The sequence below is a fragment of the Centropristis striata genome, chromosome 24, assembly GCF_030273125.1.
Source record: "Centropristis striata isolate RG_2023a ecotype Rhode Island chromosome 24, C.striata_1.0, whole genome shotgun sequence".
NCBI classification, from domain to species: domain Eukaryota; kingdom Metazoa; phylum Chordata; class Actinopteri; order Perciformes; family Serranidae; genus Centropristis; species Centropristis striata.
The window spans coordinates 7,027,329-7,315,686 of record NC_081540.1 but is presented as its reverse complement, the minus strand read 5'-3'; the positions used below and the strand labels follow the sequence as shown (position 1 = coordinate 7,315,686).

General features: G+C 37.8%; 15 protein-coding genes and 1 long non-coding RNA gene across 26 annotated transcripts; 5 read left to right on the top strand and 11 right to left on the bottom strand.

The window, feature by feature from the left end:
• Positions 1–3,262: 3,262 nt before the first annotated feature.
• Positions 3,263–67,621, bottom strand: LOC131962916 (fibroblast growth factor 14-like). 2 transcript variants are annotated; one of them, XM_059328020.1, is made up of 5 exons: positions 67,339–67,621; positions 30,045–30,155; positions 23,847–23,950; positions 5,955–6,153; positions 3,263–5,660 (listed from the first exon to the last, which is right to left on the bottom strand). In XM_059328020.1, exons 1-5 carry the CDS (start codon positions 67,538–67,540, stop codon positions 5,512–5,514), a joined length of 765 nt encoding a protein of 254 aa, XP_059184003.1. In that variant the 5' UTR covers positions 67,541–67,621; the 3' UTR covers positions 3,263–5,511. The 2 variants fall into 2 exon arrangements, with proteins under 2 accessions (XP_059184003.1, XP_059184004.1); XM_059328021.1 differs by lacking the exon at positions 67,339–67,621 and adding an exon at positions 40,820–41,449.
• Positions 67,622–76,149: 8,528 nt separating this feature from the next.
• Positions 76,150–83,304, top strand: rcbtb1 (regulator of chromosome condensation (RCC1) and BTB (POZ) domain containing protein 1). 3 transcript variants are annotated; one of them, XM_059327732.1, is made up of 14 exons: positions 76,153–76,195; positions 76,293–76,322; positions 77,119–77,291; positions 77,373–77,523; positions 77,633–77,799; positions 78,237–78,395; positions 78,473–78,580; positions 79,320–79,462; positions 79,750–79,813; positions 80,007–80,133; positions 80,703–80,829; positions 80,937–81,088; positions 81,181–81,311; positions 82,033–83,304. In XM_059327732.1, exons 3-14 carry the CDS (start codon positions 77,166–77,168, stop codon positions 82,171–82,173), a joined length of 1,596 nt encoding a protein of 531 aa, XP_059183715.1. In that variant the 5' UTR covers positions 76,153–76,195; positions 76,293–76,322; positions 77,119–77,165; the 3' UTR covers positions 82,174–83,304. The 3 variants fall into 3 exon arrangements, with proteins under 3 accessions (XP_059183716.1, XP_059183715.1, XP_059183714.1); XM_059327731.1 differs by having other exon boundaries at positions 76,171–76,195; positions 77,000–77,291; XM_059327733.1 differs by lacking the exon at positions 76,293–76,322 and having other exon boundaries at positions 76,150–76,195.
• Positions 77,148–91,031, bottom strand: LOC131962713 (uncharacterized). 5 transcript variants are annotated; one of them, XR_009389959.1, is made up of 6 exons: positions 90,678–91,031; positions 87,108–87,188; positions 85,506–86,061; positions 79,991–80,127; positions 77,536–77,785; positions 77,148–77,456 (listed from the first exon to the last, which is right to left on the bottom strand). It is a non-coding gene; the product is annotated as an uncharacterized LOC131962713 (long non-coding RNA). The 5 variants fall into 5 exon arrangements; XR_009389957.1 differs by lacking the exon at positions 77,148–77,456 and having other exon boundaries at positions 77,648–77,785; positions 85,506–85,645; positions 85,856–86,061; positions 90,678–91,027; XR_009389958.1 differs by lacking the exon at positions 77,148–77,456 and having other exon boundaries at positions 77,648–77,785; positions 85,506–85,645; positions 85,872–86,061; positions 90,678–91,026.
• cdadc1 (cytidine and dCMP deaminase domain containing 1) lies at positions 85,918–96,014 on the top strand. Its single transcript, XM_059327734.1, has 11 exons — positions 85,918–86,055; positions 87,111–87,211; positions 91,335–91,512; positions 92,245–92,542; positions 93,401–93,607; positions 93,688–93,794; positions 94,160–94,209; positions 94,602–94,771; positions 94,852–95,041; positions 95,387–95,426; positions 95,505–96,014. The coding sequence occupies exons 1-11, from the start codon at positions 85,956–85,958 to the stop codon at positions 95,603–95,605; spliced, it is 1,542 nt and encodes a 513-aa protein (XP_059183717.1). The 5' UTR covers positions 85,918–85,955; the 3' UTR covers positions 95,606–96,014.
• Positions 96,015–96,753: 739 nt separating this feature from the next.
• cab39l (calcium binding protein 39-like) lies at positions 96,754–105,099 on the bottom strand. Its single transcript, XM_059327735.1, has 8 exons — positions 104,944–105,099; positions 103,603–103,767; positions 102,534–102,652; positions 102,268–102,436; positions 102,126–102,185; positions 100,872–100,937; positions 100,610–100,753; positions 96,754–99,890 (listed from the first exon to the last, which is right to left on the bottom strand). The coding sequence occupies exons 1-8, from the start codon at positions 105,043–105,045 to the stop codon at positions 99,711–99,713; spliced, it is 1,005 nt and encodes a 334-aa protein (XP_059183718.1). The 5' UTR covers positions 105,046–105,099; the 3' UTR covers positions 96,754–99,710.
• A 9,819-nt stretch (positions 105,100–114,918) lies between these two features.
• On the bottom strand, positions 114,919–175,434 carry mcf2la (mcf.2 cell line derived transforming sequence-like a). Of its 3 annotated transcripts, XM_059327843.1 has the most exons (32): positions 171,398–171,581; positions 148,074–148,157; positions 146,104–146,218; positions 142,453–142,543; positions 133,973–134,086; positions 133,519–133,635; positions 133,291–133,440; positions 132,639–132,763; positions 132,439–132,553; positions 132,226–132,345; positions 130,655–130,846; positions 130,389–130,580; positions 130,144–130,297; positions 129,986–130,038; positions 129,818–129,897; positions 129,050–129,116; positions 128,835–128,950; positions 127,942–128,011; positions 127,756–127,848; positions 127,578–127,670; positions 127,372–127,497; positions 127,067–127,288; positions 125,999–126,091; positions 125,841–125,919; positions 125,673–125,745; positions 124,788–124,888; positions 124,486–124,578; positions 123,252–123,326; positions 119,998–120,107; positions 119,799–119,911; positions 118,864–118,967; positions 114,919–118,194 (listed from the first exon to the last, which is right to left on the bottom strand). In XM_059327843.1, the coding sequence occupies exons 1-32, from the start codon at positions 171,579–171,581 to the stop codon at positions 118,115–118,117; spliced, it is 3,594 nt and encodes a 1,197-aa protein (XP_059183826.1). In that variant the 3' UTR covers positions 114,919–118,114. The 3 variants fall into 3 exon arrangements, with proteins under 3 accessions (XP_059183826.1, XP_059183827.1, XP_059183824.1); XM_059327844.1 differs by lacking the exons at positions 123,252–123,326; positions 124,486–124,578 and adding an exon at positions 121,713–121,787 and having other exon boundaries at positions 125,673–125,757; XM_059327841.1 differs by lacking the exons at positions 123,252–123,326; positions 124,486–124,578; positions 171,398–171,581 and adding an exon at positions 175,290–175,434 and having other exon boundaries at positions 125,673–125,757.
• A 10,142-nt stretch (positions 175,435–185,576) lies between these two features.
• On the bottom strand, positions 185,577–220,810 carry LOC131962748 (radixin-like). 2 transcript variants are annotated; one of them, XM_059327801.1, is made up of 15 exons: positions 220,588–220,810; positions 215,122–215,215; positions 205,548–205,631; positions 204,476–204,571; positions 203,147–203,269; positions 202,276–202,427; positions 201,967–202,050; positions 201,152–201,298; positions 192,463–192,559; positions 192,199–192,362; positions 190,663–190,793; positions 189,486–189,646; positions 189,263–189,355; positions 187,728–187,964; positions 185,577–186,951 (listed from the first exon to the last, which is right to left on the bottom strand). In XM_059327801.1, the coding sequence occupies exons 2-15, from the start codon at positions 215,131–215,133 to the stop codon at positions 186,787–186,789; spliced, it is 1,746 nt and encodes a 581-aa protein (XP_059183784.1). In that variant the 5' UTR covers positions 215,134–215,215; positions 220,588–220,810; the 3' UTR covers positions 185,577–186,786. The 2 variants fall into 2 exon arrangements, with proteins under 2 accessions (XP_059183784.1, XP_059183785.1); XM_059327802.1 differs by lacking the exons at positions 202,276–202,427; positions 203,147–203,269; positions 204,476–204,571; positions 215,122–215,215; positions 220,588–220,810 and having other exon boundaries at positions 205,548–205,606.
• A 4,274-nt stretch (positions 220,811–225,084) lies between these two features.
• On the bottom strand, positions 225,085–238,287 carry LOC131963158 (ETS translocation variant 5-like). The gene is made up of 13 exons (XM_059328311.1): positions 238,203–238,287; positions 236,005–236,070; positions 235,838–235,922; positions 234,906–234,953; positions 234,680–234,730; positions 233,167–233,275; positions 231,681–231,953; positions 229,386–229,663; positions 229,195–229,260; positions 228,760–228,828; positions 228,500–228,651; positions 227,881–227,982; positions 225,085–226,660 (listed from the first exon to the last, which is right to left on the bottom strand). Exons 2-13 carry the CDS (start codon positions 236,050–236,052, stop codon positions 226,454–226,456), a joined length of 1,488 nt encoding a protein of 495 aa, XP_059184294.1. The 5' UTR covers positions 236,053–236,070; positions 238,203–238,287; the 3' UTR covers positions 225,085–226,453.
• Positions 238,288–242,334: 4,047 nt separating this feature from the next.
• Positions 242,335–244,759, bottom strand: LOC131963101 (gamma-crystallin M2-like). The gene is made up of 3 exons (XM_059328243.1): positions 244,742–244,759; positions 243,869–244,111; positions 242,335–242,604 (listed from the first exon to the last, which is right to left on the bottom strand). The coding sequence occupies exons 1-3, from the start codon at positions 244,757–244,759 to the stop codon at positions 242,335–242,337; spliced, it is 531 nt and encodes a 176-aa protein (XP_059184226.1).
• Positions 244,760–245,444: 685 nt separating this feature from the next.
• LOC131963102 (gamma-crystallin S-1-like) lies at positions 245,445–247,231 on the bottom strand. The gene is made up of 3 exons (XM_059328244.1): positions 247,223–247,231; positions 246,900–247,142; positions 245,445–245,717 (listed from the first exon to the last, which is right to left on the bottom strand). The coding sequence occupies exons 1-3, from the start codon at positions 247,229–247,231 to the stop codon at positions 245,445–245,447; spliced, it is 525 nt and encodes a 174-aa protein (XP_059184227.1).
• Positions 247,232–249,330: 2,099 nt separating this feature from the next.
• Positions 249,331–250,841, bottom strand: LOC131963178 (gamma-crystallin M2-like). Its single transcript, XM_059328330.1, has 3 exons — positions 250,793–250,841; positions 250,454–250,728; positions 249,331–249,606 (listed from the first exon to the last, which is right to left on the bottom strand). Exons 1-3 carry the CDS (start codon positions 250,839–250,841, stop codon positions 249,331–249,333), a joined length of 600 nt encoding a protein of 199 aa, XP_059184313.1.
• A 2,275-nt stretch (positions 250,842–253,116) lies between these two features.
• LOC131963099 (gamma-crystallin M3-like) lies at positions 253,117–254,428 on the bottom strand. Its single transcript, XM_059328241.1, has 3 exons — positions 254,414–254,428; positions 254,058–254,306; positions 253,117–253,395 (listed from the first exon to the last, which is right to left on the bottom strand). Exons 1-3 carry the CDS (start codon positions 254,426–254,428, stop codon positions 253,117–253,119), a joined length of 543 nt encoding a protein of 180 aa, XP_059184224.1.
• Positions 254,429–255,050: 622 nt separating this feature from the next.
• On the top strand, positions 255,051–255,836 carry LOC131963176 (gamma-crystallin M3-like). The gene is made up of 3 exons (XM_059328329.1): positions 255,051–255,059; positions 255,159–255,470; positions 255,558–255,836. The coding sequence occupies exons 1-3, from the start codon at positions 255,051–255,053 to the stop codon at positions 255,834–255,836; spliced, it is 600 nt and encodes a 199-aa protein (XP_059184312.1).
• A 2,135-nt stretch (positions 255,837–257,971) lies between these two features.
• LOC131963098 (gamma-crystallin M3-like) lies at positions 257,972–259,259 on the top strand. Its single transcript, XM_059328240.1, has 3 exons — positions 257,972–257,983; positions 258,167–258,409; positions 258,987–259,259. The coding sequence occupies exons 1-3, from the start codon at positions 257,972–257,974 to the stop codon at positions 259,257–259,259; spliced, it is 528 nt and encodes a 175-aa protein (XP_059184223.1).
• A 3,146-nt stretch (positions 259,260–262,405) lies between these two features.
• On the top strand, positions 262,406–263,165 carry LOC131963100 (gamma-crystallin M2-like). The gene is made up of 3 exons (XM_059328242.1): positions 262,406–262,414; positions 262,580–262,822; positions 262,896–263,165. The coding sequence occupies exons 1-3, from the start codon at positions 262,406–262,408 to the stop codon at positions 263,163–263,165; spliced, it is 522 nt and encodes a 173-aa protein (XP_059184225.1).
• A 395-nt stretch (positions 263,166–263,560) lies between these two features.
• Positions 263,561–264,967, bottom strand: LOC131963097 (gamma-crystallin M2-like). Its single transcript, XM_059328239.1, has 3 exons — positions 264,959–264,967; positions 264,610–264,852; positions 263,561–263,868 (listed from the first exon to the last, which is right to left on the bottom strand). The coding sequence occupies exons 1-3, from the start codon at positions 264,965–264,967 to the stop codon at positions 263,593–263,595; spliced, it is 528 nt and encodes a 175-aa protein (XP_059184222.1). The 3' UTR covers positions 263,561–263,592.
• Positions 264,968–288,358: the final 23,391 nt, after the last annotated feature.

The following is a 288,358-nucleotide window of genomic DNA, read 5'->3' as shown; positions in this document are numbered from 1 at the left end:
GCCAGCAGTGTAGGACAAATTAGCTGCTTAATAATCATTCAGTGAAAAGCAGTTGCTGTCCTGGAGTATCGATTGTATCTCCTTGTTTGCTCAGGCGGGTACAAAAACATCGTACTCTATACTGTAATTAAAGTGGCTTCTCTGAAACACAGGCAGCTGAGACAAAACAGGACACATTAAAAAATAAAAAAGGACGTTTATAGACCTGATTGTCAGGGTTTTTTCTGTTTTTTTAACTGTTTTGCTAGTAACCCCGAATGTGACATGACAATATTATGTTACATTCACATTTCTTTGACGTGAGACAAGTACAACACCGGTCAAAAGACTTCTTCTTCATCGCTATCACCCTACTTTGCTCTTGGAGTAACATTAGACAGAACAGAGCTGAAGTCAAGCGACTCTGAGAATTTGGAAATCTTGGCTAAACCCTGCTGGAAGCCCAGGAAGGCTGAGCATTTAGCATAAATCTACAGCCGCCCTAGATCTCACATCTCGAACTTGGCTGGGGATGAGAGGCACTCACATAGCAAGAATCCACAGTACTACCCACCAGAAATAACACTTTCTCATCATACATTTCAACTTGCAGATTTTCAGCATCAAGATTACACAGAAAGTTTAAATAATGATGTCTAAACTCTCATTTTTTCACACATATTTTACTTACATTTTGGGTTTAAATGTATAATTCCTGTCCACATGCTCTTAAAAAAAATAGGGGGCGACATTCTACCGTGTGCAAGAATTGCATGATTCACTAAATGCAGTGATGACACTATCCAAGATTGTTGCAGTTGGACGCTCAATGAACCTTGCAGTGTCTAAAAAATTTATGACAAACTTTCATAACAAAAATGTATGACCGAAGATTCTGTTTTTCAAGAGACTGTTGCAATGGACGGCTCCCTGGAGAGTCTCGCTCTATCATTGCTCAGCAGAGCGCATTGGAGAACAGCCTGGCGGAGAGGAAGAACAGGCGGATTCGATGCAGAAGTTAAGTTCGGGGTCTACTGCAGAGAGTGGCAAGGGAGTTGATTTTTACTGTTAAAAGTTATTTGTTTAGGAAGGCAGTCTTCTGAGAACTTCTGCAGAGTCATATCGATGCAAAATTGCTCTCAAAAGTCCTCGGTTGGGCTGATTGTTACTATAACTCCTGTTCCCTTTGCTCCTGTTAAATGCTGTTCCTGTTTCATCTCCAATCACTTGATGAATAATCTGCTTTGTAGACATTGCAGCCTGCTCTCTCCATGGCTAACCTAAGTTGGGGATGCTTCTCTGCAGCCAGGTCTTTGATATCACCATGATGCAGCCATCTGTGCTGTGGTTGGTAATCCACAGTCTCATGTCATCCAACTTGTTAGGGAGGGAGCGGGTGTTGCAAGAAAAACGCTGGCTACATCAGGTTTATGCAGATCTCAGCTCGTCTGCTTCCTCTTGCATCAGTCGTAGAGTCTCTGAGGACACGTCCACTGCAAAGTCTCTTCAATAGAATCTCTGATTTGTAGTTACAAAGGGCTAGTTTGGATTTTTTTTGTGGGGTTGTATGAGGTACTTACCCACAGACAATGTGTTCTGTCGTACCTCATACAACCCCACAAAAACATCCAAACTATCCCTTTGAAGTGTAAAGTTGTTGAAGCTACAGCTAACAGTGTAGCTGCGTCTTCGTCCTCTCTGAGGGCAGACTGGACGCCACAGTGTCTCACTACCGCCTCTTGAGGCACAAGTGGTATTACAAGACAGGATGGGCGGCTAGCCTCGGATGCTAATTTCAGTAAATATCTCTGCAACTCAATTCATAGATTTATCGTCAACACTGTCATTTCCTCACATTCAACAACTCAAAATTGCTTCTTTGCACTCATTCATCTCTCTTTTTTTTATCAGAAAAGGATGGGAACATTGAACCAGATAAATTCATATAATGTGGGCTGGCCAGCCACACGTTTTTGAGCACAAAGGCAAGCAACAGCTAATGAGATCAGAGGAGAGAAAAATGTGGTGTATGTGAGGAACAAATGTGAGAAATGCCAATTAGAAACACTGTGAGCTGTCTTGTATTTTCACAGTCTCTTCAGTAGCCTCTGTACAGTACAACACAGTGAGACAACATCAAACAGTTGGAGTGGCTGTGCAGCAGCGCAGTGCTTCACCCGCTGCACAGACACACACCTGTTGCTGAGGCTCGTTTAATGTTGCAACAACTGTGAAGATTAATCGTACAGCCTTGTTTTTTTCGAGGGCGCTTGCTTTGTCTTCTTGTTTCTTTGTAGTTTTGGGATCATCAGCGGAGGTCATTTATCTCCAGTAAATATGACAGTGTTTCAAGGATCTGATTAAAATGCAAATCCGTTGCCCAAAATTGAGATTCAAAGCAACAGAGATGTACAGTTTCTATTTCTCACTGTCTCTGACAACGATATAAAGAGTGGGATCTCAGTCTTAATTCCCCCCCAAGTGATCTGACAAACTACTGTTGAGACTTTCTGAGGATTAATTGGCGTCTCGTCTTGCTGTCTAAGAAAGGCAAGTAGACAGAAAGATTGATGCCATGTTGACTGTCACAGTGAGAGGGCAAAGAATGGGAATCTATTTGGTTTAATTTCATTTCAAGGCATGTGATTTTCTGCCCTGTAGTTCTCGTCATTTCACACACAGCCATATTTCAGTTGTTTGATTTGACATTGCAATCAATGTGTGCTGTTGGTTTTTTAGTGCTTACACATCTCTAATACTTTTTTTTAAGTCATATAACCTCGACGGGCTAATTTAGGACATATAACTGTACTTTTTTTCTGGACTTACAAGGACAGGTCAAGCCTAAATTAAAAATACATATTTTTCCTCTTAACTGTCGTGGTATTTATCAGTCTAGAATATTTTGGTGTGTGACCTGGTTACTTAAGATAATCTACAGACCTTCATATAGGAACTATTTTCTTTCTACTGAACTACAGCCACCCACCACATGACTCCCCTCATAATTGTCCCTTGGAATAACCTGACGTAGCCTATTTTTTACACTTGTGAAAAAACAACACAAGAGAAATGTATTAGAAAGATATTAGAACTGTATTAAACTTACTTGCATCATCAGAGCAATAAACAAGTGCATCAATTAAATTATCTGCTGAAGGAAAATCAGGGCTTATTTGGAGTGCATTTTCAGAAAAAAATGTCAATAGTCGTGTTTCCATCAAAGAATTTCTCAGTTTGCGCAAGTTTAATATTTGCACGAGAAAAGTTTGGTGGAAACACTAAACAATAAACAATAAAACTTTCGAAAATGCACATAAGTTTTTACGTTGGAAACTATCTTTTCCGACTAAGTTTTGACGTAGCGGACATTTAACTCATTACTGATGAGCTGTTTCCTCTGACATGAAAGAACAATTAGAAGTTGCCCAATTGAATCCAATTACTGAAGATTTTCTCTCATTGGTGGCCAAAATTGTCCGATTTGCAACCTCTTTTTTGTTGTAGTATTTTTTTTTCTACCTCTTCTACTGTTTACTGACGGATGAGCCTATAGTGATACATTACACTGCCATCTTCTAATCAAATATAATTATACAGCTTTGTTTATTTCCTCTAAACCAGTTGATGAAACATTCTTAATTTGCATTTTCTTTAATGCAACATTTTGCTTCAAAATTTGCTTCAACTCGGCTTATTAGCACAAACAAAAGTTAGATAAAGTGCATGTTCTGAATATTATAAATGATATACAGTTCGTTAGATTACAACATAATGTATGAACTATTTCAGATTTGTAAAAAGTTTTTTTTCACAGGGCAGAGTGCCACAGACCCTACTTTGAATATCACTGAGGATATTATTGCATGGTGATAAAGTTGGTGGGTGTATTTTGGTAAAAAGAAAAAAAAGTTCCTACATGAAAGTGCTCACAACAGTGCTCACAACATGGATAAATGCCTCTAGAGCTAAGATTTTGATTTTGGGGTCGCTTTAATAGTTCAGTTCTCCATATATTGACACTCATCTATTCACTCATGGAACGTTTTTAAGTATAATTTTGAGATATATTTTTATTTAATGCTACTTTATATTCTACTCCACTACATTTCAGAGAAAAATATTGATATAAATTTTAAATACTGATTTTCTTTGACAGGTATAGTTCTTAGTAACTCTGCAGATTGAGACCTGTGAAGACCTCGGATCCTGGGGTCCGGTGCCTGGGCAGTAAAGTCTGACACATAGTGGCTTTAACATAATTTACCCTGTTTATAATTACCCTCATTCCTACCTTTAACTTCAAGTACTTGGGAAGGCAACAGGAAGAAAACGTACTACGAGGCCGTCTGACCGTTCTCAGGGTTTGACCCTCTATAATATCTGCTACTCCTTGTAAACACTGACTGCTACCATGCTGCTTGGACACCAGCATGCCTCCTGTACACTCTGTGTTGCTACGAACAGGGGAAATCATTCTCAGCTACACTCTAATTTGAGCAACTTGATACCAAAAAAAAAACCTCTTAACTTGCCACGTCAGCTGATCTCCTTCTCTCCTGAGCTACACTTGTGTGAGCGAAATCATCCAAAAAACAGACAGGGACAGAAAACAACCAGTTAGACAGAGAGGTAGACACTAAAATCTCTTTTTGTGTCTTTACAACAATGCAGCTTGGTAATCACTAGTGCTCTGTGTGTGCAGAATAATAAACCACCTGACACATAGATAATAAAGGCTTACGGGAAAGACGAACATGCTTTAAGCTATGTGGTGTCGAGAAGGACTCTTATTTATAGTATGTGACTAAAAATCGGGATGAGTGTTTGTAATACACAGGGCCATTTTCAAGGTTTCATTATAAGTTTAGTGCAGAATTTCCTGTGCCAATTCTTAATTGGTGGATGACTAAGCATCCTCTGAATCATTAGTGTTTGGTATTTAAAGTGTTCTCTTTGCCCGATGTTTGTTTTTTAATCTGTTCTCTATTTACTTAAAGATTGAATCCAAGTGGTCGATATCAGGTGGGAGTAGTGTGTGTGTGTGTGTGTGTGTGTGTGAGTGTGTGTGTGTGGCCACCAGCAAGCAAGCATACCTGGCAACAGAAAACAGTACTATCAGGAGAGAAAAAAAGGGGCCTCATTCTTACAGATTGTCACAGAAAAATACCGGTGAAGACGACATTGTTTTGTTTATATTTTTAAGAAGTCATTTTGTCTCCCATATGAGGGGCATGCCACTGTCCCAGGTCCAAAATATCTGGCTGGCATCGGCCTGACTGTACTGTCTTCATCCTCCATTTCCCCCGCCACCACCTGCAGCGCTCCGTCCCTCAACACCACATCCATCCAATAGGGAAAGAGGTGAGGCGGGACGTGCGGCCCCACTGCTGCCCAGTCAGAACTTGAGCTGTTGTTTGTTTGGTTACCTTTTGTTGCAGTTTAGTTTTTTGAGGATGCAGCAGTGGGGCCAGACTCTGGCTTTTTCCTGGCCTGTGCTTGGCCAGGAGGAGGGTAAAAAGTGGGGCGGGGTTATGTTTCCTCCTTGTCGGGTTTGTTGACTGGTTTGCCGCCATTCATGACCACAGGTTCGCTGGTTGTGCTTTTGGAAGGCGGGCCCCCGGCGATTTTAGGCGCCGCCTCCCCTACGTCGTGCAACGAAGGTTCTCGGTACATCGCAACTAGAGGAGTGCCGGGAGAAAAGAGGCGGATGGGAGAGGGGAAGGGAGGAAGAAAGGGATAAGGAGGTGATGACAGAAAGAAGAGGGAAGGAAAGAGAAAGACAGAAATTCCAACGAGGGATGAGAGAAGGAAAATATGGATGAAAAAGGGTAAAGAAGACAAGAGAAGCGTGAATAAAAGGACAGGAATAAAGATTGTGAAGAAAAGGTGCGTCTTTATTCTATAGTACTGGACAACTTGACATTTCAGGAAACAGAAACAAGTGTGTTCATGTGTGTGTAAATGTGTGTTACCTTCTATAGGTTTAGGCAGGAAGTGTGCAGCTGGTTTGGTCTTTTTGACCCTGTTGCCCTTCATGGCCTGACCCTCTTTGTTGAGGCCCAGGAACCAGGCCCGGCCCGACTCCTTCTGTCTGTAGAGCATAGAGCTGTAGATCACATAGTAGTTCTCGAACACCGACTCTTTAAACTTACACTCCGCTGTAAACAGTTCCTGAGGGGACAGACAGAGACAGAAAGAGACACGGGTTATGTTACGCTGAAGGAAAAGAGAGTAGAAAATAGATTTTAAGAAATACTGATGAACTCTTTCTATCACGAGGAGAAAAATTCCCGTTTACTCTGATAGGTCAGTGTTGAGAAATTACCAACAAGGCAACAAAGAAACCCATCAAGAGCCTGTCTGAAAAAGTAGAAAAACATTTGAACAGATGGAAACTTGAGAGCTTTACATTTACATTTACTGCAGACTGCGTTTCCCCTGAGAAAACAAACCTATAGGTCATTTGTACAAAGCACAGCAAGAAAGCAGCAAACTTTGTTTCTTACGTATATTTATTTGCTGTTGAAACTGTCTTTTATAACATCTTACCATGTTTTTTGCCCTAAACCTAGATCAGTGATTTTATAGCCTAAATTCAACAAAACTGCAGTGAACCATACATGTATGTACAATGAGGAAACCGTGAAACGTTCATATGGGTTATGGCTGGTACAGAGAAACTACTTTTCGGTCGTTTAGATGGGAGATGTTGTTGTTTACTGCATTATATTGGTCATAAACATCTGACATTATATGACAGAAAATAAGGAAAAGCCTAGAAAATGCCATATTGAATAAACAAAATGACAATAATAAACATACAAACCAATAAAAAAGCATCTTGACCAGCCACAGACAGGGAGGAGCAGCCCGCCACTGACTGAATGATGTATTGCTTTAACCCATGTCATTCTCCCCTGACACTCTCCTTCCTCTGTATGCACATTAACAATAAACTAAAAAGATAAAACAGCGGATTGATTCTGGTGACACAAAGCCAAAAGATATCATCCCCCCCACCCACATCCGCTCTGCTGTTATGTGTCAGAACTCTCTTCCACGGTCGCCGGCGCCTTCAGCTGAGCATATTTCAACACTGAATCAAGGTGTTATTCTTACTGGGAGAAAAATCGTGTCTCCCTCGTGTCCTCTTGCGCTACTGAGTCACAGCGAGTATAAAAGGCAGCCTGAGATGAAACATTCTTCTTTTCGGGGAGGTCAGAATTGAGGCAGTCTGAGAAGTCAAGCTCCAAAAATCAGCAAACTGCTTTTTTTCTCACACAACAATTCTAAAAGCTGGAACTCAGGTCAATGACATACAGTTTTCTTATGACATCATCACAACAAACTACGCAAACTACCCGTTTAAGGCTACACAATAACAGTAAAACATACAATAATACCAAGATCTTAGGAAAACTTAACTTAAACTATTTCTTAACATGCAATGGCACACATAATAGCTTAATGCAGTTCCTCCAAGGCAGCGAAATGAGCCTGAAAAGGGAAGCAAATGTAGAAGAGGCGTAAAGCTGCATTCTTAATAGTGGCCAGCAGAGGGCGACTCTACTGATAACTTAAAAAAAGTCAGTATATTACAGAGTAGTCCATTCACATTGCATTCTGGCAAGTGGGAGGGGCCGCTGGTGGTGTGTAAGTGACAGCCCATTCAAAACAATAATGGTAGAAGAACTGCCCGTTGTGCTGTTTGTCGCTGTAGAGATCCTACAGACTCAAGCAAAGTTGTTCTTCATTTTGCTGAATATAGTTTGATTACTGTTGGACTCAAGCGAGAGATGTGTTTGTGATGATACGCTCCACTTCCTTTCTTATCACCCGGGTGTTGTTTGCACGAATAACGTACGTCACGTATTTTCCATCTTGCCGTCTTACGACTTCTGAAGGCGGGACAGAGCCGGGGATCGCTTGCTCTACCCATTACGAATCTGGGACGATGTGAAAACGAGTAAATATTGCTGCTTTAACGGCCATCTAAAAAGAACTGATACTTATTTAGCTCCACTTTCTTCACTAGTTTGTGTCCAACCTTGTCTATCTGTTGGACATGTGGTACAAGGCAGACAGGAGTGATAGTTATCAGACCTTTTTTGTGTATTTTTCACTACAAAAAGCATCTATAAGGGGCGTCCCGGTGGCTCACACTGGTAGAGCGCGTACCATTAAGGCTGAGTCCTTCCTGCGGCGGACCCGGGTTCGAATCCGACCTGAGGTCCCTTTGCCGCATGTCCTCCCCTCTGTCTCCCCCTTTCTATCTATCACTTTCAATAAAAGCAAAAATGCCAAAAAAATAATCTTCTAAAAAAAGCATCTATAACATTATACACAACCCATTGTTAATATAAAACATATTGGTTAATGCAGAGCTGTATTATCACAGTACTGTTATCTCCTCTTGTATAACAAGAATCTTCCCATCTTGGGGCAACATTTTTATCAAATTTCATTAAGCTCTCATAATCATTTTGTACACAATGACTGACACATTTTCTCATTGAGACAATTGCAGAGGATATAAATAATGGTAATAAACTACCCCTCATATGAGCCGAGGAGGCTCCTGCCAACCCAAACAATCCCCCCGGAGGTCCCCAGACCCCAGATTGCGAAGTGTTTGTCTAGACCGTCTCTTATTGGTTGTTGTGGGCCTCTTGCCAGAGCCACAGACACATTGTCATTCAGCTCAGGTTTGTCGGTCCGAGTCTCATAGCAACATGAGGAAGAGAGGCGACACTGTAGCCGTGGCAACCAACCAGCGCTGAGAGGGAGGGGTCAGTGGGTTGGCGGGTGGGTGTGTGTGTTGGGGGGGTGTGCAAAAGCGAGAGAGCGGAATACGCACACACAAACACTTGCACTGATAATTTTACATATAATGTTCTATATCTCATGCTCTACCACATCCACTCATGCTAACATAGGAAGACAATTATTAAAGGAAGGGGCTGGGTGGCAGCAGCTGTGAGGGATCAGACATTGGCACACACACACACACACACACTAACACACACTTGTGGCTCTAGGGGATGAATGGAGGGAGGTGCAGCAGGAGGGGGGCTCGGAAATGTGACTAAATGATTGGATGGCAACAAAGCAAGACAAGGTTATAAAGAATGAATGCTCCATTTATTGGCAATGTCAGTGACACACACACGTCAAATGTTCCCCATTGATTTGCATTAACGGTGATTGTTCTCTGAAGAGCTTCGTATATTTCAATACTTAACTTAATAATATATTTTTAGTCTTGACCTGCTCCCCAGATTCATTATTCATTTGTTAAGAAGGATGATCTTTGCTGGCATGCAGAGAGCGGTGCCAGACGCTTATTAATGCCCGGCCAGTGAGGTCATACATCATTTAATGCTGCTTTTAAAATAAAAACGGTGTAACGTCGAGGCGTCTCTCGGTCTCGTCTGAAGAAAAAACACTCCTGAAGTGAATTCAGAATGAAAACTGCGAGAATTACTTCAGATGAAAAACTCAAAGCCTTACAGGTGAGTCATTTTAACAACACTGCCTGCCTGAATGTGTTTCTGTCGTCATTTCTAAACAGCTATGTTCACCAGCTGCCCACAGAAAGAAGACGGGGAGAAAGAATGAATGAAAGAAACGGAGGGTGGGGTGGTGGGGTTGGAAATTGGGACATGAAGGAGAGAAGAGAGAATAAATCACCCAGTGAGGAGGACGACGCCTCCTGATTGGAAAAACAGCAGGGGATTCTCTCTCTCTCCCTTCTCTTATCTTTGTATTTCTCTCATCTCTCTTCTTTTTTTTCTCCCTCTGTCATTTCTCCATGCTCTGCAGAGATTTAGTGGAAGTGAACACACTGCACACATGCATGCACAATGTTATCTTTTGAATTACACACACAGGCATGCATCACAGCCTGAATAGCAGCCGTAATCAGATAGAGAAGAGGCCATTAGCATGTGCTCTAAAACATGCTAAATTGATCCAGGCAGCACTTTGTCCCTTGTACATTAAAGACCCTAAAATTAAGAAATGTAAGACCAGAGTGGGAAAAGCAATCTCCACACTTGGCACAGCACAAGGCTGCACTAATAACAACACTTGGCAACTCCAGCTGCCCAGTTCTACCACAGATTGACTGCTCGCCACTGGGAGCTTCCCAGTAGTAGAATATTCATAATACAACAATTGGCTGTCGGGAATAATTACTGTTCCAGTTTATTTCTTTTGGACTGTTGTAATTTAACAAAGCCTTTAATCCACTGACAACCAGGAACGTGTCTTGTTGAAGAGCTCTGGATAAATGGCATCACAATAGACAGTTCAGACCGCGCTGACCAGGGCAGCTGCTGAGCCACTGTGAGGCCACAAGTTCTTTTTTTCAAGATTGGACTCTCCGGGCTCATGGGCTAAAGACTAGAGCCAGACAGATGTATCGGTTGACTGATATTATCAGCTGATATTGGCCTAGTTTATTAACTTTTATGCTTGAGAAAGTATCTCTCGGGGTATCTTAGCAGAGTTGTGAAAATAAGATGCACAATCCACATGAGGAGGGCAAAAAAAGGCGCAATGCATTATCCAAAATGCAACATTAGAACAAATTGGAACTTTCTGGCTACACCAGAACCCAAGAAATACTGGCCACTGTCCCAAATGGGGAAAGATGATTGATTGATTGATTGATTGATTGATTGATTGATTGATTGATTGATTGATTGATTGATTGATTGATTGATTGATTGATTGATTGATTGATTGATTGATTGATTGATTGATTGATTGATTAGCTGATTAATTTGAGCTGTAGTAGAGCTGACAATCAGTCCACAGGCTGTTCTAAGCAACTTAAAAAGTCTGCAAAGGTTTCACTTCTTAAGTCACATTACAAGCTGTTCACACATTGGCAATACAACGTGACACAACCACAGTGCTTTTATTTTGAAGGCAATTTACTGTGAAAAACAATTGCTTTTTGCATAAAGTTAATAAGTTGCTGGTTACTGCAGAACATACATGCTCTATATTGTTTTTGTGTTTTACTATTTTTTACTGCTATATTTGACTTACTCCACATTAACATAGCCATCATAACATGTATTCTTAACAGTAGCAGCTCAAAACCAGATTTACTGATTTTTATAGAGATGATATCAATACTGAACAGAATTTAGTTCAGAGAAAAGCTAAACCACTCTATCATTGCTCTAAACTGATGAAAGAATGTAAACACAATTACTTAGGGGTATAATTAAAGAGTGCTGGTGTACAACACATCCGTCTGATGTTACAGTGAAAGAGTGAAATGTGATGCTAAACTGACAATCAATCCCTGTAACTGGATTACTGTACACAGCTGTAATTCCACCCTGTCTAACCCATACAGTCTGTTCTTTCATAGGTCATAAGATCTTGTACACCCAACAAATACTTAAAAATAAAAAGCCTAGTATATTGTTGTAGTAAGACCTTTATCTTACTACTCACACAATGATTCATATGATGTTTTTAATGCCAGTGGCACAGTTGGTTTAATTTAAGCACAAAAACGACTTGTTTGAGATATCAAAGTCGACTGAAGGTTAAAAAACTGGACTTTCTTGTCTCGTTCTTGTTGACTCATGCATCCACCCAGATCTCCTCCCTCAGAGGTTCTGCAGTGCTATAATAATGTCACGCTACTTCAAACCTTTTTCCTGACAGACTAGAGGGCACTGTCAGGTGAACGTAATCACACTGTTGTTTCTTTTGTCAGGACATCTCCAAATGTCCCTTTGTTTGTTCCTAATGCTTTTTTCCACGCTTCTTCCTGCTGAAAACCCCTAAACTACTATCAATTTCTGCTGCAGCTGTAATGCTGAAAAGTGACTGAAAGTCACACCAAGTAACCTTCCCACAGTGTATTTTCTTTAGTGCTGGCAACACTACAAAGACAAGTTTGTCCATGACTCTAGATTTGTTGAAGACGTTTTTGAACAGCATCCCGTATTTTTGAAAGGGTTATCATCATTTTTTATTCATTTCAACCTAGAAATAATTTGCTGTGACTGAGATCAAAGTGTTCTCATTCACTGCTTGTACTTTTACCTACGAAATATGTTGCACTATAATTTTTATAAGCAAAAGTTTCGACAGGAGGCGCAGCTTATTATTGGTAATTATTACAGGAGCAAAAGAGGAAGTCAGGTGGCGTGTAAAGAGCGACAAAGTCAGCAGAGAGAGGAGGTCGGGGTGGATGTGTGGGACTGTGTTCGTGTTGGAGTCTTTTTTAGCTATTTTACCATGACATGTTGGTATAATTTTTTTCAGCAAACCTCAGCTATATGACCTGATAATTATTTTTTTTACTGTGACTTGCTGGATCAACATATTGAACACATAAGAAACAAAAAAATTTGATTTTTAAAATTAAGTTTTTCTTTACTTTCATCACACAATCATGCTCAATGAAGAATTTCAAATGTTGCAAATGTGAACACAAATACAACATATGGTAGGTAAAATGAGGATAACTTAATATATTTGACCGTATCTTTGGTTTTACTTCGTCTATCATCATCAAACAAAAACTGGCATGAAGTTTCAAGCCAGTACTTTTGAGGGAAGTTGATGGCGGGGCTCGACGTCGCTTTATTTTTACGTTGTGATGTCATGAAGAAGTCATGTCGGCAACACCAGAGGGTTAAACTCAAACCATGGTCTTTTTTTTCTAAACCTAAACAAGTAGTTTCAGTGCCTAAATCTAACCAAATGGATCCGTTTAAGTACTTGAACCACGTGTTTCAAACTGCAAACCAATGTTATTGCTTCATGGCGTGAAATGCAATGATCATATGCTGAGTCATCATTATTTTGCAACTAATTGACGTGAACAGGAGTGTTGTTAACTGTTGCAGAGTTAACAACGCTGTGACAGACGGCACCCAGCGTGCCAGTGTTGTGTCGAAGTTTGTTCCCCCGTCTAATAATGTTTCCCTCCGATAGTTCCCTGCTGTTTAAACGTGTTACGCTTTGACAGTGTTAACTGGTGACTCAGCTCAATGTGCCGTGGCTGCTCGTACTGAGTGACAGCAGCGACTGAAAACACAAACACAACATGTACGTAAGCGTCCTTGTAAAAGCCTTCAGTCAATCAAATGTATGCAAAATGTCACATACATATTCAAATTGATATTTAATAAAAAACGACTTCAACTCATGTTTTAATTAGAATTTAGATGGAATCATTAATTCCAACTAAATTATTTGAAAAGATAACACAGTATGATCATATCAACACATCAAGCCTTCCAAAGTTAATTAATAGTTGGATGAATCACCCAACCATACTTTATTTTTGGATAAACCTTAATAAAAATGTGTTTAATTATGAAAAAAATTCCAGTTTTATTATTTATAAATATGAGGAAGCATCGTTGAGATTTGAGGTTGCTCTACTTGTAAGTTTGCTTAATGCGACTAAGCTCAAGGAAGTTGTTTTTCATCGCAATGTGTATGTATATATGTGTGTTTCTGTTTGTGTGCACTGCTCAGTGAGTGGGTGTGTTTGTTTCCAACACCAGTTATTATCACAGCACTAATTACCCAGGGGAATTGTGGGTAAACAAATCATTCTAAAGAAAAGAAAGCCCACGGAGAAGAAGGAAGAAGTGGAAAGAAAAGCGTTGGCATATGAAAACAAAAAAGTGAAGAGGGCGCTTTGAGAGGGGGCTTGAAAGGATGTCCTCCAGCCCAGACAGACGGAATCAAAGCATCAATCTGACTCCAATCACAGCGTCGCTCTTGGCGTGTCAGGAACACCACGGTGTTCCTCAGCCACTCCAGACCTGCACACCTGATCCAATTACGCTGTTATGAAAATGTGTGGCTCTTAATTGGATCAGGTGTGTTAGAGCTGCAGCAACAACCTGCAGCACAGGCACTCTCTAACTTTAACCCATTGAAGCCTGGAAAGCGGATATGTCGTTTTGTAGTATTTGTATAAGCTCTCAAATACTTTTTGAATTCCATTTCTATCTGCTACAGAGGCTGAAAAGTCTATTATTTAGTAGAAGAGTTGACACTTCTGTTGAATTTCCAGAAAAACTTCAGGTTTTAGGGGCTTATTTTAAAATCGCCCAGAGGTTTTACAGGCGTTTTAGGCCTCAATGGGTTAACCCATAAGAACCCAGTAATCCTTAAAGGAAAATTATGGGGGATATACCACAGACCAAGTGGACCACATAGAACACATTTATGATGTTTAAAAAAAAAATCTGTGATCATCATGTATCATCAAAGATCTGTGATGTGACATAAACGTTACATTGGGCGTTTATGGTATTGATGTTTATAATATTTATTTAAAAATAAAAAATAGACACATTTTCTGCTTACAGAGACACAAATTTGCCTTTTTCTTTGCATCTCCACAACATTTATCAAAATTGTGACATTAATAGTGCTGTTTAACAACAAATTATTTTTCAGATTTGTTCTTAAGTAGCATAATAATAATAATTAATAAATAAAAACAAATAACCACTTGCCTTTTTGTTTGCATCTCCATAACATATATCAAAATTGTGACTTTAATTTGTTGAGGAAATATGGTCAGAACAAGTTAAATGCAATACAGGACACCGTATTAACGGATTAGAATTGTTAAATGGGTTTAAACTTAGCCTCGTCACAAAAATAAGGTTTTTGAAATTAGCTACTTTTTTATATTTCTGTTTCCAGTCACACACATATTTTGGAGAAGTCACTTCTTGTCAAAGTCACATGACCACCACACCAGGGTGTTGAGTATGTGTCGCTTATAGATTTAATGAGTTAATGTGAAGCATAAAGCTGAATATGGGAGATTCTAGAAGATTTAAAGTGTTTGTTACACGGGTGTCACCATGGGTTCTTATGGGTTAACCATTTGCGGAACACAGCTCGTGTTGGGAGATAAGTAAAATATTAAAACAGATGATAAATGTTGCCTTTTATCAGCTTTATTGCATCATCAGCATGTAGTTGAATTGAACATCAGTGAGAGGAAGTTTGAGTAATGTATTTGTTAGTTTGGAGGCACCAGGAAACAAAATTATACGCAGTCTAATCAGGGCAGATAAGGTTCCCTGCCACCTGTTTTGGACCTGTGAATATAGAACTTTCAATTATTTCTACAAATTAGTCTTTGAAGCATATAAACAAATTATTTTTGGATTAGTTTCCATTTGTTCTGAGGACACTATTATCATATTGCTGCTCTTTTTAACCACAGCGGCTTGTTAATTGAAAGAACATCATGCTGGTGTTCTCTCTCTGCAAGGGTCGGTTCAGGTCGACTGAATTTTGATCAGATCTCATTATCATCAGGTCCATTCGGGCCTCGTCTAACAGTGTTTGGGTTCATATCAGATTAGGTGTCTTTATTATAAATTAAAAGTAAAATTATTTATGCATGTCTGGGAAGTTTTTCAGTGGGTTCCTTTCGGGTCAGGTTTGATGTTTTGGACGGATTAAATGGCAGGATCAGAGAAATGTCACATTTTATTGGCACCGAGTTCAGTTTTGACCCTTGTGCAACACTTTCTTTCAGTAATTTTAGCTGCATCATTGCATATGGTAAACATTTAGGAAAAGGTTAGGTGTTTTTTTTCTTCTTTGAATTTTGGAAGTTCAATCTCAGCTCCAATAAAAAGTCTAAAATAAACTGTGTATCCAAAATACAGACTAACCCTGAAGGACAAAAATGTCCCTTGAAACCAATACAAAACCACTTTTTTTTATTTATCTGAAGGCCAGCATAAAATCATACATTCTATCATATCAGGCTTTTAATCTTGAGCCCTGCCTCCAAAATTGTTTAAAAAGTGTTAAAATATTATTTTCCACCAGATTGAGCCATTTTCTCACGTGTGCCCTCTGGGGCAAATACATGCTTTTTTCCTAATTACAGGTTATTGCTGCTGCATTATGGAGCACTTTTTAATGCAATGCATCAAATCAATGTTGCTGCTAATTACTGACATATCTCTGACTTAAAAAAAAATCCCTGAGCATTTAGTTTGCTCAGTTTGCTGGCTTTATGTAAACAACTTTGCATTTAAAGGGTTTAAAAAAAGATATTTATAACTATATTTATTAGAGATTATCACGACTGAAGTTGTATGTAGGTCAGTGAAATTGGAATATATTGTGTTTTCAATAGCGGTTTTAGGAAGGGGACATTTTTGTCCTGTATGGTACGTTTTTTTTTTTTTTTTTTACTGCACAAATATAAAAAAATGCAGTGTTGTTGCTAATCTCCCAGATTGGAAAATAAAGAAAGAAATCCCCTAATATGCAGAAAATAAAATAACAACAATGGAATTATGTTAACAAACTCACATTTAAAAGCGTTAAAAATCAGAAAATTCATAATTAATAGAGATGATCATGACTGATGTTGGTTTAAGAATGTGAGTCAGTGAAGGTGGAAATTAGAAGATATATTTTTTAATAGCAGTTTTAGGAAGGGGACTGTCTGTCTGACTGGAAGATAAAGAAAAAAATCCCTTAGCATTTAATATGCAGAAGATAAAATGGTATTATGTTAACAAACTGGCATTTAAAGGGCTAAAGAAGAAAAAAAAAAAGATGTATTAATATTTTGGAGTAAAGATCAGGACTGAAGTCAAAAAACATCTTTAAAAATCACAGCAGAGAAACTTTTTTTTTTTTTAAAGTGAGGCACAAGGGTTAAACTTCCATCGTAAGGGTCAGTTTTCCTTTGAGGTTTGAGGCTTTGAATTTGTTCACATTTCTAAATGAATCAATTCATCAAGTGAAGCACTGAAATGAGTAAACCACCTTGACTAGAGTCTCTGAACGGCTCAACAAAAGCTGCTAACTGATTCATTAAAGGAAGGCTGGAAGGCTACACATTCATCACTAATGGCTGTCAAACCACTCAGTGGACGATATGTCCACAGCAGCTGTGTTTGAGTGTGATGTCTGTCCTGCGGTCCTTCAATGCCACGATGCACGGAGCGACATCTTTGAAAAGACTCCACGGCGCACCGGCAACCGGCTCATTCTCTCGTCACCAGAAAAAGTGTGTGTGTCATGACTCACATGGCTAACATTTATTCTCCCTGCCACTCGTCTTCCTTCTCATCTCTGTAGATGTCGACATCACAGGACTCACTCTGTCTGAGTGCTGTACCGACTGTGTTATGAATGGAAGTACACGCCTACGTACACAGACAAACACATCCATACAGCACACACACACACTCCTATGTCTGTGGAAAAACATCCTGCTGGAAGAAAACATGCTGCAGCTCAGGAAGAGCGAGAAAACCTGATGAGTAGAGAGAGAAAAGAAAGAAAGAATCCACAGTACGTTACACAAAATGATACGCAAGGTCTGCATATAGCAAATTGCAATTTTTGCATGCAGTATAAATTTTATTTTCATCTAATCTAAATTGGTGTATTTGAATATTTCTATCTAATGTTTTATAGGTCTCATGTGTAATATAGACTAGTCATGTTTTACATCAATCCTTTTGAAGATTTACACGAAAAGCTTGATGGAGACACCAAAAATAGCTAAAAACTTTTCGAAAATGTGCACAAAAGTTTTTACGCTCGCTTGAGGAGTTTTTGGTCTTTAAAAAAAACCCCAGTTAATCCACTAAACAGAAGATGTAAACACTTTTTCCTGAATAAGTTCTGACGTAGTGAACATTTAACTCACATGACTGATCAGCTGTTTCCTCTGATATGAAAGAACTATTATAAGTTGCCCAACTGAATCCAATTCCTGAAGACTTCTCTCCATTTTCTCTTGTGGGTGGCCAAAGTTCTTCAATGCGACATTTCAAAAATAATTTCCACTTTAATGAAAGCACAGCTACTGTTTACCTTTTGTTCACTAAAGAGCCCCTAAAAAAGACTATATGTGGGCCTCACAGGGCTAAATTTATCTTTATTTTGCTTTTAACTCACACTATAATCACACTGTCCAGTGGTGAAAAGCAGAGATTAAAGACATTTGTTTTTGATTTAATATGCAACTAAATTGTTTAGTGAAATGTACTTTATGTTATTTATGTGGCATTTATTTGGTTCGGCCTATTCGCCCTCTTTCAGCAGCAGGAGCTGTCCACAGAATGACCCAGACAAAGGCAAAGCCTCTGTGTGCTCTCCACATGGGGGAGGTAATTATTAGAGAATATATTCATGTTATTGGGATTTAAATAGCCCTCGGATTCATACCGAAACAGAGCTAACCTTCTTATTTCCTTCAGGGGGACTAAGAGTTTTTGTGGAGGACCAATTTTGTCTGCAGGCTATTTACAGGCGGCCTTTACTTTGAGATGTTTCTATGACCCGAGGATACCTGAGTGGAAAAGAGAGAGGAGAGGAGTATTAGCGAAGAAACAAGAGGGTGAAATAGATGGATGGAGGATGGACTGGAATTGATGGTGTTCGGGCTCCCAGGACCTCTCCAGCAGACAGACTGGGGCTCTAACAGTCTGAATCACAGGAGCTGGCATGAAGGAATACATTTCCATTTCTAATCTTGGCTGGTGGACCGTCAGCAAAATTCAGATTTCAAAAACAAGCAGATTTTCGGGGTGCTCTGGTGTACACAAACCTCAGTGATGATCTAGATACGCCTCATGACCACATAAACAGTTTTTTATGCTCTTTTATCTTTTAATTGTCATCTTTCTCGCCCTCTTTATATAGACGTAGTAGTTGCAAAACATGTCAATTTCCTCTTTCACCTCTCAGCTGACATCCTGACGTCCACACCTTCCCCACCACCCTGATACACCCAAAGGAACACACTCTGCTGGTCTCATTCACACACAAACACACAAACACACACACACGCAGTCCCAAACTCATCAGCACTTTTTTTCGCACTTTCCCCAGCATGCTCCATAATTATCACATAGCAGCTCATTGCACACGGCGCCATCTGTTAGTCGCACGCACGCCCTGAAACCCACGCACGCACACGCGCACGCGCCACACGTACATGCACAACCACACACTGCCAGATGCCTGGGATCTGGGATTAATAAGACAGGCCTACCATGTATAACTAAGTTTGCAGCATATCATTAACAATTTGCAATAAGAGGATAAAGAATCTCATTGAGAGCAGAGCAGCATAAATTTAGGAACAAGGCTCAACTAGCTCTGTTGCATGGAGAACACAAGGACATGTCCTCAATTTTTAATTTTTCAGACAAGAGGCAATATAGATTAAATTGGTATTGCAAAAATAATCGCATAATTATCTTGATATGCTGCTGCATCGACTAAAGTATGAAACAATTGCATAATACGGCAATTACTTCGGTTTTTACTGCCAAAACCTTGAGAAAAATGTATGTATTCTAGTTCAGAAATAATTGGTTCATTACAAAATAATCGTTAAGAATATGATGAGTGATTATTAAGGTTTGGATCTTTTTATATTTTAAATAACTGAATATCCTTGGATGCTATCTTGAGCTTTGGAGGGATTTTTTTTTGTCTTTTCTGACATTTTATGGACTGAACTGGTTGATCAACTAATAACAATAAAAAAAAATAATCCCAGCCTCATCCTGCAACATATTTTAGTAAAGTCACCATATTATTATTCGTTGAAGAATGAGAAATGCATGTGTTCTAATTCAGAAATAATTGGTTCATTAGGCAAAGAGTATATTGACAGAAAAATAATTGTTAACCATATGATAATTGATTAATATGCTTCTCAAGAAATAAGGTATTCAACATCTCATCCTGCAATATAATTGGGTAAAATTCACCTTATTAATATTCCTTCAAGGATGAGAAATGTGAGCCACACTTTAAATAAAAATGTAAATGCTCAAAATGTATTATAAAACTTATCCTTGGTTTTGCATAAAATAGGCTGTCACGTCATTTGAAAAAAACATTTTAAATGTATCTGCAATGGCTACATATAATCATGTTTGTCCTTCAAACACACAGAAAGAAAAAGGAAGAAAAATAAAAAATACATGCAAAACACATAGACCCTCTCTAGTGCATCATGTTCTGATTATAAATGATCACGGTGCAGTTACAGAATGCTTCAAATGTTCTGTTTCTACCAGGAATATTGAGTTATTTTAATAAAGAATTCTTCCAAAGAGCAGAATGCAGCGTGTTCTTTCTCCAACATGTTACAGTAAAGCTTGCTGACAAGTGCACCGTGTTTAGTTGAAGGTGCAGGAACCACAATCTGATATGTATCGACTTCCTGACACCTCCACAATAACTAACCTGGCAGGATGAAAGATAATCCAGACTGCTGCTCAGTCTGAACCCCGACCAATTACACACAAAGGTACACACTCCGGTTCAGCCCGGGATAAAACAAACTGTAGCTGTGATAGCACCCTCGTAATGTTTAATGAGTGTCTCTTCAGGCGTGCCGCACACTACAACGCGCTACACCTGCCGGGACCTTTTGCAGCAGCCAATTAAACATCAAGCAGTGCTGACATCATGATGAATTAGACCTGCTGTATGTAATTTATATATTCGTTATCATGTAGCCGCCTGCACATCAGTCAGAGAGCTGGAACATGATCACACATCCTCACTGTGCCTCGATGCAGCTTTAGAGGGGATTTCTACTGTGTCTGTGTCTGTGTGTGTGTGTGTGTGTGTGTGTGTGTGTGTGTGTAGGGGGGGACTCCCCCTCTTCAATTATTTACAGGAAGCCCTCATGCATCTGTGACTTTCAGCGGCAGGCTGAGAAAGCCCAGCAGAGCAGCACAGATCTCTTGTCTTTCTCCTCCTGATTACTCCTTTCTCTTCCTCTCGTCTACATTTTCCTTCGTCCTCTCCATCTTTTTTTCTCCTCCATCTGAAACCTCTTTCTCCCAACGTCTGCATCGTCTACAGCCATTGTGTCCTCATCCCTCTCTGGCTTCTTCTTTCTACAAGCCTTTCCTCCTTCTTCTCCATCTTTGCCTCGTCTACAATGTTTGTCCTCCTTCCTCACCATCTTTTGCCCCTTTGTCTACAACATTTTCCTCCTTCTCTTCCATCTTTTTCCTCTACTGTCTACAATTGTAGTCCTCCTCCTTCTCTGGCTTCTATTCTCCTCTATCTACAACCTCTTTGTCTGCTTTCATCTACATGTTTTTCCTCCTTTGGCTACATACTTTTCCCTCTTTCATCTCCATCTTCTCCTTCTTCAGGATACAATATTTTCCTCCACTTTTCCTCCTCTTCCTCCTTCCTCTTCTTCTTTCTCCTTCTCCCCTCTTCTCCTCTTCTTGTCTTTTCAGTCAACAACCTTTCCCCTTTCCACCTTTTTCACTATGCCTTTCCTTTAAGGGTGTCACAATTCTCCAAATCCATGATTTGATTAGACTTTTGATTTTCAGGTCATGAAACTTTGACTATGGACAGCTGATTGGTTTATGCCCTGATATGTCATTCACATTTTCAAATTCTTCTTTACATGGCATCAAGTGTGATATGAAATTGAATTTTGCCGATCCTGATATCAATCACTTTACAAATTAGCCGTGTTTCCATTAAGGTCGAAGCGAATTTTGAAATGCAAATTCGGGATGTTTCCATCCACTGGTTTAGAACGAATAAACAAAGCTGCAGTAACGTACTTTGGTCAGAAGATGGCAGTGTAATGTGTTGCTGTAGGCTAATCCAGAAGAGAGAAAAACAACAAAAAGAGGACAACTTTGTCCACCCACGAGAGAAAATGTAGAGAAGTCTTCAGGAATTGGACTCAATTGGGAAACGTATTACTGTTCTTGCATGTCAGAGGAAACAGCTGATCAGTCATGTGATACATCAGATCGGAATAAGTGATTCAATCTCCTGTTATTGTTATGTTACAGCCTATTAAATATTTTTTCGAAAAACACCTCAAGCAAGTGTAAAAACATTTATGCGCATTTTCAAAAGATGTTCTCAAATGATGATGTTTCTATCAAGCTTTTGTTTAAAATGTGCAGAGAGACTCATTGTAAACTACTGAAAGCTCTTTTTTGATTCAGAACTGAAATCGTGACCCCTATTCTCCCTCTTTTTCTTCTTCTGTCTACACCATTTTCCTCCTCTCCTCTACCTACCTGTACAACCTTTTTCCTCTGTCTACAATCTGTGTCCTCATCCTCTCTCCTGGCTTCTTTTCTCTTCCGTCTACAACCTTTTCCTCCTTCCTCTCCGTCTTTTCCCTCTCATTGTCCGTGTCCTATTTCTTCCACACTTCCTTTCTTTTGCCTCCCACCCAGGTCTCTCCTTTCTTCTCCCCTCTCCTCCTTTCTTTCATGATTGGTCCTGGCCTCACCTTTATTCCACTCACCTCTCCCTTTCATTCCCCTCCTTTCATCTCCTCCCCTCCCTTCCGTTTCTATTCCCCCCGTCCTCCTCTCTCCATCACCTCTCCTTTCCTCTCTTCTCCTCCCTTCACCTCCTTCCCCCTCCCCTCTGGCTCCTGTCATCACCACCCCCAAGAAAAAGAGGGAGGAAAGAGGGATGATGTCAGGCAAAAGAGACATCAGTGAAAGAGTGTGAACTCTCTCTGAAGAGTCAGCATGGAAATAATTCATATTCCGCTCAAGCAGATCTCCGAGCAGCCAGCCGCTCCTCATCTACCTCACTTCCCCTCTACTTGCTCTTCACCACCTCCTTCATCCCTCTCTCCAATCACATTGTTCCGCCTGTCCCTCTTTAATGCCAGTGACTGGAAAAGGTTTGACTAATTAGCTGTTCTTTTGGTTTATTTTGAAAATTTCTAAATATTTGATTCACTTTTTTAAATATTTTGCACTTAGAGCAGAAAAGTATGTGGAATAGAATGAAAAAAGCTTAAAAAACTTGTCTATAATCTGACAAGTGTTGGTTTCTCTGTCTCATGCAACTGTCTCCTATCTTCTGTCGCACAAATCCTAAAAAAGGAGGTCATGCAGAAAGCTTTTATTGTTTCATGCAAGCTTCAATTCTGCCTTAAATTTAAGCCTCAATGTAAATCACAAACTGCTTATTTCTCAGTGTGCCGTCGTTCAGACAGAGCAGGAGAAACTCTGCAGACAGACACGGGACTCTGGACATACTGAATGTAACTGACTGTACACCAGTTAACTGAGGGGAGTTTTATTTAAATCACCAAATGGGTCTTCTGAGTGACATAATGAGATGAGATGAGTATGTTGTGTTAACCAGGCCAATGATGCATTTATCTCAGCTCAACAACCTGGTTTAGTTTACACACTGCAACAGCTGAAACAAAAAACTTATATCACTTATTCATTTTTGTAAAAATTAACTGGTTCTGGCATTCATTTTTCATTTTTTCTTATTATTCTGACAGTAAATATCATCTTGTTTTGGATTGTATGTTTGACGTGGTCACCTTGGCTCTGGTAGCACTATTTCCTGACAGTTTAAAGATCTAATGATTCATCAATTTAATAATTAAAGCTTACAAATGTCTACAAAAACATCATTTTACCTCTTTCCCTTCAGCTTAATGACTAAAGTCAACCGACTTCCTGAATCACTGCAGGACAATTTATTTGTCCTTACTCCTGTGGATAAAGTAAGCTCTTACAAATGACCAGAGATTTGTCAAAACTGGCTGATACGTCCATTTGTCTCCCAAAAATAATTACCACAGCTTAAAACCAAACACCGGGGACCTGGATGAGCAACACATGATTTGCAATTAATCCCCATAATTTTCAGAAAGAAACATTAAGCCCTCTGCAGGACTGCCCAAAAAAAGACTAATAAAAATGATGCACGGCACAAAAAGACACAAAATACTGAAACTGTCCATGCTTGTATACTGTATGTATCTGTGTGTGTGTGTGTGTGTGTGTGTGTGTGTGTGTGTGTGCGCTCACCGATGAGTAGAGGTGACCCTCTCCGTTCATGGCGATGTAGAGGCCGGTCTTGACTGATTGGATGGCCACGACTCTCAGACCCACAGGAATTAAGTTAAACAGAGCTGAGGACAAAAACAGACAAAGTGAGTTCTTGTGTGCGTGTTTCAGTGCTGATAGAAAGTGAAAATGTCAGTTGCTCAGTTGGATTGGTTAGTTGGTAAGGCTACTTAAGGGGTTAAAAACTCAGACTTTTGCAGAGGAGGACGTCTGTGTGTGTTCAATATCCCATACTATGCACTACATACTAAATATGTGTACACTGTGCACCACTGTCTGTTATGAATGTTCGCATTGCGGGATAAACTTGTGTCCAGTTTTTGCATTCAGTAATATATCACAGAATAGACTAGGCAACTCATGTAATATGGAAGGCAAACAGAATTTTTGTAGGCCAACCTCGAAGTTAGCATCTCCATGGGGTCTATTAAGAATTCACCCCTTTGATTTTTGCATTTGAACAGAAAACAAACGTTTCTGATACTGACGTGTTTTGTTCAGCAGGATAAAAAATTTCTTTCTTTCAAGTGGTAATCTGAGGGTTTGAAAAGTGAAGCCAATGCAGAAGTGCCTTAAGTCTGCATTCTTTCTAATGGCCAGCAGGGGGCGACTTCAATGGTTGCAAAAAGAAGTCAAATTGTATAAAACTCTTCAACTGTACCGACTTCTCACTTGATTTATTACTTTGGTAAACATTAACCTGATGAGTTTATGGTCTCAATCATGAGTTTCAAGTTTTTTTTCAATACAACTTGATGTTCACAAACAATATTTTTGTAGTCCAACCCAGAAGTTAGCATCTCCTTGAGGTCTATTGAGAATTCTTCTATGGATTTTTGCATTGGATTTTGGATCATTGCAGAAAATAAGCTCTGAACAAACACAAATTAACACCACTTTTATGATGTTTGAAGCGCAAATGCAGCCGACAGAAGTAAAAAGCTAACGCTATGCTAAAGTGAACTACACCACAGTTGCATGACTTCAATGTCAGGACTGTTATGCTTTAGATGCTCTCTGACAAGCTAACCAGCTGTTTTGACAAGCCCAGCCTAATAAATAGTTTATAAACCTAATCTTAAAATCACAAGGCTGTAAGGCGGACTAGAGGGACATCTCACATACTGTTTAAGCATACTGAATAGCATGTAAGTATGGACTTTTTGCCATGGCTTGGGGTCCAAAAGCCCCCGATGCTGTATGTGTAAAATATTTATAATAATTGAATTTCTTCTACTTAAATGTGTTTTTTTTTCTTCTCTTAGCCACAGACTGAGCCTGCACAGAAATGACCACAAAGCAATGTTATCACTCGTGGCCCATTGTGTATTATATTTTGATCGTGGTAATTCCTCCATGACATGTTAATATCAGCCTATTGTTGTCATTTTTTCAAAGGCACAGTCATGCTCTCAGCTCCATCGGGTCAGTGTTATTTGAAGAGCGGCGGTCAGTGACGGTAAAGGATCAGACAGCTGATCACACTCTTAGAGCCTCGGGCAGGTATTTTAAAGGACGCCAGTGTCACTGGTGTTTTTGTCGTGTAGCTTTTTAAATCTGTTCCACCTGTGCGATGTTAACCCTTTATTATTTCAAGGCTGTGATTTTGGAAGTAAAAACCCAGAATGTTGTTTTGCATGACATTTGGAATAGGAGGTGTGTGTGAACAAGCCTTTGGAGGTTTACAAATAATCGTTCATATGTGAAAAAGTCAGAATTAACATTAAATTAACATAACAAATGAAGAACACATTACTATGATGGAGGAGCTGCTACAAGAGAGCTATTGACATTTTGCTTTAAAAAGACAATAATGAGTCATCAAAATGAATATTATATTTCCATCGTTGTAGGCTTGGATAGCACCACTCGAATATGAAAACTGGACAAATATTACGTTAATTATTGGCCATCATTTGTTGTGACCTTTCAAGGTTGTTAAAATTCTTCTGGATGTCTTCTTCTGAGGTCAATTGAAAGCGCGACTCTTTAACCCGTGTGCCTCTTATCATTTCAGAGTTATTGATCAGTCTGCTGACAGCTCGTACAGTCGAGTTGTTATGACAGAAACAATGTCAAACTAAATTCAAGGTGATTCCTGCTTCTCTCTCGACATTCAGGACGTCAGAGAAAATCTTAGAAAGTTAAGACATAATGTCTCGATGCAATAATGTTCCAATAAACTGACATATTTGCCAAGGTTAATGTATTAAATGTTTTATTTAACAGCGCACAACAAGGTGAAAATAAACTTTATAATAACCCGAGGAAGGGTTGCACTAGAATCTGAGATCATAAAGAAACATGTTTTTCTTCTTGAACCAAAGCCACACACCACAGCATTTATGAGTTAGTTTGCAAAGCATTTTAGGGATGTTTTTATCAATAATTCATGGTGTAATTGTCTCTGATGTTCGGGACTTGACTCCTCATTCGGTTGGTGGTTGCAGCCCGTGGCTCGAGTACAATGAAGCTAATTGTTTCATGTTGTGAGTTTGCAGCCTGGAAAAAGCTGAACTGCTGCATTTTGGGTAAACTTAGTGCTGACAGTGTGTGGGAATTCATTGCTTTCATACGCCAGGCTTTTGAAATATCTGCCTTCTTTGTGTCTGAAGCTCTATACAACAGAGATGAACAGCATTTTGTTTGTGCTGCTCAAAACATAAAAAAATAACATTTGCAGAGCTCATCAGCAGTGATTCTTTTCCAAAACACTCCAAGTTATACTTGATAATCCACCGACCTCGCTGTGAAGAGCTTTTATGTACATTTTTACTCCTACTGATCTCATTTAAAACAATAAAAAGAGTATCAATAAGGTCCAGCTGCAGCCTGAATCACCTACAGTCACATATTCCCGGTTAGGATTCCTTCAGTGTTTATCGTATGGGAGGTTTTTAACGGGAGCATGGATTATCTGCAGAGGTCTCCTCCTCTCTAAAACAAACAGACCTGCTCACTAAACCCAGTAAAAACACTGAATAAAGCAGTTTCACCTGAAAAATCTGTGTTTCTCCAATGCTGTTCGGCAGGCAGCTTCTGCCAATGTTTACTCAGCTTGTTTCTCTGAAGATCCAGACATCCAATGACAAAAGTCCCTCATCTGGTTAAAATATATAGTCAAAAATGACCCAGATCTAAGAAGGGTGTTGTAAAAACGTGGCTTAAACTTGATAAAAAGTCAATTTATGCTGGCATTGACAGGAGACCAAATAAAACAGGACTTTACCTCGATTAAAACTGCAGATTTGTGTGAATTTGAAAACTGCTGGTAACATTCATCAGTAATAAAAATATATCACATGCAGAAAACTTCCTCATTAAACCGTAAGGTGAGACACTACAGGCAGAAACAGTTTTTTCATGCAAAAAAATGGAATACAAAACCATATTCTCCTGTAGTGTATCCCCGTAACATGCATTTAAAATAATTTTCTTCAATGATGTCCAAATTAGCTTACAAAACAAAAGCATTCATGTGTTGAAGATATGGTAGGCTGAACACACTTGACTCTTAATTAATCCTTAAAGCTTAATGGTGTTACTCTTTGAAGGTTGTTGCTCTCTGAATGGATGATTGAATTAAAGCAAAGATGTTTGTTGTGATCGGTTAAATCAAAGACTAATGTTTATCTCATGGAGCCACTAAGATGCACCAGCTTCCAATGTGTGGGCTGAAGGCGACTTTTTTTTTTTACTTACAGATATCACCATGAAACTTCCAGTTTGATATTAATATCACGATAATATATTTTTGCATTACAAGTTTTTTATATGTTTGGACATGGAAATGAGGTGTGAACTCACTAAATATGCACTAATTTGCATATATATCAAGGACATAACTCTGAACATTGGATAAAGCAAAGTTAAAAGTTAGAATTTAATTTGTTGACATATTAGATTCAAAGTTTTATACAGAAGGAAATTGGGATATCTCCTTTTATTATTTAATAAATCAGAAAATACTATCAGAAGCCATAACAAAAAAACAATTTTCGTCATGTTTTTAGGAACAAAATGTTCTATAAATCAGGGTATGAATGATATATAGACAAACCTCTCAGTAAAAACCTTCAGAATATAGTTAGGAATTTAACTGGTATGTTTGGTGTTTGTAAGACGAGCTGAAGTTGAGATTTATGGCTCAGAGCATGAGAAAAAAAAACATTTTGAGAATACAGCCTTGATAGATTTCAGTTGAATGCCTGTAACGACCAGGTTAAGAGTACATTCACAGTACTACATGCTCCAAAGGAAACGAAAACCTTTTAGTGAATTTAGTAGAAATCTACAAAATATAGTAAAATATACACCTAAATGTTTGTTTTGGGTCTTTCCACTCTCCTGAAAGGTAATTTGGACAGACTTTATTAACACAGTGACCTGTGCGCGGAACAGTATGTCGAGCTGATCAACATTACAGAACAGCAGAAGATTATTTATTGTTGTGTAATTTCTATATTATGAAACCATAACAGAACAGAACAATGACCTGTAATGAAGGCCATGGAAATGGACTTGCTATTTGGGAACAACAGCCGTGCTGGTTTTCTTTCTAATCAAGGGCTAATTACACCTGGGAAATCAGAGCCCTCATTAATCAAGGTTACATAGAAATGGTCCCGAGCAACCGACTACCGTCTGCAGTGTTCAGAACTGAGCTGAAAAGATTTTAATGTGTGTAAGTACACCTGCAAGTAATCATCCTCGACAAATATCACTCTTTCTAAACCGCCGTCAGGCTCATGCACAGCCTTCATTAACATAAATATATGCACCCAGCTGATTAGAGATGGTGACAACCCTCCTTTTAAATGCTGCGGGAAATGTCACTGATGTCTCCCCTCTGCTGAGCACTGAAAAAAAAACCCTGACAAACGAATGGAAAAATGAAGCTTGGCAACAAGTGTGAGCTGCAGTAAATTCTGTTTGATCTACACGCCGAGCTGTGGCAGAAATTTCAAAGAATGGCGATGTGAAGACACTCGCCAGAAATTGATGTTAAGACATTTGCCAAAGAAATAAAAATCAGAGTAAACAAGTGGGACATTGCTGCAACGCGTGGACGGCGGAGAGCAAGCGGCTCAGCCAACGTGGAAAGGACACTTTGGACTGATTACTGATTAGCGTTTGATTTTCTCTCAGCAGGGCAGAATACAGCGATGGGAACATTAATCAATAAGCCATCCATCTGCAGCTCCTCCCCGAGTGCACTGCTGGGTGCAGAGGCCTTAAAAACGCTCTGAGCCTGCACGATGTGAAAAAAACACCTCTGTCACTGTCTCTTTATCACTGCATATACTGTGAATTACAATCAATAAGTCATTTAGATCAATATGTTTGAATAGTAGACAATCGAGTCGGACATGAGGATTATAATCACCTTGGAAATGGTGGAACTTGACCCGACTTTAACATTTTAACTTTCCCTGACAATAACTGGGATTCATTAAATCTCTCGAGCTTGTCTCCCTTTTTCCACAGCAAGAAAAAAAAAAAGCGTCTAGCGACCTTGATCAAATCAGATGAGGACAAGAGACAGACATGTCATCTCTAAATAACCATTTGCCCTTGAAAGAGACTGCCATGCTTTTTCTTTTGCTGTGATGACATTTTGGTTTTGAGCACAGAGTTTCTTCCAGGCACTTGTTGCACCACCTTCCACTCACAATATACCTGTAGCAAGGACTCAAGTCTTGACATATTTACTGTCAAATGTATACATTTCCTCAATTGTACTAGCCCCTTTTAAGACTGCTGTTTCAAGCCGTGATATTTACACCTCTTTGAGTTGTAAAAGGGGGACCAAGTGATCCTGACTGTACCGCCTTCAGTGGCACTAACAGAGGGGTTAAACTGAGAGTGTTCGAGGCGAGATCAATATGACAGAAAATATGTGACGCATGTTATTTGTGGGACCAACCCTCGGGTAATAAGAAAGGAGGTGGACATCGGAAACCCGCCTCCCACTTGAGCCTGACATTAATCGAATCATGTTCATTAAAATGCAAAAACTTTGCTCGAGTCTGTAGAATCTTTACAGCGAGAAACAGCAAGATATGAGCAGTTTTTTGTGGCACTTTTGCAGAAACGTAGTATGAAATGGGCTAGTGTGTGTGTGTGTGTGTGTGTGTGTGTGTGTGTGTGTCCACTTACAGGAGTTGGTGCTGTCGTCTTTGGTCCCGTCCATACTTCCATCCTGGCCCATCTGGAGATAGAAGCCCTGTCTGCAGAACAACCTGGTCACTATGCCCTTCAGCTGTGGTTCTGCACAACACAGACAAAAACACAAGAAGAAGAGTTAAAAAAAGAACTGATCTTTAAAAACCAGGACAACACCAAGCAGGATGTTTTTTGCTCCTGCACGGTGTAAACAACCTGCATATCAGTAGTTTTTGTTACATCACTGTTGGTCTCAGTAAGGTCATTTATGGCTTCCTAATTGCAATGAGAACACAGAATTAATGTTTTTAAAAGGATCTGGTTCTTGCAAATGGGTTTTTCTTGGTGAAATTTTCAATAAAATTTGTAGCATCAATATCACCATTTTTAAATCTTTCCTGAGGGAGTGTTTTTGTCACGCATGATTCGTTCAAGGAGCATTTAAAATCCAACTATAATTGTGTTCAGGTTGTTGGATTCAGAGGGTTAAATATGAACAGGCAAATGGAAATAAAATGAGGTAAAAATTGTATTAGGTTTTGTCAGCTTCAACAAAATGATTTATCTGCAAATTCATCCCCAGAAATCAATTTCTGCACAAATCCTGGAGGGCACATTTGAGATACACTTCAGTTAGGCATTAAAGAACAATGTGACCACGTGCGACCTGATGCATCCTGGGGGATTTCCTGTGGAGAGACCAGTCAGCCACATCCAATCCATTACAGGATTCTTGGACTAATCCTTCCTTCGTGGTCATTGTTCCACTTGAATAACGCTGATAAATTATTTCTGAACCTCTGATGCTGTAGAGAAGCTTCTTAACATTTGTTCCTTCAATATTCTCTTTCCTATTTATCTGTTGACCATACCTATAGGTTGTGGGTGTGATTCCCTTCATAAAAAACTTAGATAATTGTGTGAATCTCTCATGGTTTCTCTCTAAATAGAGCACTTCTGTCCTAAGGCAAATAACTAATGGTATTAAAGATATTTGAATATTCAAACAGCTGACTCTTTTGCCTCTCATCATTCTCTCATTCATTTCTCACCATCAAATACTAAATGTCTGATGTAATAAAAAAAAAGATTAAGCCCTGTATCTCACCTGAAAGAAGTTGCTCTGATGTCCTTTAAAAACATTATATACATATATTTTCCACAGACACCGAGTTACATTTTTAAACCAAAATCATTTTTAGTCAGTTTCCATAACACCACTACTGTTTGTAGAAAGAAAAACATTTGATTTGATTTTTTTTAAATATTAAATGCTATGGGGAGGTTTTTCACAGTCTGGGAAATATCAGTCATTAACAACAACACTGATTTTAATGAATTTTAATTTTATTTTTGTGCAGTGTCTACAAAAAAAACCAAACTTGTTGCCCGAAAGGACAAAACATTAAAAAAAAAAAAACTGCTATAGAAAACACTGTATAACTAATACACTAATATTATTTTCCACATTCATGAAGTTCATTTTTTAAACAACATCCATCCTGATCATATCTACCGAATACTAATTATGTTTTAGAATTTTAACTCTTTATATGCCAATTTACATAATGCCTCCAAAAAAACCTGACAAAAATGTAAAAAAAATATTATTTTAATTATATTAAATGCTAAGGGAAGTTTTTCACACACACATTTTTTTTTTGTGCAGTGTGATTTTTAAAAAAAACAATGCCTTACCAAGATACCAAAAATACTTACCAAATACTAATTATTATTCAGAATTTTAGCCCTTTAAATGCCAGTTTGTTTACATAATGCTGTTGTTATTGTTAATGAAATATGTATATATACACTACTGGTCAAAAGTTTTAGAACACACCAACTTTTCCAGAATTTAATTGAAAATTATGCAGTTTAATGTCTCAGTGTACTCTGAAATTAATGCACATTTGCAACTTTAAAATTCTTTATTAAGCATGATAGTGTTTTGAAAGTAAAAAAAAAAAGATTCAAAATCACATTTTATGTTGGACTAAAGGACTAAAAAAAGAAACAAAATGACCAAAAAAAGACACAAAATGACAAAAAAAGACACCAAAAGACACAAAATGACTAAAAAAAGAAACAAAATGACCAAAAAAAACCACAAAATGACTTACAAAGACATGAAAAGAATTCAAAAATGGACAAAATAGCCCGAGACTCCATAGAGTTAAGTTGTTAACCCATTTCTTGTTCCCTGAAAAAGGCCTACTTGTATAATTCTGAAATGTACATTATTTTTCAATTTTGGTTAAGCTTACCTTTTTTATTTACCTCTGGCAGTTCACCACTTACCTTTGTACCCTTTCAAGCTGTTCATTTGACTTGAACTGCTTGAATTTCAATAGAAAACTGGAAAAATTGGGGTGTTCTAAAACTTTTGACCGGTAGTGTATATATTTTTTATAAACTAAATGCTTGGGAGATTTGTTTTTCCACAGGATGTGTCAGAGATTACCGTCAACATTGATTCTGATGCATTGCATCAAACCAGGAAAACAGCATGTATTTGCCACATAGGGCAAACATGAGAAAATGGCTCAATCTGGTGGAAAATAATAAAAAAGTATCATTTTGAAGCCATGCCTCTGGATTGAAAATTGCCTGATATAAATGATCGAATGTAAAAATGTGACTCAGTCTGCACTAGGTGATATAACATTAGTGCAGGTACAGACAGGCTTTGTTCCATCCTATCATCACTTCTTCTGTGGACAGCATGCTTTTTCCACACAAACACACTCACGTTGGTTGGTGACACCGATTATTTAATACGGCTCCTCACGCACACTTAGATGCGACCACGCCCTTTATCTCTCTATAAAACCCCAGTGACTTCGCCTTCGCCTGTGCAGCTGCAGCAGGGTGGGAATCCCCTTTGAACATGTGTGTGTGTATGAGAGTGAATGACTAAAGGTATACCCTAATGCACAGAGACAAGAAAAAAGCCAAGACTGACCCAGTTTATGAGAGTGTGTGAAAGAGAAAAGGAGAGAGAGAGAGGCTGGGGTGTTTTCCATCTTTGTGAAGGATCCATCTTGTGCAGCAGAGGAGAAGGAGGGAAGAGGAGCTGTGAAGCTTTCAACCAGCACTCCAACTGACTAAACTCCCAGCACACTACTTACTGCAGCATGCTGTGTGCTGCAGCCAATAATGAATCTCCATTAGATTAGAAAGACAGCTGTTACATTTAATGGCAGGGATGAATAAAAAAATGTGAAAATTCAGATGGATTTTGGATATTTTTAAGACCGTCTCCCACTCTTAGAGAGATGATGTACTGAGATGTTGGGCAGGTTGGATGATAATTGACAAAGGGAATATTTCCTTGCTGATCCTGCTGCATTTCTCTGTCCTCTTTCCTGTGAAAGCAGTACAGCACAGTCTGTATTTTCATGCATTAAGTAAATATCCCTCCATCTGACAGCTGTGATATTTCATGCAGCTTTATGATTCAAAGTTTACCTGCCCTGCATCCGTCTGTCAGAGCAGGAATCAGCACACGCTGCCCACTGCAGACTGAAATCAGTCACATTTCAAACTCGTTTGTGACGCACGACCACAGAAAGCTTCTGGATATGCAATTTGTTGTTTTTCATCTTTTCCTATAACATGTCATGTCATTTATATTTTTATGTGTGACGTCTCAGATTTGGAAAACAGATTTTAAAATACATTCCTGTATCTAAAATATTACTGAATTAGACCGGGTTGAGGTTTTCCAGCCTGGCTTGGCAGGTACACATCAGTCTTTCTGTTGGCTTATAACCCCGTCTGATATGGATATATTACAGGTGCATTTCAGTGGCAGCATGTAATATCACAAGACCTTTCCTGGCTGGTGTTGTGACTCACCGATAGGAATTTTTAAGGCCATGCAATTTATTTTTCCAACAGTGTTTGTAGAAAGAATATTCCTCAAAGTAAGATACAGAGAAAAAATAATAAACCCAATATATTTAGTTTCTAGTGCTGGGTATCTTTTAAAAAACCCAATTCCGATACCAAAGTGAAATGGATACCACTAGAGTAGTTCATTAGATACCTTTTTTTTCTACTTAATTCAAAACCCATTATGCAAATAAAAGCATCACCGCTCCTCCCCGTCCAAATGATTTTGACATGAATACATTTCACGCTGAACTCCGTCAAATACACTGCTCTAGACTTCACTCTACAGACTGTACAGTTTATAGCTGCTGCTTTCCATTATGTCAAAAAATGCTTATGGTGATTGACTGTCAGCAAACATACAAATAGTCTTATTTTCACGGTCTGGGTACAAAAAGAATCAACACGGTATCATTTGAAACAATCACAACTTGCTACTCAATGGACCCTTTTTCACTGTGTTTAAACACATTGATAGTGTTCCATCCACAAAGAGACTATAAAGACAACTATCAATATATAGTTTTAAAAATCAAAACCACAAATATAATGGCAACAGTGGGGAACAATATCTTTGGGATCATGAGGGCGATATGATGAGGTGTCATTCATAATTACTACATCCACTAGAGGGAGCAACTAACTCCAAACACAAACATGAGGGAAGAATTGGCATATCCAACAAGATCTCCAACCTAAATGACAGAACAGGTCGTTTGTCAATACCACTCATAGTTACACAAATGAGTGTTTTGTGGCACAGATTGGGCGCATGCATGTACAGTTTGCGGTTGTAAAAAAACTGCAGTTTAGTTGAATTTAGGCTACAAAACCCCTGATCTAGGCATAGGACAAAAAAATGTCCTGGTAAGGTGTTATAAAAAGTTATGCACAAAACGTGCTGCACATAAGTTTGGTGATTTTTCCCCCAAAATGGGACACAAACCCCATTCTCCATTCCCCACCTGAGTGCAGCTTCTGCGTTTAGTACTCCATCTTGCCGTCATTCATAATTAAATTGGCCACTAAAGAGCGATGGTGGACAGTCTAAAATGTTAAAATAGGTAATTTTTGCTGCTTGTACTAACAAGCTATGGGGTCGTTTTTGAGGGGACACCAGTCTGACATATCATATTCAAGCAATTTGGATTTTAGTCTATGCATTGCACATAATCTGAAAGTGTAAAGTCATGTTATTTGTATGCAGATTGAAGACGGACAAACACACTCAGCAAAAAACATCCTCCTTGGCCGAGGTTAGAATAATGCATTGATGTGATTTATCATGGTATAGATCTTTGATCACGTCGTCAGACCCTATTATGAGTACAATTACAGTCTCAAATGGTGTTATTGTTGGTGTTTGCATAACTCCCCGCTGTAACGGATGAAAAAATCAATAACTCTCAACAGGGGACCGTCCTGCTGCATCCAGTTAGCATCAACTCATCATCTATTTATGTGTCTATCCATCCATCTATCATCCACTTATCCATTTACTCACACTCCAAGCCGACGTGATGGCCAGGCTGCCGCGGTGACACTCCCAAGGTGATATTCCCATTCTTCCCAATATCTCCACATCCCGTCTGTTACTAGGGAAATTCCCATTCTCGCGTTGCCACGGCAACAGCCTCGTGATTCCAGACTGTTCCAGTGGAAGGGTATTCCCCCATTCACATACACACACACACACACAATCACACACATGCAGCGCGCACACACACACACAGCTATATTTTCATCATAATGTGATCTGATTCAATCAGTCAGCCCGTCAGGCGGCCACGCTGATTTGACATGTCACATTGTCTGTTAATTCGCCCCAGTCTGAGTCTAAATACAGTGTTTAACACGGTATAAAATATCAACATGGGTGTCTCATACAGGCGATGCATTAAAGACCTTCTCTCTCTCTCTCTCTCTCTTTCACACACACCATTTCACTAAACAACAGCACCCAAGTGAAGGATTCGCAAGCAGCAGCTGAATGCAACCATTTCACCCTCATTTACATCAGAGTGATTAGTGATTAGAGAAACACTTATGGTGCTGAAAAGGCTGGATTTCTTGTTAAAATACAGACACTGTTAGACCATTCAGCTACAGTAAATGTACTTCAACTGGAATATGGCAGCAATGACGCAGTTTGTTTAAAATCTACACTAATAAATAATAAAAGTGCTTAAACTGAATTGAGACATCATATCCAGATTTGATAAAAGTGACTCGTATGTCGTTACTGAGGGTTTCTCTCAGAATACAATCCGGAGGGAAACACTGAGTTCTATACCTGCCTATTATGAAGCATTGATGGAGAGGCAAGGGAACAAACTGTACTCTACAGATACCCAGTCCATTAGGATAACATACAGACAAATCCCTAAAAAAAAAAGCACAACAGGCTCCTATCAAAGTGAGGAGCAGCAGCTCGACTTTTATGTCCTCCCGCATCACTAAACTCCTCATCTCGGCTTCTTATTTTGGCATATCCATAATCTAATCCTCTCGGTCACCACACAGAGTTCATGACCACAGTTGAGGGCGGGACAACATCAACAAGCTTTGTACTTCAGCTCCCTTTTTCTTTTTTTTTCCCAGCCACAGCGCCCAACCACCAGCACTCAATCTCCTTGTTAGCGTCACATAAAGATACGACAAAGAGATACTTAACCCCACCACCACCGCAACTTCCTGGAACTGGAACATTATTGTGGTTTATGGGGACACACTACAGGTGAAGAGGGTATTTTCTAATGTATAGATATCACCATGAAACTTCCCTAGTTTGTTATTTACATTAGGACGATATTTTTTGCATTACAAGTTTTCTGAAATTTTATTTTAGATCAGCAAATGAGGTGTGAACTCAATATGCAACAACTTGCATATATTTCCAGGATTCCAATCTGAACATTGTATAAAGCAAATTTCAATGTTATTATTTTGTTGATATAAATGGGGATATCTCCTTTTGTCATTTTATAAATCAGAAAATACTGTCAAAAGCCATATAAAATCAATTTTCATCATGTTTTTAGGAACAAAATGTTCTATCAATCAGGGTGTGAATGATACATAGACAAACTCTTTGTAGAAATCTTCAGAATATATTTAGTTAGGAATAAAACTGGTAAGTTTTGGTGTCCCTAAGTGGCTTAAGTTGAAATTTATGGTTCAGAGCATGAGAAAAAATTCATTTTGAGAAAACGGCCTTAAAGATTTCATACATTCTTAATGGAAATAACAATTTGAAGACAAAATATTCAATCTAATTCACAGCAACAACAATATAGAAGGTGTTAAAAGCACAATACTGTGCAGTAGAGTGGGAGCTCAATAGAACGCCAACTTGTATTGAATTTAGGTTTTGGATGTTTTCTTTCCACTAGAAAGAAGACATGTTATGGGAGAAAAAATAGCCCAAAAGCTCAAAATTGACCAGTGCATCAAAAAGCAATGTTTTTTCCTGTAGTGTCTTGCCTTAAGGGGTTTTGTGAGCCTCAGTGGGCTTCAAAAAATAGGGACATTTGTGGTGTCAGGTAAGAGGCCAGAACAGGGAAGATGCCAGAAGCTGAGGCGGCTGCTGTGCTCAGGTTGGAGGCGGTTATGTGCACAAGGCAGCGAGGAGCAGGGGAGAAGGAGCCCAATATCTATTGTGCACACAGAGTGTCGTGACCCAATGAATTACGCAGTAATTTCACTGACAGAACAAGGATCAAGACATTTAAATACACTCATGCTGTAGAAAATGGTGATTCTTATATTTGAAATGATTATCAATTCATCCATCAAGAGAAAATAAATGATAATTGATTTTCTTTCTTTTTTCAATGTGAAGATTTCCTGCTTTTCTTTGTCATATATCATTGTAGATTAAATGTTTTGAACAACTGGACAATTTTTCAACGTTTATTAGTTTTCATCAGTGGTGAAATGTAACTAAGTACATTAACTCTTTTGAGGTACGTGTTCTTTACTTGAGTACTTCCGTTTTATATAACTTTATACTTCTACTTCACTACATTTTGAGGCAAATAATGAACTTTTACTCCACTACATTTAGCTGACAAGTTTAGTTACTTTTCAGGTCGAGATTTAACATAAAAAAACAAGATACATTTAAACTGATTTTTAAACCTAATAACAGTATATTAAGTAGTTAAAATATACTTTTTTCTTACATTTTGTACTTTTACTTAAGTCGGTTTTGAATGCAGGACTTTAACTTGTAGTGGAGTAAGTCTGCTGTGTGGTTTTCCACCACTGGTTTTCATAGGATAAATGATTATAGATTAGTTGAAAAACTAATCAGCAGATTAATAGATAATGAAAATAATTGCCTTTGCAGCCCTATTGATTTTATAAACTCAACAATCAAAAAAATGTGTTTTGCATCCCTAAACACTACTCGTTCTAACTGCATTCTTCTTTATTATAAAAAAAAAGTTCAGTTTTCATACATTAACTCAATATCTCTCCATTTGACAGCTGCCTTATGATTCAAAGTTTACCTGCCCTGCATCCGTCTGTCAGAGCAGTTTGTGTGACGCACGACCACAGAAATCTTGTGAAAATGTAATTTACTGTCTGTTATCGTTCCGTCCATGACGTGTTCATTTAGAAAGCATCGTGTAAAACGTTACTGAACTACCCCTGAAGGCACAGAAGAGTGTGTACCTTCCAACCCCGCTTTGCATTCATACATCTGTCTTTCTGTTGGCTTATAACCCCGTCTGATTTAGATATATTACAGGTGCGTTTCAGTGGCAGCATGTAATATCAGAACACATTTCCTTGCTGTTGTTGTGACTCATCCAAACGGGAATTTCTGAAGGCTGCATGATTTTTTTATTGAAGCTACCAAAAGCTAATATTTTGTGGCAGTGATTATCTTTTAATTTGGTGGGGAATTCCTGCCCGCCATGTCATAATGAAATCCTCCACTCAAAGTCACACTGTTGGAGGAGTTTTAGGAGGAGCAGAAGGCTGATTTTCTACATGAAAATCCTCCATGAACTCTCCGTTCAGATGTCTAATTACTAATACTAACAACACAGTGAGACTGTTTGTGTCCATCAGATCAGAAGAGGACTGATATCACATTTTTTAATAAAAAGCCAATTTTGGTTCAATGTCAGTCAAACTCTGATAAAGAATGCAAATTTGAGCTGTATTCAACCACATCTTTGAACAAGTAATGAAGGCTGTGGATCATTTTGAGTGTGTCTCTCCTTCACAAAACCTCTGGAAGACAGTAGGGGATGTTGGCAAATCTCTCTCTCACACATACACAAACACACACACACATACACAGAGACAGCACAGAGATTGTAGACGTTGCCAAGCTTTCACCAGCAGCTCTCACAGCTGGGAACACAGAGGAGGGAGCGACGTGAGGAGGGGAAGGGGGGAGGCAGGGAGGAAGAGGAGAAGGAAAACAACGGAGGGGGATTAAAAAAAAGTCAAATATGAGGTAGGCAGGGACGACTGGGTGGAGAGGAGGAAGGTGATAAGCAGAGGAGGAGGTGAAGAAGAAGGTAAGGGAGAAAGGGAGGAGAGGAGACTAGGAGAGGAGAGGAGAGGATGTCGTCTATTCCTCAAAAAAAAAGAAAAAAAGGGAATAAGGCTGGAAGGAGATGTGAAAGGATCTAAGGTAAGGAGGGAGGATTGGATGATATAAGAAGGGCGGTGCAAAAAAGGGTCAAAAGGAGGTGAGGGGGGTGGCAGGAGAAGGCAAAAAAGGTAGAGTGGAGGGAAAGCTGCTTGGAGGAAAAGTAGGAGAAGAAGAATGGATGAGAAGGGAGGAAATAGTGGAGAGGAGAGGTTGTTGTTGAAGGGTTGAGGGACAAAAAGGGAGGAGCCGGGAATGTATATAAGGGCAAAAATTCCGAGAGGAGGTGACAAGAAGAAAAATTAAATAAGAAAAGAAAAAGAGAGGTGGATGTTAAATGACTCTCCCGTCACTCACCACGCCAAACCGGTGAAATGAAAACCAATTCCTATCAACATGACTCCTCACGTTCGCCTCTCCTCCATCTCCATCTCCATCTCTTCCTCTGCCCCTCCTCTCATTTCCTGCCTCCTTCTCTCCTCCCTTCATCCCTCCATCCCTCCGTGCACCGGCACCTGCTGGTTTCTCACACAATCAATTGATTACAACAGCACTTATCGCCTCGGCTATATTGAACGCTCGCTATAGCACACAATCACAACATTCTCATTAATCTGCATTCAATGTTCCGAGCATTGAAATCTGATTACTTTTTGGCCTTTGCATGAACAAAACAGGGTTTTTTTTGCAAAGATAAAAGTCCGGAATTACATGGAGCAAAGTGTTATTTCAAAATAAGGGAGAGGTGTTAGTTTTGTTCCTGTTATTATTGTGTTTTTGTGTGACATTCTGCTAAAGTCTGGTGGTGGTGACAGGGCTTTTTGAATTATGAGCTGAAAACGAGAGAGCGAGGCAGAGATGCACAGAGACAGACAGAGAGAGAGAGACTAGACAGACTAATCTGTGGCTTCAATAATGGATGTACCTGGAAACTACTGAACCATAGGGCACTACAAGACATGACAGTGTGTGTGTGTGTGTGTGTGTGTGTGTGTGTGCCACCACAAGAGAGAAAAAGGGGGAAAAGAAAGAGAGGGGCGAGTCTGTCAGTCTGTGCATGATTGGGGTGTGTGCGCGTGTATGAGAGCGCGAGCGAGTGTGTGTGCACCAGCCAGGGCGTGCATGTGTGAAGGTGGTTGTGTGTGCGTAAAAGTGTACAAGCGTGCCCGCGTGTGTGGAAGCGCACGCGCATCTGCACATCAATACATTTACGTGATTGTGTGTGTGTGTGTGTGTGTGTGTGTGTGCGCGTCCCCCACACCTTGTCTCCGTAGCCTCCTCTTCTTCAAGCCGAATATCCGGACTTTGGAGAAGATGTCGACCAGGTTCCCGTTGCACAGCCCCTGCTTCTTACCGGGGCTCTTCCGCCGCCGGTGAGTGGTCGGTCGGTGGGCGTGTTGCTCTCTCGCCTGTCGCTTCTGCCGGATCAAACCGCTGGCGATGGCCGCTGCCATGTCTCCGCCGAAACAAAAACAGCCCTGTCTCCGTCCGTGTCTCCAGTCTCTTCAGTTGTGTCCACCGGAGAGGACGGAGCGCAGACAAAACCAGACACAAGCCTCCGGTCTCCGCTTTACCGGCTATAACGACCCCATACTTCAGCCACAACGCGGTAAAGTCCAGAATAAACACCGCATTTCACGTTACAGCATATTTTCTGTTGTCGTAATTCCCCGGGCCATTGATTTGAACCGTGGAGCGGTTCACCTGTCCGTCACGTTTCACCGGTCTGTCTGTCAGTCAGATAACAGCAGCTGTCACTGAACGGCTCCTCCAACCGATTTAACCGGACCCCCTTTGACAGTTTCTGTCCCCATGGTCAACAGGCGAGACAAGTAAAACCTGGAGAAAAGGAGAATAATGCCTCTGAAGCAGTCCTGTCCTCTTCTGTCCTCTTCTGTCCTCTTCTGTCCTCTGAAAACGTCCGTTTGTATTCCACTGACAGAAGCGCCGCTCCAGCTGCGTGAAACTACCGAGAGTTACCGAGAACACCACCGGAAACTGGGCGGTTTGGCTTTCAAAGTTAAAGCCGAGCAGAACGCGTTAGTCAAACGGATTATATAAAATAATGACTCACGTTTTTGTTTTTTCAAAGCAACCTTTTATAGTAAGACAATTCACTGTATTCTTATTTATTGTAATTTTACATTTTGCTACTTGTTGCTGCCATCAAGTGGTCAATTTCTGTCTGATCCAAGAATGTTCAATGTACTGTCTTAAAAAAAACCCAAACATTTTATTAGCCACATTATTTATATTACTTCTTTTTGCTGTTAAATACCCTCATAATAGCTCATTTGTAACAGCCCCTGCTCTGCTGTAAATGTCTGCTTTTGTAAATGTCTTATTTATTTATTTTTAATCTTAATTTGTTTCTACTATAACAACATATACATACAATTCATCAGAAAAAACAAGTAGGCTAATATATAAAATAATGAAGAATGTTAAACATTTTTTTGTTTGTGAGAGGTTCTCTGTTATGGAATGTTTTGCTTATCTAAAAAAATAATATATAACTAACACTGGCTGTTTTGTGACTACATTTCTGGGGCACTGGTTCATCTCATGCTTTTTACTGACCAAATAGTGTAATTATTTGAGTCTCCTTTGACTCAACAGGGACCTTTATTTTTCTGTTTTTCGGCATTGTGACTAGACTAGAAAACAAAGCAGCGTGGAGCACTGCTGTAAATTTACCTCTAAAGTTCTGGCTGTAAACTCCATGAGGCCACTTTCAGTTTGGTGATGATATACCAAGTAAAACATGAGAAAAGGTCAAATATATTTAGTATAAAATGATAGAACTGGATGTAACCCTCTTATATGTTATATTTGCAACCTTTGTTCACATTTGAAACATTTAAAAATTCTTCATTGAGCATGATTGTGATTTGGAAGTTTTAAAAAAAAAATGATTCAAAATCACATTTTATGTTGTTTTATGTTGTTTTTCTGTTTTTCTGTTGTTTCTTTTGAGTTCAAAATGTTGATCCAGTAAGTTAGGATGAAACAATTATTATCAGGTCATATAGGTGAGGTTGTGCTGAAAAAAATTATACCAACATGGCATTTAAACATTTTTTTTAAAGTGGTGTATACAGGCAAGATGAAAAGGATTAAAAAATGGACAAAATAGCCCAAGACTTTATAATGTTAATGTTATTTTGAAAAGCCCTGACCGGATGTTCCTGTGGTCGCCGTTTCGGGTGACTTGACGTTCGAGAGCGCGAGCGCACTCTGGAACCACACCGTCGCTGGAGCCACGCGCCGAGCGAGCAGTCACACACGCGCTCCCAAAAACAACCTGTCATCCTCATTCCGGGCCGTGGAGCAGGGGTGTGTGCGGGGCGTGGGGACGACGTCACCGGCTTTACGGTCTGCTGGAACCGGTAGCCTTCTGGAACATAATGTTGCAATATTTCGAACCGATAGCGTTCTGGAACGAAATGTTGCAATATTTGGAACCGATAGCGTTCTGGAACGTAATGTACAAAGGTAAAGATATAATATAGAATGCACATTGGCGTTCTGGAACGAAATGTTGCCACACTGAAAAAAATGTTTTGGCCCTGCAATTATTATTTCAATCATCTATATAAATTCTACAAAGAAATACGAATTCAGTGCTTTTACTTTAAAATAGCAGTTTTTCATGTAGTGCATTACTTAGTGATTGTTTGTAATCATGTGTCCTCAGTTTTGTATGTAAATTGAATCATTCGTTCCAAGTAATATTCACTAAACCAGTTCATTGGCTTAATTAGTTGATATTTCCAAGTAAAATGTAATTGTTCTATTAAATAAATATTACTTAGAAACAGCCTGAGTAAAGATTACAAACATTTGTGTGGAAAAACGGGCCTAGCTTTTTTTAAGTAAATGTCACTGCAACTTTTTTCAGTGCATATTTCGTTCCAGATTATATATATTATGTCTTTACCTTTGTACCATCAGAACAAGAACGTTCCATCCCTTTGATCCTAATTTTAATTCCTACTGACACCAGTAAAGAACTCATGGGACCTGTTCCACTCATAACCTCCTCCCATACATCCCTTCTGTCAGTGGTGGAATGTAACTAAATACTCAAGTACAATTTTGAGGTACAAATATTTTATTTTTTACTCCATTACATTTAGCTGTCAGCTTTAGTTAATTCAATTAATTTAAGGTAAAGTAGTTAAATGAGCCTGACCTTGAAGACGGTAAAACACTGCTTGCATGAAAGCATCAAAAATAATAATACAAAATATATTTGTAACATACAGAACGATCTCAGTGGGGACACTTTGCATAATGAGTGCTTTTATTTTTAATACTTTAAGGACACTTTGATGCTGATACTTTTGTTATTTTACTGAATTAAACTTTGAATGCAGGACTTTTACTTGTAGTGGAGTAATTTCACAGTGTTGTATTAGTACTTTTACTTCAGTAAGGGATCTGAATTCTTCTTCCACCACTGCTGGCTGTCATGGCAGGCTTTGTGAATGGCTTTAAAAATGCAAGAAGTGGGCTAGACTGACAGGCTGCTAGACTGGAGGGCTACCTGCCTCACATGTCTGGTTTGTCTACTGTACACGTGGCCATACAAAGACAGATGTAAGATTATACTACAGGACTGAGGACACTCACATTTCATTTCCTCCCTGATGTAACAGTATGTCGGGCAGTGTCAGGTGTTGCATGCACAGAACAAGCAGACAAAGAAAGTATTATTATTATTTTTCAAGTTGAGATGTAGGTTTTGCCTTAATTTCACAAGCCAGCACCAATTTGTCTTTCCAGAGCAGCATGTAGGTCAGCCATCTCTCAGAATAAAGAGCTGGGCAGGGACCCAGCTGGACACAAAGAACGCTGAAATGAAATTTTCCTTTCTTCTGGGGAAACTCATATCAAAGAAAATCCCCAAACCCTTTCCAATCTAACCGTCTTCATAATGAATAATGGACAGTAGAGTTTGGCTGTGTGGAGGTCTGAAGGCAGGGTGGAACCCCCATCATAAGCATGAAATTTACAGAGCACATTCAAGTGGCCAACGGGCTGAACCGTTTCCATCACTGTCAGTCCCAAATGTCAGCTTAGCATATCTCACTGTCTAAAGGCTTGATTGTCATTCAATACGCCGATTTCAATCATTTCCCCAAGGGAATAAAGCCTTTCAAAACCAATAAAGATTTTTTTCTACATTATCACCACTTGTATATGTGTGTTAATGTGGGTGATCATAAATATAGACTGACATGGTTACAAAAGTCTGTTTATAATTTAATGTAATATATAAAAAAAGTCTATAAAGTCTAAAAATATATATATATTGTTATTTTATTACTTAATTTTTATCTCTTTAATACATTTCATTTTCAACAATTTTATCACTTAATCATTTGATTGTTAATGGTTACTTTTTTCTTTTTTTCTATTTATTTAATTATTTTCATCATTGCGTGGGAGTTCATGTTGCTTTTATGTTTTTCTTCTTGTATAACATGTTCTCATCTTCCTTAAAGTTGAAACCAACAAAATAATTAAAAAATAAAAGTAATTATATCGCAATAAAAAAAATTAAAATAATATTTTTCATACTAATTGCACTTGTTGCCTACATTTATTATATTTTATTAGTGTTACTCTTACACAAATGATTGGTATTTCTTCTTTTATAATAGTCATTTTATTTAATTTTATATTATTTTATTATTACATTTTTATCTCTGTATTACATCTCATTTTAAACAATTTTATCACTTAAATTATTTGATTGTTCATGATTACTTTTTAAACATTCTACCTTCTTTTATCTATACCTTCTTTTAAATATAATTATTTATTTATCATTGTGTTCTTGTTCAGTTGCTTTTTGAAGAATAAGTTGTGTTTTTTTCTTTTATAACTCTTTTTTTCTTAAAGTTAAAACAAATAAAAAGGCTTGCTATAAAAGTTAATATATCACAATAAAAAAAGATTTAAAGTAATAATATTATTGGTAATACTTGTGTCTCTAGCCTACATTTATTGGATTTTATTAGTGTTACTTTCACATACATTTTTTGTTTGAAACCTACTCTGAATAAATTAAAGTCCTATTCATTTTTAAGTATTTTATTTCGGTGTTGTGGATCCAAAAAGGACTTGAGTGCAGTGGGGGAAGCTTAAGTGATTAAAAAATAATCAGATGTCGCTTCGAGGTTTCGGGACGTCAGAGGCAGGTCAGAACACTTTAACCAAAATATTCCAGCACCATGGACAGAGAACAGCCTCTGTCTTTCCCACCTCGGTGTGCTATTCATAGACATGGAGAGAGACAAAGAGAGGCACACAGACTTTTCTCCAGGTTTCACAGAAATATGATGCATGCTTTTCCTCATGCCCACTAGGTGGCACCAGAGTGTCTAACAATATCAGCCCAACAATGGGAGCTCATTTATAACAGCATTCATGTGGTCGTACATCAATAACACAGTGGAAGTTCCCTGTGTGGGGTACATAATGATCAGTAGCAGTACAGGACTCCTGCACAGACAAGATAAAAGCATGAATAATGTCTTATATAAACGCCAGAGAAACCAAACGGAGCTCTGAATGCAGACAAGAGTTTATCTGATTTTGGCTAATTTAAGATCTTAACATACACTACTGGTCAAAAGTTGTAGAACACCCTAATTTTTCCATTTTTTAAAAAAATTCAAGCAGTTCAAGTCAAATGAACAGCATGAAAGGGTACGAAGGTAAGTGGTGAACTGCCAGAGGTAAATAAAAAAAGGTAAGGTTAACCAAAACTGAAAGATAATGTACATTTCAGAATTATGCAAGGAGTCTCGGGCTAATTTGTCCATTTTTTAATTCTTTTCATGTCTTTGTAAGTCATTGTGTGTCTTTTTTTGTCATTTTGTGTCTTTTTTTAGTCCTTTAGTTCAACATAAAATGTGATTTTGAATCTTTTTTTTTTCAAAACACTATCATGCTCAATAAAGAATTTTAAATGTGCATTAATTTCAGAGTAGACTGACACATTAAACTGCATCATTTTCAATTAAATTCTGGAAAAGTTGGTGTGTTCTAAAACTTTTGACCGGTAGTGTATGTTAGTGCGTTTATCATTTTCATCCTGATATACTATGCTTTGCTTGGCCTTTTTATAGCATATATTCAAAGACTTATATAGACGCAGCAGCAGCAGCAGCAGCAGTCTGTCAGCATAGATCTTCATCTTTGTCCCATTTCAGCAGGTAAAACCCAGAATCTTCCACAGGCTTTCCTTCTTTTGTCTTTCATGTTGCTGACACACTACAATTCAGATACAGAAGGAACAACCACTTCGCCCTTGCTTGTCTTTCTCCCAGACAGCGGAAAAAAAAAAGTGAACAGAAAAAGAAAATGTGTGTGTACTCGTGGGTGTGTGAGAAAGAAGGGTGTGTGTACGCCGTTTTATCCAGGTCAGTCCGAGTGAAGGAGTTATGAATAAATCAAAGCTTCATTTACATTAAAATTCATCTCTTTGCTGCTTTTTATAACATCGGAGGGAAGGCGGGGCACGGCTCTTGAAGTTCAAAAGAAAAATCCTTCGCACTCCATCCACTTATTCCACCATGCATCCCCTAGAAAAACAACTCAGCCCATCCAAAATCTTCCTGCATCATGGCACACGGTTTGCGGGAAGAGAACACACACAGATACACACTCAGCTTTACTGCATATTAATGTGTCTGCATAATTTTCCTCTGGGTCTGCTCAGAGGCAGCAGCACCCTCTACAGGCACGAAAACAAAACAGCACCCACCTCCTCTTTCTACCCTCTCTTTTACACACTTTGCTTCTTTACAGCATTTCAAATTCATACATTACTCACTTTCATAAGCTACTCCTGCTCTGTAACTAATCAGTCTTCAGGATTTTTCATAACAACAAGGGATGGACAGATCTCTATCACAGCACATCATATTTTCATTTATCTACTCAGTTTCAGTAGAGATATATTGGTGGTTAGTTAAAATAACTCCTTATAACTGTAATGCAATTGTAAAGCTGCAAAATGTATTTTAGCCACCTTAAAAAAGGGCCACATAAAAATAAAAAAATCAGTGACTCCATTGACAAAATCAGCAATTTTACCTCACATACATCATGTCTTGTAGTTTGTTAGTGTTATCATGTAACTTTGTGTTATTTTGAGACAGTGAATGCAAGCTAACCAGTTAAAACACCAAACTAAACAATCAAGGCAGCAGTAGATCAACAAGTAGTGAGGTAAAATTATCATTTTTTCCAATGGAGTCTGGTGGCTTTGATGAGAGCATAGAACAGAAGTAAAGAGGTGAAAATATTCATAAATAAGCATCGTGTAAACTGATTTTTTTGGAGTCTTTCGAGTTGGTACTCCATCTACTATAGGTAATATACTATGGTTAAGTACAAAACCACTTCAATAATTTCAAACTACCTCTGTTAATGTTCAGAGATGTGAAAATGGGAAAGCCCTGCGAGAAAAAAGCCAATAAGTGTAACTTTTATTCTGTGCAAAAGATGTACAGATGATGAAAATAAACCCTCGATGGAATAGAGTTTATTGAGGTAACTGTACTGAAGCAGTAAACACTGGAGGACAGAAGAGAGGAGGAGAGAGACATTCCACAGGGACAGAAAGAAGGCCAGAAATAAGTTGTTATTTTGTAAAAAAATGAAGAATCAAATAGGGAAAGAAAATATTAAGGTACAGCTTTGGATGCAGGGATTATTGCCTTCATGCAAAGCAGAACTATTCAGTCAAACACATATATTGGATTGTTTTAATAACTTGAAGTGTGCACATTGCAGCTGTGAAAAATAATCTAGAAAATGTGCAAATTGATGTGTCGGAAGAGACATATCCTGGTTAAAAAAAGGTTTTAAACAATACCCTATTTGAGCAAGTTGGCCAGGAATATTGTTGTCTATGGACTTTTTTTTGCTATTCACGACATCGATCTTTATATAGCAAAATAATGGAAGAAACCCAAGGAACCGTCCAGAAACAATAGCAATTAGACGGTGAAAGCAAGACTGTCTTGTTCTCTTCACCAACAAAGAAGTGCTGCCTACGCCAAAGAGGAAAAAAGAAGTCATTGTACAGAACCGGCACCAAACTGCTCAGCTACCTTGGGAGGAGTAGTGAACATGTTGCATGTGGGAGGATGACTGTTTTGGTGTGATCTTTGTTTTCTGTGCGTTCACCAAAAAACTCAGACATATACAGTACAATGGAGGAGCTGTGCTTGAGGCCAGATGGGGAACATTTTCTCATTTTTCAACATTGTGATTTTGTTCTGTTGAAAAGTGCTGTCTCCGTAACTTTGTGTACTTTTGTCTTTTTTGGCTATGCCCCTTAGTTTCAAGGAGTTGGCCGTGCATACTTGTGTTACTTGATCAGCTTTATAACTTTAGAAATCCTACTAGCTCATCAAACTGCTTAGAAGAATAGTTGTGCAATCACTTGTTTTCTTTCCTGAGAGGATAATGTCACATTGATTTCCCAAAAGTATTCCTTTAAATTAAAGATTCAAAAGGTGAAACTGATATAAACATGAATGATTTTTATTTATATATTTTATCAATAAGTGCAAGATGCCGGCTGCACAAAGTATTACTCTTAGAGTTTAGGTTTTTTCTTTGCTAAGGAACTTTGAACATGTTTCCTTAGTTGAGGAAATAGTTCAGGTAATTATGGAACTATTTGAGATTTGCAGTATAAAAGTCCATTGTTTCTTTTCTCAAAGTCGGCCTAATAAGTTGCTAAAATGGCAGAAGAGAAGAAAAGAAAACCAAATCAAAACCAAACCAAAAAAATCATACTTCCAGAAGAATTCATTATAAGAAAGAACATAGTTAAAAGTAAGAAATCCAGAAAAAATATGATGGTTTGTTTGTTATTTCTGGCCAAAAAAGAAATGACTAATTAGAGAAAGGAGTCAAACAAAACTGGTAGGAATAATGTTTTACTAAAGTTAACTTAGTTACAATTAATCTTTAGGTTAGACTCACTGTAAAGAATCTCTGCAGGATCCAGAAATTGATCATATTAAAGATGATATCCTTATGTTACTATTTAATAATTGTTTATTTCAACAGTAGGGCCTTTAGGAAGCTCCTTCTCATTAGAGGAAGGTAATGTTAACATAATGTGCCATATGCCAAAATAAAAATAGCATAACATAAACACAGCCATGTATCAGTTAAGTGGCAGTCAGAGGTACCTTTTTTTCCCCTTATTTTGATTGTGAAACTTGTGCAATTCCTTAAATATAAGACCAAGACAAGGAGGGAAACTGAAGGAAACCTGAAGAAGAAGACTTGAGGATGTTTTGTGCAACTGATTTTATTAACTCAGATTTAAAAGAGAATCTTAATGTAAGGTGTTTGTGCAGCTGTCCCCAGACTTCCTCAGCCCTGCTTGTCTGTAGGTGGCGCTCTTTGTTTGATCATGGAGACTGCGGCTGTTCATGCTAATTAAACTGCTCCTCTCCTGCTGTGAGTGTGCAACAGGTAAACATAACACTTCTGCATTTAGACGCATTAAATCAAGAGCTATAAAAGAGAGGGGATGACGGAGAGAGAGGAGTGATGGAGCGGCAGGTGGAGGAGGAGAGGGAGACAGGGAGCTAACAGATGTGGGTGGGTGTTTCCCCAGACGGGAGTGTGAGGATAGCCACTCTGCACGGAGCAGGATGAGTCATAATTCGCGCTCAGACACCCGCCCACACACACGTACACACTCGCAGAGGCACAGACACGGGGAAGTCCACTGTTGCCAAGGTAACGAGTGATTAGTGACGCAGGTGGGTCTCCGAACGGAGAGAGAGGACACCTGCTGAATGCTGAGAGGACAACACACATCTGGCATCAATTACATTCATCCTACTGCGTCTCTGACTTTATGTTCCTGCACACACGCACGTACACAAACTGAACAACGATGCCCTCCTTTTCTCCTCCTCTCCTCCTCTGTCTTTATCTCCTCTCCTCTACTCATTACTGATCCTCTTCTTTCCTTGTCTCCTCTCCTCTTATCTCCTTTCCTAGCCTACTTTCACCTGTTTCACCTCCTTTCCTTTCTGTCTTTTTCTCCAATATTCTCTCCTTGTCTTCTCATCTTTCCTTCACTTCTTTCCTTGTTTCCTGTCCTCTACTTGTTACTGATCATTTCCTTTCCTTGTATACTCATACTTGTTTCCTCTCCTCTTATCCCCTCTCATCTTCTTTTCTTGTCTTCTCTCCTTGTTTCCTTTCCTCCCATCCCTTCTCCTCTTCTTCCCATGTCTCCTGTCCTCATCTCTCCTTCTCTTCTTTCCTTGTCTTCTCACCTCCACTTTCAGTTTTCAGTCATCTCATCTCCTTTCTTTGTCCTGTCTCCTTTCATTGTCTTTCCCTGCATCCCCTTATCAACTTGTTTCCTCTCATCTCATCTTCTGTCCTTGTCTCCTCTCCTCTACTTGCCACCGATCATTTCCTTGTGTCCTCTCCTCTTATCCCTTCTCATATCCTATCCTTGTCTTCTCTCCTTTCCTTCACTCTGTCCTGGTCTCCTCTCCTCTACTTGTTACCAATCATCTACTTTCCTTGTTACCTCTTCCCTTCTCTCAATATTTTTCTTTCCTTGTCTCCTCTCCTCTACATGTTTCCTCGTATGTCATCCACTTTCCTTGTCTCCTCTCCTCCTCTTGTTTCCACTCATCTCATCTCCTTTCTTCGCCCCGTCTCCTTTTATCTTCTTTCATTGTGTCCTCTCATTAACTTGCTTCCTCTCATCCCATCTCCTATCCTTGTCTCCTCTCCTAGCCTACACTCTTCCGTTTCATCTCCATTCCTTTCCTATCTTTTTCTCTAACCTCCTTTCGTTGTCCTCTCTCCTCTGCTTTTCCTTTCATCTTTCCAATCTCCTTTTTTCTCCCCTCATCTTGTTTAATCTCCTTTCTGTTTCTCCTCTCTTCATCTATCTTTGTAACATCCCTAACTCAGCAGGGAGGAGGAGAGAAGGAATGGAGGGACTAAATTATTCATTCACATCCCCTCTCTCTTTTCTCCCGTCTCTATCTGCTGCCTCTAGTGTCTTGTATCCCCCTCCCCTCTTTCTCCTCGTTCTCTCTGTTTCACCTATTTTTCTCTCATCCTGATTTTTTTCTGACACCTCTGTTGCTCGCAGCACAAAGACCAGTGAGCAACTTTACATCTACTGGGTGTCAGAAACCTCCAGGGTGGTTCAAGTAAACTTTATTATCACAAGTATAACTTTCTGAAATATTTCAGGATAAGGAGAGAGCATTGTCTGAGCCTCAATATTTGAAAGTTTTTAAAGAATAACTTGACCCTAAACCGAAAGGTGCGGAAGCTGATTTAATTGGAAACAAGATGAACTGAGGAGATCTGAGATAAAAGACAAAGGATAAGATCATCAGGAAAGTGAATCCACTGTGAGATTTTGCCTCAAAAAGACTGGAAAATGTATCTTCTTTGAACAAGCAATATATTATTTCCTATATTTACGTTTATTGTCAGACGGTGACCTCTAGTGGCCGTGGACATTATGAAGAGAGTAAAAGAGGAAGTCAGTTGCTGTGTTTGGAGAAGGAATTAGATTCAATTGGGCAAATAAAGTCTGTTTAGGGGAAACAAACACAGAACTATGACCTTTGGATTCTAGGGTTATTTTAACTTCTGTACCTAAGTCAACTTAGTTAGACCACTGTTGGTGTCTCGTGTGAAACCAAAAGTCAACATCATTTTAACTTTCAGATGCGAGTTAAGTTGCATAACATACATATCGTATCATGTTCACAACGTAGGTTAACTTACACACATAACAAACAAACTTACTTTAACTAAACCATGAACTTATTCTCAACCTAACCAAGTCATTTTGCTGCTTAGCCTAACCGAACGGTGACCTTTCAAAGAGTTAACCATGTTTGAAACAATGACCATTAATATTAGGTATGAGGATGCATTCATCTCTGTTACTGGTAGGGATGCTTATCTAGGAAACAATACTGTGGGTCCTATTTAAATTGTTTAAATACATTAAAATGGGGCGTCCCAGTGGCACATCTGGTAGAGCGCATATAGACTCTGTCCTCACATGCAGGCAGAGTCACTCTAAATCTCTTGACTATCAATAAAGCCATAAAACAGCCAAAAATTAAGCTGTTAAAATATGTTTTGTGACAGGCCCGTCTGCAGTCTGTTTCCTGTCTGCAGCGTTCGGTTCTCCAAACTGGAACAAGCAGACCATCATCTGCAGCAGGTAATACATGGAGGATCTCATACAAGCTCACTTCAAAAATCCGAACTATCCCTTTAAGTACTTGGCTGTCGGTAATAGAGGGCTTCATGGACTGTGGCCCTCTAAACACCTCACATATTACTATTGATCGCTCTTTTAAAAGCTCTCTGTTTTTAGCCTTTAGGGACATTTCATGGGGATATCCCCAGGAAGTGCTGTTCTAATATTTCTGGTGTTGTTGGTACTTTGAAGTGTGAAGTAATAACAGTGAAAGTCAATTCGGGTTAGTCGTGCCTTTTCCCCAGAGTCACCAACCGTAGAAAGACAGGAGACACTGGATGTGTATGAAGCATTCTCGTTTCAGTTACATGTTATTTTAAGGCTTTTTCAGACAGCGAGGTCAGAGGTCACAAGCAGCAGCTACTGCAGGTGTGTTAGGAGGCTGAATGACAATTTTCCACTTAAGATGATAACACTTGGAAATGGAGGACTTCTGCGTCAGAGCGGTTACATAATCGCTCCAGATCTTTCCCCAAAAAGTCAGAAGTAAAGAGGACGGGGAGAGGGTGGAGCTGTGGGGATGCGGGAGAGATAACTACAGAGACTGAAGGCAGAAATCCTTCAAGCTAGAGTTTGAATTAAGGAGGTGCTCAAAGTCAAAGCTGGGTGGAGGTGGCGGAGGGATTGAAAATATGTTTATATAATATGAAAATGTAGTGTAGGAGAATGTGGCACAGTCTGAAGCAGTGAGTCAACACCAACAAGATTTGCTAGACCACAGTTAAGAAATGTTTACAATAACTTTTATCACATTATATCTTAGGTTCTAAATATCCATTTACAGACATCACTCTAAATATCAATCATAAGGGAAGTCAACAAATTCAAAAAATATAAGAAATGTGAAGAGAAAAGGGGCGATTCATTGTAAGCTGTGTGTCTAAAGCTCATGTTATTTCATGCTTTCCCATTCTCTCTAAATCTCTCTTTAAATAGATCGTGCAGTGCAGTCAGTCAAGCAGACTGCCGCTTCATCTCCTCTCTCTTATCCAAACATATCTCCACTTCAGCTGCACATCATGACTGGATATGAGCACCGACTTCAACGAGGCTGCGGCTTTTATCTGGATTCAATTACTACTATGAGAGTGTATGCTGTCACTGCATTTCTATTAGTCAATCCCAGTGTCAACATGTAGCTTTCTTTCATTCTCTATGAATGACAAAATAAGTTTGAATTGGAGTTTGTTCAAGCAATGCAGTGCTGTGGACAGGGACAGCAGCAATAGATATTTTAGACACTGAAAACGAAATCTATATCTATGTAAGTTTACATTACAATTAGAATATTTTCACTGTTTTACCTTGTGGACAGACAGCCCTGTTTCAGTTCATGCAGCGGGAACTGGATCCAATATCTATGAATTCCTCAAAGCCACCAGACTCCATTGACAAAAAAAGTAATTTTAAGGGCTGTTTACCTTAAAAAATATTCAAGTGTTTAAATGTTTAAACGTGTGTAAAAGTTTGCGCCGTGTTTCCATTAAAGTGGAAGCAAAATGTTGAAAATGTGACATTAAAGAAAATGGGACGTTTCCATCAACTGGTTTAGAGTGAATTTACAAAGCTGCAGTAACGTACTTTGGCCAGAAGATGGCAGTGTTATGCATCGCTGCAGGCTAATCCGTCAGTAAACAGGAGAAGAAGAGAGGTTGCTGATTGGACAACTTTGTCAACCCAAGAGAGAAAATGGAGACTGGGCAATGTACAATTGTTCTTTTGGGTTTTTCCTGCAGAACGAAACAGCTGATCAATCATGTGAGTTAAATGTTTGCGAAGTCAGAACTTCAGAAAAAAGGTTTCCATCTCCGATTTAGCTATAACTAGCTTAACTATTTTCTGAAAAAGACAAAAATTACCTCAAGCAAGCTTAAAAAAGGTTTATGCACATTTTCTAAAGTTCAATCAAGCTATATTTAGAATATCTTCACAGTTTTACCTTGCTAAACAGACAGCCCTGTTTAAGTTTATGTGGAGGGAACAGAAGCCGATATCTATGACTATTGACAAAAAATGCAATGACAGACTTGTTTCTGTTCGATACAGACCAAAACAGCTGTTCTGCAGTGCTCATGCGTAAGTACATGAAAGTTCTACGGTTGAGAAAAAGTAGCCAAATGAAACTGTTATGGACAGCAACAAAATCATTAAAATAGTTTACACATAAATCCAAACTATCCTTCTAAGGCAGGGGTGTCAAACTCTGGCCCGTGGGCCAAATTTGGCCTGCAGTGTAATTTTATTTGGCCCGCGAGGCAATACCAAATTATTATATTATTATTGTAAATTAATGACATTGATGTGTTTTTTATTTGAAATTTGATTTTGCATGTCTGCACTATTTAGTTATTTTTTGTATGTTTATAAGCGTTGCTGGTTCCATATTTAATGTTAAAGCAAAAAATGTTTGGTAAATATTAAAAGGTTTATTTGTTCAGCGATTTTATTCAAGTTTAAAATTTTGGCTCATTGTGTATTTGAGTTTGACACCCCTGCTCTAAGGGATGGTAAGGATAAGGCACAAGAAACGATGATGGCTGTAATACAGCAGGACATCACCAGCAGACTCCCTAGTGAATTGAGTGGAATCACTTGAGTACAGTGTAGTGCTGGAGACGATAGTATTGTACTGGCTGGATCATTGTCAGAGAACTATAATGCATCTGTCAATATGAATTAATTTACTCTCTCTTCCTCTGTGGTTGTGTATGTGTGCGAGTGTGTTGCAGTGATCTGGGTCAGAAAGCACTTAGAATTAAATGGTTTCCCCAACAGCTGCACTCCTTCAATCTCAGCTCAACCACAACTCCCAGCCCACCGCTCCTCTCTGCCAGCGCTACTTTTCACTGTACTGGCCCTTTAAATGAGTAATGACAGTGATTTTCTTCTCATGCCTCTGCATGTTTACCTCACTGGCCTGTCTCTAATGAGTCAGTCACATCTCTGGCGGGTCGTTGTTCCATTGTGTTGGCATTTCTGTCACAACACTATGGCATCTTATGAAAGACTGTGCACTTGAGTTGGTTCTTATCCCCGCCGTCTTTGTTGGTACAGAGTAAAAAAAACATTTCTAACACAAGTTTAAAAACTTTTGTTTTGCTAGTTACAGCATGAAAAACAGTGACAATATGTCAACTATCTAAGTACTTTCTGTTGTGTCGGCTGACTCAAGAAGACAGAATTAGTTTGGAATAACAGGAACAAAAAGCGTAGGTAGATAATGTGACAAGAGATAAAAAATTTGTTAAGCATTCAAGGCTCAACAAAGCAGAATGTTTTCAGTGCCGCCCACAGTCGTGCACACGCTGGGCGAGAACTTAAGCCTATTTTTCTCGGCAACAGTTCCACTCAGCTTAGTCTGAGCAAAAATAATGCCTAATTTCAGCTATTTTGTTGTGAAAACACTTGTTATTCCTCACACCTCTCCGTGGAGAAAGGTTCACAGTTGGATAGCGGAGGAGGCTAACCGGCGAGGTTGTGGATTTTTGGAAAAGGATCTTCGTATTGTTGTGGCCAGTCGTGATTTCTGGCCTCGCTGGGTGAAGACAAAGGAACTCAAAAGACTAACAAATCCAACCAATTAAAACTAACTTTACTAACTCAGAACCTGTGTAATACAGCTGATATGTCCCTTTTCCTTCTTACATACAGTCTGTGCATGTGTGTGCAGTAATTCCTCTCTTACCTGCGACTTCATTGAGAACAGGGGCAATGGATTCAGGATGACAGAATGTTAGCATGCGTTACAATTCATTTAAAACTAGACAAAAGGCATGAAATTACATTTTTTAATGTATATATATATATATATATATAGGCTAATGCGTCTCTCTTGAACTGGTGGTATGTGTTGGCTGCATATTTCCGCAAATTCTGCTTTCAAAAAGTTTGCTTGCCCAGTAAATAATCACCTACAGTGACCCGTGTGGGACAATATTCATGGGGGTGTTTGCCACCTCATGTTTAATCCACCAGCACAGCTTTTTGTGTGTGTGTGTGTGTGTGTGTGTGTGTTGTGATTCTACCTGACCTTGATCACTACTCAATAAATTAAATATTTAAAGTGGATTTTAAGGATTAGGTGGATTAAAGTATACTGTATTCCCTGACTGGCAAGTAAATGTCTTCATGGCTGTATGACACTTTACTTATCACCCTCTGTTGTGTATATTCTCATTATATATCACTCCGCTGTGTTCTGACCTGTGTTGGTTCATGTTGACTATTATTATTGAGCCCGACACTGAAATCCGCCTAAATCCTGCCTGGATCGGATTAGTTTTGCATTGGTAGGATAATTTTTGCCTGTCGTCAACCTCAGTCATTTCTGTGCTATTTTTGGGGATAGTTTGGATTCATTTAAAGAGGGGTTGTATTAGGTACTTATTATAGTCAGTAGAATACATAATATTTAGAATATTTTCACCATTTTACTTAAGTGTCAGACAGCCCTGTTTTAGTTTACACTGGAGTAGTTCTAAACTCACTCAAAAGCCACCAGACTCCATTAAAAAAAACAGTAATTTGACATCGTAGAACAGAGGAGTTGCTTGTCAGCTTCTTCCTCGACTGGCTACTTTGTTTGTGTTATTGTGTGACTTAAGTGTTTTCAAAGGGTTAGTTCAGATTCACCAAAGTCACAAAATAACAAACCAGCTGATCAGGGCAGCGGTAGACCAACTCCTGTGTTCTTCAAAGTTAAATTAATATTTTTGTCAAAAGGAGTCTGGAGGTTTTGAAAAGAACATAGAAGGATCCAACAGCCTCAGCTCCTCGTAGGATAGGCTTGTGGTGAAAATATCCTAAATATTGAATGTACATAAGATGATATTGATTAATTTAAGCACTAAAATAGTAATTTTAGGCACCCACATAACTGAAGTTAAAAAAGTAAATTATATTTCCCATTAGCCGTGTTTAAAACAAACTGTTAACTTAAATTCAAGCAAACTTTTGCAAAGAATATAAAATTATTTAAATTGTGCTAATGATCGCCAAATAAATATAGTGTAAATAAGTAAATATACACAGTTGACACTGAAAACTGTTTTTGCTGGGAGATTGTGATGTATATATATTTTTACAGTGTAAATAGTGTCTTACCTGGATCTATTTTGCCCATAGCAGCTTTTATTCTCCTTTCTGCCACCTTCAGTATAAACTCATAGTCCATGGCTAACACACCTGTAAGCTCCAACCCATTAGACTCCACTGACAACTCACTTCTTAAATCCCCTGAAGTCCCCCAGCACGGCCCCAGAGGAGGACACACACACACAAATAGTGAGTGGGACAGATATGGCGATTATGTCATGCAGGGCTGTCATCGAGCAAAAGGTTAACGCAGACAAGAGAAGACTAAAAGTCAACTCAAGTGTGTGTGAGGGAGAGGTAGAACAAAAGGAAAGAAGTGGAGATAAAGAGACGAGGTGCCGAGAAAAAGCTACAGAGTGGGAACTCGTCAGTATTTTCCATCAACAAATTGTGATGCAGATTTAAAAGACTCGCATGAGAAAAGCTTGATGGAAACACCAGAGTTCAATAAAACTTTTGAAAATTTGCATAAAGTTTTATTACTTGCTTGAGGTTGTTCTTTTTCTAAAAAAAAAAAATGCGCTAAACAGGAGATGGAAACATTTTTCTGAATAAGTTCTGACGTAGCGAACATTTAACTCACATGACTGATCAGCTGTTTCCTCTGACAGGAAAGAACTATTATAAGTTGATCAATTGAACCTAATACTGAAGACTTCTCATTATTTTCTCTCGTCTGTAGCAATCTCTTTTTGTTGTTTTCTCTCTACTTCTTTTCCTGTTTACTGACGGATTAGCCTACAGCTTTTCAAAACACTGCCATCTTTTGACCAAATACATTACTGCAGCTTTGTTTATTCGCTCTAAACCAGTTGATGGAAACTCACTAATTCACATTTTCTTTCATGCCACATTTCAAAATTTGCATCCACTTTACGGTTAGTGTTCCGGTGGAGCTATCAGATATCTGGATAACGGACTGATGTAAATACAATTTATTAGGCCAGGACAATTCCTTATTCAGAATGGTAATTTGAAACATATTTTGCATGAAACAAGCATTAGAATTTGATATTGCATAAGTCTTTATTTTGTTTTTTACCAACATTTTGGTTAATTGTGCAGCCCGAATCTACAGTCACCTACTCCTGCTCAAATGTGATTGGTCCGACAGATTCTTATGATCTTAGTCTCAGATTTACTTATAAAAATATATATATATATAAACACATCTACAGGCAAGAAGTGTTTTGCTTTATCAAACAACAGGCACCTTTCCTTGTTTGTGTCCTTAAACATATTTGGATATGTGAAGCTTTCACACAAACCCCCACCTTGAGTTTTATTTTGTTAAACAGAATAAGCAGCCTTATGCTACAACACTGTGGCACTAGAATCCAGTCAGTATGTATATTTGGCGTTTCCATCCACACCAATTAAACACTTTTTATGCAGCGAGCCGGAGAGAGAGACTGAGTTGTTGTCAAGTGTTTCTCTGCTTCTTATCATTCAGTCTGCGAAAACACTTCTCAGTGGAGCCTTTGATGCCCTGCTGCTTTTTAAGTGCACTTGGAAAAATAACACTCAGCACTCACTCTCTCTTGACAGAAACCTGGAGCAGAAGCCACACACACACACACACACACTTTAGCTCATTGTTTCATGATGAAAATTATTGTGTTTCCAGTGTTTAAGAGATCCATTGTAATCAATAGTAATCAATCCAAAAGTCAATTCACTTAATAATGTCCTTTCAAAGCACAAATGCCATGATTTAGTAGATGGCAGTTCCATGGTTTAATATTTGGTTTAACATGGATATGTAAATATATATCAGGGGAAGGTTAAATGTGAGTGATTTTGGAGCACTCTCTCCAGAATTAAGAGCTGTATGCAGGTTCAACATCTCATACTGTGAAGCAGCTTGTGTTAATAGAGTTGCCAGTTCGTAAGTCTGTGCTATTAGAGGGTCACTTCACCCACGGACAAACACACATACACAATGTGCCCACAGCATTTAAAAAATACAGTGGAAATCAAAAGCAACTAGTCCTGTCTCAGTTGTCAACAGTTTTTTATCGGAAAAACTGCAGCAAAGAATCAAACCGTTTATGTACCCAGAAAGTAATATTTACTATAGTTTAGCTTGCAGCCAATCATTGCAAGCTCACTTTTTTAATGAGACATTTCAACAAATTAAGATTACCAGGGCCAATCAGAGAAAGTGCCGCAGTTAACGATGTAACCGGCCAATCAGGGACTGCATTGTAGATGATGAGGTAAAATATATGCAACAATGGTGGCAAACAAAAGAACCAGTGCTAATGCTAGAGTTTACTGGATGCAGAGACATTTTCACAGTTCTACCAGCTGTAAAGGGCATAGCTTGTGTAATCCTTAACTGCTCATTTATCCCAAAATATGATATTTTATGACCCACCCTCCACTGCCTGTTGTGGTACACCGATTGGCTGAAGGAGTTTTTCTGTCAGGGCAATAACTCCTGCGTAGCTCCACCTGTTTGAAAAAGGGTAAATCTTTCCGTACCCAGAGCAAAAAAAAATGTTAACTCGTGTGATAGGCCTAGAGCCCGACCGATGTGGTATTTTTGAGGGCAAAGTTCACAGATATAGTGGCCGATATAGTAATTTTTTTTGAGCCGGCATAAAAAGACATTGTCAGCTAATTCTATAAAGAATAACTGAGAATATAAAGAATCAATAGTTAAACAGAATGCTTCCATTCATGTGACTGGCATCACTTTAATTGTATTTTTTTAAAGGATAACCATAACGTCACATGCTGGATGTTTTTATGACTTTTTCACTTTCAAAGTTCAGTTCAGTTTGGTTTGTTCTGGTCCGATTATATAAATGACCCGTGTGACTGCTCTGTGCGCTCCGTGACGGCTGAGATTAGTTGACAGCTTGTGAGCGTGTGAAGTCTGACGTACATGAGAGTTCAGACGAAGGCAGGTCACAGCGGCAAAGTCATAATGTTTTTTTGCAGACTCAGTCGGTTTTGGACAATGTGGCCATGAACTAACGAGTTCGCTCTCACACAAACACACACACTAAACATAAAGGGAGCATATTAGAGCACTGCACCAAAACCCTCTGTGTGACCTTAGAGGACAGACATCACAATGACTGTCACTATTTTGCCGACTCATCACTTTTGGACACTGTAACAGCACGCAACAGAGAGAGAGACTCACATACAAATTCACTTTGTTGCAAGCTTGAGGAAAACATGACAAAAGTTTATTTTTGATCCAAAGAAAAGCACCAATTTAAATCTAAATACAATATATTTTAATAGCATAAATGTGTAATGACTGCGTGTGTGGGCTTTTCACTTACAGAGACAGATCCGAGTTGGCACTAACCCCACAGCTATACTCCAGTGTTAAATAAAATATAAAGTACGATGCCTTAATGGCAACTCTCCAGAGAAGGTGAGCTGGCATGTGTGTCTGTGTGTGTGCGTGGGAGTGCACGCCTACGTGTGCTATAAAGGGTGAAAGTCTCTATCTGGGTCGCATCACATGGGACACAAGACATTGAGTAACGTTGAGCCTTATTCTTTTTAACAATGAATGATACTGATGCTGGTTCATGTGGAGGAAACAGGGGGAGTAGCTTTTACAACACTGGAACTCCATTCACAGTTTCTGCAGATCACTGAAGACGGATTTATTGAAAGGGAGCTTTTATTTTGTGATGGTTTTAAGATGAATGTGTCTGTGGTTATCTTTAAAATTGATCTAATCACATAAAACCTTATTTTTATATATAATAATTCATTACGTCTCTCAGTTTACTGAGTTGAACTTGTTATCGCTAATAAAAAATGTAATGATACTAAGTAAACCTGCACAACCAATGTGTAAAGATTCAAATTGACGAGACAAAAAATGTATTGTGATGCTCTTTTTAAACAGGAGAGGGTGTTTTCTTCTTTTTATATCAATATTGTGCTGAATGTGGGCAGTTTAGGACCAAAACAAACGGTTCAAGACCACTAGCAAAAGGGGGTCTCGGTCTGTTGAACAAAATCCGACCCAGTTACAGGAAATTAACCAGAACCGAGCAGATTAGCTACCTGCGCACAGATTCTGAGAGATTTACACAGAGTGACTGACTCTGACTTCTGCTTCAAACGGCTGCTGAGCAAAGTGCGACACCTTATAGTATACTTTGCTATAAAAGTCGGCTCAGGTGTTTGACTTAATATCAAACCAGTTTGAAAATCTTGACCCTGGTCCAACCCTAGTCGTCTGTAAGCATTGTTGTTGTTTAACAAAGTAATTGGGTCTACACAACTGGATATTAATGACTTGACAACAAATCAGGGTAATATTGCCGGGGAAGATTGAAGAAGTTTTACGAAATGCATTAACCATTGAGTCATTATCCATTTACATTTAGTCATTTAGCAGACACTTTTATCCAAAGCGACTTACAGAAGAAGGGGAATAATCAAGGTATAGTGCAATAAAAGCCATTAGTGCAGCAATAAGTGCTAGTGACAATTCTTTAAGGAGTAGAATTGTGGTGAGGTGCTACAAGAGAAGGTCCTCTCTGAAGAGTTGGGTCTTCAGGAGTTTTTTTAAAGGTAGAGAGGGACGTCCCTGCTCTGGTAAGAACTGGTAGTGCGTTCCACCAATGGGGAACAAGAAACGCAAAGAGTCTGGATTGCCTTGGGTGGAAGAGCAAGGCGCCGTTCATTGGGAGAGTGCAGCGGTCGTGAGGTAGCATATGCCTGAATCAGGGCGTTCAAGTGGCTGACAACTTTGTAGGCCAGCATTAGAGGTTTGAATTTGATGCGGGCTGCAAAAGGTAGCAGGTTATCCTTAACCACTCATCCAAACTTGGATCGTGGGGGGCTGGAGCCAGTCTCAGCTGACACTGGGTGCATCTTAGACCCTGGACAGGTCACCAAACTATCGCTGACACAGAGAGACAGACAACCATTCACACTCTGCAGGAAATATCTTCTTTAACCATAATATATATGGTATAATACAGTCGCTCAACAAAATAAACTGTAGTAAGAAAGCAAGTTTAAATTGCTTCTTCCTGAATCACACATACACACTGATGCACACACACACACGCACACACACACAAACACACACACACACTAAACAAAGCTGTATTTCAGCCGTCCCAGAGGACATTCACTAAATAGTGCAATTCAGATGGAAAACAGCAACAAATCCTGAGTCAGCAAATTCTCCCTTCAAGTCCATATTTCAACACCAACTACTGTGTGTATTACATATAAACACACAAACACATACACAGTAAAACTCTCAGGGAGAGAGTTCATGCAATATGTTTACTTTAATTAAAGTGAGAGTGACAGCTAAATGGTGCTATAAATCTATGAGTCTGGCTGCAGGATGCTGCTGGGAACTTGCACACGTACAATACATACTGCCGTTCTTCTTTGCATTCCCACAGTGTGTGTGTGGTTAAGCAAGATATTGTCTCATTAGCTAATTGCCTCACATGACAAACAGACATAATGCAAATGCCAGGATTCTGAGCTACAGTTTGCAATTGCTTTCATTTAAATTGTCAACACAAAATCACTGAGACTGGCATTACAGCAGGAAATAAGGGAAAACACTGTCAAAAGCCATTAAAATACAATTTTCATCATGTTTTAGGAACAAACTGTTGTTTAAATCAAGGTATGAATGATATATAGACAACTCCTCTGTAAAGCTTCAGAGCCTTCAGAATATAGTTAGGAATAAAACTGGTAAGTTTGGGGTCTATAAGTGGAGCTGAAGTTGAGATTTATGAGGAAAAAACTAATTTTGAGAAAACAGCCTTTAAAGATCTTTACACATTCTTAATGGAAATGACTATTTGAAGGCAAAATATTGAATCTAATTTACAGCAACAACAATATAGAATATGTAAAACACATAATATTGTGCAGGAGAGTGGAATCGTTCTAAAGATGCCTGTGATGACGAGGTTTAGACATTCATGATATATATGCTGCAATAGAACACTAACTTCTTGTGAATTTAGGAGAAATCTACAAAATTTTGCATATTTTCTTTCCACTATTCTGAAATAAGACATATTATGGGAGAAAATAGCCCCAAAGTACAGATAAAGTATGCATAAACATGCAGTATTATATTTTGCAGTAACATTAGTTGATTTATTTACTTCAAAAGAGCATTAAACTTGCAGTCTGACAATCCACATGAAAAGAAGGGGTTTGAAACTGCAGGGCAATATGAGTGAGAAGGTTAATATCCCTGCTTATTTATCACAAGAGTGCACGTGTTCACTCAGAGCCAGCTAGTCTAGCTTCAAGCCAATTCATCAAATAAGCAAAGAGGAGCACAATATGAAAAAGGAATGAAAGCAGAAACCCAAAGCCCAGAGGACACACAGAAAAAACAACCAGCCGTGTGCCACATTTTTTATATACTGCAGGCAGTGGCGTGTTGGCAGGCAGTGAAAAGAAGCCATGGAAATGTTGTAGTTAGTAAAACTGTTGTTGCAAATTAGTTCTTTTACCTGTGCCAATACGTCAATATTGAGGTTTTTCCACCTTTAATCTACAAGATTAGAGGTTTGTGTTGGGTGTTAAAGTCTTACTGGCTGCAGTGTTTTCCCAGAGATTACTTGTTGATCACACACAGCAGAAAGAGGATGCCTTTTTCTTGAAATGATTGTTGTTAAAGTACAAACTACCTCCCACCCTTTTCTGTTTATATGTTGAATCATTGTTATATCAGTCAGTGATGAGGAGAAAAACAGACATTTGTGTGTCAGAAAATGCCACTTAGCCCTAATGCTCTCAAGGAGATATTTACAACTCAAACAAGTCTGATTCTGTACTTTATCTGCCCGTCTCCTGCAAGCACAGATGCAATTTATACAATATTTTGTTGTGCATTTGTGGTTGAGGTTCTTGTAGGCAGTCCCCAGACACCACTCAGCTCCAAACAACACAAACAATGCTTTGTAATCACTCAAACAAGTAAAAAAAATGACTGTTAAGCATTCAGGAACAAAGAGGAGACACAGCATTAATGTCTTTGACCTCATCTCATCACTTTTCACTGCTGACTGTCTGTGGTTACTCAAATATGTACTTTGCGTCACCACAGAGTGATGTTAATGTATAGAGAAATGCAGCAAAGGACATAATGAATATGTTATATTATGCAGGCTCTCAGTACTGTGTTAATAGGCTTGTTGATGCATCTTAGAGTTAATGGTAGCAGGGCAGAGTTGACTCTTCTAAAAACTTTTCTAAACACTTTCCACTTGCACAGCAACATAAACAACAAAAAACGAATTATGTTGCTTGCAACTGCAACTCAGCATCCTCAGTTACAAAGTATTGTATTAAGCCCACATGTTAAACATGATATAATGTTCCTTTATAATACATTTGACAGTCACATTTACAGCCCAAAGATGCACAGATCGAACAACGGGACGAAAATCACCTGGTCCTTAAACTGTGGATATTAAGGCATGGTCTCCAAGAATTATCCTCCTGTTTTTGTATTGAAAGAAGTATCGAGTGTTGTGTTGAAGTTTATAATCTTCGTATTGTGACAAACAGGTATGGTCTGCGTTTTCAGATTGCAGCCAAGTGAATGTTGGCTTTGTTGGGTCACAGTTGTTTAACTTGCTTGAGCCACTTTCTACTGGCCAGTTGAAAGAAGGTACCAAGTCATTGTTTCTAAAGTCACAGGTAAGTGACTTTTTTTCACTCAAGTCCCAAGTCCTAAACTTTAAGTTTTGAGTCTGAGACAAGTTATAGTACATGGTCAACAAATGTAGTGGTAACAACAGATCAACGATGGTTTAAATTGACAAGAACCAGACGTTTGACTGAACTTATGTATAGAAAAAGTAGTGCTGACATTGCACTTTCATAGAAGTGTATGGGGGAAGGTAGTGTGTTCAAGTCAAAGTGAAGTCACAAGTCATCGTGAATGTCTAAGTTTCCAGTCTTTTTCTATTTTGTCAAGTCTAAAGTTACACAACTCAAGTCCACACCTGGTTGCTGTAGTAGTCTACTGTTCCTGGTGAAGTTCCCTTGAGCAAGACAGCCCACTGACCAATGATAAAACAACATGTTTTATAAGAACCTAAAACTTTGCATATTTATAACTACAAATTTCATTAGTCAGTTATTTTTAAGACTACTTACTTAATATTAGGGCTATAACCATAGTTATTATTTTATCATCTAGTCCATCAATAACTTTTTCACTTCACTATATATGACAAAGGCCCTTTACAATTTATTATAAAGACCCAAATGACAAAAATAAATAAATTAGGAAGTTGTGTTGACATTCCACTTAAACAAGTAGTAAATTATTAGAATTGTCAACAAGCCTTGAGGCTTCTTCTAAATGCACAAAAATCTGTCATCTTTTAGTTCCAACCTCATAAAACTTCCACATGAAAAACATATCTGACTGGCCCGAATGAGGCCTGCTGTCACCCTCTAAAAACTGTCATGAGGCTATGAGGCCAACTTTTTGATGCAATGTCAATACGCCAATAATGTAAACAACGTCCATTTCCTGTTGCAATGCCAATGTCAATCTCTGCCCTGCTCTCACACAGAGTGGAGGGAAAATCTGGTGGAGAACAAAGCAAACTCTGTGTCCTGTGCCCTCTGGAGAGCATGACTAAGAGAATCAAACAGCCTGAATCTCACTCTTATTAGCCTGGAACTGTGACAGACGGGACACAAATCCAACTTTAGAAGGTGGACATGTGCACCAATCTAGCCATTGGACATAATAAACAGCTCACATGAATGAAAAAGTTGCACTAAGCATGGTTGGAGCCCTAAAGTAGAAGCTCTGGATCACAGCATCACATCCAGTCTTCAGATGCAGTCACAACACTCGTTCCTGCTCCCCTAGTATGCACTGAATATCCACAGTGGAAGTCTAAATAAGGCCATGTGCTGTTTAATCATGCAGGTTACTGGAGCCTGAACGGGTCTGCATGCTGCATTAGACTTGATTTTCTGCAGCATCTCTGCCACGCACTGCACGCAGGCACTCTTTCTCGCACGCACTGCCACTGTAGTCAGTTTCTGTGCTAATAAGTTATCATTCCCCCAAAACCACCTCCTGCTGCCCCCCCACCACACACCCTCCCCTCCCTGTAGTGCACTCACTTGCTGCACAACTGCGATTGCAGAGAAACACCAGCAAGCAGTCGAACAGTGCAGTCTGGAGAGGGGATACACACACACACACACACACACACACACACTCACACTCCTGCGTGGAGGCACACGCACAGAAATGCAATAAAGTCTTTCTCTAGCACCCCCAAACGCGCACGTACACACGCAGAAAGCAAGAGAGGAGACACACACACACACACACACACACACACACACAACAAACTCACCAGTTGGGTTCTTGTTTTTCTTGAGGCTCCTGCCACAAAGACACTGCAGCATATGCGATCCTTTGCTGAAAATGTTGTTCCAAATAAACCGCATGGATTTGGCCGAGACGGGGGAGGAGGAGGAAGAGGAGGAGGTGGAGGAAGAGGAGGTGGGGGACGAGAGGCGCTCCGGATGCGGCAGCCTAAAATTCACCCACCGCATGGGGGCTGGTCCGCCCCCCTGTTTGCATGCCAGCAGAGCCGGCCAGCTGTTGGGCTCAGTTCGGCGGTGCTTTGGCCCCCCAATCTGCACCATAGACAAGAATATGAGCAGGAAGCCCGGCTCGTCGCCCGGTTTCTCGCCCGGTTCCTCCACAAGCCCAGAGACCAGCACGTATTCCGCGTCGACGTCGTCCCCGTGCGGCAGGAAAAGAGCAACCGCTGCGGCGCTTTTCTCCGCGGTCTCCGCCTCTGGCTGCCCCAGCGGCCGGTGGTCCTCAGCGGCGGAGGATAGGTCGCTGCTGCTGCCGCCCGGCCGCCGCGGCGTGAAAAGCCCCCGAGCGCTCCTCTTCAAATGGCGTCGTCTGCCGCGCGGCGCGGGGAGAGGAGCGGCAGCGGCGGACAGGCATGCGGCGGCGCTAGCGTGAAGTCGGCGGTACGCGGCAGCTGTCGGCTTCTGCACAAAAAACCATTGCATATTAGTGGGGATCGCAGGGGTCGGTGCGTCCGTCCGTCCGGGAGGGAAGGAGGAGGGGAGGGGTGCGGATACCGGGTGTCCGTCAGCAAGTCGGTGGCATCCCTGTACCAGCAGGCTACAGCAGACAAGTACTGCAGCAGGGGGGCTCCTTTCCAAACACACACACACACTCGCTCAGACACACACACTGCACTGGGTCTCTGGTCTGTGGTCAGTGGGAGCGCATGCTGCGCTGGACTGGACAGGTGAATCACTGCAGGGAATCTCTGCACTTATCCCACTCTGTGTTTTCCTCTTTAAAAAGTCCTTATGAATATTTGATCCGCGTTTCGGCCTCCACTTCTCAATAATCCATAAGCTCCAATGCGCCAAGATACTGCTGCTGTCTGTCTGTCTGTCTCCTCTTCCTCTCCTCTCTCCTCCTCCTCTTCCTCACCTTGCTGATGGAGAGAAGCTGCTGGACTGTGGCTCTGCTGTCTCCACTACTCCAGAAACTAGATGGAGAAGAAGAAGTAGGAGAAGGAGGAGACCGGGTCCGGGTCGTGGTCCTCTCGCGCTCCTCCGGTGTTTCAGCGTCTTCTTCAGCAGCGCTCGAGACGACCGACGGCCGGTGGGGCGCGAGGAGGTGCATTGACTATCTATACCCAACCAGCAACAAAGTGGGAGCAATTACACCAAACTCCTATTCCGGTTGACACCTTCAAAACAAAACATCGAAAAAAACTCTTGCTTGAGCACACTCTTATTTACATCTGGGGATTTCTCTCTTTTTCCCTTTCATGTAGCCTAGTATATATTTTTTCCTACATTTTACTTAATTTAATTTAAGTGCATTTGTGGCCATGTATTTTTATAAAACTGACCACACTATAATGTGTCTCTCCTTTTCTCTTTCATATAGCCTAGTCGGGCAACTTAAATGCTGGAGGGGGCCACAATTTTTCATCGACACTACCACAGGGCCACATATAGGACCGTGCACTTTAATCAGATATGATGAAACTGCAATTTTAAATATGTTTATAGAGCAGTAACTTAACATATTTCATGCTCAAATGCATGTATAGCAGAAAAATAGGAATACAAAACGTTTGAAGCAAATAAAAAAGAACCACTTACTGTGATTTTTTTTTCAGTGCAAGAACAGCAGACCAACATTAATTGCAAGAAGTAATTTTGTGCATTTTTACACTGCACTTTTAAGATTTTCAGGGCCACTTCAAGTGAGGATGAGGGCTGTATGTGGCCCCCGGGCCTCCAGTTGCCCATCCCTGGCCTAGTCTATATATTTTTTTCCTACATTTTTCTTTATTTAAGTGCAGTTTTGTCCATGTATTTTTATAAAACCTTGTTTTTTTAAATTGACCACACTTTCATTTACATCTGGGGATAATGTTTCTCTCTTTTCCTCAAAACAATATTTCATTTTATTTTCATATAGCCTAGTATATTTTTTGTGCATTCTTTTTATAAAACAGACAATTTAGCAAAGAAATACTGAGAAATGTGGGGTAAATCAAAACTAAAATCGAATCTGCTCATCTTCGAAACAGAATAAAAGCACATGTATCAGTAATAAAAAATAAACAAAAAATACAAAAGCCAACTATCAAGGAACTATTTGCAAAGTTTGCACTATTAATGTACGTGACTTTGTACCTGTAAAAGTCTGGTTTGCCCTCGACTTTTGTTTTGAAGGAACCTCACCTCCGGTTTGCCCGTGCAGCTTGATGCAGCTCTACTGAGAGCAGCTGCTTGCAGTTACGCAGACACGTGGTTCCCACACCGTCAGTATCTGGACTGACTGGATATAAATCGTAACCGGCAAGATTTGGGGAAGGGGGGTGCCGAGGTGGCGTCACTAATATGGGAACGAGATCACCACAAACCTTTGTCTCTTTTTACTGCTGTTTTACGAGCGCGCCCTGGTTTGTATCAGATAGGCGTTGCTCCAAACTCCGTTAGAAAATCTGGCACTTTAATGCCGCCTTCTCTGTCGACAAATGCACACACCTGTTGCACGACTCTCTCCAACACTGGGTTCTTCTGGCCACTTCGGCTACAGAAACGGTTTATGACACAGCACGCAATCTGAATTAATCTTTTAGAATTGACTGTTTTTTCCGCATTTTTTGATTATTTTTATTAAATGATTAGAGTTGAAATAACGCTGAATTAAGGGCTGCTTGGTGTATTTCATATGTACTGAAAAGAAATTATTAAAAGCTTGCCTCGGCTGTGCAGACAGTGTTATTGCGGGTTGAAACGCAGCTGAAAAATCCTGCAGTGTTTTCAGAGGAGCGAGCTGGCGCTGTCCATAGTGCTGAATCCACAGGAGCTCACAAGTGGACAGCTGAGTTATCCTGGTGAGCATTCATGCACTGGGAAAATGTAAAGCTATCTTTTTGCAGAGGAATAATGCGTTTATTATATTATTTTTATAATTTAATCATCTGTTTACTCCATGTCCATTGCTTAAATGCATTTTTATTTTTGTCTGAAGGTAATTTCCTTGTTTATTTGTGTTATTTTATTAAGCACAAGTCTGCAATGTTTTTTATATTAAAATGTTCTACTAAATAAAGTTTAAAAAATGTTAATCATACATGCAGGGGCGCCTCTAGGGATATTGGGCCCCATGTGATACAAATGATAATATATCCTGAAATATAATAATATTCATTATAACATCAAAACTCATCAAAATGAGTTTTTCTTATGCTCTGAGCCATGCATCTCAACTTCAGCTCCACTTACAGACACAAATCTTACCAGTTTTATTCCTAACTATATTCTGAAGGTTTTTTTCAACGGGGTTTGTCTATATATAATCATATTGTGATTTGTAGAGCATTTTGTTCCTAAAATTTGTGACATAAATTGACTTTTTATGGATCTTGACAGTAATTCCTGATTTATGAAATGATAAAAGGAGATATCCCAATTTCCTTTTGTAAAAAAGCTTTGTATCTAATATATCGACAAAATAAAATAATTTTGAAATCAGCTTTATCCAATGTTCAGATTTATGTCCTGGAAATATATGCCAATTAGTGCATATTTAATCAGTCCACACCTCATTTGCATATCTTAACATACAAATTCAGAAAACTTGTAATGCAAAAAAACATTGTCTTAATAAAAATTACAAACTGGGGAAGTTTCATGGTGATATCTATAAGTTAAAAAATGACCCTATCCACCTGTTGTGTCCCTTAATACTAATAACTAGCTTTCTGATTTATCCTCATTCTACTACAACATGAGTTATAGAGTCTCAAATGCTTTAACTGAACTTACAGAGAAACACACAATGAAGTCCCTTAGAGCATTTTCTTAGAGCCTTTTAAAACACACCATCCATTCTCTAGATAGGTTTGTGGCTCATTTGCCTGTGATTCAGTCCATTTCTTAAGCTAAACCCTCAAAACAGCAGTTTTACTGAGGAACGGGAAACGACTTTCATGTCTAAAGTGCCTTTGATGTTTGCAGCGTAATAAAGTCCTCTCTCTGCGCTGGTAGAAATAAACCTGAGGAAATTAAACATAGCAAGAAGCTGTGCACTCACAACAAGAAGTCGACTGTGAAATGTCTTATCAGGTAAGGTTCAGGTATGTGTTTAAAACTATACAATCTCCATTAATATATACGTTTCATTATATCAAAAAGGTACCACAACTATTTAAAAAAGGTTCCTTAAACAATATTGGCATTGTCATCACATTATAATTTTCTTCTGATAGAAATATAACATATTTTAAATAAATGTTCAATATAATTAAACCAACAGGAGAGAGGGGTCCTAGTTGCCACCTGCATTAAAAAGAAGAGGAGGAATATAAGAGGTCTGTATTATGGAACTGGATAGTATGGCACCACTCAGCCTGTGGTCACTCCCAGTAATAAAGCAAAAATTCCCCCTGCAACCCAAAAATGATTTCCCCAGACACCATTATTGTAAATGATCCTCTGTAAAACTGTTGGCAGGATGAGTAGGGTGAATTATGTCTCTATTATGAATCATCTAGTATGAATTTTTGATCCATGGAGGTTTTATAGATGTGGCGTCATCACAATGTCTACGGGCCAATCAAGTTCTAAAAATACATCAATGAGTCTACTAGTGAATAAGCAAAATGCTTATTTACATGTTTGCAACCTCTACTCACAAACTCTCCTGTCCTCTCCTCTCAGCTCTGTGTAAACTGCCTGCGGTTCTGTCTGATTTTCAGTGAACATTTGTCACGTGATCGTCCGTTTCAGCAGATTTAATTATGGCCTCACAGTGTCACAGAGGAGTGCAGAATTTAATGTTTTTAACAGGATCTAGTTATTCCAAACAGATAATTTTTGGTGATGTTTAAATGAGACATGTAGAATAAAGTGATTTTGAAAGAAATATCACAATTTTAAAGCTTCGTTTTGGCTCAATGGAAACCTTTGTTATCTATGTAATCTAAGAGCCGAAAGCGGAAAGGTCAAATTCCAACGATAATGCCCAATTTCACAGTATCTTTCTATGATAAACTGTTTATTTTTCGTGATTTTTTTTAAAGAAAACATACTTTTCAAACCTGGGTTGGTGGGGTTTAGAGGTTAATAATAGGTCTTGGATAGAGTCTGACAACAAGTAACTTAACAACTGTATCCACCAAGGACTCTTGTATTTCAGAGTGATCATTTCAAGCCATCTAAATCTGACAATCTGTCTTTATGATATGGTATTACTGGATGTTTGCAAGTGCTATTTTCTAAATTCTGCACCGCTACAAATGACTAACACCAAACTTCCTGGAATAGACATCACTCTCAGCTGCATTGCAGCATCTGCAAATGAGTCCAGGATAACGGTCCTCACAAACACCATGTCTCCTGCTCATTTAGTCATGTATAGTCTGACATTTAAATCAAAACAAGCACCACACACACACATAAGAGGTACACGTGACGCCTGGTACACTGTGTATGTGTCTTTTATATGCGGTAAGTAGTATAGCTGGAAGAGGACAAAAGAAAAATGAAAGGAGTGAGGGAACACAGAGAGAGGTGTGAGGGGAAGAAAACAAAATGGAAAAAGAAGGAAATGTGAGGAGATGTTAGCAGCCAGTGGGGATTCATAAAATAAACCAGAGACTTTCAGTTTCAATTAGAGCACTCAGGGAGATCATTTACACCAGAACAGCTCTACTCGTTTTTATCTGATTTCATTGGTGTAGCTAGAAAGTTCATGTCCCCATGAGAGCAATTCTGTCTCCAATAAAATGTTCATTCATTATTTAACATGAATGTTACCTGTTGCTTCTCTTCTCTACCACCATGGAGTATGCAATTGAAACATTTTATAGGTTTTATATGTTAAATAAATAAGTTTGTTGTTGTACTCACCTGTCTGAAAGTCCTCCTTCATACAGTCCACTGACCCTCTCTGGTCCCAGTGTAACCAGTCCACTCAGCTTCTCTGGTCCCAGTGTAACCAGTCCACTCAGCTTCTCTGGTCCCAGTGTAACCAGTCCACCTGGCCCTTCTGGTCCCAGTGTAACCAGTCAACTCAGCTTCTCTCGTCCCAGTGTAACCAGTCCACTTGGACTTTCTGGTCCCAGTGTAACCAGTCCACTTGGCCTTTCTGGTCCCAGTGTAACCAGTCCACTCAGCCTCTCTGGTCCCAGTGTAATCAGTCCACTCAGCCTTTCTGGTCCCAGTGTAACCAGTCCACTCAGCCTATCTGGTCCCAGTGTAACCAGTCCACTCAGCCTATCTGGTCCCAGTGTAACCAGTCAACCAGGGTCAACAGTTGGAGTTATTCCTATACAAGAAATATGAAAATAAAATATTGCTGATCTGAATATTATTAAACAAACCCTAACCCTAAACAAATGATAATTATAATAATAAATTAAGTTGCTCTTTCAGCTAACTTAATTTATGTATCTGTAATGTGTGTTTTCATTTACTCAAACAACAGAGGAATTAAAGTCACAAAACTTACTTTCAAACAATACATGCCATACCAGTCAACCTAATTAAGCATTATAAACTTAAAAACAGTCCATAAATAACTCACATCCATCCTGTCTTTGTTCTGGTTGGTGGTTTGGAGGGAAACAGTCTTGTGACACACCTGACTGAGGTAGAAGTTCTGTAGGTGGCTCCACCCCGCCAAAAAAATATTAGCATTTGCAATTAAGCTAGGACCAGCATGCACCTTGTTGAAGCGATGACGTAAACTACGTCACTTAGCGTGCTCGCCAGGTGCTGCGTCACTTTATTTTGATTCCGTAATTAAGGTACACACTGGCAACTTATTTGTAGATTAATCGTGGATACTATTATGTGTTATTTCTAACTTTTTCAAAAGTTTTGTTTGTTCCTAAAAACGTTTAATCATTAATGCAAATTAATTCAATTAAGGCCTGATTTTCATGTTTAAAAAAATAAACTGAGCTCACCTAAAACAAGAGCTTCAGCAAAAAAAAGCTATTAAAACTGTGTGCTCTAGATATGCTTTCATTTAAATCATTTTCTATGTATGTTCACCCCTGTCATGATTTATTTTGAATATATTTTCTTTTTTTTGGTAACTTTTTTTTTTTAATTCAAGTTTGTCCCTTTTCCCCTTTTATATATATTTATCTATGTATCTGTTTAAATCTAAGTGTTACTGCTTATTTATGTTTATTTATATTGCTTATTGTGCTGTGAACTGATCTCAAATTGTTTAAAAAGAAGAAAGATGAGCTTTTCAAAATAAAATGCCTTATTCATTCAAAAGCATGAATGGCATCTGTTTTACCTTCCCCTTATGAAATACTTTGTACTTTTTAAACATAACGTAAGTAACCTTAAATGTAAAACCTTTTTAGTTACTGTTGTTGGTTTGAATCCCATTTTTTTTTACCTTTTATTTTACAATTTACTTTAAAATTGAGTGGATTTATATCTGCTGCCAACAATCATCAATCAGAAGACAGCAGCCTTTGCTTCTGAGTGGCAGGTTTGAAGTGAATGCCTGTCGGACCATGTAGTGGACATCAGGCTATTGAGAGGTGGCTTAGCAGTAAGCCTGATGATGTATTGATCTGTTGGCTGCAGCTCCCACAGAAAAACATAAAATGGACTGCCTCCAGGGAATATCATGTAACTGCCCAGTTAGCCACAGAATAGACTGCAACACTAGTGCTGATGGACAAAAATATAATTAAAAAAATAGAAATTATTATCCTGTTTTGCAAGGCTTCATATTAAATCTGATCCACTGTGATTAAAAAAAATCATCATGATAAAATTCTTATCTCAGTCATAACAACCGAACCAACCCCATTTAAAAATCCTATTTGACCCTAAACCCTAATTTTAAGAACATCTCTTATAATGCAACACATCCAAGCACATGAGCGCAGATCACCGTAGTCGTACTCCACCTGCTGGTTAAAAAGGAAAACTACAAGCACATGAAAAACTTGTTTCTACTTTTTAAACTGCGTTTTCAAAGCTGATAAAACACCAAAATCTTAATAAATAGCTGCTAAATAGCCATATAAGTTGTTGATTGAACATAAAACAATTAAACATTCTATATATGTATATACATTTGTCAGTTGATAAACTAATGTAATTATATATAATATGAAAATATGTAGTCTAAATACAGGGGAAATACCCTTGTCACAATGCAATGAATAAGATAATAATCTTGGTTTTTCTGAATGAATAAGATATGAGATAATTGTCTCAGAATTCTGAAAATGTTTTCATTGGGAAATAATTAAAAATTAGGTAATGATTTGAGCTTTTTCCACGTTAATTAGGTAATTAATTGAAATGTTTTTTTTTAAATGTCTTTATTGTAAAACATCTGAATTAATAACAATAATTATCACATAATTCTGAGAAATGTCTTCCTGGGTGAAAAAAAAAATAATGGGGTCATTATCTGAATTCCTATAATAACTTTCCAATGAATTCAGATTTTTTTTCTCAAAGCTACTGGTTTTGTCCCCAAAATACTCAATGATAAAATAATTGAACATTTTGACCAGTTGTTTCACCAATGACCGGAGGGGGCAGTAGTGCGCCCATTAATCGTCTACTTTGCCTGAAATAACATCAACGAAGAAGAAGCGATAGTTGACAGTTTACCAGCTGGACAGTTGACAACACCGGGAGGCGATTTCAGTCAGTCGGGTAACTTTACACCATTAGTTTACACATAATAGACGTGGTTGTTTTTACTGTTAGTGATATTGTAATGAAATATCTTTGTCTGTCTGTCTCTTCTCAGTTGACTCCTTGTCATGGAGCGATGCTTTAGGTAGGAATATCCCGGGAGAAGGCGCTTATAACTAAGCTACTAGCTTCTCGTTTGTTTACCATTTGCTTCAGTGTCAGTTAGCTTGACGTGTTGTTTTCCTAAATGTAAATAAACAGATTTTTTTTTTTACATCTGAGGGCTGTACCAACGTAGCGAGAATTTCTGGGTTAGCAAGCCAGCATATCTTATGATATATGGCTCAATTGTATCTAAACACAACTAGGATTTATTCCAACAGAACTGTAAATATTATGCTCATCGCTTTTTTGAACGTATCTGCAGTTTGTTCTATCATAGGAGTTATGTTTCCCGATTTTAAGTGAAACTAATGAGATCCAACAGCCGCCTATAAGCAAAATTACCTTGAATTGAGTGATGCTTGTGTTGATTTTAGCCCTTTTCAAAGCCATTCTTGCTATAATATGACAATTGTGCATCTTCCATTGCATGCCATGCATCATTTCCATGAGCTAGTTGTGGCTTAAATCATTGATTCTCCAATGCAGTTGAAGAGAATGCAGAGAAGAACCACTGACTTCAGCTTTGCATGTTATTTTAAATTAATCTGTCTCATCTGTCCAATCTGTATTCCGCTGGTTTATGTAATTACAACAACTTTAATGTGGCTTTCTGATTCAATACCCCATTTATTCTCATCTCCTTGATTTTGTCAGCAGGGACCGTTCTGCTCCTTGCTCCCCGCCTCCTCCAGCATCTCCTCCTCCACTTCCACCTCCTCACGTTCTCCCCTCTCCTTCACACCCCCCTCCCATCCTTTCCTCCTCTCCCCCGTCAGCCCTGACTGCTCCACCCCAACAAGGAAGGCTGAGATCTGCTGCAGCCATGGTGGACGTCAGTAAGTGGCCGCTGTTCTCTCTGCTGAGCCCTGAGGAACTAGCCACGGTGCAGCAGGCCTGTGTGTTTGGAACCACTGCGAATGAGGCCATCTACATCACACATAGCAATGAGGTGAGGCACCAGTAGATCCTGCCTCTTTTAAAAGTCTTCAATTATCTCAATGTAAATCTTTTACACATTATTATTTTCCAGGTGTTTGTGTTTGGGTCAAACAGCAGTAGCTGTCTTGGTACGGGAGACAGTCTGAGCACCATTGTGCCAAAGAAACTGGACTTCCTGCGGGGGAAGAAAGTAGTCAGCCTGAGCTACGGAAGTGGGCCTCATGTCCTATTGGCTACAGAGGGTACCTACTCACTTGTGACATGTATAATAATAATCCATTGTCGTGAAACAGACTAACTGCACCTTTGAATCTGGATTCACAATCTTCTGATCTTTTATCTTTATTGCAGATGGACAGGTGTTTGCCTGGGGACACAATGGCTACAGTCAGCTGGGGAACGGGACCACCAACCAGGGCCTGGCCCCCCTGCTGGTCACCGCCAACCCACAGAACAAGAAAGTGAAAGAAGTGGCATGTGGCTCGCATCACTCCATGGCCCTCACTGTGGATGGAGAGGTAGCCGTTATTTTCTAAAAATGTATACAAAGGGGTTAGGATAAATGTTGTCATTCCTCTGTGCATAGTTGGCATATCATTTAATTAAATAAGCAAAAAACACAAGAATAAGACGTTATGTTTCCTATGAAGCAGAAGGAACATATTCACATATACTAGTGTGTTTGTATTTCATGTTAACTTTAGATGAGTCACTTGAAAACACTGACGTAGCCACCTCCTGCTCTGCTAGTGTCAGACTAAGCAGCTTATTTGTAACCCTAAGGCATTAAACCTAATTAGGCTCTGTGTGTGTGTGTGTGTGTGTGTGTCAGGAAGGAAGGAAAAGCTGTTCCCATGTTAAATGTGACCAACTGTACAGTAGAACATTTCAGTGTTGTCTGAATATTATTACAACTTTGCCATTAAATAAGACTGTTGACTCCCTGCTCTTCCAGGTGTTTGCATGGGGTTATAACAACTGTGGCCAGATTGGCTCAGGCTCCACAGCCAACCAGCCCTACCCGAGGAAAGTGACCGGCCTCCTGCAGGGGAAGACTGCAGTCGGCATCACGTGTGGACAGACCTCCTCCATGGCTCTGATCGACTATGGAGAGGTGATAATGGCTTTATATGAAATCTAAATGATCCCACTGAGAAAACTGAACTTCATACAGTAAATATGCTTATCTAGGTGTACGGCTGGGGCTACAACGGGAATGGACAGCTGGGAATTGGAAACAATGGAAACCAGCTGACGCCTTGCCGCGTCGCTTCACTACAAGGGCTGTGTATGCAACAGGTGAGACAACACCCTGATGTACTGCTGACTGGTGATGTGCATGTCAAATTAGAAAGTGTAATGCATTCTCAAGAAAAAGTCTTACTTTTCTGAAATATTGAGAAAATGATCTTTTAAAATGATTTTTAAGAAATGTTTTCATGGGGGACAAAAATAATTCCCCTGTTTTTCTGAATTAATGAGGTATGAGGTCATTGAAAATGCAAAAAAAAACAACTATTTATTTCTAAATTAATATAATATCTCAGAATTCTGAAAAATCTTGGTTTTCTGAATCAGTTAGTTAATTACCTGAGTTTTTCTGAATTAAAAGAGATATGGGATCATTGTCTCAGAATTTTGAAAAAGTCTTTATTTCTGAATTCACAAAATAGTTACCTGGGAACTCTATGAAACATTTTCAATGGGGAAAAAATATTTTTCGAGTTTTTCGAAATGAATGAGGTATGATATCATTGAAAATGCAAAAGCTCTTATTATTATATTATATATGTATTTTTTTTTTTTTTTAATTAAGTAATTTTCAGAGTTTTTCCAAATGAATGTGGTAATTATCTGAGTTTCTGAATTACTGAGATATGAGATCAATGTCTCAGAATTTTGAGAAAATGCAACAGGAAAAGCCTCTTTATTTCTGAATTAATAAAATATTTCTATCAGAATGAATGATTATTATACGAGTAATTAATTCTGATTTAATACCAACTGGTGATGTGCGTGACTCAAACTGTTTTCCCAGGTTGTATCAGGCTACAGCCACTGCCTGGCTCTGACAGATGAAGGGCTGCTGTACGCCTGGGGAGCAAACACCTACGGGCAACTAGGAACTGGCAACAAGAGCAACCACCTCAGCCCTGTACAAATCATGGCCGACAAAGAGAGGTAGGCTGAATTCTTCTGTATTTTAAGTATGCACAGGCACATTCTTCCCATCCTGTCCACACCCTGTTTCCTGTCCTCATTTCCTCCCTCGGTAGCTCCACTTCCATTCCTCTTCTTAAGTAGTTGTTAGTGGACAAAAGGAGCTCGTCATGGAGTTCCTTCCTACCATAAATAAGAGCATCCTCCCTTTCCCTGACCGTTGTCTTGTTGTGGCACAATATTAACACTTTTCATGTGATCCCAAAATGAAAACGCGTCAATTTGTTAACAAGTCTGTCATTTAACAGGATTGTAGAGGTCGCAGCATGCCATTCAACACATACCTCAGCAGCCAAGACCCAAAGCGGGAAGGTACTTATGCAGTTATTCTTATCTACAGTGGCTACAGTATTTTAGTCACCTTAAAAAACATCTAAATCACTTTAATTGTGCTTTTAATTGATGGAGAATTTTAAGTGTTCAAATGCCATGATAGTTTGACAGAATTGTATTATAGAATAAGATGTTTGTGATTTGGCTGCTCCTAACCATGTTCATCCTGCAGGTGTATATGTGGGGTCAGTGTCGGGGTCAGCCTATCGTCATGCCACACCTTACACACTTCACCAGCACTGACGACGTCTTCGCCTGCTTCGCCACACCCTCCGTCATGTGGAGGCTCATGTCTATGGGTGAGAGAGAGAGAGAGAGAGTGAATGAGAATGTTCTGTTCTAGTTTTTCTGGATATATGTGCAGCCTTTGATACTGTGGACCATCACATATTAATAGACAGCTTTGGATTGGTTTTCATCTTACCTGTCTGACCTGTAAGTTCGTCATCTGAGTCACGGTGCTGTGGCGTCCTGCAGGGCTCTGTCCTAGGCCCTGTACTGTTTGCCTTGTATTGGCTCCGCTTGGTCAGATAATAAAAATTTCAATGACATTTCTTACCACTGTTACGCAGACGACACCCAATTGCACAGCCTTGAAATATCTAAAAACTCTCTTTTAAATTGCAAATACTCTATAAAAGATTTGAACTACTTACTTCTTAGTTCTACCTCAGAGGATGTTGTCCCACATATTATGGAAAGCCTTGGCTCTTTGTACAGACTTCACTTAGAGATGGTTATCCATGCATTTATTTCCTTAACTCACTCTTCACCTGTCTTAACAGAAGATCCATAAATTGCCTACAAGCAGTTCAGAATTTGTTCCGCCAGACCTTTGACTTCTATTGTATTCTGTTTTTTTCCCCAGAGCATGATGACTTCCTCACTGTTGCGGAGGCTCTGAGGAAAGAGTTTGACAGTCCAGAAACGTCTGATCTTAAATTCAGCGTAGACGGAAAATACATCCACGTTCACAAAGCTGTGCTGAAGATCAGGTGCGTGTGCAAGAACTGAAAGTTATCATGCCAAATTATTAATTGCATTTCTTTTTACACACACACACACACACACAATACCAATACAGTGTTTTTGTTTGGAGTAGGTGTGAGCACTTCCGGTCCATGTTCCGCTCCCAGTGGACGGAGGATCAGCAGGAGGTGATAGAGATCGGCCAGTTCTCTTACCACGTCTACAGATCCTTCCTGCAGTTTCTCTACACCGACACTGTTGACCTTCAACCTGAGGACGCCATTGGTTAGCTAACATGCAGCTGTCAAATACTACGTTTTCTCATTCGTACGGTTTCTAATCGGCTCTATTTATACCTTCACCTGTTTCTGCTGCAGGCCTGTTGGACCTGGCCACCTCTTACTGTGAGAACCGCCTAAAACGGCTGTGTCAGCAGATCATCAAGAGAGGGATCACTGTGGAAAACGCCTTCACCCTGCTGTCTGCTGCCATACAATACGACGCAGAGGTACAACACTGTGATGACATGGTTAAAGCGTATTGCAGGGATACTCTGCTTGCTTTGCCAGAGGGCGACTTCTGCAAAAAGGAGGCCAGGGACCAAACTTTCCAGCTTTATTCTTAACTATTCTGAAGGTTTTTACAGAGAGGTTTGTCTATATATCATTCATAACCTGATTTATAGAACATTGTTTCTAAAAACATGACGAAAATGGACTTTTTATGGCTTTTTACAGTATTTTCTAATTTGTGAAATGATAAAAGCAGATAACCCAATTCTGTTCCGTAAATAACTTTGAATCTGATATATCAACAAAATAAAATAACTTTGAAATTTGCTTTATCCAATGTTCAGATTTATGTCATATGCAAATTAGCTCATATTTAATTAGTTAACATATAATTTGCATAACTAAACATACAATTTCAGAAAACTTTAATGCAAAGAAAACATTGTTTCAATGTAAATAACAAACTGGGGAAGTTTCATGGTGATATCTATTAGATAAAAAATTACCCTAATAAAAAAAACCCAGCAAAGTCTTAATATAAACCAACTGATATTCTGCATAAATTGGAGTTGCCATTTTTCCTCCAGACTACAGTGACACCAAGTGTACACACTGTGAACTACATGAACAATAGATTTGCATATCTATTCCAGAAACTGCTCCAACACTGAACTATGCTGAATATTCTAATCCGATCTTTGTTTTGTCTCTTTCTAGGACCTGGAGGTGTTTTGTTTCAGGTTTTGTGTGAACCATCTGACTGAGGTGACTCAGACTCGAGCCTTCTGGCAGGTGGATGGAGTGATGCTCAAGGACTTCATCAGCAGAGCGAGTCGCTGCGGAGCGTTCAAGAACTGAGCGATACTCTTCGGATTTATAAACTCTCTTCTGACCAAGCGGACGTGGTTGTGCATCGCTGCTCCAGAACCTTCAGGCCGGATCACATTCCTGACAAAAAGCTTTTTTTAAATGTCTATTTACTAAAGCGCATGTGGGCACATCAGCAGCATCATTCACAAGATGGACTGCTGCTTTATTGGTGGACTTGGCGAAGGCAATTTGGCCAGTTCCTGTGAAGTTACTCGACAAAGTCTTGTTGCCTTTTTCTGTCATCGTATTCTTTATATGCTGTATGTATACTTGAATTTGTCTTTTTGTTTTTTTGGCCAGTGCTTAAATGTTCTAACATGTCTTATTTTACTTCTGGAAAAGTTAAAATGGGGGACCAAGAGCCTGGAATCTTTGTCAGGGACTTGAAAGAGATGTTAAGTTATAACTGACACTAATGCACATATACTATTGGAGCTGTGTTAACTCCCGGGGAAGCCAGTGGGGGAGACATTTGGTGAGAGGACACATGGGAAGGAATTTGGGGGTTTGGGCAGAAGGGATGGAGTGATGTTCAAGGACTTTACCAGCAGAGCGAGTCGCTGTGGAGCCTTCAAGAACGGAGCGCTACTCTTTGGATTTATAACCTCTCTTCTGACCAAGTGGACTCTGCAGCAGGATGCATCGCTGCTCCAGAACCTTCAGGCTGGATCACATTCGTTACAGAAAGCTTTTTTTTTAAAATGTTGTTTAAATGTGAAGCTGTGCTGACTCCCTGGGAAGCCAGCGGGGGAAACATGGGATGGAATTTGGGGGTAAGGCAGAACTTGGAGGTGCATAGGAGGCAATGCTGGGTTAGGTGGCACATGAGGGAAATTAGGTTGCGGGTTCCTGGTGTCAAAGCTCTGGTCCATGCATTAGATGAGGAGCTGAAGCAGGTCTTTAATGCTCACATTCTACAAGGCAGAGGACCTGTGGACAAGAGGGGAAAGTGTTTGGACTGACTGGGACATTTCTCCATGTTCAGAGCAGGTTCAGGCCTTCTGAGCCTGAACCTCTGTGTCACTCAGTAGTCTGTTACATGCATATTGTGTTTGGGGAGCTTCATGGGACTGTACATTTTACTCTGTTCAATTCTTCCCATTAAATCTTTAAACATACCATTTAACTATGATACTTCCTGTCTTAATAAATCAGTCTCTGAAGTTTCTGGAACAGGTTCTGCACATACTCTCAATTGTTTGGGGGCTTGCCATAAAGTTCAGTTTGGTCGTCTTGTAGAAATCATAGAGGCGTTATCTCCCTGTGGCATCCCGCTTTACTCTCCCTCATCTCCAGGTGCAACGAAAATGGATCTGTTTCCCAGCATAGATGTTCAATCCGCCTCGAAGGACCATGAAAAAGTCCATGTTGGTGCGGTGGCGGTGGCTCACTGAACATCTGATGTGGTGCACATTTAAACACAGGATCCAGGATTATGTTCCAACTCCAAAATGTATTTAAACAAAGTGGTTTCACTGGCAAACAGTGGGATGGATGATTTTTTTTTGTTCTACACAATGAAATGTGATAGAAAATATTATGTTTCCTTTCGAAACTCCACTGATGTTAATTTTTATCTCCTGATTTAAAACTAAATATTTGATACTTGGGAAAAAAATCCCCCAAAAAATGTTGGGCACAGAATTACTAAGAGGTCCCACTCTAAAAACAATAGAATAGAAAAATTCAATCATACCACATGACCCAAATCCACACTTTATCAGAAGAATTTAACACAAAACAGCTTTGGGACATACATCAAAACTGACAATAACTGTACTGTAATGTACACAAAAACTATCACTGGGCAATATACTTTCCTCTGTGTAATGGTGCATTTCAACTTTATTTTAGTCTGCATATAGTGTATATGGGTGGTTGACGTGACGCTCAACTTTTGTGTTCCCAGTGACAAATATTACTAAAATTTGACAATATTTCATTAAAATTAATGTTTTAATATGCAGTTCATTCTTCTACATCTAATCCATCTGCAAACAATGAGTATCATTCTTCAACTATGCAAATATTCTGTTTTGAACATGACATTTGTCCACCGGTGCAACTGTCCTAGGTAGCATTACTTATCTTAAAACAACTGTAATTTAATGAAAAATTAATCTAAATACATTAAAATACTTGAATTCATGTCATACGAGTGTTTACTTAATGAATCTAGAGGATATAAGTGTTAAGGTCCCTATGTAGAGTTATTATGACACATTACATTTTGTCCACAAAACTGGTGTCCTCCTGGAGAAATGCCATTATGTAGATATAAAACAGGCATTAATGTGACCACCCCATTACTGAGAGGGGTCCTTCCAGAATCAGGAAGGACAGAAGACATCTCTGGAGCAGGTGGACTGCACACGAGATCAGTTCTGTCTCAAATATTTTCATAATATTCCTATTTCCGTGCAGTGTTGGAACTGATCGTCTTAAGGTAGTCCTTTGGTACAACACAGTTTAAGTATTGATCTGAATATTTTTATCAATTTACATTGATTGATCATTGAAAATAATGTAAATTGATAAAAAATATTCATAACTAATATGCCTTGGACTTATCCATCTTATCTGTCCAACATTCTCTGAATTAAATAATGACATTCTTTGTTTTCATTCTTTTGTTGCACCGGTGGACACATTTTAGGACTACCACACCAAAAAGTTAATAATATGCTAAATATATGAAGAATTAGAAATGGACACATTCAGTTTTGAATTATTCACATATAAGGGAATATAATTGTATGTCATTTGACGTATTTTTTGAATTATTCTGTTTTTCACTTTTCACGTCAACCACCCATATATTCTTCCTAATTTTATAATACTTTATAATACTTGTTTAAATTGTTTCATTGATGCTTCTTTCCATTTTTGCTGCTTTAACACTGGACATTTCCCCGTCGTTGGACAAATCAAAGGAATAACTTATCTTATTTTGGGTGAAAGTTGTGATAACAGTAGGTGCAACAGATCTAAAATGTCAAATTTAGACTTAGTAAAGTGCTCATTTGGACATATTATACTAGCCGAATTAAAAAAAAAAAAATGTAAGCAGTCGATTCGTTAAATGTCTTATCAATCATTGTACGAGATAGGTACATTTAATGAAAGCAAAGCAAACATAAAACTACTAGATAATTGAATATAAATTGGTTTACCAGTCTCGTTAGGAAGGAAAAGGGCAAGAATCGGTGCTCGAGGGAGCCGTGATACACTTGTTGACTAAAGTGCTGCAAGTTTGTGGTTGCGAAGACAATCTTACATTAGAAAAACGCATTTTTACTAAGCAATTGATATTCTTTTACCTGTTATTATGTCGCTCCAAGTCAAACGTGTCGACCCAAACCGGTCAGAATCAGCCAATCACATCACTCCTTTTCTTCTTTGATTTTCTTTTTTGCAGTTGGCAACCCAATGTATGGGTGCTTCACCGCCACCTACTGGACTAAAACGTTTAGTGTCAAATGATTGAGTTTTCCCAAGAAGTCATATAGATGGGTAATTTCAGAGAAAAATATACATGTATTTTAATTGTTCTGTTGTTGTATTTTTTTGTTCCAAGTGCAACTTTTATTTATTTCTTATGGAAATGGAAATTTGGTTCGCCCTTGACGCTTTTATTTTGAAAGTACTTGCCGGAAACGTCACTGTTTACCAGATCATTATAATACCGGTTGAACTCTTCTCATCTTGCTAGTAGCTGTTGTCTTATTGGAGGCCAGTACCAGATATTATTTGGCCTGCTGACGGACTAAATGGAAGGCAGCGAGATAAGGAACCGAGCCGATCCGGGCCAGTCCAGGCCGGGTCGGGATACGAGGGACAGCAGCACCCAGACTGACTGCAGACTGCAAGGTGAGCCTGATGGAGTTCATGTTAGGATGGTTAACTACGTAGGTTTCTGTCCTGTCATGTCATAAAACAGCTGATTTATGACGGATAGTTAATAAAAACAACCCGATATAGCAGCTACGTCTCTATATCTCTATTGATAACAAGTGTCCTACATGTAATAACCCAAATACATTGTGTCCTGGTGTTAGCTCCAGTCCAATCTAGCTGAGCACTCTTTACACAGTATAGTACTTTATTAATGTGACATTGGGGGAAATATGTTAACCCTATTAATACCTTTAGACTGGAGAAAAAAGAAAACTTAAGATCAGATCCCTCCATGTCGATTTGTAAGCTCTATATTTTATTTTAGGTACTGCTGTATAAGAAACAGACTGTATATAAATGTATATTAAATGAAAGCCTGCACTAAATATACAATATAATATTCACATACAAGTCTTAAGTAAATATAAGATTTGTACAACTATAAATAAAATATAGAAATACATTTGAAATAAATATAGATATATACACAATAGAAATAAAATATAAATATAGAAATGCATTTGAAGTAAATAGAGATGTGAGCAAATAAAAATATATAAATACATTTAAGTAAATAGGGATATGTACAAATATGTATACATTTAACAATAGTGTGACAAATTGAATTATTTCCCATGATTTCTATAGAAAGCAAATATTGCACAGATCAATTATTATAAATAAATACATTATTTATTTTGTGCATGTAGCAGCTGATGGGTGAAATAAGTCTATTGACTACTGAGGGTGTCTGACACTCAAAATATTTCTGATTCTGGCTCCAGTGATCCCTCTGGTCTGCCCGTTTGCTAGTTTCTCTTTCTATTCTAGGGAAGTGAGTCAAGCTGAATCATAGTCATTTTGTGCTAACTAAGATGATAGATGCCTGCTCATAACAATAAGTCAGGTTTAGATTCATCCAGAATAATAAGATAAATGGCTTCTGATCTCACTGCAGCCTGAGGCGACCTCTGTGCTGTGATAAACCATCAAAACCTCCACACCTGCTTTTGTTTGTGTCCTACCAGGTCATGGCCCCAGGCTATCCAAGGTAAACCTGTTCACCTTGTTGAGTCTGTGGATGGAGCTGTTTCCACCGGAGCAACCTGAAGAGGATGAGCACAGTGAGGTCGGTTTACAAGCTTAATACAGAATTAAATATAGTGGGGCGGATTAGCTGAACAATCGTTCACTTTGTGATAAAAGCATGAAATTTGGTAGATGTGTTGGTGAATATGTTTCGAAGAAATCTGGATATTGGGCCACCTCAAAAGCGCCCCCTAGTGGCCGTGGCAGGCATTTGTTATACAAATAAATCAATGATGAATAAAAACTGCCCTTTTAATAATACCAACTGGTGATGAATTGTATATTGTTGGAAAGCCTGATTAGTCACCTTTACAACGAGGTACAGCTTGTAAGGATAGTGCATTCATGGAATGAGCAACGGGGCTAAACGTGTGGGTAGCAACCCCCAAAAATGTGCATCCCTGTGGGGCGGATTAGCTCAATAAATCACAAGAATTGTTTATTTTGTGATAGAAGCACACAATTTGGTGGATGTGTTGGTGGATATGTTTCAAACAAATCTGCATATTAGGCCATCGCAAATTCGCCCCCTAGTGGCCATAGCAGTCATTTTCTTCTTTAAAATTACAAAAAATATTTAAATTATTTCTTAAAATATTTAAAAAATTTAAACTAAATATACAAACGTAAATTAAAAAATGTAAATACACATATTAAATTAACAAAACTCCAGTTAGACACTCTTTCAGTTATTTTTCCTGCCCCACCACAATCGGGCTAGCCATCGAGCTAGCTAGCAAATGAGCTAGCTAGCATTTGCTTCCTGGGACAAGCAGTGCAGTGAACTGTCCATCAAGGTATGTCTCAATATTTTATTTCACCTGTTATAATTATGAATAAAATATGCTATGAACATCATAAAGGCTAAAGAGAAAAACAATCATCATGGGCCTTGGCGGAAAAGTAAATCAGCAAGATAGCAAAAATAGGTACTTAAGCTAGCTAGTTAGCTTGGAACATGTATCAGTGGCTGTTGGGTGTGAAAGCTTAATAAGACACTGTTAAATTATGTCCTGTGGAATGTGGACATGCCTCTCTGCACACACACACACACACACACACACACACACAGGCACACACACACACAGGCACACACACACACACACACACACACACACTATATGTAATGTCTCCTTTGCCCATGTGGTTCTTTTTTTCTTTTTTTAAATGTATTTTATAACTCCATCACAGTTAGTCAGGCGGCTTAGGACCAAATTTGAGAAGAAAGGGACACGCCGGACAAAAGCACCAAAATTTTTCCACATGCTCTCTATCACCAAAGGTTTCAACTTTTGGTAGGAGCCACTTCATCAAGATTGCAGATAGGAGACGGCAGCCATATAAGCTATAAGTCTATGAGAACCAATATATCTTCCAAGCCACTTAGAAGGTCAATCTTGGTGTCAAAATATACATTTTCTGGGTCAAAGAAGCTGGGTTAAAGCTATTGAGAATATCACTGGATGACTCACTGTAAATAATTTGTTGATCAAGATCTGACATGAGATGAAAGCGTACCCTTGATTTTTTTGAGCAGTGTACATGGCAGCTAATCCTCACTCTCCTGTGAACATTGATTCCAAACAGTTTCAACTCAGGATTCCCTGCTGCAGCACTTGAAGTGAGTTGCCCAGTCTGAGTGAAAATGAACATATCTGTTTGATCAAATAATCATCTAGTGATATTCTCAATAGCTTTAAATGATTCCTGGACCCAGAAAATGTATATTTTGACACCAAGATTGACCTTCTAAGTGGCTTGGAAGATATAGCATTTCTCATAGACTTTATATGGCTGCCACAGCAATCTTGATGAAGTGGCTCCTACTAAAAATTGAAACCTATAATGATAGAGAGTATGTGGAAAAAATGTGGTGCTCTTGTCCGGCGTGTCCCCTTTATTTGGCTAAGCCGCCTGACTAAGTCACACACCTCAGTACAAGGATTTTGCCAGAAAGAGTAACCTGCTACAAGTAACCCTAGTAGAATTTTGAAAATGTATGATTTTTTTCTCTGTCTAAATGTGTTTTGTTTTTATTGTTGCAGGTCATACAATATTGAAAATTATTTTTTCTTTTTAAGGAGCAACAGAAGAATACAAGCCAAAGAGGAGGCCGTAGCCTGTGAATGGGAATATCAAGACCTAATAAAATGTTATACAAAGTTAATGTTCTTTTCTATTAGACTGTAATAAAGCTTTTGTAACTTTAACATGTCTCTAAATTATATTTGTGGTGCTGAAAACATGAAACAGCAGCTGTAGGGTAGGCAAAGCATTCCTCGCCAGTAACCACCGGCGGCCATTTTTAAAAATGGCCGCTTTTAAATGACCATTTTTAAAAATGGCCGCCACAGCCATCAGAATTTTTTTTGCGATGGCCCAATATCCAGATTCATTAAACATGTATTCAGCAATGAGTGTACCAAATTTGATGCTTTTATCACAAAATGAACGATTATTGAGCTAATCCGCCCCACTACACAGGGGATGCACATTTTTGGGGGTTGCTACCCACACGTTTAGCCCCGTTGCTCATTCCATGAATGCACGATCCTTACAAGCTGTACATCGTTGTAAAGGTGACTAATCAGGCTTTCCAACAATATACAATTCATCACCAGTTGGTATTATTAAAAGGGCAGTTTTTATTCATCATTGATTTATTCGTATAACAAATGCCTGCCATGGCCACTAGGGGGCGCTTTTGAGGTGGCCCAATATCCAGATTTGTTTGAAACATATTCACCAACACATCTACCAAATTTCATGCTTTTATCACAAAGTGAACGATTGTTGTACAATATTGAGCTAATCCGCCCCACTAATACACAAAGTTATTGCTACAACTTTCTGTTCATCCACTACATGTTAAAGGAATGGACATGAACATACCAGCTTGTGCTATTCTTTCAGTTTGTGCTGCTGGTTAGGTGAGATAGGCATGTCTGAACTTGCCCTTCATGTACAACACTTTGCATCCAAATACTACCATCAAGTGTCCAAAAACAGTATAACAAGCTATATTTAACCAAAATAATATGGCATGCCAATGATAACTAAATTAGTTCATACATATGGAGCATTTCTGTCATGAAGAGGGAATGAAGCTACTATCTGCTCTCAAAGCCACCAGACTCAGTTGGATAAAAAGGTCATTTTACTGAGCCAGATAATGAGAGTTTTTGGTCTACAAGCACCTCAAATAGTTAAATTGTTTGTGTTATTGTGTGACTTTGGTGTTAAAGAATGAGAAAGCTCGTCAAAAAAAACAACAACTAAAAGATCAAGGCAGCAATAGAAAAGAAACTCTAGTGCTCTGAGGTAAAATTACCCTTTTGAGTCTGGTGGCTTTGAAAGAGTATTGAACAACTTAAGTTCCAGCCGTGTCAATTTAAGTTAAAGTGGTTAAAATATTCTAAATATAGTGTTAAGTAGGAATCTATAAGAATGCAGGAAACTTAAGTTAAACTTAAATAAAGAAATGTGAAAGTGTGAGGCCTCCTTACCAATACTGCTGCCCCATGTGAAGGTGGAAAGCCTGAATGGGTGCAAGACTTAGATTGGGAGCACTCAGGTGAACTCAATCAAGTAAACAAGGGAGTGATGAGAAAAGGAAGTGAGAGATGTGAGGAAAATAAGAGCCTTCATTACATATTTTGTACACTTTTAGTCCCATATTGGACTGATGTGGACGGCATACATTTAGGCCTGTCATGATAATTACTATATAAACTTATCATTCGATATACAAAAATGGACATGATAGTTTTTTTCTGGGCTCAATATATTGTCATTTACATGCGTGACTTTTTATGCTTTTTTGTATTTAAAGTAATGCTGCAAATGTTTGACAGACAGCATGGATTGCCGGGAAAAAATTAGTTTTATTTTAATTTTTAATTTATTTGTTTTGGTTGTAGTTTATTTATTTATGTTTTATTTATCTAGGATATTTTAATATTTCTTTTCCACATTTCAATTCCAAGAGATTTAAAAATGAATTGCTGTGGAAAAGGATGTACTTATTATGCTCTAATATCTTTATAAAAATAAAACGACATCAATACAGCAATACTATTGTTTATCATGATAGTTTATGGTCAAATATATCGTCCTAAAAATGTGTCATGGTGACAGGCCTACATACATCTGCTGTGTTCCAGATCCGTGGGATGGGTCTGGTGGTGGTCCGGGACAGTAAGGTGGTGGGTCTCCACTGTTCGGGACCTGAGCTTCACGCGGGACAAGCAGCCATCATCCAGCACGGCGCCGGCCTGGCTGACACACAGCTCTACTTCTCCAGGAGACCCTGCGCCACCTGCCTCAAGATGATCATCAACGGTGAGGAGAGAGCACAGACTTTAGATACATTCATCTGTCATTTTTATAATTGACTATTTCTATCTCATGGGTAAATAACAAAACCCACAAATAATTGCACATATATACAAATACAGTCATGGAAATTATTATTGTACCACCCTTGTTTTCTTCAATTTCTTGTCATTTTAATGCCTGGTATAACTAAAGGTACATTTGCTTGGACAAATATGATAACAACAAAAATAGCTGATAAGAGTTAAATGATTGTAGCAACAACACTATCATAGCCTGTATTAATCTATTCGTACCCCCCTGTTCTTGTTCTTTCTTTTACTGTTATTATTTTTAATGTCTGTTTTGCATACTGCTATTGGCAACGGGTGTAACTTTTGTAATGCCATTTTAGTCACCTACTTTTGAGTTCAATGTATGGTATGTATGTGAAAACTTGAAAAAATAAAGTTTAAAAAAAAAAATAGCTGATAAGAGTTGAATTTAAGAGCTAATATCTAGACATTTTCCATTGTTTTCTTGAAAATGATTTTTATTATAATCAAGAAAAACATGATAGATATCAGCTCTTAAATTACACTCATATGAGCTATTTTTGTTGTTTTCATTATATTTGTCCAAAGACATGTACCTTTAGTTGTACCAGGCATTAAAATGAACAAGAAAGCAAGGAGAAAACAAGGGTGGTCTAATCATTTTTTTCCATGACTGTATATACATATATTTTGTCTTCTCCAGCTGGAGTCAGTCAGATTTCCTTCTGGCCCGGAGACCCCGAGGTCAGCATGCTGAGGTCCCCCTCTACAAACCACTCCAGCTCCCACAGTCCAGCTGATTGCATCTCAGAGGAGGCCACGCTGGACGCCATGGCAACAGAGAAGCTGAAATCCAACAGCCGCCCTCACATCTGCGTGCTGCTGCAGCCGCTAGCTCCTGGCCTGGCGCAGTTTGTCGACGAGACGTCCAGAGAGTGTGATTTCATGGAGAAAATGGTTGAAGATGACCCGGGGCTGAACACAGAGGACCTCTACAACAGGTGTGTACCTTTTTTTAGCTTGTTAGTTGTCAGTACACTGAAAAAAAAGATTTTTTTGGCCCTGTAATTATTTTTTCAATCATCTATATAAATTCTACAAAAGAAATACAAATTCAGTGCTTTTACTTTGAAATAGCAGTTTTTCATGTCGTGCAATACTTAGTGATTGATTGTTATTATGTGTCCTCAGTTTTATATGTAAATTGAATCATTCGTTCCAAGTAATATTCAGTAAACCAGTTCATTGGCTTAATTAGTTGATATTTACAAGTAAGATGTACAGTACAGGCCAAAAGTTTGGACACACCTTCTCATTCAATGCGTTTTCTTTATTTTCATGACTATTTACATTGTAGATTCTCACTGAAGGCATCAAAACTATGAATGAACACATATGGAATTATGTACTTAACAAAAAAGTGTGAAATAACTGAAAACATGTCTTGTATTTTAGATTCCTCAAAGTAACCACCCTTTGCTTACTAGAATATAAGATATGTTTTCAGTTATTTCACACTTTTTTGTTAAGTACATAATTCCACATGTGTTCATTAATAGTTTTGATGAATCTAAAATGTAAATAGTCATGAAAATAAAGGAAACGCATTGAATGAGAAGGTGTGTCCAAACTTTTGGCCTGTACTGTAATTGAGGGACATCAGTGAATCTGCAATTTACTTGTGTATTTTCATTAAAAAAAGAAGTGGTTCTTTTAAATAAATATTACTTAGAAACAGCCTGAGGAAAGATTACAAACACTTTGTGTGTGGAAAAACTTTTTTTTAAGTAAATGTCACTCCAATTTTTTCAGTGTAGCTGTGTTCAATATAATTAGGGCGAACTCTTTTTGCTTTCCAGAGAGCGGACGAGACACCTGAAGGATTTTTCCAGACAGCTCCTGGTGAGGACGTCTCAGCAGCACAGGGAGGTTCTGACCCACATGGGTCTGGAGGACTTCTGCGTGGAGCCGTACTTCTCCAACCTGAGACACAACATGAGGGAGCTGGTGGAGGTCCTGGCTGCCGTGGCTGCCGGCGTGCCGCAGCAACACTACGGCTTCTACAGGTTATAAACACTCATATATTACACAAGTTCTCCATCCACGGCTGGGATTAGTATTTGACTGTGTTATCCCTGTGACTCAGTGAACCATCATCAGCCAAGTCCTCCCTGCCTCCTCGCCACGACGGGCTACCACAGGAAGTGGCTCGCCATTGCACCATCCAGGCCAGGCTGCTGGCTTATAGAACAGGTCTGATTGGTTTTCATGTTTGTCACTTGATGTGGATTCAGCATACCAGTGCACATATTCTGTTTCAGGTCAGACTGAAGAGGTTAAATCCTATAAGCTGCAGCTAAAAGATTCAAATCTTGCAAATGAACACCAACTACTACAAGTTGTTGTCAAATTGGCATGTCAGTCACTAAACAGCACACTCATTTTTGCATTTATGCATTACAAATAGTCAAGTCTTTACAGGTTTGAGGCAACAGATGTGTGCCTGTAGGATATTTTCCTGAATGGCAGGCATTTTAAAAGGTCACAGTCATTTCAAACAGCATTCCTGTCAGTTTGTCACCAGCTTCTTACATGCAAATCTGTCATTTTCATTCCAGAGGATCCCAAAGTGGGCGTGGGTGCTGTCATCTGGGCCAAAGGACCGGCGGTGAGTTCACCTTTCTTTTTAAAGATATTTTTTTGGCCATTTTCAAGGCTTTATTGATAGTGAGGAAGGGGGAGACAGAGACACCTTTCAAGGCATAGAAAATCTCCTGCAAAGCATAGCCCTGATAGTCCTCAACTCCATCCAGAAAACAAGCGTTTTATTAAGTTAAGCAGTGACATTATCAATCTAGGCATGGTGGTGATGCACATGTGCTGCAAAGGCCAAAATGTGGCCCACCAGACTTTTATTCACTGCTTTTGCCATGTAGTTGAAGCATTTGTTTATGACTTGCGACCCCTACTGGCTGGAGGAGTTTAGAGTCAGCATCTATGATGAAATAAAATAATAAAAACATACTATTCATGCTATTAATTGAATTTGTCTTGTCCCAGGCTGGCAGTGTTGGAACAGGGAGTCTGTCCCTGGTGGGTTGCGGGTACAACGCCTATCCAGCAGGCTCACAGTACGCAGAATACCCCCAGATGGACGACAAACAGGAGGACCGACAGAGACGCAAATACAGATATATTGTCCACGCGGAGCAGAACGCCCTCACCTTCAGGTCAGAGGAGGACAGACGTCTGTGTGGAGTCACAACACGCTGTAATAAAGTGTTTGACGGAAGTTTTCTGATGTTTTCAGAACTCGACACATCAAACCGGACGAGTCCACCATGCTGTTTGTCACTAAATGTCCCTGTGACGAGTGCGTCCCTCTGATCAAAGGAGCCGGCATCACACACATATACACCACGGACCAGGACAGGGACAGGGACAAGGGGGACATCTCCTACCTGAGGTTCAGCAGCGTGAAAAACATCAGCAAGTTCATAGTGAGTAGAAGAGAGTTTTTTGAGTTTTTTGCTGGGACAGTTAGATTGTATAAATTATATGTTGATTGTAATTCAATGATTGTAAATATTGCTTTCTTTTATTGTTATTAGTTTTTCTTTTCTTTTAAAATGAATAACAGAATTATAATAATTTATTGTAAATATTGTTTTCCTTATCTTGTTATCTTTTTTTCTGATGCTTGCTTTGGCAATATATACATTGTTATGTCATGCCAATAAAGCCAATTGAATTGAATTGAATTGAATCATGAGTACATGCTGCTGTACTTGTGCAGGTGAGGACGGTAGATTTCAGCAGATTTTGACAGTTTTTTGTGTCCACAGTGGCAGAGAAGCCCTTCAGTGTCCTCCCCTCACCACGCCAGTAAGTTATCCACCTTGTTATCTTTATGCCTTTAAACTTTATCATCTCGTGGTGTAACTCTGTGTCTTTTTTCCCCAGATGGTTTTGTCGGGAAGCACAGCAGGCAGGCTGAGCAGGAGAGCCACAGTAGCAAAAAGCTTTGCACCAACAGATCCCAAACTTCCCCTCCTGTCAGCTAAAGGACGGACAGATAAATGGAAATACCAAAAACTGCAGAATCAAGTTTTTATATATATTTTATCTCCTTCCCGTGCAGCAGATTTGAAGTTTTATGTCTGCAGCAACACGGTGAGAATGTGAAGATCAGATCTGCGCTGCACTTCATTTTACGTTATTTATTTGCTCCTTCGTGCAGAAATGAGATTGTTTACCTGATTATGTTGTCAGTTTGTATGTATGTAATCATTGACATGTTTCATGTGTCCTTCTACTGCTGCATGTTTACGTTTTAAACAATTATTTTCCCTCTAAAAATCTATATTCTAACTACCAGAGGCCATTGTGTCCGTTAAGGCTCCGATTTAAGGAATTAGAGCACATAAAGCACTTGATCTGAAACTTATTGGCAGTTAGTAAAAAAAACAACAACACTCTGACCTCAAAGGGAAATCACGAAGGCTGTATGGATGATATAAAGAGACTGTTGGTCTGAGAGAAATCTAGACTTTGGATCTGTTTTCAGGCCTCAGAAAATGTATTACAGGTCATTTCAGAGAGAGGGCGCTCCTGCAGGCTGTGCTGTAAATGCAGGTGTGGGAGCATGAGTCAGAGGTGGAAAGTCCTGCAGAAAAAGTTGTGCAATAACTTATGAAACTGCAAAGCAACCCAAAGAAAGCTCTGATATACATGCATTAAAAATGTTTGCACAAAAATGAAAACCCCAGCTTTAAATGGTGTTGTGTTTGGATTTTAAGACATCTATACTGTAAGTTCTCATGGCTGTAGCTGCTGTGGTCCAGAAGATTGAATTGAATAATAAGAGGAAGGAAATATTTTACCTAGTTATATTAAATATATTAATAGATATTATATATGAATAAGTCAGCTTTAAGAAGGAACTTGATTTCACAGTTTTACTACTCCAGTTTTGAGGAATTCTGCTTTAATTTCCCGCATGAAAGCCTCTTCAACTTGTCATATTTTTTTTCTGTTGGTACCATAACAAACTGTTGTAATGTTTCTGTAACTGAGGTCTGAATCATCCACTAAACCTTTATGTGCTTTGGTGTTCAAAGACGTCTGACGTGCAGCGATAAACACAATAAAAGGTGAAAATATGAGATTTCTTTGTCTGAGCTGCCTGTGAATAAAGACACACACACAAAGCTTGCATTCCCATCCTTTAATTTGCTGTGAATGTGGTACAATAGCATCAATGTGGAATATAAGGTGGCTGCTTTCAGAGAGAGAGGACACTGGGAAGATAATCCAGCCGGGACCAAAGTTGCTCTTTGTTTTAGTTTGGAAATAAAAGTCTGATGTAAAGCTAGTTTGTCTACTTTTGCACCTCATGTTATATTACGATACAGTATGCTATGTCACAGCTAAAAAAAACACAAGCTGGTGTTTTTATTTCTAACCCAGAAGACAAAATATGAACCTGATACGAGGAAGCAGAATGGCAATTCACAGGTTGATGAATGTCTCTGCTACTGCCTTTAAATTGACTTTGAAACTGTTTAATTTAAGTCATTCATCAAGATTATATTAACATAAAACTTCCGTGGGAGCTCCAATCAATGCACATCAAATACCGATTGGGAAAGAAATTCAAAAATGTTCTAACACTCATTAATTTCGGAGTCAAATATAAAAAGGAAACAGCACTTTAAAAGTATTATTAGCACATTTTATGGTCCTTTAATTAAAGTGGATTTTCACAGTTACAACTTTGGCCTTTCCTGATAATCAGCGCCACTCTGACTCAAACTGGGACCCTGGTCCTCACACAATGGCAACCAATCAGCTGCAAAAAAAAAAAGTTTAAAATGTTTCTTTGACAGCGTAACTCAAATATAGTGAGTTAAGAGGTTCACTGCTTAATCACAACAAATATGTTCTATCCAGAGCATATTCTCATTAACATAATAATTAAGCTCCCCCTAGAAAGATACTGAAAATACAAAAAGAAGGGAAAACACATCAAACCAAAAAGGCACCTCTGAATCTTCTCACCGACATCAAATCAGAGCAAAAACACTTTGTTACAGTACAGAAAGAAAAGGGAGTGAAAGCCAAACACAAACAGCTGCTCTCCTCTCTCCTCCACACAGCAAAGTGCGTCCTGTTAATGTTCAATGTTCTCACTCACAGCGGCACTCACTTCAGGTGTACGAACCGGAAACTGTACATGAAAAGAAATTAAACTATATATAAAAAAAAATTACCCTCAAGCAAGTGTGAAAACAGTGATCAGCTTAAGATGAACAAAAACAAGTCATCATATTATTATTTTTTTTTATCATACAGAAAGTGCTATCAGCCACCAGCGAAGAGAACCAGTGATCAAAATGATTGAAGCTTACTGTACCGATAGCAGAATGGTCCATTAACAAGGCCCTTCATTATTCACACACGAGTCGCACAAATCTCCTACAACTGCTGTTTTTGTTGTTTTCCGCCATTTTTTGGTCAACAGAGACTAAAACCAGCTCTCTAAAACACCGTTATTCACTTTGGAAGCTCATTTACACCAATGTGATGGAAATAAATATCCTGTCAGTCATTACTAAGTCAGTTCGTAACATATAAAGTTTCAATTTGTTTTGAGATAAGAAGTTATTTTGAGATACTTAGTCCTAATTTTGAGTCACTAAGTCATTACTTTAAGATGCTACTCAAAGTTTTGAGATAATAAGTCATCATTTTTCACATGCCAAGTCATAATATTGAGATATTAAGCCATCATTTTGAGATAGTAAGTCATAATTTGAGATAGTAAGTCATCATTTCGAGACACAAAGTCATTACTTTAAGATACTACTCAAAGTTTTGAGATATTAAGTCATATTTTGACATATTACGTCATCATTTTGAGATATTCAGTCATATTTTGAGATAATAAGTCATAATTTTGAGATACTAAGTCATCATTTTAAGATACTTAGTCATATTTTGAGTTAGTAAGTCATAATTTTGAGATATGAGTCATAATTTCGCGATAGTAAGTCATAATTTTGAGCAGTAAGTCAACTTTGAGATACTAATTCATAATTTTGAGATAGTAAGTCATAATTTTGGGATACAGTCATCTTTTTTTCCCCGATACTAAGTCAAATTTCTAAATAGTAAGTCACGCTTTAGAGACACAGAGTCAATTTTGAGATACTCATTCATAATTTCAAGATAGTCATTACAATATTACATTACAATACTAAGTTGTAATTTTTAGATGCCGAGTCATTATTTCAAGATATAAAAATTCATACTTTTGAGATAGTAAGTCCTAATTTTAGGATACCAAGTCATTGCTTTGAGATAATTCATTTCTCATTATTATAATAGTCTTTTTTTTAGTCTTTAATAGTCTTTTTTTCTAACAGGATCACAAGTTGAAGTTTTTCACTTTGTTTTTTTCTTCTCCTGGCTGAAACTGGTTCCCATGACTCAGTCTAATTTGTCTTGCGGACAAGAGTGTGCTAAATCTTTATGATCTTCTATCACAGCAGACAAATCAGCCTTTATATACAGTGTTAGAGAGCTGCTTCAGCTAGAATCTGTTAGTGTTTAATTCTGATGACGCGTTTTAGCTTCAGAGAGGGAAAACTTGAGCAATCGTTGGCTTTGGCGGTCCAATAAGAAGACGTTTGGCGAGCAGAAGGGAATTACTGTTGTCATTTGGCAAACAAAGCTCTCAGCAGTGACTGAGGATGTGTTTTTACCAGACACGTTGACCGAGCTTTAAAAGAAAAAGAAGCAGAAATTCTTCATATTTTTTGTTTTTGATTTGCAGCTACTTCATTGAAACAATTACTTACAAAAAAAGGTCACGTCTGCACTGTCCCGAAGCTTTTTTTTAACCGCTGGTTCTCCCAACAGAGCAAATCATCCGCCTCCAACACGGTGAGTTGTGGCACTACATGCTACAGATGGAAAAAAAAATTTACAAAAGAAAGATCAGTGATTGAGAACTACTGTTGCACAAGTTTTGTATGAACCAACGAAGAGAAAACATGTTGAAGATTTATTTGAAATAGAGTAACCGGTATTGTTAATGTGTTTGTTTTCTACTGTATGTCTTCCTATTGATAAAAAGTCGGGGTGAAGGGCGGCGACGGATGTTCTCTAGGAGGCCGGCTTCTTCAGATCCCGGATCTGTTTGATTAGGTAGGTCTTCTCGTCGTTGAACTGCTCGTCGTCCGTGCGATCCTTCTGGAAGTTGCTCAGGAAGTCGATGAGTTTGGTCTGGTTCTTGAGCAGGATGTCGATGATGGGCTGCGTCTTGTTGGGGTTCGCTACAAAAACCTGAAGGCAGGCAGAGAAAAAACAGAGAGAGTTAACCTTCTGTAGGTACTAGTTTCCATTAAAGTCAAAGTGAATTTTGAAGCAGAATTTTGAAAGAAAATTTGGGACGTTTCCATCAGCTGGTTTAGAGCAAATAAACAAAGCTGCATTAACATACTTTGGCCAGAAGATGGCAGTGTAATGTATTGCTATAGGCTAATCCATCAGTAGAAGAAGTAGACAGAAAAAACAACTTAAAAAGAGTCTGCTAATCGGACAACTTTGGAGAGAAGTCTTCAAGCTTTTCTCATGCCAATCAAAAATGTGTTGATGGAAGCCAAGGTTATTATAGTAGACGAAAACTAAGGAAATAACGAAAACTAGAATTGAAAAAACATTTTCATTTAACTAAAATTAAAAAAACAAATAATAGAATTTTAAAAGAAACATTAACTGACTGAAACTGTATTGTGTGGTTACCAAACTAACTAAAATGAACTAAGATTATAGTGAAAATGTCAACTTTTTTCAAACAGGAAACATTGGTCAATCTGTTTTTTGACACTGAGATGTTACACGACTGACTGAATTCAACTGAATTTGAAAACAAAAATTCACAACGAAATTGAAACAAAAACTAATGAAAAGTCCAAAACTATTATAACCTTGATGGGAACACAGTAACTTCTGGTTTCTGGTAGAACATTCATACATTTTATTTTGAAATGTGTTTTTTTTACCTTGAAGACATGGAAGGCCTCAAACTGGATGTTTGGGCTTTTGTCTCGTAGCAGATTCATCATCAGCTTGAGATTCTCAGGCTTGCTGATGTAGCGTGTCATCACCGTGAAGTTATGTCTGTCCAGTAGCAGCTCGCCCAGGAGCTGGAGGAGAGAGAGAGAGAGAGAGAGAGCATCACAACAAGGCAACAGAGACATTCTGTATTGAGATAAATCCATCAAATAAGATACTCGAGAATAAGAATCAATGTTAGAGTGAAACCTTTAGAGACTGCCTCTTGGTGACGTAGTTCTCAGAGTGCAGTAGCTTCTCGTAGTCTGCAAACACCTGCAATCACATAAAAAAGACCTTATACAATACATTATTAACAGTACGGTGGATTATCATTCCTTCAATGATGAAATTTGAGAAAGGCTTGTAGTTCGACATGTCTAGTTGCCTGTGTTTTGGAATTTTGTCCACAAGATCTTAAAACAAGACCAGTGAAAAGGTTTAGAACGACCTCGATGTGATGGCTCCTGTCCTCTCCTCTCAGGTCTGTGTAAACAGCCTGCAGTTGTGTCTGATTTTCAGTGAATATTTGTCATGTGACTGTCAAGTGTTGCTGAGAATTGCAGAATTTAATGTTTTTAACAGGATGTAGTTATTCCAAATGGTTTATTTTTGGCAATGTTTTAAATGAGACATGTAGAATAAAGGGATATTGGCAGAAATATCACAGTTTTAAGCTTTGTTTTGGTTACTTTTTTTAACTGAAGCTTTTGTAACTTTTATAAGGACTGTCCTGAAAAGTCCTGAAGTCCTGAAAGTTCATACTCCAGTTTTCACAGTTATTTTTCTACGATAAACTGTGTATTTTTGGCGATTTCTTGAAGAAAACATACTTTTTTAATCCTGCCAGTGGGTTCAAAGGGTTCCTCTTTGGCACTAGTTTTATGGTGAAGGTTTGAAGAAACAAAACAACAACTTGTGGTGATCTAATCAAAATGCTGTATTTTGGCTCAGGAGCAGCGTCTCCTCACAAGCATCACAGCAACATCTGTCAACATACAACGTCCAGGTTTAAAGGCAGTTTTGTGTTCAGCCTGAGACCCCTGAGGCCCCCGAGGCCCCTGGGGGTCTGACGTATGAAGGGGGCCCCTCTGCCTGCCTGACAGCACAGAGCAGAGCCTTGTTTAAAGACAAGCTGTGACACTGACAAGGCTTTCCACTGATTCCTGCAAGTCAAAAGTTTAATTCTTTCTTATTTTGATTCATGACTGGCCCTTTGAGCTCTGCACCGACTGACACCTGATCTGCTCGTGTGTCAAGCAGTCATTTAGAGCACTGTTTATGTTTACGCTTCCAAATATGGCTCGTGGCTGATGTTGCGTGAGCTACGTGGGAGGCGTGTGTGTGTGTGTTGCATGGATGTGGTCAGTGATGCAAGTTAGAGACTAAATAAGTTCCACCTGGTAACAAAATAACAGAGCAAATAACACGTGTGGCAGCTATTACATCATGTGAATCACTCACGGCATCATAGTTCTGTTCGAGATATTCAGCCACGAGCACTTTGTGTCTTGTCAGGAGATCCTGTGAATAAAGAAGCAAAAAGATATAAATAAAGTGCAGAAAATGTGTTTTTTTTATAGCTCCCGGTATGACAGGAAGGTACCTTGAAGGTGGCGAAGGCGTCGGAGGCGATGTCGAAGGTGGACATCTCCACGTAGTTGAAGAAACTGTGGAAATGCTCCGACTGAAGGACTATCCTGGCCAGGGGCTCGTGGCGGATGCACTCCCTTAACATGATCCCACAATTCAATGCTACCTGGGGCGTCTCGTACCTTCAGACACAGAGAGAGGATGTGAGTCACCTCCACCAGCCATTAGACTGTATTTACTCTGTGTGTGTGTGTGTGTGTGTGTGTGTGTGTGTCGCACCCTTTCAGCAGTATAAAGAGGACCTCTTGGTGGGAACAGAAATATTCGACAGTGGGGCTCCTCGTCCCGATCTGCCTCCTCAAGATGTTGTTGAAGATCTGACACACATCCTTCTTCCCCTGGAAACACAGACACACACACACACACACACACACACAGACACACACAGACACACACAGACACACACACACACACACACACACACACACACACACACACACACACACACACACACACACAATTAGACAACCTGTGTCCTCCTCTGTTCCTTCTTTCTTCTCTCTCTTTCCTGCAATAACTCAAACTAAAATGCAGTATGAAAAGGGCTCATGGCAGCTTCATGCAGACTCACTCTTTGCTCATTGAGGGACATTTTTGCCTTTTTTATTTTTTATTTTGCTGCGTTATTGTATATGGCGTTTACATTGGCAGGATTTGAGGTTTTTTTCTTCTTTGACGGTTGGTTGGTAGTTCAACCTCAGCTCCTATGATAAGTCTATAATAAAATGTGTCATTGAAAACAATTAGAAACAACATGTTTTGATCCTATGGTTACTGTAAAAAAATCATGCATTCCATTATACAGTCATGGAAAAAATGATTAGACCATTTTCCATGGTTTTCTTGATAATAACCAAAATCAAAATGTCTAGATATCAGCTCTTAAATTAAACTCTTATGAGCTATCATTATAGCTTATCATTATATTGTGCAACCAAATGTACCTTTAGTTGTACCAGGCATTAAAATGAACAAGAAACTGAAGAAAACAATGGTGGTCTAATCATTTTTTCCATGACTGTATCAGGCTTGAAATCCAGAACCTTGGATTCAAAATTGTAGTTTTTACTATTTCCCACCAGACTGAGCCATTTCCTCTTATTTGATGCTATTTTCCTGTTTTCCAACTGAGTTTTTGCTGCTGTGTTAGGTGTGTTAAATAGGTCATATAAAAGGCGTTGACATAAAATTGTTTCATAACTCCTTGTGGATGCTTTATGATACAAATGTATAGACTTAGTTTGAGTTTTTAAAAGGGATGCACAGGAGACGACTCTCCTCTCCTCACCTCGAAGTCTATGACCTGCAGGTTTTCTACCAGAGACAGCAGCAGGCCGCTGTTGTACAGCTCCTGGGCCAGCTGGGCCACCGTCTCAGTGTGAGGCTCCTTGTCGTTGCTGCCGTACAGAATCTCCTTCATGGACACCAAACACTTGGACACCTCCTCGGACGCCTGGAGAGCAGAGAGTGAGAGATGAAGAGGGGGTAAAAAGCTGCCTGTGGGTATTTCAGACACATTATTCTCTCCAAAGCAGTGGTGGAGTGGAACTAAGTCCTGTCATGCTTTACTTGAGTATTTCAATTTTATGTAAATTTACACATCTACTAAACAAATAAACAAAGCTGCATTAACATACTTTGGCCAGAAGATGGCAGTGTAATGTATTGATGTAGGCCAATACGCAAGTAGAAAAAGTAGACAGAAAAAACAACTTAAAAAGAGTCTAATCGGACAACTTTAGAGAGAAGTCTTCAAGCTTTTCTCATGCAAATCAAAAATGTGTCGATGGAAACCAAGGTAATTATAGTAGATGAAAACTAAGGAAATAATGAAAACTAGAATTGAAAAAACATTTTCATTTAACTAAAATAAATAATCTAAATAACAGAATTTTAAAAGAAACGATAACTAACCGAAACAGTGTTGTTTGGTTATCAAACTAACTAAAATTATAGTGAAAATGTCAACTTTTTTCAAACAGGAAACATTGGTAAATCTGTGTATCTGAGACTGAGACGTTACTCGACTATGTGAGTCGATCGCCTTCTAAAAGTTCTGCACTTCACTCCAACCAAAATTCAAAACACCTGCAGCTGCAAGAGTTAATAACCTTATTGAGGCTGAGGTGGATGAGGCAAATTTATTGTATCCTTTTGGAATCTCACACCCAACAAATTAATAAAAATAACAACTGATAAAAACTAGCAAACTCACTCTAAAAACAAATGAAAACTAACTGAAAAATTTTTTTTTTCAAAAATTCACAACGAAATTGAAACAAAAAACTAATGAAAAGTCCAAAACTACTCCACTACATTTAGAAGCAAATATTGCACTTTTTACTGCACTACATTTAGCTGACAGCTTTAGCTACTTGTCATTAAGGGATCTGAACTACACTGAACTAAACTTGAGCCTGAACTTGGCTCCTGTAGCTAATTTTGTGTCTGTTTTTCTGAGTGTAAACTGTCTTGACAGTGAAGTGTCAGGAGATGACAGGGCCAGGCTGTTCCACAATCCAATTTCACAGAGGGCTGTCACCCTCGGGCCCCTGCACACACACACACACACACACACACACACACACACACAAAGAGACAGCCACAGGAACACACTGTCCTCCTCTACCTTGTCTGTCTTCTTATCCTGTTTGACCAGGATGGCCAGGTTTTCCTTCAGGGTCCTGACGATGTCCGCCGGACTCTTGTGGGATTTACCGAACAGCGGCATGATTGACACACACTCGCCTTGGGACCTACACACACACACACACACACACACACACATAAAAGGAGCAGTCAGTGACACGCTGGATGCAGCCAAAACAGTGTGAAGTCACTCCTGCAGTCAGGACACAAAGCTGCTCCATAACATTTCTGTGACCTTTAGGAACTCGCCAGCTTTTCTAGGATACAGAATAATGGACGAGAGCCCAAATAATCTGAGTCTTTGAGGCTGACTTTAGAGGCTTAGAAAGTCTGATCATTTTCACTGTTGAATGTTGAAAATAAGCTTGTTAGCGAGTTATTTTATACCAAACTAGAAAAGCCTCTAGTAGTGTTTTTCAGTGATTTTGCAAAGTCACTCTCGACCAGGGGTCTCAAACTCAAATTACCTGGGGGCTGCCAGAGGCAGTAGCAAAATGACAAAAAAAAGACACAAAATTACAAAAAAAAAGACACAAAAATGGCCAAAAAGACACAAAATTACTAAAAAAAAAAAAAAAAAAAGGACACAAAATGACCAAAAAAAGACACAAAAAGACACAAAATGACCAAAATATACACAAAATTACTAAAAAAAGACACAAAATTACAAAAAAGACACAAAATTACCAAAAAAAAGACAGAATTACCAAAAAAGACACAAAATTATTAAAAAAGACACAAAATTATTGAAAACGACACATTATTTAAAAAAAGACATACAATTAATTAAAAAAGACCCAAAATGACCAAAAAAAGGAATTAAAGGGACCTTCCACACACAACACGGTAAAGTGCCATTCATATAAAACTCACAGTAAACTTTCATATCAAGGTGGGGGCCACAAAATATTGTCACGAGGGCCACAACTGGCCCGCGGGCCACGAGTTTGAGACCCCTGCTCTAGATAGTCAGAAACGCTGGTTAGCTTGTCGGAGCGCGTCTTAAGAATAACGGTAGTGGCGTTCAAGTCATGTGACTCTGTTGTAGTTCACTATAGCATAACGTTAGCTTTTTACCTCTGTCGGCCGCATTCAAACATCATAAAAGTGTTCATTTATGAAGATTATCCTGCAGAACAAAACATGTCAGCATCAGAAATGTGCGTTTGCCACAGAGCTTAGTATTTTCTGCAATGATCCAAAATCCATAGGAGAATTCTCATTAGACCCCATAGAGATGCTAACTTCCAGGTTGGTCTACAAAAATACTTTTCATTTCCTCTCTATAAAGGATTTGGTTGGAATCTCAAATTGCTGCGAATAGTTGCACCAGTTTCAGTTAGAAAAAGCTTCAATCTGCCTAATAATTGGTTAAACCAACACAAAAGATCTATCCCTAGTAATAGTCAGGTGAATATGGTTTTATATGATCCATATTTCATAATATGTGAGTGGGCGTCAGGTTGTATTTTGCCCTGGTGAAGTCAGAATGTCACAGATTGTTTGGTATCAACAGTTGTGAAGGTGTCGGGAGATTAGTGACCATGTTTCTGGAGTCATATACACACAGTGGCTCCAGGAAGTATCCAGACCCCTTCACTTTCTGCACCATATATTGTGTTTTAGGTGTCATTTCAAATGGATAAAAGGGTTCTACAGAGAGAGTTACTTCTTGTTGTTTTGTGTGCAAATGGCATGAATAAAAGAGGAAAGTAAATTACTATTTTACAGTATAATTCAATTGTTTGCTGGTCTTGAATGTTGAATTACAGTGAATTCGATGTAACAATCCAGGCCAGGTCAGGAACAGGAACAGGCGGAGAACTTGTGACTGCTAATCCTCATCTGGGAATGTAAAAGGCCGTAACCTCCCTCTAAACTCAAACTCCCACCTTCCTTCCTCTGCCACCATTCCCCCTTCATCCTCTCCATGTTTAGACTCATTTCATCCGTTTCGATGCAAAGTTACACCAAAACACAAGCTGGATGAACTCCCTGGTTACACTGTATTTTACAGATAATTTCTTTAAAAATACGGATAATAAACAGTTAAAAAATGCTTAAATATATCAGTAGAGTAACTATGTTTTTTTTAATATGATGGTTGATGTTTTGCACCTTTTTCTATTTTGTTGCGCCGACATTTCTTTCTACATTTTCTTTATATTAAAAAAATAGAAAGTTGCCTTCATTTCAAATTCAGCTATATATTGTGTCCTTTTTTTTTGACAGAATTATTGAAATTTAACATTCAAAACCATTCAACAATTTTTACTTTTATTACAATTTTATGTGTATTTTTTGTATTTATTTACAATTTTATTTTTATTTACAATTTTATATGTATTTTTGTATCTATTTACAATTTTTACTTTATTTACAATTCTATATGTATTTTTGTATTTATTTACAATTTTACTTTTATTTACAATTTAAAAAAAATATATATATATATAAATCACTGTTGAATATTTCTGTAGAAATAAATACAGCTGTATTTACTTTTGTATGTCTTTTGCACATGATATAGAAAAAACAAGAAAAACCCTGTCAAATAATACAATACATTTCCGGACATTTTTTTTTTTTTTTAACAGTGTATGTAACTGTGAGGAGGCAGCAGCTGGTGCAACAGGCTACTTCCTGGAAAGTTCTTCCAAAACTGTAATCAACCGTATGAGACATAAAAACTTTGACCCTCTTTGCATGAAGCAGCAGAGGAACATCAACCGTCTCCTACTGCAGCACACTCACTAAATCCACTGCTTTATTACACACATTTCACTCCATTAAAAAACACATTATATGATATAAAACTCAACATGCTGCTCAGTTAATATCACGACTAGTGATTGCAACAAGTTGTCATAAAGAGGCTGCAGAGAGCACAACAAGAACACAGCTCCAATTGGAATCACAAGGTTTTCACCTGATCGAGATAAAATCTCAGCTGAGTGTGTTCACTTTCTAAACACTGTTCAAGCCTCCACAGAGAACTGATTCAAAGGTTTTAATCGTGTAAAAACAAACAAAAAAAAGGGTGATGTTTTTGAGACAATGACAGACTGCTGGAATGTAACAAAATATGTTACTCAACTACTGAAATTTAGTACAATTTTGAGGTTCTTGAACTTTTTCTTACCATTTTATGTAACTTTATACTTCTACTCCACGACATTTTGAGGCAAATCTTTTTACTCCACCTCATCCACCACTTTTCAGGTCAGGATTTAACATGAAAAAATGGAATTTCAAGTGCTTTTTAACACTTCTTACATACAGTACAGGCCAAAAGTTTGGACACACCTTCTCATTCAATGTTTTTCCTTTATTTTCATGACTATTGACATTGTAAATTCATCAAAACTATTAATGAACACATGTGTTATTATGTACTTAACAAAAAAGTGTGAAATAACTGAAAACATGTCTTATATTCTAGTAAACAAAGGGTGGCTACTTTGAGGAATCTAAAATACAAGACATGTTTTCAGTTATTTCACACTTTTTTTGTTAAGTACATAATTCCATATGTGTTCATTCATAGTTTTGATGCCTTCAGTGAGAATCTACAATGTAAATAGTCATGAAAATAAAGAAAAACGCATTGAATGAGATGGGTGTGTCCAAACTTTTGGCCTGTACTGTAAATGCATCAATAATAATAATAATATATTTGGCATATATAAAACAATCTGAATGGGGCCGTTTTGCATCCCAAATACCGTTCATGATTTAAGTAAATTTTGATACTTTTGCACTTTACTAAAGTAAGTTTTTTTTTAATTCTGCAGGACTTTTACTTGTAGTGGTGTCGTTTGATCTGCAGAGTGAAGTAAATATTATATATAAATATAATGTATCTGAGGGTTAATGTGAACTCCATGAGAAAACTATTAAAAAACAAAAAAAGACCTAAATATCCTTCTTGTGTTGCACTTTATCATGATGTTGCATCATGCTACACGACTACAGCCTGGTCAATATTTGTCGAAGGATAAGCGGGCAATGAGGAAGTAGTTTTATTACAGCTAATCCTGTCCCATTGTAAACTACTGTGTCAGGAGTCTAATGTTGCACTCTGCCACTAAATGTTTGTGATTATTAACAGAAACACTTAAAGGGTCCGTTTTAATCATCTAATAACACAAAAGTCTTTTGAGTCCTGGACAGATTAAGCTCCAGGTTACTGTGAAGCATTTTCACTCTTTTTCACTTGTAGCCTGCTTAAGACTGACTAAATGTTATGTAATGAATTAATCTGGTGCCCACTGGGCCTGTTTAGGTTTTAAACAGAGGAAGGCTCCACGTTGCCCCAAATATTACCTTCTGCTGGAATTATAAATGGCCTTAAATAAGGATATACAGAATAAAGCTTGAAGGCTACAGTCTCATTATAAAGATTATGTTATTAAATCATGTTTCATGTGTGGAAACATCTTAATTTGTAAATTAATTACTCAAATCTTTTCATTTAAGTAAAAGTAGCAATACCAGAGTAGCAATTGATTAATGTTAACTTATTTTTTATTACTAATTTAGAATTGTTGATGCATTAATGTGTGAAGCTCATTTAAATTACTTTATTTGCTGCTGTTGAGCCAATAAAAAAAAAAATATTATAATGTATTAGTTGACTGAAAATTTGTATTTATAATTAGTAATGTAGTGGAGTAAAGAGTACAATAATTGCAAAAAAATATATTTTATTTGATATACAAAATAAAGAATATAAATTATGTGAAAGATGGCCATATGTAACTGATAATTGTGTAAGATTATTCAATTATTTTATATTTTTATAATTAAGAAACAAGCTCTTAAAATATTTACTTGAGAAAAAAATACTATTATTATTATTATTATTATTATTATTATTATACTAGTATGAGAAAAAAAACTACTTTATGCAGAATGACCCACTTCAAAGTTTATATTTCATACATTTATATAATAATTTAGAATTATTGAGGCATTATTGTGTGAAGCTCATTTTACACTGTAGTAAATAGAACAATATTTGCAAAAAAAAAATATATATATTTGATCTAAAAAAAAGTAGACTATAAGTAATGTGAAAGACCAATTGTTTTAATTAAGATTATTGAATTCTTTTTTTATATATAATTCACTTGCTGGAGCTCAAAAGAGCTCTTAAAAAAGTACTTAAGAATAAATAATTTTATTATTATTATTATTATTATTATTATTATTATTATTGAGATTTTTTGTTCAACTGTATATGGTGCTGTAGAGCCTATAATAAATATCTATACTTTCTTAATTGGGTAGATTAAAAAAAAGTTGTATTAATAATCTGTAAAGTAACTAAAGCTGTTAAATGAAAGTAGTAGAGTAAAAAGCACAATATTTGGAGAAAAAAAAGTAGTGGAGTAGAAGTACATATAATAAGCAGGAACATAGAAATGACTAAAGTTAAATACTTAAAATGTTGTACTTAAGTAAATATACTTAATTACAGTCTACCAGTGCTGGTTTGGATTTTAGCAACAAATACAGATTTTTGTCACCATCAATTGATTGTTTAGTGTTTTAAAATGTCAAAAAAAGGTGAAACTTGGACATCATAATTACCTCAAGTATCAAATTGCTTATCTTTTCTTTCTGAAAGCCCAAAAATACTCAAATAAAAGCAGCAATTCCTCACAACCAATGTCTCAACTTGGTGATTGAATGAAAAATAACTCCACCATGGCCGGCCCTACATCTTCAAATAATCTGACTGGTCTTGTGACTCATTCACCTGAATCTCTCCGATCATGAAGCTGCCTCAGATTACAGCAACATGCTCTGTAACAAGTAGTTTCTCCAGCAGTGGGCGGCTCTGATGACTAACCAGAGTCATTCCAGTGGAGCAAGATAGTTCTCCGTCACACCTACATGTCAGACTGCTGCACCGTCCTCAATACGTTTCTGATTATACATTCCACTGCCATAACTTATAATGATTCTATATGGATCAAACGTTTGTGTCTGAGCCGTCTGAAGTGTTCAGGAATGCCTGCAAATCTATTTCATTACGTCCCAAAGGCATTGAACAATGTGATGAATGTAGCGACTTCACCAGAGGAGAAAAGGTGGCGGCTTTTAATTTGACAGCGTTTCCTCTCCACTGTCTCGGTATGCAGAGGCAGCCATTCATGATACAACTGGAATTTAAGGATTCAAGGAGGAGCGAGGACCATGTTTAACCCTTCAACACCCACTCCACTTTCAACTGCAGAGAGTTTAGCTTTTTTCTTTTCTTTTTATTTATTCTTTTTTTAAATTATCAGTAATTGACCAGTAAATACCAAACATACAGTGCATACAATAGCGTAAGCTATTTATTTTCTTTTTTATTAATTTTTTATTTAAATGATCAGCTATTGACTAATATTAAACATGCAATAATGTTTATCCATTTATTTTATTTTTATTCATATTTTATTAAAATGATCCACAATGGACTAAAACCAAACATGCAGTAGTATTAAGCTATTTATTATTATTATTTTTTATAATTTAAATGATCCAAAACTGACTACTTACAAAGATACAGTAGCATTAAGTTGTCATTATTATTATTATTATTATTATTTATAATTCATTTAAATGGTCCGCAATTAACAAATACCACACCCTCCTACTTTGATGATTATCTAATTGCATTTATTTTTTATTCAAATGGTCAGCAATTGACTAATACCACTCATACAGTTGGACTAAGCTATTTACTTTTTCTTTTTTTATTTAATTTAAATGATCAGCAACTGAGGATTACCACACATTACTACTTAGCTATTTTTTTATTTTTTATTATATGGTCAGTATTTAACTTATACCAAACATACAGTAGTATTAAACTATTTATTTTATATTTAATTTATTATTTATTATTCATTTAAATGATCTGTAATTGAGGAATAGCATACACTACCACTTAGCCAAGTATTTCAAAATTTTAATGACTTATTTAAATGGTCAGAAATGAACTAATATCAAACATACAGTGGTATAACACTATTCATTTTATTTTTAATTTAGTCTTTAATCTTATTTTCTCAGTGTCCATTTCTATAATGCTGATTTGATGATACATTGTATGCATAATAATGAGACATGTTTCAAATAAGAGAAGCCTTCTGAGTACCTTTGCAAAGTCATATTGTTGCACAATCCACAAAGAAAAAGTATATTTTCAATCAAGCTAGAAAAACCAACTCTTCTTCCTCATTCCAGATCAGCCAGACTAAAGTCACTCTGGTTTGCTGCATCTTAAAAAACTAATTTAGCTCTGTCCATGACGCAGCAGGAGAAATGAGGGTCTAAGTGTTTGAACGACATCACAGCTTCACCTCAAACTACAAAGAGGCGTTCTCTTTGCAGACGTTGCAGAGAGATTGTCCTCCCCGAGGCAACCTGAGAGGACAAACATCAGCTCATCAAGTCCCTTCCTGACACTGATAACGATGTGAAAAAAAACTCAAACTTTGAATAAGAAACAAAGGAACTTTGTGACAGAGTCTGCAGGCATCACTTGCTCTGATAAACAATGTCAAGGCTGAATGCAATGCAGAGAAAAAACCTGATGTGGGGGTGACAGTACAGTGACAAACCTGGATTATACTGTACAAACACACTGTCTGTCTGCTGCCTTCAGCTACAGTTATGTTTTTAATTTTTATGTTTTTAGTTTTTAACCCAGCAAAGAAGAGCTAGAGGGAGATTGTTTAGTTATCAGTTTAGTTTAACAGTGTTTTATTGTTGACTCTAATATTGGTAACACTTTACTCTAAGGTGTCTACATAAGAGTGACATGAGTGTGTCATAAACATGACATGGGGTGTGTCATGAACATTAATGACACTTTTAAGTATCATTAATGCTCATGATACTTGTCATGTCATGTTTCTGACAGGCTTGTGTGACTCTTATGTAGACACCTTCAAAATAAAGTGTTATCATATCTTACTTAAGTCACAAAGGCGTGATCAAAAAATTGCCTGAGTCATTTATTTCTCTTAAGTTACATAATTTACACTCAGTGTTATTACTATGCCAATAGCCATCTTTGTTACATCCTTTTTGAGTGAAATGATCAATAAATGTCATATGTTACACTTTTGGTGAAGTTTTTTGTGTTTCCTGCAAAACTTGAAAAAATGAGTTAGGCGATTATTTTAACAGGGTGACGAAATTATGAAAGACGGCCATATTTAACTGATAATTGCATGAAAAGCTTATTTTATTATTTTACATTTTTATACTCAATTTGCTGGAGAAGAAAGTTAAGATGTTGACTTCAGAAGTATTCCTTTATGCAGAATTACCCAATAAAATTAATTTAACTCTTCATTTACATGTGAATAAAGAGTTTTAGCAGTCGATTACAGGTTGATGTGTTTTATTATGAAATAAGTGACCGGAAGCTGCATTGTTTTCATTCTTGCTAGCATGACGCTGGTCGACTAAAGTAACATAGCAAGGAGGAGAAAAAAAACAAACACAAAAAACACTCACTGTATTTGACCTGAGGGAGAATTAAATGACCACGGACAGTGACAGTGTTTAGAGGAATAAAAGCTTATAACGCAGACGGCAGTTAATAACACATAAGGCCGCATAAACAGTCCCAGACAATGTGATTTAAGCAGGCTACACCCCTCTCGCCTCCGTCCATTAAGATCACTGGGAGCTATTGCTCTTCGACAGTATGGGTAGAAATGATACCTACAGTGGGAAGATGTTTGGTCGGGGATCTTTAAATGTCTTGGCCGCTTCTGTCCCTCTGTGCCTCCCAAGTAGGCCTTTGTAGTCACGCCAGGGTTGTTTGTCAGCAGGAAAGTCAGCTAAAAACGTGTGCGATACAATTTAAAATGTGAGGAATCTGTTAAGAAGCCAGTGCAGAATTCCATCTGGTCGCTTTCCAGTCTTCTGTCAAGATAGCCACAGTAAATCTGAAGACTTCCGGCGTAGAATTTCACAATAAAAATTGAGAGGCGGCTCGTCCGATCAAATTAAAAGGTGAAGAAGGAGTAAGCGAGGTAAAAATTAAAGCGTAGACAACTAAGAAAAATCAAACTACTTAATTTATTTATGAATTATGCCATGAATTTCCCTATTTGTACACTATAACACTGATGCACAGACAAATTTGCTGAATAGGGCAAATTGCGTCACTTCCGGTCCTGCTCCTACGTGCGAACTTGACACATCTGTATCTTTCCAGCCGCGGCTCCGTCTCGTTCGCATCCTCTCTCCTCGAGTCCTTCCTACCCATTTTGCCTTAATAATTGCTGTAATATATTGCATTCAAACTTACAAAAATACAACTTAAATATTTTTTATTGAATGTATCATATCATGTGAGGTATAATTTACCCTTGTACGACAGTGAGAGGAATAAATAAAGGAGAAATGATACGAAAGGTCGGATGGTGTTCATATTGGAACGCACCCCAGGCCAAATCATGACAGTCTAAACTGGAAAAGGCCCATTGGAAGTTTGATACCACGTGTTTTAAATCACACTTCCGGATTAAAATGCATAATCAAAGTTACTGAGATAATTTATAACACTGGCTATTTATCCACGTGTTTTTATTCAAATTATAAATTGACAAAAAATGTATTTAATTAAAAATGTGCAAGACAATCAAATCCAGAACTCAAATAAATAAGTAATAATAAAAAACAAGATGCAAGTGGCACATGTTTTGATATTAGTATAATAGTATAATATAATTAAATTTAAAAATAAGTTGTGCACATTATGTTAGTAGCCTAGGATTAGATATTGGTAGTATTAGATATTGTGATAATAATCATATGAGGGATAATGGTGAATATAAAAGCCTGCAAACTGGTCTAATTGAGTGCTGCCAGTTACAAATTATACCATAATAAAATAGCTTCAATTTCCAATTTAAAAAAGAAGAAAAACAAAGTCCCATAGAGGAAACCATCTCAGACTTTATTAAAGCTGCTTTTCATTTTACATACAATTCAGAATTACATATTTACAAATATACACAGATATGTCTCATTATAATATCTTTATATCAACACCATACTCAGTAGATACAATAGGAAAATAAAGACAGTGGTTGCTGCAATGTGCTGCATAAAAAGAAAATATATAACCCTTCTCATCTCTCCAAACCTCCCGAGTCAAAAAGTACAAATTATTCAATAATTGTGTGATCACGACTGACAAGTTTAGTGCCCGAGTCAGCTTTAAGGAGGGCAGAAAATAAACTCTCACAAAATACAACAGTGCCTTTTTACAAATACTCGCCTTGTTCGGGGCTTGGACATGAGAGGTTTATGAAGAACATGCCACAAAGAGAGATGAGACACAAAGAGACAAAAACCATGATCCTCTTCACAATGCACATGCTCTGGAGGAAAAGAACGTACATCTGTACAAGTGTAACATACATTTCTCAGTCTTACAGAACTTACACAGATCGACACATAATGCCAGCCACAGTTTACGCTCTGGTTTAGCTCACAGTTTGACACAGAAAGGCCTTCCTTTTTTTCTGCAGAAGAGTCTTTCCTTTCACAGGGACGACACGCGTGTTGTGATTTGCGTATAAAAGCGGTTTTCTCAGCGAAAAAGAGCTCGAGATAACAAATTACAAGAGGCCGAATTTAACAAAACCACAGTGGTGTTAAACAGGTGAGTGTAACAGCATGCTGTCTGGATAGCAGAGTCAACATTAAAGATGGAAATAAAGGAGATTGTTTTACAGTGAGGGTATAGTAGAAATCTGGGGTATAAAAACATCCTCAATAAACAAGGTAAGAAAAATCATTCAGTGTTCAGAGTAGCACAGGTTCCTTGTGTGTGTGTGTGTGTGTGTGTGTGTGTGCGTGTCACAGCAGCTGATGTTGCCCACGAAAAAGTCAGAATCTTTTTGTCATTTGCCTCGATTACTCGGCTACATCACGGTAAGTAAACAAACAGTGACGCGGGGCGGGCGGTGCAGACGTGTTGAGAAAGGTCTGGGCCCTGCTTGTAGAGAAGTGGCTGCTGTCACATGCCTGAGTGGGGCTGGGAGCAGAGGGAGGGGACAAAGCCGGCTTTTGTTGCTGCGCTGCAAACCAAAGATAGGTGAGCACAGCGGCCATGACACAAAAACTGGATTTATGTGCAGAGAGTATTGACATTTATGAGTTCGTCTGGTTCTTAAAGGGACAGTTCACCACAAAATCTAAATATTTTTTTTATTTATCAGTGTAGATTGTAGAGCCCGACAGATATTGGTTTAATGATGTAATTCAAGAGCTGATAGATATATTCTATAGTTTTCTTGATAATAAACAAAATCCTTATCAATAAAACCATGGAAAATGTCTAGATATCAGCTCTTAAATTAAACTCTTATCAGCTGTTTTTGTTGTCATCATTATATTTGTCCAACAAATGTACCTTTAGTTGTACCAGGCATTTAAATGAACAAGAAATTGAAGAAAACAAGGGTGGTCTAATCATTTTTTCCATGACTGTATATGCTGTGCAATTATGAAAACTTTTTTTACATAATATATAATGCAGAAAATGTTGTTTAGTGTCAGCTTTCAATTTATTTTATTGTTTTTAAACAACAAAGTAAATTGAAAGCTGTTTTAAACAGTCAGCAATTGACTGAAACTAAACAGTAATGATGTTTATTTAGCGATTTATTTCATTTCCATTCATTCTTTATTTTCCCAGTAATCATTTATAGAATTGGCTGACAATGTAATACAGTGTTTGTGTAATGTATATTAATGCTAAATATTATTTAAAGTTTAATGTTTGAGGAAGTAGCTCTCTGGGTGCATTTGAAGAGTGGTGAAAAATTGGTCTATTTTTATTCCAGCTCAAAAAAATAGGTTATTAATGCATTTTCCTGTGCATTTGCAGAATGTTGATGTGGTGATATGGTTGTAGAAATAAAATAGTTCCTACATTAAAACTTAGATTTTTGAAGAGACATTGCTGTATGCAAATATTCCTGTTTGTTTCTCAGCACCACACACCAAAATAATCTCCATTGTTAAACAGCTCTATAGGAAAGAGGAAATATGTTTTGGATTCTGGAGTGAACTGCCCCTTTAAACTGATGCTTATCAATTAACTTGACTACAAATTAATCCAGCATGACCTGATCCCTTAACAGGACCTTGTGTGTGACTCACTGGGGGTGACATACACTAGTTGGCTTTGTTCTGAAGTACACACATATGAAAGAATGCACACACACACACTCTCACACACACACACACACACACACATACACAAAGACATGCAGTCGACAGCAGCAGGTATGCAGTCACACCTGCCTGTCCACGCAAAGTCTTCCTGAGAGGTAAATCCAGAGCTGAAGAGTCAGACAATCACTCTTGGAAGAAAAAAAAAAAAAAAAAAGAGGTTAAAAAGTTGATCCAAGCTGCCACTCTTATAAGTGATTTGTTTGTGTAGCTGGAGAAGTGCATGACATCTGACCACCAGGTAGCGCTGTTGGTGACATTCGCCTGGTGTTTCTTATAGGGAAGCTCTAGCTCACAACACACAGCATTCATTAACACCACTGGCCCGCCAGACACGACAGAGACTCGACACACTTTCACCCTCACAGAAAGGCGACCCGCTCCGAGATGCTCCACCAAAAGCATTTCTTCTTGTTGCAGCCAGCTGCCAGTTTTCACAGTGAACGATTAATGCATCATGTGAAATACCAGTCTGATAGCATCTATACCTGTAGATGTCTCACACAAGAATCTGTCGCTAGGCTGTGATGTCGGGTTCAGCCCTGAAAGTTCACCATTAAGTGCCTACTTATGCTACATAATCATTAAATATGTACGTCATGTCTGTGTAGTTTACAGAGATTGTGATCTTTGAAGACAGGGAGTGATACCAACATGTATGTTGAGGAACTGTTTTTTCCCTGATTGTGTGATTTTCTGCCATTGGAATGAGCTGTGAAAATACTTTGAAGGTAAGAAGAATCTAAAATGACAGGTGGTAACATTCGCTGATTTTTGGTTGGATCCAACAAACTGTGTCCGTGTGATGAAACTCTTTGTCCTCCTGTCAGGGGCAGCTTCAGGTTTTTGTAATCCCACAGGGAGCCGGGCGGAGCCTCGGTCGCAGCTCAGGGTTTGATGTCGGAGAAGCTGGTGTATGTCTCGCTGCAGCTGGAAGAAGTGCTGAGGTTGCCAGAGACGCTGCCATCTGCAGGACGGACACAGAAACAACAGTTAGTTTTATTGTGAAATGTAGGTTTCCTTTGAAAGATTACCGAAAATACATTGTTTAATGTAGAAAGAAATTGTAAAAACAGCCATTATTGTCAGAATGTGAACTTTCCGACAGTCTTTGAATGCATCAGAGGTTACAAAAGTTTCAATTAGAAAAAGTGACCAAAATGAAGCTTAAAATTTAGATTTTTCTCTCAAAATCACTTCATTCTACTCATCTCATTTAAAACATTGCCAAAAATAAACCATTTGTAATAACTAGATTCTGTTAAAAACATTTATTTCTGCTCCTCAGCGACACTCTGAAACCATGATTGATTCAGCTGAGACGAACGGTCATGTGACAAATATTCACTGAAACTCTGTTTACACAGAGCTGAGAGGAGAGGCTGTAAAAATGCAAATAGTTCAATATGTATAACATGTGGAGAAACAATTTTTTTTTTTGTAATACATGATTATGGAAAAGTACCTCATACAACTCAATTAAAAAAAACGAAATCCAAACTATAAACTATACAGTAAGTAAATGTAAAAAGAGCAAAAAAACGCCCCCAACAGAGGAAGAAGCCATCATCAACCCTGGACAGTTTGAAGTGCAGGTGTTAACAGAGCCTGTTCTGTGTTTTCTGGGGAACATTACCTGAGCTGCTGAGCGACTGGGACGACTTGGACTCTGAGATGAGACTGAGGAGGTTTGCTGCTGCCACCCAGCCCTCCTTACTGCTGCGCAGGTTCTTCACAAACCTGCAGAGGATCAGACCAACAGCCACTTCACATACTGAGATTTAAGTCAGGATTTCATACAGTTTAGTCGATGGGATGAAGATTGCACGTTGTTATTGTTGGATTATTATTATAGGTGCATTTATTTAAGCAGCATTTTACTGTAGGGCTCATTTTAACTACTTAATATACTTTTATGTGGTCTAAACACTTTATTTATCATGTTTTTATGTTAAATATCGACCTGAAAATTAAGCTGTCTGCTAAATGTTGTGAAGTAGAAGTTTAAAGTTACAGAAAATGGAAAGTAAATGTACAGGTGCATCTCAATATATTAGAATATCATGAAAAAGTCCATTTTCAGTAGTTCAAGTCGAACAGCTCCAACCAAGTATTGAGTCATATAGATGGACATACTTTTCAGAGGCCAACATTTACATTTTAAATATTCTATTTTTTTGAGACACTGAGATTTAGGTCTTAATTAAATGTAAGCCATAATCATTATAATTAAGAAATTGAATAAATTAAGACATGAAATGTTTCATTCTGTGTGTAATGGATCTATATAATGTGTTATTTCCACTTTTTGAATTGAATTACTGACATAAATAAACTTTTCTATAATATTCTAATTTATTGAGATGCACTGCATGTCTAAGTCTAATCACTTTAAATTTATCATGTATTTTATGTTAAATCTTGACCTGAAGAGTAACCAAAGCTGGCAGCTAAATGTAGTGAAGTAGAAGTATAAACAGTTAGAAAGTTTCATTCCAGCACTACTACACTTATAAAGCTGGAAAAATGCATTCATAAATTTTGATTCTTTTGATTATAAAAGATGCTCACCACTGTCCCTCCTCTCCTTCTCTGATTAGCTGGACCACGTCTCCGCTCTTGACAGACAGCTCCTGAGGTCCCGCCTTCTCGCAGTCTGCAACCACCGTATACTTTCCAGGAGCCTGAAAGGGTCAAAGGTCACCAGAGAGCAGAGTCAGTAAGAGAAAAAAAGTGATTGGAAACTAAAAGTCTTCAGGTTCAGACTCACCAGCTTCCTTCCTACTTCGTCCTCGGGGTCGGAGGTGATGGGGTCCTCGCCGCTGGAGTAGCCGTCGTTCTCCTCCGAGGCGTCCACAGACAGAGACGCCTTGTTCCAGCCTGGAGGAGAGGACAGAGGACACAGGTGAGGAGAGAAGTGGAACAGTGAGGAACTTTATCACACAATCCCTCCATGTGGCATTAAAATGCTTCCTGGGCAGTGGTGGAACTTGTACTCTACTTTATTTCCATTTTATGTAACTTTTTACTTCTGATTCACGACATTTTGAGTCAAATATTGAACTTTTTACTCCACTACATTTAGCTGACAGCTTTAGCTACTTAACAAGTTGAGATTTAACATAAAAAACATGAATTTCGAGTAATTAAAAAAAAAAAAAATTAAACCTCATAACAGCAAAATAAGCTGCACCAATAAAAATAATCCAATAATATATTCAGAATATATACATTCATGGATAAAAATAATGCCTGGTACAACTAAAGCTACATTTGTTTGGACAAATATAATGACGACAACAAAAATAGCTGATAAGAGTTTGATTTAAGAGCTAATATCTAGACATTTTCCATGGTTTTATTGATAATAACCAAAATCATTATTAATCAAACCATGGGAAATGGCTATATATCAGCTAAAAGTAAAAAAATGTACCTTTAGTTGTACCAGGCATTAAAATGAACAAGAAATTGAAGAAAAAAACATTTTTTCTTCAATTTCTTGAAGCTGATAAGAGTTTGATTTAAGAGCTAATATCTAGACATTTTCCATGGTTTTATTGATAATAACCAAAATCATTATTAATCAAACCATGGGAAATGGCTATATATCAGCTAAAAGTAAAAAAATGTACCTTTAGTTGTACCAGGCATTAAAATGAACAAGAAATTGAAGAAAAAAACATTTTTTTCCATGACTGTATATAACCTGAGTGGCTCCATTTGATACTTTAAGTTCATTTTGATGCTTTTTTACTTCAGTAAATTTTGAATGCAGGACTTTTACTTGTAGTGGAGTAATCTCACAGTGTGGTATTAGTACTTTTACTAAGTAAAGGGTCTAAATACTTTCTCCACCACTGTTCCTGGGTCACTAATTAGAGAATGACAGAACAAGAAGTAGTGACATGTTAGTTAATGTGATATTTGTGGGGTTTTTTTTTACCAGGAGCAACAAAATGCCACTTGGAAAGAAAGTCCCAGTTCCACTGAAATCTCCCCCGAGGAGCATTAAACCACATTCTGTCCAAACATCAGACAGATCAATACGTTTACACACACACTCACACACTTAAAAGGTCAAACCAAACTCTAAAAAATAATCCCAGAGAAGATCAATGGAGACACACAGATCCCAGAAGTCAATCAAGAATTTGTGATCAGAAGATTCATTTCAAGGCTGCTTTGACTGACAGCGCTGAAAAATAACTTCTCATTATTGTCCACCAACCCAAAACACCAAGTAGTAGAAGAAGAGACTGATTTGAGGTAGATGCCTTGAAAAACAGCCTCATTTAGCCTTGAATTGAGACTTAAAACGTCAAAGAGGAGGAATAGCTCCAAAGCTATAAGACAATAAGGCTCAACATAAGGCTGAATGAAAGAGGAGTGGATATTCTGCCGCACTTTACCTCCAGTAAATCAATCATGAGCACCACAAACCACAGCACACACCCACAGTGGCTCCTCAGAGCGGCTCTGTACCTCGCCGCCTGCTCTGTAACAGACTAGAGGTACTCATCCACTTGACTCTGCTCAGAGAGACGTGGGGGGGCGGCTCTAGACGGGGAGAGACAGCCAGCGGGTCAGTGAGGCAGCTAGAAGCTAAGCTAGCTAAGCTAGAAGCTAACCAGCCTGAATCACCTCCAGAAGAAACAGCCCACGTTTCTTCTCTAACTCTGATATGGTTAGTGAAGCACTGAGACACTTTGTCAGTTAGTAAAACCATTCATCCATTGACATTTCAGTGTGAAAAAATGCAAGAAAACAAATAAGAATATTCCCATAAATACAAACATATGAAGGCAAAGATGATGATGACCTGTGGAGAAATGTTGTCATGCACTTGGAGACATTATGTTGGTCTTAAAGGAGCAGTGTGCAACATTTAGGGGCATCTTTTGTCAGAAATTATATTTAATATTCATATGTATTGTTTTCCTTAGTGCATAGTTTATGTAAGTATTTTATGTATATCAGGTGTATAGAATGTATGTATATGATTTATTTTTTATTCTTTATTCAGTTTTTTTTATATCTATGTGTCTGTATCTTGAGCTGCTGTAAAAAATAAATGTATAAATAAAGTAATATCTTATCTTATAATTAGTGGTGGAATGTAACTAAGTTCAGTTACTCAAGTAAAAGCTTGAGTATTTCCTTTTTATGTAACTTTATACTTCTTATTCCACTACATTTAGCTGACAGTTACTTTTTAGGTCGAGATTTAACATAAAAAACATGATCAATTTAAAATAATTACGCATGTTTATGAATTAAACCACATAAAAGTATAGTATAGTAATAATACAATAATATTATTGTATCCATGTTGTATTCAAAATATATACTGACATACTTATGGCAAGACTTTTTAGGTTTTTTGTGTTTGTTTTTGTTTTTTTCTTTTACATTAAATGTAGTTTTACTGTAAGAAAACAAAGTTGCCCTAATTCTACGTTCAGCAATATGATGTGTAATTTTTTGAATTTTTTTTAACATAGTATTAACTGTAATTTAACATGAAAGACCATTAAGCAATTGAATAATACTGTAAAAAAATAGATCAATAAAATGCTGCTTACATAAATGCATTAAAATGAATAACACAATAACATTATTGTATCCATGTTATATTACAAATATATATTTTAAATATATATATAAATCACTTGAACCTAGGAAGCCCTTTTTTGTTTTTTTTAAATCTTAGAATAACCCCCTTTGCAATCTACTGTTTCACCACCAGATGTCCCTAAATCCTGCACACTGGTCCTTTAAGAAAATGATGATACAACAGAGCAAAAATGAATATAAAACTATTAAACCCTTCTTAACTCCCAGAATCTGCAGATTCTCAGTATGAACACATGGTAAATGTAGGGTGATGGTATAAACAACAGCTACAGGTGAAATCTACAGGACTTCATGAAAACACACGAGACTGGAGAACAGTTGTGAGGGACGGAGGACGAATGGTCGCTCTAGAACGAGATGGGTCCTGATAATGGGATGACAGAATACCTTTGAACCCAAACGGTGTTGGGTCACTCTTGACCAAGTGGCGTTTGGAGGCGTGCTCGGGGCTCAGGGCCGAGCCTGGCCACACGGGCAGAGACAGTGAGGAGAAGAAGAAGAATAGAAAAGTGAGGAAGAGAAGAGCTCAGATTTAACACTGTACATTTCTAAACCACACTGTAAAAAATGTATTTATTTATTTTCCGGAAATGTAATGTGTTATTTTACAGGGTTTTCCTTGTTTTTCTCAAAGGTAAATTACTTTTATTACAAATATTAGCTATAAAATAGAAGTTAAAATCTGTATATTAATGTAATTGGAATTATAGAATTTTTTTTACAGTTTTATTCAGTTGCTTAATGGGCTTGAAAGTAAAATTACAGTGAATTGTATGTAAAAAAATAAATAAATACTCATCATATTGTTGAAATTCTTTCTTACAGTAAAAATTTAAAAAGAAATGTCAAATAACAGTAAATTATTTTTATAGATAATTTCTTTATAAATACAAAAAATATAGTAAACACCTGCATTTAAAAAATAAATATATATATCTGTAAAATAACTTTTTTTAAACTTTAATATGACAGTTAGGCAACTTTTGATGCCAGATTTTTTTCCATTTTCTTTAAAAAAAATGCTTACATAAAATTTTAAATTTTACTGTAAGAAAACAGAAAGTTGCCTTAATTTTACATTCAGTAATATGATGTGTATTTCTTGTATTTTTACATAAATATTAATTTATAGTAATTTAACATTCAAGACCATTAAGCAAATGCCTATAATTTTTAATTAATCTACAGATTTCAACATCCATTTTAAAGTTAAAATTTGTAATAAAGGTAATTTATTTATTTTTTTAATGGCATTTGCATTTAATGTAGAAAAATGCAAATGCAGATATTATATTATCTGTTTTAAAAGATATATCTGTAAAATACTCTATTGTTATTTGACAGTAAGTGTTTTTTTTTGTTTGTTGTTTTTTCATAGTGCAGTTAAAATCTTGTACATATCAATGTGCTCTCCAGACACAAAAAAAATCGTGTTTAATAATTTGATACTGCTTATGACATAAATGGCTATGTCATACTTTAACCACCAGGGGGCAGAGTGTCTGCACCAGAAGAATTAAGATCACTAGTTCAACTCACAGCCAGATCTACTGCATCAGGCTCTAAATCAGGTTATCTATTGTGTAAGTATGGTGTGCCGTCTCGGCGCTGCTATGGTTACCTTTCGGACTCTTAAGATTGCTGAAGCCCTGCAAAGTAAAACGCTTTTTAGCCACTGAAGACCTGTCAGTGGTCGGACTGGTCACCGGTTCATCTGGAAATATAATGGTGCATGGAGGAAAAGAAAGAAAAGAGAGGTGGGAAAAGGAATAAAAAGGAGATGGAGAGATAGAAAGAGATGTCATGAGGATGAAGAAAAGATCAGTGAGCTTTCAGTAGGAGCATTTCCACCACAGTTGACTTTTAATTGACTCGATAGTTGGATGTTTGTGTGAGAGGAAGCAGCTCTTATCAAACATTCACCTTTGTGTTTGGGTGAAGAAGAGGAGTCAGACATCGTGCTCGCCTCCGCCTTCTTCTCCTCCTGCTTCTTTTGGTTTTTCTGACCGCTGCTACGAAATGGACTGAGAGAGAGAAGAAGAATAGATGAGTTAACAGGCATCTAACACTGTAAATATCTAAACCATGCTGTAAAAAAAAATGTTATCTCCCAGAAATTTACTGGATTATTTTACAGGCTGCAAATGCCATAAAAAAGGTAAATTACTTTTTTTAGAAATATTAACAATAAAAATGAAAGGTGAAATCTGTAAATTAACATAATGGGACATTTTAGATTATTTTTACAGTAATATTTAATTGCTTAATGGTTTTGAATGTTAAATTGCATTGAATTATATGCAAAAAAATAAAAATAAAGAAAAAAATAAAGATGTAAAAAGTAAATATCAAATAAGTTATTTTAAAGATTTAAAAACACAAATAATATAAAGTAAATATATATACCGTATATCTGTAGAATAAAAAAAGTTTTTTATTGTACTAAAAAATAAAATATATTATTTATTTAAATATATTATTTATATTATTTAAGTGTTTTGCAAGACTTTTTAGGATTTTTTTGTTTTATTTTTTTTACATTAAATTTAAAGTTTTACTGTCAGAAAACAGAAAGTTGGCCTAATTCTACATTCAGCGATATGTGTTTTTTTTTATTTTTTACATACAATTTACTGTGATTTAACATTAAAGTCCATTAAGTAATTGAACAATACTGTAAAAAAAAAAACTAAGATGTCCCATTTTTATAAATTCACAGATTTCAGCTTCCACTTTAAGGTTTATAAATGGGCTGAGAAAGAGACGAGGAACAGAATAATTAAAGGCGTCTGGTGTGTGGGTGCAGACCTGAGGGAGATGGAGGAGTTGTTGCTGGTGGGACTCGGGGAAACAGGGTCGGAGCTCTTCTGCTGACTGGCTTCTGAAACAAAAACTGTGGTTAAAAGCAGGTTGTGCAAAAAGGCAGAGAAGAAGAAATGCACAAACAAAGTGTGTGTCTGTGTGTGTGCACGCTACCTCTGCAGGCCTGGAGCTGCTGGGTCAGAACTTTGCGGATCTCGTTCACCCAGGAGGTTTTAATCTCTGGAGTCGGAGCCTGGATGAGACATGAAGCAGCATTAACAGTGAGCAGGTTCACTCTTCATCTTCAGAGCTGTGAGGCAGACTGAACGTACCTGCACGATGAACACTTCGTCTCTGGAGTTGCACCAAATCTCAAACTTCTTGTTGTCTCCTTTAGCGTTCTCTGTGATTCCCACCGCACTCATCTGACAGGAAAATAAACAGAAAATCACTTTATATTAATATTATTTTCTCTTTAAGCATGCCATTTTTTTCAAACAAAATACCATGTATTCATTTTTATTCTTTGTTTTATTTTTATTTATTTATTATCTTTATTTTATTATTATTATTATTTTATGTTGCATTATAATTTTAACAAAAATAAGAACATGGGTTGAGAAATGTAAAAAAAATGTATTTACTTGAAGTTTAATTTTAAAAAACAAACATATTTAACCCTTAAACACCAGTTTGTTTAGATTTGTTTAGATTTTATTTCAAACATACTACCAAAAAAACATTAATTTTTTTAAAGTTTTTTTTAAATTAATTATTCTTTATTATTATTCCGTTTTTTTTTACATAATTTGACCAAACATTAGAACATGGGGTGATTTGCTTTTAAATGGGAAAATATATATAATATAAATAACAATAATAATAAAAAATGTTTTTCAATAATACGATTAAATAATTAGTAATATTAATAGTTGATTTGTAATTTACTATTGGACGTTTTGTTTAGAAAGAGTAAAGAATATTTATATTTTGTTAGTTAAATTTTAAACCATAAATGCCAGTTTGTTTAAATAAAGACACTGTTTCTTTTATGGAAAAAAAAACACAAAAAACCACAAAAATAATTATTTTCTGTATAGTAAATGCTCAAGGGATTTTTTATGGAAACCTTTTTGGTTTTTTACCTTGTGGAATATTTCAGCAGCAACATTGATTTTGCATTGCACTTAAATTTTGAATCCAGGGCTCCAGATCTAATGGAACAGAATGCATGACTTTATGCTGTAATGATCCAAAATTGTGGTTTAAATGGATCTAAATGGAACATATTTGTTGATAAGGGCCTGAATTTTGTTATTTTGGATTCACTAATGATTATTGACTTATTATAGGAGCTGAGGCTTGAATGAGAACTTAAAATCAGAGCAGTGTGAGCTTACACTGAGGGAGTGTTTGAAGCTGTAGGACGGAGCTTTCTCGTAGCCCTCCCCGTTCTCCTCTCTCCTCTTACAGAAGAGCAGGGCCTTCTCGTGCAGGAACAGGTGCCTCTGCATGGGCTTGAACCGCGCCAGGTCCTTCACCTTGGCGTGACCTTTTTTATGCTCCGTCCACACGCTGAAGGAGCCCTGCATCATCAGGCGACCCAGCTCCGACAGATTACCCTTTGAAAAGGAAAAGAGAGACTCGTGTTTAGGGTCCGCTTTTACACAAATCACCTCTGAGGATCATTTGTTATTCCTCTGACCTCGTATCCTGTGATGGCGATGAGGTGCATGGAGTCGTTCACAGCCTTCAGGATCCCCAGGATGGAGGAGAGAGCCTCCTGGAGGTCATCGCAGCCATCGCAGCCTTTACTGTACTTCAACAACTCCTGCAGACACAAAGAAAACAGGAGAATGCAGCGAGTCTGAAATGGACACACAGTTTGTCCAGTAAATGGACTCAGCTCACCTTAAGCAGAAGCTGGTACTTGGTGATTCTCTGGACAGGTTTAAGGAGGTAGGAGTCCAAACCAAGTTTATGTTCCAGCTTCTTCTGGCACTCCTAGTTCACAACACAGAGGTTATTATTCTACAACATGCCACATGAAAAGGATGATGTTGCTAGAGAGAGAAGTGAGAGGGAAAACCTGGAAGAAGGCACAGTCGGAGCACTGTCTCCACAAGCTCTCAGAGCGAGGTTTGTTCTGGCAGTACGCCTCGTAGATCTGTAGGTCCTTCATCTACAGGGAGGAATCAAATGATGTCTGTCATTCATTTGACTTTTTAACATTTTTTCATAACTGGTTCTAGACCAGAGAGCAGTAAGTGCTTACCCTCTCTAAAAAGCAGCGGCCCACTAGTTCTGGGCAGTCAGTGTAGGCTTCCAGCTCCTTCAGGAACGTCCTGCACACAAACAACATGACACAAAGTTTGATATTTTGCAATATATGCTTCCCTTCTTTCTTTCAAGTGGCAACCTGAGGGTTTGAAATGTCTAGCTAATGCAAAAGTGCCTTAATCCTGCATTTTTTCTAATCGCCAGCAGGGGGCGACTCCACTGGCTGCAAAAAGAAGTCTGCTTGTATAAAACTCTTAAACTGTACCGACTTCTCACTTGATTTATTACCTCTTTAAATATCACTTTTATGATGTTTGAAGCGTTAATGCAGCAAACAGAAGTAAAAAGCTAACGTTATGCTATCTAGAACAAAAATACGGTCGCATGACTTGTCACTACCGTTAGCTTCAGACGCTCCCTGACAAGCTAACCAGCCATTTTGACAAGCTACCGAAACAGTGGCCTGATAAAGTGTTGATTAACCTAATCTACAGTCTATAAGAGTTTGCAAGAGCACTGAAAAACACGGCTAGAGGCTGTGGGACGGACTAGTGAGAGACGTTTAATGTCCCCTACAACCACTTTAGCCTCTTAAGCTTACAAACTTTATTTCAGACACAAATTCATTCAAAACCCTCATTAAGTTTGACAGGGTGCTATAATGTTAACCAGCTTTAAGAACTCATTCCTGTGGCGACCTATTAATGTCCAATTTAAAGTACTATAGACAAGAGGTGTAGCAATGTGTAACCATGGAACTGTCTACATTTAGACAACTTTTTTTTGGGTGTTGTCTTTGTTTTCGTCTCACACATTTGGCTATGAAGCCTGAGCCAGCAGCCAGTTAGCTTAGCTTAGCATGAAGACTGTAAATAGAAGGGAGTGTACCTCTTGTGAAACTGGTAGATTTCAGACATGTTGCCAAACAAGACGACCTTCTTGCTCAGCAGGGTGCTGGGGATGAGGTGAGCCATGGCAGGGTTGTCCATCTCCGCTGCATAGCCCTGCAGGTGAATACGATTATTACCATCACAGCAACAGATGAGCTGACATGGAGAAGAAATACTTCAACAGTTATTTTAAGTGGCTTGACAAACACTCACCTCCAGCACACACAGCAGCTCCTCCACATACGCTCTCTCCGTCTCCAGCAGCTCATTCATCACGTGGCTGCAACACAACAAACAAGTTTCTGTCATTAGAAGAGATGATTCTCTCTTAAAAATCACAGATGGATTATGAGACAACGGGCCAAAGAGTCATTTTGTGTCACTCTGTAGTCATTTCACATCAACATTTGGTCATTTTGTGGGCCTTTGCTGTCATTTTGTGGTTGCTTTGCATCTATTTTTAGTCACTTTGCATCTTTTTGTTCTTGCTTTGAATCTATTTTTAGTCATTTTGTGTCTCTTTGTAGTGACTTCTGGTTCTTTGTAATCATTGTTTGTCTCTTTGTTGTCAATTCAGGTTGTTTTTAGTTTGTACGTGTATAATCTTGTGTCTATTTTTAGTCTCTTTGTGATCATTTTGTGTTATTTCCAAGACCCTGAAACCTTGGGCACAACTCCTACAGACAATACCAGAGCTCTATTCACCTCTTTCAATTCAGTTAATCATTTTTATATGAGTATTACTATTGACTATTGGACTCTTTTTACACTTTTTTTTTTTAATTATCTGAATATATTTATGTATTTATATTTGATAGCTGCTTTGGTAGAATTCTCTAATAATAGGAAAGAAGATATAATTTGTAAAATTATGTAGATTTTTGTATATCTAAATCATCTCTACAGACTTTCAAACAAGTGTAATCGTAACAGTTGTTTTTTAAAAATCTATGGCCCCGACTATGACCTTTGACCCCTTACCGCCGAAGTACTGCCAGGTTTTCCTCTTCTTCTGAGAGAGAAGCATGCCTCGTGCCCCCGTTATGTATGGGAGACTCCACCTGCTCACACACACATTCAGATACGGGATAATATTAGCTCCAACCGATCATCAGAAACTAAATAAAATCCAATGTTGCACGCATTTACCTTTTTGCAGATGGCATTATCTGCTGAGTATCTTCTCTCTTTTCTTTGCTGATCTGAAAGACGAAGACAAAACAATGTTTTTATCCCCTTTATCTTTGAAGTCTTGCTAGAAGGTAACTCCCGCTCTCTTAATTAAATCAGTTTGGATGCAGGCTTACTGGGAGAGGAGAGAGGAGACTTCACTTCAGGTCTCGGTGCCACTGGTTGGACTGGTCTGGTCTGTTTGGCGGCGAGTTTCTTCAGGCTGACGCGTCTCTTCTCGAACATCTCCTGGACGGAGCTTTGCTTCTGGAAAACTTTCTCCACCTGGTCCTGATGGAGACCAAACACAAAGATACTGCAGTGAATTACCTAAAACATGAACTGAGCATTATTTAATCCGTTAAATCCGTTTCCTACTGACCCTGAGCTGAGTGGTGAGCACCGCCTCGTACTGGCAGCAGATGGCGCTGCGGTCAGTGAGCGTGTGCAGCGGCGCCGTGTCCAGGTATCGCTCCAGCTCCTGCAGAGCTGCTTCGGCTCCGTCCTGAGACTGACAGCGGTCCACCGGCTGGCTGGCCAGCAGGAAGATGCCCTCCTCACACCACCGTGACGCCTGGGAGGAAAAGATTTATTGAACCCCAACGTCTCTTACCAAGCACTGAAAACGCTCTTCTGACCCACACGTACCTTCTCCAGAGCGTGGTGCAGCTCCATGGCCCTGAGCAGGAGGCTCTTCTTGCTCCTCAGAGTGGAGCTGATCTCCTCACACACTCCTCTCAGCTCGCCACACTTCGGCCTGATGGAGTCCTCGGCGTAGTGGGAGTTCTCTATCAGTCTGTCACCTTCAGTGGCCAGAGACAGGGCCCGGTCCAGTGCGTCCTGTTGAACCATATTAAAGATAACTGTCTTAATGTACTTTACTTTAGGATACATGAGCTTGTTAGCTAACAGCAGAGGGCCGACCATCAATCACTGACAGTAAAACAACCTCTTCCTCTCCTTAGTAAAGTGGTGCATTCATTACTTAAAGGGATAGTTTTTTACAGTGAGGTTGCATGAGGCAGTTTATGCATAGTCAGCGTATTATCTCCAGTACATGGAAGGAGAACTGGGGCTGCAGCAAAATGTATTTGAGTCCGTATGTTGTTGTCCATGAAGTGTATACTTTCGGTTTGTTTTGTATTTAGTCTGGTGTACTTTCTCAGTGCATAAATGTAAGTAATGTAATGTACGAAAGAGGATTAGGGTCAGCTAGGAGAAAAACAAATCATTATGCACTTTGAGAAAAAGCTGAAATTACTAGAATAAAGTTAACTTTCGTCGACTGCAAGCTACAACCTGATTTTCCTCAATGCGTCTAATATACATCTGAAAAATTCATATCAATTGCATAAAAGCAGATTTTACCAAGAGAAGTTGTGGAAGTTACTACTACCATTTTTTGTAGCTTGCAGTAACTGTTCAGATAGAAAACAATTTTCCTCTGATGACTTTTTGACACAGGAACAACCAATCTGTGAATATCTTTAGTTCTTTATTTTTATTTTATTTATTGTATCTCCTACTTCTTTCTCTTTGGAATATTTTAGCACCGGAGTCTCTCTGTAACAAGTAATTCCCCTGGGGATTATTAAAGTAATTCTGATGCTGATTCTGATTTCGAACGTTACCGAACACAAAAAGTAGATTTTATTCTCAACATTGTATTTTTACTTTATTCTCGTAATTTGACTTTTTTCTTGAAGGGCATAATGACTTTTATTTCCTCCTCTCATTATTTTTTTCTCCTACCTGGTCCCAATCCTCTTCTGTACTAATGTGAGGAATTTTTTGTTTTGTTTGTTTTTTAATATATATGTTTATTTTTGATGTAGGTAGATGAGTATATAATGTAGAATTGATTTATATATGGCTGATCAGAAATATAGATATTACAGGTAAATGCATAATGTACAAATATGTAGAATGAATAATAAACTTCATCCTATCCATTCAGATCAATATTTTGGCTATATTTTGGTTAAATAAAAATAAATAAAGGGCAGATATCACCCAAATGTATCATAATATCAGATCCATACATCCACACACATCCACCTATTTCCTGTCCCTCAGTGAGTGGGGGATGGAACAGGGCATCATATTGATTATGTCACGAGCCATATGGCTTCAAGGATGACTCAAATGTCAAAGTGTTGAGCATGTGTTTTGCTGCGGGATGAATCATAATTGTGTGTGTGTTTGTGTGTGTGTCTTACACAGGCCTTGTCCTCGTGGCTGCCGAGCTCTCGGAGGACGTGCTCGGCGTGGGCGGGGCTTACGCTGACCTCAGAGAAACCAGACAGCCGCTCTGATGTCACGTCAAGCTGGGCACGCACCTTCAAACACGCACATTAATGTTGTGTTAGGAGCGTGCATGAAACAAGAGTAATCTGTATCTTGAAAACTACATTTCCCATGATTCAACTCACTTCACGGAAGTGGTGTTCAAAGTGGCGGAGCTGCAAACACTGCTCCAGTTTGGTGCGGTGACGCTCCCAGAAGTCATCAAATGCCGTTTCTGTTTCGTCCAGCTGACCGAGGAGTCTGAGAGAAGGAGAGGAGGTTTAATGATGCGTTCAGGGACAACTTCACCAGCTATTTATGTTTCCATTCAGCCCTTTCTCTCTACCTCTGTACTGTAGCTAAGTTTTCCAGTTCATCGTAGGTCATGCTGTAGTCAGGGTCCGTCTGCAGAGGCTCGTTGATGCACTCCAACAGCCGGCCGCCCTGAGACAGCGCCACCTGTAGGTCCTCCTGGAAAAAACAAAAAAATTTTTTTTTTTAAATTCAAGTTAAACTCCACATGTAAACCTACTTTAAGTTGAATGGTTGGAAAAAAAATATATAATAAAAATAAATAAATAAATGTAAAAAATGTAAGTAAAAAAATATAAATAATAATGAAACAAATAAAAATAAAAATAAGGATACTTTTTTTTACTGATATAGCACATAAATTAAATCTAAATTACCTAAATTAATACTTTTAACAATAAATTATATGTTGCTTTTAGGCCATTTTTAACCACATTTATTAAAGTAATGTATTCATTTAATTTGTATTTATACACAAATGATGTATTTAAGTAACTAACATTAAATGTATTATTTTTTAAAAATATTTTACCCCTTTATTTCAAGGTCAATTAGTTGAAATAGGTGTAAGACCTTAAGCAAACAAAAAGTACCCACAAAATAAATATTTCATGTAACATTGTTGCAACTTTAACACCACATATGAATGTAAACCTCCTTTAATTTGAATGGTTGAAACTAATAACCTTCATTCTCTCCTTCTTCAGAGTGTGTGTGTGCAGCAGGTTGGTGGTGGCCTCGGCATCGTTGGGTAATTCTGTCTCTGCCAGCTCGGTGCCGAACGCCTGCAAGGTCTGAGCCGTGGTCTTCACCATGAGGGCGAAGGCTTCGATCGCCTGTGGAGGAGACATTCAGATAAATACAGACATCCAAATACTTCAAAAACAAAGAAAAATGCATGTGAGAGTACATACAGTGCGGTGAGAGATCCAGCTGTCATGGCAGTATTCCTGCGTGCCGCCCAAGTCTGTGGTCAGTTGTCCCGGGTCGATATAAGCGTGGAGCTCAGTCACCGAACTCAGCATCACCACCTGATAATCAAAATAATTTTAAAAAAGGGCTTAAAACTTATTTGTTCAGGCAGGCATTTTTAGGTTGTCCCTAGATGTTTTTATTATTGTATCTGCACCCTAACTTTTTTCTTTAATGTACTTTATTACCTGTGTCTTTTTATCTACTGCTGATTTTAATGTGTCTGATTTTTCTCTTAGTCATATTTTTTTTTCTGGTTTCTGTAGCACTTTGAGATTTCTTTATGAAAAGTGCTTTACAAATAAAATGTACTATTATTATTATAATCACACGCTGATTATATGAAACATGCAACACATAATAAGTTAAACAAAGCAGTAGATAAAGGAGGCGTACCTTCATTTTGAACTCATCCTTGTTGTACTTGAACAGGAAGTCTGACAGAGTTCGCTGGAGCAGAGTAGTGGGACGCAACACCAGAACCAAGTGTAAGTTCCCTGGAAATGAACCCTGGAGAGAGAAAGAGGTGTTTTTAGTAATCAGTTATAGAAAAGTCTGAGTGGATCTCTATCCTGTCCTGAGCAGTGGTGGAATGTAACTAAGTATATTTTGTTACATTATGTTTAAAAAAGGATTAAAAACTTTCCTTTTTAGCAAAACTTCGGTTCTTTGGTTCTTCCCCTCTGGGTGGTTTCTAGGTATATTTTTTCTTTCTGTTTTTTATCCTGTTTATCCTTTTTGTAAATCCTTTTTTTAATATATATAACTGTTATGCTGTTAACCTGTAGCATTTTGAGAAGTGCCTTTTAAATTAAGCACATTTTTATACTTATTTAAATTACCATTAAAATAATATAATAATAATAACAATAATAATAATAATAATAATAATAATAAATTAATAATATTCAATATTTAAATATAAAAATGAAAATAATAAAAATAGAAATTAATTAAATTTTAAAATTTTAAAAATAAGAACACTTTTTCTTAAATGGCACATAATTAAATCTAAATTAATACTTTTAACAACAATTAATAAATTATATGTTGCTTTTACTTACTACCATTTTAAATCACATTTATTAAAGTAACGTATTTATTAAATTTGTATTTGTTAAGAATTTTTTTATATTTTACCCCTTTATCAAGGTCAATTAGCTAGTTAGGTTAGGGACTTTTACTTGTAGTGGAGCAATTTCACAGTGTGGTATTAGTAGTTTTAGTAAGGATCTGAATACTAGAATCATTTTTAATATTGCAGCTTTTTTTTTTTTTACTTCTGTGCACTGACAGAAGCTGCTGGAGAGTTGTGGAGACTCTGTGTTACAATCCTGCACCATGAAATGTTTTAATATCCACTAAATCGCCCACATTTCTTCACAGTTGCTCCCTTGTTGCACCTTCCATCTCGAAATCTGTGACTACAGGGTAAATTAGTCCCGTGGCTTTGGGGGAAACCACAGCTTTTATCTCTCCACCTTCACACTAACACGTTAAAAGCGGGGAATTGCCTTTACACAGACAACAGCCCAAGAGGCCACTCAGCTGAAAGGCTATATCGGTAATGGCTTCGTCTGAAGCCCTGGTGGATCGCTCCACCCTGTTAGGCTTCATAAATCCATGTATGGTGACATGTTCACACACACACAAACACACACACAAACATGAGGCCTGCAGCAATTTAAGAGATGTGTGACAAGCTTGTTAAATCTCAGCGCTGCCGTAAAAACAACAAAAGGAAAAAAAGTGGAAATTGTAAACACTGGAAATATTCATACATACATGTATGAAGCTGGAACCTCAGCATAACCTTTTATTTTATCTTTATTTATTTATTTATTTGATTTTTTATGTATTTATTTCTTCTAATTCACCCTAAATGTAATTTTTATTAATATACTTTAATTCTATTTTTACTGCTCTTTATATGTATATGTTTAATGATTAAAAAAACAAGATCCTGTTGGGATGTTTAATCAAAAAAGAAGATTATCCACCTTTTATTGTTTTTTAAATATTATTTATTTATTTATTTTATTTTATTTTATTTTATTTCATGGTCTTTATTATTCTTTATATATGTGAATACTTATTTACATATATTAAGTATTTATTAGTCTACTATAAATTGGATTATGAACCATCATTATAAACATATCATGTCATTATATTTTGTGTTAAATAAATAAAAAGTCAAAAATAAAAAAAGCCCTGAAAAGTAACTAAAGCTGGCAGCTAAATGTAGTCGAGTAGAAGTATAAAGTTACACAAAATGAAAATACTCAAGTAAAATACAAGAACCTCAAAATTGTACCTCAGTGCTTGAGTACATGTACTTTGTTACATTCCACCACTGTGTACTGCAGTAAAAAACACCCTGAAACTGCTTGAGGATCAGAGGGTTTGGGGGTTTATTACATATTTTTAGCCCTTTAGAAGGATTATATGAGGAAACAGCATCATAACTGGCAACCACAATCCATACAAAACGGTGCCATGCTGCCTGCGTCTCCCATCGGGACAGAAAAGACGACATTTTTCAGAATCACAGAGAACAGCCGATAAAAACATTAAAAACACACACCGAAAAAAATGCTGTACGTGGTTAAAATTTAAGCCACAGGAAGGCCCACATGCACATACATCATCGTCATGACATGCCTGCATGGAGTTGCCATGGAAACCATTCTCCTCGGGAACCACACGGAGTGAGATGGAGAGCGAGAGGGAGACTGTGTGTGTGTGTGTGTGTGTGTGTGTGTGTCGGTGTGTGTGTGTGTCGGTGTGTCGGTGTGTGTGGGGAGCAACAGAGAGTAACTGATGTCTGTCTGCGTTTCTTTTAAGCAGTGTTGCTTCTACATTCATTTACTATTTTTGGCTCACACATACACACACACACACACACACTCCACCTGCTGATGAAAGACCGCCAGTTTGAAAAAAATCCAGTGTTTTATCTGACATCCTTTCCAATTTCCACCCGAACTTTCTGCATATTCTAGCAAACACCTCCTACTACAAGTTCTGAAGCAAATCACACCTGCAGGTAACAAACTGCAGGACAGGATAGAAACTATGAAGGAGAATAATTGTATTAATCACAACAGAATCAGTGTAACTGAACTAGTAGTTTAACTACATTTTGCTCCAGCTTGCTGGTAGTTCAACTACTGAAACTATAAATCAGGCGATAAAATAAAAGGAATTTCATTATGATTTTTATTATTCTTATTCTTATTTTACCATTGCTTTTCTACTGTAATTGAACTTTAACTTTAACTTTGTATCACGTTATTCATACGTCAAATGGTCAGGTAAATCTTTTTGTAAGTTGTGGTCGGGTAACACAAAAAAAACAGATTTCTTTACGAGATTGCTCTCAGATTAAACCCTTTTATTTTCAAAAAGTGGGTTTGACTTTAAGGCGATAAAAGCCTCTATTAAATGACATTGTAGAATTGTAGGAAAGTACGATGTGTCACATTCCTTTTTCTGCTCTTCTACTGATAATACGCATAAAACTGGAAACTGGATATTAGGCAGTATGATCTTTGAGGTGTATTTTGTCAATTTGATAATTTTTTTTACTTTTTAGTAGCTTTAGTTGGCCAAACTAGTTTCTCTCTTGGCTTTCCTGTAGTTCAACTTTTTCTAGTGGGAAGTAATTGTTTGCTTGCACTAGCCACTATATCAGCTAACAAGGTGTACCTAATAAAGTGGCCAGTGTGGTCTTCAGCTGCTGTAGCCCATCAGCCTCAAGGTTTGACATGTTGTGGTTATTTGAGTTACTGCTACCTTTCTATCATCTGAAACCAATCCATCGCTCACTGTATACTCAGAACAACAACCACGCCACGTTTAAAGTCGCTTAAATCATTTTTCTTCCTGATTCTGAAGCTCACTTTGACCTCAAGCAGCTCGTCTACATGCTTAAATGCATTGAGTTGCTGCCATGTGATTGGCTGATTAGATAATTTTGTTAAAGGGCGAATGGATGGTGCTTTTTTTTGTTTTTTGGTCAAATAGGTGGAATTAATATAGGTGATGGTAGGATATTTTTTATTTTTTATGTTTAAGTATCGTTTTATTATTTCTTAATTCTGTTGTTTGACATTCATTTTTGGCCTTTCTGGATTTATATTTACTCAATCAGTTGTGTTTGTTTTTCTGACACCTTACTTATCTTGATGTATGTTTTGATATTTTATGTTTATTAAGACAAAAAAAGCAAACATCACCCTGTTCAGACACTGAATAATGCTTCACAATTAACATATTTAGCACATATAAGAAGATATATGTGCTAACAATCAAGTGAACAGGAGTACCTAATAAAGTGGCAGGTGAGTGTGTACGCAAACTGTTCGTAGAAAACACAGCGCGCAATATATCTGTAATTGGAATCCATTAAATTCAATAAACCCTCAGAGGTCGTGGTTTAATTTGTAGCTCTGCATTAACATGATAATACACAATCTGCTGGCTGCGTCCCCCTGACACAGGAACACAGACATGCTAATGGGCCCCTGGATTAGACATTAAAGTGAAGCGTGCACACACACGTGCACACCTCTCACAGATAAAAAGCACACATAAATAAATGATTAGGATTTAGAATATCATTTTCTGTTGATCAGGGTGATTTATATTCTCTCAGGGAGGAAAACCACTCCGACTCGTCCTCTAATGACGTCCACATTGTCCCTGTGGGAGTTGGACAGTCACCATATTAAACCCCCTCTGCCTGCATCGCTGCTTTTGGACATGAAAAGTGTCCAAATTATGACAAAGAGATTTCAAACCTCTGCTTTGCACCGGCCGATGGAGCGGTCTGTGTCTTCACCCTGCAGCAGTGTTCCTGTGCACGCGTCAGTGGCTGCATATTTATTACCCTCAATCACAAAGACGGGCTGCAACAGAGACGATGGTGTCTCATCATGATTTGACTGCAGAAGCATGTGGATTCACCCGGTTTGTCCTCATTTCATTCCTGCATTTGGATGCTGGATGCTTGTTGAATGGAAGCCTGTTGTTGAAATCCATGAAACTTGAACAAACAAGCACATATGTTGCTTCTTTCATGAGACTAAAAACTGCAGGTGAGCTTTACTAATCTGTGGCTTTACATGACAATACTGCCCACTCGTCACTTCTTCGTGCAAGGCAGCAAATGGCAGCGGGCGACCTTGAACAGCCTTGATGAGCAGAGCGCCTCACGGGAAGACGGACGACATTCTTTCTGCAGTAAGTGTTGGATGTTGGCTAGTGGACAAAGCAGCTGTTGTCCAAGAAAGACATCTACCGCGGGGGACTGAAGCGAAGGGACTGAGGAAGGAGAGACTGACCACCTGCTCCTCCTGCCTGCAGGTCAGCTTATAATGCTGCTGCTGCCTGCTTTCATCATTCTGCTCCTCCGACATGAAGCCTGAACAAAGTCTTTTTGAATGGGGTTTATATATAAAGAGGATATACAGATTTATGCTCATTTTCAGGTTCATACTTGGGTTTTACTACACTGTAAAAAAAAAAAGAAAAAGTAAAAAGTAAAAAAAAAACCCAAAACGAATAAAAGTCTGGCAGCAGAAGTTACCAAACATTTACCATTAATTAACAATAAATTACAGATAATTTACAGATGATTTCTTTAAAAATGTGGACAATATACAATAAATATCTGTATAGGTAAAAAAAAATGTATATTTTTCAATATTTTAATATTTAATATGATGCTGTGTTGTTGCCAGACTTTTTACTATTTATCTAACATAATTTTATTGTTAAAATAACAAAAAGAAAAAAACTTAAAAGCAGCAAAAGTTATTATTTTAAGTTATTTTACAGATAATTGATTTAAAAAATACAGAAAATATCTGTATTTAAATAAAAATATATCTTAAGAATAAAAATGTTACTGTATAAAACCGAAAAATTATAAAATGTCTGTCTTACCGTCAAATAACAGTATATCTGCATGTATCTGTAGAATTATATAGTATAATTTTTTAAACCATTTGACATAAAGTTGCCTTAATTTTACATTGAGCAATATGTTGTGTGTATATTTATATATTTTTTTCATTGAATTCACTGTAATTTAACATTCAAGACAATTAAACAATTGAATAATACTGTAAAAAAAGAAAACTATTTTGTCCAATTTTAATAATTTACAGGTTTAAAAGTTGATTTTTTGCAATATATTGTAATATAGTTTTTTTGCAATAAAAATAATTTACTTTTCTATGGCATTCGCACTCAATGCAGCATTAATTTGCTTGAGAACGTGAAGAATGAAATTACATAAAAACGGCACTTGTATGTTGGTGTAATCCTGCTGTTAGGACTAAATCAGGACTTGACTTTGCTGAGAAAAGTCCAGATTTAAGAAGCTTTTGTTACCTGAATCTACTGGGAGGAGGTCTATACAATTCCCATACACATGATCCTACTAGAGTGTGATTTGTTTAGGTTGTTTTTGTCATCTGCATGAAATATTTTGTGTTGCTCACACTGTAATTGTGCAGCCAGGTGCAGCCTTGTGGCATTAATACTGAGATATTAGCAGACTTACTGTCAACATCAATATTATGATCCTCTCACCTGCAAGCAGATCAGCCGTAAAAGTGTCAAAAGCTTTACAGCGTCAGATTGAAAGCTGTTGAAATGACTTCCACCATGATCATCAAACTATATTCTTAACATTGAGCAATAAGTGCTGTGTGTAAAGGGAGGGAGAAGAAGACTCCAAGGAGGTGAAAGGTGGGAGAAAGTAGGACAGAGAAGTAAAGCAATAGAGGAAAAAAGAGGAGTGAGCTAATTCTTGTCTAATCTGTCTAAGAACTTTCTGTTTTTAGTTCATGAAAACGTTTTAGCCGCATAAAAATGTTCTGCTCAGTGTCCAGCCGTCCCTCTAAGGATTAAGCTTTTTTTTTTTTAATTTATTCCAGTTTGTACTTTTTTGTTGTTTGTTTTCTTTAAACAAACGCCAAAAAGATACCTTTTGTTGTAGAAAGAAACAATAAAAACAGGCATTATAGTCAGTATTTGAATGTTCCGACTATCCTTGAACACACCATAGGTTACAAAAGTTTCTGTAAAAAAAAAAAAAAGTGAAAAAAAACAAAGCTTAAAACTGTGACATTTCTATCAGAGTCCCTTCATTCTACACGTCTCATTTAAAATATGTCCAAAAATAAATAATTTGTAATAACCAGATCCTGTTAAAAACATTAAATTCTGCTCCTCAGAGACACTGTGAAGACATGATTGATTCTGCTGAGACCAACAGTCAAGTGACAAATATTCACTGAAAACCTGTTTACACAGAGCAGAGAGGAGAGGACAGGAGAGGCTGTTTACACAGAGCTGAGAGGAGAGGACAGGAGAGGCTGTAAAAATGCAAATAGCTCAATATGTTTAGCATGTGGATACCTAATGGTATTTCATGACACTTGGAAAAATGTTGTATCTTTAAATCCCATTTTCTTCTAATAATAATAAAAAAAATCTTAGAAATTAAACTTTTTTTATGCACAAAAGACATGTTTGAGTTATTCCCCCTTCGAGCCATGATTGTGCTGATTCCACAGAGCTGCAGGTCTATAGATTGATATAGATTTAAACATTGCAGTGAAATACAGGACCACAGTGAGTAAAATGAGGGAGCTAAACTTGTTGTTTTTTTATGGACCGCACAATTTGCCGGTAACTTCACATTTCTCGTCTGCAAAAACCAAGATAGCCCGTGAACAAAAGAACTCTGGTTTATTGTTTGGTGAAGCTATTGGTTTCCTGCTATCAGGACCAGCGGTGTCCCCTCAAGGACGTGGACTTGGCCGATAGACTGGAATGAGATAACAGACCTAATGGTCCATTGTGTGCAGATGTTTGTGTGTTCATGTTAAACTGACTTGGTGGGAGTCGTTATGAAGCTTCATGATGACTTATTGTTACACTGGGGATAGTTTCTTAGTAATACCAAGGAAAGACCATTGGATTTGATTATAATCAGTGTCCAATTAGCATATATTAGCATACATCTGCATACATTAAACATGCTGAGCGGTGTAATACAAGACGAGCATCTTGACAACAGATGTGGAGGGTGTGGTGAGGCTGGTTAATCATGATTTTAAACTAAAAAAGGGGGGTCGATCAGGCAGTGGAGAGTCTGGAAACCTCACCTCACCTCATGACCAATTATTCATATGTGGAGCCTCAGAGAGCAGCGATAAGTAACTTTGATTCTCAAGTCTGACTGATGCTAATCCTCGGCCTCTCTGCTGTTTTTCTCATTCTCTCTCCTCTCTTTTAAACAGTCCCTGGATCCCTGCTCGTTCACACTCATACTGCGACTTCAGCTCATCTCGGAGAGAAGACGTGAAAGTTTCAACACTGTCCAAGAAGTAGGCTAGTAGGTTAATGGCACAATTACAGAATCAGTTTATTGCCGCACACAGTTTGGACTTTCTGTGTCGCACAAACACACACTGTGTTCACACGTTGAGAGAATCCACCACCCACTCCAGCATAACACACTATTTTTATCTCGCCTCCTGCTCAACTTCCTTTCAACATCAGAAAGGAAAAAAAACCCAGTCCTAATTGTCAGTACATGTGCTGCCTATACAAATACCAAAACAGCCATTAGTCTAAGTGGTGACAAACCAAATTATACACACAAATAGCTGACAACAGCAGCCACAGATCCATGTTTAAACACGTGGAGAGCAGCGCACACTCACCAAAACAGCCATTTGTAGTCATCAGAGGTACTTTATCAGCACATGATGCACACAAACAGACTGATCCAGTGCACACACACAGAAGACAGGCTCACAGACACACACATGTACACACACAGAGGGTCTTACTGCGATGCGGTGCAGGGTGGCCCTGACGGCGGCCCATCGGTCCAGTCGTCTGTCGATGACCAGGATGAAACCCACTCCTGATGCTGCAACGCTGCAGGACACAAACACACACGCTTATTAACTGGGAAAACACTTTCTAAGTGTCTGTCTGTGTGTGTGTGTGGTGTGTGTGTGTGTGTGTGTGTGTGTGTGTACCAGGTTAATGGAGAGTATTTACACTCGCTGCTGTATAAGCAGTAGAAATAAGTAAGTAAAAAAAATCAAGATAAAAAGTTTTCCATACTAAATATACCACAACAATATAAAATACAAATGTGACAAGTCTTAAGTAAATAGAGATATGTACAAATAGAAATAAATATATTAATATGGTAAATATATATACAATTTAAATATGGAAATATAGAAATAATTTGAAGTAAATAGAGATATGTACAAATAGAAATAAAACAGAAATATGCCAATATAAAAAAATGAAGTAAATAAAGATACAGACAAATATAAATAAAATATAAATATGGAAATATGGTTTAAAAAAGTACAAGTAGAAAAAAATAGAAATATGGAAATGTTGAAATAGTTTTCACGTAAATACAGATATGTACAAATAGATAATAGATATCTTATTCTATAGATAATAGAATAAATATGGAAATATAAAAATGAAAAATAAATAAAGACATGTACAAAGAGAATTTATTTCTATATTTCTATTTTTAACTAATAGATATCCTTATGAAATGTCCCCAGTTGAGAAAAACATGAAAACAATTATACATATATATACATTAAAACAATTATATATATAAAATATTAAATATGTGCTAATTTGCAAACATTTTCCTGAACATTGGATAAAGCTTGTTTCATTTTGTTTTAGTAGGGATTTCACATATCCACATATTTCTTAGAATACTGTCCACAGGCTTAAAAACAAATCTATTTTCGTCATGTTTTGAGGAAGAAAGTGTTCTATGAATCAGGCTATGAATTATATATGAACAAAGCCTTCAGTAAAATCCTTCAGGATATAGAAGTGAATGAAACTGGAGGGTTTCTTGTCTGTAAGTGCTACTGAAGTGGAGTTCACTGCTCAAAATAATTCAGGGAAAACAAATATATATTTATGGTAAAATTGTATTTATTTTACAAGAGGCTACAGTCTTATCTCTAAATATGCAAATGAGGCATTATCTAATGTAAACTTTTGGTGAATTTAGGAGAAATCTTCAGATGCAAAAAGGCAAAGTGAGGTAAAATAATCTTTCTTTCCACTACTCTGAAAGAAGAAGTTATGGAAGCAAACTAATCCAAAATCTCAAAATTAAGTGCATAAATAAATAATATTTTTGCCTTAAGTGTCTCGCCTTAAGTCAGGGTCAGGATCTGCCCAGACATAATATTAAATATAAAAAATTATACAAATTTATGGTGTATAAATCGGAGAACTAAAAAAGGCAGAAATGAAACATAAAAAATATAAATGTAAGTTAACCAATATTATAAAATTATATAAAATAAAATATATAAAAATAATAAAAATGGTGGTGGATGAAACAGAGAACTAAAGAGGCAGAAAAATAAAATATGAAAAATAAGTTAACCAATATTATAAAAAAAACATATAAAGTAAAATATATAAAATAATAAAAATGGTGGTGGATAAAAGAGAAAAACTAAAAATAAGTTAAACAATATAAAAATAATATAAAATAAAATATATAAAATAATATGATGGTGGATAAAACAGAAAAAAATAATAATAAGTTAACCAATATAATAAAAATAATATATAATAAAATATCTAAAATCGTAAAAATGATGGTGGATAAAACATCTAAAAGAGAACCAATATTATAAAGACAAGCAAAAGAAGATTATTATAATAAAATATTAGTTGACAACAAAAATAATATTAAAAGGTATATGGCACATAATAAACAGTGTTATAAGCAATGCTTCTAGCCAAGAAAGTATTTTAGTGGTAAATACAAGGAAAATTATATATTTATATATATTTTGGTGTAAATGTTGGACCTGTTCTAGCAGGAAAAAATCTCTGATCCGGTGCCCTCTACAGAAAGATATGAATATAAAGATTAATAATAATGATGGTGATCTGGATTAAAAAGCAGTACTTTGTACCACCTGTGTGTCCGAGTGATCATCTGTCATAATGATGATGATGATGATGATGAGAGAGCCTTGTGATTGCCATGGCAGCCTTGGCTCTGCATTAATGTATGTGTATGTGCCATTCATTCCACAGGCAGAGCCATATGTAGCAACCTCATTAAGCTAATGTGTGTGTGTCAGTATGTGTGTGATGCAGTATTTCCCTGCAAACGTCCTACTGCATCCTAAACACTCGAGTAAAACGGGTTGAAGCACAACACACACACACACACACACACACACACACACACTGTGAGGACAACATAGGAATACTGCTGAGTTGGTCCATCTGTGCGTCATAATTAGCCAATTTTCATCATCACATAGAGACATATGAAGGAAATGTACACTACCGAGTGGAAGCTGCAACATGAAATCCTCAATCCATCTCTACTGGGAAAAAATATTCAAACCACATGAATGAAGCCGGCTGGAAATCTGAAGAAAATATCCCACAACAAAAGAAAAATCCTCAATATTCCACTGTTAGATTCCAGCAATAATCCAATTCTCCTCAATTCTTCCCTTTCCCGCTGCTGTCAGTGTTTAATTCCTGCATCCACAATCATCTGTTTGCGGCTCGGCGGATGCAAAGAGGTGACATCCTTAAAGAGCATCTCCCTCCTCCTTTTTCTTTTCCCTTCTCTCTCTCCGCTCCTCCACCACCTGCCTCCCACCCTCGGGCCAATTAAAAGCAAGCCCGGCATCTTGCTGTTTTCCCACAGCCAATCAGAGCGCAGAGTGCAGCCGATTGGCAGCAGGGTGCAAATAGCTGGTGGGGAGAAGGGGAGGGGACTCAGAGGAGAGAGGAGAGAGAGGTGGAGGGGGGGTGGGATATGAAAGGTGATGAGGCACAAAAAAAAAAAGGAAAAAAAAAAGGCGGCCATGACACACACAAGTACATTTGTATATATAGAGATAAATGCATGTCCTTCTTTTCTCCTCCCCTTGATTATGTTTGTGTATGCATGACTGTGTGGGTGTGTGTGTGTGTGTGTGTGTGTGAGATGGGAGTGCAGCGCTCAGCAGAAAAGGAAAGGTGAAAGAAAGGGAGGGGAAGGAGGAAGGAGGAGGGACGGAGAGAATGAAGGAGGAGAAAGGACACAGAGAACATCTGAATTTAATTCAATTAGCAGAAAACATTGTGTTACATTTAACCACATTAACCTTTATTTCAGGGTTGGAAGCTTATTTAAAAAAATAATAATTATAGATTAAAATAATCAGATTGTACATGGGAGGCTTATTTTGTTTCTGTAAGTCATATTTTTATTTTCTGCATCTTCCAATCTATGTAAAATCTTTTCCTTTATTCCTTCCTTTTGTGCTTTTCTTAGAGGCAGGCCTTTGGTGTTGTGCTGCCATCTGCTGGCTCTTTGTGGTATTGCACCTTCACAAATTGGCCCGGCTCCCTTCATACTGTTTGTTTGTTGTCAATCCGAATCAATCTGTGGTAAATATGGTATGTGCACCGACCTGGGGATGCTGCTGAGGTAGCTGAGGACATTCTGGACCTCCTCCTCCTCCAGCTCGCTGAAATCGGGGTATTCTGGGAAGAAGATGATGGGGTTGCCGTTCATCCCGCGGCCCCCTGCAGACACAGAGGTCAGGCAGACAGGAACAGGTCAGAGTGCAACTCATGTAAAATGCAGTGAAACATGATGAAGAAAACTCATTATAAAGGTGAGACACTACAGGTTTTTCTCCCATAACATCTCCCTCTTTCAGAATAGTGGGGAAAAAACATCCAAAACAAACATTTCAGTGTTCATGTTGTGTTCTATTGCAGCATGTAATACTGTGAACGTCGTCTAAACCTTGTCATCATCACAGCCATTGTTACAAAGCTCCCACTCTCTTGCACGATATTATGTGTTTCACATGTTCCATATTGTTGTTGCTGTGAATGAGAGTCAATATTTTGTCTCCAAATATGAAATCTTTAAAGGCTGTTTTCTCAAAATGTGTTTTTCTCATGCTCTGAGCCATAAATCACAACTTCAGCTCCACTTACAGACACCAAACTTACGATATTCTGAAGGTTTTTGCAGAAGAGTTTGTCGACATATAATTCATACCCTGATTTATAGAACATTTTGTTCCTAAAAACATGACGAAAATTGACTTTTTTTTATGGATTTTGACAGTATTTTCTGATTTATTAAACGATAAAAGGAGATATCCCAATTCCCTCTAGTAAAAAACTTTGAATGATATATATTAACAAAATAAAATAGTAACTGACTTTTGCTTTATCCAATGTCCAGATTTATGTCCTGGAAATATATGCAAATTAGTGCATATTTAATGAGCGCATGCCTCATTTGCATATGTAAACCAAACATTTTAGGAAACATGTAATGCAAAAAAATATTCTCTTAATGTGAATAACAAACTGGGGAAGTTTCATGGTGATATTTAAAAGTTTAAAAAAAATTCTCTATCCACCAGTAGTGTCTAAATTGCATGGATAAAAAACAACAACACATACTTTCCACGAGAACTTTAGAGAAATGAGAAACATATGACTGTACCACACACACACACACACACACACAAACACACACACACACACACACACACACACGGCCCTCTCTTTCATCTGTGGGTCAAGTTGCAAAGCAGATCTTCGCTGTGATGAATAATTTACATGTCGTCACTGGCCAGGCGTTATCGTCACAGTAACCCAACACTGGGCCCAGAGTGTGTGTTTCTGTGTGCAACAGTGCATATGTTTGTTGTGCATATAGGTGATTTGTGTGAAAATTTTAATATAAAAAAATATAAACAGAAATAACTTTCAGTGATGCTACTCCAAAATTGCACCTGTAAGTGTTCTGCTATTTGCATTTTTACAAATTTCAGTGAATATTTGTCACGTGACCGTTCATCTCAGCAGAATCAATCATGGCTTGACAGTTTCACAGAGGAGCGCCGAATTTTATGTTTTCATCAAGATCTACTTATTTCAAAGGGTTTATTTTTGGTGATGATTTAAATGAGACATGTAGAATAAATTGACTGAATCTATGAGACATTCAAGGACTGTTGGAAAGTTCAAATTCTAACAATAGTGTCTTTTTTTACAGTATCTTTCTACAATAAATGGTGTAGTTTTGATTATCTTTTATAGAATTTAAAGAAAACCTTTTGCTTTTTACTTTTGGTGGGGTTCAGAGGATGTGGAGGAGTGTTTTCAGCAAATTATACTTTAAGTAAAATTATGTACATTGCAGCTTTATTAGCTTTATTAACTATTAAGATTTATTAACTATTAAGTATGTTTTGCATCTTACTACTGAAGATACAAGACGCACTGCCGGGTGATTTAATCTAGAGCAATCAATAGCAATTAGGTTGTTTAATTTGCTTGAATTCAGCATTTCTCACAAGCAAATTATCCCTCAGTCCTGCATGAGATTACACAGAGTTGCATTTGAACTGACCTGGCAGGATGGCGAACTGTTTCTGGAGTTCAGAGCCGATTTCTGCAGCACACAGAGGACCATCCTCTCTGTGCACGATGTCATCTGAAGAGAAAGAGAAAGACATGGAGATATAGTTATTATAACGTCTCCACACACAAAACACATTCCTATCATCACCCTGGAAAGCTGGCGGACGTGTTGGAAGTTATCAGCTCTTTGTAGTTGCAGACAGCTGTTGTGCTGAGGAGACACGCTGACCGTTACAAATGCAACAAACGGGATCAGATGACAAAAACACAGAGGAAAGTTAAATTCATTCTGTGGGGAGCATCGTGGCTCATTAACCACGCTGGAATATGAAGGCAACAATCCAGTGTGAAACATTTTGGTCTTTTGAGCCAACAGATGATCTCTTTACTACAGATACATGTCAGTCAAATAAGTCTTTATAATAGAAACTTTTTGGCCGTTTTAGGGTGTTTTTTGTTTTTTTTTCACTTTACTCACTATGGCCTTGAATTGTGCTGCAGCTCTATTGATTCAGCACAATCATGGCTAGAAGTGGAGACAACTCAAAAATCTCTTTTGGGCAGAAAAACAGTTGTAATGAAATGAAAAAAGGAAAACTCAAGTTGAATTTCTCTGGTAAATTAATTTAATTATTGCCCACAAGTGTCATGAATATTGGAAAAGAAAATTGGGTCTCCACATGCTATACAAATTTAACTAATTGCTTTTTTACAGCCTCTACTTCAGCCTCTCCTGTCCTCTCCTCTCAGCTCTGTGTAAACAGATTTTCAGTGAATATTTGTCACATGACCGTTCGTCTTTGTAGAAACAATAATGGCTTCACAATGTCACTGAGGAGGAGAATTTAATGTTTTAACAGGACCTGGTTAGTGCAAACGCTTTACTTTTTAAATGAGACATTGAGAAAAATCACTATTATAAGCTTTGTTTTGGAAACTCTTGTAACCTCTGAGTTGTTTGATGATGATGCCTGTTTTTACAATTTCTTTCAACAATAAATAGTATATTTTTTTGCTATCCTTTCAAGAAAATGGTTTTCTTTTTACTTTTGTTGAGGTTCAGAGGTTAATGATTATTGGACCACAAATGAAACAAGAATTAGACTGAGTAAAACTGTGCATTATCAGCAAAATATACTTTTGGCAAAATTATGTATATTGCAGTAAAATTGCACCAGTCAGTGTTTTGCACAAACAAAAAACACTTCTTCTGTGCTCATGATCTGACATTTTGATCCTCAATATAATCGATGCACTTTATACACTTTTATGCTGATGCTTACAAATTGGTGCATAAAGAGCACAAACTGGTGCAAAGAAAAATCTCCAGAATGCAGGAAATTAAGTGTCAGACACTCAAAATCTTCCCAGGAAGGGAAGATGTCTATTACCCCACTGTCTATTCATTTTCAGCATTTTATCAACATGATGATGGTCACATTCAGTCTGGCTAATTAACCTTTTTTACACGTATAGGCGCTTGAGCTGAAAACAAAGGAAAGAGGCCAGGGAGGAGGAGGAAAGGAGGACATGTGGAAATAAAGAAGAACTCGCGGAGAAGATCTAGGGAGGAGAAAGGGAGGAGAGGGGAGAAAGCGAGGTAAACAGCATTTGGATTTCCTCCTCTCGCCGGCCAAGCTGGATTACACTAATCCCATTTAGCCCCATGAGCCATGTAGTCACAGAGAAATATAGAGATAGAGAAAAAACACACTCTCCACCAATCATGTGTTTACCATGTGTGACCCATGTACGCCAAACACAAGGACGAGAACTGTTAATTGTGCACAATCGTGCATCTGTGAATGAAAACTGTAATGTTTCTGTCATGACAGCGTGTGTAAAGGAGCATCACTGTGAAGTGTATGTGTGTGTTTGGGAGTATAGACAAAGGCTGGCACTCAGAGGGGTGTGAGGGAAGTGTGGCAAGGTTTCCCAGCAGTATGGCAGGGCTGGCACTGAGAGGCAGCCACTACTATCTAAGTGCAAACTGAGCAAACTGTTCATATTGGAGCAAAGAGCCACGGGAGCAGCAGAGTTTTCATGGATCATGCAACTAGCACAAGGATGGGCAACTTAAATGCTGGAGGGGGCCACATACAGGACCATGCACTTAACCAGATGTGATGAAACTGCAATTTTAAATATATTTACAGTGCAGTAACTTAAATGCATGTATAACGTGCTATCGTGCTATCAGTTATTGGAATAATTGCCCACTGAATATACGTGAACTGAATAGTAAAGTATTTTTTAATTATTACTTGAGAATGCACTATTTAAATTTGTGAGTAGTGAATTAACATATGTACTGTATGAAAGTGAGAATTAATGTAATATATATGAATGTAATAACTTATTCAGAATTATTTCTGATGACATATACAATAATGTCTACAATGTTTAATTGTTAAGTGATTTTTGTTTTGTCTTGTGGACCCCAGGAAGACTAGCTCGTCCCACTTTTGGTGACAGCTAATGGGGATCTTTTTAACAATAAACAATAACAGTATAAATAGGAATACAAAAGGTTTGAAGCAAATACAAATAACCACTTACTGTGATTCCTTTTTTTTTTCCAGTGCAAGAACAGCAGACCAACATTAATTTCAAGAAGTATTTTTGTGCATTTTTACATTGCACTTTTAAGATTTCATGCTCAAATGCATGTAGTTGTACTGAGGGCCACTTCAAGTGAGTTTGTGGGCCGTATGTGGCCCCCGGGCCTCCAGTTTCCCATCCCTGAACTAGCATCTTCCCTCATAACTATTTTTGCAAGAGCTGTAGGGAGGACAGGAGCTCCATATGATGAAGAAACCCGCCAGATTAAGAGCTTAGATCCTCAGTAATGCTACATACAGTGTGTCAGCGCACCGTCGGCTAGACAGTGACTCACAGCACATACTGCAGCTCTCATGGCTCATGTGTAGTCCACAATGAGCAGCAAACAGCTGTTTGTCATTAAACAGTCAACCCAAATTACATGTAGTTGTGGTCAAGCAGGAATCTAATATACTGGAGGTGAACAACACTGGCTGGCAGACACACAGAGAGAGAGAGAGAGAGAGTAATGATGCCAGTAAGGCACTGGGCATGTTCCTGATATCAGGGGATTACATTAAGATGACACATCAGTGACTCAGGAGTCATCAAGCTTCTGTCAACATATATATATATATATATATACAAGGACACCCTGGAGAAAATATTGCACTTACAGAAGTCCACGTCATCACACCTTTCCAGTTCAGTGCAGCATTTCGTTGTGCACCTCAACAAATACCTGCACTGCAGGTTTCTACTTCTCTATTCGGGAAATATTTTATTTGTACGGGGCCAAGCTTTTTGGAGAATACTGCAACAAACAATGCATTGAGCATAAACACCTCTCACAAGTGTGTAAACAAAACAGGAGTATTTCCCAAATGATCAACCCCGACTGGTTGAGATCAGGAGATCACCACGTCTTCACACAGTAACTAAACCTTGTAATGGTAATGGTTTAGGAAAAACATCATAGGTTTAGGTTGAAATAGGTGTGTTTCAACCCTATAGCAATTTTTCCGATAGCCTTTTGTAGAGAATTGGGGTTGTGCGTAGTGGTTTTTGAGGGGGAGATAGCAGGTCAACAATAAATGCTGGGAATCTGATGTTAAATTTGAGATGCAGCGATGTGTGTCCAGTTGTTCTGGTAAAAAATCCAAAGTAAAAATGACTCAATTAATCAGTTTATTAATTATTTAACCTATTAATATGTATAAGTGTTCAGAGCATTTATATTCTTCTTTCTGAAGTCTATCCTCATGCTCAACTACAAGCTGTTGCAGCAATTTGTGGGTTTATACCATTAATTACATAGAGTTGGTGCTGAAGTAGGCCGTCTTTTAATATCAAGAATGGATAAAAATGGTCAAAAAACCCTTTATAAAAAAAACCCTGTAGCTATACATCTTCTGAATGCTCGAGGTCTCTATTGTGCTTGTCACAGCAGCTCTGTTTGTACAAATAACCTATTGTGTTAACGCACATTTTTATTGCCTCCGAAAGAAGAGAAGAGATGCAGCAGGGACAGAAGGAAGGAAGGAATTGATTGATTAGCGAAAAAAGTAACAAATCACAATACAAAAGTAGGAAAGAAGAGGGGAAGAGTTAAGTCTCAGAGAGGGAATTTTAAGCAGGAAACTGTCTAGAGAGGTGGTTAATGTGGCTCTAATGCAGGTCCACTTTAATAGACTTTAACAGACCACAGAGCTTTCAGCAAAGTCTGTAATTTAGCCCAAAACAACAACTGCGCCATAATTAGCAGAAAGCAGGAAGAGATGGGAACGGAGGATGTGAACAGCTCTATAAAAATACACAATGGATAAAAGAGCCAAGGTAATGTTTGAGAAACGCTCAGATGTTCAGACTGTGTGTGAGCAAGTGTGTTGTCAGATGTCTGGGTGTGTGTTTCAGTGTGTCGTCGGGCCAGCTGTCAGTTCAGTGTGTCAGGCAGTAAGCCGGGGTTAAGACCCAAACTCTGGAGCGCAGCCAGACATGTGCAGCGATCTCTGGCTCTACTGTATCTGCATGTGTGTGTGTGTGTGTGTGTGTGTGTGTGTGTGTGTGTGTGTGTGTGTCTTTTCGCCACAGAATCACAATGTCATAATCCAGAGTGGGCCTCTGTATCTGTTGGTAATCACCATTTACAAACCATTACAACACTCGTGATGTGATAACGTGTGCAACGGGAATTACAGCCCTTAGTTAAATTAAATGAACTCTTTTTAGTTGTAAATATCCAATACATTAATTTGCATATATGTAACTTTCTGTCACTAAGATCTCCATTGTAATTATAACAAAAGACAGTTTCAATATGATGTAGCTGCAGCCTGTAAGACTTGTAGCCATCTTCTCCTGCGTCTGATTCTCTCAGTGTTCATCATTCAGGTTTTTTACTAGAAGCAGAATTATCCACAGAGGTCCCTTCTTCTTCTAAACAATCAAAGCAGCTGATTAAAACTGGTAGAAACACTGAATAAAGCAGTTTCATGTTTAAATTCAGTGTTTCTTCTATGTTGTTTGGCAGAGAGGCTGCAAGCTGAACTGCCACTAACACTTACTCAGCTTGTTCCTCTGTTAACCCAGACATTTGATGACGAAAATCCTATATCCAGTTAAAATATCCAGTTGCAAATTATCCAATTTTATCGTAAAAATTTGGCGAAAAAACATTACCTTGAATTTTTAGATTTTCTGGGTGCGAAAAGGATGGAAACGACAGATTGAGTTATTTTTAGATATTTAGATATTTTAATGTGAGAAAAGTTGCATATTATACCTTTAACTTCTGGGATTTTATGGTATATACACATATGTATATATCATTGGGGAAAAAAACAGCATTTTCTAGAAGTTGAAACAGAACCATGCCTATAGAGGTGAATGGTGCCGACATATCAGACATTCAGGCGTCAGGCAGCTTTTCACTGCTGCTGAAACTCTAAAAACTCCCTGCTTTGTCCTCGGTCGAATGAATGAAATTAAAGTATAGCAGCAAGTGAACCCCTTTACCCACTAAACAACACACACACACACACACACACACACACACACACACACACACACACACACACACACACACACACACACACTGGAAGTGGGGCAATGCAGCCAAACACAAATAGTGATTATGGGGGGCCTAGAAAGAATGTCCCTCCGCCTCCTTGTCCCCTCCCCCCCCGGCCCTGACACCCCTTCACTATTTCATTCATCCTTTTTCTCAGGGGCTTAGCTGAGGGGCAAACTGATACATAACCCAGCTATCTGCCCATGACGACTAAATATCACACGTTTTACAGCTTTATCTGCATTTCAATCGAGCAGTTAAACTTACTTTCAAGTCAAAGTTGCTCTTAATGATATAGCAGATATCGCATGTTTTATTTATATTTCCAGGACATAAATGTGACAAGAAAACACCAACTGACTCACACAGATTCTCGAGTGTCTCCAGCAGAATGCCTGTTTGTGTGAGAGAGGATTTAGAGAGGTGAAAAGATGGAAGAGGAGGAGGAGGAGGAGGAGGAGGAGGAGGGGGAATGAGGCAGTCGGAAAATAGAGCGTGGAGGTGCTCTTGTCTCAAAAGGATGAAATGGAGGACAGGGTTTCTTTACACATGCCTACATATTTAATGTGTTGGCCTGGTGCTAGCTGATACTGCCAATGTGCTTTCTCTGTGGTCGGGGGTCAACAGCAGTACCACACTCTACTGTAAAATCCATACAGCCAGTATACAAGATACAAGACGGTGGTCTCTTTTCAATTTTGATCCAACTTTGACAAGACTTGCGATGATCTAGAATATATAAGGGTTTTTTATGGAAGTATATGCTTAATTATGTTCATTTCATACACAGATTTAGTGGTCAGAAACCCTTCAAAATGACCACATTAGACACTAAGACTATGAGGAAAAATCCATGCTGCGTTTTGGTTTAAAAATACTTTTGACGTTTAGGAGATTTCTGCAGAAATGGCATTTTTCTGCAATTGGATGACAAGCATTTTTGTTCTGTAGACTGCTGAGAAAACTCCTTATTGTGATTATACACAGGAAAGCCATCCATCCTCTGAATCCTCTGGGTCTCTAGTTTGTTGTTGTAAAGTTTCATGAGGCTGTGATTATCCTAGAGGTCACAACTGGTCATTTTATACAGTGAAGTCAACTTTAAAACAATGCTCTCACTGTGCTTGATATTATAATAAAGCTTGAAACACGAACTTTGACCGTTGTAGCATACAGACAGGTGATCTAATCTGTCTCAGCATCTCAACCTGACTCAGTTAACAATAAATAAGACTGCACACACAGTGTATAGGTGTGTGTTTGGATTTGATTACAGTTAACACTCCTTTCCAATGTAATTTGTAAAAAAAACTCAATTTGTGAAACACACGTCGGTAGGGTCAGTGCTCGAAGGTGAAAGAGAGGCAACAGCCCAATTAAGTCTCATGAAGGTGCAGTCCATTACACACACACAAAGCATCCTCTCTTACTGTCTCCTCCTCCTCCTCCTCCTCCTCCTTTGTTCTGCAGTCATGTTCCTACAGGTCTTCATTGCTAAACACACATTGTCAGTTCAAAGATGGCAGCCAGCTGTTCTCTGCTGGTTAATGGCTGCCAGTGCTGCTGTGCTGGTCAAAGTTCAAAGCCACAGGAAGCTGCAGAGCTGTCTGATGTTCACTCAAACACACATGCACACACACACAGGACCCTGACTGAGGACTATGCAAACAAAAACAAGCAGGACATGGTTGGACATGGAGGTGCACCAACATCATATCTACTGTGCACATTTGCACATTAGAACCATTTCGCTGCCTGACTGAAGCGGTTATCTGTGCTCCCCTTAAACCCACCAGACTCCATTGACAAAAACAGCACTTTTAACTTGCAGGAAAAGGAGTTGCTAGTCTACCGCTGCCTTAGTCAATTAGTTTGTTTGTGTTATTGTGCAACTTTGTTGATTTAAAGGGTTACTCTGAGTTCACCAAAATCACACAATAACACAGTTAAACTAAATGATTGAGGCAGCGGTTAACCAGCAACTAGTGTCTTCTGTAAGATAAAATTACTGTTTTTTTCAATTGAGTCTGGTGACTTTGAAGAGAGCAGGAAAGCAGCTTTAGTTCTCCCTGCAGAAACTTAAAGAGGAGCAGTTTTTCTTCCATTTTAATTAGATTTTTATCATAGTTATACACCTGCAGGCAGAGAGGGTTTAATGAGACGGGCTCATGATGAGTTGCATTATGGGAAGTGTAGGATCCTGTAGGAAAATAGAAAGATTTGAATCTATAAATTGATTATAATACATTGATTCTCTAAATTGAACAGCTTCACTTTCCACTGTGCAAACTTAAAGTAGGCTGTGTGTCGGCAAGGTAAAGCATTAAAACGTTGCAAAATGCACTATGGATTAATACTTAATTTCACAGATTTTACATTGAAATATTAATAGAAATATGTAGATACAATAATTAACATCTTTATACACAAATACTTTCTTGATAGCACTTTTATAAGGTCCCAGAGTTACGTGTCCATATGTGTTTTTATGTTTATGTGCTTATTATTTTTGTTATTGTTATTAAATGAAATAAGTGCATGGCAAAAATTTGGAATGATTAACTAAAAGTACCATGTTTGGTGACCTGCTATAGCTGCAACAATCAAGAAACATTTCAGTAAATTCTCAGCTAGATCCAAGCACTTGTTTCATAACTGCAACCTAAATGAATAATTATTAGCATGTATGCAAAGACAAGCACGTTTCCCAATATTGAGTGCTGTAGGAGTAAACAGTGATGTAGGTGAGCTTGGATATTGACCCTGCCTGATGATAAGAGACAGACGTGCAGCAGCCAGGCGTCACTGAGACCGTCAGCCCTCCATCTGCTGCTCCGGTATGCACCAAATGGAAAGCACTGACTGGGAATGTAGACTTGAAGGCACTAGGTTGGAGAAGTGAGGGTTTGTGTGTGCGGTGAGGGTGTGGCAGCGGGGTTAAAAGTTGCTGCGTTGGTATCAGATGCCAGCAGAGAGATGGTCAGCTGCATTGTGTGTATTTGCATATAGAGAAGCAAGGATTTGCCAGCCGCTCTGCAGCTGTGTGTGTGTGTGGACGTGCACTTGTGTGAGGGAATCTGAGCTCTATTATCTGGCATTATAGTCAGGGTTTACCAAAGCCCCATCTGTCACTGCTGTGGAGCCTAACACACACACATAGGCATACACACACCATGTCAAAAAACAACTGGGTCACAGGGCCAACTCTGGACAGGAATGTGTGTGTGTGGTGCACGTGCCCAAAGCTTGAATTAGTGTGAATCAGGACAGAAAACAGCAGCCAGATGAACATTAAAATATTACAAATGGTCACGTGAGTTCAATCCAGACTCTTTGGGTTTCCTGGTGTGCAATCAGTGATTAAGGACACGTTTTAAACTCCATGTTTACTCTATGATTTCCATCCTACATGAACGTCTTGGTGAGGCCAAGAAGCTGAAAGTGACGTTCTCTCAGCTACGGTTAGAAAACCAGAACAATGACTTCAGGCCTGACTCCGTCACTGGCACTGAGCCCTGATTTACTGAATAGATGGTGGCATCATCATCTCAGCAAACAACACACTACTGTGGCCCTGTCTGCAGTCTGCATGGCCGCCACAACACACACACACACACACACGCACGCACGCAACTGCTGCTCGGAGGCCGAGTTCCCATCCAATGCATGCAACAATTAGCTGAGATTTCATTATTTGCATCATTACCAGAGTAAATATGATTAATTACATCAACTGCATTGAGAAAATACATACATTTTTTGGTTATTTCTCCCAAATGTGAAATATATATTTTTTTATTTTTCTATTATTTTACACGGTTGTTATTGTTTTTTTCTACATTAGGTCCAAATGTTATTAAAAGGTTAATTACTTTTATTACAAATATTAACCACAAAATGGACATTGAAATATTTTTTTACAGTATTATTCAATTGCTTAACGGTCTAGAATGTTAAAATACAGTGAATTGTATGTAAAAAGTCGTGTATCAGATATACACATCTAATTGCTGAATGTAAAATTCAGGAAACTCGTTTTTTTTTTACATCAAAACTTAAAATGTAATGAAGCAAGAGTAACCTAACACTTCCTGTCATATTAAAGTTAAAAAAAAGAAAGTTATTCTCCAAATATACTTTTTTTAAAAATATTTACTGTATATTATCTGTATATTTAAAGAAATTACCTGTAAAATAACATACAGGTGTTTACTGTTGTTTGTGATTTTGACACTTTATTTAGATAATTTTATTTTTCTGTTATTTTACAGGGTTTTTATTGTTGTTTTTCTCTACATTATGTGTATAAATACACACACAATACAAATAAAACCTTTAAAAATGTTAATTACTTTTATAACAAATATTAACCATGAAATGGACGTTGAAATCTGTAAATAAATATAGTAGAACTTTGTAATTATTAATTTTTACAGTATTATTCATTTGCTTAATGGTCTTGAATGTTAAATAGAATAGAATACATACATCATATTGCTGAATGTAAAATCAAGGTGACTTTGGTTTTTTATAGTAAAACAACAACTGTAAAAAGGTGGTCGAACAGGGTCATATTAAAGTGAAAAAAACAACAACAAAAAAAACCTTAGTTATTCTACAGTTATATCTTTAAATATATATATTAACTGTATGAGCTGTATGAAGTGTTTTGCAGACTTTTTACAGTGTGGAAGCAATCTGAACTCACAATATAACTACCATAACTTTAACAGCTCAGTAATTATTAACACAGTTTATTTTGTTTGTTTAAAAATGACACATTGTGGTTTTATGAGTATTTCTTGTTTGGGAGCAGTTATTTCCTGAAGTTCGTCAAAGGCTCATGGAAATGTTGGAATTAAGTCGCTCCTAAACACTTGGAGCTGTTGAAGCATCTGTGGTGCAACTCACTAAACTACAAAGCATGTACTCGCAATCTTGTGGCTTTAAATACAGGTCCTCCTCCCTTCCTCCCTCTCTCTCTCTACCATTAGTGAGAAAAAACCAGCAGCCTTTTTTAGCTGCCTCTGGCCATAGCTACCAGTCATTACACTACTCAGAACAAAGAAGAACATGAAAACTGAGGAAGACAGAGTGGGGGAGAGAAGGGAAAATCACACACACACACTCAGAGAATAAGTCAAGATCCAAGAGGTCTGTGTTTTTACTTGCCCTAAAAGAAACTCGCAGCTGTAGGAAAAACCTGACACGACTCTTTTACACAATGACATCATGCACTTGAAGCGAGACTTATCTTCCATAATAAAAGGTCACAGACGGGGTGCTGTATTCTTTTCTTTTTTTTGGACGTTTTTGCATTTGCAATACAACCTCGCTTTTAGTATTCATGCAGCAGAGCGAATGCATCTGATCAGGGCTGGCATGGTTCATATTAAACTGTATCTGTGCTGAAGTTGAGTAGGTCATCATCAAAAGGTCAACAGAAAGCGATCCTTCTCTTCAAAGCTGACATGTAGGGCACGATGAAAAGAAGGCTGCCCCGGGGTCTGACTACAGCTCTGCAGAGAGCACTATTTCAACAAAGTTATAGCACGTTTTACGTCTTTTTCACCTCGGATGATGTATGTGATGCATTTGGCCAGTTTGAAAAAGCCATTCCATCAAATATCCACCAGTGAAATTGTTACTTATAGTTCTGGTTTGCTTTCATAGTGCAGAAATGTAAGCAGACCAGATTAAAAAAAAGAAGAGATTTGCAGAGAGGGCCTGTAAAAAAAGGTGGAGAGCTGCTTTGTTTGTCTTTCTTTGTTTCTTATTGGTTGGAAAGTTGGCGAGGAAAAATATAGAAGGGGTTAAAAGAAAAATGGAAAGCAACGGATAAAAGAAAGCTTAGTATGGCTTAGTGTCTCTGTTGGATTGGTGTTTGTATCAAAATGTATTTACTGTATATTGTCTGATGATGATTCTATGTACCAAATTGTATTTTCCAACTCCTGGACTTTGTATGACTTTCCGAATAAAAAAAATGTAGACAAGGAAAAAACAAAGCAACATGGAGATGTTTGATGTTTGTACGTTTGATTCTACCGGCTGTAATCTGCTCTGGTGTTCCTACCAACTAATTTGTAAAGAAAGCTCCTGTTGAGACTCTGGGGTCGTCAATAAAGTGTTGATCCATTATTTCAGACAGCTGTAGAATCAGAGAAGGCGACCCTTGATGCTCTTCTACCACGATGGTGAGTATTACATTATTTTGAGCAATACGTTGATAATTCTGCAATTTGCTTTAGCTCCGTGAAACTGAAGGACACAAGATTCATCTTTATGCTGTGATGAGATGCCACGATTTGATTGGGAGCCACAATCTGCTGCGTTTTGGTTCATTTGGAAATGGACTGAGACCCCGTCTTGAAAGTGGTCTTTAACTGGTTGTTTTGGTTCCAGCAAGTATGATTGGAGCGTCCACAAGCAACCAAACGAACCGAAACAAGGATTTAACCACCAGAGTTCGATTGAAACGGACTAAACAGACTCTGGGCTGTGAAAGCGCCCTAAAAGACAGGTGTGATCACATCAAATGCACAGTGAACATACGTTATTCTGGATTCCACTGCAGTTCAGGACAAAACCTGTTCATTAGAAGTCATTAGTCTATCAAACCACCAACTCAGCACCCCGTGATGTGGTGAAGAAACGTATGTTTTGGTCAATTTAGTGTGCTTCGTAGCCCCTTATTGGGTGGCCCCTATTACTTCTATTTCTGTCATTGCATTGACTTTGTTTTGGTAAGTTATAAAATAGAGAAAAGCTCATGAGAAGTTTTGGGAGCTTGACTCGGGACTGCAAGTGCTGATATATCAGCTGATCTATTCAGTGAGAGTCAATGAATGAATGTTAAAGATGTTGTTGCTTTAAAAATCAATATGTCTGATATTTTGAGACTTGATGTTGCCATCATCCGATCCCCCCTCTGGGCTCATTAAAGATTCATCCTATCCACTTAATCTAATCCGAGTATTGAGTTTATTGATCTGGCTTTTGTGTTGATACACTTCCTCTCCTTCTGTCTGCTGCCGAGGACTCTTGAGGACAAAATGAATTGACTGATCGCTACATTACAACAGCTGCTGCCAAATCGAATGCAAACATGTCTTTTTAAAGGAACATAAATACTTCCTGTTCTGCTTCTACACACACACAAATGTGAATCAACATCCCAGATTGCATTCTGGGAGCTTAGCTGTCAACTTCTAATCTTGATTTGGCAAAAAAGCAATGACGGGATGGGTTGATACCTTGGTACCAACTGTGTGCATGTGTGTGTGAGCAGGCTGTATAAGCTCATAAGATAACCTCGGTCCATCTGCCAGTGGAACACACACACACTCTCTGCACAGCAACACAAAACACACCTGAAAAAGCCTAAAGAGGGCCAAGAACAACAAGCCAACATCTCTATAGATTATTATCAAAACTGTTATACAGGTTTGCCATCAGAGCACATCATAGCAAATAAAGACTGAAAAAATAGGCCAATGAACACACACAGACACACAGAGCTGAGAGTGGAAACAAGGGGGAGGAGATGTTGACATTCAAACTCTCAAAAGGGTTTTGTCCCAACTGACAGGAGGAAACACACTGAGTTAATGGGAGCAATGTGATTAACATGCTGTCAGCGTGCTCTGCTGCGTACTGTACTCACGTTAACATACAGCTCAACACACAGCCAGGGCCTGAGGACCACTTTAGACTGGCTTATGCAACCGTCTGATGGATAGTAATGGCTTCAGCAGGAAAAAGTATCCTTGGCTATGAGACGAGATCGATGTGGATAACAGACTCTTTCATAATTACAAACATTTATGAACTGCCTGTAACAAGTTGTTGTTGGACAGTAGTGAGTTTTGTCTGTGCAACACTTAGTCCACTATTTGTAATTAGAAGCGTATTTAACGGTTTAAAAATAGACTGGTTAGTCAGTGCTCTCTGGTAGATAGTTCCCTGAAAAATATTTGTTTGAGATCTAAAAAGTAGCATGATCCGTCAGCAAACACCACATCTCAAGTGTTCGGTTTTAATGTATGGTTAGCATCCAACAACCTCCAGGACTGAAAGGTGAATGCAGAAATGCCGTTTAATGGCGGTTTTTGCTGTATTTTACTCACTGTGGCCTTGTATTTCAATGCAATCTATGCAATATAAGTCCTGCAGCTTTATGGAACCAGCACAATCATGGCTGGAAGTCTGACTCGCTCAAAAACATCTTTTGTGCAGAATAACACAGTTATAATGACATATATCACGGAAAAAGGAAAAAACGCAAGTTGAATTTCTCTTATAAATTACCTTCATATACACAACACTTTTCCAAGTGCTCACACATGCCACGAATATTTAAAACAACAACATTAGGTCTCCACATGCTTTACATATTGAACTATTTACATGTTTCCAACCTCTCCTGTACTCTCCCCTCAGCTCTGTGTAAAAAGAGTTTCAGTGAATATTTGTCAAGTGACCGTTCGTCTCAGCAGAATCAATGATGGCTTCACAGTGTCGCTGAGGAGCAGAATTTAATGTTTTTAACAGGATCTAGTTATTACAAACGCTACATTTTTGGCGACGTTTTAGAGACATGTAGAATAAAGTGATTTTGACAGAAATGCCACAATAATGTAACCTATGATCCATTCAAGGACCGTCAGAGTTCACATTTAGACGAAAATACCTGTTTTTACAGTTATTCGCAATAAATGGTTGATTTTTTGGCGATAAACATATATTTCTGCATTCTTTAAGCAGCTCCAAGCTCATTTTTAATTCAATATAGATGAACATTTTCAATTCTGATCACTCAGTGTCCTTCCTCTAGCAATACCCAGGACAAAATCGGACAAAAGGTGGAGGTTAATTTAGCTCTTTACCTTTAGGTAAACATGAAACTGCAGTTTTCTGTTGCCCATAATTCAGCTGGACAAGAATGAACAAAACACACAACAACTTATAGAAACTGCAAAAAGCTGTTTTTTTTTGTCTGTATCTGCTCTGCATGCACACACCCAACCCACATAGAGAAGCACCTGCAGAATTCTCACAGTCTTATCTCTTTCTATATATAAAACTTATGCATACACATGGAAAAAAAGTCACCCAAAACACCAAAACACACACACACACCAATAACAAACTAGCAGTCCTGCAGACGCTCAGTCACACAGACACTCTACCTGTCATCATCTTCAGCTGCAGCCACAGCCTGGTGGTATCGTGACAGAGTTGAGACACTCGGTTTAGAGCCATTGTGTTGCCGGTACATGTATGCCCCTGATACACACACGCACACACACACACACACTGTTAAAACACATTCACACACAACAGCATATTCTGTCAGAGCACATCACGGTGGAAGTTCAGGCGGTCCATTCCGCCACAGCCGCCGACTTCAGCTGCTTACTGAGCTGTCAGTGTGCAGCGCAGCCCACACACACACACACACACACACACACATACACACACACACCTCCCCCCTCCCGGTCTCTACCAGCCAGTGAGGCGGAGTTTCACATGGTCCGCCTCCAGTTTCACATGTCACACTGTTTTCACTGAAAGGCTTCAGGGACACCAACTGCTCATTCATAATAATGGTTACAGTTCATTATGTGTAATCTGTCTCCACTGTGACTTTTAGTTGATAAATAAGTTATTGTTTCAGGCATTAGGACAGTATGATATATGGTCTAAATGAGCTGAGGACAAAGGATCTCTAGGCCGATACTAATTTGTTTGTAGAAGCATTTTTCTGCCAGACGTCTCTCTCTAACTTCATTATTTTATTTATTGTGCTTAATAGGATCATTTTTTTAACTTACAGATATCAACATGAAACTTCCCCAGTTTATTTACATTAAGACAATGTTTTTTTGCATTACAAGTTTTCTCATGTTATATGCTTAGATATGCAAATGAGGCAGAGACTCATTAAATATGTGATAATTTGCATATATTTCCAGGAAATAAATCTGATTTCAAAGTTATTACTTTATTTTGTTGATATATAAGATTCAAAGTTTTTTACATAAGGACATTGGGATATCTCCTTTTAATATTTAATAAATCAAGAAATACTGTCAAAAACCATTAAAAAAAACAATTTTCGGCATGTTTTTAGGAACAAAATGTTCTATAAATCAGGGTATGAATCATATATAGTCAAACCTCTCTGTAAAAACCTTCAGAATATAAAAGTAAGTTTGATGATTTATGGCTCAGAGCATGAGAAAAAACTAATTTTGAGGAAACGGCTTTTAATGATTTCATACATTGTTAATGGAAACGACTGTTTGAAGACTAAATATTGAATCTAATTCATAAATTACTGTCAAAGCAATAAAAATAAAAAATCATCATGTTTTTAGGAATAAAATGTTCTATAAATCAGATTGTGTTTGTTTCAGATATCCCGGATATCAACCCACATTTGAACGCAACATGCTGGCATTAAATAGTATTAAATATTAAAAAGTATTGAATTAAAAGTTCGAAACTAGGCAAATGCAAAGCAAACATTAAGTCATGTATGTGTTCACTACACACAGTTAAAATAAATTGGTGTTGGTGCCAGAGGGAACGGAGGCCTCTTTCTCTCCGCTTTTTCTCACACTCTCTCATGGGCACAAAACACACACACACACAGACACACAATGCCAGTGTGGACAGCAGGGGGGTCCAATGTGCCACACTCACACCACACACACACACACACACACACACACACACACACACACACACATACACATACACATACACATACAGAAGCTGGGCTGGTAAAAATGTGAATAGAGCCCTCAGGAGCATAAAAAAATGCTGCCCTGCTGAAGAAAACAGTTTCAAACTGTCATTCTGTTGCGTCTGTTTATTCCCTTCACATAAACAAGAAAAACAGTCACTCCTCCCATGATGCCACTCATGAAGTGTATCTTCTAGTCCTAGCAAAGCACTTGTCTGTGTGATCTCAGTTAACATCACACAATTAACTTTACAAACAAGGAGTGGTTGTTGCTCACGCTGTGGTTGGATTAATGCTTCACTGAAAATGTAATTCTACACGTTAATACTTCACATGATGTCAGATTTCACAAATATCTTATGTCTTAGACAAAAACCTTGATTATGTCTAGAGCCAAACAGATATATCAGTTGACAGATATTATCAGCCAGATATGAAAACTTTTTTTTTACACAATATATAATGCAGAAAATGTTGCTTGGCGTGTTTTAGAAATGGTGTTAGATATAAATGTCTTACAAACTAAAACTGAACAGTAATACTATTTAGCTATTTATTTTATTCCTGTTGTCTCAGTTATATTTATATAATTTGCTGACAATGTAATACACTGTTTGTATAATAATGTATAACAATGGTAAAAAAAAAAAATTTAAATTATGTTTGAGAAATTAGCTCTCTGGATGCATTTGCAGAGTGGTAAAAAATCGGTGCACAATCCACATAAAAAAGGTCTATTTTCCAGCTAAAAACAAACAAACAAAAAAAAATGTATTAAACTATATCAGCCATCACATTGGTAATCGATTAATTTTCCCTCTATAAAATCACTTTCGACATCGGTCTCAAAAATCCCATATTTGTCAGGCTCTAGTGATGTCATCAGGGGTATTTCTGCGTGTGCTTGTGAACTCAAATTTTAAGTAGAAAAAAGTAAGATTTGAAAACCCCAATAATCATAATGCAATGATTCACTATCATGTTTGAACTACTTGCACAAATTTTGCACAAAACTAAACTGTGTCTGCTGTATCATTATTGTTTTTATTGTTCTGTCCCTTCATATATATTCATATTTATTAATGAAACTCTTTCTTCCATTTTAATTAGATTTTTTTCATAGTTAGACACCTGCAGGCAGAGCGGGTTTAAAGAGACAGGCTCATGTCGAGTTGCATTATGGGAAGTGTAGGATCATGTAGGATTTTAATCTATAAATTGATCATAATGCATTGATTCTCTAAGACTAGAAAAAGTGTACCATGTAGCTGTTCTTTTTCCATTTTAATCTATTTTTATCATAGTAAGACACCTAAGAAAAAGCCTCAGGGTGAGTTTAGATCAAGAAGAATCACACTAATCTTAAAAGCTGAGGAGTTTTACTTTACAAACACAGGTATCTTTTCTCCTGTGAGTTTTTTTTTTGGTCTCTTCTATGACCTGCTGACCAGCACAAAGGGGATAATCCACACTCACATGCATGAACTCACACGCTCATGCACATGCAGGGAAACCCCTCACTCAATCTGTCTGTTTGCTCTGGCCTTTACATAAGGCTTATCTTAACAGTGTCAACAGAGTCATTTTATCAACTTGCACAATTGTTTTACTTGTAAAGATGATTATGAGCTTGCCCAGATAAATTAAGTGCACATCAGCAACTACCTGCAGTCAGTCGGAGAGAAGATCCACTTAAGATGACGTCTAAATAGGACACATGCTTAATCCTGGCGGTTTCTCTGCACAGAAATAGAAATACCTTCATCGCCACGGGTCAAGATTTAAGTGAATATGGATGAAAATATGGCAACGTCACTGGGTTATGGTGGAAATAATTATAGAAGGACTGAGATTAGGCGTGAGGGAATGAAAAACAATAGATGTGTGGGTGGGATTACGAGTTAGATTAAGGATGAATCTCTCAGTCTAGTCTGAGATAAGATTATCAATAAATACAGAGAGTTGCAGCCAACAGGATTTAAACAGATCTGAATGAAACAGTGGAGGTCAGTCACAGAGACAGAGAGTGTGTGTGTGTGTGTGTGTCAGATTTAGATGATAGAGCACGTTGGCTGTGGGACAGGAAAAGGCAGCAGGTTTATAATGGTTCATTTCCTGTCTCTGTTGATTTATCCTCCAGCAGTTCTGACAGCAGTTTCACCCACGGGTGACTGACTTACAGTTCCACCCTGAAAACTCACATGTCAGAGACCGAAACTCTGCCAAATTGTGTAGGAATTATCAACGCAATTGATGGATCCTGGAGCTCAAAGTGACCACAAGGAGACTTAAAATAACAAAAAAATGCTCAGAATGACCTCAAATTGACACAAAATGACGATATAGACGGACAACATTATGAAAAAATCACAAAGAGACACAAAACAACCCAAAAAAAAGACACAAAATTACCTCATCGGACAATAAAATAACTATGAGACCCAAAAGGACCGAAAAAAGACAAGAAAATTACCCCAATTAGACACACAACTACCTCAAAGAGACAAAACATCACTGCAAAGAGACAAACATTTTCACGAAGACACAAAAGAAGGCCTAAAACAGCCACAAGGAGACACAAGAAAATACACAAAAGAACCTTAAAGAGACACAAACTGACAAGATAGAAAAACAATGAAAAAAAGAAACAAAATTAACTCAGAGACAAAAAAATAACTACGAGACACAAAAAAACACAAAACTATGACAAAGAGACAAATCAACTGAAAAAAAAGAAACAGACCTAGACAGAAGAGACAGACCTAACTGGCCAAATAAATAACTACGAGACACAAAATTACCAAAGAAAGACCAAAAAAAGAGACACAAAACAACAACTTGCTAATTAACTACCGATGACTTCAACTCATTTCAAACTTCAAACTACATTTGACCCACAAAATAAAATGTTTAGTTCCGTTTATGTTGAACTTCCTCCACAATCAGACAGGTGAGGAACTTTATAATGACGTGACTGCATCTGTGGGTGTTTACATGGGATGCAAAGCAGACTTCAGTGTGTGTACGGGATGTAAAGGAGACCTGTGTGTGTGTGTGTGTGTGTGTGTGTGTGTGTGTAAGGGATGTGGAGCAGACTCCAGCTAGAATAACTCCCAGCTGAATTATTTATTTGAGACTTTCCCCCCCACGTCTCTGTCGGTGGAGACGAACACTATTTGGGATCAAACGCTATTGGTGTGTAAACAGGAAGACACCAATTGAGAAGTGACTCACAGGACGAAACAAACAATAGAGGATACGCAGGAGGACAAAACAAGGTGTGAACAAGAATTAAACATCCGTCAGCACTTAAAGCGATTGATAAAATGAGTAGAAAACGGTTTAGAGAAGTGGAACTGGAGTCAGAGCCACCAGACTCCTTTGACAAAAAGAAGTAATTTAACTTTGCAGAATACGGGAGTTGCTGGTCGACAGCTGCGTCGAACAGTTATCTTGTTTCTGATAGTGTTTTATTTTGGTTTTAAAAAGGTTCGTTCATTCAAAAAAAATAACACAATAACTAAGTAATTGGTGCAGCAACTACTGTCTTCTGTGGGGTAAAAATAACAGTTTTTTTCAATGGAGTCTGGTGACTTTGAAGAGAGCAAGAAAACAGCTTTAGTTCGCACAGAGGAGCAGTTTTTCTTCCATTTTAATTAGATTTTTATCATAGTTAGACACCTGCAGGCAGAGAGGGTTTGATTAGACAGACTCATGACAAGTTGCATTATGGGAAGTGTAGGATCCTGTGGGAAAATAGAAACATTATAATACATTGATTCTCTAAAACTAGAAAAAGTGTACCATGTACTGTAAAATTTGGTGTATAAGTCGCACTGGAATAAAAGTCGCAGGCCGTTTTTCAGTCTCTCAAACTGGGAACACAAGGTTTTCTATTGCTATTTGATAATAAATAAATTATACACGTTATTTCAACACTGTTTCCATTTATTTTCATTTGAAACATTCAAAACATAACCTGTTAAGTAGGTTTACTTTTCAGATTGCGGTTTTTCAAACGCATTAACTTCTTAAGGAAATAGTACAACATCTAAGCCATGAGCTTAAATTAACGTTAAACTTTTTTTTTAACCAAGTATATACTTTTTTCCCTTTTTTTTTTAAATAACAAGACTGTTCCTGTGCCGCAATCTTGTGTGTCAAATTTACTATGTCAGCATTTACCTTGGTGAAGTGCGACTTATACACCAAATTTTACGGTAGCTGTTTTTGTTCCGTTTTAATGAATTTTAATTAACAGCTGTAGCCCAGCAACTACTGTCTTCTGTGAGGTAAAATGTTTTTCCAACGGAGTCTGGTGACTTTGAAGAGAGCATAAAAACAGAAACTTAAAGAGGGCTTTGTGACTGTCTGTATTAAACATAAGTTATTTTTCACTGCCTCTAATTTAATTTTCATCTTGGCAAACACCCCCCTCGCCCACACACACTCATCAGACTTTGATCAAATATAATTGTGGCTGAGTGGTTTGGAAAAGGGAACTCAAATACACACATTACATCCAATCAAACCAAACAATGAGCACATTTAAACTCATGCTCTGCACATGTGACAGATCTGTCACAAGTGCAACAAAAAAACAAACAATAAAACAGATTCAATATCGCACCGGGGAGGCTCTGATAACATCACAGACGCGCACTCAAATCCGGCTCACAGCGCTCCAATAAATCCCCGATCAGGATGAGGAGAATAAACACAGGAGGAGGAAGGGTCAGGGTCACTCACAGATGATGAGCAGGGACTTTATCTTAAAAGGTCAGCAGGTGTCAAACAAGTCAAAGAAACCAAGAGTGTGACAACAAGAGGGATGTCATGGGAAACAGGTTGCAAAATCATGAGAATAACCATGAAAGAGGAAGTTTTGTCATGTGTGCCATTCAGGGAAACACCAGAGGAAGTCACAGCAGCTGACGATTAGAAAATCAAGACATTTATTCACAAATACGGAAAGAATAAATCCTTTTTTACAGATTACACTCAATGTTTTTTGTGAAAACAAAACTTAACTACAGTATATTCTACTAGAAGTGAAACCTAAGTCTGCAGGTAAAAAACGTAAATATGAGTTGTATTTTGCTGCCTGTACAAATTACCTATATTGTCGCTTTTGATGGGAGACCAGTCTCGTCTAAACATTGGAGTAGTTGGTTTTAAACACAAGTATAACTACAAGACCTAAAATTACCTTAAAGAGACACAAAATGACCAAAAATTACCCCAATTAGACACACAACTACCTCAGAGACAAAAAAAAAAAAAGACAGAACAATCAAAAAAAGACCTCAAACAACCACAAGGAGACACAAAACAACCAACATAAAGACAGAAATGACCTCATTGGACAAAAAATAACGACAAGACACATAATGACCGAAAAAAGACAAGAAAATTACCCCGATTAGACAAAACATCACTGCAAAGAGACATAAAATTACCAAAAAGACATTTTTTTCTTGAAGAAAAAAGACAAGACGAAACAATCAAAGAAGACTCAAAACAACCACAAGGAGACACAAGAAAAGACACAAAATGACTATAAGAGACCAAAAAATAACTACGAGACACAAAATTACTATAGAGAGACACAAACCGACCACAAGAAGGCACAAGATTACCTCACTGGACAAAAAAATAACAACTATGACACAAAAAATGACCAAAAAAGAAAGAAAATTGATCCAATTAACTACCTCAAAGAGACAAAAAAAAAAAAAAAAAAAACAGAATAACCTCAAAAGAGACACAAAATGACCAAAAAAAAGACAAAAAAATTCCCCAAATAGACACACAACTACCTCAGAGACAAAAAATGATTACAAAAAAAGACCTCAAACAACCACAAGGAGACACAAAACAACCACGAAAAGACAGAATTACCTAAAAGAGATACAAAATGACGAAATGAAAAAATGTTACTACAAAGAAAGAAAACAACCAAAAAAAAATAACTACGAGAAACAAAATGAACATAAAAGACAAAAAATATCTAATTAACTACCTCAAAGAGACAAAACAACCAAAGAAGAAGAAAAAAATGATCCCAAAGAGACACAAAACCACCCAAAAAGTCCAATCTAAAGTAATGGAAATAAGAGCAGATAAAACTAAAACGAGGAGAACAAAAACACAGCACCTGTCTCAGTGACACAGCATTACCAGAATAGCTGCTGCTAAAAATACACATATATCATCTCTAAATAGAGACCAAAGCCCACAGGAAACAGACCAGAATAAACCTGAGCTGTCACTAACAGATCGGAAAATCATCAAGACACCTGGGAGTCTACGTGCACACACACACACACACACACACACACACACACAAACAGGCTGTCAGGTAATTATTCCACCTTTTATTGAACCACCTTGAGTAAATAGGATGTAGTAATATACTATTGTGTATTGCTCTTTTCCCACATGTACTTTGGTCTCTTATGATGGGCCACAGGAGACATTTATCAGAGGAAAGTCATATATTTTACCTATAATATATAATTTAAAATGAGCTTTAAATGATCAGCTGGACATGGCTGATGACGGGGCCAAATTATGGGATTCAAGCTCTCTTTTCAAAAGGCTTTTAGAAATGCTTTGAAGACATAATATTTGTACTTTATTTACCCTTCGAGCTCATGATATTCCCGGGTCAGTGAACGCAACAATTCATCCCATTTTTATTGACTAGAATTGCTTCTTTGTGACTGTAATGAATGCTTTCTCTTCATAAAATAAGAGCACTCATGACGGCAGAGACTGTCTTTTTCTGAATGTTTTCAGGGTGTTTATAATGGGTAATGGGACCGTAGATGCAATCATGTGGCAAGCAACCACAGCACAGAGAAAAGCACCTAAAGATCATGCATATTACCTGCAAAACCTTTCTATTTCTGCCCTCATGCACTGACACACTACAGTTGAGACTCACTGTGCAGCAGCTGGCAGCACTGGGAGCATCTGTAGTAGCTCTCCATCTCCTCCAGAGAGATGCGGACAAACCTCTCTCCTCCATATTCCCGTTTTCCTGCCGTGCATTCCTTCATCCCGTCCCTCCGTCTGTTCCCCTCTTCCTCCGTTAGCACAGGTAGAGAGAAGAGTATCGCCCGCCTCATCCTGCCCCTCCCTCTCTGTCTGTTTCTCTCTCACACACACACACCTGTCAAAATTACTGAGTGATTACACCACTCCTCTTTCCTCGGCCCCTCCCTTCTTCTGTGGAAATCTGCGTACCTGCATCTGACTGAGCTGAATATGAATATAAAGTGATATACCCCAAAGACATGCATCGTTTGCAGGATTTCAGGACATTTAGGGATGTTTTTTATCAACAAACTGATGCTTTTCTTTGCATTCTTGCCACTTATTTCCAGTCAAACTATTAAAAAATTCCCATTGTGAATCAACTAATTATACTTTTGACTTAGAGAATGTCCTGTACATTGAGTGTCACTACTCAGGAACTTGAAGAATCACTTTTATTTTGCATGCCCGGCTGCAGAAGCCTCCACCTTTACCAAACACACGCACCCAAATATTCATCTTCACAATTAATCCATGTCTGAGTGTGGGAGCCAAGTTACATTTATAGAAGTACAAGTTAACAAATAAGAACAATTTCAGTGTGTTTTTATGTAAAATTTGTATGTAAAATCTAAATTTGTTTAAGTCAGCTAAACCTAACTATATGTAATTCATGTTCATGTAAGGATAATATTTGTAAAACGTGGTTATTTTTTGTACCTTTGAAAGAGTTTTGGGGTTTTTTTGGGCTACAAGCTTTGGAGTAAGTTCCTTTAATTGAGTCTCACTGAAGAACGGAGCTACATGCTGTCCTTATAGCAGTTATAGTTATTGATTAGGAGAAATCAACATTGAACACTCTTGTAAGAACAGAACTGTGGAATAAAGTTTTTTGTGGAAGTTTGTTCTCCCTCAAGTAACTTAAGATGTGTAAATCTAAGGTCTTCTGGGCTAGATTTAAAATCATGGAAGAGACATTTTCCATAGTTTTCTTGATAATAACCAAAATCATTATCAAGAAAACCATGGAAAATGTCTAGATATCAGCTCTTAAATTAAACTCTTATCAACTATATTTGTTGTTAACATTATATTTGTCCAAACAAATGTACCTTTAGTTGTACTAGGCACTAAAATGAACAAGAAATTGAAGAAAACAAGGGTGGTCTAATAATTTTTTCCATGATTGTATATTTGGAGTGAAAAATAGACAAAATGCACAATAAACAGTTAAAAATGAATTGATTTAAAGCTTTAAATAACAATAACACATAAATAAATCTCTAGATATGGCAATTTTATCGTAAATTCTTTTTGCCCATGACAATCGTGTAAAAAACATGATTTTGTGAACATAAATTAAAGAGTCCATAATCCTGCCAGGACCTGATTGTCTCAAACTTCCCGCCTTAAACAGAGGAAAGACTTTTATCTATGTAGAAACAACACAACTACACAATCACTCGCGGCTGCTTGTATTCTGATAACATTGACACCAGCAGACCTGCTCTATATGCCGCCTCATTGGTGAAGTTAAACATCTTTTTATCTGTGTTTGGATAGAAAAGCTTCAACAATTGAACCTCCCATCGAGTATCTACAACACTAATCCTCTCACCTGTCTGGTTTCTGGCCTTGAGAGAAACTTCATGTAGGTAAATATTGATCATTTAACCATAACCTGACTACTTCACAAGCTCCCAGAGGTAGAATAAGATCATTTCATACATCCAGACGACACTCACCTCCTCTGTTAGTCTGCGTGCATTTATGTCTCTGTTTCCTTGCTGGTCGACGCCGGCAACACCAGAGGCTGGCAGACATGATCAATACCGGCTCACCAGTCCTTCTGATCAATGTCTTTGACTCTCTGTTTGACTTCCTGTTTACCCGTCTTATCGGCCCCCAACCGTCCAGCTAGTGAACACACATTTCTGCTGCTGCTGCTGGTGTATTGAGACATAAGGTTAAGTTATCAATTAGCCACTCACAAGGGCTATATCAGGGAATCAGTAACAAAGTTCAAACAGCAAAGAGTTCACAGAGTTACACTGCAGGCTGGATGCATAAAGTGACAGTCAGAGTCCCTGCTGGTCCGCTTTTAATATTCACTTGATTTTATATGAGAATAAGTGGCCCTCAGTACAACTACATGCATTTGAGCATGAAATCTTAAAAGTGCAGTGTAAAAAATGCACAAAATAACTTCTTGCAATTAATGTTGTTCTGCTGTTCTTGCACTGATAAAAAAAGAAAGAAATCACAGTAAGTGTTTTTTTATTTGCTTCAAACCTTTTGTATTCCTATCTATACTGTTATACATGCATTTGAGCATGAAATAGGTGAAGTTACTGCACTGTAAACATATTTAAAATTGCAGTTTCATCATATCTGGTTAAGTGCCCTGTTGTAGTGTTGATGAAAAATTGTGGCCCCCTCCAGCATTTAAGTTGCCCATCCCTGTTCTAAGTTCTCCTCAAGGCCACCAGACTCCATTAACAGAAACAGTCATTTTAAGTCGTTGAACATGTGAGCTGCTGGTTCTTTTTCTGTGTTGTTTGTTTGTGATATTGACACAAATTACACAACTTCTGTGTTCTGCAGATAATATTTCAGGTTCAGGATACGATTTTATCCCGATACTTGAGTCATGATACGATATTATTGTTGCGATTTTAAGCATTGTGCGATATGGTGAGTATTGCAATACAATACAGGTGCATCTCAAAAGAAATTAGAATATCATAGAAAAGTGGAAATACCACATTATATAGATCCATTACACATAGAATGAAACATTTCATGTCTTAATTTATTTAATTTCTTCTAATTATAATGATTATGGCTTGTAATTAATGAAGACCTAAAATTCATTGTCTCAAAAGACCAATTTTAAAAAGTATGATTAATATGGAAATGTTTGCCTCCGAAAAGTATGTCCATCGATATGACTCAATTTTTTGGAGCTGTTTGACTTGAACTACTGGAACTGGACTTTTCCATCATATTCTAATTTATTGAGATGCACCTGTATATTGTGATTTAACTGTTTAACTGCATTTTGTGTCCACAAAATTAGATTCAATCAAGAATTGTTTGGTCTATTCGTCTCACTTCAGTCTTTTTATTTCTCCACAATGAGAGTCAAACCCACAGACTGACCAACAAAGTATTCAGTCAAATTGAACTGAACTGATATCAAACATTTATGGACGACAACAACTGCAGCATTTTATCAAACTTTTCTCAACTTTAAGCTTCACTGCTCTGAATGTTTCTGAATGAAACATAAAAAAGAACTTTGCAGCGTTATTTCAACAACTTCCAGACATGATATCCTGATGCACTATATTCCTAAAAGTGAGCCCGCTACGGCCTGCAGAACAGTGAAAATACTGACGGTCCACCCATGCAAAATATCCTGATACTATGCTATATCAATTTTCCCCCACCTCTACTAAACATAGCGTACTCTTAAACTGATACGGCTTCTTTAGCTGTTAAAATCTGTCTTGCTGCTGCCACCGTCCTCAGAGAAGAAGCACATGCAAAACAGTTCGGCATTTCTTGTTCGTTTCTCTCTACTGTAGCATCAGCAGGAAACTTAATAGTTCGGTTCTTCTATTATGTTTGAATAATGAGGGGGAAACACGGCAGGGGGAACCTGCCCGTGGTGATAGGAAATCCTGTCCCGTCATCCTGTCACATTGATTTAAATAACAGACAGACCTCTTTGAACGTGGACGTCCAGTTCCAGAAAATTTGCATCTGAAGCTTTGCGATCATAAACTGACACTGACCTGTTGGTGCCCGGCTGCTGCTGCTGCCGCTGCTGTGTGTTTGTCGGGTCAACACACTGATAGAAATGAACAAATTGTGAAGCAATCCACTCAAAACCTCTTGGCCCTCTTGAATTAACTCCAAAAGAGACATGGTCAAATCACAGTCGGTCTCATAATGCAGTAGGTCTCTCCTCCTCCACCAGGCTGTTTGTTCTGTGAATGTGTGATTGTTTATCCTAGTTCATGTCTGCTCTGTGTTTATCACAGGAAGAGAGGGGTGGAGGCATGACATAACCCCCCTACAGCTAATTATACTGACTTGGCACGTATGTGTGTGTGATTTGGACTATTTGATGTGTGGCTTTCTGTGTATAAGATAAAGAAAGTGTTCTACATTATCTTCCCAACCAACAACAACAGCCGACTCAACTTGTGACTGCTTTTTACCAACACATGATCCCAAAACTTGGTCTGCGTCTGGCATTCATAATGAACAGCGACTTCTTTGAGTGGCTTTTAGTCCAAACAAATGCTGAACAAAATATTTTCAGATGAACAAAATGTTGCTTCTAAGACGAAAAAACACATTGACTTGTCAATTTATACCCTCTTTATCGTCTGTTTTATTCTAAATGGAAGATTCGAAACAAGCTGATTGAGACCATAAACTTATTCAGGAAATGTTTACTGAGGGAATAAATCAGGTGTGAGGTACGGTCATGTTCTCAAAACCGTGTTCGCGTTAATGTCAAAGCGAATTTTTAAATCTTGCATTAAAGAAAATGTGAAGACAAAATTACTACAAAGAGACACAAAACAACCAAAAGAAGACACAAATTGACCTCATTTGACAAAAAAATAACTATGAGACACAAAATGACCAAAAAAATATTCAATTAACTACCTCAAAGAGACAAAAAGTCAAATTTCAAGTAATAGCATTAAAGAAAATGTGAATTAGTTTCCATCAGCTGGTTTAGAGCGAATAAACAAAGCTGCAGTAACGTACTTTGGTCAGAAGATGGCAGTGTAATGTATTGCTGTAGGCTAATCTGTGATCTGTGCATCTCAGATTAATCAGGTGGCTCCTACTGTTGACCTGCTATCTCCCCCTAAAATCATCTGCCCCCACCCCTCTAAAAAGTGAAATAGCAGAATATTAAGAGGATAAAAATATGCAGTTAAAAAAACCAAAGAGCTAATAGAACAATGGGCAGGGGTCAGGGAGGAGAAAACACTGAATAAGTCTAAAAAAATGTATTAAAAGTTCTTAAAATTAACAGGAAACCTAATTTCTAATGCAAAATCTGCTCATAATTCATCAAAACTGACACAAACTGCATTCACTATTTGGGTTAATTGTACTGTTTATCAACTGTTCTAAACTATTATTGTTATGTATTAAATATAATAAGAAACAACCATAAAATGTGACACACAGAGCTACTCAATAACAGTAAAATGGGTCCTTTTTAGAGGTCTGAAAGCACATTAAACCTAGAAATCTATAAATGTTGGAGAAAAACACCATTGTTTGTTTCCTCCAGGATGGTTTTACTGATTGGTTTCTTACCGCTTCTGATTTCTTCTTTTGATACTCAAAAAATATTTGATGCCAAGGACTGTCAGAAGTGGTCTTTGTGACGGGAACAATGTGAACCAAATACTGAAGGTAACTCAATAGTCCTGCTTGTGATTTTATGATTTAAAAGGAAATATGCAGCAGTTTAGACAATGCAAGCTTCTGACTGTGGGTTCAGATTATCACATTATCTTTATTCCACCTGATTGATCGTCACACAATCGCACAAACATGCCCAGTTTAAACTTCAAAAAGCTAGCGGGCAAAGATAGTCATGCACTTTTCATTATGTGGCATTCATTAGATTTATTACTCAATCAAATAAAGGCTCACAGTCCAAAGATCTTCTTGGTAAAGTCCATTCTTTAAATCTGAGATTCTGGCACCATTTCTAATGCTCGTCATATTATCTAATACTTACATAATGTATTAACTATGACTTTTTCTGTGTCTTCCAAACAACAATTGCATGGCAGTCCACCTTTAGCAAAGAGCTGAAGAACTTAACTTGGCATCTGTCTCTTTTAACTGCTGATTTTATTATTTTATATGGATACTGTAGTTAAATAACAGTTTTATAGCTTTAGTTTAGATCTATTAAAGTGGGTTTTATGAACACAGAAGCAAATCATATTTTAGCCACTGGAAAAAGACCCACCTGATATCAATTTAAGTATTTTCTATATTCAGAATATTTTCACTGCTTTTTATTGCTGTCTATTTATGTTTACGATCGGGGATTTGAGGCTGTTATCGATGCTCTCTTCAAAGCCACCAGACTCCATTGACAAAAACTCTAATTTTAGAATAGAATAGAGTCTTTATTGTCATTGCACGGTAGTATAAAAATTACGTTAGCACAATGAAATTGAGGCACAGCTCTGCCTGTCAGTGCAAAAAAGATAAATATTAAATAAATAACCAACCAATGCATGCACCCATCAAACAAACAAACGAGAAAAAGGACATCAAACAAATCACAAAAGTAAGGGACTGTAAACAGAGACACATTGTAAAGGAAAAACCTATTGCACATGTCACACAGAGAAAAAGCTTATTGCACATGTTCTACAGTAAAAAAAAAGCCTATTGCACATGTCATACATGAACCTTGAAGAACACAGGAGTTGTTGGTCCACAAATGCAACAAAATGATCATTTAGTTTGTGTAATTGTGTGATGTCGGTGATTCCCAACGAACCCTTAAAGCAGGGGTGTCAAACTCTGGCCCGCGGGCCAAATTTGGCCCGCAGTGTAATTTTATTTGGCCCGCAAGGCAATACCAAATTATTATATTATTATTGTAAATTAATGACATTGATGTGTTTTTTATTTGAAATTTGATTTTGCATGTCTGCACTATTTAGTTATATATTGTATGTTTATAAGCGTTGCTGGTTCCATATTTAATGTTAAAGCAAAACATGTTTGGTATATATTAACCCATTGACGCCTAAACTGCCTGTAAAACCTCTGGGCGATTTTAAAATAAGCCCCTAAAACCTGAAGTTTTTCTGGAAATTCAACAGAAGTGTCAACGCTTCTACTAAATAATAGATTTTTCAGCCTCTGTAGCAGATAGAAATGAAATTCAAAAAGTATTTGAGAGCTTATACAAATACTACAAAACGACGTATCCGCTTTCCAGGCTTCAATGGGTTAAAAGGTTTATTTGTTCAATGTTGGCCTGCGATTTTATTCAAGTTTTAAATTTTGGCCCATTGTGTATTTGAGTTTGACACCCCTGCCTTAAAGTCACACAAGAACACAGACAAACTACTACTGAGGCAGAAGTAAACCAGCACCTCTTAACTCTTAACTGCAAGTTAAATTTACTGTTTTTGTCAAAGCGGTCTGGTGGCTTTGACGATAGTGCTGATAACAGCTTCAGTTTCCAACCGAGTAAACCTAAACAGGGCTGTCTGACAGCAACATTTAATAACAAACACAATGAAAGGTGCATGATCAATTAAGTTTCTGAGGCTCTGCAGAGATCCCTACCGCTGATTGTTGACAGCACCTCCGGCGTTTGCTCCGAGTCGTCCGGTACCGACAGCTGCTCTCCCATCCTCGCCTTAGGACTCTAAAACTCAGCAGACTCTCCTCTTCACATGAACCTCACAGCTCCTAAAAGACACCAAATATCAAACTAAAACAATGAGCTCACTGAGAACTGTGACCACTTGAGCGGCAGACTCAGGTGAAAGGAAACAGAAAGAATAATGAGAACAGAAAGAGACTGATGTCCATTTAATTTGGTCAGCAGAGGGAGGGGAGGAAGGAAAAGACACACACACAAATACACACACAGGACACTGAGGGCGCTTGCGTAACACTTAACAACATCCAACCTCTGTGTACCGAACACACACGTCTGCTCTTAAGGGTGTTAACAACATTACTGACGCTAATTTTATCTTTGCATTAAACTGAGCTGTGCAGACAATTTTCTGAGCATTTGGACGCGAGTGAATCAACGACCCTAAAAACTGAATATTTTGCACAGACTTCAAGTAATCCAATCAGCATTTCACAGAATGCTGCAGGTTTATATTTGTGCATACTGTAGGCTTTTTATTATTGTTCAGCTGATCTTAATTCTCATGTCAATGCTTACTTTCAGTCAATTCATTTAGCTATATCAGTTTTTTTTAAAGCTGTTTTCTGCATCCATAACTGATGTCTTTTTGTGTCTCTTTATAGTATTTCTATGTGTTTTTGGTTGTTTTGTGTCTCTTAATAGTCATCCTTTATGTCTTTTTTGGTGTCTCTGGATCATTTTGTGGCCTTTTTTGTCTCTTTGTAGTCATTTTGTGTCTTTTTTTTTGGTCATTTTGTGTCTCTCTTGAGTTTGATACCATGTGTCTCAATGGTTATTTGTATAAAGAAAGGTTAAATAAGAAAATAAATGTATCTGTTTGCTCATTTTGTGTCTTTCTTTGGTCGTTTTTTGGCTCTTTGTAGTCTTTTTGTGAATTGTTTTGGTCATTTTTTGGCTCTTTGTTGTCTTTTTGTTAATTGTTTGGTTGTTTTTTGGCTCTTTGTAGTTTTTGTGTATTGTTTTGGTCATTTTTTGGCTCTTTGTAGTCTTTTTGTGAATTGTTTTGGTTGTTTTTTGGCTCTTTGTAGTCTTTTTGTGAATTGTTTTGGTTGTTTTTTGGCTCTTTGTAGTTTTTGTGTATTGTTTTGGTTGTTTTTTGGCTCTTTGTAGTTTTTGTGCATTGTTTTGGTTGTTTTTTGGCTCTTTGTAGTTTTTGTGCATTGTTTTGGTTGTTTTTTTGGCCCTTTGTAGTTTTTGTGCATTGTTTTGGTTGTTTTTTGGCTCTTTGTAGTCTTTTTGTGAATAGTTTTGGCCTTTTTTCAGCTCTTTGTAGTCTTTTTTGTGTTTCTGTCAAACGCCTGCGTCACACAACATGAACAACTTAAATAATTAAAGCAGCAGCATATCAGAAACTCCTGTGTTCTGTTTGGTTAAAATTGACAGTTTTAAGCAGTTTTCTGCATCAGTATCTGGTCTGATCTCAAAGAATAGACTCACACACAAACACATCTGATGACTCCTGGTAGGACAATCAAAGCAAATTTATCCAATTCCCCATTCAATTACCAGCTCCTGACAGTGGCTCCTTTCATTTCTTTGACAATAGAGCAGCATGCCCCGAGTCATATGGACAGAGATCTTGTGACGTGGTGATATGCCAAGCTAAATAAAGACTGCGACTAGTTCCACATGCAACACAATGTGACACTTCCAACGGCCAAATTCACAGCCGTGGCCTGGAGGATGTCACCAAGGGCACATGGAAAGACAAGAGTCAACAGATTTAAAGTGTTTAGGTGTTTTCCAAAAAAACCTCATACTTTCAGTTTAGGTTTCCTACAAATATTAGCTTCTATTACTAACAGCATGTGAAGGATTAATCCCAAATTGCAGTATCTGTATTATACACACAAAAATGGTTGCTGTCACTTTTTATTCTTTCTAGCTGTTTTCTGTCACTTTGTATTGTTTTGGTCTCTTTGAGTGACATTTTGGCCCCAACACTCAGGGCCTCCAGGACTCTTTTTTTATTTTTATTTGAATTGACACATGCACCTGAGTGAATTTAATGATTGGCTGTCAAACACCTCTGTTCACAGTGTAGCCAGTGACAGCAGATAGGCTCATTATACTGCATTACAACCCCAGATGTTCTAGGTTTAATTGGACAATTAGAGTTTAAAAATGTCAAATGCCAAAAATGCGTCCACAGAGAGTTTTCTAATCTAATTTATTCAATATTTCCTTGAAATTGATGAACCACTTATATGCCGAATTATCAGCCTAACTGTGTTAATTAAAATGTCTTATGTGTGGTGAACAGCATTCCTTTGAAATTATAATAATTTGACATTTTGTTTACATAGTCAAATACCAAAAATGCATCTCCAGGAAGTTTTCTAATCAAATTTGTTCAGTATTTTCTTAGTATTAGTGAACCACTTATATGCCGAATAATCAGACTAAATGTGTTAATTAAAATGATGTGATGTGTGGTGGATAGTTTTCCTTTTGTCAATATGCAAACACTTAATTAGCCCTTTTAATAATGGAGTTTGGCGTGCTCACATCATCATAGTTAACCCTCTGGAGTCTCCAAAAGCACCAAAGCATCATGACTTCTTCATCACATCCAGACTAGAAAACAAAGCAGCGTGGAGCCCTACTGTAAATTTACCTCTAAAGTTCTGGCTGTAAACTCCATGAGGCCAGTTTCAGTTTGATGATGATATACCAAGTAAAACTGGAGACAAGCTCAAATATATTTAGTATAAAATGATAGAACTGGATGTAACCCTCTTATATGTTATATTTGCAACCTTTGTTCACATTTGAAACATTTACATTTTTTTATTGAGCATGATAGTGTTTTGAAAGTTAAAAAAAAAGATTCAAAATCACATTTTATGTTGGACTAAAGGACTAAAAAAGACACAAAATGACCAAAAAAAGACACAAAATGACAAAAAAAGACACAAAATGACAAAAAAAGACAAAAAAAAGACACAACAATGCACAAAATGACTAAAAAAAGACAAAAAAGGACAAAAAATTACCAAAAAAGACACAAAAAAGAAATGAAAAGGATTAAAAAATAGACAAAATAGCCCTTTAAGACTCCGTAGAGTTTAGCCTGCGCTGCCTCCCTGCGTCTTGTTAGAAAATGACATTTCTGGAGCAAATTTGACGTTAACTGCACCCTAAATTGATAGTTTTATAACCTTTCTGGTATATTATATTGTGTGTACTCGATTAAAAACGGTGTTTTCTTACCTGCACGTTTTGCCCAAGCCAAACAGCTCCGGACAGGTGTTCCTCTTGTTCATCCAGGCCTTTTCCAGGAGTCATTTTTGAATGGCTGAGTTATCGAAATAACTTTGATATAAAAAGTAAAGGGCTGCTGCTAAAGTGACAGCTTGTTTTTTTTTTTTAATGATGAGTCAGGGTATTGTGGCATAAAAACACACTCCTGACAAATTCAATACTTCTTCTATGCCAACAAATTCAGGAACTTACAATAAAACAGCGTGGACACCATCAGAAGGGCCACACTGACATCTAGTGGCAGAACAGAGGAACTGCAGAACATTAGTTTTTAGTTAAAAAGCAGAGGAACTTTATTCAATTTCCTTTTTTCTTCTTCTTTTTTTTGCAGTTTTCTGTTGCTTTCTTTTCATGTATGGTTTTAGCTCTGCAAAGAGAGAACAAGTATTAATAAAACATCACACATGTCAAAAGAAAGTGTGCATTGTTAAGTAGTAAAACTCCTACAAAATAAATGAGTCGTATTTACAGCTTTTTAAAAATTATGATACACATGGAGGATTATTTGACAAAGGGCCCCACCATCTTTCCTGCATAGACACACACTGTGGTGGGAATTTTACTGCTTATTAATTGTTGTTTTGTGTCTCTTTGTGGTAGTTGTTGTCCTTTTTTTTGGGTTACTCTTATTAGGTTCATTATTGGTCTTTCTGATTTTTTGTTTCATGATCTGTTTGTTTATTTTCTCTGTTGTCTTATGTCTCTTTGTTGTTTTGTATGTCTTTGTCATCATTTTGTGTCTTTTTTTTGTTAGGGTGAGGGTTAGTTAGTTAATTTTGTATGTCTAAGTGTTTCTTTGAGTGACATTTTGTCTCAGGGTTTTGAGTCAATTTGTGATTATATTGTGTCTCTTTGTGGCATTTTGGTTGTTTGTGTCTTGTTTTAATTGTTTTGAAGTCATTTTTGGTCTGTATTTTGGTTGTTTTTGTCTGTGATGTCCTTTTATGTCTTGTTTGGTGAACTTGTGTAACGTTGGGTTATGTTTCTTTGCTGTGAAGTCATTCTGTGTTTCTTTCAGTCAATTTGTGTGTCCTTGTCGTCATTTTTTTTGTCTTATTGTCTTATGTGTCTGTGGTCATTTTGTGTCACTTTGTAATTTTGTTGTTTTTGTTGTCTTTACAGTCTTCTTGACTCTTTGTAGTCATTTCAAGTGTTGTTGTTTTTTGTAGGTGGAGGCCAGGGCTGATGTTACAGACATGGTTAAGAATCCAGAGGTCTTGAAAGAATAAGGTTGTACTTTTACTTCTTTCTGCAGCAAACTTTGTGTGCAGGATTTCAATCTTCGACTTTAATCTTCTGAAAAGTGACTAATAGGCTCTAGCTAAAAGCATTATCAGTTAAATCTAAAGATAATGATGCTGCTATAACATATTCTGTGAAAAAACTAATTGAGATATGAATGAATGATAGAAAGCATATAATAATCAAGCCTACAACACAACAAAATGAGCCTGAATATGAATATGATGCCATAAAATATATAATATCAAAGAAAACAAATATGTCAAAACACATGATGAAAATTTAAAACTTTTATTTGTGAACCAATGAAATGGACTGCAATCCATCTGTGCCTTCTATCTTAAAGAATACTAACATGAACATAAGGGGGAAAAAACAAACAAAAAAATGAGACAATATGACAGCTGGTGCCAGAGCCGGCATCATCACGGACGCTGGCTTCATCGGAGGGGACAGGCAGGAGAAAAATTAAAAAACGGGGTCTAACTGAAGCCTTACAGGTGTCGTGTGATGAGTTTTCCCCTCCGATGGAGCCGTCCGGAACATCGATGCACGCTGCTGGTTTAGGGTCTTTGAACACAATACAAAAATATGGGCTGGAAGCACAGGATCATTTTTTCACCTGCTTATGGCAAACACAACACTAACAATGGACACTGTGAAGTTAAACACAAAGGCAGGCTTCAGTGTCTCGTTCCCTACAAGTGCTTTCACTTTAAAACTCTTGACGATTAAAAAAATATCAGCCTCCACCAGCTGTCAAGTATAGCCTTACAAATAATACCATAAACATTTGTCATCATATTAATATTTATATATATATATATAAAAAAAAGGAAAACAAAAATGCACCCTGGAACATATTTTCCACCCCACAAAAGATGGAGTTAGTTTGTTGTCTGAGCACAATGTTGTTAAATTTATAATTAGATTTTAGGGGAAGAAATTGGCCGACTCAGGAGAGATCTGCACACGTCACAAAAGCAAAGGTCCCTTCACATTCAAAACTACTAATAACCCATCTCTTTATGTATTCACAAGGCTCTTGCAAGCTGTCTCTTGAGAGTGAAAAATGACTGAGCTTCTTGTGAAAACTCTATATACCACAGTACATTTTAATTCTGATATTTGCAGCATTATTTGTTTCACCTTCCTCATTGTTTGGGATTTTTTTTTTTCGTGACAATATGAGAACAAACCAAAACACATGAGCGAGGACAGATCCCTGTGTAAAACTAGCTTAACACTTTTCAACTGAGAGTTCACCAGGAGGTGTGTTGGGGTTGTATGAGGTACTTCTCCATAGTCAGTGTTAACACAGACCCTTTTTAGGTGATGTAGGGGGAACTGAAGCTGTGGAGCTGCCACAATCCATTGACAAAAACAGTTATTTTACATGGCAGAATATTAGAGTTTCTGGTCTACCGCTACCTCAATAGTTTACTTTGCTTGAGTTATTGTGTGACTTTGGTGAATTCAAACAAACTGTTTAAAACACTAGAGTTGCACAATCACATTAACTGACAGATTGAGGCAGCGGTACACCAGCGGCTCCTTTTTCCTGATAGTAAAATTACTGTTTTTGTCAATGGAGTCTCCGACAAAAGCATCGAACAGCTCCAGTTCAACCTGCATAAAAAAAGAGGGCAAGGTAAGGAGGTGAAATATTGTTAATTTAGTGCACAGTTAGTGCTGTTACTCCATAACAGTGCATTGCTTTTGTGTCTGAAGCACACTGACTTGATAACGTAACTGATAAGTGCCTCATACAACCCCACTTAACCCATTGAAGCCTGGAAAGCGGATACGTCGTTTTGTAGTATTTGTATAAGCTGTCAAATACTTTTTGAATTTCATTTCTAAAAAAAAAAATCTATTATTTAGTAGAAGCGTTGACACTTCTGTTGAATTTCCAGAAAAACTTCAGGTTTTAGGGGCTTATTTTAAAAGTCGCCCAGAGGTTTTACAGGCAGTTTTTACAGGCGTTTTAGGCTTCAATGGGTTAAAAAACAATCCATTCAAAGTTGTCTTGAAATCCTGAACCCAACATAGAGCCGCTCCAGGATGTAACATCAACCATGTGAAAATCATGACCTCACGTTTGGAAGGGGGGGGGGGGGGGGGGGGGGGGGGGGCACCCAGAGTGTTTGACTATCAGTCACCACTGCTAACAGAACTGAGGTAGAGATTTGTCCTTGGTGAAGGACTGATGTTTTCATAAGCTCCCCAGCCAGAGAGGTGCCAGGCCTCAGCGTCCACACACTGGGACATACTCAGATCATCTGTGGACAGACAGACAAACAGCTGAGACACGTCTCTGTTCCTCTGGCTGTCCGTTAACACCCGGCCTCCTCTGTGAGCTGGTAGGCAGAGAAAACCATCGATGGTGGCTGGGAATGAAACACTGGGATGCAACTGGAGAACACACACAACTACCAATTAGCTTATCTTCGTAATACTTTAAGCTTGAGGGCGATAGCTCAGTTAGCTCATCACATGCCGTCCTATCACCTGTGCATGTAAAAAACACTTTCCCTTTGTTACCTTTGCTACATTCACTTCTTAAAAACCTGCCATGTGACAAATTGGGTGGTTCTTTTCCCTACGAGGGTCTGGTGTTGAAAATTAAACTATTAAAATACTGCAGTGTCATTTTTTTTGTGTATATAACCATATAAATGTAACATTCAAATAACAGTTTGAAATGAAATGACCCAACTCAGCTCTGTAATGTCTCACAGATATTAACAGATATGTTAACATTGAAAATAGTGACCTAATTTATCCCTAAACTCCAGTTTTCATATCATAGCCTGTAGCTAAATGTGTTCGACAGACAACTTTTTTAAAAAAAGGAGAAAAAAAAGGAGGGCATCATCAATAAAACAAGCAGAAAAAAAACACCTTAAAAACAAAGGACAGGTAAACTTTAACTGAAGATATTGAATCATACTAAACCTTTGCATATGCAAGCAAAACAAAAAGCGACAACAAAAGTAGCTTTCTATGGCCATGTTTGCTCAAAATAAAAAAAATCCAATTGCTTCCATTTTGGTTTTGCAGTTTCTCTTTCCCCCTGTGCTCTGCAGTACGATCATCTTTGCTTGTTGAGAGTAGGCAGCTCCGTATGGAGGAGATATGTGGAGACGAGGGGCGGGACTTTGGCAAAGTTTGACAAGGGTGATTTTCTTAAGATTGCCGGGGTGGGGGGGGTGTTAAGGGGGGACTAGAAGGACGGCAGCATCTGTTGTCCATGAAAATTGAGCAGCCACTGAGGGGGAAGTCGGGGAGCGGGTACGCCTGAGGGACGGGGGGCCCGCGGCTCCTCACATGGACTCAAACTCGTCGATGCGCTGCTTCGTGTTCCCCGATCGGATCTGCCGCAGTGTTTTGTATTTGTCTCGGCCCGCTTTCACGTTCTCGGCGTGCAGCACGTCGTTCTGCGTCTTCTTGGTTTCGTCTCTGGCCTCGGCCAACTCTGAGCTTAATGTCTGGGGGGATAAAAGAAAAGGAAGAGTGAGAGGGTGATGAGCAGGAGGAAACAAAGAGGAAAAGACAACAGAGGGCCATGAAGAGGCAGAGAGGCTGCAGAGGAGAAGAGCGTAAACAGCACAAGAGCAGAAATACGCCTCAGTCGTTTAAACATAAACATCTGATTGACACAAAGCCAAATAAATAAATGCTATTGTTCAACTTTAAACCCTCAAACACCTGCATGTCTGTTCTTTTTCTTTGACTGTTTGAATTCTTCTTGCCATAGCTTTAGTTTAAAGTCCTGGCTTATGCAGTAGCCCAGCTTATCTCTACAGGTCCTGTAATATATTCATAAATAGGAAAGATACGGGCTGATGTTCTGTTCTTTAATGTGCATGATCCATTTATTCCCAGTAGATATATTTGAAGCCGGGCTACAGTCTAAGCAGGAGTTTAAAGAACGGACAGAGACGTTAGTGTGCCTTATCTTACCCTTATATGCCATTTCTTGGCTGGTCTTTCTTCTGTGCAACAAAACTGCTGTTAGAGAATGATATTATCTCGTTGTTATTTGCATTTATGAGATGCAAATCTCTTGTGGTTCAAGAAAACTGCTGGATTTAATGTTTCAGCCCCAGGTTGCTCTCTCCATGGGGGAATCATTGATGTATTTTTGGGATTTAACTGAACTTCTACTGAGTGTGACGCTCATTTGATGTTGAAAAGTAGTTCATATCATTTTGTCAAGGAAGTTCAAACTTCAAAGCTAGATTTGGTTTCTCCTGGCTCTCACCTGCAGCTGTTTCTTGACCCTCTCGTTCTTCTGGGCTTCGGTGACGCGCTCCTCTTCGCTGCGGAGGTCCAGCTGGCTGACGCCCTCGTTGGAGAGCTCGGCGCTGGCTTCCGCGTGGTTCTCATCCTGCTCGTCGTGCTCGCTCTCTGCGTTGCCCACCAGGGGGGCAGGCACCACGGAGACTGCGGTCTTCAGCTCCTCCTTGGTCTTCTCCAGGTCCTCCTGCGCTGACAGAGCCTGCAGACCAGAGCACGGACAGGAAGAGAGTCAGAGAGCAGGCAAAGCACCAACAGCATACTGTGAACTTACTCCTCTCCAAGTAAAGTTCTGCATTTAAAATTCTACTGAAGTATGTACTGTTGAGTAGTTTAATCTAGAGCATGGGTCTCGAACTCGCGGCCCAATTGCGGCCCTCATGACGATATTTTGTGGCCCTCACCTTGATATGAAAGTTTAATGTTTAATGAGTTTTATATGAATGGCACTTTACCGTGTTGTGTGTGGAAGGTCCTTTTAATTACTTTTTTTTGATAATTTTAAATTTTTTGATTATTTTAAAATAATTTTGTGTCTTTTTTTAGTAATTTTGTGTATTTTTTGGTCATTTTGTGTCTTTTTTTAATCATTTTGTGTCTTTTTTGTAATTCTGTGTCTTTTATTGGTCATTCATTTTTTGTCTTTTTAAAATAATTTTGTGTCTTTTTTGGTAATTCTGTGTCTTTTTTTGGTCATTTTGTGTCTTTTTTAAGTAATTTAGGTGTTTTTCTGACATTTTGTGTCTTTTTTGGTAATTCTGTGAATTTTTTTTGTCCTTTTGCGTCTTTTTTTTGTCATTTTGATACTGCCTCCAGCGGCCCCCAGGTAATTTAAGTTTGAGACTCCTGATCTAGAGCAATGCATCATATTCTATCAGATAATCATGTTTGTAGTGTTGCTGTCCTGTGAAAACCATGTATGAAGATGCATTTTCCAGCTGATCCAAGAGAGTTTATTTAGCCTCCAAATAGGGCTGGGCGATATATCGACATAAAAAATATATCAATATATTTTTAAATTGTGATATGGAATTAGACCGTATCGCATATATCGATATAGTTTTAAAAAAATCTTTATATCTAAATGCCCTTACTAGGGTTTGTCATATTTAGTTATTTTGTTATGTTCATTATTCTTTTCTCATATAAATATATTTATTTCAGACTATTTTTATTTAAGATATTTTTTTCATTTAAACGTGCACTTTATGGAGCTTTGATTTATTTTTATTTTTTTAAAGGTACTCCTGTTATACAGTAATTATCTTCACTTAAATAAACGGTTTCAATAAAACTACTTGTGACATGTCATATTTGACTTTGACTGAACATTTGCTCTCACTTTGCGATAAAAATATCAGGATATATATCGCATATTGATATTCAGCCTAAATATATCAGGATGTGACTTTTCGTCCATATGGCCCAGCCCTACTTCTGGAGCAGGAGAAACAGAGGAATTCATTCAGAAAGTGTCTGCCTGTGTGTGTGTGATTGTACCTTGTGCTGCCATTCTGTGGCCTCGTCGTCTTTCTTCCTCTTGGCTTCTTCCAGCAGAGCGATCTTGGCTGTGAATTCAGCCAGTTCAGCAGCCTGGGATAAACAGAGAGCCTGCTGTTACACATACTGTACATTTAAACACACGCCAGGGAACTGTGTGAACAAAAAACCTATGAATATTCAGGTAAGCCAGCCTGCGCTGTGCAAACAAACACACACATACCAGTTGTTCCTGGTTCTTCTGCTGGTCCTCGGCCTGTTTGGCCAGCTCGGCCTTGGCCTCCTCGGCCGCCCGCCTGTCTCTCTCCAGCCTCTCAGCCTCCTCCCTCGCTCTCTTCCTCTCCTGCTCCAGCTCCAAGGCCCGGCGGGTCTGTTCCTCCAGCTCTGTGAAAAGGTAGACACACAAACACATCATCGACACATTTCATACTTTAGAATGATCTCTACTGTTGATCCAGATACATAAATCTGAACTGAGGGTGCATTTACAAATCGTCACTGTTAAAATAATCGTCTAAGTCATTTTTTGCCTAAACCATCTCCTCATTGCCACCTATGGTAAAATCTCCTACATCCTCAGTTGATCAGATCATGTGATTTTACCCCTTTAAGATAATGGCCTATGTCAAGTGTGTGACTTAAGCAGACTTATTGTGCCTAAGTCAAAATAAAATGTGACTTAGGCAATTTTTTGAACATGCCTTTGTGACTTAAGCAAGATATGGTAACACTTTATTTTGAAGGTGTCTACATAAGAGTGACATGAGCGTGTCATAAACATGACATGGGATGTGTCATGAACATTAATGACACTTTGAAGTAACATTAATGCTCATGATATTTGTCATGTCATATTTATGACAGGCTTGTGTGACTCTTATGTAGACACCTTCAAAATAAAGTGTTACCATATCTTGCTTAAGTCACAAAGGCATGTTCAAAAAATTATTTTGTCATTTACTTCTCTTAAGTTACAATTTACACACAGTGTTATTACTATGCCAATAGCCATCTTTGTTACATCCTTTTTGAGTGAAATGATCAATAAATGCCATATGTTACACTTTTGGTGAAGTTTTTTGTGTTTCCTGCAAAACTTGAAAAAAATGAGTTAGGCGATTATTTTAACAGGGTGACGATATACATAAATGTGGGATTTGTTAATTATATTACATAGTTAACATGTACAATTATCTTCAAATATGGGAAAAAACAGAACTTTGTTAATAAATATAAACAGGAGGAATAAACGAGAGATCAACTCAGTTCATCCTGGTTATCTGAGCATGATAAATAGACATGATTAGTGTTGACTTGCAGCCAGAGATTGCCTAATTTGACAGAGACAAGGAGGGGAGAAGAAGGCAGCAGCAGCAAAGAGGAGTAAACAGAAACATTACCTTTCTGAGCTCTCATCGTCTGCTCTTCAATCTGTCTCAGTCTCTCCATCAGCTCTTCTTTCTCGCGCTCTATCCTCTCCTTCTCCTTCTCTGCGTACTCTCGCTTCTTCTTCTCGTTCTCCAGCTGAGCCCTGAGGAGTGACAGATACACAGAATGTCAGCATAGCAACCTGAACAGGAGCTGCAGCACCTTTAAATGAATGAAACAGCCAGGCTCTTCCTCTGGTGAGGTTTCTGCCTGTAGTGTCTCTAGTGGAAGTGTTTGGACCTATATTTATGTAATCTCCAATGTCAGTGAAGTGGGTGGTAATAAGAGGTGTGAATCAGCACAGGCCCCATGATATGATAGGATTTTATCCCCATACTTGAGTCACAATACGATATTATTGCAATTTTAAGCATTTTGCGATATGGTGAGTATTGATTCAATATATTGTGATTTAACTGTTTAACTGCCTTTTATGTCCACAAAATGTAATTCAAATTAAGGACTAAAAAGAGAAAATTCTCAGTCTATTCATCTCACTTCAGTCTTTTTATTTCTCCACAAAGAGAGTCAATATAGATATATATTGTGTTTATATAGATATATGTTTAATATAGAAATGTTGGCCTCTGAAAAGTATGTCCATCTATATTACTCAATACTTGGTTGGGGCTGTTTGACTTGAACTACTGGAAATTGACTTTTCCATCATATTCTAATGTACTTAGGTGCACCTGTACATTGCAATTAAACTGTTTAACTGCATGTTGTCTCCACAAAATTAGATTCAATCAAGAATTGTTTTGTCTATTCGTCTCACTTCAGTCTTTTTATTTCTCCACAATGAGAGTCAAACCCACAGACTGACCAACAAAGTATCCAGTCAAACTGAACTGAACTCAAACATGTATGGACGACAACAACTGCAGCATTTTATCAAACTTTCCTCAAATTTAAGCTTCACTGCTCTGAATTTTTTTGAATGAAACATAAAAAAAGCCGAACTTTGCAGCTTTATTTTGACAACTTCCTGACATGAAATCCTGACACATGATGTCTATAGATTCCTTAGATCTTCTAGTTTCATATGATACCAGCATCTCCAGTTTATTCCTAAAAGTGACTCCACTACGGCCTCCGGAGAAAAAAAAAATGGTGAAAATACTGCTGGCCTGCCGGAGCACTAAATATCAATACTTGGCGGCCATGAATCGATATTATATTGCAAAATATCGTGATACTATGCTGTATCGATTTTTGAAAGATCTTTTGTGAGAGCTACAATATCATTGCAATAATGATAAAGGTATTCTGTCAGCAATATCACAATATTAGATTTTCTCCATATAAGCCAGCCCTAAGAGAAGCATATACATGTTCAGAAAACATTTACATTTACATTTTACATTTAGTCATTTAGCAGACGCTTTTATCCAAAGCGACTTACAGGACGAATAAAAGCAAACAATCAAGGTATAGTGCAAAACACATGTAATGTTTGAGTTTCTTTTCGAAGGAGCAAAGAAAAGTCACACCATGAGTAAAAATACCTCTCCATCTGTTTATGGTGTTTCTCCTCCCGGGCCTGAGCCTTCATCTGCTGCACCTCGATGGTGTCGGGCTTCCTCCTCCTCATGTACAGCTCGTGGTTCCCCATGCACAGCGCCAGGATGCGCTTGTTGATGCGCAGACGTGGGGCGTAAAACACAAAGTCCTGCATGTTTTAGAAAAGAGGGGGGGGGGGGAATACATCCTTCAATGTCCAGCAGGAATGAAGCTTCAAGTCAAATATTTGTTGACTTTTTTGTACTCACGGGAGCTTTCTTGTCAATAGGTTTGATGATAAACTTCTTGTCATTGAAAGAGATGTTTCGAATCTCGCTCCAGGGGAAGCCGATCTTTGGCGTCAACCTGGAAAAACAAAGAAGTTTATATAACATTCAGCCAGCAGATGGTGCCTCGTATGAACACGCCACCTCACAGGAAATCATGAGACTCAATATTATTTCAGTTTTGGTTGAGAATAGTGACAGGAAAGAGAAGTAGGTGGATGAAACTTTTCACTTCCTGCCAAGATGTAAAAACGCGGTGGGTGTTCTCTCATTAAAAAAAGAAGAAGGAAGAAATAGATTTTTTTTTTTAAAGGATTGAGAAAAGAAATAAACTAGCCCTTATTTCCTTCCTTTGTCACCTGGACAAGAGAAGAAGGATGGCTGCTGCCATGACGACCCCAGATAACAGACGGGAAGGGAAAAGTAGTGAGAGGAAATGCTACAGGACTTGTCATTCAATCCATCTTTTCTTCCACAAAGTAGGAAAAAAAAAATCTGAGCAGAGAGGACAGGAAAGACTCTCCCACAATGGACAGACACCATGTTCCTTTCTCCAGCTCTCACTCACTTTTCACCTCTAAAAATAGCTTTGCTTCCTCGAGACTTGTTGAACATTGTGCATCTCATGTTGGCACCGAGCTAACCTCAAAATGAGAAGATAGTAGAGCTCGTCTGGCTGATTAAAGATAAGTTGATATCAAATAACAAGAAAACACAGTCAGAGCTACAGCTACTACAGTTTTTAACCCATAAGAACCCAGACCCAGTTATCCTTAAAGGATGTGTTCTATAAGTGGACTACATAGAACACATTTCTGATGTTTTTAAAAAAAAAAATACTACCCCTAAATGTCAAAGATCTGTGATGTGACTGATACGTTACAATGGGCGTTTATGGTATTTATGATTATGATATTTCTTATTTTAAAACTAGACACATTTTCTGCTTCGGAGACACAAATTTGCCTTTTTTTCTTTTGCATCTCCATAACATTTATCAAAAAAAAAAATTGTGACTTTAATTTGTTCAAGAAATATGGTCAGAACAAGTTTAATGCAATACAGGACACCCTATTAACAGATTAGAATTGTTAAATGGGTTTAAATATAGCCTCGTAACAAAAAATAAGCTTTTTAAAGTTAGCTACTTTTTCACATTTCTATTTCCAGAATATGGGAGATTATAGAAGATTTAAAGTGGTTGTTACACTGGTGTCACCATGGGTTCTTATGGGTTCAACTATCAAATGTCTCACAAGCTTAGTCACAATTTTAGATCAGAAGCTGCAGGAGGAGCTCTGTGGACACTACAGAATATATCTGCTAGGTTTAAAAACTGCAGTCTGGCATGAACACTAACACAAGGTCAAAGCTAAACAGCCGGTTGTTTACAAGTCTGATCAATAAACTTGACCTGTTCCGAGTATTACAGTATGTTCCCTCTGGTCATAACAGAAAGAGCCTGAGCAGAATCCACAGAATTACCCCTTTCCTTTAGCCAGTGGATGGCTTAAGTCCTTGTAAATCCAGAAAACATATTAAAAGCTTTCCAAAATAATCAAAACTAATGCTCCAGGGAAAGACACAAGCTCAGAGAAACATACTGTTGTCTTGCTGTAAATTCAACTTTGTTCAAAATCAGAAAATCATGGAATATATTGTTAAAATAATTGATTATTTTCTATATTGGTAAATGATTTTATGCTTTATTTCTCTGTTCTCTGTCTCTGTTCTCTGTTCTGACGCAGGTCACTATCAAAGGTCAAACCTTGACTGTAGTAAATATCTCTATGCATTTATATTAAGTCAGACAATATGATTTGATACATTGATTGTGTTTGTGTGTTAATATTGATGTAGAAAACTATGATTACTTTAATTACATATATTCCATTTGCTTAAACTGATTAAGATTCTATAACTCACAAAGAATGACATCCAGATATATTGATGCAGAGTTTTTGCTGTGTGTGTATGTGTGTCTGGAGAGGAGGGCCACAGAAGGCCAAGTGAAAGTCCCGTGTGAAAATGTCTGTAAGTCATAACAAGGAAAAATGTTTGTGCTAACAAGTTTGTTAGCAGGCCAAAAGGCCTTGTCCTGGGTAGCAGGGATTGTTTTGCCCAGGTGGCCTGATGTGTGACGGTATGAAAGAAGACTGGCGAATCAGCGATCATGAAGGCGGGACTTCCTGGAAGAAATCAACCAGCATGTTTTGTAAACAATTGTAAGGTTATTTTAATGGGTTCCAGGGAAGGAGACGGGGTTCAGAGTTCACGAACTGAAACACGTCTGTTTGTATCAGGGACATGAGTTAATTTTGAACCCGGAGATCTCTGTAAAGTGCACATTTTTTGACGTATTGTAATAAAACTTTTGTTAAACTGAGAAACTTGGACGTCTCCAGCTCTTCATTTCCCCATCAAAGAATGCGAAGAAAAATGGTGAGGTTTTTTCTGTTGGTGACAGATTTTTTCTGTCGGTGACAGATTATCAATTTTCAAGGTTTCCTCATGCAATTTTTCTAACAAATGGTGACCCCGACGTGATGGGGAATGGAAGCTGGAGGACGTGAGTATTAAAATTAATTTTTTATATATGCTTGATCTGAAATTTAACCTGTAATTCTCTTTGGAAATAGATAACAGCCTGAATTATTGCTGATACCACTGACATCCAGACTTTGTTGACAACAGCAGGGTACCCTAAAAAAGGAAGGTGAGCACAAACCTTTTTAATAAAATCTGTGCAAATTGGCCTAATTGCAAAATTGAGTTGTTGTCAATAGAAAACAGATGTCATAGTTAGAAATACAATACGTCAAGAAGATTTATTGACTTATAAAAAATAACAAAAATAATAAAAAAATAAATAAAACAAATAAAACATTTTATTTTAATTAAAAATTAAAATAGAATAAAATAAAAATAGAAGAAAGAGGGGGCATACGACTGTCCAGCTCGAAGACAGGGGATAACGGTCCCGCTGTAAGGCCTTTTTGATGTAAAGGGGGACCGGGGTGTCTCGCCGAAAACAGGGATCCGCGGTTGGAGTCCGCTGTATAAACTGCAGAAAAGGTGGATTACGTGATTTTAATCCAGCCTGAAGACAGAGAATACGGTTCTCTGTGTTGATTTTAAAGGGGGATTTTCTTTTTAGAAAATCCGGCCAAAAATCAGGAGGCAAAGTGTCTTGCTGTATTTCTCCAATCAATATTCCAATCAAAATGTTTGAATTAAGACTGTTCTAATCAAGAAGTTTTATTAACATGTGTGTTTATATAATAATCAATCAGAGTGATTAATGAAGGATTGAAATGTATGGGCTGGGTCTTTTCTCATAGAGTGAATTTAAAGATTACACGTCTTGTGTGTCTACTCTGAGAATTGTCTGTGGGTATTGTGGGAGGTTTGTTTTAATAATTGATGACTCTGTCAAGATTGTATTTAAAACTGTGTGCGAACTGAGTTAACTCCAAGTGTCTGAGCGCAACATTTCTTTTAAATGTTGTAGAAGCTTCTCAGTCTGGTTCATAACACGGGGCAATGCGTCCAATACAATCTCTGACTCAGCATGGGTTGCAAAGTAATTTATCTGAACATATATATCATAGAAAAAAAGGTACTGCATTTCATTCAGTGGAGTAAAAATTTGGAATGGGATGTGTGAAGAATTAAACACTTCAAAGTCAAATTTAAAGAGCATGTCTTCACTCAATATAGGGATGAAAATAGGTGTGTGAGATGAAAAGTGTGTGCTGCGTGGGTGTGTGTGTGGGGGATGGTATCAGGTGGTGTAGGTTAATAATGGTGATAATAAGTTTAAATACTACATTACTATGTGTTATACATACAAAAATATAGGTGGAAGTATCCACACACTGGTCAAGGCCAGTCACTACCCTGCTTGTACTCAAAATTTGGATATTTTTCTTTTAAAAATATACTAAGTCTTACTTTAAATTCCTTTTGCTGGAGATATATCTTTAATTTACTGTTAGTACAAATTTTAATGCAGTACGTGTAGAAAAAAAAAAAAAAATGTGTTTTTGTTTGTTTGTTTGGTTGTTTTTCCATTTAAATAAGGGTATGAATAATCCTTACACCACTGCTCAAAGTTTAAGAGACTGTTTCTGTCTTGACCTTCCCCCAGAAGTTGTTTTGAGCATGTCTGTGTGAGTGAAACGTTTTTGAGCGTGTCTGAGTGTGTGATTTCTGTAATGAATGTTGAAAGAGGGTGATAAGTTTTCACTACATATTTAAAAAGTACTATTCCAGATCTGTAATAAGTACAAAATAATTGGGACACCTGCACAATCTAATGAAATATTCATGTCCAGTAAAACAGCTTTGCCAGTTTCTATTTTGGTTAAAATTTTACCCGCTCAGTTTTTATTGTATTTTATTTTTATAAAGTCAAAGGGGATTAATTGACTTGTTCTGTAGTCACTTTGTTTTACTTAATATATTTGATAAAATGTATTCAATATAAATGTGTCCTTGATTTTGAGGCAGTTGTTTAAGTAACTTTAAATATAAAAATGTTTGAGAAGTATTCTACTTATTTTGATCATATTAAATATAATCTTTATGTGTATGTAATTCTAAATCAAGAGAATTTTGTCTGTTTCTAATTGACAGGCACTTCCTTGCGTGCAATCTGTTGCCTCATTTTTTATTGAGTAGCTATTGTTTTTTGTTTTTTTACAATATACAGATATATAAAGTGTTCTTAAATTTTTGAGTAAAATGATGTTCTTGTTTATGAAAAAACAAATAGACTTTACTTAATTTGGTTAAATAAATATAACTTAAAACTGGGATGGAATTAAGTAAATGTTACTTAATATCTTCAGAACTGTTATGTTTTATGGAATGTAAAATTTACTTGATACTTGCAAGTGAGTGTTATTTGATATTGCAGCATTACATTTTACTTAAATCATTTGTGTGCAAATACTGACAATTATTTTTTAAGTAAATCTTTTGAGTTATTTTCAGTGTGGAAAGAAAAAGAGAGGCAGGCAGAGAGACAGAGGCTCCAAGGTTGCCTGGTGTTCTCTCCTTCAGGCCTGATTGTTTTGTTTATGGAGACATAACATTTTTATTTTCAAATTAACAGTTACACTCACTTACCTATTCTGACTTTTATCTTTGGTTTATGTTTTTTTTGTTTTCCTTTATGAGTTGTGTTTTGGGTGGAGGAGTTTTTTTCCTGCTCTGTGTGTGCGTAGTATAAGTGTAATTTACTGGTGTGCAGAATGTTACTGTAATGTAAACAAATGTTCCCCTGTGAGGCCAAGTGGCGTTACCCCTTTGGGTTTCGTCATATTTTTTGTTTTACTAGTGCTGTGGTGGCTCTGGTTAGAGCATTTGTCTCGGGAGCACATCATGGTCAAGGGGAAGTGGCCAGTTCTGGTTGCTTCACCTCGCCATGAGTTTCAGTGTTTAAATACCCACCGCTGGTCACCACATGAAGACTAGGGTTGAGATTAGCTAGATAGTAATGGTCAAGTAGTCAGCTAGAGGGGAGCCTTGTTTACTGTCCAGGCCATAGTGTTTGGCTGGTTGTGTATTGATTTTTTGCACACACCCAAGTATGACAAGTGTTGATGAGTTATTTTTTATTTTTTATTTTGTTCTTTATTTTTTATTTCTCCTTTCAGTGGAGCTTGTTGGCTTTCTGCACCAAAGAGCAGCTGTTAAAAATAGCACAACATTTTGGCCTTGACGTTGGTGACAAAATTATAAAAGACAGAGTGAAACTTGTCTTGAAGGCCAGTTAAAAAATTAAAAATTAAAAAATAAAAGAGGGGGGATTTATCAGAAGTCCCGTCAGCATGTTTAAATTTTGTCCATTCATTATATTGCAAATATATATTTATATAGCAAATTGCAGCCGTTTTAAATGCAGTCTGTTTTTACCCCATTGGTCAAAGTTATGTTTTGGAACTGATATAGATTGTTAACGAAAGTTGCTCAACTTACTGTGTAAGTTGATGTGATATCTTGCTAAAAGATAGATGACAGGTGGTTGAAATCAAGTGAGTGTAATAGATGGAAAAGAGTACGTAGGGGAAGAGAGACAAAAAAGAAGGTATTAGTATGTGTTGACAAGAGAAGAAAAGATTGGGCAACTTGCTTGCTACGAACTGTATGTAATTAAAAAAATTTTTTTTTTGGATGTTTGAACTCACAATCTGCCTGAATTTATATTCTTGCCCCAACATTTCATGCAATTTATTCTCCGATACTGATTCAGTTATCAGTGTACTGAGATATTTTGTTACATTTTGGTTTCATTTCCACTGAGTGTGCTTCACTATTCTACAGTAAATGTTTTAAAGGGCCAGCCACTGTGGGTGAAAGGGGGGTGCCCCTGGATTTACCACAGTTGGATCATGTGTCCTTTTGCTGTACATTAACTGCACTGGAAGCCTCCTGTCCACACAGGTCCAGGAGACATGACAGCTCCAGACAGAGAAAAGCTCGGGTAAGAGTGTAAGACTCTCTGAGTGTGTGTGGCTGAAGGTCATCAACAGGAAGTGGACAGAACCACGTTGGGCAAGTCCATATCAGGTTAAAAAAGAGCTGTGAGAATCATACATTCATGAAAAAAATCATATTCATATAATCAATTGTTTTTGACATTATATACTGCAAAAATTTTTTTTGATAAATGGGTACAGAAAGATTGTTTTGGCTGTGTTGTTCTGTTTGGCTCTGCTATCTCTGTTAATAGTGCTTCCTGTTCTGTGTCACCTGGAGCCGAGGGGGAGAGTGGACGGTGGTAATATTACTATATTATGTACAGAAATTGACATATTGATGACACAAGCATAGTGGTGTTGTGTGTTGTGTGTATTTCTCATATCTGTTCTGTCTGTGTTTTGCATCTCCATGGTCATCGAAGGTAAAACCCTTTCCCCATATCAAATGACATTAATCCACTCTGAAATGCTTTGCTGCTCACTGATATTGCTACTATTCATAATTTTGTTTGAGTTGGCCTAATGAATGTTAGGCCAAAAGAGGGAATTGTTAAAATAATTGATTATTTTCTATATTGGTAAATGATTTTATGCTTTATTTCTCTGTTCTCTGTCTCTGTTCTCTGTTCTGACGCAGGTCACTATCAAAGGTCAAACCTTGACTGTAGTAAATATCTCTATGCATTTATATTAAGTCAGACAATATGATTTGATACATTGATTGTGTTTGTGTGTTAATATTGATGTAGAAAACTATGATTACTTTAATTACATATATTCCATTTGCTTAAACTGATTAAGATTCTATAACTCACAAAGAATGACATCCAGATATATTGATGCAGAGTTTTTGCTGTGTGTGTATGTGTGTCTGGAGAGGAGGGCCACAGAAGGCCAAGTGAAAGTCCCGTGTGAAAATGTCTGTAAGTCATAACAAGGAAAAATGTTTGTGCTAACAAGTTTGTTAGCAGGCCAAAAGGCCTTGTCCTGGGTAGCAGGGATTGTTTTGCCCAGGTGGCCTGATGTGTGACGGTATGAAAGAAGACTGGCGAATCAGCGATCATGAAGGCGGGACTTCCTGGAAGAAATCAACCAGCATGTTTTGTAAACAATTGTAAGATTATTTTAATGGGTTCCAGGGAAGGAGACGGGGTTCAGAGTTCACGAACTGAAACACGTCTGTTTGTATCAGGGACATGAGTTAATTTTGAACCCGGAGATCTCTGTAAAGTGCACATTTTTTGACGTATTGTAATAAAACTTTTGTTAAACTGAGAAACTTGGACGTCTCCAGCTCTTCATTTCCCCATCAAAGAATGCGAAGAAAAATGGTGAGGTTTTTTCTGTTGGTGACAGATTTTTTCTGTCGGTGACAGATTATCAATTTTCAAGGTTTCCTCATGCAATTTTTCTAACAATATACAATACATATTCATGTTATTTTCTAATAAAGAAACTAATAATTTCCCTCCAAGGCAGAGTTTCCTGAAAATAAAAATAAAGGCACCCTCAAGTCTTGAAATGTTCGTTTAAGTATTTAAGTATTAGACTTTTTCCTTTTATCTTAATCTTATACTTAAGGAATCACTTAAAGGTAGGCAAACCAAACCAGACATAGCCGTTAAAAAAGAAATTGAACACATCCTGAGAAGAACCCAATGGGCACGCTTAATGATAAGCAATTGTTTTATTATACATTATACACAGGGGGGGTCACACCCTTCAGTAAGTCCCTTAGCTCAGCAGAAATTAACCCTTTCGTGCAATACACAAGTAGACAACTTCAGGTGTTTTGCACAACAGACCACCAGCTCTGATCTTGTGGTGAGGTTGGCTAATAACGTAAGTTATGAAGACGTGTTTACACACACCAGTTGTGTCATGCATCTGCTCCATCGTAAGCCTCCACCTCCTCATTGTCCTCATGTCTGCTGCTGTTGTTGAGTAATCAACAGCAAACCACAGTCCTGATGCCCTTGCAAGCATGTGGTAGTATGTGACACAACACTGGTATTTGAATCAGAAAGCTGAGGTCTTCACGGTCAGGTTTACAAGACAATATTCAAAAGGCTTGCACTGATTTTCTTCCCCCAGAATGCATCACTTATTTTATAAATAATCTCAACGGATGTGTCAGTGAGTGTGTGTGTGTGTGTGTGTAGGAGTCTGTGCTTGTCCCTTACTTGTCTTCATGTTCGTAGATGTTGAGGCCAAGGGCATCCACGCCCAGCCACAGCTGTGTTCCCTTTTTGTTTTTGATCTCAAAGTAGTTGACTCCGTACATCTCCAGGTCCTGGGCGATTTTAAGATATTCCATCATGGAGTCCTCCCTACAGAGGAGGAAAAGCAGCAGTTAGAAGATTATATGTAATACGTGTTCTATTAGACAAGGTTCATACACTTTTTGAGTGGTCAAATTCAAGCACTTTTCAAGGTCAATTTTCAAGCTTTTCCAGTACTTTACAACGGTTGTAAGTTGCATTTTAGATGAGTACTTGCATGCTAAAAGGGGTAATTTCACTCAACCATACCGACAGCGATGGTTTTACACTTTTAACAACCAAAAGTACAGTTTGCTAATCTCAATATTCAATTTATTATTTTTTTGTGATTATCTATAGTCAGATTGCACAACAATTACAGTAAGAATTTCAAGCATTTTCAAGCACTTTATCCAAAATCCAAGCACTTTTCAAAACTTGAAAATACAACATTAAAATGTAAGCATTTTCAAGGATTTCGAGCACCCATACCAACCCTGATTAGAAGATGTCCACATTATCATGTAAAAAGCAGAATCCAATGTGTGTAGATTTTATTTTTCATAAGACCAACAAATCATACACATTCCAAAAGGTCAGTCACTCTTGGATCAGCTGTGCTAACTACTGGCCCCAATAACTATAAAAGCCATAGTTAAGAAACAAGCCCAAACCTGTAGCCTCAGACAGAAGGTTTCTTTGTCTCTCTCAGAACAAGGACAGAGTGTGAAACATACCTGAGCATTCCTCTGTGCTCCTCGTGCCAAGTTTGTATCCTGTCCTCCCACTGCTCCTTGGTCAGCTTGTGCTGCTCCAGGACTCTGTGTACACAAACACCAACACAATGACTTCACCTGAGGGGAAGTTGAACAGCCCAGAATTGTTTCCTCGAGAGGAAATGATCAAAATTCCAACAGGGAAGGAGACACATTCCTGGTTCAACAGATCTGCCCTGTGTGTGAAAACTTTGACTCACAGCACAGTCGTGTAAGTCGTGACATCATTTGTGTGTGTGTGTGTGTGTGTGTGTGTGTGTGTGTGTGTACCTCTGAGGCAGCAGTCTGTCGTGAGTAAGGTAGCCAGGCTTGTGAGCATCTTTGTTGTAGTCTCCATACTTGGCCTGGACAGAATAAGAAGCCAGGAGCACAGCCGTCTCTGGGGGACAGTAGTTCTCATCGTTCAGGATGTTCTCCTTCACCTGGCACAACAAGAGGCAGAGACGCAGTTAACACAACTCAATTCATGAATTCAACACTCAATATGCAAGACACTGGAAGTCAGATAATGTTCCTTCAATTGAAATGTGGATGAGGGAGCTCAGTGAGACCTTATGTATGGAGAAACTCCGATATAAAAACGCAGGCAGGTGGGCAATTTTTGATAAGGTATGGAAGCCTGTATTAAAATTTCTGAAGGACCTGAGAGAGATCCATGTTAAAATTTGAATGATTCCAATTAAGTGATCATACTGACTGGAAGCAGATCCTTCCCTCTGCCATAATGTATGGATCTCATCTGATGGCAAACGCAAAGCTCCATTTATGTCTTAGTTGTTGCTGTTGTCCTATAAATCTCCAATTCAGGTCAGCACTTTTTCTTGTTGCTGTTGTTTGGACACTGTACCCAAATTGTGTGGTAATCCGCCATTTTGTCATATCCAATCTATTTATGTTTTAAGATGCTGCCGTGTTGTTGTTAGTTTTGTTTCTTGCTGGTTTGTTTGTTGTTGGTTTTGATTTGTTTTAACTTTTATTCTTTTTTTTCTTGTATATCAAAAAAGCATATAAAACTATGATTGCTTTGTGTGAAACATGTATTCTAACCAATGTGAACTTGGCATTAAAAAGATTATTAAAAAAAAAAAAAAAAAAAAACACTCAATATCACATTCAGGTGTAATTTGCACTACATCCTTACCTGCAGGAAGAAGAGTCTCTGGGTGATCTCCTGGATGAGCTCCTCTGAGACGTCCTCGGGGAAAAACTTTGCTCTGAACTTGAACTGCAGAGGGTTTTCTTTCTTCACATCCTGCTGGGTCACCTGGACGACATCATCATACAAACATCTATTATTCAGCAGGTAAAGATGAGAACTACATCTAACAACAAAGCTTTTTTGTGCAGTTTGAGTTGTGCCGATTTTGAATAATCCTTTCCAGATAATATTTAGAGAAAAAAGTTGCAAATTTACTTGATGAAAGTGGTAAAGCTACAAGAAAAACAGTCGCAGATTTAAAGTACCAAATGTACAAGACAAGAAAGCACAGATTTACGAGAAAAAGTGAAAAAAGCAACTTTTTTCTCGCAGATTCACCACTTTGAATTTCATAAATCTGTGCATTTTTTTCTCGTAGATTTGCCACTTTAATCTCAAACTTTTTTCTCAAAATATGACCCCCCTCACCCGGGTCCGTATGTTATTTTACAAATCTTTTTACACATTCCGCTGTATGTCATTTCCTTGTGTTTTGTGTATTTGCATGTATTTTCTTAAATTGCAGTTGCTGTGAGCTCTCAGGGCCACCGTAGCTTATAGTTTCTTATGAATGCAGAATATGTTCCATTTGTATATCCTTCAATATTCTCTAGGGTTGAAATTTGGAATTTACAAGTATTTCAATGAGTGCCCTGTTAAGGGTTAAAGCCTATTGAGGGACAGTAATAAACAAGCATATTCATCACATAGCCCTGCTGTAATCTGGCCACTGTCACACTGACTGTTTGATATCTGGGGGACATGTGCTACTGGCCTGTGTTTGGACAGTTGTTGCTCACACACATACAAAATAGTTTCCACCAGAGCCTTGTTAGAAGAACTCCTGTCACAGATCATGCTGACGGCCTCATTTATCTACGGCGGTTCGATGGCCTCAGCAAACACACACTGGCTTCACAGCAGTTCAATGTAAAGTGAATTCATCACATTTTTTAGAGTGTAAGGGGGATTTTCTGTCAGGCATAATCGGAAATAGCAGTAATAGCAGAGTCAGGGCTGGAAGGTGTAATGGCCTGAGTGAGAGGAAGTCTGTTAAAAGAGCACAGCTGAACAGAGCACGGGCAAATCCTGAGTAAATAACACACACTGGTTGGATGAAAGAAACTGATAATGTGAGAGAAGGGCTTTGATCAAGAATTTAAAAATAAAAACACCTCTGTTTTTATTTTTCTGTCCCTCGACAGCAAAAGAGCAAATAAAAAGACTGGTGGTTATGATGAAAGATCAACATGAAGGCAGAGAAAGACTGACCTTCTTATTGAGTTTGAGCCAAGTGATGTAGCCTTTACTGTCCACATACTGCAGGCCAAAGAACCACACCTCCCGTAGTCCCACCGTCTTCACGACCTGCAAATAGAACACAATTAAATCTGACTCATTACAAGCAGCATTTTTAAAAGTGATGTTAATATCAGTTTTTCTTTTTGTTGGAAGTGAACAGTACAGACATGCAGAAAAAGGCCATAAAGGCTGAAAACTGAAACAGGAACATCATGGTTGCAAAATGCCTTTTGACTAGTGATGGATTGGCTCAACTTATTTTCTGTGTGGCACTTTAGAATAATGATTAGATGTGCCAATATATCTTAAGATGCTGTAACTACTGGAGAAGCTTAAATGCCTTTTTTACTGAGCGAGTTAAATTGATCCTGATCCGATCCTTTTTGGTGGAGTTTTTTCCTACTTGTGAAGCTTTTTATGCACAGCAGAAGGAGACATTCCCTTGAGACAGTGACAACATCAAACATTATAGAGGGTTTAACCCACTAAATCCTGGAAAGCGGATACGTCTTTTTGTAGTATTTGTATAAGCTCTCAAATACTTTTTGAATTTCATTTCTATCTGCTACAGAGGCTGAAAAATCTATTATTTAGTAGAAGCGTTGACACTTCTGTTGAATTTCCAGAAAAACTTCAGGTTTTAGGGGCTTATTTTAAAATCGCCCAGAGGTTTTACGGGCATTTTAGGCCACATTGGTTAAGATAAGGTAAAAATAAGCAAAAGCTTTTTTCTTAATGCAACGCGGAGCTCAATTGTCTAAGTATAAACATTGAAAAATACAAGTATTGGATTGGCAGATAATCAATAATGAATGACTTGGAGCTGATGCATGATCAGCATATCCTGGCATTGTAAGGCAATTTCTAAAAAGTTCTTCACTTGCTCCAAATGTTTATAAAAGAGGAAAATGGCTGAAAAAAATAACTATGTGAACACAACTAAAGGTCTTTACATTGAACAGGTACCCAGAGTCAACTACAGATGCAGCTTTTTGACCTGCAGCGACCAGCTGACATGTGTGGTTATGTCACTCATGCTCACCTGGTCAAAGAGCTGTTTTCCTGTGGTGTTGGGTTGGATGGCAAATTCCAGCTCTGCATCCATGGTGGTCACACGGACGTTGATCTAGAAAACAAACACCAAGAAGGTTTATTCTGTTTGCTGTATTAGACAGGTAAAGATCAGATAAAGCACTGCTGCCTGACTGTTGTTGTTGTTATGGTTTTAAGCCAAGCCAAAAAGCCAACTGATGAAAAAGCTTTACTGCTTTTTGTTCATACTAGTTGTTGAATAATGGCTTGTAACTGCAAAAAGGAGTTTTATACTTTGAGATCTGAAGTAGAAAATCTCTGACTTTAATCATATTATTGTCTGTCATGGACTAAAAAGTTACACATAATACATTTTTGCAGATCTGACACTGAAAAAGTTTAATTCAACATAATGAATTAGCCTAAACTGTCACATAAATGCTTAACTAAACTCTGAGTGACATGCTGTGTCATGAAATACTGGTATTGAGCCATAAATTATAACATATTCTGCAGGATGAGACACAGCACAGAATATTTATGTATCAAGACAACTGACAGCAGATTAATGCTGCTGTCTAACTCCCAGTAGAGCAACAATCTCTAAAGAAACGACAGAATTCCTGCAGAAGAGCATAGAGCCATGTTTGCTCCGTATGCGTGCAATGCATGAATTTGCTTCAATCCTAACCCAGGTTTTGTAAATGGACTGTATAAACTTCTCTCCCTCTTTCCATCCGACACTGCCAGGGCGAGCTAGCCCACTTTTCAAGGCAGCTACTACTCAAGGACTTCTTTTGGGGTGGAGCAGGGGAGAACACTCAGTCATTGGCTGCCAGTGAGCAGCACTGGCAGTGGGCCTTGCAGCAGCTGATGGCACAAACCAAGTGGGGGCCGACCTCCGAGGCATTTCACATCCTTCCTCCCACACCTACGCACACACTGAGCTGTGTGTTGCCTCGGTAGTGGTTTACAACACACAGAGAGCTGCAGTGGAAGGCGAATGGTAGAGAGGAAGGCGAGAGGTAGAGTGCAAAAAAAGCAAAAAGTTTAGCAAGAGTGCAGAAAAAAAAGGCGGGGGAGATAGAGTGCAGCAGGAAGCAAGAGAGATGATCCGGGGTGTACTACGCTGAGATAAAGTTACAGCGAGGTGACTGTTAATGAGCCAAACACACAGAAACGAGAGAGAAAGGAAAAGAAAGAAACTTGAGGAAAAGACCCTTCCTTTTCCTCTTTGCAATTATACACAAAACCTCAGGAAGGCTTACTCTGCATATTTCTCCCTCTCCTCTCCTCTCAATATTTCTTCACTGCCTGTTCTGCCTTCATCCCTCTGTTTCTCTCAACATCCCTGCAATGAATAATCCATGAAACTTGTGCCTATACAGCACATAGCTGGACTCCCCCGCGCCACATGGAGCTCAGACCACAATGTATCTGCCTCTGTCTCTCTCATTAATTACCCATGAAAAGTTGCTGCACTTTCTCCACACTATAAACATCTCACATTAACACTCCTGCATGGCCGAAACTATTACTCTAATGTGCAACAGTCCATTTGTATAACTTTACTTAACAGACTAAAGCGTATCCCACATGGTCATAATCTATCCTGCTTTAGGCCAAACCTTATTTTGGTTGGAAAATGTGGGCAGCTTCCCGGGAAAAGATTCAGTCTGGAGTAGCTAAATGATTCTGTCTTCAGTCAGTCAGTTTTCTGAGGCCGCTTTATTTTGTTCTCTTGGAGACAAAATCTTTCTGGCATGTTTGTTGCCAATGTGTCCATCGATTAAAGATTCCACACAGAGAGTCAATTAGCTTTCATCCACATGAAGAACAAGGCTTGACCCATGTGTGGGATATGTATTTGTCAGAGAGGGGAAAACTGAATTCACAAAAGGTTGTTTTTTCAGACAATACAGTGTAGTGGACAGGTCTGGAATAGGTAACTTCTGTTAAAATGGGCTTGAATACTTTTTATAGTGACTATCCCAAACTGTTAGGAGTTTCCAGTGGGTGGTACATATTAGTAAAGACGTAAAAACAATCCGTTAGAATGTAGATTAATTGATTATATTCATGTATAATGAACTTACCACACTATTGCTGCATTTATATCATTGTGATTGGTGTTTCAATACTATGTATATATATATATATATATATATGTGTGTGTGTGTGTGTGTGTGTGTGTGTGTGTGTGTTGTGTTGCTGACTTGGCAGTCTTTTGAAATTACATTAGCCATGAGTTTATAATCCTAGTTTTGATTTTTGCATGATTCTGAGATGTTTTATAAAGGTTATAAACACTGTGCACTGTACACCAATGACGTCGAATAACATTAGCTACAGCCCTAAACTTAAAACATAAACAACAGCTTATGGATTAATATTAATCTAATCATAAACCATCAACCAGAACAAAGATATGTCCTGTATCATACGATTGCAGCGCGCCAAGGGGAACCCTGCACAACACATGATGCAAAAGAGGAAGAAAAGCAGCTAATAGAGGTGGTAACACCTTCGCCCCTTTCTTTTCACACCATGTATGTCCTGCACACACAACATGATATAGTTGAGCTTGCGTGTCTTGCAGAGAATAAGCAGACTCTGGCCTGTTGCTCCTCTATACACTCACTGGAAGTTACAGCTGCTACAGGACAAGCAAAGGCTTATTGTATTGTAATGTTGTGTACAAGATAAAGACCAGCTACACCTCTTGCAAAAATCTAGCGTCTTAGTTACAGGGTCATGTTGCAATAAATGCATTGACCTTGTACTTTTCCTGACATTTCCTGATGAAGGAGAATCTGCATTTGAGATGTAGATGAGAAGAAAGCACCAGAACTAACTAGCTTTTACTCCGTGACTTCAACTAAACTTGGACTTAACCCATAAGAACCCAGACCCATTTATCCTTAAAGGAAAATTTAACTTGGAAGACCAAGTGGACCACATAGAACACATTTATGATGTTTAAAAAAAAAAAAAAAATCTTCCCCTAAATATCAAAGATCTGTGATGTGACATATACATTACATTGGGCATTTATGGTATTTATGTTTATGATATTTCTTATTTAAAATTTTAAAAAATAGACATTTTCTGCTTACAGAAATACAAATTTGCCTTTTTGTTTGCATCTCCACAACATTTATCAAAATTGTGACATTAATAGTGCTGTTTAATAATAAATTATTTTCCAGATTTGTTTTTAAGTAACAAAATAAGAATAAATCAATCATAAATAAAAACAGAGCTGCCTTTTTGTTTGCATTTCCATAACATATATATATTATAATTGTGACTTTAATTTGTTCAGGGAATATACGTCACTGTTAAAGTGTTAAAGAGTTAAAGTGAAGCATAAAGCTGAATATGGGAGATTCTAGAAGATTTAAAGTGTTTGTTACACGGGTGTCACCATGGGTTCTTATGGGTTAATTCGGCGCTATGGTTTTTATAAAAATATACAGTACAGGCCAAAAGTTTGGACACACCTTCTCATTCAATGTTTTTCCTTTATTTTCATGACTATTGACATTGTAAATTCATCAAAACTATTAATGAACACATGTGGAATTATGTACTTAACAAAAAAGTGTGAAATAACTGAAAACATGTCTTATATTCTAGTAAACAAAGGGTGGCTACTTTGAGGAATCTAAAATACAAGACATGTTTTCAGTTATTTCACACTTTTTTTGTTAAGTACATAATTCCACATGTGTTCATTCATAGTTTTGATGCCTTCAGTGAGAATCTACAATGTAAATAGTCATGAAAATAAAGAAAAACGCATTGAATGAGATGGGTGTGTCCAAACTTTTGGCCTGTACTGTATATATTTTAAATTCCATCACACTAAATGAAGCCAACTCAGGCAAAACTTTTAATCAGTGAAACATCTCAATCACCCCATGTAAAAACACAAGGCCAGCCCATTAGATAAACACTTCAGCAACCTGTTCATGGTCCACTGACAGGTGAATTAAGACGATGTTAGTTTCAACATTAGCTGCCTCACTGACTTTCTGAGACGGGAGTAGTTATGGAGCATGTTGGGCTGAGCCGGGGTTTCCAAGTGACCGGCCTTGAATGTCCCTTCCCCTGCGTTTGTGTGGGGCCCGCCTGCCATCAGCAATCAGCTGTGAAAGAGCCAACCTTTGTGCTGCATGTGTGTGTCTGTGCCAAAACATAGCCGACCCACAGAGCACAGGGAGGTGGAATCCTGTACGGGCCAGACGGTCAGTTAATCCTATCTCTCCTGCAGAGAGAGGGGGAGGAGGAGAGGGACGACAACATGCCAGGGCACTGACACAGCTAATCACACACTACCACAACTGAGACGTCTCCGAGGAGTGACTTTTGTAAGCCTGTCCTTATAAAAACACTGTCTGCTGATACTCCACTGGACCATGACCAAATTAATCAGTTTAAAGATAAAGTAAAAAGAACTAGAGTTAGAGGTTAGACAAGCAGGAAGCTCTAAAGAAATTCAAAAGGTTATATTTACTCAGTTTGTGCAGGTAAAAATGAGTGCTACATGCAAGTGTCCAGGGCTCAACACAAACTTTTAAAAGTGTTTCTCAGCTGGTAAACAGAGATCAGCCTTTGGTCACCTTTCCAACATAGTTTACTTGATTCCTGTGGTCTATGTCTAGTACCTTCAGGTTGAATGCACTTATTGTAAGTCGCTTTGGACAAAAGCGTCTGCTAAATGACATGTAATGTAATGTAAAATAGTTTCTCTTTTTGCCGACAAATTTCACATTTGCAAACATATTGAATACATGTTTGCAGCTCATTTATATGTAGACACACAGATGCTTTATGGCTGTTCTTTACTCGGTGGAGTAGTACCCCACAGCATCTGTGTTTCCTCAATAGTGTACATTAACAGTGGGAAAAACATGTGTTGCAAGAACTTGCTCAATCTTTTTCCTCTTCTGCTCCTCTCTCTGCTTAAAAGGTGTAACATGCAATTACTGGCCACATGCTCCTTAAACACAGGGGGCAATATTTCACCTTGTGCAAGTAAGACCTACAACTGAACTGATTTGTTCTGCATTTAAGAAACGTTTGTGATGGACAGGTCTTATCATTGAAGGCCCAGCAGAGAGCACTAATGCTATGCTGGATATCGGGATGATGCATCCTGCTAGCTTCAGGCATTGTGCCTGGCCTCCATGCTGCTTCTATGGTTTAATAACCCTGTTTTCTGGAGCTTGTAATATATCGAATGTGGAAAAAAGGGCAATGGGAAATTAGTCTTTTGCTTATTTTTAGCAGGTTTTCGCACGTAAAAAAAAAATGGCGGAAAAAGGATATCAGTGGCAGCATCATTTACATTTTCTTATTTTTTCGTTGACCTTTACGGAAGTTTCTAAATCCCCCTCTCCATTTCAGTTGGAAGACGAGTTCTCACTCAGATGGGCCCCTTGTTAAATGTGCAGCTGTTAAGTTAGTGTAAGCTGTTTAGAAGAGCTTTGCTGAGAGAGGCCTGCACAGACACACAGACACTACAATCAGTAGAGTTGATAATCGTCTGCTGGGCATTGAGCAGCTGTCTGTCCCTCTGATTAGCCCCCCTGCAGGGTGAGGCAGGCTTCAGAGGGGAGGAGGAAAGGAAGGAGTGTGACAGTGTAGGAGGAATCACTGCTGCCTTCAACACAAACATCCATCCTAAAGGGGGATGGGAAGGTGAATGCTGGGTGGAAAGTAGGGCTGGGTGATATAGCCCTAAAAGAATATCATGATATTTCAGGCTATTTTTGCGATAACGATTATTCTTCACGATATTACGAAATACCTAAAAAGATATAGAAAATATGCTTTTTTTTAGTCTGTATAAATAAATAAAAATCTAATATGTAGTGTGAAGTGCAAATCTCAACAGTTGCCAAATACAAAAACGTTTACTCTTGACTCTTGAGTATGAGCAAATAATAAAAATAACCATTTAGGGGTTTCGAGGGCATATTTTAATGACATTTTGTAAAGGAGAATAAAGGTTCTTGTATGTTTTATTTAAGGCATCTTATTTTGACAGTCTTCTTGTAAGTTCTGTGGTGGATTCTGTTAACACACCGTGCTCTTATTTTGAAAGCTGCATGTGTTTAGTGACAGAGAGTAAGTAGCTTTTTGTGATGATTTTGTTAGCCTTACGCCACTACATCAAGAAGTAGGAATGTTGCCAATATCGTGATATGCATTTTTTTTAACCATAAAAAAATATACCGATATTATCGTGAACGATACGATATGGCACACCTCTAGTGGAAAGCATCTCTTTCACATAAGAACAAACTTCTCCATGTCCAACTGTTCTAGACAGGATCTGAAAAGCTTCCAGTGATTTTACTGGAAACAATAAAAAGGGATTATTAAAGAAGAAAAAAGAAGGTCCCTACTGAACCAATATTGCAACTCATCCCTTCCAACAACCGTCACTGTTTTCCTGCCTACTTCGCATTACAACAACAGTTTTTTCTCCAGTATTCACAAAGTTAATGTCCCTTTGACGTGATAATCCTCTTTTCACCTTGCTGCTGTTCTTCCACAGTAACAGGATGTTGACATAAACTGGACCCCTGATGTACACAGCGGGCCCCTTCTCCAGCAAACGGGAAAACAGCCACGAGCTAGGAAGTGTGTGAGGGCCCTCTTCCTGTGCGGTGCCATCACCTCATAATCCTCCTGCCCCCAGGCCCACAGAGAGCAGCAAACAGAGGGAAAACCTGCACATGACTCTATTAACAATACTGCATGTTCTCTGGCTCTTTCTTTAAAGCTTTATCTACACTGAGGCCATAAGATAGGGATACAAATATCTAATTCATGATCAATGACTCATTGAAACAACAAATTACAGACACTTATGTTACATTATTTCCGTTGTGTTTCTGGTCAATACTGAAGGTAGAAAAACTTTCCGTCAATCCCATAACTGAATCTTGCTGAGTCACTAATTCACTTGCAATGCACCATAATGCATTCAAATGTTAAATGCTTTGCTGCCTTTAAATGGTAAATGGACCTGCACTTATAAAGCGCTTTTCTAGTGGCTTTGCGACTCACTCAAAGTGCTTTACACTTCAGACTGCACTCATTCACCTGTTCACCCACACATTCATACTGGTGGCAGAGGCGACCCTAAACGGTGCCACCTGCCACCATTGAGAATTCATTCTCACACCGATGAACGCAGCATCAGGAGCAATTTGGGGTTCAGTATCTTGCTCAAGGATACTTCGACATGTAGGCTACCATGGTCAGGGATCGAACCACCAACCATCCGATCAGTATGCAACCAATCTACCAATTGGGCCACATCCGCCTATTAAGAACAACTTTTCAGTATTTCCTGCATAGGTTCATTTCAACACAATCAGTTGGTTTCATCTCTGTGTTTTTGCCACCTAACTTAACCCGTCATATCACCACAATCTGAACCATTCAGCCTCCAGAACATCCACTCTGATAGAGATCAAACTGATGACAACTTGACCTCCAAACTGAACTAAGCAGAATGTCCTCAGAGCTTCCTGCAAAAGCTTTGTCATGAACAAGAACCAAATGTTTTAAAACAAACTTCTATTAAGTTGTGACTGCAAAATCACTACTTAAAAAAAAAAAGGTCAGTTCCACTTCTTCCATCTCAACAAACTCTTAATGTTACTCAACCATGCGATTGTTTTTATGCTGTGGTTACAGACGAATGCTGACACTGAGGCAAAAGAAGCCTGTTCAAAAAGTTTTGATGTCTGGCTCCGATCCCAGAAGAGGTCATGATGGGCCCCGCTCTGGCTTCCTCTGTTTACTGTGTCTGTACCTCCCTGCGACAAGCTGTACTTTCTCTTTCTGTTAGTTATTGTCTGTGACAGAGATATCGCTCGGAGCCGAGCGGCCAGCCCTCCACTGTCCTCTGAGCTGTTTTGGGATGGTGCCCTGGTGACTCAGGGGACAAGAAAAGGGAAGTGAGGATGACATCAGTGCCTGGCTCTTCCTCTTCTGTAGCTTCCCAAAGCCTCCACCCGCCCACAGACACCACCTCAAGAAAGGGACGGGACCTGACGCGTGTTGTTCTGAGTTCCTCGGAAAATTTCTGATGCAACTTCTGGCAACTTGACCTTGAAAATCTTTCCATTAATGAAATTATAAATCAAACACAATGTAAACTCTGTTTCAAATGACCTGGTTACTGCGTACTGCTGTGTCATAGTTTTATAGCTGAGAGTAGAAAAGGGGCCTGAGACGACATCTTACTTTGAATGTCTCTAACTGTAAAGTGAAACTAATTGTGCAACATGCAATATCCCCAGACTCACACATGGGCTCTGAAGAAGTTTGTTTCTGGTGAAAAAGCACCATAGCAACAGTGGGACAGCCATGAAGGGAGTGCATGACATTGGTTTGGTTTTGGTGTTGTCCACATCCCGGGACTCTGGCATTCTCTCCACCCTTTAAGCAACAATGGCAGCAGTGTTGCAGTTGCGAGGCCTGTGTGGGCCAGGCAGTTCATTTCACACTCTGGCTGTTGTTTACTTGGAAGAGGAGTATGAGGAGTGGGAGCAGCCATGGGGGAGAAGCTGCCACTTCACAGAATGCACAGATGCAGCTTTGGGCAGCAGACAGTGAATGCCGACTAGTATGACAACTGGAGAGATTGAGTTTATACGAGCAGACTAAACACGGACAAACAAGCCACTTTAATACTTTAATATTTTTGATTCATGTCATATATCCTGAGCTCCATGAGCTACTGGTTTATAGGTTTAAACACTGCAAGTCTATTCTTTTTCATTAAACAATATTCAGAGTTCGTACACTTTTTCAGTGGTCAAATTCAAGCTTTCAAGGTCCATTTTCAAACTTCTCGAGGACCTTTCAACGGTTGTAAATGGCTTTTTAGATGAGTACTTCGATACTAAAAGGGGTAATTTCACTTAAGCATACCACCAGCAATGGTATTCCCCTTTTAACAACTAAAAGTAGTTTGCTAATCTTATAAAATATACTGGTATGGGAATCTAGGGGCTAGGAGCAAAAGTAAGCTCACAAAAATCATCAACCGGCAGCTGGTGGAACTAAACACGACACAAACTAGGAGGAAAGAAACACAAATACTTCAGGAACCCTCACATCCTCTAGGAATATGAAAAACTCCCTTCAATAAGAAGATACAGGGTAGAGCAACAAGAAACATCTCAGAAACAAGAAGTCGCAGGCGGAGTGGTCTTCATTTCAGACAGGCTATAGGCTATTCAGTTTATAGATTGTTTTTTCCATTGAAATTGCGGTTATCTATAGTCAGATTGCAAGAGAAATAGAGTAAGAATTTCAAGCATTTACAAGCACTTAATCCAAAATCCAATCACTTTTCAAACCTTGAAATTCAACATTAAAATTCAAGCATTTTCAAGGATTTCAAGCATCCGTATGAACCCTGAACATGAATGGATTTACAAGAAACAAACCTTTGCTCTCTAATAGAGAAAATATAGAGAATCTCTATACCTCTGTAAAAACACTATGATAAAGCTGCTGACATCTGCATGTAGCTCCTTTCAGCCTCTTACCGGTTTCGGCATCTTTGCTTCCTCTCCTCCTGACACCCGACAGCTGAGAGGATAAATCCGTCACAGGACGGCAACAACACCTGGATCACAGGGCCTGAAAGTGAAAAAGACAAATTTTCTTTCATGAGTGAAAAAATATGAAAAGCAGCATTCATACAACCTTATTCACTTATGTTCTTTGTATTCTCTCTCATAGAGAACATCAAGGTTATCACCATACCAGACATTTTTTAATTGTGAATCTTTAAATAGAGCATAGATTCTTCTTTCATACTTGGCAAGTTAATATCAGACAATATCAAATCTAAAACAGAATATAACGTTTCAGAAGAAGGGAAATAAGACAGTAACCGAAAGTACAGTTTCCAATGAACTGACAGAATTAAAAAACAGAACTGAAATGAATCCCATTCCTAAATCTGATAATGACTACAAGGCTCTGAAACCCAAACAGCCAGATGTACAGAGAAGTAGTTTTCTCGTTGCTGTACACAGAGCACACATGGTAACCATTGCATGGGCAAATGGGGGGAAAACTACTTAAAACATAATTACTGTGGAAGAGAGAACTAAAAGACAGTCAAAGCATTATTTTTATGCATTATGACTCATGGATACTGTAAAATCATTATCAGTTTTACTTCATCAAAATACAATTCTGTCTGACACCAGCTACTTGATATTAAGACTACACGTTTGTTACAAATTTTTACACAACATTTTAGGGCTGGGCGATATGGCCCTAAAAGAATATCACGATATTTCAGGCTATTTTTGCGATGACGATATTAGGAAATACTTATAAAGATATAGAAAATATGATTTTTTTTTAGTCTGTATAAATAATTAAAAATCTAACATGTAGTTTGAAGTGCAAATCTCAACAGTTGCCAAATACAAAAAAAATTACTCTTGACTCTTGAGTATCAGCAATAATAAAAATAACCATTTAGGCGTTCTGGGGGCATATTTTAATGAAATTTGTAAAGGAGAATAAAGGTTCTTGTATGTTTTATTTAAGGCATCTTATTTTGACAGTCTTCTTGTAAATTATGTGGTGGATTCTGTTAACACACTGTGCTCTTATTTTGAAAGCTGCATGTGTTTAGCGACAGGGAGTAAGTAGCTTTTTGTGATTAAAACAACAACGACATCAAGAAGTAGGAAAGTCGCCAATATCATGATATGCATTTCTTTAACCATAAAAAAAATATACCAATATTATCGTGAACAATACGATATGGCACACCCCTACAACATTTACACCATTATATTCAAATTCTGCCAAGATACCATTCTGATTAGATTATAGACATAGATCCAGATCAATTAAATGCTACAACCCAATTCATCCCATCATTGTGCGCTATACATGTCCCAGTCCAGGTAGACTCTTGCTGAAACACAACCCAGCTAGTTGGGTAATGACCTGAGTTGAACTGCCATATGATACCGAAATGATCCAGGAAAACAAGAGTTTTTGTTATGTGAGAATGTCTCGTTAAGCAGATTTAGATGCTCCAGTATAAAGTCTGGTGGGATTATGCTGAGTCATAGATAAATGATCATATTCTCAAAGATTACAGACGTCTATTAGCAAAGGAATACAGCAATAAAGACACCTTAACCTGCTTGAACAGCATTATTTTGACACAATTACAGTGAACCAGTTTTCTTAATTTAAACAACCTTTTCTTGTCATTGCTGTAGTAGGGGTGTGCCATATCGTATCGTTCATGATAATATCGGTATATTTTTTTTATGGTTAAAAAAAATGCTTCATGATCATGATATTGGCAACATTCTTACTTCTTGATGTAGTGGTTAAAGTTGTTTTAATCACAAAAAGCTACTTACTCTCTGTAGCTAAACACATGCAGCTTTCAAAATAAGAGCACAGTGTGTTAACAGAATCCACCACAGAACTTACAAGAAGACTGTCAAAATAAGATGCCTTAAATAAAACATACAAGAACCTTTATTCTCCTTTACAAAATTTCATTAAAATATGCCCCCTGAATGCCTAAATGGTTATTTTTATTATTTGCTGATACTCAAGAGTCAAGAGTACATTTTTTTGTATTTGGCAACTAGATTTTTTTTTATTTATACAGACTAAAAAAATATATTATATTATTATATATATTATTATATAAAAACATATTTTCCATATATTTTTCAGTATTTGGTAATATCGTCAAGAATATTGTTATCGCAAAAATAGCCTGAAATATCGTGATATTCTTTCAGGGCCATATCGCCCAGCCCTATGCTGTAGTCACATTTATATTTTCACACAACGCTACTGATTGAACAGTCAGCTGTTCTTCAGTTTGGGAGAACTGTTTTGACGGCATGCATTGCAGTTCCTGTCCCATACAATCCCGTAGTGGCAGGTTAGCAACTATATTAATCCCACCTACTTTCATTTTTAAATTAAGGCCGAGGGAATCCTCTGCAAGGTGGCTAAACCTTTTCCAAAGTCAAATTCAAGTACTTTTCAAGCATTTCCAAAGTAGATTTTGAAGTCTGTCTAGCACCTTACAGCTGTGGTTTATTACATAGAGTATACGAATTATTATTAGACTTCTTTATCACATTAAATTAGATATTATTGTGCTATAAATAACCACAAATATATTTAATGGGGTGACAAAATTAAGGAAAACAATAAAATATCTGTTTGCAAGTGGGTTTGACATCCATTAAGCTGAATTCCAAACCATTTTAAGCACTTTATTAAATATCCACTTGAACCTGTCAAAAGTGGTGAAATTTAACTAAATATATTTACTCAAGTACTGTACATAAGTGCAATTTTGTGGTACATTTCAGAGGCAAATATTTTTTCTTACTGCACTACATGTAGCTGCCAGCTTTAGTTACTTTTCAGGTTGAGATTTAACATAAATATGATAATAATTATAATACCACATACAATTATATTTCTTGGTTAAAATGAGTCCTATTTGGATGACAGTAAAATACTAATTACACAAATGCTCAAAAACAATAATATATATAACAATCTGGTTCCATTCTGCTGAACACATTACATTCTGATGCTAAAACTTTTATACTTTTAATCGGAATACTTTTTCTGCCACTGCTTATCAAGGTGTTTAATGATTACAGCACCCCTAGGATCCCCTATTTAACTATTTGTAGCTCAGACATTTGAATAAAAGCCCAGTGAATCATCTGTTGCAGCTCAAAATACTCCTGAAACCAAAACAAGTCCATCAAAAGAAGATTACTCTCAATTTAAAGTGCTCCATAGACTCCATTACAGTAAGAAAAAAATATCCAAAATATCCCGACATGTAGTTGACACCTGCAATAGATGCTCTCAGTCGCCGGGGAGACTAACCCATGTGTTGTGGTCATGCCCGGGGCTAGAGGCGTTCTGGAAATCTTTTTCTACATTATCTCTGAGGTATTGGAGATTACTATAGAATCGCTATATTTAGGATTCCTGAGGAAGACGTCAGTCTGACTCCAAAACAGGAAGGGCTACTTTCTTTTGCCTCATTGATCGCCCGTCGAAGAATAATACTCTTACACTGGAAGTCAGGGATTTCCCCATCTTCCACCTCCTGGTTGCAGGATGTCTGTATGGGGAGTGATTCATATCAGACTGGGCATTTTTAAGAAGTTAATCATGTTTCTTAATCACACAAGATGTCTCTCAGGTAAATAATCACTTTGAATAAGTTTCCAAAATGACCAAACAGCTCGTAAAGAGTCTGAACTGATTCATGAACATGGGGAGCTGCATTTGGTATCTCCTCACAAAGACTGATTACAACAGAAATGTGCATTTGATCAGCTGCCTGCAGGACAGCCTTTCTAAATTTGGAAAAAAAATCTAGTTTACGATCAGGGGATCTATTGATAAGTTTTACACTCATCTCTTACTTTGGCAGACTGCAGTCTCTATCCCCTGACTAAACTGAGGTGGTAAACCATCCTGAACACCATGCCTTCACTTTCTTCTATACTGAAACTTACTTCCCTCTCTTACTTTGTCACCTCTTTAGTAGTCAACTAGTCATATAGCTCTTAATTAGATAAAGGCTCGCATGGTCAGTAAACAAACAGCAAACAAAAGTACAACCTTTTAACTGTTTGCAAAATATATATATATTTATTTTTTATACTATTATTATTATTTTTACTGTATGTGTTGTTTTATTTATTATTGCTCTGAATTTATTTACTTTTGTTTCTCCATTATTTTATTGTATTAGGGTCAGTGACAAATAAGGGTTGACAAGATGTCAAATGGTGTAACCACAAAAAAAGATAATTAAATACTTCATCCACCTACACTGGATTTAAGTGGACTTATTCATATAATTACTTCATTTAAAAAAAACATTAAATTAAATTATTTTTTTGAGTATTTCTACATTTACACATTTCGTCAATATTGAGCAGAACATATTCTAAAAAAGAACATATTTTTTCTAAAGTTTTGACAAATTATGTAAAATTTGTTATATACCATAGTGTTGCAATGTAAACGTGGATTGGATTTTATTCTCATTTGACTTCACATTTATTTTCCTGTACATAATCAGATTTTTAAGGGGGGGGAAATACTGGTTACACCAACTGACAGTGAGTTAGATCACTTCATTGACCCATTACCTAATGTCTGTTTTGCCGTACTGTCCTTTTTATTTTATGTAAAATATGTATTAATGGAGGGGTCAATACAGGGTGGTTGGAATACTGTAAACTACTAAAATGTTTGTATATCCATAACTGTACATCGTCCATTAAGACAATAAAATATTGTTGAAAAAAAAAAGAAGATTACTCCATAGTGGTAACTGGAGAGACAATAATTACCTTAATATAATGAGTTTAAGTGAGTCACAAACAATGATAGCAGCATCACCCAATAACAGTTTGACAAATAATGTGGTTTTATTCAGGAGAAATGTGTCAGTAAGCCCAGTGACTATGAGCTGCAGCCCTGCTGCTCCACATGAAGGCATGGCCACTTGTAGCTTGTGAGCTTTGCGTATTTACGCGCCGAGAGTTGCTTCCGTTACACTGTAATTTAACCTGTTTAATCAAATGGTGGACAACAAATGGTTCAATGTTAGTGCGAAACGTGGCCGGAAAAAACAGACATTTTTGATGCTAGATAGTGGGTGTAGTCTACATAACGGGACAAGCAGAGCCGAGGTTTATTCGCCCATATTGTCAGCTACAGAAGTAAAATGTTTGATCATTAATTCACGTGCCAACAAAAAAATAAAAACACCAGAGAAAATGTGGCTACGTAAGATAAGCCACGGTGCGTTTACGGGCAGTTTAAGGGGCACAACTTCGTGTAAGCAGTATTTTTTTTTTAATCGGGTGGTATTAAATACAAATTGGTCGAACACGAGGATATCCGCTATTGCATCAAACTTGCAGAGGAGCTCATGTTTTTAGGGAGAGGCAACTCACCGGGGGACGAAGAGTCTTCAGATTAAAGGGGAGCCTGGTGTCTTCACACGGTCCAACACGTCCACAACGAGAAGTCCTGTCTTTCTGTCGTCCCGTGTCTCTTTCTGCCTTTAATGAAACAAATTCCCGCAGACATAGAAAAGCGATGAAGTCTTAACAACCATAAGGCGATTTGGGGTGCTAGTGTCGAGCCAACCGGAATAAGGGACCACGGCTTCCGGTCTCTACTTTAAAAATAAAAGCACCACTGGAAGCATGACGAGAAGACGAAATCACTAATCAAATCAAATCAAACTTTATTTATATAGCGATTTTCATTCATATAAATGCAACACAAAGTGATTTACAAAAAATATGAATAAAAACAGACAATATAAATGACAAAACCCACCCCTCCCACCCCCACATACACATCTGTATGTACCTTATTTATATACAGTCTATGGTATGTACACATACAGATGAGGAAAAAGCAATGTGTGGAAGAAGTATTCAGATCCCTTACTTAAGTAAAAGTACTAACACTAAACTGTATTTTAGTATTTTTTTTTACTGTAAATTACTCCATTACAAGTAAAAGTCCTTCATTCAAAACTAACTGAAGTAAAAGTACAAAAGTATCATCATCAAAATGTACTTAAAGTATGAGAAGTACTCATTATGCAGAATAGCCCTCAGAACTCAGATTGTTACATATATTCCAAAAATATTATTAGATTATTAACATTATTGAGAATTTATGTAAGCAACATTTTACTGATGTCCTGACAGGGCTCATTTGAACTACTTATTAAAGCAATTTTAAAAAATAATGAAGCCAAGAACCAGGTGTGGACGGGCGTGTGGCACACAAGCCGTTCTCTGGACCTGAGCCTGCTTTGACTATGTATTTTAATGTCAACGCTAAAAATATATCCACTCAGTTTTATGTGGTTTAATTTATAAACATATGTAAAAAAAAAAAAAAATGTTTTAAATATTTAAATTGATCACATCTGTTCATGTTTAATCTTGACCTGAAAAGTAACTAAAGCTCACGAGTTGAGACCAGGTTGAGGCCTGTGATGAAAGAAATATTCTGATTCTAATACCACATAAAACATACAGCAAGTAATAGTATTGTATTAAAAATGTTACTGTAAGTGTTTAAGTGTAATCATTTTTCAAAGTTAAAGGACTCAACACAGAAAATGCCCTGCGTAATTGAAAAACGAATTTAAACTATTAGGAAATATAACGATTAATAATTGTTGATCAAATAATCAACTTATCATTGCAAGTGTTTATACTGTTGGGGAGTTTAGTTTACAAAACATATTGTATATTTTATCAGCTCATAAGCTCTTTGTATGTTTAATTTTCAAAAAAATTCAATTTCTACAAGCTGAGAAATAAATGTAGTGAAGTAAAAAGTACAATATTTACCTCTGAGATGGAGTGGAATAAGAAAGTGGCATAAAATAAATACTATACTAACAACAATTAGGAAATAAAAAATACAACCATGAATTAACCATCCAACTAAGAGTTCTAAGTGAATTTGCAAGATTTTTTCCTGTACATCCAAATGATTTCTCAACCTATAGGCGTACTTTTAGTTTACTTTGAAAGAAAAAATGTCTAACTTCCGGTATTGTTTCAGTTTCTGTCGCATACTTGACGCAGCTAATAGTGGAGATGTTCAATATGGCTGTCAGCAGCTGAGGAGTGGATGCGAGGCATGTATGAGGCATGCATCGTGCCGTGAGCTGTATGGGGAGTGATTCATATCAGACTGGGCATTCTTAAGAAGTTAATCATGTTTCTTAATCACACAAGATGTCTTTCAAGTGAATCATCACTTTGAAGAAGTTTCCAAAATGACCAAATAGCTCGTTAAGAGTCTGAACTGATTCATGAACATGGGGAGCTGCATTTGGTATCATTTGGTATAACTGAAATATGCATTGGATCAGCTGCCTGCAGGACACAATTTTTAAATAAACTTGATAATTATAAACAAAGGACATTAAAAGAGTGTTTGGAGAAAAAATCAGCTCAACTTTCTGGTTGATTCTTGGTTTGAATCCAGTCTGGATCTTGCAGATAAATGTTTTGTTGTTGTTGTTGTAGAAAGTGGTGAAAAAAAATCAAACACAAACACAAACTTGTGTTGCTGCAGCATCACTTCCATTCAGAAAACAAGATTTAAAGAGATATTTAACATATCTGGGTTCTGAAATTCCTCTCAGTGGCCTCGATGATATGTTTCTGACACATGGTCCCAAAGCTGTATCTTTTTTTTCTGTTACCTGCTGCATTCATCAGACCACAGATTACCAAGTAAAGACATAAATACAGATATGTATTTACACTTCTTATAGTGGTCCAGCAGAGGGCGCTGTTCTGTAACTGTAAGTGGATGGACTATGTGCAAAGTCTATGGAGCCATTCAGAAAGTTGTTCATTTGTTTATTATGTTATAAATAGGGCTGACAGTCGTCAATTTATCCATTATTATTATCATTAGTAGAGTGTTGATTTTATGATTCTATGTTTTTATTTTTATTTGTACACGGTACATCCAAATTTTATTTGTGCGGGCAGTACATTTTACATTTTATTTATTTTATTCTATTTTTAATTTATTCTATCTCATTGTATTTTACTGTTCTATTGTTTTCTAAAACCCTTTGTATTGTGTTATATATTTATTGTTGTGCAGCACTTTGGAAACCATGTGTTTGCTAAAATTGTGCTATATAAATAAAGTAGATTGGATTGGATTATTGTTATATATATATATATATATATATATATATATATATATATATATATATATAAATAACTGTTATTGTATTTGCTTGACTACCCCTAACATACAGTCATGAAAAAATGATTAGACCACCCTGGTTTTCTTTAGTTTCTTGTTCATTTTAATGCCTGGTACAACTAAAGGAACATTTGTTTGGACAAATATAATAACAGATAACAACAAAAATAGCTCATAAGAGTTTATTTCAAGAGCTGATATCTGGACATTTTCCATGGTTTTCTTGATAATTACCAAAATTATTATCAATAAAACCTCAGAAAATGTCTAAATATCAGCTCTTAAAATAAACTCTTATGAGCTATTTTTTGTTGTACCTTTAGTCGTTAAAATGAACAAGAAATTAGAGAAAACAAGGGTGGTCTAATCATTTTTTGCATGACTGTATAACACGTGAAAATAATAAATAAATGATGGTAAAAGTGCCATAAATAATGATGAAATAATTATTGTATATAATAAAAACTTAAATGATTGAAATAACCCAAAGAATGCTTATAACCACTAAGTAAGGTTACACTACCAAGGATGCAGGATGGAGGAGCAGCGCCTCCTGCTGGACCACTGCAACAAGTGCAAATACAAATCTGTATTCAGATTCTTTAAAGGCAGTAATGAAATATAACTAACTGCATTTACTCAAGTACTGTAATTAAGTACAATTGTACTTGAGTATTTCCATTTTAATGTAATACTACATTTTGCAGACATCTTTAGTCAATATTTAACATTAAAAAACATTAGCAGTGATTTTTGTAAATTAAACCTCTTATGAGTATATTTAGTAGTCAGGAATAGCCCTACCTTGAGAAAACTAAAATGTTACTTTCATAAATGCATCAATATTAATAATAACATATTTAAGAGCTGATATCAGGCCATTTTCCATGGAAAATATCTAAATATCAGCTCTTAAATTTAACTCTTATCAGCCATTTCTGTTATTATATTTGTCCAAACAAATGCACCTTTAGTTGTACCCGACATTAAAATGAGCAAGAAATTGAAATGGACTATATATTTAATTTTTGATACGGATACTTTTGTACTTTTACTAAAATACCTTTTTTGTGAAGAGCGTTCTTATTTTAATTGATCATTTAGATCAAAATATATTCATTTAGACCAGGGGTCTCAAACTCAAATTACCTGGGGGCCGCTGGAGGCAGTATCAAAATGGCAGAAAAAAGACACAAAATTACACAAAAAAAAAACACAAAATGACCAAAAAAGGCACAAAATTACAAAAAAGACACAAAATGACTGAAAGACATAAAATGACAGAAAAGAACTAAATTACTTAAAGAAACAAAATGACCAAAAAAAGACAGAATTCCCAAAAAATACACAAAATCATAAAAAAAGACAAAATTACCAAAAGACACAAAATTACCAAAAAGACACAAAATTATTTTTAAAAAAAGACACAATTATTTAAAAAAGACACATAAAAAAAGACACAAAATTACAAAAAAAAGACACAAAATTACAACAAAAAAAAGACACAAAATGACCAAAAAGACACAAAATGACTGAAAAAGACGGTAAAGTGCCATTCATATAAAACTCCCATTAAACTTTCATATCAAGGTGGGGGCCACAAAATATCGTCACGAGGGCCGCGAGTTTGAGACCCCTGATTTAGACCAAATTCTGAACCAAAAACAGTTACCGTGAGGCAAAAGAAAAGAGTAAAATAGTTTATTGTATCAGTGAAGATGAACAGAAGGCACACAAACAGTATCTGAGGATAGACGTCACACCAGTGTCAGGATCTTTCTCCAGCCTCCGTCACACACCTCCTCCACCAACACCACATTGTGATCATATACGTAGTAAAATATACAATTATATCCAATATCTATCTGCAGGACTCAACTTGAGGCTGGGTTTGAAGCAATACATTAGCAGGCGAAACTTGGCAGCTCATATTACAACGTCAAGCAAATGCAGCCTTTTGCAAAAATATATTCATATATAATTATACACCTTTTCTACACATTGAAGCAAATCAGCTATACAAAATGCAGAAAGCTATCTCAGTTCAATACCTGGTGAGCCAGTTGTAAGAAAGACCATACTTATTATTTTTATCGGCAAAAATAGTAGCAGTACCTTTGTCATAAAACAGTTTAGGAAAAAATTACAAGTCCATATAATGCCAAAAATATTAGCTTTGAAAACAAGAAAAAGTACACAAAAACATTTCAATATATATATATAATAGGAGGACTACAACATCTGGCAAATATAAGAGTGTCCCTTTCAAGCAGTATAAATTTACCCCCCCAAAAAACAAAACAATTAGAAGTAAATTAGTAAGAGTGCCCATGGTTTTGAGATACTTTTTGGTTGAAATCCAGAGTTCACGTACTACTGCTACAAATCTACAACCCAGCAGGTTGTGACATCACTGTGGCGGGGAAGTATTTTAATAATAAGAAAATGTGGTAATGTTACGAGCCTAAAACTTTAATTTAAGATGTAATATTTTGAGAATATCCATTTTTAATTATTGAAACAAAAAAAAAGTCTGTTAGCTTGTTTGTCAAATTACAACTTTCAATTTTAAATTATTACTATATGACCAATTATGACATTTTCAAGTCATAGTAAAACATTTCTCAAAAATTACAGACTTTTCCTGTAATAATATAACATTTTTGAAAAAAAAATGCATTTTTTCTCAAAATATTACAACTTTATTAAGAAAATCCCAAACATTTTCTGCGTTTTTTTGTGTGCTAAAAGTGGCCCAAATGAATTCATTGTCACATGAAATCATACAAAATACAATTTTAGTGAACTGTAACAAATAAAACCAAATCAGAACTAATCAATAGTTTTGGATAAAAATGTGTATTTTTGCTTCTCTGATTTTCAGCTTCAACCGAAAGCTTTTGGCAAAAGAGACAATAAAAATATTCTCTGATAAATTCATCCTTTCTGTGACGTACATAACGGGTATACATGTTATAAATCTGAAACACTGCTCAGTAATTAAGGTTCTCCTGTTTGCAATATTAAGGTTCCTCCAGCTGCCAGGCTGTGGATCTAGTAGGGGTAGGTGTCAGGGAAAGCCAGTCCCTGAGCACACGCCTCCCCCCCCTCCGCCAGGTACGGCCCCTCCTCCTCCTCGCTGGGAGGCAGCGCCGCGTCCGGGTCGGCCTTCAGACTCGGCCTCTGGTTGTCGGGGAAAGCCATGGAGAAGAGCGCCTCGGGGTTGCATACAAACTTGTAGACGTACCTTTCCCCAGCCACCTGCAGGACGAGCCGATCACACACATTTATTATCATGTTGATGGGCTAAAAGTATCAGCATCAAAATGTACTTAAAGTGTGAAAAGTACTCATTGCGTGTAAGAAATCAATAAGGAAGAAATGGCTGAAGAGGGAGTCACCTAGTGCAGATGAATGGGTTGATATTGTGTACAGCATCTTTGTAATGGAAATAATTACTTTCAATTTAAGAACACAAAAAGAGGTATTTATTGAAAATTGGCAAAAATGGATTTGACTAGAGGACTACTTTTTCAGTTGCACAATATTATTGGAGTATATAAAAAGGTAAAGTTATTTTATATCTGATCCAAGAGGAAAGATTGAGGAAAGATGTCAAGTGTAATCTGAAGATGCATTATTTATGTATACCAAAATGTTTGTTAAAATGTTCAATAAAAAGAAAGTAAAAAAAAAAAGAAAAGTACTCATTTTGCAGAATGGCCCCCCTGAAATTGTTACATATATTCCAAATATACTATTGGATTATTATTATTATTTTTGAGAATTTATGTAAGCAGCATTTTACTGATGTCCAGACAGTGCTTATTTTAACTACATATTATACTTCTATGTGGTTTAATTTATAAAGATATGTAAAAAAAACTATTTAAACTGATCCTATCGCACTCTCTAATTTTGCATTCATACTAGTATTAACTTTATTCTGTTCTATTTTATTGTATTGGTTTTTTGCTGCCGCTGGAAGTGCAATTTCCTGAGGTAACCTTCCCGAGGGATTAATAAAGTTTCTTTCTTTCTTAAAATGAACCAAAAAAAAAGACTTAAAATTACTTTAAAAAGACGTAAAATGACCAAAATAAGACATAAAATAACCAAAATAAGACGCAACATTACAAAAAAGGCGTAAAATTATCAAAAAAAGACGTAAAATGACCAAATCTATCTATCCATCTATGTTTAATCCCCTTAAAAGTAACTAAAGCTAAACCACTGATCACTAGTTGAGACCAGGTTAAGACCTGTGATGAAAGAAGTATTCTGATTCTAATACCACATAAAAATACTGCAAGTAATAGTATTGCATTAAAAATGTTACTGTAAGTATTTAAGTGTAATCAGTGTAATCTTTCTTCAATTCAACACAGATAAACTATTAGGGAATTTGACAATTTCAATTATTTCATGACCAACAAAACTTTGATTTTTCCACATAATATGACAACGTTGTTGTCCTTTACCTTCTGCATGATGCCCTTCTCGTAGTAGTACCTCAGCGAGCGGCTCAGCTTGTCGTAGTTCATGGCCGGTCGGTTCTTCTGGAGACCCCAGAGCCGAGCCACCTGGACCACAACGAGACCGGAGGGAAAAACTCAATACAACCAATACAACACCCAACCCGAGTCACGTTAGAGTCATTTTTTACAAAATAATATTCTGGTAGATGCTGGTCTGAACGGCTGAGTCTGCCTTGTGCATGAAATGCGCTCTATAAATAAAGTTGAATTGAACTGAATTATTATCATTAATTAATTTAATTGTATTTATATAGCCTGGAATCACAAATTTGCCTCAAAGGGCTTTACAGATTGTACAGTACTGTATTATTATTATTATTATTAGGGACCGAGCACTATTATTATTATTATAATTATTATTATCAATAATAATAATAATGTTCTCCCCGTGTCAGCGTGGGTTCTCACCGGGTACTCCGGCTTCCTCCCACAGTCCAAAAACATGCACTTAGGTTTAATTGGGGACTCTAAATAAGCATCAGCTAGGTGTGAAGGCGGTCCCCATTTCTCCTCTAAGTGAAAGGATATTAAAGTATATGAGAGGCAGCTGTGTGTGACTGACCTCCTCAGGATCGATGAGTTTGAACTCCATGTTGCGTCCCGTCCAGACGATCAGGTGTCCGTTGGCCGGGTTGTCCAGCAGCGTGAGCAGGAACTGCCAGAGCTGCAGGGAGCCGCGGCGCTGGTACGGCAAACCCTCCTGCTTCACCTTCCCTGCTCACAGCAGATACACAATTCATTCTTTAGTGCGCTGAAATAGTCGGACTTAAGTCTGTTACTGTAGATTATAATATCCTCTTTTTATTTTAAATTCTGTCTTACCTTCCAGTCTTTCTGGCACAACACAAGTGTCGTCATAATATAAATGTGGCTCTCTGTCATGACCAAACCCTGCAGGGAGAAAAGAGGAATATTATTAGTAAGTTTGTTCTCCTGAAAAACAATACAAACTTATTTTAAAGCAAGTAAAAAGTACATGAATATGTAATATGTGATTATTTCATTAAAAAACAATAATAATAATAATAATAATATTATTATTAATAATAATAATAACAACAAATATTTGTTATATGATTGTGTTAGCTTATTTTTAATAATCTTTTTTTAATACATTTTGTTTCTTAAAAATGTGTATATATATATATATATATATATATAAATAAATAATGTAAAAAATAAAATTTAATTGAAAAAAAAAAAAAACTCAAAAAATATTTTGTTTAAAAAAGGGTAAAAAAACACACATCAACTCACCAACATTGTTATTGTGGTACTGTAAGACTGAAGACTTTCCAAACGATGACTGGCAGGTTTGAACCTCTGGAAGACACAGAGTAAGGAAATTAATTGCCATTTATTAATGTTCCTGTCAATTATATTATTAAAATGTAGTGTTAAAATATTAATGTCAAAATGTAGCAGTAGTACGTAGATGCAGCTCTCACCCGAGTCAAAGCCGAAGTCTCTGGGCTCTTGTTTGATGGTGACGTGGTTGAAGGCGTTCTGGTTCCGGGCCAGACCTGGACCAGGCGGCCCCGGCTCTGGGTATCGAGGGTCCACCAGCTCCTGTTTGAAACCTCGGGGGCCGTGTGGAACCAGGGGCTCCGAGAGGTGGCGCTGGTAGAGCGGCCGCCCGTCACAACCTGAGTGTTGGTACGGCGAGTTTGTCGTTTTCTCCGGAGGGAGGAAGGACAAACAGGGCTCGGACAGCTGCCTCTGGAACCTGGAGGGGGAGACACAGGAGGTTTGAACCAAGGTTATTATAGTGAACCAAAACTAACCGACTGTGTGTTCATGTTGTTTGTTTGTTGTTGTTTTCCTGTGCGACTATGCATGTATGTCTGGGTGTGTTTATGTGTTTGTCTAAACTGGGTATTTTGAATTGTACATATTTTTTTCTTTTTATATTTATATTTTTAGAGACTCTTAAATGTTGCACTTACTGGAGAGCACTTTGAATTTCGTTGTACATGTGACAATGACAAATAAAGACCTATTTCTATTTCTAATTTCAAATAACAGAAACTAGAACTGAAAAATACATTTTCGGTAACTGAAATAAAAATAAAAACAAGTGAAACTAACTAACTGAAACTGTATTGTGTGGTTACAGAACTAACTAGAGCTAACTAAAATTACAGTGGAAATGTCCTTCATTTTGGTTTTTGTCAACCTTTTCCATACAGGAAGCATTGATAAATATGTTTATTGAGACCACTATGTGAGTCGATCGCCTTCTAAAAGTTCAGCACTTCACACCCGGAGCTGCAACAGTTAATAACCTTATTGGGGCTGAGATGGACAAGGCAAAGGAAATAAAGGCACCCAACAAATACCCCATTACGAAAAAAACAACTAATAAAAACAAAACTAAAACAAAGCATTTTAAAAATTAAAAATTAAATAAAAAAACCTAATACAAACTAGCAAACTCACTCTAAAATCTAATTAAAACTAACTGAATTTGAAAACAAGAATAGAGTAATCAGCCCACTATTCGCCCCACAAGTGTTATCAGAATGAGTGTGGAGTAGTAAATTATATTATTATAACAAAAATTGGTAACGCTTTATATTAAGGTCCTTGTAATAACCATTAATTAACAAGTAATAAGGCCCTTGTAAGTCCTTACAAGATGCTTATTAACATTATTGTGTGTTTATAAGCTTATATAAGTGTTAATAATGGCATTACAAACACCCATGACCCACCCATTATGTCTTTGCCATGCCTTTATTAATCTTATTTTGTTTGCTTATTGATATTAAAATATACTTTATTGCTCATCTATTATAAGTTAACTATAAGTTAACTATGCTTTTTGCAACTACCGGATCTAAAGCGAGAACAATGCCTTATTACTTGTTAATTAATGGTTATTAACCAATAAGAACCCAGACCCAGTAATCCTTAAAACAGGGGTCTCAAACTCAAATTACCTGGGGCCGCTGGAGGCAGTATCAAAATGACCAAAACAAAAAAAACACAAAATGAAAGAAAAAAGACACAAAATGAAAGAAAAAAAAAAAACAAAATTACATAAAAAAGACACAAAATTACAAAAAAAATGACATAAAATGGCCAAAAAGACACAAAATTACAAAAAAAATGACATAAAATGGCCAAAAAGACACAAAATTACAAAAAGACACAAAATTATTTTAAAAAGACACAGAATTACCAAAAAAGACACAAAATTATTTTAAAAAAGACACAAAATTATTTAAAAAAGACACAGAAATACTAAAAAAAAAGACACAAAATGATTAAAAAAGACACAAAATTAGAATAAATAAATCAATAATAAATAAAAACAAATAACCATTTGCCTTTTTGTTTGCATTTCCATAGCATATATCAAAATTGTGACTTTAATTTGTTCAGTTCCCTATTAACGGATTAGAATTGTTAAACTTTGCCTCGTAACAAAAAATACGCTTTTTGAAATTAGCTACTTTTTCACATTTCTGTTTCCAGTCACAGCCACATTTAGGAGAAGTCACATGACCACCACACCACACCTTAGGGATTTAATGAGTTAAGGTGAAGCATAAAGCTGAATATGGGAGATTCTAGAAGATTTAAAGTGTTTGTTACACCCGTGTCACTGTGGGTTCTTATGGGTTAAGGACCTTATTATAAAGCGTTTCCCAAAAATGTATTAATTAAGTATTAATTATTCTATGCATGTATATAAATACATTAGCAGATAGTCTATCAAAGTCTAAATTAAAGCTCACCTCTGTTCAGTGGTGAAAGAGGCGCTGTGGCAGCTGACGGGGGGGCGTGGCAGAGCGAACGGCTGGCTCTGATTGGCCTGTGGGAGGCGGCGGTGGTGGGAGGGGCTTAGGGTGGGGGCGTGGCTCGGGGGGCAGGTGTTGGTCAGCAGGGGGGCAGAAGGTTGGAGCTGCCTCTGTACAGGTGGAGGCCCAGCAGGATGGCTGGAGCCACATGGTCCCGGTGTGGAGGCTGGAGTCAGAGCTTTGAGCCCAGCTGGCTTGTTGGTGCAGGCACTGAGGAGACAAACATGTTTACTGGGACTTTAGCATCCAAATATTATACAAAAACAACAAAAAAAGGTTGTTTTTTTTTTAACTGTTTTGCAGGAGTTAATAGACATTTTCAATTGTCTACATATGTTCTTCATACTTGTTGCAATCCGGCAAAATTATGTTTAAAAGTGAGAAATGTAAACTAAAAAAAATAAACAATAAGGTAAATACAATAATACTAAGGACAGAAATAAATATAATGTAGGCAAATATCAGGGCTATCCTATAAATACCTACCCACATATTTCTACATTTGCATAAATAATAGGGAAAAAAATAAATTCAATAATAATAATAACAAGAAGAAGAAATTAAAAACACAAAATCATCTAAAAAAATAATTTTAAACCTGAAACATTACATCCCATTTTAAATATTTCAAATGTCCAAACATTTACTCGACATAATGATACAGATAAAACATGACATGAAATACATAAATAACAATAAGGATTTTTTTTAATACAGTTGATGAATGGGGATTTTTTTTTTAAATAACTAAGACAAAAAAACACCACTCTTAAATTTACTTTACATACTTTTTTAGTATTTATTAAAGCTGAGTCTTTTTCTAACATCAATTATTTAAATTTAGACAAAAATCCAGTGAACTTGTGGTACATTTTTGTTTACTTAAATTTGTTAAGTTGACCATATATTATCATAAGTTGAGAATTAATTTAATGTTAAATATTCCAAAATCGACATTCTCACACTTAATTTTGATATTATGATTCGTTTTAAAAAGAGTAAATAATTATTTTATATATATATATTTGAACATATTATGGATTTTTCTATAATTCTGATGTGTACTTATCTTTTTGATTCATACTGTCAACATAATATGAATAATATGTTATTAAGGTACATTAACTACTATGCAATGAATATAGCTATAGTGCATTAAATGTGTAAAGTATCAATAATGTATAAAAGATCCTGACTTTGAAGATTTGCTATCTTTTATATTCTTGGATTTCTTTTTGGTTTTCTTTTCTTTTGTTTCTTTTTTCTTCACTATTCCCATTGTCAATTCTTTAAGTTTGTTTTAATTTAAGTTGTGTGTACTGTATATTATATGTGGGACCCCAGGAAGAATAGCTGCAGTTGTGCTGCAGCTAATGTGGATCCAAATAAAACAATAAACAATAAAACAGATGAAAGGTTTTACCTGTAGCTGTAAAGGCACATGTCAGCGTGAGGCGTCCCGCAGGGGGACAGGTCTTTGGACGGACTGGGCTCTCTCTTCACTTTGCTGACAGGCGGTCCATGAAGCATCACTGCAAACACACAAACAATCATTTTATCAAGAAGAAATTGGTTGTTTATATTCTTGCATTTACCACATTTGACTTTTTATATCTGAGCAGAAAAAAAGCCTCTTATCTGATCTGAGTCTTCCTGGAATCTACACAATGTTTCCATCAACAGACTGATTTACTGTCGAGGCCGGCAGTAAATACATGCAGTACGTGTTTGGCAGCAGCACTAAGTGAACCATTTCCCCGTCCTGAGCTCTTATCTGTGACATCATTATTTCCTGCAGCACATGACTACAATCATTGATTTGGCACAGATCAACTGGAGGGCCATATACTGTGACCTGAACACTGTAAACACTGTGATGTTGACACCAGCAGCCCTGGAGACCACACACACTGAGAAACTGTAAAGGTTGCTGAATTAAACTCTGCTCAATATTAATTTCGTCGCTTTATAAAAAGCAGTATATTTATCTGGATTTGAGCTGCTACTGGTAAGAATACATATTATTGTAAAATAGTAAAAACTCCAATAATTATCTCACTTTTCTATTTATTTCAAATACAGAAACAATATAGAGCATGTCTGTTCTGCAGCAAACCAGCAATTTATTAACTTTATGCAAAAAACAATGTGTTTTTCACAGGGTAACAAAGGGGTTATTTATTATTATTTTTATATTATTTTTTTATAATACTATTTATTTCCTCTGATCATCATCATTATTTTAATACATTTAAATGTATTTTTCTTATTTTTTTTATTTACTTATGCATTTTAATTAATTGTATATATATTAATTATTATAAAGCACTTCAATTTAATGTCCTAATTCTTTATTTACTTACTTATCTTAACTTAAAAAACAAGTTATTGTAAGACTGTTGATGTGGAGTAAGTCAAATATAGCAGCTACTGGTAAGAAAAAATGTTATTATAAAATGATTAGAACTCCAATAATCATCTGACCTTTCTATTTATTTCAAATACAAAAACAATATAGAGCATGTATGTTCTGCAGCAAACCATCAATTCATTAACTTCATGCAAAAAGCAATAAGTGTTCTTATATATACAGGGTAACAAAGGGTTCTTTGTGTTTATGTGCAGGTGTGCATGTATGCACGCACATACAAAAATGGCCTTCAAAATAAAAGCACTGCTGTTTATTATATTGTATTGATTTCTAATTTCCAGGTAAAGAAAAAGTGTGTCAATGATGCCAAATTTTATACTGAAAATACATGATCAGCTAATTAATTCTTTTAGACGAAACAGTTATTTTCTGGATACTTTTTATTTTATTTCAAAAAGCTCCAGTAACTGTAAGTGTTGGAGACTGCTTATCTACAAAATGTTCACTCCCTGTCGGAGAACTCGGAGCGTGCTCTATAAATATTCAAGGAGAAGCAGCTACTCACGGTTATTGGACTGGAAATCTGGGACAAACTGCTCGTCATCAGGAACCTGAGCTGTCAGAGGGGAAAAGACACGATATTAAAAAGGATCCTTCTCATGAAACTCCTCACACAGCATGCATTCCCACACTCACACACTCTCAGTGAGTTATTCCTACATTTCCCAGAATACCCTTAAACATTCCCTGTGTGCTGCTTTAAAATCAGAGGAAATGTTTAATGTTTTTACCTTCTGCGATCCAGATTTCCTGGAGCTGGATCAGATCTTGGAAGAGTTCTGCAACACAGTTATGAAATTATGTTAAAATAGACGTGATATTTAATGTTTTAGACATCAAGTGATAAAGACAATAACGTTAAAAAATTCTCATGTATTGATCCTGTTCTGCTTTTTTATTTTCTGCTGGGGTTTTTTTCTGTCTCTCTATTTTAATCCATATGGAAATGTGTTTTATTATTAAATAAAAGAAAGGGGGATTATTTATCAAACACTTTTATCTACTATTTAATTGGGTTGTGTTTATTTTTTGATAATACTATTTATTTCCTCTGACCATAATCATTATTTTAATGAATTTCAATGTATTTTTTTATTTTTTTTTATTTACTTATGGTTATTATTTAATTATATAAATGTATTTAACAATATATCTTTTTATTTGTTTGTATTATTTTTTGATAAACATATTATTTCCCCTTATTCTAATCATCATTATTAAGTACTTCAATGTATTTGTCCTATTTATTCGTTTACTTACTGTTTATTTGTTAATTATAATAATTTGAATTACATTTTGTTATTATTATTATTAGACTTTTTTTTTCTCAATGTTGTTGTTTTTTTCCACATTGGACTTTCATGATGAACAAAATTATTTAAAAAAAATGTATAAAAAAATATTATGGGATTATATTTATTTTAATTTTATGATATTTTGTTTATCTTAAATGGGTCATTCTGAATAATGGTTACTTTTATTTCTGCAAATTTAGAAACAATCTAATGCTCATACTTTTGCACTTTTACTCTTTAGATTTGAGTATTTCTGATCCGAGCACTTCATCTTTTAACTGCTCTTCCATTATTAGCACCACAGACGAACATTTCCCTCCTTCAGGTAAACACTTTGACATGTGGACGTGACGCTGTAATGACTCTACCTTCTGTGTCCTGATCCAGCTCCGTGTCCATGAACTTTCTTTTCCGGTCGCTGAGACATCTCTCTGCTCCCTCGACGTGACATTCCTAAAAACAACAAAAAACTTGTTTAGTGTGCAAACATGTTAACCAGTGTCTGATTGGCTTCTTGTACAGGATGTAAACTCACACTCTCTGGGACCACAAAGGGGACCTGCTGGTCATAAAAGCCGTCCATGTTGCAGGAGTCTTCACCCTGGAGCACAGAGGGACGTGAGGACAGATTAGGGAAACTTTTAGGGAATTATACACAATGCATTCCCTCAACTTGCATGTTAATCTCCACCAATACACCTGTATCCATATTACAGTCATATCTTTCTAAACTCAGTGACCCTGCAGCAGAGTTTATGGTTGCATCTATAAAAGCTTTGGCATCTATGACAGCATTATGCAACCTCCTGTAAGGTCAAATACGAGCTGCAGGAAGGACGACTCTTCAAAGATGTTCGATAAACAGAAGGCAGCTGTATAGACTAATAAAATATGACGTCTTTCTCTTCACGGGGTTATTGCATTCATAATCATTAACCCCGCCCCATCGTAGCCCTAACCTGGGATAAAAACGGATGTTTTCTTTGACAGGGAGCCAAAATTACACCATTTGTAAGAAAACAAACTGTAAAGAAGAAGGAATAATTGTCAGAATTTGAACTTTCTGATGGTCCTTGAATAGATTGTGGGTTATGAACGTTTGTGTTAGACACAGTGACAAAACGAAGCTTAAAATTGTGCTTTTTTTCGTAAAAATCACTTTTTTCTGCATGTCTCATTTAAAACGCCACCAATAACCAAATCCTGTTAAAAACATTAAAGTCTACTCCTTAGCAACACTGTGAAGCCATGATTGATTCAGCTGAGACCAACTGTCACGTGCAAAATATACACTGAAAATCTGTTTACACAGAGCTGAGAGGAGAGGACAGGAGAGGCTGGAAAAATGCAAATAGTATATATATATATATATATATATATATATATATATATATTTATCAGAGGAATTCAACTTGCATCATTTCTTTTCCTATGATACATGTCATTATAACTATCCAATCAACCAACAACTATGAAAACGAAATCATCAAAATAAAAATGTTTATTATGCTGCATTCAGTGAGACCATTAGCAAGAATACTGGCTTCTTTAAATGTATTTATATTTTATTTATTGATTTAATATTTTTACACTTACTTTACTTGTTTTTCAGTTAAATTACATAAAAAAATGTTTTAATACACTGGGGGAGGCGAACTTTCAAAGTCAGAGTTAAAACCATCATCTAAATATAAAAACAATAGTGATTTTTAGTCCAGATTCAGGTAAAGGATACATTTTATAGTCAAAATATTGTTTTGATTACAGGATTATAGCACACATTATGTTACTCTGTAACATTGATTCCAACTTCAAAGTGTTTCATAGTTTTCCGTCTGTGTAGTTACTTTACAAGCCCCTCTATAACATTTATGATTTAAAAAAAACTATTTGATCTTTTTAATTCTGGTCCAGCAGATATTAAACTACTTAACTAGTAGAAGTGACTATTAATCCAGTCTCACATCAGGTAATAAACATAAAACCAATCAAAAATCATATTACGTAAATCAGTTAGTCAAACTAAATTCAGTATATCTCATATTGTTTGAGTTTTAAGTCACAGTGACCAGAAATGGTTTTTTTCCTGTAACAGTGGCATTGGGCTTCCGTAGGTAAAAACACCTCTGGCCACAACTGCTTTGTTCAGAGAACATCACGTGAATCACAAGAGAAAAGTTGTAAAAAAAAAAAAAAAAAAAGTTGTTGTAATTTTCTGTACCCACACAAACACCAATTGATATACGAGTCTTATTCTGGGTGTCTTCAATTCGTTCATTTGATAATAAACAGAGAGAGAAAAAACAAAAAGTAAAATATTTATGAATGGAGTTTTTTTGGCGTGACCCGCAGACACAGCAGCACGTACCGTGGGACATCCTTGTTTTTCTCAATGAAGTGAAACTTGATCCTCGCGGGGGGGTGGGGGGGAGCACACACCAGCTCACCATTGAGAAATTTACCACAGAGAAAGATTCACGATGCTAACAAGCCGTAAAGACAGCTGCTGCAAACGGAAATACCGCTCTGCAGAGCTGACAGATGCGGGGAAATGGACGCAATGTTGCCTTTGATTTTCAGAAAATGGCGTTCGCCTCTGCTCTTAACCCATATCTGCTCTCCTCACAGCCACAAACAGCCCACGATGCGGTTTATGTAACAAAACAAAGCGAAAATACGCCCACGCACGTACGCTAGTTATTATAAAGGGATTAATAAACATGCAGGACTTACTTGAGGGGTAAAGTTTCTTGTCAGCGTGAAAAATGAACGCAGATTTCCTCTCCTACATCCCCTGCAGCTCCTCGGATAAAACTCGGCTGTGGATATTTCTCAATGAAGAGCTCTGATCACTGGATCCAAACCAGAGCCCTGTGCCGCCCTCCCATTGGCTAGAGCACAACGTCAGTCAGACTGCGAGCCAATCATCTTTAAGACTGCTTTGACGTCCGTCCCTTGTGTTTTTTATGAATGGCTGCGTTTCATTCATGGTTTCACAGCTCTCTTAAAGGGCCAGAGCTGCCATTCCATTAAATACGAGGGGATAAATGATTAACAAATTTAGATAATAAATAAAAAAGATATGATAACAAAAACACCAACTACAAATAACCTTATAATTAAATATAAATACATTAATGAATAAAAATAAATCCAGATTAATTTCTTGGTTTTAAATTTATGAAAAAATAATCTTAAAAATAACAGTAAATAAGTGATACAATTATCTTTTAAAAATTTTATTTATAGATTTTTTATATCCTAATATTATACGATAATTACTGCTTTATTCATTTTTTTACAGCTCTCTTAAAGGGCCAGAGCTGCCATTTCATTAAAGTAGGAAATATAAATCATAAACAAAAATAAATAATAAGTGAATATATGTATGAATACATATATGTATTAATACATACATACACTTATAATTAAAAATAAATTAATTTAAAAACAACAATAAATCCACATTAACTTCTTGGTTTTAAATTTATAAACAAATAAAATAACCTTGAAAATATTTGTTAATAAATTGAATAATTAATAATTTATTTATTATTATAACCAAATATGATAATTACTTAATACTATGATATTCAATTATTTTTTCTGAGAATTATATATCTTTCTAACTCATACTCTATAACTAGTAATATAGTTTATGTATTTATTAATGCCATTTATGAAGGTATTGCATTACTGGTCATAGTCTACCCAACACTTGTACTTGATTTTGCAGAGTTTTAAACAATATTATACTGAAAGAACTACATTATAAGTGCTACTGTTACTACTACTACTTCCACTACTAAATACTGTACTGCCTCTCCTTTCCCAAGCCATCACAAGCCCCCAGAGACACACAGGCAGTGTAGCTGCTGCATGCTTTTTATCGATTTAATCCAGCATTACACATGACTGCTCCAAAGTCCATTCATCTCTGTGGGCGGCAAAGCATGTTTCTCCACTTCTAATTCCACTTTGATCTCTTTCCGCTTCATTACAATTCGCTACAGAGAGAGATCACCAAGCGAGCCACCTGATTATGTATTTAGTCTGGTATTCAGTGTATTCATAGGCCAGCAGTGAAGTTTTCATACAGTGCCTCTTTAATGGCTCTTGAAAAATGTAATATAATAAGAACAGTGTTGAAACAATGCAGCCATGAGGACTTCTGTCCAAAAATGGAAATAAAAAAACAAAACTTTTAAAGGTCAGCAGCATATGATGCTCCGTACTGAATGTTGTAACTGAAGATCATAATCTATGGATAATCACAAATATGGATTGTGATGCAACATCAAGTCAATCTGTAGTGCAGTTATTGTATCTCTGTACTGTCTTGAGAAAGTTTGGTTGACTACAACAATCACTATACAGATGCAATCATTATTTAAGTCTCTTTTGTGATCTATTTTATGTCGATGCATGTAAAATCATGCAAATATGTCTTTTACCTGTACAAAGAAACTTTCCCATATGCTCCATTAAAGTTAGAGAAAAATATCTGGAAAAAAAGAGAGTAGTATCTTTTAATTTTCATCACATTTATTCCGAAACGTGATTCTAGTGGATCAAAGTGACAGTAAAATGTTTTGAATCCATCCCTTTTGAATTGTCTCTATATTTAGAAGATTTTTATTCAGACAGCCCGATTTAAGTTTACGTGATCATCAAAAACCACCAGACTCCTTTGACAAAATCAGCAATTTTACCTTGCAGAATCTTGCTGGTCTACTGTTGCCTGAGTCAGTTTGTTACTTATTATATGAAATTAACTGCAAAAATGTTTATTCATGCAGTAAAGTTGGGTATTTCACACTGGTTTCATTTTCAGCCCTGTAGGTGCACTTGAGCATTTGCTTTGGTGTAAAATTATTGATTTTGTCAATGAAGTCTGGTGGCTTTGGCAAGAGCAAACACTTCTATATCTTAACCAATCATTTAAAACATGGTTACATCATCTTGTTGTTGCGGATGTAATATAATCAGCACTGTGAACCGAGTGAACTGGTTGCTCTTGCTTTTCAAAGTAAAAGTCCTGTTTTATGACTTCAGACCTGGACAGTTCTTCATTTTGCAGGGTGCAGTGATTGTTGTGTTCTTTGGAAACTGCTTGATCAGCATCCAGGGATGCCAGAATAGATCCATGTGTGTGATAAAAGCTCCAGTTCAAACATTAGCTGAGCTCAGCAGCTGTGTTACTGATTTGCAACGTCTCCTGTTTACTCGGCCATCACACGTCGACTATGCATTTAACCACATCACATATTTTTATCATCCGTTCTGGCAGATCGACAAGCTTGATATGATCTAACACATCCTGTGTCAGGAAATTACACCGTGCCTTCTGACAGCTTCTTATCAAACGTGTCTGCAGGTTGTTTATGATGTTCCTGACTGAAGGTCCAGTCTGTTTCTCTGTGTCTTTTTTGGGAATTTTTATCTTTACTCGCTGACTTCATTTTTGGCAACAATTGAGCCTATTTATTGCATTTCACAAAGGCTTTACATAGCAATAATGCAAGGTTATAGCACTCCAATACATGGTGTGAATAAGTGGTAAAGGAGAAGAAAGACATATATATTATAGCATTGAAAAAATAAAATAAAGGATATATATTATTCTGTTCTATTTTATATTGTATGTATGTATTGGTGTTTTGCTGCTGCTGGAAGTGCAAATTCCTGAGGGATTAATAATGTTTCTATCTATCTATCTATAGATGCTAATACTTACTTTTGTACTATTACTTAAGTAAGTTTTGAATGCAGGATTTTTTACTCATAGTGGACTAATTTAGCAGGTATAGTACTTTTTCCTTGAGTAAGGGATCTGAATACTTGTTCCACTGCTGTATATTTCCTTAATGAACTTCAATACAAAGTCCAGGTCCTTTATAAGAGCAGAGTGCAAGTTTGGGTTCTTTGTAATTAAGCTCCAGCACCACTAGGTGGCTCTCATGCCCACATCCTCATGAATGTACTGTTAATGTAGCACCAATAGCCAATATTAAAGCAGTAGGACAGTTTTTACACTTTTGACATGTAAGTTAGTTTGCTCATTTCGGTGTAAAACTTTAACTTGTGTTATTATAATACTGCAGCATTTCTATTTTTATGTCTACAAGGTCATAAAGTGTGCGGTTATGATTCTGCAACAATCCAAGTTTCAAGTCAGTTTTCATTTAAAATGTTAAATTTATTAAATCAAGTTTGGCTTAGATGCTCTGCAGCACTTTCACAGAAGGTCAGAGGTCAAACATTTCATTCAAGAGGCTTACCTATCAGCAAAAAAAGACAAAAGCAAGTGCAGCAGCTGATGTGATCTGTCTGAGAGTGGGTTGAAATATCAGCAAACTAACACAGTATATCTTTTTACTCTGTTGTGTGTGTGCACCAGCTGGCTGGTGGATTTTGTTGGACTGCTCTGCTGCAGCATTTTTCTCTGGCACAGGCGGTCATCTAAAGAACAATGGCTGCTGACATACCATGGGTCCCTGTTGGTGAATCCTCTTGAATCATCAGTGGGCATTATCAGCCGGCTGGGTGCTCATCAGCCACCAGATGTTAGCACCCACTGCTCAGCTAATAGAAGCATCCAGTTCACAGGCAGGAACCTGGAAACGACACACAGTCTTCTAAAATGTGCCTATCAAATATGGAGCAGATCAAGACCAGAGGATGGACCCTATACGCTTACACTAACTTGTTTTTTATTTGTTCCATTATGTTCCATTTTGAAATACAACAAATACCACGACTCCGCTCAATTCTGCTGCAGTTCATGTGCTTTTATTTGCAGGTGAGGTAAGTTCAGGGTAGTGAGTGGAGGGAGGTGAGAAGCAGGGAGGTAAATATTTCAAAATCAGTCCACAACACGTTTGATCGAGCCCACAGACGCATGCAGGGCGCCCCAATCCGCGTGCCGTCTGTATTCGCCCTTCTCCAGCAGATACTGGCGCCCCCTGTAGTTTGGATGCTCATAGAAAACCCAGACGCCGTCCTGGACGTGAGCCGACTGGACGTCACGGTAACGCCAGCGGTCCATCAGGTTGGGCAGGTCCTCGCTGAACTCGATCATCTGGCCGCTGAAGTCTGGACGTTCATAGATGCGCATTCTGTACGTGCTAGAGGACTGAACAGAACATAGTGCGTTCATTAGCGAGCTTTAGCTGTGCTGCTACAGGCTTCTCTCCAGTGTTTATGCTAAGCTAAGCTAACCATGTCATGGTTCTGACTCATAGACTGTTCAAAAGTTGACCTAGTTTCTGAGTCTGAAAAGTGAAACTTACATTTCTTGTTCATTTTAATGCCTGGTACAACTAAAGGTACATTTGTTTGGAAAAATACAATGATAACAACAAAAATAGCTCATAAGAGTTTAATTTAAGAGCTGATATCTAGGCGTTTTCCATGGTTTTCTTGATAACGATTTTGGTTATTATCAAGAAAACCATGGAAAACGTCTAGATATCAGCTCTTAAATTAAAGGTAATTTTTGTTATCATTATATTTGTCCAAACAAATGTACCTTTGGTTGTACCAGACATTAAAATGAACAAGAAGTTGAAGAAAACAAGGGTGGTCTAATCATTTTTTCCATGACTGTATGTTGAAATGCCTTAAAACTGCATTTTTTGGCCAGCAGGGGGCGACTTCAATGGTTGCAAAAAGAAGTCTGTGAGAAAATGATCATACTTTTCACTTGATTTATTACCACAGTAAACATTTTCCCAATGACTTGATGGTCTTAATCGCTAGTTCTTACAGCACGATGTTTGAAAAATTTGGTCCCACTTAGAACAAAACCTTTTTAGTTAATTTGAGGTTAAGCTGTCACACATTGGTCATCAAAAGTCGTCTTCAGCACTCAAAAAAGTTGATTTTTTTCCCCTGGTAATTCTTATTTTATTTTACTAATGTACCTTGCTAACCAAGCTAACATTATCCTTTAACCCATTTTGGGATGTGATATCTCGCCCCGCCAGACTGGAAGCCTCCCTTTCGTCAAAATATGGTCTTCTGGCTTTAAAAATCTCATGGCGAATATGCAAAAATTCTTAAAAAAGGAAGTCCACAAAGGAATGGGTGATGTCACAGTGACTACGCCCATTTCCTTAATTAAGTTTATGCCCTGACTTTATTTGTAACAGACAGATAAAAGTTGTATCAATCTTCCATCTAACTCTTGGTAAGATAGCGAATAAGTGAATTTTCCTAAATGTTGAACTATTCTTTTGACTTTCCATGGATCATCAGTGAATATTGGTTTCTTCTAGAACAAACCCGGGGCTCCATTGATTGAGTGTCATACTTTCACAGTATATAAGAGACAGAAATATCACTTTTTAACATGCTCATCTGAAAATAGAGCTCTAACAGTCTTTCCCAGGACTCACATATCTGATGAGTCGACAGGAGCGGATGGTGTCGCTGAAGCCGTTCCAGGTCTGGTAGTTTGGGTACTCTCCTCTCATGAGGACGTACTGGTAGCCCGTGTAGTGAGGCCTCTCATAGATGACCCAGGCCCCGCCCTCCACCCGGATGGAGTTACATCTCTGGAAGTGAGAACTGAGCTCCGGACAGTCACTGCTGCATTCAAAGTGATTACCCTTGAAGTTCTTGTCCTCGTAGAAAAAGATCTGCAAGCAGGACTCTGCATTAGATCACCAGAAGTAATAACTCCAATAACCCTTGTGCATCCATCGTTTTGGCTGCATATGACCTACATTTTGATGGGTTGTGGGATATTTTTTTTAATTTTGGAAGTTCATCCTCGGAAGTTCGTCGGTCCCTAAAAAGTGACCCCATTGAATCCTATTAAAAGCACAATTTCTGATCTATTACAGCAATTAAAAATTATATTAACATATAATTGTATATGACACAGGCATTTTTGTCCTATAAGGTAAAAATGGGGACTTTTTTTAAAGGGCTGCACAAGGGTTAAAGTTAAGACATATTATACTATTTCAACTATCACAACACTATGATATTAACTGCTTTAATTACTTAAGGTGATAATATGTCTGCAGGATTTACCGCTATCAAAATCACAAACTGAAATTTTTTGAAACATTTGGCCAATTAATTCATCCTGATCTACATTTAGAATAGCTTTAGTGAGAAGAAAAATTCACGCACAAAATTCCCCTAAATATCTTTCTAACTCAATGCAAAATCATGTATATTGCTCTTTGAATGATATATACTAGCATTTAGCAGTTAGCATGAGGTTCATTTTGGTGTTACAGTGCAGGTAGAGCACTCACCTTTCCTGTGCGCTCCATCGTCACCTTATGTTTCCTTCCTCACACGATCAAATCAAAGGCCCTCATTCACGCTGCATCACTGATGGCCCACTTTCATATAAAGGCTGATGAAATGCACTGCCAGTAGAATTATTGTCATTCAAATGAGCTCCCCATTAACTTTGGCACATTAGCTGATGCTGCAATTGTTTATAGTGCACGACCTCGGTTTGATTGCTCCTGTGGTGATGCAGAAATAGTGACAGGATGCTGTCATTGTTTCACTATTTCATGCTGTAATATTGAGTATTTAATACATATGTTTGATCGGTGTACATAATTTATGTTGCATGTTTGAGAAGAATATACACAAATATTGCATATTCAAACAGAATATTGAAGGAAATTCTGTGACTAGTTTTATCTTCAGTATTTTATGGCCATAAAATATTGAAATCTTCATTAAAATAACACTACATTTAAAAAGTTAACTTGATTTTATAATTATTATCACACATGCAATCCCTGCAACATATCAAACATCTGATTAAATCTATGAAGTGTATTAAACTAAATATCCAAGATGTTAAATTTGTGACATCAGTATTTAAAAATACAAAAAAAAAGAAAGAAAAAGATGAATACTGGCAATAAATAGCATCAGCATGTCATTTTGCAGTATGACTTTATTTTTCAAGATGTATGTTGTTTTTTCCCCACATGGCTAGTGCTCTTTGACCCTGCGGATGGATCCAACAGTGGGTTGCATGCCCCCCCACTCAGCGTACCTCCTGTAGCCGCCCCTCTCCAGCAGGTACTGGCGCCCCCTGTAGTTGGGATGCTCACAGAAGACCCAGGCACCTTCTAACACCTTGCAGGAGTGGACCTCGCGGCTGTGCCAGCGCTCGTGGAAGACGGGTATGTTCTCTGTCACCTCCATCGACGCGCCTTCGAAGTTTGGCTTCTCCCAAACCTTCAGCCTCCAGGAGTTCCCCACCTGGAGGAGAACGGAGGTCACTGAACATTTGAAACAAAGCAGATATTTACCCTGGGTTTCTACACCAACAGTAATCAACCCAGGCCACAATAAGCACAACTGCTGGGTTTGTAACGCCATCTCACGGGCATGTTCACTGCATGTCCTGACTGCAGAATGTACCCAACAAACACAGATTTTGCGGCGTTTTAATGGCAATTTCACCTCACAGCAAGTCATGGGTTCAAATCCGGCTTGCAGCTCTTCTGTGTGTAGTTTGCATGTGTCAGGGTGCCTGTGTAGGTTCTCTCGCAAGGCCAAAGACTCTAAATTGGCCGTAGGAGTGAATGAGAGCATGAATTGTTGTCTGTCTCAGCAGCCCCTTTCAGACTGGAGACTTCAAGCCTCGATATTTACACCTCTGTGTTGTTTGCCCTTCAGTCTGAACGCCCCAGAGGAGTGATGGTGGGACCAAGTGTTCCCCTCTCTTCAGAGGTAGTAACTGAGGCGTTAAACTGGTCAGACTGTTCAAGATGGGATCAATGTCTGCCCAGGGTACCACCAGGTGTTAAAAGTCTGAAGTTTTTTTAGGTCTGTCTGCAGGACAACAAACTTAAAATGTTTGTTTTCTGAATGGAGTTTGGATCATTAGGGCTCTGCTTAGCCAGAAACTTTAATAATAATGATAATTTAATAATGATGGGTTTTCACACAAATTTTCATTATTTGGGTCACAGGATTAGTACCACGTCGAAAAATCTTCTTTATGTTTTGATGTGAACGATAATACAAACCAAACAAAAAAAGAGCTGAATCAAAATAAGCCAATTATTTTGACACCTCAACTCAACGTTCTTCTTACTACCTTCTTCCAGAGCTTTCAGCTACATATACTGGTCTTCATCAACACATGAGTTTGGGGTTACCACCACTATCCTGTCATAAAGACCACAAGATGAAAGTGAAAGCTCCAGAAGAAGAAAGTAAGACAAACATTATTCTCTAGGTCTAAAATGGGCTTTCATGGTCATGTTATTGTTGTGCTTATGTAATTACATTTTGAGTCACTGCAAGTACACTCTATAACACAAATGGGAACTGAAACTAAAATGTTGTGACGTGCTTTGGAAAAAAAAATAGTAAGGCAAAATATATGATTTACAGTAAATGTGGGTCTGATTCATGTTTCCGCTCTTAACTTACATTCCTAATAATGCGACAGGACCTGACGCTGTCGTTGATGCCCAGCCAGCTCTGGTAGTCTGGGTACTCTCCCGGGATCAGAACATACTGGAAGCCCATGTAGTTGGGCCTCTCGTAGACTACCCAGAATCCTCCCTCCACTCTGATGGAGTTGCAGTGGCTGAAGTACGTGTGCAGGTCGCTCGAGTCATTGTCGCACTCGTGGAATCGACCCTGAAAGTTTCTATCCTCGTAGAAGACGATCTGGAAAACAAAATGTGGCACATTTTGAATTTTTAATCACATTTATCTGCATTGTGCTTCATTAAATATGTGAAATGTACCTTCTCCATATCAATAGGTTTGATGTGTTATGTAAAACATTTAGGCAGCCACCTCCAATATTCTCTTTATACAGAACAAGAACAATAAAACTAAGCACATGGTTTGCTTTGTGTGAACTGGATTATTCAATCGGCGATTCAAATATTTATCCAGGCTTATCACATTGTTCCGAAGCAGTCGATCCTGTTTCCCCAAACAATACAAATGCAAAGTGCAAAGCCACTGGATGCAGCAAAGCGTGCTGACAAAAACAAGGGCACTGCAGGACATCTGGTTTGATATGAAACGCTTTGAGCTGAGTCAGTGGCAGCGCAGGAAGGCTCCAGAGACTTTAGGGGAGACACTGAGTCGTGATTTTACACACTGTACAACTGGTTCATATCAGACAAGTTGCGCTCTGCGAAGTGGGAATAGTTTCAGTTTGAGAATAGTTATGGGGGAATTACTCTCCATGATAACAGCTACAAATATATCATGACAAAAGTGCTTTTAACATTGTTATTGAGCATTAAACAAAAGGTATTCTGACTCACCGGATGTCTCCCACATGCTATGCTCCCTTTACTTCCACTATCCATTTTGCAAAAGCACCATTGGGAACGGTTCATCCGGCTATGCGAGGCAAAAAAACCCATGATAAATAATACAGTTGTCAGTCCATTAAAATGACTTTTACGATATTATTCAGACATATACTGAAGATTTTCATGATCCTTAGAGGATGCATCTTTATGTATTGATTGCCCTTTCTGCCACTGTCAAAAACCCGAGAGAGAGTTCGACTTCTGTTCTTTTTATGTCCCAACTGATTGGAGCCTGACACAGTTTATGTTAGCTGAGTTTATGTCACTCTGTCTGTTGTTGTGGGTCAGAACAGAATGTAGCATCACACAGAGAGTAGCTCCATGAAATGTGTTTATTTCTCTGCCAAGTCATGTTTCCAGCTCGCTTACTGAAGTTTGTTTGTCAGCGTGATTACTGAAAAACTAGTCCCGCTTTTAATTAACAGGACCAATTAAATTCTGGACTGGATCCAAATCACGGGGCGAATACACTTTTGTGAACATTGCAAGATTTGCATTCATATGGTTTCATAATATTCAGAAAGATGAGTTTCCCACATGGAAAATTCACAAGTGCCCCCTCAAGTCGGACCAACTCAACAACTCAGCAACTCAGAAAGTCAGTGAAGATTTTGGTTCCCATTTCACCTAAAGTTTAATTTGTTCTTTGTGTGTTTAAAGCTTTTATGTTGTCTCCACATTATGTCCCAAAGTTGAACCCTTTAAGCACCATGTCAAGTCGGCCAAACTTGAACATAATTTTGTCTGAACCTGGCCTGACCCATCGGTGGGAGGCCACAGGCTCTGGTTCATGATCCTGAGAGGATGAACCATCTCCAGTTTGGACCCTTCATGTCCTTTCATTTGGCACCACCCTCAGGTAAAACTTCATACTTTCACAAGTGGTGCAAGAACACTGCAGGTAAATCACTTTATATGTTGTTAACGTGTGTGTGTGTGTGTGTGTGGTTGTAGGGGAATTGTGCATCTTTTTAAGTTTAGAAAAGACATTTTAATTTCTGTTCTCCTCTGTCCTTTAAGATCTTTTCTTTCTTTTGTCAAGATTGAGGGAAACATCTTAACCAGAAGCAACGGGACATTTAAAGGGCCACTCCACCAATTCACAAGTCAGTGTCAATCTATAAGCTTTAGTTTAGAGACAGAAATTAATAACAGGAAGTGTTTGTTCCAAACTGGAGGGAAATGGTCTACTAAGAGGCTACTGAGTTGCATTATGGGAGGACTTAAAGTGAAGACATGTCCTTATTTTGCATCTTATTTTGATCTTTAATGAATCTCTTGAAAGTCTCCCAATATAACTGGAGTAGCCCTTTCAGTTGCTGTTCTAAGAAAACAATGTTGAGTGTTGTGTTTACCATCTCAAATTGGTAATAAATGACGTGGTCTAGCATGAGACATATCTACAAAAAATCCATCAGAGCAGTCAGAGTTTGCTTCTCATTTATTGGTGGTGCTGTGTCAGTTTGGGCATCTGGAAAGATCTCGATTCACATTGTGGCCAAAGCTTTAAAGCAGAGGTAGAGTTAAAACTCTGTGATCCTGCGGAAGGAGCCGACGCCAGGCGAGCTGGCCCCCCAGTCGCTGTGCTGCCGGTACTCGCCCCGCTCCAGGAGGTACTGGTGCCCCCTGTAGTTGGGGAGGTCGTAGAACACCCAGGCTCCGTCGGTCACCACGCAGGAGTACGCCTCGCGCATCTTGTAGGTGTCGTACATTGACGGACAGTCGTCAGAGCACTCGACCATCTGGCCTCCGAAGTCTGGCCTCTCGTACAGCCTCAGCTTCCACGAACTGCCGTAAGCCTAAAAACACGAGACATATATGCTATGGAGACTGGTTGGAACCCAAAATTCAGATTTACTGATACCTGGTCTAATGAGATGATCCCTTTGTTCTGGGAAACATACAGAATACAGAAAAATATGTTGTTTACAAGACCCAAAACTGTTCAGATTTCACTTATAACCTTTAGTTCAAGTTCTGGATCTTAAATTGAAGCTCATCATTGATCCCAACTAAAAATGTTTTTGTTGAATGATTTATATGTCATAAAATTAAAGGAATAAGCTATTAAAAGCTGTATTACTATAATTCATTTCTGATTATTTGGTAGGAGAACTCACATGTTTAGATCGTTTTTTTAACTTCAAGACATTAGAGTCATGTTTCTTCTTTTTTTTGGTGAATTCATGTCCAATGATCACTCTCCTTTTAGCTTTGTTTGGTCTCCATCAGGTCCTAATAAAGAAATGTGTGGCTTTTTTAACTATTAAATGCTTCTCCATGCTAAGCAGCTAGCTAGTAGCTATGTGTGTCTGAGCTGCTAAGAGACTGAACCAAACACTCCAGGAACAGTCTTAAAATGAAAACATAAACTGAATGATGTTTCTGTGGAGTTAAAGGGAGCTGCAGAATACCGCTTTGACGTTAGTGCAGCTTTAACATTTAGCTATGCTTTTCCAGCATGCATGCATATTCCCCTTTAACATATTTTTGGCTCTCTTATTAGCAAATTGCTGCCAAATACTTCTGCTATTGTCTGCTTGTTGAGTCTGTTGGCCGAAAAGCTCAGCCCTGTGGTGCTGTTCACTGCCCAAACACAATATTATATGTCAAACCTAAAATCTTCTGTTTGTATTTGACTCTTACATTCTTTATGGAGCGGCAGGATTTCACATTTTCGCTGTAGGCCATCCACTGCTGGCTGTCGGTGTACTCCCCAGGGCTGAGGATGTACTGGAAACCCTTGTAGTTGGGTCTCTCATAGATCACCCACACACCGCTCTCCACCCTGATGGAGCTGCAGCGGTTGAAGTACGTGTTCAGGTCGGCACAGTCGCTGCTGCAGTTGTAGCAGCGGCCCTGGAATTTCTTCTCCTCATAAAACGTGATCTGTGGCAAAAGCAAGAGGAAAAACTCTTTTTCTGAACATGAATATCTTAAAATGAACTTTAAAAAGCATTCTAGTTGTGGTAGGTTTCATCTTACCTTCCCCATTTGGATGCACTGTAAACCTCATTCTCTGCTGCAGCCCCATCAAAGTATTTATCATAAACAAAATGTGCAGAGTGTGGCAAGTCTTTGATACCCAAATTAGGTGGATTTACATATCAGCAAAATGGCTTGGTGCTGTTTGATTTGCCATTGTTCCAGTCTGATGATGACTCGGTATCAAACACATGCTGGAACAGTGAAGGCAGAGGGTCAGTGTCATACAGTGATGGAAAGAAATGATTCGGCAATGTTAAATTATCTCCTGTATTTTCACCACAGCTGCAAACAATAACACTACAATAGCTTTTAAACACTGTTGCACACTTTTAATGTTGAACATTATGAGTTTCAGACTTCAATTTATTGTGTGTAATGTCTGTCATTCATATTGTGTTGCAAGCATTTTTTTAAATAAATATGTTAAATATTTTGTATTTGCAGTTTTTGTTGTTGTAATCATGACATAACTGTTATTTCTCTGTTGCCAGGCCTGTTGACACACTCCAACTATAAAGGCTGTGAGAGTGAGTTAAAGGTGAGTTGGCAAAAGTATAAACAAGTGTCCAAAAAGAATGGACACTTTTTTTTTTTTAACTCAAGGAGACATTTTATGCTCATTTTCAGGTTCATAATTGTATTTTGGGTTTCTACTAGAACATGTTAACATGCTTTGATGTTTAAAGAACACATTCTTTTTCTGAACGTTTTAACACCTGTCTCTTTAAGCAACCCTCTCAAAAAAAGCCTAGTCATTGTTTCGAGGTCTTTAGTTGCAACATATTCTTACTCCCAACTCTCTTCAGACACAGATGCTCTAGATAATCCTCTAGCATCAGTTCTGGATGCATCAGGGATGACATTTCAGTTTGTGTTTATTCAAAAATAAACTTCTGAGTTCACAGTAAACAGTGAAGGCAATATTATTTGGGTTAAAAACACTTCCATACTGAACTACTGAACTACACAGTAGTACCAATAGCACCTGTCCATATTCTAAAGTTAATTTGGTTAACCTAAAATAAGAAACATCGACTCAAGGTTTAGATTGACCCGCCCCTAACAGACCTTTGTGCACTTTGTATTACATACTCAACTAATAATGCGGATGGGTTAACGTTGGAATTAAAGGAAATCCCAATGCAAAAGTTTTGTTTGAGCTGCACTGACCAAACATTGGTTTCTGACGAGTTGGGAGTGAGAACGGGCCCGCATCTCTGCGCCATCATTGCAGCGGGGGAGTGACTGTAAAGACACTTTCTACCTATATTTAGTACAGTTGTTGCATCACATACGCAAGTCCTGACAGCTCAATTAAAGGCCCAATATTCTGAATACGAGCTGTAAGAAAAAAGATTTAGCTCAGTGTGTTGTGATAAAAAAATGAAATCCTTAAGTGCTACATATAATCCAAATTAAGGTCAGTCTTATCAAATGTTAAGACAGTCATAGTTTTAAACATGTGACTGTGACTGACCATTTTATAACAGAAATACTTTTGTGAACAAAACTATTTGGTTTGGGAGCAAAAACATTACTTGGTCAAGTTTAGGAAAAGACATCATGATGCCCTTAAGCTTTACGATACATCACTTAACTGCGTAACAAAACTAATGGTTACGTTAAAATAACTGTTTTGTTTTAAATGGGACACAAATAACATTATCAAGTCCTCAGCCGACTTTAATGGTTTTTATACTCTGTCACCTCACTTCCTGTCATAATTACTACAGCAACTAGGTTGACCCCTAACTATAAGTGTAAATATGTGTTGCAATAAGCTGCTTGTAAAGATGATCTGTATGGACGTTTTTGGGTGAAGACAGTCTGCAAATAAAGATAGAGCGCCAAGAACTTTTAAAAGGATTGACTTCATTTTGTTTTTCTAAACTATCCAGAAGCCGAGACATGAAGGTCAGCGATTCAAAACTTAACAGTCAAACAGCTTGTCCACTAATAAGTGTTTGACATGCTAAAGTCATAGAGCTGCAATTCATGACTGTTTTTTCAAAAACTTGTAATTTGGGTTTCCCATTGAGTCAGCTACTGAACCTATTTAATGGAAGAATTACCCTAATGATGCTTTTTTTACAACCTCCCTGTTTGGTGATTGTTGTCTCAAAGACTGAATGTCACAGCTTCCATAAACACAGCAGCAAGGAAGAATTTCATACCAAGCGGACAGAAACTCAAAGTAAAAGGCTGCAACCAGTAGGAGTCACTGTGCATTTAGACACATTTTGTACCAGAACGACAGCATGAATCAGAAACATTGTATCTTTTTTAAGCTTGCTTTATTTTTCAACTCAGTACATTTATATTTAACAGGAATCCATGATGCGCCTGATGGAACTGAACCTGGACATGTTGCCCAACTGCATATCTCTGAGGTTCCTGTACTCTCCTGGCCTCAGGTACAGCATCTTGCCTCGGTAGTTGGGCTGCTCGAACATCAGCCAGTGGCCGTCCATCACGTTGCAGGACTGGCAGTCGGACATGCGGAAACGATCCTGCATGTTGTCGCAGTCGTCCTGAAGCTCGTGCATCTGGCCTCCAAAGTTCTCGTTTTCATAGATCCTCATTCTGAAGGGTCCCCTGTGCTGTAGGTGAAGAGAAATCAGGGAAATTACTGAGGACCTCTGCACTCAAAATGAACCCAAGCTTTAGACATTCAATGTGATGTGATGAGAGTGAAAGCCACGGTCTCAAAGAAAAGATAATCATTGCATTATGACGAAAAAACAACTGTAATGATATACAACATAATTTGCTCTTGATCTTGAGATATGGTTATTAAAACATTGTTGCATGTTGCAGTCATGCTTTGCCTCCGTACTGATTCATTTTGTAAATCTAAAGCATGTTTAAATCGTTGATGTTCCCATCTTATCTTTGTGTTTGGAAATACCAATTAGGATCCAAATTCTGAATCACTGTTTCATCCAACTGACATTTAAGGAAATATCCAGGAACTTTCAGTTGGTTCTCGCAGCCTTCTTAGTGAATGTAACCTGCACAGGAGTTACCACATAATCAAAGTTTGATGCTGCAGATGTTACACCTGTGCAGGTTCCATTTGTTGAAGAAGTAAGTGGACCTTGAGTCAGAATATGTTAGGACATATCTTTTTGTCCCAATAAAAAAGTTGTTTTTGGAGTCCAAATTCTCCTTTCAGCTCAGTCCATTCACAGAATCACTCTTTGGCAGCCTGCAGCTTGTATGTCTCCTGTACTCTGAGGAGTGTAAAGCATGATAAACCTACCATGGGAATCATGCGACTGGACCTGATGCAGTCGCTCATACTCATTCCCATCAGGCGCTGGTTGTCTGGATACTCGCCCCTCCTCACCAGCATCTGGTGGCCCATGAAGTTTGGCTTCTCATAGACCATGAAGAGGCCACTCTCCACCCTGCAGGAGTTACATCTGCTCAGGTACGAGGTCAGCTCAGGGCAGTCGTTGCTGGTCTCATAGGAGCGACCCTGGAAGTTGCGGTCCTCATAGAATATGATCTGCAAAAAACATTGAGAACTGATTAAAACTTTGCCTGTAAATTTCCATCTCTTTATATATTTTTTTAAACTATTTTTATTTTAGATGTTTTGAAAGATTTACTTACCCTCCCCATGGCCATGATATTAGTGAGCTAATTTCAGATGTACTGCTTCAACATCGACCCTTTTCCCTTTTTATACATTGCACAGCCGTAGTATTTCCACATGGCTTGTGCTGAAACCTTTGAGTCATCACTCTATATTGTGGCACAGTGCAGGCCTATAGGCTGGCAGACTTCACTGTATGTCAGAATCTGCAATAGTTATTGTGAATATTGGGTTTTAGATGTGCTTCCAGAAACTTCAACTATTTAATTCATACCCCTTCTGTACAAATCTATGTGATGTGAATATCAGATATGAAGATGAAGCTGAACTCTGTTACACTAAAGGGATTCAGCAAATGCTACAAAATAAAAGCTCTGACGGCCTTGTAGCATTTGAAAAGTAAAATGCTATAAATATTAAATAATTTTAGGAATGTTTTGCTTGTGTTATGACCTGACTTGACCTCCCTAAAACTACATTCAACATACAATAATAACTATTGAGTGTGTGTTGTGAAAAATGAATGCAGGCCCACGTGCACCTCGTGATGAGTCATGATGTTTCACACAAAGGTGAGCAAGGTGGTCTGCAGCTGATAGTCTATATAAAAGTGGCTCTTGGTTGACATCATTTGCAAAAACTGAAAGTGTCACCATGGGCAGGGTAATATTTATCATATGTTTGAAACATATTGGAAAATCTGGCAGTAGACATAGTCATATATTAACATGTTGTGGTCAGTTTAATGCTTTTATTCTGTAGTATTCTAAGTTAACGCCCAAGATTCCTGTGTGTCTTTTGCTGCAGGCTACTTTCTACGAGGACAGGAACTTCCAGGGTCGTTCCTATGAGTGCAGCAGCGACTGCAACGACATCCACACGCACCTGAGCCGCTGCAACTCCTGCAGGGTGGACAACGGGTGCTTCGTGGCATACGACCGCCAAAACTTCATGGGTAATCAGGTCTTCTTGAGGAGAGGGGAGTATTCAGATTTCCAGCGCATGGGGAGCATGACGGGTATGATGGGCATGCCCATGATGGACACCATCCGCTCCTGTCGCATGATCCCCATGGTAAGACATGTTGGTAGTCACTGTCTCCAGAACCGGCCAAGATAGTCAAGAAAACCAATGGACTGATGCCTTTTTTTCCTCCAACAGCACAGGGGGCAGTTCAGGATGAAGATCTTCGAAAGGGAAAACTACGGCGGCCAGTCACATGAGCTGATGGACGACTGCGACTCTCTCCAAGATCGGTACATGATGTCCGACTGCCAGTCCTGCAACGTGATGGACGGCCACTGGCTGATGTTCGAGCAGCCCTACTACAAAGGCCGCATGATGTACGTGAGGCCAGGAGAGTACAGGAACCTGAGAGATACGGGCTCCAGCAACATGATGAGGATCAGCTCCATCAGGCGCATCACTGATGTATGCTAGTTTAAGTAACTGTGGGTAATAAATAAACAATTATTTTGAAATATCTCTCTGCTTTTGTTGGTTTGTTTTAATGTGGAGTAGGACTACATGCATACAAAGTAGTCTCCTAGAGGTCAGAGGGAAACATTGACATTTTGATTATTTCATAAATATTTATCAAATGGTATGCTGGCACCTTCAGTTTATACCTCAAATATTACTTAATATTACTATGATGATACATAGTACTACTGTATATATCACATATTACTCAAGTTACACAACAGTCAATGCAAAACACATTCTGAATGTTTTGGTGGACTTCAATTCCTAAGACATTTTTCCTGACCATTACTGCGCCTGCTACATCTTCGGTACAAAATATAATGTTATTACTGAGACTATCCATTGGAAACATCTATTAAATTGCAGGTTTGCAGAACAACTTTCTGGTTTAACTTTGACCACAGTACTTATCGTAATATATAAGTAGAACAGCACTTGCAGAGTGCAAACCTCTGCCAAGGCCATAAAGCCATCTTACAAGTTGACGAATGGGAAAAAGATAATCTCTTTAATAAAAGGTTTTTTTGTTACAAGGGTTAGGGTTAGGTTCAGGTATTATTCAATGCCAATTTTAATATAATTCACCCTGTATTAAGACACATGAGCCTGAAAATCTACCCAACGTTTCCTAGGCTAACCATTAACTGTGTATTTATGGTTTTTCTGATCTCTTATGGCCCCCCTGACTGGTTCTTGATCCGCCCCTGTGCCGCCTAATTTGAAGAATCCTGGAATCACACCACATCGAACTTACAGAAACTTCACAGACTTGTGATGAATTCTTCCATTTTTATAATCTTGCCAGACAAAGCGTGTCCTGAGGGTGGCGCTAAAGGAACTGGAATTTGGTGATTACATTTTTCTGTTGCAGAGATCATGTCATTAAGAAGAAATTACAGGATAACGGAACAAACGTCTCCTTGTGAGGAACGATGTGTTTATAACCCTGGTTAAGGGTTAGAGTAGGGGTCGGGGTGGGCTCAGACTCAAAAACTTTTTGCTTTCATCAACTGATGTAGTTCTGATTGTGTTTTAGATAGACGGTAACCAAGCACAACTCCAGAAACTACCAGATGCTATCTTTAAAATCCTTCTGTTTTAAGCTTTTGGGTCCAATCCAATAAACACTGAAATCTGAATTTGATTCATCCTTTTTTTAAATATACATTTAACCCAACGTCCCAACATCTTTGGGTTTTTTTTCTTGCTTTACTTTTATGTCAAACCATTTGAATGTTTGCGGAAAAATTAAACATAATGTTGCAGTTGTTAGAGTGTGACAATGATGAAGTTAGTGACGTCAGTTATACAGAAGTATTGAACATTTGGCCCCCATAAGCCACTTGTCATACCACGGCAAAGATGGATGCAGGCCTGCTGTACGTTACTGACTTTGCATGCATTAATAGTCTATTTAAAGCAACTAATCGCTGCATAAACCATGTTAGGATAGGAGACCAAGCAGGCTGCTTTCAAATTTAAATGCTGCACATATCAAGAAAGTACGTTAAGCTCATGCACACAAGCCAGCAGCAGGGCAGGGTGGACATGGTTGCATGTAGACAGATGCACACTGAGGTTATTTGCTTTGATTTCATGCTAAAATATGTAACTTCTGAAAGTAGAATGACACAATTCTTTTTACAAATATTGTTCTTTTTTGTTGTTGTTAAAAATACACCATTGCTCAGTTCCATACACTACTAGATCATTACTGCTGCAGCCTTATTGTGTAATTCTACTTTCAGAAGTTACATATTTCAGCATGAAATCAAAGCAAATAACCTTAGCTTGCATCTGTCTACATGCAACCTGTTGTATACTGTAACATAAAAGTTTCCAATAATGAAAATGATGGCACGAAGGTACAAAAGTAATGCAATAACTAGAGTTTGCTTTGTCACTGTTAAATCTGCACCACTACTGTTTAATCTGTTCACAGCATTGATGTATAATACAGTAGGGAATTCCACGCTGATGAGCTGACTCTGTTATTTTGTACAATCGAGGGGCAGATTCTTTTGATGTCACATGATGCATAAAAGGCAGCGCGCCAGTGGGAAGAACAACAGAAATCAAATAGCGTGACCATGAGCGGAAAGGTAATGAAGGGCACAGATCACTGCACCAGCCAACTCTCTGATGTTTATACTGCCACAAGCTCATAGTTTTATACAACACATGGAACAGAAATACACACATCTTGTGCAATTAGATTTGTTTGTGGTAACTATAGATCTCACTGGCTCTGGAGGGTTTCTAATGCATAATGTCTTTCTCTCCAGATCGTCTTCTTCGAGGGGAGAAACTTCCAGGGCCGCTCATATGAGTGCATCAGTGACTGCTCTGAAATCGCCTCCCACCTGAGCCGGTGCAGCTCCTGCAGGGTGGAGAGCGGGACGTTCATGGTCTACGACCAGCCCAACTACACCGGCCAGCAGTTCCTCCTGACCAGGGGAGAGTACCCAGAATACCAGAACACCATCGGCTTCAATGACTGCATTCAGTCCTGCCGCATTGTTCCTACGGTAAATATCTGCACAATATTACTAATCAAGGACACAAAAAAAGGCAGTGATTAACGTAAAGGGACTTTAAAAATTTTTTTTTCTTATGCAACATTAAGAACAGTGTCACATCTCCAGCTGTGTTTATGATTTCCAGCATATGTTTAGCTTAACACATTTTTAACAACCCAAAAGCTTGACAAATTCAAGCTGAACTCAAAGGACTCATTAAGCCTCCTTTGAGCTTTTATAGCCCTGATATCTCCATGAAAAACTGCAACCTTCATATTCTTATTGGACATGATTGTCTGTTTCTATGATCAACTTTCCTTTAAAATGCTGTCTTATATGTTGTATCTCTATGGGTTCTGTTAAAACTGGTGCAAAATCTGCATTTTTATTCTAACATTTGTCAATATTACAACTTATCAAAGGATTAAACTGATATTTAGCTCCTCATTTGGCATTGGGAACAAATAGATTCAATAGGAGTTGGTTGCTATTTCTTTTGTGTGTTAACATCACAGCAGCAGCAGAATGAATTAACACCATATTCGTGCATATCTCTCATTTCATTTGACATTTTGTACTCCAACAGCACAAGGGACCCTTTAAGATGAGGATCTACGAGAAAGAGAACTTTGAAGGGCAGATGCAGGAGCTGACTGATGACTGTGACTCCATCCAGGACAACTACCACATGTCGGACATGCAGTCCTGCAACGTAATGGAGGGCTACTGGTTGATGTTTGAGCAGCCAAACTACGAGGGCAGGATGTTTTATCTGAAACCAGGGAAGTACAGGAACCTCAAAGAGATGAGCAACGATGATCTGAGGTTCAATTCAATCAGACGCATCACAGAATCTTAACTGTCTCATCACTTATATTTAGCTAATAGGTTTTGCAGATGCTTTGTTTTATTAACATTAACAAGATGTCGAAGTGAGAGGCATTAAGAAGGAGCCTTGTTTTTATCCTGAAAACTGTGATTTGTGCATTGTTTGCATGTAGTTCCAGTTGTACTGTGCAATCCAGCCACGATGAATTTACCTCTATAACTGTGTGATGCGCACAATAAAATGATTTGCCGCATATTTTGTGTGAATATTTCATGAATATGATGTGACCCAGTCGGTGCTATTTGGTAAAAATAATAGATTTAGTGTTATTTGTGACAGTTAATGCCAGAATCATTGATTATGAAATGCTAAAAGTAAGGGTAGTTTCATGAAACTTGGCTTAAACGAATGCAAACTTGGGCTGAATGCTTTTCTATAGCAAATTTACAGCAACCTGAAAGTGAATATTTAACATTACAAATACGAGTATGCAGCACAACAGCAGGCTTTATATTCTAGTGAACATTATAATCCCTGTTTCATGTTTTAAATAGGTAAATATGCACACTGCAAAAAGAGAAAAGTTGGGTGAACTCAAAATTTCAAGGCAACAAACTTCGATAAAATTTTAAGTTGGACAATTAAACTAAATATTTTAAGTTTTGTTTTTGAGTTTGCTCAGCTAATGTTGTGACCACAATTTTGAGTTAGCATTGATACACTAATGGCTACTCTTGTAGCTGTAACAAGCAGTGCCGCTAGCATCAATTAGCCGCTAGCTTTCGCTCATGCAAATTTCACAACAAAGAAATAAGAGTTAGCAGAACTATTGTCCCTTGTTTTGAACCCCAACTTAAAGATATAAGTAACAACAACTCACAAACTTGTTTTTGAGCAGACAACTGGCTTCCTTTGTTATGCTAACTTACATTAATACCCTAAATGTCAGTAATTTATATTTCCAAGTTTTACCAACTTAAATCACTGTTTTAGGCCAAAAAATACAAGTTGGCTTTTTTGCAGTGCAGTCTGTATTCATGAATTATGTTATGAGTTATGTAGGAATCTGGTTAATTAATGGAAGTAAACAAGTCATCATTACTGAGGTGTCTTCTTTAGACGATACTCCTGTTTGGATGCAAGTTTTCTTAAGACGTGTATGATTTTCTAACTTTTTGACAACAATGTTTTGAAGTTGTTTTACCGTGTTGCTATGGTGAAAAAGTAACAGCAGCCAAGTTAACATTAGCAGGCAAAGACATTATTGTGAAATATACTGTCGTTGTTATTACTAAGGCAACCTAATGACCACCAAGTCACTTTGATATATTAAAGGGTGGTATTTGTGCAGGGCTAAAAACTCCTTGTATTTTCAAGCCAAAGCAATTAAAATGCAATTATTTTATACGGATATTCACAACTTTACAACTCCATCTTCCTTATTGTTTTCAGAGTTATGCATGGTTATGAAACAAAACACCAATTTATGCTTATTGCAATAAGTAATCAATATAGATTAAATATTTAAAAAAATCACAAGTGTTTATAAGGGATTTTATGGTTTTATTAGAAAGTAGAGGAACATCTGGAAATCTATCCCAAGTCTGTGGTTTGTACTTTATAAATAAGATGTTTTTTTTTGCATAATAGTCGATGAGGGATATATTTTAATATATTAATATATTTATAAATATTTTAAGAAGATATTAAGAATTAAGTTTTCAGATAAATCTTGGTCAGCTGTGTTCTCAGGGCCCAAATTCACCTGAGATGGACCGATGACAAACTGACCAACCACTTTTCAAACTGTTTTTGGACGTCGTTTCCTCCAGACTTTAGAAGAAAAGCACATCCAGATTATTACCAGAGCAAAGTTCAAAGGCCAGCATCTGTGTTTGGGGGTGTGTTAGTGCCCATTGCATCATGGGTAACATGCACACCAAGAATACTGAAAGGCACATGCAGGTTTTGGAGCAACATGTGCTGCCATCAAGTAAGCGTCTTTTCCACGGACGTCTCTCCAGATATAAGGAAGACAATGCAGAGACACATTCTGCAGTGTTAATGGCTTTGTAGCAAGAGTTCAGCTACTAGACAATGAAAATAAGTCGTGCATTATGAAGCACAAAAATACGTCATCAAAGATCCCAAACTGTTGAGAAACAAAGTCGTGTATTGAGCAAGAATGAGAAAGAATTTCAGAACTTCAACCATTAGTTGACGCTTACGGACTGTTGGTAAAAGTGTATAATTACTAAAGGCATTGAGCAGAGTTAATCGGTTTCAATTAATTAAATAAATAAAATATTTGCATTTTTTCCCAACTTCTTTGGGGGTTGGGATGTTTGGTCAAGAACAGCTACCCATATATTTTAAAGATTTTAAGAATGTATATGATATATGCATTTAAATGAAATATTATGATACATGAGTGTGTTTCCACTTTGATACTGTCGCTACTCTGAGTTTAGCAGCTCTACAGTAAAAACGGGTCACATGCAGACGGTACTGAAACGGCGTTCTGGAGCTTAGTGCATAGACGATTTCACAATATGGGGGATTAAGGCAAACAAAAGCAAAAGTGAAAGAACTAGTGACTACATAAAACAAGTCTTTACGCTGACATAAAGAAAATAAAGCTCTCTGAATTGTAAATCATATAAAAGCTGCTGCTGTGTGCAGAGAGGAGCCAGTGACTGAGTTCACTTCATAGGATAAAGAATAAAGCATTTAGGTTCAATTCAACATGTTGTAATTGGATCTTGTCAAATGTTAAAATGAACTGAATCCCTCAGTATGTACAGTACCACATCCATTTGCATTAAAGGAGGATTTTTTAATTAATTTTGACATGTATAATGTGTTTTAATGTGCAAATAATGTAAAGAAAAATAAACTTTGTACAAACAAATATGACTTTGCTTCATACTTTCATGTAATAACAGTAAATTGCATGAACATGTACACTTATGTTAGTTTATTTCAAAGGAAAAACCTCTGCCCAATACAGCTGATTTGCCTAGTTGACCCCACAAACAATAGAAAATATTGTTCTGTTAAAGAGCTGACCAGCTCGCTCATTGTTCTCAATCACAATGACCCAGGTCATCCGTGGGTTATAAAGGCAGCCCGGAGCCACAACTGCTGCTACAGTGTGACCAAGGTTAGCCGACACAATGGGTAAGGTAAGACTGCTTGTTTTTCTCTGCGCTTTTTGTGCTTCTGCATATCTACACGGATTGTTCAGCCCAAACCGGTGAACTGGAAGCACTCTCTAATGTGGTATAGTATGCACGTTTCTTTTAATTTGAGGCTACATTTTTTTAAAACCCCTTGATTATTCTGTCCAGATTATCTTCTACGAGGACAGGAACTTCCAGGGCCGCTCCTATGAGTGCAGCAGCGAATGCTCTGACCTGCACTCCCACTTCAGCCGCTGCAACTCCATCAGAGTGGACAGCGGCGACTGGATGGTTTATGAGCGGCCCAGCTACAACGGCTACCAGTACTTCCTGAGGAAAGGGGAATATTCGGACTACCAGCGCTGGATGGGATTCAACGACTGTGTGCGATCCTGCCGCATGATCCCTATGGTAGGTTTCAGGTCTGGTGGTTTTAACGTGCACTGAGAGTTCCTTCGAGTCTAAATAATCACCTCTTCTGCAGCACCAAAGCTCTCACAAAATGATGATCTACGAGCGCCCTGAGTTCGGAGGCCAGAAGATGGAGCTGAGCGACGACTGCCCCTCCCTGTACGAACGCTTCCACTTCAACGACATCCACTCCTGCAACGTGAGGGACGGTTTCTGGATCTTCTACGAGCACCCCCATTACAGGGGACGCCAGTACCTGATGCGCCCTGGTGAATACAGGAGGTTTAATGAGTGGGGAAGCATGAATCCCAGGGTGGGATCCATCAAGCGCATCACTGTGTGAGAAAAAAAGCCGACGCCAGACACTGTTTATGTTGAGTCCTGTCAATAAAGCCAATAAATCTATCCAATACCCAATGCTGCTTTGGGTTTTTTGTGGGGCTCTTTGAGTTGACGAGTTCATTGGATTTAAAAGTCTGCTTATGGGACAAACTGGGCTACATTGCTGCATGTTTTTAGACTAAAAAAATAGTATGCAAGAGTCAAACAAATGGTGCAAAACAACATTCTAGCAAAACAACATGTAGACATCTAGACGGTATCATACTATAAATTGTGAATGGATCAAATATTACAGAAAACGGACAAGAATAAAGTTAAAAAAAACAACAAATACATAATTGAGACATCATGTCTTAAAGATACAGAGACACACAAGCACACAGTTTAAGCCCAGCACGTTTATTGAGAACAGAGTGGAAGAAAGAATTCTAGTTGAAGTCGGTGATTCGCCTGAGAGAGCCGATCCTTGGGCTGGCGCCGCCCCAGTCGCTGTATCTGCGATATTCGCCGGGTCTCAGGTAGTAGGGTCTTCCCCTGTAGTTGGGCTGCTCGTACATCAGCCATTGGCCGTCAACCACATTGCACGAGTTAATGTCAGACATACGCAGGCGGTCCTGGACGTTGGGGCAATCGTCGCTGACCTCCTGCATTTGGCCGCCCATATCTGGACGCTCGTACAATCTTATTTTGTAGGAACCACGGTGCTGCAGGGGGAAAAACACATTTAGGAGTCAAACAGCTGTTAATTTGTCTTTCTAATGTGCTGAAAAAAAACAGCCAACAGACATCCTGATGGAGGCCGACCAGGTTTCGGTTGGTTAAAATAAAAATAAGCTATATTCTACCACAACTCAGAAGGAATTTCCAACATTAGTTGTTAAAATTTTTGCTTCTAAAAAAGTCCTTTAAACCACAGGTGCATCTCAATAAATTAGAATATCATAGAAAAGTTTATTTATGTCAGTAATCCAATTCAAAAAGTGGAATTAACACATTATATAGATCCATTACACACAGCATGAAACATTTCATGTCTTCATTTATTTAATTTCTTCTAATTAGAATGATTATGGCTTACATTTAATGCAGACCTAAAACTCAGTGTCTCAAAAAAAATGTAATATTACAAAAGACCAATTTTAAAAAGTATGTTTAATATGGAAATGTTGGCCTCTGAAAAGTATGTCATCTATATGACTCAATACTTGGTTGGGGCTGTTTGACTTGAACTACTGGAAATTGACTTCTCCATCATATTCTAATGTATTGAGATGCACCTGTAGTCTTAAGAAAAAGTTTTATCTACCTTTAACAAAGCAGTAATTCAGTTTGAATGCAGACTTTCTCTCCTTGACCAATTGTTTTCTCACCATAAATCAGTGTGCCAACATGGATTAATAACTAATTAATGGCCTTCTACTTGTCTGGTAGCAGGTTGATCTTACCATGGGGATCATGCGGCAGGAGCGGATGCAGTCATTGATGCCGATCATGCGCTGGTTGTCGGAGTACTCGCCCCTGCGGAGGAAGTACTGGTGGCCCAGGTATTGGGGTCTCTCATACACCATGAAGCAGCCGCTCTCCACCCTGATGGAGTTGCAGCGGTTGAAGTAGGGGTGCAGGTCGGCGCAGTCGCTCATGCACTCATGGTGCCGACCCTGGAAATTTCTGTCCTCGTAGAATATGATCTGCAAAATCAAAGCCCAGATTAATTATCTCCCGCTGTTAAAAACATCTAAAAAGGTTAACATGTTTTCCTTCTGTATTTTCAGCAACAACACATACTAAGCTTACCTTTCCCATTGTTATATTGGTGGGGGCCAGACTGGTGCTCAATAGATGCCGTCTGTGCCGCTGTCCTTTTATATAAAGTAGCTGTGTGATGGCACAGCATAAAGTATTGTCATCCAAATAGGTTTTATAACACAAATCTGGTTATGTATAGCGACGCACAACAGTGCGATGATGAGTTATTGTTGTCCAGTTTTCACATGTTCATCAAAACAACACAGTGTGCTAGTGACCCCGGGGTCACCGCTCACAGTATCAGCAAAACAACAAGCATTATTTGTGTCCTTTTCATTGAAAATGTTCCTAATGTAACCAGAGATAGAACAAGCCCCTTTTTGGCCCCTAAGCAAAACCCTCCTGCCTTACCCGTAAACCCAAGTTTGAGTATATTAATCAGACCTACGAACTGTAAAGCAGTGAAAAAGGTGACAAGATAGGAAACAAAAGTTGGGTAAAGGGGTCCGCAGCAGCGTTCCCTGGCGAAAACATTATTTATTAACAATTAAGCATTTTGGCGCAATTTTAAGATCAGAGTAAGTTGAGAAAACATTGTTTATTTTGAAAAACTTACACTTTTTATTGCACAAAAATATACATTAGGAAATTATAATAATTGATGTATTATTGCGTTCATGGCTTCGACGTTGCAGTAATATAAAGAGTTATTTTTATACAAATATATACATATAAATTATATATTACTTTACATACTACACAAATAAAGCCTGACTGCTGTTTATTACATCATTTATATGATTATATTTTGTACTGTTAATCTATAAACGTGAATTAACAGTACAAGTACCTCAAATTTGTGCTTGAGTACAGTGTTTTAGTAAATAAGTTTCTCTGCACCACTGGGAACTAATGAAGTTAGCGAATGCTAACCAGACAGCGACCATTACATGCCATAAATGTTGCCTTGTTCTTGAAGGCCACATTCAGACCAACTCTTGCAGTGTGGCAAAGTAATTCCATTCATTTCAATGATGGGGGAACTGTGGCTGGGTTGCCAAAACATAAATAAATAATGCAGTGGCCTGAGGTGGAGGAGTTGGACAGAGTTCATCTAACTGCTGTGAAATGATTGAAGGTGCCTTCAAGTGCAGTTGGAAATGTTAATATCGTGGAAACGCTGCAATAGAAAACAACAACAACAAATGCGAAATCTAAAGTCTACTTATGCTCAATTGCGGGATTGCATCACCTGTTCTCATGTGAACGCAGCTACTTTGCTGTTACCGGCAATTTATTTGGTCTTGGTGCAGATAATCAGGTTTGACTCTCATCAAACTCACTCACACACCACAGATAATCTTTCTCACATAGTTCACTTTAGCCTGAGAAAAAAAAGTTGTTCACTACAGCCTCCAAACCTAATAAAAATATATTTATGTCCAGAATTGAAATGTGTTTATATTCCAGTCAGTCATTTTTCTGACAGGTGTATTGGTCTATTTTTCTTGATTGTATGGGCTTAACAGTTATGATACATCACCTTAAGACCTAAATTAATGATTTTTTAAATATGTACTATCAAGCTAAGAGGCTGAAGTACTGCCAGTGGTTATTTAGTAGGAAAAGAGCTCTTAAACATGTCATGATGTGTCTGGGCCTCAACTGAGGTGTTTTTAGGGGCTCCAGAAACTATATCTGCCATAAACAGCAGCATATTTGATATCATATACAGTTTGGGGTACATAGTTTTGATGTAGAGTATACTTTTGTTATAATGTTGTGCATTTGAAAGGCTTTTCTCAAACCTTCTCAACACTTCCTCTGTGGTGAAGCAGATTTTTGGAAACTATTGGAAGTGACTTTAAACAGTGTACAGCTCATCCTGCACACACACACACACACTGCAAATTATTTGGTTCTTATTCCAAGATTTAAAAAAAAACCCTTTGATTTAGAAGTGTTAGATAACTGATCTTGTTTTATGAGTTAATTTCTTTCTTTAAGTGTTCAACATGCTTATTCCTAGATTTAAGAATCTTAATTCAAGAAATCTTGTCAAGTGCAATTATCTGTCCGTGCAGATTTAGTATTTTACCTCGTTTTTAAACACCCTTTTTTTGCAGTGCAGACAGCTGACACAGAGACACACAGCTGTTTTATAAACCTCAATCTGAGGTCACGAGATTCAATCTTTTGTTATTCTAATGAGCAGCTATTCGCTGCTTTTGCCACCCTGTCAAGGTCTTGATCCCATTCACACATATAAAAGCCCTGATTCATCAGTGCTCTGGATGCTCTGGACTGGCACATTATGGACCCCTCACTCCTGTTATACATCTCATTTGGTTATGTTTACTTTTTCAAATGTGTCATTGAGATAAATGTCACACATTTGCCTATAAATAAATATATTTGCATCACAGGATGGTAAACCATAATACTGCACTCAATATTTGGCTTGCAAGCATTTACTATAAAAGACAATGGGGTTCTTGCTTAAGAGATGCTATCAAGTTGCATTATGGGAAATGTAGTAATCAGCATTTCTGTAGTATGGCCTATAAACTTCAGTATATCTCAGCTTCTGCTTGTTTGATTTCGACCTTTTTTTTTTTTTTTTTAAAAAGTCACCTATCTTTATGGGAATTCACCAAATCACTTGATTAGTCCTTTAAAAAAATGTTTTTTTTTTAACTAATTACTGTACATTTAAGATCACTGCTTTTTACATGTTTTAGCCCAGCATATGAATGTAAACACAGCAAATGAAAACTGGAAACAAAAATAGCTCATAAGAGTAATTTAAGATCTAGTATCTAGCCATTTTCCATGGTTTTCCTGAAAACACAAACAAAATTATTACCAAGAAAACAATGGAAAATGTCTAGATATCAGCTCTTAAATTAAACTCTTATGAGTTATTTTTGTTGTTATCATTATATTTGCCCAAACAAATGCACATCTAGTTGTACCAGGCATTAAAATGAACAAGAAGTTTAAGAAAAAGGAGGGTCTTATCATTTTTCCATGACTGTATGTCAACCAGAAGAAGAGTTACTAACTGCTGCCCCCAAGTGGTGAGGACAGGTCAGCGCAGTGTCTCTCTATTAAGGCCTCCATAGAGACGTAAGAGCTTGGACTCTTCAACCTACAAATCATGAGTTAATAACTGAACCCTGTTCAAGCTAAATAAGATAATTCACTTTAGATGCACTTTACACAGTTCATTGGAGGCTACACAAGAACAAACAATTAAAAGCTGGAAGTGCAATTTGTGGATTAACAAAGTTCCTATCTATCTATCTATCTATCTATCTATCTATCTATCTAAAATTACGTGTTATGCGGATTGGACCCACTCCGATTGTTTTGTATAAATATATTATTAGATTTTTTTGTATTGATGCATTTATCCAAGCAGTATTTAAATGTGTAAAGATAGGGCTCCTTTTAACTACTTAATATACTGTTTTATTTTTTAAAAAGAAGTCTATTCACTTTAAGTTGATCATGTTTTTATGTTAAATCTTGACATGAAAAAGTAATAAAGTTGTCGGCTGAATGGAGTAGAGTAAAAAGTACAATATTAGCCTCAAAATGTAGCGAAGTAGAAGTATAACATTACATGAAAAATGGAAGTAGCCTACACATACCTCAAAATTGTACTTAAGTACAGTACTTAAGTACAGTTACATTCCACCACTGCCCTGGTCTTACTTTCCATTATCAGATTTGAAGACAGCATGAAGACTAACTAATAAAAGTTTCTGCAAGAGACTTTTATTCACAGGGAAATGTCGCCCCCGTGTGGCCAGTATGTTGTACTGCACCAATCTGGTTTTGAGTTCAGAGCAGATAAGTGCTATCACATTTCTTTCAGTCTGAGGAAATGACAGTGAAATACTAAGTATAATAGCATATACAGCACACTTGCATACTCTTAACTAGTTGCCTGTAAATTAGATTATAATATGGTGCATAAACCTTTGATTTGTGTTGTTGTTTTTTTGTTTTGTTTCGACACACACAGACACACACACACACACACACACTATTAGTAAAATGGACCACATGTGTGTAGTTTGTTGGATAATAAAACATAAGCACTGTGTACAAAGATATAAATCCTGTAAATATAATTTCTTTTAAAACAACACAAATCAAATGTTTATGCCGAAACTAGTACCATTGACACCATTTTATAATCTAATTTACAAGCAACTAATTAATTCTTAGAAACATCAAGAGTAGGCAAATGTGCTGTATATGCTGTTATAATTAGTATTTCACTGTAATTTCCTCAGGCTGAAAGAAATGTGATACCACTTACATGCTATATGAACTCAAAGCCAGATTGGTGCAGTACAATATACTGGCCACACGGGGGCGACATTTCCCTGTGAATAAAAGTCTCTTGCATGGACAGTCTTCATGCTGTCTTCAAATCTGATAATGGAAAGTAAGACCAGGGCAGTGGTGGAATGTAACTAGGTACATTTACTAAAGTACTGTAAGTACTGTACTTAAGTAAAGAACAAGTGCTTCAAAATTGTACTTGAGTATTTCCATTTAACATAACTTTATACTTCTGCTTCACGACATTTTGAGGCAAATATTGTACTTTTTACCACAATTACCTGCCAGCTTTAGTTATTTTTCAGGTCAAGATTTAACGAACAGCCACATGCTGATTAAAAGTGCTTGAACTGTTTGTTTGTTTTTAAATTAAAATTAAAGCTCATAAAAGTATATAAAGTAGCTAAAATGAGCCCTACGTTGAGAAAATTACAATAAAATAACATTTTGACTAGGGCCACTCGACTTGGAAATATTAGTTTCAAAGGGTCGGCTATAAATCCAGCTGCAAAATGTTTCCTTCGGACTAAACTGAGCATAGGTGTCTTCTTTCCCATTTAATTAAAAATAGACAAACATGCCAATTATGAGCCCACAAATCAAAACACAAAAAAGTTTAAATATAGGTCCTTTGGGTACATTTATAAGAATATTTACAATATTTTTACAACGTATGATTCATGAATTAGGATTTAAATAAATGGATGAACAGAGAGATTTCCCAGCCAGAGAAATCACATAGATCTGTGTAAAACAGTCAGCGCTACAACACACATCTACTTCTTCACTCTCGATCCTCGAGACGCCACTTTATGTGTTACGTACAAGCCTCATGGAGCTATAATTTCTCTATGATTGGCGACAAAGTGCTCTGAAACACTGTCATTTGCATCGTATGCCCTCCACCTCTTCCTCCTCCTCCCTCAGACCACAACAAAGCGACAGTACAAAGCCTACAAAGTGTCTCCAACAGAGAAAAAAGGCAACCAGTAATGAATAAACAACATAACAGGGGTGACAGGATTTAAAAACGTTTTCCTAAAGCACATCCATACTACTGAAGTTACAATTTCCATTTAAATCCCCTTCCTCTTCCTCTGCTACCCCAGTGTAATTCCTCTCATTACAACCTCCTTTCTTCAGATTGTTTGTCCTCAACTGAGTAATGTGGGCCACACCATTACTTGTCATTCATTTCCAGCTTTTCTTAATTGTTGGGTGAATTTGCCAACAAGGTCTGACTGTGCAAAATGAGAAGGGCATGTTTGATAATTACAGCAATTTACCAGCTAAAAGTCCTTTTATACTCCACAAAGATCATTTAAGACCCAAGTGCTGTCAGGGCAAATGTCTGGCTGTTTGAGTTAGCACTGAAAACAAAAGAGCAGAGTGTTAGGGGTTTTATTTATTGGCTGTTTTCGGTTCTGCGCTTTGTATTGACGGGCTTCAAGCATGATTTCCTGTAATATTGTGTTCTTGTTCTTATCTTAAGTGTTCATGCAAGGTTCTGTAGGGCCGCGTTTCCTCAGTGTGTATGGGTTAAAAGCCTTTCAATTTTCAACTTTACTTAACAAAGATGACTAGATATCAGCATGGCATGGCCACAAACTCCAGAGTTTCATATTTCAATACATTTTGTTGCCTTTCCCGCATTTGTTTACCTGAAAAGTCACGATGTGATAAATGTGGCTCTGGTGTGAGCTGTGTGCTGGAGGATAAGGACCAGAGTGAGCCAGTGAGTCATGCCGAACACAGAGCAACACAATTAAGATACATGTAAATCCCAATCAGCACCTCACGATGAAAGAAATGGTTAATATCTGTATTTTAGGGTTATCGACTGACAGAAATTGTGTATTTTCTTTCAAATGATAGAGCCAACTTGGCAGTTTTTCTCAGTTTCAGCACCAGATACAGACACATGTTCCCTTTTTCTACATCTAACAGACTGTACTTAAAGATGGACGGCCTGACAGCTCCACAAAAGTGTAGCCAAAACATCCACATCGCCCCCTAGAGGCTGGCTGCAGCATAGGCCATCAGCCCCGCCCCCTTAATGTTAACGGATGGGACATGAAACTAAAACTAAAAACTCAAATATCATTTTAAATAGTTCATATCAGGCTGATTCATGTTACAGTGCCTAGTTTTCTGATTGTTTAAGCTGCAGGTCCACCGTGCAGACTCTGGCTCCAAATGACATCATCAGTGCAGGACGGCAGCACCCGTATCCAGGATATTTTGGCTTCACTTGTATACAGAGTGAGGAGGTAGACATACGAGCATGTGGTGACCCCCAGGACTGACCCAGGTTGAGAACCACTGACTTCTATACCGAGTATGGAAATAGTTATTTTAACTAAAACCCTGCTCTTACCTAACCTTAACTGTGCCTTTCTTGTGTACACAGAAGTCTATTTTTAAAAGCCTGTAGTAAGCAAAAACTGATGCATCATTCCCTTCACTTCAAAAAGTAGCACTAAAGGCAGCTTTGTGAGTCTGTATCTGATGCAAAGGGGCACAAACTAAGTCAGTATTTGCCGAGTTGGGAGTCAGAATGGGTGGACGACAGACAAAAATGTCAAATAAGTAGTTTCTCTTTTTGTTTCCCACCCTCATTTAAGTCCGGGTTTGACGACAAACAAGCTTATTTCCCAAATGGTTTGACTGTTCCTTTAAATGTTGAGACTCCTGAGTAGACAGAAGCAGATGCAAGAAAAAATAGAGGTCAAATATCAGGTCAGAGATGCATTTCCCATCGAGAAAACAGCCATTTTACCTCAGTCGGACAGTCAGTCAGACAGTCGTGGAGACAGAGGTTGATGAAAAATGAGCCATAACAGAAGGGTTCGACTCTGGCTCTGTAATTACTCTACAAATCTCTGATTTCCCCTCCTTCATCTCCAGACTATTTATAGCTGCTGCATTCCTCTCGGAGAATAAAATGATCTCTTTGAGACAGTACAATGCCAGAAATAACAGGTTTGGACAAACATTTGCTGAGGCGTGGTGGGCCTGGCTGACCATTACTGAGTTCCACTGTGGTTTCAGTCTACTGTTTTTCCCCCTCGTCCATTTATTCATCTGTTATTCTAAATGGCAGTGGGTTAGCTGGGGGAGGTGGCGGGTAAGATGTGATGGTTCAACAAAAGAGCTTGTATGAACTGGGATGAAATCACTTTGTAGTCTGGCGGAGCACGGCGAGGTCGGCCCGCTTTTCTTACATTAGAGGGAGCGGGCAAAAGCAAACACACACTTGTAAACACACACCTTCATGTCTGCGTATACTCAGGTGACTACAGGGCTCAGACCTCCCTCTCTGTGCTCCGTTTTGTTTACGTTACAATCATAGGACTCCACTGGCAAATATGATCAACTTGGACATGTGGCTTTGAGTGTGAATGTGTGTATATGCAATCATGTGTGTGTCCCTGCATGTGAGTGTGTGTTTAGGTTATCGGAGGAGGAAAGCTTTCCTATAGACTGTGCTTCTTGTCAGTCTTTATTTATCAAGACAAAACAAAGATCATATGTCGCCTGTGTAGAATCCACTCCAAATCCAACTTATTCCCACCAGTATTCATACCACGCTGCAATAGGGAAAAAAACAATTTAACTTGCACTACAGATGAAATAACTATGTTTATTTTTGTACCCAAACCAAATATTTTGCTAGTATTACAGTATATGAGTGTATAAGAGAAATCTTACAATTATTTTTCACTTTTATTTTGGGTTTTAACATATTCTAATGCTTTTTCTGTACATAGAACACGTTATTTTTCTTCATGCTGTCTGTCAGAATAGCCGTATTCACTCGTTTTAGCGCCTGTCTCTTTAAGAGCCCCTCCTGAAACAGCCCAATCTGCTCTGATTGGTTGTCGTGTCCATATCTGTGCACTGTCATTGCAGCCGGGGAATAACTGGAACTTTTAACCTTACATAAGTGCCGTTTAAAAACGTACAGAAAGAAAAGAAAGTTCACTTTTTACAATACAGCACAAGCAATCACGCTATTTTTATTCACTTTTAATACAATTGTCAAGTTAAGAGGGTAGCTGAGAGGGCAGATAGTTTAGCAGGCGATCAATTTTTTTTTACCGATAATTCTCCATCCAGTTGCCAAGTTAAAAAAAGATGGAAGGGTCAATTTTAAATGAGAGAAAAAAATGTACATGTGTATCTAGATCTATTAAGTTATTTTTATTTATTATATATGTACATAGATATGATGTGTTTTTTCTTCTCGTGAATTTTAATTTAATTTAATTATAATTATTTTATTTTCCTTTTTTAACCTTGGATACTGTATAGAATGTCATTTGTTTACTGAAGAAATGACAATAAAAAATGTAAAAAAAATATATGTAACCCTAACCCTATATACAGTCATGGAAAAAAATATTAAACTCCATTGTTTTCTCTAATTTCTTGTTCACTTTAATGCCTGGTACAACTAAAGGTACATTTGTTTGGACAAATATAATGATAACAACAAAAATAGCTCATAAGAGTTTAATTTAAGAGCTGATATCTAGACATTTTCCATGGTTTTCTTGATAATGATTTTGGTTATTATCAAGAAAACCATGGAAAATGTCAACCTTTAGTTGTACCAGGCATTAAAATGAACAAGAAATTGAAGAAAACAATGGTCTGTATATATGTAACCCAAACTCTTTATACATTACAGTATCAAAAACTGAGTGAAGATACAGTATTAATAGATGTATAACAAGCCCTTTCATAATAAGAGTCTTCAGTCCAGTTCCATATCACTGTAATACTGTTTTTTCTTCCAATAGTGACACAGTCTCTATACCTTCATTACTTTGTGTCAGTATGTGCTGTATGTAAAGCTATCTGCTGCGTTCTCAGTGCCTGATAGATGGCAGTGTGGCACGGCTCAGATATGATGCCTTCTGATGCTTTATATCTCTGTGGGAAACGTGAAAACCCTGCACGACAGGCCAAACTGTGGTTTCACAGTGTAACAGTAAACAGGTGATATAATCAGCCTTTTTTCACAGCAGAATTTAGTCATGAAATTAAAAGCACGGGCGTCACTTTTAAGAGAACATACTTAATGATTAGTGCCATAAAAGATTACGTGTCGATCATGAATGTAACTACAGCATATTGTCCCTTCTCTGGCTTTCTCTCGTGGTTGTTTGCTCTTTTGTGAAAATGCTTTACCACAATGGTGTTGCATTCCACAGCAACACCCGATGATTTCTCTAAATGTAGACATATTATTTAGGGTTTTATATGCTGGGGCCGTGGCTATAGTTAGTGGGTGTGCACACACTGACCTACAATAAAGTAAACACACTCAACTGGGCTCTGGCCAGTCAACTAAAAGTGAAGCCAAGTCTCTTTGCTTGTTTCATTTTACCTCCTTTAATTCTTTTATTGGACGTAGCAGGTAGAAAGTTGCGATTATCATGATTTTGGGAGAAAAACCCACCCATCGAGTCCGTCTTTGTGACATGGATTTAATCCAGCTGGGGCTCATTTTGTACTATTTGTGAGCTCATACTACAATACTCCTTGGGATATTTCATCTGAAAGCTTGATGGTAATGGTTGCTTTCAGGGGTGTGGCATTACATGAACATTTTGTACTGAAAAACTGCAACAAAAAAAAAAAAGGGTTTAATTCAGCTTCCATTGAATCAGGCCTAAAAGTCATGTGGGACCAAAAGCAGAGAATGGCCGATTGTAGCTGTACTTATTTACTAGTTTCTGCTCCATGTGACATTTTGAATAAAACATGGTTCATGGGGGAGAGTGACAAAGACCGAGGGGATGACAAGTCGAGTCTTTCTGCGATCATTTCGGATGCGGGATCATGAATTATTTGGCAGGAAGATAACACTAATTTTGCATTAGATTCACGGCCCAGTGCACCTGCAGATTTTCACCCCCCAACACACACACATTTGTTGCCCTGCCCCTCCTGACACCCTGTTGTTTGTGTATAGTGAATGTAGGTCAGAAATGTGTGTGTTTGTCTCTCCTTGTGTGTGTGTTTACTGTATGTGGACGCACAGTGTGCTATGGAGGTCTCCTGACACAGCCACGAATATGAATCCACACACACACATAATCCAGCGGTAGGTCAGTTTAATATTTCATTTGGCTGATGGACGGCGTCTGCTGCTCTGTGAGCCAAACATCATTACGACACACTAAGTGACTTAACTCTAATTAGAGCTGAAAATCACATTAAAGCTGCTCTGTGATACAGGAAGGAGCTCACCTTTTCCCATCACGGCTTTGGGTTTCTTTTTGAAATGTATGGGAACCTCGCAGATACAGCATTTAACTAAAGAATTAATTACAATTCACGAGTCAGAATTATTTCTAAGACACATTAAACAGATTGCATTTGACAGGTGAATAGCACATCAGAAGCTATTGGTCGTTTTGAGGTAAACAAAAATGGATTTGTCATTATTTCATCATTGCACAAATATTATTGCTGGTGTACTGTCACTTTAAAATCATTTTTTCTCACGCATAATTCACGTTTGCTACTTGTAAATCTGACATTTTTCTTTTTATTTAAAATCTACTATGGCTGATCTATCATTGACTTTATATATGATTTTCTTTGCTATTTTTTGACACTGACGCAACACAGAAAAAGCAAAACCCATAGCACTTTTTTCAGTGAACCTGTGCACCCTGATTGTTCTAACGTGTGTGTTTATGTGTATAATTTATGAATGATGAGGGAGTAAACAGCTTCCACTTTACTAACATGCTTTTGCACTCTGATTGCATGCGTGTGTGTGTTTGGGTGCAACCGTGTGCAGCGCTAGTGAGGATGAATTAACAGCCTGTTTATGTGTTTATTCTCTTTCTTTGTTACTTTTTCTTTTGTTGGTCTAGGTGGCGTTAAAGAAAAAGGTCGTGGCTCACCAACATTGGACATAATATGTTGCATCACCATCAGGAGCCCAAAGATTATATAGATGCTGAAGCCACAAAAACTATTACAACAAAGACAAAACAATAACTGGCATTTTACTACTCATCTGCAACGTCCACAAAAGTTATTTTAACAAAAGAAAACAATGGAAAAGTGCCTGTGGCGTCCCACAGGCATACAGTAAGCCCTGATAAGCAATTTAAGGGATTTGATTTAGACAGAGGTGGAATGAGCAGTGGAAAATAGAAAAAGGTGTAGCAGGGGATATGCCAGTTTTTTTCTGAGAATTGGTGAGACAAAGTTGGGATAAGAAACAAGAAAAATCAAGGACTACAACGATGAATCCTAAATCAAGTCTGCTTTGGCCCGGTGCAACACTAGCCGCGTTTCCAATAAAGTCGGAGCGAAATGTTGCATGAAATAACATGCGAATTAGGGACGTTTCCAACAACCGATTAGAGCGAATAAACAAAGCTGCATGAACCACTTTGGTCAGAAGATGGCAGTGTGATGTGTTGCTGTAGGCTAATACGTCAGTAAACAGGAGAAGAAGAGAGAAAACAATAACAAAGAAGAAAAACTTTTAATTGTTATTTCATGTCAAAGGAAAAGTGTTTCCATCTTCCGTTTAGCGAATTAACCTTTTTGTTTTTAAAACAAAAAAAACTTCAAGTGAGCCTAAATACTTTTATGCACATTTTCATGTTAAGTTTTATCAAATTTTGGTGTTTCTGTAAAGCTTTTCTCATGCAAATCTTCAAAATGCGCAGAGAAATTTGTGATGGAAACACGACTAGTGACCGGTGGACTGAAGAGAAAAAAGTTGGCCTGGATATCAGGGTATCTGCTGCGTAAACTTGGCTAAAACATCAACAGGGTTGTAGCAGATCAGTTTTGAGATTGGGATTGCACAAATAAGTCTTAAAGGCAAGAAACAAAGTGAGCAGGTCAAAAATCTGGGACCCATCAAGCTTTTCTCATGCAAAAGTTGATGGAAACATGTCTACTAACAATTGAGCAAGCATGGTTATGGCAGAACCTTGGTCAAATTTATCTCTGAAATAATTTTGAATATCGTTAAAAGATGAAGCTGGGTCACTTGTGAAAGCACAGGCTGTCTTCATAGTTGGTTCATTCCTATGAAAAGTAATGGACTGAATATGAAACAAATACACTGAATTGTGTATTTTTGAGTTAATAGGAAGTCTCAGTTCAGGGATTGTCGACTTCTAGAAATGGAAATCTATCATTTGAGTTCATGGGTCTAAGATTTCCTTCTCAGTAAAAGTCTTCCTGGACTGAACACAACAAATAAGTGAATTTAAAAAGGAAGAAGAACTGTTCTCTGCTTCTTAAACGTTGTATCATAGCTACCATATGATGTAACCGGTTTCAATCACTGTTCTTACTCATACCTTCAAAAAGTATTCTACCATGATTTGTATAAAACCCACAGAATCACGTACCAGGACGTGGAAAGCTACCTCAAAGGAGAAAGTCAGTTAAATTAGTATAAAGAGCGACAAAGTCTGTGTAGGAGGTAAGCTACGAAAGAAACATTTATTTTAACCCATGGTTTTCCCCTAAATTTAGGTAGGTTGCATGATGTTACTGAATGAAACCGTGTTAGATTGCTACTTTATGCATCCTTGCTGGAAACATGAACTTTTAAAACCCCTGCACAGCATCATGCCTCACCCATGGCGGGAGTCAGAGATGTCCTTGTTTTCTCCTCCCTCCATCCCTTCATCCCTCGCTGTGTTTGCGCTGAACAGATGCCAGCGCTGGGTAAAGTCCTCTCCAGAGGGGCTGCCAGCAGCATATTGGTTTATAATTAATGAAATTAGGGCCCGCTGTCTGCCGAGGAGGCTTCGGTCCCAGTGTAGGATAGACTGCTGCCTGCCAGGAAGACAGACGACTGGAGAGATCGAAGAGGACAGACAGAGAGAGACAGATGTAGTTGGATCATTGTCGATCCACTGTAAGGCCACAGTGGTTTACTCAACACATTCAGGATTTCATCTTTATTATCAGTTTGTCTTCTTGAAAGAGTGGGAACTGGTCCAGTTGGTAACGCCAAAAGCTTTTTATACTCTTAAAGATACAGTCCTGAGTTTATTTTTAGCACCCAATAGTGACCACACATTTCAACATACGCAGAATCAGTTGGTTACAGTGGATTTTTGCTGACCTTTAAAGAAACAGAGACATATTTTTGGAGGCCACACTGGAAGTTCGCATCTCCATGAGGTCTATTGAGAATTCTCCTATGGGATTTCTGCATTGGATTTTGGATTGCAGAAAATAAGCTCTGTGGAAAACACACGTTTCTAAAGCTGACGTGTTCTCTTCAGCAGGATAATCTTCACAAAAGAACTCCACTTTAATGATGTTTGAATGCAGCCAACAGAAGTAAAAAGCTAACTTTATGCAAACTACTCCACAGTCGCATGGTTTTAGCATCACTACTGTTAGCTTCAGATGGTCTCCGACAAGCTAACCAGCAGTTTTGACAAGATAGTGAAACCGTAGCCTAATTAAACTCATCTTTTTAGGTTTGCAAGAGCACTGAAAAACACGACTAGAGGCTGTGAGGCGGACTAGTGAGAGAGTTGCCGGCTGTGTCCTGTGTGATAATGTTTAATGTCCCAACAACCACTGTAGTCTCATTTAGCCTCATTTTTACTTGTTAGCAACCGCCTTTTTAAAAACTTTTACCGTAAGTAGATTTACCGTGTTTTATGTCGTACAACACAACACGAACATCTCTTCAGCTTGTGTTAACCTCAGACCTTATTTCAGGCTTCTAACCACCAATCCAAAAAAAATCCTCATTGAGTTTGAGAGGAAAGACCCAAGGGTACTAAAATGCCAACTTACTTCTGGCACCCTATAGAGGATATATAGGCCTATAGAGAGAGTTGCACAACTTTTAACTGTCACTTTTGATTTTAACTGGTAATCTGAGATAGAAAAGCTGACAAAAAGCCACCTTCCAAACATACACTGGATAAAATCATTCACCCACAACCAGCTAGTGCTAGCTACTTGGATGCTACACATGCCTCTGCAGATAGGGAGACCCTGTTAAAGGAGCAGTTTGGGATTTTCTAAGTGAGATTGTCTGAGGTACGTATACACATTCAGTTCATTATCTGTGTATTCTTTTATTTAAACTAATGGGGTTTTTTTTTGGTGACTTCATAAAAATCCAAACTATCCCTTTAAACCTGACCCACATGGAGAAATAAGTACTCAGCATGAGAAGAGCACAAATTTCTGTCTCTCTTTCTTCTACCTTTAACTCTTAATATTAACAAAGAAACACTAGTTATGAAAGACACAAATGCCCCAAGCACTGCTAAATTAAATTAAATTGTCATGCTATGCAAATATAGATGCATATTAAATATTGATACTTGAATTAATAATTTGGTACATGTTGAATTAAATATTTAACGTTGTTTTGTGCAGATTACTTGACATTTATCAGACCCTGCTGTAAAAATAATGGCCAACCTGAGCAGAGAAGACGTGAGAAACAGGAGCATAGTCTCGGCTCTTTTTCACAGCAGACATTTTGACTTGTGACAGGTGGAAAAGGACCGGTGTTACTAATGACGTTAATGATGGTTTTGTTCTATTCAAGTGTCCCAGTAAGGCATGAGAGTGTGACAGTGAGCCAGCATGCGCAATACCCTGAAACTGAAGCAGCTAAATGTAACTCAGGCATCGTTCATTTTATTATTTACACCTTTTTCCTATTGTGACATGTCAAAATGTCTTCTGTGAAGAGGCCTTTTGTATTTTTTTTGGTTCAGAAATAAAGTTACAGAGGTGTGTGTGTGTTTCAGAGAAATAATGCACGGACAAGGCCAGTTTTGATCCATGGACGATGGTGCGTTAATCACATTGGTCATCACACACACACAAACACACACACACTCTCTCTCTCTCCTGTTCATGCCCACTAACCTTATTTTAGTCACTTGCGAGTTCTCCTCCCCGTGTTTAATCCAGTTAGAGCTGCTCAATCCAGCAGCAGCCGTTAATGCTCTCCTACTGCGACCTGATGCAACCGAACCTTCAATCCACCTGAATGTGACAGGATACTGCAGCCGCATCGCATAAACTGAGCTGCATTTGACCTTTCCCATGAGTTAAATCTCCATGAAACTTGCTCTGTATATTCTTTGTGGGTGTAAACATGAAGCTATTAAAAAAAAACTGAATCCAACGTTTACGAAACTTGTCCTGCATGTTTCAGATCTCTCCCTGCTCCAACACACCTGATTTAAATGATGAGCGTGTTATCAAGCAGCTCCAGGAGTTCATAACGAGGTGATTTGAATCAGATGTGTTGGAAAGATCCAACACAAGACAATCGGTTCTCCAGGAGAGGTTTCGGTTAGTCTATAGAGGTTTGAGAAATAAAGATATGATGCAACTCACAAAGGCTTAAGCAATTCATTTTTTTGAAATCATGAGAGAAGCAAAACTGAACAGTAAAATCAACAATTCAGCCCAAAATACACTCACCAGCCACTTTAATAGCTTGCAAGGTGTACCTAATAAAGTGGTCGGTGTGGTTTTCTGCTGCTGTAGCCCTTCTTCAAGGTATATAACCAACAGAATCATGCACCAGGACGTGCAAGGCTACCTTAAAGGAGAAAGTCAGATGACGTAGTATAAAGAGTGACAAAGTCCGCATCGGAAGGAGGTCGAGGTGGGTGGATGGGTCAAACAAAGAGACAACTGTTATCCATTTATCGCTGTTCATGTCCTGTGTTGCGTAACTTTCATACTTAACTAATGTAAGCTACGTAACAAAAACCTTTATTTTAACCCAAGCCAGTTACAATGCAACTTTTGCACAAACTAATAGAAAGGAAAAACCTAAATTAGGTAGCATGCAGCTCAAAATAAACTCACTGGCCACCTTATCAGCTAACAAGGTGTACCTAATAAAGTGGCTGGTGGGGTTCAGAGATGATCTTCTGCATACCGTAGTTGTATCAAGTGGTTATTTGAGTTACTGTTGAACCAGTCTGGCCATTCTCTGACCTCTGGCATCAACAAGGCCCAGATAACTGCTGCTTACTGGATATTTCTGTTTCTCCTCCCCTGTTACAACAGGCCACACTCTGACAGATGAATGGTCATAAAACAATCAAATGATTCTGATGATTTTTCACGTCTGAGGATGCTTACATGCATTTGTAAAATTGTGTGCATATTACTACTTGAATGTGTGTAATCTTGTGTTTGCTGAGGGTTGGGGGTAGGTGGGTGGTGCTCCTTTAATGTCAAGTCTGTGTGTAGGGGGGGATAATTTGCACTCTTTTAACATCTAATCTTCTTGTAATGTCAAATCTTTCCTACTTTGTTATCACTCTACCTACCTGCAGGGACTACAGGCGGAAATGGGCAATTTTGCCAAAACCTGGTACTGTACATCTCTCTCTTAATTCCCTGTGCCATGAAATGATGCTTTCTTGGCTTCTGCAGGTCAAACTTGCAAACCAATCTGATATCGTGATAAACACTTCAAAAGTAAGAAACAGTGCAAACAAAAAACAATCTTGTCATGTAGAAGATTCGGTAAAAGTGCAGACTTCCTGTGTTCTGCACCAACTCTGAGTCTCAGGCATCACGTTGATAATGCAGCTTGTTTGTCTCAAAACTTCACTGTTATGACATTTATGTTCGATCACATTATAAACAGGCAGTGTTGCTGGCTGGCAGTGCTGAACCACTAATTGTTGTAATTGTTAGCAGGCTGCAAGCTTGGGCTGCCTGGTCTCAAGACTGTGTGTGTATGTATTTCTGTGTATGAACATGCTCATGAGCGTGTGTGGCTTTATTTTTTTCTTTGAATATAATATACACCTATACTGTATGCAATGCATGTACATGTTCCTGCAGGCTTCTCTTGGCAGCTGAGACACTGTAGAACCAGAGAGGAAGTCAGTTCTGTAGTTCAGCCATCGTATGGTGGGCAGTTTCACTCAATCTCTAAATATTTTACTTATTATGTAACTATAGAACTATAATAACCCTACAGGTCCATAAAAACATGCGCCACAAGATATATAACCAGTTTCTATCACAATAATGAACCCTGAATTGAAAGCAAACCCCCAAAATACATCAAAATTTTATATTTATTATGTGCAATAATACCAATGAGTGTGTGGTATAATTGCTGGCACATGTTTTGATGCATAGAATGTGAGTATGAATGAAGAAATAAAAGCATTTTTTATGTATTTTTATCATCTATTTTTATATTTGAGTGCACCTGAATTGCAAAGAATTTTTTTGTGCAATGGCAATAAAGAATCTAATCTAAACAATATCCCTGAATGTGATCTAAAAGTGGTTCAGGAGACACCTCAGCCCTGATGGAGTCTCTGAGACTTTATGAGAGACGGTGCTGACTTGTCCCCCTTTGAGTCTTTACACAGAACATTAGTGTGAATCCAGCTCAGATGTTGTGGTTCTAGTTCACAGGTTTAGATTATGAGTCAAGATTATGAGTCCCATCAGCGTCTACAATTCATACAAACAGTCACGTTTTATTAAGAGGGAGTGAATTGTTTTCTTGTATCGCAATTTTTTGTATGGATTTGAATAAAAAACACGTGGCCCATGTTTCATGATCGTCGCTGTGTGTATTTTGATGTTGAGCCAGATGCAAATTCAAACATTTTCTTTGAATAAAATATCTAATTTAATTGAATATTGTGTTTACATTTTTGGTGGTATAAATTGCTGATTGAGTATTTTACGAATCCTTTTTTTTTTTTTTTTTTACAGGAAGAAACTATGTGAATGTGATTTATTTAATTGATACACGTTTATTGCATACGTCCTGCTGAAATGCTGATGAATGACAAGTTGCTTCTTCATACACAACAACCTGTCATTCATCACAAACCTTGTGAATATTTAGGGTTTCCCTCTTTACAGTGCAGAAAAAGTGGATTTAATCAGTGGAATCCACTTGTTTTTGTTACAGCACACCTGTCATAAATGGTTTACTGTTTTACTGAAGGGGTTTATTTTTATTCTTTTATTGCTAAAGGTACTGCATAGGTGTAAACACATTTTTTAGCAACTTGCATGAATACGTGCACTCATGCATGCATGGTTTTTATGGTTTGAAAATATCATTATAGCTGCCTGGTCAAAAATGACCCCTAATACAAGATTTGTCCCCTGTTGGTGTGCAACTTTAATGGAAATATGAACAAAGGCAATGTTCTACTTTTTCTTATGTTTGGGTCATTCTAGGAAAAGTCATTTAATTTCGTTGAAAAAGTTGAAAAAATTAAGGGAGTTTCTCTGCTGTTAAACATAGTAGTGGGTCATTTTTGACCTCTAAGACAACACAATGGTTAAATGGAAGAGGAATTTCTTTCATGACAAAAACGCTCCGAGAGTGGAAACAACTGTGATTGACTAGTCTCGCACCCTTCACCAAAAAGATTACAAAATAGTGACTCAAAGTAAACAAATCCAAACATACTTTACAAGCAGTAAAGAGCTTTGCGCCGCGGGCTCATGGCGGCACCATGGAGGAACAGCCGGTGTTAATCCAACCCGGTAACGGTTCAGCAGGCTGCAGTGGGAACCAGTGGAGGAGGGAAGGAGCGTGAAATCCCCAACACCTGGTGGCTCTTTCTGCACAAGAGTCTGCAGCTGGTGTCGAGAGCCCACAGCCACCCGGCCAGCTGTGCTTCCTCGACGGCTCCTGTGGCTTACAGTGAGGTTACAGGGACTAACACTGGCCTGTTTGAATAGTTCACCTGTTGTGTAGGATGCATTTTGTCTGATTGAAATCATGTGATCTTGACTGATTATAACTGGTTTCAGTGTTCTAGCGTCCAATAAAGTTGTAAAAGTAACAAATAATTCTTTATTCTAATTTAATTTGGTTTCTTCTTAATCAGATAATGTTTTATGGTTTTTAGTGTGGCCAGAAGCCTAAACACTGATTTTCCACTCTGAACTTGATAACCATCTTGGGGATATTTGCTAAATATTACACAGCTACTTGCTTGTAAGTTAGCTAAACTCCCAGTAAAATGCAAAAGTTTAAGTTGTTGGTTACAGAGGAGAAAATGGTTTGGAAGTTCAGGAAAGGTTTGAGATAGCTTCAGTTTATGGCTTAACTAACCCCCCATTTTTTTTAAATTGAGCATACAGTATAAAATTTCAAAATAAGATGCACACAGCACAGCATGCTGCTAACTTGTTTGTAACAAATCCATTATAATACATGAATTTAACATTTTTTAAAAAAGTTGTTACCTAACACTCCTGTAGCGATTACAGTGGCTCTTGAAGTTATGTACTTGAATGCACTTATTGTAAGTCGCTTTGGACAAAAGCATCAGCTAAAAGACATGTAATGTAACATGTAAAAAATCATCCCCATAAGGTGTTTTTTTTAATCACTTATTCTGTGTTGGATTTCTGTATAAAGTCACCAAAGCTGGAAGTGGTGAATTATGGTGTGAAATCCAGGGTGGTGAAGTGAACTCACTGCACAATAACACAATTATTTACAGAGCATGAGTTAAGTCACTGCTGCCTTATGTAACACAGAATTAATAGTCCATTGACTGTCACGTCTGCTAATCAGTAGGTTGGTGCTGTGGGCGAAACTCGGACTGCTGACATTCATACTAATTAGTTTGACCATTTCATACTGTATTTTTACTTGGCCTCCGCATGTCTCAGCAGGTTTTTTTACCCCATGCATGTCAGGAAAATCCTGCTGTTTTTATAGACCCTGAGGTTTGTCCATTGGGTGTCAACAGGGGTCCCATGATAAAGCCCTGTGGTACTCCATCTGATGATTTCAAAGAGAAGTTAAGGATAGAATTTCTCTTGTGATATCAAGCTCAAAGTTAAGACAAGAAACTTTTATTTTGTGTCTCTGTGGACAAAAGCAATAAAGGAGTAGCACTGCCTCATGTTGTAAAGATCTGCAGCTACCAGACTCTCTTTTTTACTGACAGTCTGCCCCGTTTAGTCCTGGTTCTGGTTCTCCTGCACCTTCCTCCACTCCAGCAAACATTATGGGCCTCCAACATCTGGGTCTGTCAGAGTCTGGAGTCTGAGCTGAAGGAGAAGCGTTAAATCGTTTTGTCTGATCGGATGCGGATGAAGGCATTGAGAATAACTATATTAAAATAAGCAAATTTCCCGCGGATGCTCATGTAGGTCATATACAGTGTTAAATTTAGACAGTTTCATAACTTTCATCAGTTGCAGAGAACATCAATAAATCAATCAGTTACCCAAAAATAATTGACTCATTCTTAAAGTTGTTCCAAACAGAGACTGAACTCTCTAATTTAGCCTTAAATTTTCTTGCTGGCAAGTTTTTATTATATTAACAACAAATATAGCTTTTTACGACTCGAAATAAATGGAACACTAAATTATCAGATTCCAGACTTTTAGAAGCTCCTATTAGTCTTTAATTGTTTTTCATTTTCCTCTTGAAGGGATTTGCTTTGAAAAATGTTACTGGCTCAATGTAACGCGATTTAGAGGCGCACATCAAAACCTGCTGGTCGGCCACTAATGCACCAGAGCCGCCATAATTAAATGTTTGTTTTTTAAGGAGATGTGATGTGGTTGTTTTCTGGCTCGTTTCATCTTTGGGTGTTTTAGGGGTGTTTTCACCATCTGTCTGTGTGTGTGTGTGTCATGGACCAAAAGTTGTGTGAGTTTTTCATTAATATTTTTTAATACCAGCTACATTTCTCTCATTTAATAGTTTTAAAAAGAAGCAACTTTAAGCTTTACAATTAATAATTCATAGTATGTGGAAGTGAAACTAACATTTATTCTAATTTTCACTGCATTATAGAACCAGTATGGTAGGTCCGAGTTGAACTTTATATTGTTACTTTAAAAAAACCCTTTGTTGTCACTTCTAAATCAATGGTTTAGAAAATATATGTTTAAAATGTGTTTATTGTGGTTGAAATCCCCAGATATTAGTAATGAATGTTGACCAAAACTACAAAAATAAAACCCAGATTGTAAAAAACATGTGATTTTTTCCCCCTTTTGTCATCTTTTTCATACTAAAAACGTTTACGTTTGCCCTTTTTATTCATGCACACACACAACTTTCCCTAATAAAGTTGCCGTGCCTCACCGTACCCTTCTTGTTGCATACATGGCATTTCAATGCACACACAACATCACACACATTGCCACGTGTTGGCTTCACTGATTACCGTGTGCTGTGTCCAATGGTGTGTAAAGTGCTGCCGCTGCGAGTATTAGCCTGTTTATCAGAGTGTGTATTAACGTGCTGCAGCGCAGGGGCTGGGGGGGACAGAGTGTGTGTGTGTGTGTGTGTGTGAGCGTGCTAGCAGGGGATCACAGGTGTGTTTGCAAGCTCCGCAGAGAGCTTCCCCCCTCCCCATAACCCCTACGCCCCCACCCTGAGCATCCTGGGTAATATCAGCGCACCGAGCACCTGCGTCCCTATCCCACAACACACACACACTCACACACACACCTCTAATGGCCCAGTATCAGCCTGCCATACGGCTCTAATAGCCAGCTGTGTGAGCAGAAATCCACTGGACCGTACCAACAGTCACTGATGCAGTTGTAATATTAGATGTGAGTTAACTATGATGAACACACTAAAAAAAAAAAAAGACATTCTGTGCTTTAGCTGTGATTTTCTTTGACTAAACTAGTTTTTAATGACACGGCCCTCATGTACGTTTATGTTCTGAAAATGAAGAGTCTGTGTCAGGGTCCCCATCGGCATCCTCATGTAAAATTCAGTTACTCTTCCATTAAAAGTTTTCATCCTGGTTTCCACTCTAGTTGGGCTGAAAATCATCTAGAAATCGTGAACTTTCTGCTTTTGTTATTGTCAGGTCTTTTCTCGCCTAAACTCTTTCACTCACAAAGAAAAATGTCCCTTTTCAGAGGAGTTGATTATGATGATTGATGCATTAATATGGAGGCCTACATAATGTTGAAGCTGAAAAGGTCACAACTCCTGTGAAAACGACTTGTTTCCCTATCAGAATTTGATTAATTTGGTCCAATAAGTCAAGAAGAGCTGCACACTTAAATAATTTAATTCCCATTCAAGTTAGCGGAGCGCTAAACCAAAAGTAACAGGCTTGACTGGCGTTAGTCTCTAGTGCACATGTTCTGTGGGCCCCAGAGAGAGCCAGAGAAGATCTGCACGGAAGTCACATTTTTTTGGCTTCATGTGCCACTGAGCAGCTTTTATAGGAATGAACAGGGCCACGCCTCCAACACTGTATCCAGTTCTCTTTATGCATTGATGCTCTGGTGGCAACAAATATACAAGATGGTGATAGCCAAAACTTTCAACTCGGCGTTATTATGAATCCCAATGCAGTTTTGAATAAGTCAGGGCTTACATTGGTTTACGTCCTTCTAGCTTAATGTCTTTTTTGCTTGGATGCTTTTGTGCAGGGGAGATGTTTTGTTCCATTTAGCGTGGATTGTTGGGAAAATGTTAAAGGTTGTTGATCGGTTGGTTAGTTAGAAAAATGTCTAACGGGTAATGATAACTTACACAAGGTCTCGTGTAGGTTTAATCGCAGTTGATAAACAACTTCTTTCAAATGCTACGGATGCATTTTTTGAGCTTCAAAGGTGACAAGAAGACCTAATGTGCGGCACGACACTGTGATGCAGGATAATGACCAATCCTTGCGTCTTTTGGTGATTGGAACTGCAGTTGGATCCATAATAACACTAAAAAACAGTCCACAAACCTCCACACTAAGCAGTTTATCTGGAAAAAGCTGTTGAACTAGGCTCCCAGACAACTAGATGCCACAAAAATATACCATATAGGCTAGTCTCTGGGTTTCATAAACTTGACAATAAATCTGTTAAGTATAATGCTACAGTTAAACATTTTGAGGTGATCTCAGTTAGAAATGCCAGTACATTAAAGCTGTCATTTTCTGAGGATGATGTGGACAGGTTATAGTGATGAAAATCATGCCAAGATTATAATTATGTTAAGAAAGAACAAGTAACAAGTGACGGGCCTGGCTTGAGTTTTAACAAACTGCTTTCCAAATGCTTGAACTCATAGATGGTCAATGTAAAGGTGAG

Coding starts and splice junctions, on each gene's coding strand:
- LOC131963178 (XM_059328330.1), bottom strand. CDS start 250,841: ATGGGGCTGCAGCAGAGAATGAGGTTTACAGTGCATCCAAATGGGGAA. Junction 250,729..250,792: donor AGTGCATCCAAATGGGGAAG/GTAAGATGAAAC, acceptor ATTCATGTTCAG/AAAAAGAGTTTTTCCTCTTG. Junction 249,607..250,453: donor CCTGCCGCTCCATAAAGAAT/GTAAGAGTCAAA, acceptor TCGTGTTTTTAG/GCTTACGGCAGTTCGTGGAA.
- LOC131963100 (XM_059328242.1), top strand. Junction 262,823..262,895: donor CCTGCCGCATGATCCCTATG/GTAGGTTTCAGG, acceptor CCTCTTCTGCAG/CACCAAAGCTCTCACAAAAT.
- LOC131963102 (XM_059328244.1), bottom strand. Junction 245,718..246,899: donor CCTGTCGCATTATTAGGAAT/GTAAGTTAAGAG, acceptor GTTCTCCTCCAG/GTGGGGAACTCCTGGAGGCT.
- mcf2la (XM_059327843.1), bottom strand. CDS start 171,581: ATGAGGCGGGCGATACTCTTCTCTCTACCTGTGCTAACGGAGGAAGAG. Junction 133,441..133,518: donor GCTGGATCTCTCACCGCACT/GTATGTACTCTC, acceptor TCTCCTCCACAG/GCGATCGAAGCCTTCGCCCT. Junction 128,951..129,049: donor AGCTGCTGTGTGTGCTGGAG/GTGAGTGTTTGT, acceptor ATTCACCTGCAG/GGCTATGCAGCGGAGATGGA.
- LOC131963176 (XM_059328329.1), top strand. Junction 255,471..255,557: donor CCTGTCGCATGATCCCCATG/GTAAGACATGTT, acceptor TTCCTCCAACAG/CACAGGGGGCAGTTCAGGAT.
- cab39l (XM_059327735.1), bottom strand. CDS start 105,045: ATGCCGCTGTTCGGTAAATCCCACAAGAGTCCGGCGGACATCGTCAGG. Junction 103,768..104,943: donor AGGATAAGAAGACAGACAAG/GTAGAGGAGGAC, acceptor TCTGCTCTCCAG/GCGTCCGAGGAGGTGTCCAA. Junction 100,938..102,125: donor TCGAACAGAACTATGATGCC/GTGAGTGATTCA, acceptor ATGTGATTGCAG/GTGTTTGCAGACTACGAGAA.
- LOC131963098 (XM_059328240.1), top strand. Junction 258,410..258,986: donor CCTGCCGCATTGTTCCTACG/GTAAATATCTGC, acceptor GTACTCCAACAG/CACAAGGGACCCTTTAAGAT.
- LOC131962748 (XM_059327801.1), bottom strand. Junction 202,428..203,146: donor AGAGACTCTTCTTCCTGCAG/GTAAGGATGTAG, acceptor TTGTTGTGCCAG/GTGAAGGAGAACATCCTGAA. Junction 201,299..201,966: donor GAGCACAGAGGAATGCTCAG/GTATGTTTCACA, acceptor CCTCCTCTGTAG/GGAGGACTCCATGATGGAAT.
- rcbtb1 (XM_059327731.1), top strand. Junction 77,800..78,236: donor CCCTCACTGTGGATGGAGAG/GTAGCCGTTATT, acceptor CTGCTCTTCCAG/GTGTTTGCATGGGGTTATAA. Junction 80,830..80,936: donor AAAGCTGTGCTGAAGATCAG/GTGCGTGTGCAA, acceptor TGTTTGGAGTAG/GTGTGAGCACTTCCGGTCCA.
- LOC131962916 (XM_059328020.1), bottom strand. CDS start 67,540: ATGCGGTGGGTGAATTTTAGGCTGCCGCATCCGGAGCGCCTCTCGTCC. Junction 30,156..67,338: donor GAAAAACAAGAACCCAACTG/GTGAGTTTGTTG, acceptor TGTGTTGTGCAG/AACCACAGCTGAAGGGCATA. Junction 23,951..30,044: donor AGACGACAGCACCAACTCCT/GTAAGTGGACAC, acceptor TTTTGTCCTCAG/CTCTGTTTAACTTAATTCCT.
- LOC131963101 (XM_059328243.1), bottom strand. Junction 242,605..243,868: donor CCTGTCGACTCATCAGATAT/GTGAGTCCTGGG, acceptor TGTTCTGTTCAG/TCCTCTAGCACGTACAGAAT.
- LOC131963158 (XM_059328311.1), bottom strand. CDS start 236,052: ATGGACGGCTTTTATGACCAGCAGGTCCCCTTTGTGGTCCCAGAGAGT. Junction 234,954..235,837: donor GCTGGATCAGGACACAGAAG/GTAGAGTCATTA, acceptor ACTGTGTTGCAG/AACTCTTCCAAGATCTGATC. Junction 226,661..227,880: donor AGAAGGGCATCATGCAGAAG/GTAAAGGACAAC, acceptor CTCGTCCTGCAG/GTGGCTGGGGAAAGGTACGT.
- LOC131963097 (XM_059328239.1), bottom strand. Junction 263,869..264,609: donor CCTGCCGCATGATCCCCATG/GTAAGATCAACC, acceptor TTCCCCCTGCAG/CACCGTGGTTCCTACAAAAT.
- LOC131963099 (XM_059328241.1), bottom strand. Junction 253,396..254,057: donor CCAGTCGCATGATTCCCATG/GTAGGTTTATCA, acceptor CTTCACCTACAG/CACAGGGGACCCTTCAGAAT.
- cdadc1 (XM_059327734.1), top strand. CDS start 85,956: ATGGAAGGCAGCGAGATAAGGAACCGAGCCGATCCGGGCCAGTCCAGG. Junction 93,795..94,159: donor GCTGCTGGCTTATAGAACAG/GTCTGATTGGTT, acceptor TTTTCATTCCAG/AGGATCCCAAAGTGGGCGTG. Junction 94,210..94,601: donor TCTGGGCCAAAGGACCGGCG/GTGAGTTCACCT, acceptor GTCTTGTCCCAG/GCTGGCAGTGTTGGAACAGG.